Raw genomic sequence first — 232,003 nt, 5'->3', positions numbered from 1 at the left:
GCCAAACCGGTTTTGGCTCAGAATATTCTTTAGCTCTCCAAATTCATTTCATGTATGATTACACCGAACATTACAGAGGGGTGTATTAAATATCAAGATCTCCAAGGTTTAGACTATACAATAGCTTTTATTTTTGTTCCACATCTTGGAATTGAACAAAGCTGAGTTCTTCGTAGTATAAATTATAGGCAGTGAGGCAGCAAGTCCAAAGATAAAGTGCAGTTTTGAAACTTAACATTATTACCTACTTGAGTTTGCATTTGTAGTTTTACTTCGAGTCCCTAGGCCATGGCTCTTTAGCTATGGAACAAGGCCAGCACCTTTCCATAGCTAAAGAGCTATAATAGCATGAAGTCTGCAGCTACTGTGCCTTAAAAAATTTTTTTTAATTTTTTTAATTTTTAGTATGTAACCAAACTTACAATCTTAACCATTTTTAAATGTATAGTTTGGTAGTATTGAGTACATTTACATTGTTGTGTGGCCAATCTCCAGAATTTTCTTGCAGTCGCTGTTTCTTGAATGGTGGGTTTTGTCAGACATCTGCCTTGATGTTCATAACATTCCATTGAGGTAGGTGGAGTAATGGATAAACGTAGAACTTAACAGCACTGTATAATTGAGATGTAGGAAATTGAGACTGACAAACCAGTAAGGAAATGTCATGATGTCTACTATTTTAAATTAAACCACCTTTAAATTGTGAAGTGTGACAGAGAACACAAAAATGTGTACACAAATGAAGCAACTCTGTAACCACAGCCCTAGTCTGGAGGACAGAATGGTGCCAGCACTCCAGAAGCCCCTCACAGTCATTGGCCTGTCCTACTTCCTCCTCCAAGGCTCAGCTGTCCTTGCTTTTAAGGTAATTACTTTGATTTCTGGTTTTAATGCTTAATATATCTCTCTAAACATATTGTTTAATTGCACCTATTCTTTCAATAATATAAATGCCATCAAAGTATTTTTTTAATCTTCAGTTTTTGTGAAACTCATCCAGAATATTGCATGCAACTGTAAGTTTATTTTCACTGATAGAAAGTATTTCCTTACATGTTGTCTGTCTCCTCCTCCCCTCCCCCCATCCCACTCTACCATTGATGTATATTTGCATTGTTTTCAGTTTGAGGATATTACAAATAATGCGCAGTTGAGGTAGGTGGAGTAATGGATAAATGTAGAAATAAATATTCTTTTACACCTCTCGGATTTTCTATGCATACATTTTTGTGAGTTTTTACCTAATAAAGTAGAATCGCTAATTAGAACATGAAGGTTTTTGTTCATCACATCCTAACCAGTTCTTGTCAATCTTTAATTTTGCTTCTGTTCAGTTGAGCAGTGTTTTTTAATTAATTTTCCTTTTCTGTTACCAATGGGGTTGGCCTTTTGAAATCCTCGTTTATAAGGTTTTAGTTCTAATCCATTTTTCTGTTGATTTTTTTTATATCAGTACAAGTTGTTTCTTACAATATGCCTAGGAATTTGTTACTTGAATGTCTTATTCAATCTTTTGTGTGCCAACAGATTTCTATCCCCCATTTAAAAACTTTTCCTAAGCTGAGGTGTGAAGATAGTCTCTTGTATTCTTTTCCAGAAGATTTATTATTTTTATCTTTTATACTTAGCTTAGAAATTCATTTGTTGAGTGCAGTGTGAATTTTTTGTTTAGGGTTTTATTTGGTTTGCATGTGTATGCCTAATTGTCCATGCATCATTTATTGAAAAGACCATCCTTTTCCTACAGCTGTGCAGTACTCCGGCAGTAAACCAGGTATCAATGTGAGTGTATTCTTGACTCTATTGTATTCCATAGTGTTTACTGAGTTAACATAACTTGAAGATATAATTAAGATACGGAAAAGCAAGTCCCTCTCCCCTCCCACTATGTTCTTTAAAGTCTTGGTTGTTTATGGCCCTTGGTTCTAAAACTTATATGAAAAAAAACAAACACGAAGTTGTCAGTAACAAGAAAAAGCTTTTCGGAAAATTAGCACTTTTAAAATATTGAGTCTTATGAACATGGCATATTCTTTGATTTATAGAGGTCTAGATCATCTTTAATTTCTGTTTTATAGTTGTTAAACGGGTCATGCACACTTTCATAAATTGTATTACAGGTATAACTTTTGATAAGTGCTGCCTTATAAAATTTTATTTTCCAGTTGTTAGTATATAGAAAGGTTAGTTTTATATGTTGAGATTGTACTCAATAATTTTTTAATTCATTCTAATAATATATTCAGATTATTTTTATTAAATGATGCCATCCTAATTGGGGAATAATTGCAGTTTAATTTCTAATGGTTATATGTTTAATTTTCTTGCTTTTGCTGCACTGGTTAGGACATCCAGTATAGTACTAAATAGAAAAGGTAACATCCTTGTTTTCTTCTCTCACATGGGAAATTTTTGGTATTTCACCTTTAAGTGTGTTTTAATGTATGTTTTTCTGTGGCTATCTTTGATTAGATTGAGAACATATTTTTCACAGTTGGCTAATGAGTTTTTATCATTAAAGAGCTTTATCAAGTGATTTTTAAAATTTATTTAGATGATTTTGGTTTTTCTCCTTTATTCTGTTAACATAGTGAATTAGAGACTTTTTGTTCACAGTATTAACTAAATTTGCATTCCTGGACTAATGATCAGTGCTTGATAGAATTTGATAGAGACACAGATTGTTTTTTTTCTTATGTCAGTTTTGGTAAGTGATTTTTTAAGGAATTTGTCCATTTCATCTAAATTTTCAAATAGATTAATGTGAAATTATTGCTAATATCACTTTATGATTATTTTAATGTCTGGATATTTTATAGTTGATGTCCCTTCATTCCTGAAATTGGTTTTCTATTTTTCTTCTTGCATCCCTGTTTTTGTCTCTTCTCATTACGTTGCTCCTCATTTTCCTTCACAGTTTTTATCAATTTTGTTAGTTTTCTTTCAAAATACAGCTTATGGTTAGTTGACATTTTCTATAGTATGTGTTTTATCAATTTGTGTTAATTTCCTTAAAGGAGAAGTGTTCTTTTTAACTTAAGTGTGTTTATTCTTTCCTAATATCTGAATTTAAAGTTATACATTCACTACAAGATTTAAGAGTTATACATTCACTACAAGATTTAAGTTCTAACAAATTTTGTTGTAAACTGTCATTTAGTTAATGCATATTTTAATTTCATTGTACTTCCTTATTTGAACCATGAGTTTATGTTTCTTGATTTTCAAATATGGTGGTTTTCTAGTTATTCCTTTATTATCAATGTCTACCTTAAATACATTGTATTTAGATACTGATTTTAATCCTTTGAAAATGGTTAAAATTTGTTGTGATCCTCTGTGTGTCTACATTCGTGAAGCTTATTCTGTTATTTACTAAAAAGGATGTATTGTAATTATATATAGATTTGCCTATTCTTTCTTGAACTCTCAATTTTATATGTTTTGAACCCATATCAGGTATATGTACATTTGAACTTTTGGGGGAAAATATCAGACTTTATTTTCAGTAATGCTTTTTGTTAAAGCCTGTGTTCTCTGATTAGTAATAGTGTTATATAGTGTGATCACTTTTTCATCCTTTTAAGGTGTCCTACTTTGGCTTTGTTGAGTTTTTAACTTGTAGCTCATTGGTTTTCATTTGAGATTTTTTAAAAATTCTCCGCCATCTCTTTAAATATTGCTTCTGCCCCAGTGTCTCTTTAAATATTGCTTCTGCCCCAGTGTCTCTTTGCTCTACTCTAAGATCTGATTAAGCATAATTAGACCTTTGTGGGCTGTATCCTTCTCCATTCTGTATATTCTACTGACTCACCCAGTATCGCTAATCTGATATTAAACTCATCCATTGAGTTTGTTACTGAATACATTTTTGTCTTTTCCCTCCTCAACTTTTCTTTTTATGGTTTATAGGAATATAAAAAATAGAGACCTATGTCAGTGGGAGACTTACCATTTCATATCCTTGGTCTATATGGGAATGATTTTTAGGCCTTTAATATATTAATTGAAATGAGTTTTATTCCTCACCCGAGGATATGTTTATTGATTTTGAGAGAAACATTGATTAGTTGCCTGTTGTACGTGCTCCGACAGGATTGAACCTGCTGCCTAGGTATGTGCCCTCACTAGGAATTAACCCCACAACCTTTTGGTGTAAGGGAGGACGCTCCAACCAACTGAGACACCTGGCTAGGGTGAGTTTTATTATTTTATTTAAAATATTTATTGAAAAGACATACTTCTCCCATTTAATTGGCACCACTATAGAAAACAAACTGTGTTGATCTACTTCTGAAGTCTCTATTCCATTCATTTGGGTGTCCTCACACCAGTACCACATTCTCTTGAAGTCAGGTAATGTAGTTCCACAACTTTGTTCAGTGGCCTTTTAATATTTACCCTGGGAATATAGGATGTATGGTCACCTAACTTACAACTGACATAGGATTAATCCAGAATATGTAAAGTCTTAGAGGAAAAAAAAAAGATGAAAAGGAACATACCTACCAGAGTAGCTAAAATGTTTAAGTGTTAGTAAGGATTGTAAAAACAAATTCATACATTGCCAGCAGGAACTCAAACTAGAAATCACCCTGGAAAACTTCAGCAATAGCTGATGCAGTTGTAGATACACATCCCCATATCTCAGCAATTCTTCTATGTTTGTTAAAGTTACTGGTGCTCTAGTGTGGTCTGAAGTCAGCCACCAGATGTGTTGGTTCTGGAGGGACTCCAGTGCAGGCCAAGTCACCCACAGTTTGTGTGAGGCATGGACCACTTGGGATCTACAAAACAATGTGTGGTTCGTTGCTGCTTGTGCTGGTTTTGGGGACTCTTGAAGCTAACCATAGTTCCAGGCCAACACGTCATTTCTTGTTGTTTCAGTGCTAGTTGAGATTGGTTGTCACTTGTGCTTGGCTTGGGACTGCTTAGCAAGAGGTACAGAACATGCAAGGCCAGCTGCGCTTGTCTGGGGTTGGTAGATCTTTGAGAGATTTTAGGAAAGTCCACAAGCATGAACCTAGGCAGGTTGCTTATGTGGATGGAAAAGTGGCTTGGACCAGGTGCGCAAGTTGATAGGGCCTCAGGGAATTACCAGAGTGAGGTGTACAGTGTTAGCCAGGTTAATGGAGAGCAGAGATTTGGTGCCTTTCTGTGACTGCTGGTTGAATGGGGGAAGGGTTCAACAAAAGAACAGTGGTACCTGCCAGCATTTCCAACCCTCACACTGTAGCTAGCCAACTCGGTGCTTTTCTGTATGTCCTTGGTGCTGATATAGGTGCTGCCCCCAGTGCTTAGTGAGCAAGCAAGTCTGTTTTCGGGCCCCTCGATTGGGACTCTAGCAGCACTGTCTCACTTGGATACAATCGCCACCGGTTTTCACAGCTAGATGTTATGGAGACTCCTCTTCCCAGCACTGACGCCCCAGGTTGGGGAGCCACGTGTGGTGCTGGGAGCCCTCGCTCCTCGGGGATGACCTCCACAGCTCAGATATCCCTCCCGATTCTTATTTGAGTTGGATTTTGGTTACGTGAAATAAGGAAAATCATTACAGTGATTTGATTTTTCCACTGTGTTTTTGTTATATTTATAAGGGATCTGGAAAACAGTGGTCTATAGCAACTGAACAAATGCCCACTGAAGAAAAAGTCATAATAGGAAATTTCATGGTGTAAAGTATATTCATTTTTGCCCCACTCCCTCCACAGTGTAGCATGGTTGGGAGAAAGCAGCCACCTATCTCCTAGTGACCTCTCTAAAATAAGGGAGCAGAGCACTTACTTGCAACATTCTAATGTGTCTAGGGCTGCCTGAAGACCTGGTCCCTGTTTCACTTAACTTGGCTCAGATCTCAGGCTTGCAAAAACTGCAGAGAGACTATGGACCTGGAGATGCTTTAGCAAGAAATGGGGGTAGAGAAACGAGAATATCTAAGATCCTGAGAAGTCAGAGGAAAATCTGGAAAAATAAAGACATTTAAAGACAGCCATTAACACCATTTTGTTCTACTTTGGTGATTACCTGAGACCCCAACTTACTTACGTGGCCTGAGCCTTTTCCCAGAGTAAAGCTCCCAAAACACCCAGTGGCCAGCTGCACTTGTCTGGAGTTGGTAGATCTTTGAGAGATTTTAGGAAAGTCCACAGAGCACCACCAACCAACTCTACAAATGACACACCTGAAGGGTGAACTCATCCCCATTAAAGCTCCTGCTGCATGGGATGGGATCAGCCCTTACACAACAGCTCACATGCTGTAGCCAGGGCCGGTCCTCATAGCCAGTGCGCCTGAGGATTAACCTCACCCACTGACATGCCAACAGCAAACAAGAGACACCTGTCTTAGGTGATAGGTAGATTGTGCCTCACAGGACACCTTCTACATAAGACCACTCTGCCGAGACTGGGAAAGGTAGCAGATCTACTTAATATATAGAATCAAGCACAGAGTCAGCCAAAATGAAGACATGAACATGTCCCAAATGAAAGAACAGGACGAAACTCCAGAAAAGGAAACTAAATAAAATGGAGACAAGCAAAGTACGGGTTATAAGGATGCTCAATGAACTTCAGGGAAGAATAGATGAACTCACTGAGAACCTCAACAAAGAGAAACCATGACAAAGGACCTGTGGGAAATGAAGACTACAGCAGAGGATTAAATCAGCAATGCAGAAGACATGGTGGTAGAAAACAAATCAGAACAGCAAAAGAATTTAAGTGATGAGAGTTTAGGGACCTCTGGTACATCATTGAGCATACCAACATTTGTATCATAGTGCTGCCAAAAGGAGAAGAAAGGAATTGAAAACCTATTTGAAGAAATGATGGAAAACATCCCTAACCTGGTGAATGAAATAGACATACAAGTCCAGGAAGCACACAGTTCCAAGGAAAATGAACCCAAAGAGGTGCACACCAAGACCCATCATAATTGAAGTACCAAAGGTTACAGGCAAAGAAATCCTTGCATAAATGGTCTAATAATATTTGATACAGGTGTTCAATGGGGAAATGAAAGTTTTTCTTCAGCAAATAAATGGTCCTAGGAAATCAGAATAACCATGTGTAAAGTTGGACTCTTACCTAACACAGTTTAGAAAAGTTAACTTAATGGATCAGAAACCTAAACATAAGAGCTAAAACTTGGAAGAAAACATAGGGGAGAAGCTCCATAGAATTAGATTTCTTGGCTATCACAACAGAAGCACAAGCTACAAAAGAAAAAATAGAGAAATTGGACTTGATCAATATAAAGGACTCTTACAACTCAACACATAAAACAACCCAATTTGAAAATGAGCAAAGAAGTTGAATAGACAATTCACCTAAGGATATACAAATGGCCAATAAATACATGAGATGCTCACCATAACTAATCATTAGGGAAATGCAAACCAAAACCACAATTAAGATAGTGCTCTACACCCATTGAGAAGATTTATTATAAACAAAAAAAGCAGAAAATAAATGGGGGAAATGTAGAGAAATTCAAACTGTGTGCATTGCTGGTGGGATTGCAAAATAGTGTAGTTACTGTGGAAAACAGTATGTTGAGTCCTTGAAAAATTACACATGGAATTTTCATATGTTACAGCACTTCCACATCTGGGTATACACTGAGTGGCCAGATTATTATGATCTCTGAACGCATAATAATCTGGCCACTCTGTGTGTGTGTGTGTGTGTATATTAGAGGCCCAGTGCATGAATTCGTGCATGGGTGGGGTCCTGCCAGCTTGGCCAGGGGGAGGGGACATGGGCAGTTGGCCGGCCTGCCTGCTGGTTGAACTCCTGTTGAGGAGACAATTTGCATATTAGCCTTTTATTATATAGGATATACACTGAGTGGCCAGATTATTATGCGTTCAGAGATCCTCATAATCTGGCCACTCAGTGTATATCCTTAAAAGAACTGAAACAGGGACTCAGAGATACTTGTACTCCCATACAGCAGCATTCACAATAACCAAAAGCTGGAAACAACCCAAATGTTCATGATGGGTAAATAAAATGTGATGTATATACATACAATGGTATATTTTTCAGCATTAAAAAACTAGGGAAATTTACCTTGAACACATTATGCTAAGTGAAATAAGCCAGACACAAAAAGACTAATATTCCACTTATATGAGGTATTTAGTCAGATTCATAAAAGCAACTCAGTAGAATGGGGTGGAATGGGAGGTATTGTCTAATGGGTACAGAGCTTCAGTTGGGCAGCTAGAACTCAGCAAAAAATAAAATTAACAAGTAGATCAACACAAAATGTTAGCTCAAATAAGCAAATGATTTCATTTGTACAAAGTCCAAAAACAGGCAAAACCAAGCATCCTTTTTAGAAATACCAACATAGTGTATATGTGGGGGCAGGGGACAAGAGGATGATTACTCCAGGAATCAGGATAGTGGTGGTGGTGGTACCTGGTGTCAAAGAGGTGGATACATTTCACAATTTTGTAAAAGGCAATGAGCCCATCACCACCCCAAAAAAAGTGAGCCTTCTCCGTATTTTACTTACCAGATAGTTTATACTTTGAAATAAGGCTGGAGAATCTAAAAACACCACAGTAATTACTTTTGAGAAAAAAAATCCTCAATGAGAAGACTAAAAATTGCATCTATTCTGCTTTTCCTCTCAGAAATAAAATAGTTCCAAAACTTTATTCTCCCAGGTATTTTAAGACTGTACACCTATACATGCCTACATCACTACTTTGCCTGGTAGTAACTTCTCACTAAATAAAACATTAACTAGATATGAGTTAAATGTTCTTACAAACTGGTCATAGAATAACCATAAATGCTCATCTGGTAGATTTTTTGTTGTGTTTGAAATAGTTTTGATGTAAATATGAATGCTGTTCACATCAAATTAACAATACAATTAGAGCTCATTAAGAGCCATCAATTCCAACAACTTTTGAATCCCTAAAAGTAAAACAGACACACAGATAGGTATAGTATTTAATCGAAATATATTTGTCTACTATCTACAAAGTGTGAACATTTGGTCTTAAGAAAGCAGACAAAAGGCACAAATTAGTATTACTACAGAGAAGCATTCATGCTACTGGATTTTATAAATATTCTTCAGAGTGGCACAGTAAAAAATAAGCAGTAAGCAAAAATCAAATGTTATTTTTTTCCTTCCTTTATATTCTAGTGTCTTGACCTCGTTTGTAAAGGCTGAGGACTGAAATTCAACTGAAACCATGGAACACTTAGGCAGGCTTCATTTTAATCACAGTGGTTTTCTTGCAGAGTTTGGGTCAAATAATAGAGGTGCACTAAAAAAAAAATCCACAGGAAATTCTTTTTCCCCAAACTAAATACAAGATTGAGGCTGTGGTTGTGCATGTTTATTATATGCATGCGTGTATTTAACTTCTAAAGCCCTTTTTTCATCATAAAAGTAGTGAAGTCTCCATGTGACTTGTTTTCTACGGTAAAAGCAGCAGCTTCTAAAAAATGTATGACTAGTGCTTTGAGCAGAAGAAATTGTCAGTTTCTGGAGCAAGTAGATGGGAGGCAAATTCCAAGGTGGGCCTGGCTCTAGGTTTTCCCAGAGGTGCTCCACTCGGAAAGGCTCTGGTGTAAACCTGGAATAACTTCCTGCCCACTCCCATTCAGCAGAAAATAGCTGTTTATCTTGCTGCGGTATGGACAGGTGAAATGCTGTGGGGTGAGAGGTGGGAATCACAATAATTTTGAAATGAGAGGAATGAGCCATTTTCTACCAGATGGATATCAGTTGGGCCATGCCAATCCCCTCCCCCCCCCTTTTTTTTTGACAGGAGTTGACTACATGAGAATACTTTTGTAAGTGCAAAACATTTTTGGCAGAGTGAAAAATAGAAAAGGCCAATCCTCATTGATAAAAAGGAGCCCATAATTACCCACTTAACTCTTGGTAAGTGCAGTATTTACATGTGTAATAATCAGCAGACATGTATACAATGGCATGTGTGTGAACATATAGTATGCCAAGAGCTCGCAATTGTACACACACATGCCCCAAATGGCTCTTGAATAAACGTAATCCTATAGCAGAGTTTGGAGTACATTTTTCACAGTATAGAATTTCTCAGGTACCATTTCTTGAATGATATCAAGCGGTCTCAGTGAACACCAATAGAACCTTGATACTGTACCACTTTAATTCCTACAAAAACGGGGCTCTTCCTGAAGGCTCCGCACCTCCACCCGGTCAGTGTGCCTTCCACAGGGGATTGAAGTAGACCCAGCCATCACCCTGTAAGAGAAAGTAGGAGGCGTTACACGGAGACCTCTCAGCAGGCAAAGGGGAGGAAGAGTCCAGACTCTGTAAATTGGAAGCTGAGTACCATGCAAAGCACTGTTAGCATCTGTCAGGACCACCACCAGTATGTGTGTCTGCCTTGTTCCTGGCATCTCAGCTGTGCCAGGCTGGTGGTCTCACTACTCCTCCTCAGCTCTTAAAGCCCATATGATCTTTGCATGCTAGCATTTTAGAAGGAAACCCCACAAAAATAACACAAGGGGGGGTAGGCTTTGTTGGTTTACATCAAGGAAGATTGAGAGGGAAGAGCTCTTCTAAACAGCAGGACGGGGTGCGTGTTGGATGAACAGACAAGGGAGAGAAAAGCAGAGACCTGCATGTGAGGAATTTGCCCAAATCAGTTATTTACAACCTATCAGCCTGGAGGGGAATGCCCAACAAAAGCTCTCACCAGCAGGAGTAGTCACAAATCAGCACACACTACAAATACCACCAGTCCAACACCAGTGAGAAAGGGCAAGAATCAAGATGGTGCACTCAGCCTGGTGCTAGGCTAGAAGGGCATATACTGAATGGTAACGATTCTGTTTTTGGGGTGATTTTTATTCTTTACATATCCTCAAGCCTTCTCTTAGGAACACGGGGGCTTTTATTAAACTCAGCAGCGAACAGTATGTTTTCTTTTGTCATTTTGTTTTTTGAATGTGCATCTTTCCACAGAAGCCAGGCAGAGACCAGATCCACCTCACAGAAGGATCCTTGAAGGATTGTGTGATGGTTAATTGTATATGTCAACTTGGCAGGCCATGAGTGACCAGATTACACGATTTCTGGGTGTCTGTGTTATGGGGTGAAATTAGCATTTGATTGGTGGATTCAGCAAAGGAGATTGCCTTCCCCAATGTGGGTGAGCATCATCCAACTAAAAAGAAAACAAGTGGGAGAAGGAGGAGTCCACCTTCTTTTCTGCCTCCTTGAGTTGGGACATCTCACCTGCCCAGACGGGGAATTTACACTATCGGCTCCCCGGTCCTCGGCCTTCAGACTTGGACTAAATTACACCATCCGCTTTCCTGGTGTCTCCAGCTTGCAAATGGCAGATCCTGGGGATTTTCAGCCTCCATAATCCATAAGCCAGTTCCTTGTAATAAATCTACATGCAGTTATGTCTCCTGTTGGTTCTGTTCTGTTTCTCTGGTGAACCCTGACTGACAATACAGATTCATCTCACCTGGGCACGGCTTCCAGACAAGATTCCCACTCAGAGACTCATAAAGGCAGAGTCTCCCCAGCAGGCCTGCCTGAGCCAGAATCCAACCTTGGAGTCTTGCGGCCACAGCCACAGCCCCTGCCTCTGGGGGACAGTGGCTGCTTTCTGCTCCTGACCCAGAGTCCACCTCACGATTACTACTAACTCACCCGAGGCCTTAGACCTACACAGTAATCCTTCCTTGTCACAGGTCAGGCCTACCAGCACCTGAGCCAAAGAACCCCCAGACAGATTTCAGTTGGTTCTCAGTGTTGACATTTTTTAAGTTCCTTCACACCATGTGAAAACTTGTGAAGAATTGAACTGTGATCGCCTGGAGGTAAGTGGCATCCACCCTCTTTAGATAGAGACTCACGTCTGCCCCCATCCTCCCAGCCTGTTTCTCATGGATGCTGCCGGCCTCCTGAGGGCCTGCCTTAAACTGGCCTCTGCACTCGCTCCTATTATTCCAACTTCTGTTAGACTGCTTCCCAGTTGCTCCACAAACCATTTCGAGAGCATAAGGGCCTCAATTTAGTGGGAGCACACAGTGCCTTGCTATTGCCCAGGAGTGGGATTTATTTCTGCCTTCACATGTCACTTTCCTGGGTGGCAGCAGCAGCATCCGGGCACAGGACTCAGGCCGGCCTGTCCTAGCATGCCTGTCCTAGCATGTCTGTCCCATTTGGCCCACAGGAGGCGGCGCTCTGAAAGGGCAGGTCAGTCATGAAGGCCCTAGCCCACCCGGTGTGGAGCGGGCAGCAGGGCGCTTCACTGCAGCTAACGATAAAGCAGCAGGGGTCTGAGTTTCTTATGACTGGGACAGCATGCAGGTCTGCCATCCCATGCCTGGCCCTCCCCGGCAGGCCAGTGGGCTTTTCTGACGGAGGCTGCCAGAGGGACAGGGTGCTCAGTTCTGCCCACAGGACGCCCTCGCCCCAAGCTGGGGCTAAGCTACCCCAAATCTTCCCAGGACCTCTCCTGCCCCATCTTTCTGTCTGTCCAAACGGCTGCGTTAGCCAAACAGATCCATCTGCCCCTCAGGACAAGCACCCAAACAGGCGGCGAAGTTACCTCCTGGATAAAGTACTTGGGCTGCCACGGGGTGCGGAGGTTCTCCCGCTTCCGCTCCTCCATCCGCTGCTTGTCCTCCAGGCGCCGCTTCTGCTCGGTGGCGGCATCGATGTCCCCCAGCCGCAGGTAGCGCGTCACCTCCCGCCAGAGGTTCCTGGGGGTGACAGAGAAGAGGAAGTGGTCAGGCAGGGACAGCAGGCTCAAGGAAGGTCATCCTCCGTAAGGAGGGGCCGGAGCGGGGAAGAGGACATCTGGGCAGGCCATCCGTAGAGGTAGCTCATTCCAGGTGCCGCAAAGACCGCTAGAACCAAGGATTTGAACCCAGGGCTACCTGGCTATGCTGCTATAACAATAAAGCAGACGCTTATATGGTGGTCATCATTTCCTCGTATTTTACATATAAACTCAAATCATCACAGTAACCCAATGACATAGATGCTGTATTAGCATCTCCATTTTAAAGGGAAGGAAAAATAGGTTCATGTGAGGTGAATTGAATTGCTCAAGGTTAGTGAGCTGATACATATGGACAATGGCTGGTTTCCCACAGGGAAACCCTGTATTAGGAGTTAGAAAGGGGTGGGGGGGGGGCGTGATTTTGCTGCAGGCTCTGTCATCTCACCCACATCTACACAGGAAGTTAATTCTCTGCCCCACTCATTCATTGTCAAAGGCAGCCTAGATTGGCTCCTGTCTTGTGCAATTTTTCTCGGAGTTCCCAGGACCACCCCTGATTTGTACACTGTTCCTGGGGGTGAGGACAGGAACTGAGTGAGAGCAGGGCACCATCATCCATGCACTTCCTCAGCCACATCAGGATGAGGCGGGGCTGGGTCATATCACTGTCCTTTTCGTCACCCACACCCTTGACACATCTGGTGCCAGGGGAAGGACTGGGCATAAGGACATCCCGGTGGGGGGTGCTCTCAAGAGCAGGACCTCCCATGAAAAGCCTCATCATAAGACAGTGGCCCCAAGTTTAGAAGGCAGAGACGCCCAAGGACTAGAGAGGGGAAGTAGGAAAGAACTGGCCCCAGACACACCCGGGGACCCAACCAATAGCACTACTAGGGTGGGGACCGGTGAGGAGGAGTTGGCTCATCTGGGGAAGACTCTGAACTTCAAAAGAAAGGGCAGAAAGGTGAGCAGCCTTTAGGGGGGAGGGTGGGAGCAGGTCAGTGAGAAAAGCAGCAAGTCCAGGAGAGCCTCATGGCAAAGGGCCGGCGAGTGGCCGAGGCAGGGTTGTGGCTGGCATCGCAGGGCACTGGCTCTGCCTTCATCCACCAGGGCTCTGGGCAAGGCAGGAATCTGCTCAAACCAAACTCGGGCATCCTGAGCAAATGCATGGTTGTGGGCAGACAATGCAACTATCTTCACTCTTCCCAGACGAGCAGTGGTTCCCTCCCCTCCAAGGGGGCTCGCCGGGGCCAGCATCACTGTGAGGGCTGGGAGAACTGATCTAACCACTGCCCCCGCCAGCCATGCAGGTAAGGCCTGGCAGACCTGCTGCGTAGTAGGCTCAGGTGCTCTGAACAGCAAGGGAACCCCTGGACCAGATACTCTACCACCTTCCAGGGCTGTTTCCTAGGGAACACAAGGTGGGCTGGGCTCAGTTTCCCTGCAGTTCGGCTCCATGTTTCAGTCAAGTCTACACATAAGCCAAAAAGAGGTGGCAACCCTCTGTCTTACTCCCATACCAGACCCCATCCCCACTCTAGGCTGAATTCTGAGTTCCCCTGGCTAAGAGAGGCAGCAAAGAGACTTGATGAGGAGTAGCTAACCTACTCCATATCCCTAGAACAACTACACGGGATCAGTTCTGTTCTCAACTGCCAAACCAGCAACAACAGGCATGCCATGGCAGTAGCCGCAGGCTTCCTGACCCTGGGAAGGCTCCGTTGGGGGCAAGGGGATAGCTTTCTTCCTGCCCCCAGCCTGTCCCTTGTCCTGCGACTATCGCCCGGTGGGAGGAGCTGAAAAAGCCAATGGGTGGGAGTTCATGCCCTCCATTTGGACACAGAGAAGGTTACACTCACTGCCCCCAAACAAGAACAGGAAAGCGCGTGCTAATCCTACAATGAAGCAGAGGTTCCAGAGGTACTGTGGCCCTGGCGCTATTACTAAACTCAGTTACAACGTATGGTTCATGCCCACTGTTGTATCCCACCTCAGTTTTACAGAATTCACACTTCCCATTGGTTACAAACTCTTCTTGTAAAGGCAAACCTTTCACCGAATCATCTATAATTTCATTTGAATCCTACCTCGTATTTCTAAAGAGCAGCATATGGTTTTAGATAAGGCAAATATTTTCTGTAAAGGGCCAGGCAGTAAACATCTTGGTTTGGCAGGCCATATGGTCCTGATCCCAGCTGCCATTGTAGCAGGAAAGCAGCCATAACCAATAAACATGGCTATGTTCCCATAACATTTTACAGATATCGGCTAAGGCTAGATTTGGCCCCGGGCCACAGTTTGCTGACCTCCTGGATGAAAAATCAAATGGGCTTATTCCATGCAGAGTCTGCCCGTGGACCTGCATAAACATCACTCGAAGGGGTCGCGGCATATTCGTGCCGTAGCGCAGACAGGCTAACTGGTCAGATCCTCTAATTTACTTAGCCTTTTCCTCCTGCTGAATAGGCAGGTGGGTGTTTTTTCTTTTGTTTGTTTAAGATTTTAAATAGATATAGATATATAAATACATATTTAATTTTATGCTGAAACTTTCTGAATTTAAGAGCTCTCCCTTAGAATGGATTCCCAGAAATACAACACAAGACTAAACTGAATGAATGATCCATGCAGCTAAACCTCACACATTCCTACTGTAAGCACAGGGTACAGAATGTCAATTTGATCACACCCTTGTCGGCACTGAATTTTTTAAAATGATGTTGCTAATCTGGTAAGAAAGAAAAGTGCCTCGTTGCTTCACTGCACGGTTCTTTGATGACTAGCAACTCCCTGTGTTTAACTTTGTAATGAGGCCACAGGCCAGCTGAGTTGACAAACTCTTTGGGGACAGGCATTCAAAGTCTGCGGCAGACTGTCTTCACCCTCCACCCCCTACTGAAGATCCAAAGGCTCTACTGCTCAGTGACACACAGTGGGAAATTCAAATATCTCAACAAGTCAGAGCAGGATGCCCGGCCCGTTCGCTGAGCTTTCTAAGTCTTCCTCTCTGTTCCCTGAGTCGAGCGCGGAGAGAAACAGCCTGACCCCACCTGGACTCCATGGGCCCCTGCTTCTCCAGAGGGCGGATCTTCTTGGGGCACACTGGCAACGTGGTCGTGTCCACAACTTTGGTTTCTCCGTTGTTGTAGGTGAACTCTAAGGTGCCGTTCCATTCCCCGTGGACTTTACAAACAATGGTGTTGGTTGGGTTGTGCTTCACCTCTGCCGTGACCCTGAATGAAGGAAGGAATCGAACACGCTTTGCGAGATTCTAAAAACAGAGAGACTGGGAAAAAGGTGGACTCACATTGGGAGATTCTTTTCTTAATGGGGTGGCATGGAGAGGAATCGTTTGTTTTAGTGTTTTGTTCAAAGTCTAGCTCATAAAATGTGATCTAATGTCCATGAACACAAAACGAAGCATTGATGGACAAACTGGTGAGCGATGCATCAAGTCTTGAGATCAGTTAATAATCTAATGAAAGCTGAGCAACACCTAACCTCGTGCTTGGCCTTGCATGGGTACCTCCTCCTGCTCACGGCCACCTTCCGCGGGCTCTAAACGCGCTGTGTGGAGGGTTGTGACCTCTCGCTTCACCCGCCGGCCTGAGGGGCTCCAGGAGGCCAGCTCTGGGTGGAAGCGGATCCCAGCGCCCTCTCTACCTGGGAACCTGCTGCACAGTCGGAGGAACACGGGAGAAATGGGGAATCCTGCTCCAGGCAGCCAAGCGCAGGAGGCAGACGCCTCTCTTCCTAACAGCCCAGCTCAGGTTGAATTTGAGCTTTCGAACCCAGGCTCGGAAGCTCCCTGCCTGAGCCTGAACATGGCCGAGGTTCCCAGGCGGCGAGCAAAGGCTCTCAGGCCGCATCGGGAGAGGTCCAGGCGACGCCCAGGGGGAGGGCGTTAGGGATGTGCTGGTAAAGGCTTAACAGTGGCTGTCCCGGAGGGAAAAGACCAGATCTGTCGCATTCGCCAATTTCCGTGGGGCCCCAGCACCGCTGATATCAAGCTGCCAACTTGATAGGAGGTGCAGCTGGGGAGCAGTGCACGTGGTCACCCTGTGAGCCCCTGCGTCTGGCTCCAAAACGGCCACTGAGGGCGCCCACCTCCCCAGCGGCAGACACTGTGGCGTCATACAGAACACTTTCCCCAAAAAAGGGCAGGGACGGGAGCCTGTTGGTATACTGATCTGCTCTGAAGGAGGAATGTTCTTAACTGCAGCAATAAAAACAACGTTGTGCTTCTGCCAACAGCAGACCTCGCCTTCCATTTCTTAGGCTTGGGCTTCCCCAGCTCCTAAAGCAAAGATCTCTCAGAGGATATGGGGTTCGGGAGACTTAACGGAGCCAATTTAGCATGAATGGGGTGCTCCCGGGCAGAGTCTGGGTTCACAGATCAAATTGCTTCAGATCAGAGAAACAGGCTGCGGCATCAGGAGGGTGAGTTTACTGTAACAAACGGAAGTGTCTTTTCTCTGGGGTGTGTTTGCTGATACATCCCCAAGTGATTTCACGTAAGTTTACACGAGAAGGGTGTTTTTTTTGTTTTGTTTTTTAAACCTGCCATGGGAGGGGGAAACAAAGAAGCATCCCTTTTGAAAAAAAGATCTGTTAACTTTATCTTGACTTTCAATGCATCCCATGGCGGGAACCCACTTTCTGGTGGAGAAATGAACCTCGGGGCATCGTGATCAGACTGAGACGGAGCCTCCCCAGCGCCTCCTACCTGTGGACTTTCCCTCCGTAGAAAGGCTTCGTGTGGAATATCACGGTGGCCGAGTACCCGGTCTTGGCACAGTTGATGCTGACTTTTCCTCCAAGCTCCACCCAGGGGATGGTGAGGATGGAGCGGGCGTAGGCACTGGGCAGGGTGAACACGTACTCCTCCCCGTGTTCCAGGAGCCTCAGCACACCTCCAGGGAGAGAGGGGGAGACGGTCAGGCACACGGGCGGGAGAAGGGGCAGCTGGGGAGCAGAAGACACAGGAGAAACCAAGCAGCCCCCTGCCGAGGGCACTGGCCTCCCGCCTCCGCCGAGGCTGGCTGCTCACTCGCACGCGTTTATTTCTCGCGTGCCCCACTGTGGGCCCGGCACCCAGAACACAGCCGTGAACAGGGCAGACCCTGTCTGTCCTCCAGGACAGACCAGAAAGGTGGGCCGTGGTCAGTCACCAAGCAAACCCAAACTGTGACGTGATGAAGGTGGGAGGGAGAGGTGCCCGGGGCCGTGGAGGCCTCCACTGGGAAGTGACCTGGAAGCGAGGTCTCCCTGAGGAAAGGACAGGTGAGGGGAGGAGCTGGGTAGGCGAAGAGGGGAGGATTCCAGGCAGGTGGTGGGAAGGAGCGCGAAGGGGCTGAGAAAGGGCCTGTGAGCACAAAGGGAGATGGGGTGTGCGGTGTGGAGGCTGGTCAGGCCAGGAGGGGCCAGACCTTATGTTTTAACTTCAAAAAAGCACGTTAAAGAGTTCTGCCATTCTCCTGAGAGCAAGATCTAACTTCTCTGCGCCCCGGGGAAGCGGTACCTGTGCCTCCCTGGGCTGTGGTTAGGATGGGAAGGCGATTCTAAACCTCAGCTCCACGCACGCAGCCTGACACACCACCAGGATCCTGCGGGGTTTACATCCTAATCCCGCCTCCCTCTCTAAAGCAGCTCTCTCGCTGGGCAAATTCTTAACAGTGGGATTTCCATTTGGGAATAAAGAGGAAATCACAGTCTGGTCGTGGGGGATGCAGGTGCGGGGTGCGGGGAGCGGTGGGAGGCACCCTCCTGGCGCTCATCTTCAGAAAAACCTCTTACAAACCAAGTGGCACTTCAAGTCCCCTGACACCAGTGAGCCCCAGAGCAAGCTGCTTGGAAGGCATTAGCGAGACCACATTCCTTGGGCTCTGTGCTGAAATCCGTAAGTGTGCGCTCACTTACTATTTAACCTGTAATGATGCCTGCTCAACACGAACTCTTATTTTTAGGGTTGCATTACAAAGAATACCTGCCCCTCGTAGGAAAAGACTATGTTAACACCAGGCATACAGATGGTATCCCAATGAAAGCGCCTCTTTCATTAGCCTGAGAGCCGGGAGAAACTGAAAAATGCCAAAGCATCAATCTGCCCTTGCAGAGCTGAGTCTTAAATCCCGCAAACGCATTTATCAATCAACACAAGGCCAGGCATTAAAACTTTCAAACTGACCAATTTTAAATAATTTCATTCCCCATCTCAACCTGAGGAACCCAAGTATTCTGATAGAACATTTTTCTGGGAAGCACAGAGTCACAGAGGGAATTCTGGGGACCTGGGGTGCGGCGGCTGCCACACTCCTCAGCGCCGGGCCAAGGTGCACTGCCTGCCTTTCCCCCCAGACTCCAGAGGTTGTGCCGTTACTCAGCGCTTGTCCTGGCGTCTTAGGGGCAGCTGGGTTGCAGGAGCAGCTGAATGGCCTCTGCTCCCAGCAGGGAGGAGGGGGGGGCGGTGTGATGAGTAGAGGCCCTTTGCTTCCCCGTGGACAGTGGACAAAGCGGATGGGGTGACTGCTCAGTGGCTCATTAGGGGTCGCAGTGCCAGAGCTGAGGACAATGGGGGTGGAGGACCGGCTCTGAGCTGCAACCTGAGTGAATCCACGGCAGAATGAAGCTCCTTATAATGGCATTTTGTTGTAGCTAAATACGCCGCAGCCTAAGGCAATCAGTTAAGAGGTTAAGTCCATGTATTTGCGCACAAAATTGCAAGGGGATCCATCTGAGATCTAAATTTTAAAGTGAGTGGGTTGGAAAAATGGTACTTCAGACTCAGACAAAAAAATTCATGGCATGTGCTGGGTCCACGCAGGGGGTGAGTGAGGGAAAGAAAACACCCGTCTCCCATACCCGGCCCCGCAAAGGAGCTGAGCCCAGGAACCAGAACCGCTTGCTTCGGAGTATTTTGTTGCGGGGAAATAAGATCATGTGTTACAAGCTGGCACATTTAATTAACATGGAAGGAGGCAACCAATCCATGTCTCTCATCTCTCTCTCTGTCTCTCTCCTATTCCCTCCCTCCCACTCTCTCTCTCTCTAAAAAAAAAAAAAAGGCACTGGTGGGAAAATATCCTCAGGTGAGGACTAACAAAAAAGAAAGTTTATTCTCCTATACTAATGAAACTTAATGGCTGGATGGGTTATTCCAGATGACATTTTAAACGTCATTCCATCAATGCATCGATAAAGCAATCCATCAGTCACAGGAAGGGGGAGCAGCATCTCTGTAGGAGGTGCAGGCAATCTCCCACTCCCCGGGCTTCAGTACAAACTGAAGGTGGGTCTGCCTGGACGCTTTACCCCTCTAGCACACCAACGTCTCTCCTCCACGGGACACAGCATGTGGGAATCTGAGGACGCGCAGTAAAATTAAACCGAATGACATCAATCTCCCAGATCCCAAGTTCTACTTTGAAACAAAGGGGGAGACTTCACCAGTCCAGACCTCGGGGTGCTGGGTGGGCCTCTGCCAACCCTCGGGAACACAGAGCCCCAGAGAAGTCAACATCGAGATTCACGCCACTCTCACTTCCTACTACAATCAGTGCGAACATCAACCTCCCCCGCGGGGTCCTGCGCAGTCTTCTTCCTGCATTACCCTCCCCGCTTTCCGCAGTGAGGGCCGCCTGAGGTGTTCGAACCCGAGCTCCCTGCTCAGAGCACTGCACGGAGCTGCACGGGGCGGCTCCCTGCCGGGGGTCCGAGGAGGAGGCCGAGTTGGGGAAAGTGTCCCTGGGATCAGAGGAGAGGCCAGAGATGAAAGACCCGGCCTCCACCTTCCCCTCCAGAAACACCTGCAATCAGTTTATCTTCTCGGCTTCAGGGAAACAGGCCTGCTATGCCCTCAACGGACCCTAATGTCCTCCAGCCGGCCATCCCCTCACCTGGTCACCACCCACCCCTTCTACGTTCCGGGGCGCCTGTGACTCCCACACCTTCTCAATTCTGGTTTCTCCTTCTGGCTTGTCCTTTATCACCCCCGTTAGGTCTTGGCTTACATGTCACCTTCCTAGTGAGGCCTTCCCAGCCGCCATCCCACCCTAAAGCTCTCTTGCTCTCCCCACCGCCGCTCCCCCCCACCCCCCAGCTCCCCTCTCTGCTTCCTTTTTCTCCATAGCACTTACCTTCCAACACAACACACATAACTGTTTCCCTCGTAGAATAGAACAGAAGCCACATGGGGACAGAGATGTTTTTTAAGGACTGTTTTGTTCATACAAGTACCCACAGCTCTGAGGACCAGGTCTGGCTTCCAGGAGGTGCTCAGTGAACATGTGTGAGGTGAATGGAAGGTGTTCTTATCTCATGGGTTTGGGAAGGGCTTTCAAGGAGCCCTATATGCCCTGAACTGAAAGCCCAGTTTTGAGTACGGGTTTTTGTGTGTGTGTTTTTCTGGGAAGTGCGTCTACATCCTTGAATCTCAAAAGGATTTGTGACTCAAAAGAAGGTAAAGAGCTGCTAACACAGAGGCTTGAGTTTCACAAGGATTATTATAGGTTTCTTCAAACAATGCATCGACTTCCTTCACAGCTATTTGCTAAATGAGAAACTCTGCCCAGGAGGGGTGTGATGACACTGTGGCTTGCTTCAGAACCCGCAGCTCTGAGTCCGGAGATTTGCCCGGGAATTTCTATGAGCAGATTGTGAATAGGTACTAGTAGCACTATCATCCTCATTGTCTGTGAGCCAGAACACCAGTAAGAATGAATACAAATGTGTTTCACGGGTTTGGAGCCAACTCTAATATTCATGCAAAGCTGAAAATAAAGCCTATGTAAGGGCACTACACACATGCATATAGCATGTGAAGATGCAGGGTGGGGGGGCAACTGGTTAGGCAAATAGCTACATCCCGTCTAGTCCATCACCTTGGCCCCACTGGGAAATTTACCAGGATCTGGTCCCAAAATAACAAAACCCTTCCCTCTTTCCCACCCACACACTCACCCACCAACTCACTCACCCCCAATTCCAAAACAAAATAAAAACAAGGAACTCCACAAACAAAATCATCAGATATGCAAACATCACTGTGGAAGAGTCAAAACTGCATCCAACATGGGACATGGCTTACCTTCTCCTATCATTGAGACCCCCACGGACATGCCCATGAACTTGCTTTTGGTCCATACGTGAGTGTTGATACACAGTCTCTTCTCCTTGCACTCACAGTAGAAGCAGGAGATGGGTGGGTGATGGGACACCTGCTCGGCCACAAACCGTAGCTTGTAGCTTTCCGCAGGGTCACCGGCAATCAGGTGTTCGCGGCTGGGAGGAGAGTGGGGGGCAGTCCTCTTTGGCTTGACCCTGTCCCTGGGAACCTCCCAGGAGCAGTGAAACGTCTCGCCGATGATGGGGTTGTAAGGCTTCTTGGCCAAGGCCCCCTTGCGGCCCTCGTGGAAGGCGGTGAGATAATACTCCACAAAGCAAATGACTCTCTCCTCCGGCGTGGCTCCCGCAGTGACGGCCAGCAGCAGGTCCGGGTGCGCCATGAAGTCCGCATACATCTCCAGCAAAGATCGCTTCTCCAGGATAAATGTGGGGAGCACCACCTGCATTAGGAAGGAGACACAGTCGGACAGGAGTCCCTGCGATGACGCGGAAGAGCGGAAAGGGAAAACATGAAGCCTGCCACCCACCAAGCAAATTCACAGGGGCTCAAGCCAGGGGCCAGTGTCTTCCGATTTGTACACAAATGACGAATTAGGAGAAATAATAGGGAAGAAACTGGAAGTAGCTGCAGCGGCGGACCAGCGCCCACCTGGCTTTGATGAACCTAGCTTTGATGATCTGAGAGATTTTCTTCTCGGCTCCTCTGGGCTAAAACAATGGCCCGTGTCTCTCCACGGCCGTCACTCTGACCACACGGCCCCCTTTCACTCATTACTTGGTGTGAAGAAAACAGCTTGGAAGGGCTTTCTCATGTTCTTCCTCAATCAGGCACAGCCAGGAGGATGCTCAGTGTGTTCCCACAAACATGGACATTGGGGTTTGCTGGTGGTCAAAGGGGGTCCGGGTAGACCAGGACCCACCATTAGTGAGAGTGTCCATTTGGGGACCTCTGTCAGAAGAGGAGCCCGTAAATCCCAACGAGACGCGGGCAGAGCAGGAGGGTGGCCAGCCGCTGGCCCGGGGCTCTAGGAGGCAGGGCCAATACCAGGCAAATGCCCACAGAGCTGCCACGAAGAAGAGGGATCACGAGGGCCAGAAGAAACGAGCATAAGTTACAAATAAATAGGCTGGCACTCATTGAGAGTCTTCCGGTCAATGGGCAGCACAGGGGCACCCAGGTTTGTTACTGCCCATTGCTGTAGATAAGTAGAAACCTGAGCGGCTCCGACAGGCCTGGGGCAAAGAAACTCCTCGTTGACACCAAGTGGATCCAAGTGGTCACTCAGGTGCCATATAACCCAAGTGCCTGTAACCCAACCATTAGGTCACTTAAAGCAAATGAAGGGTGTTCCGAAACTGGGCTGGAGAGCAGGTAACTCGTGACTCCTGCTGATATGCAAAGGAGAGAGCCTGTTTCTCACCCCTCGACAGTGATGTCGAAATGACTAAGTTACTGGGTATCGACATTCCTCCCCTGCAGCCGCATGACACAGCGCTTTTTGGCCTGGAGCATCTCACATTGCTCCTCCTCGTGGGGAATCGCAGGGTTTTGAAGCTGGAAGCCTGGCCTTGATCTCTTGGCTCGTCCGTGACACCCTCTGAGTGAGGGCAGAGGAGCCACATGAGTTCAAGTTCAAGCAAGTTGACCAAGGTCATGCAGCTGGTGGACGTTCCCTCCTTACACGACCAGGCCTGTCCTTCCTTTACACAGTCCCTAACTCCCATGAGAACGTTTGCTAGGGGGCACATCCCTGATCGTGAATACCATGGCTTACAGGTCTGTAGCCCTGCCTCCACTTCAGCTCGCTAAGATCCGCCCCCCTGCCCCCCCCCCCCCCCCCCCCGCCCACCTTGCTAAGCATCTAGCTACAATGGAAGACAGATGTCCTGAGAGAAAGAGACAGACAGGCAGGCATGAGATTAGCAAAGCACCAAGATATCAGAGGAAACTGGAGGAAGCCAGGCCCACTGCAGAGATGAGGTTGGTATCGTTTTTAATGTTCTTCTATCTTTCATTTAAAACCTCTGACAGAGGAAAATGTACCCTGTGTTAAGCAAAAAAGCAACCAGATGTAAAATTGAACATGTAACACCATCTAAGAATCATAAAAAGACCCTGAATGCTAACCTATCTGTCTTGATGATAGAACTGAATGATTTTTATATTTTTTCTGAGTATCTTTCTGCTTTGCTTTTATAATATACTGGAAGAAGAAACATTCTTTAAAATACAACCAGCAAATGAAAGGAGATTTCCTAATTTCCTTTCTGCCACAACTTGACAAAATTGAGAATCTCAAGGATCTGAGCCGGGAAAGTACATCCTGGCTCAGAATGGCCTTCAGATGCCACTGTTACTGCTGCCCGGGCCTTCCTGGGGGACAGGCCGTCATTCAGCGCCATCGCCACGCTCTCCGCGTCTGCTCTTCCAGGCGGCTGGCTGTTCTCCCCGGGGCCTCCCCCACAGGTGGCTGATGGCAGAGTAAAGAAGAAAGACAAGCCCGGCCAGCGTGGCTCAGTGGGTGAGCATTAACCCATGAACCAGGAGGTCATGGTTTGATTCCTGGTCAGGGCACATGCCCAGGTTGTGGGCTTGGATCCCCAGTGTGGAGCATGCAGGAGGCAGCCAATCAATGATTCTCTCTTATCATTGATGTTTCTCTCTCTCTCTCCCTCTCCCTTCCTCTCTGAAATAAATTTAAAAAATTTTTTAAAAAGCAGATGAAGTATGGTAGCAACCATACTTGGGTAAAAACTGCTGTTTAATTTTAACCCTGCTATTCTGGCTTCTGCACGCACTTACTTGCTTAAGGTAATTTTCCTGTGCCTGTGGACCAGAATCACAGGAGATTGATTCCCACTGACTCAGTAGCTCCAGGAGTAGAAACTGTAGATAACCTTTAGAGATTACTGACTCTGCTTGATTCTGCTTTCGCAAGATAGGGCCACATGCCGATGTCCAGCAGGGGCTGGGAACCCCCCTGCAGGCAGTTCCCAGCATTTAGAATTTAGAACAAAGGAAAATTTTTGTGGTTTGGACCTTTAAAAGGACTGCCTACACCTGGGACAGCGCGGTCGTGAGGGTGGACTCCACCTGCGTGTGGTGCCCTCGCGGCCGTCCTGGCCAGTTTCAATAAATCCTTGCCTGCTTTTTTTAATCAATCAGCAACCTCCGGTGGTCTTATTTTTGACTCCAGGGTTCGACCCCACAACACAGAGAGGCGTAATAACCCCACACACTCACCATCTCTCCTTCTCCTGCCCCCCCAGGGCCACTCAAGTTCTCCCCTAAGAATTCCTCCAGACAGGCTACACAGGTTAGGGACTCTGGACTTAAGTAGCCTGGGAAAACCCATCAAAGAGGCTAAATCAATTAGAAAGAAAAGTCACAAATGTCCACATCATCAGACTATCCCCAAATCATTCCATGTCCTACTCTCTCCCTTCAGGGGCTCAGGGGACCCCTCTGATCAGGAGATAAGCCAGGGAGGGAGCAGGCAGGATTACAGCGAGGTGGTCAGCCCTGACTCACAGAACTCCAAGTGAAGGTGGTTCCACCATCTTGACTTGTGCATGGCCACCATGAAGACAGTAGGGAGGGTCCTCACATAATTAAAAATGAAACTGCCTTATGACCCAGCGATTCCACTTCTGGAAATATATCCAAAGAAACCCAAAACACTAATTGAAAGAATATATGCAGTCCTACGCTCATAGAAGTATTACTTATAATAGTCAAGATATGGAAGCAACTCAAGCACCCATCAATACATGAGTAGATAAAAAAAGTTGTGGTATATAGCCTATCTAATAAAGAGGGAATATGCTAATTGACCCTCATGCCATCGCAAAGAGAGTGGCACCCAGAGCCAATAAGGAGGGGATATGTAATTCACTGCCCCATCCTCAAAGATGGTGGTGCCCACAGCCACAAGATGGCGGTGCCCAGTCCCCTCAGCCCCGCCGAGGCGGCAGGTGCACAGCAAGGCCGTGCCCACCTGGGGGCCTGGCCTTGCCGCGCACCTGCCTCTAGAGTCCCCCAAGTCCCTTCAGCCCCCCAGCCACCTAGGGTTGGCCCAAGGCCCAGGCAAGCCCAGGATGGTGGCTGCCCAGCTGCCTGAGGCTCAGGTAACCAGGGCCGGCCAAGGCTTTGCTGCTGGTAGTGACGGCAGCAGAGGTATGATGGGGCGTCGCCTTCCCCTGATCACCGGGTCGCCTCCTGCCCCTAAGGGCTCCTAGACTGTGAGAAAAGCTGGGGGCAGGCGGGGCTGAGGGTCGCCCCCCTCCGGTGCATGAATTTTCATGCACTAGGCCTTTAGAGTGTGTGTGTGTGTGTGTGTGTGTGTGTGTGTGTGTGTGTTGGATTATTACTTGGCCATAAAAAAGAACAACATCTTACCATTTGCAATAGCATGGAATGACTTAGAGAGTATGATGCTAAGTGAAATAAGTCAGAGAAAGGCAATTACTAATAATATCTATTATATGTGGAATCTAAAGAACAGAATAAATGAACAAACAAAGTTGAAACAGACTCATAGATACAGGGAACAGACTCATATTTGCCAGAGAGGAGGCGGGGGGCGGGAGACTGGGTGAAAAAAGGTGAAAGGATTAGGAAGTACAGATTGGTAGTTACAAAATAGTCAGGGGGTATCAAGTACAGCATAGGGAGTACAGTCAACAATATTGTAATAACCATGCATGGTACCATGGGCACTGGAAATACCAGGGGGAACACTTTGTAAAGTGTGTGACTGTACACCTGAAGCTAATACAAAATATTGAATGTAAACTGTAGTTGAAAAATAAATTTTTTTAAATAGAAAGAAAGGCATGCACAGCGAACCCTCTGGAAAAGTACAGCTGTAGCTTCCTAACTGGCCTTCGCTTTCTGTCATGCCCACCCTTACTTCTCTCCACACCACAGCCAGAGTCTTCTGTCTAACATCTCTACAAGAGGTAAGGTTGAATCTAGCCCCCACCTCCCTCTTGTCTCACATGACCTGACCCGTCACCTTCGGCCCCCAGCCCTCCCTTCCAAGCTCCCCTTCCCCGACACTCACACCCACCCGTTTCCCTGTTCTGCCCTCTCTCCTGCCTTGTCTAAATGACACAGCTATTCAGCTCAGGAGTAACCTCTATGAAGCTTTTCCCAACAGCTCCTGCTGCAAAAGACTAAACCAACAACCTCCTCCTTCATATCTTCACTGAGCCCCACACTCATCTCCATCACAGCACCCACAATGCTCTTTTTGCTCTTATTAAAGCTATAAAGAGGATTGGGACGATCCGGGGAACTCTTACGATGGGCCATAGATGGAACAGTTTGGCAGCAACGTTAAATTTCCCAAGTGTGACAAATGTCTTGTGTAAAAGGAATGTCCTATTGTTCGAGGATACTCATTACAACACACTCCGAAATGGTTCATCAAAAATACACACATACTCATAGATATACACAGAGGGGGAGAGAGGGAAGTGGAAAGAGGCAGTGGAGAAGGAGAGAGGAAAGAAGGGAGAAGAAATAAATACCAAGCAGCAAAATGTTAACTGGCCAATAAAGGTGATCCATGGAAGATCACTGTACTATTCCTGCAACTCTGCTGTAGATTAGAAAATGTACAATAAAAAAAATTGGAGGAAAAAGAAAAACAGGCTCTACTGCAGTACCTGAAAACTTATCCATTTTCCAAGACAACCCTCCCGAAATTACAGACTCAGGGAGTGTGACCTCGCAGCCTACGCCAAGCCCAACCCACTAGCTATGTTTCTGCTCTTGACAATGGCGCTGAGAGGCTTTGTCTGAGATGGGAAAAGCGAATACCTGGGAGATGGAGCGGATGGGCTGGGAGTGGAATGACTGTTTCCCCTTTCACCTCTCCTTGGCATGTTCTGATGGTGTTTGTGCAGAAGAACACCAGACAGGTGCCTTTCAAAACCAGCACCTTGAACGCGCTGGGCAAGATATCACACTTTTCATTTAAGCAGATTTCTCTCTCTCTCATAAGATCTGCCTTCGCAAATAAGTCACTTAATCATCTGTTTCTTGGGCGGGGGACACCGGAGGTGGAGCCAGGAATTGGTGAGTACTAATTGGGCTGTCTGCCTCCAACGGAGAGGTGAGTGATGGCCCAGCTGTACAGATGATGGCGTCCAAATGGCTAGAATCAGTGCTGCAGATTTATGGAGCCATCAATAAGGGCTGCCTTTTCTCCCATTAACATAATTAAGACAATGAACTACTTTGGGGAAAGGAAAAAAAAAAGAGAGAGAGAAGATCTACACTCGGGACTCAGAGAACGATTAATTACATTTACAGCTGCATCAATCTAGAAGTAAATAACCAATCTTCAGGCAGGGCCCTAAGAACTTTGAAATAATCCATCGCCCACCAAGGAAGTCAAAGTCCCCCAGAAAGAGGGGCGGTCCCTTCCCCCCATCAGGGGAACCCACAGGCCTCTGCCAAGGAAGGCCCAGAGCGGGTGCGATTTTCCCCAAAGAAACATCCGTTAACTTAATAACCCTGAGAATTCCCTACACAATACAGTACCCTGTCCTCCCCCTCGCAAACCTACCCTGTGCAAATAAGCACACGAAGAGAGGCCAAGACCACCCTCCGAGATGGATCTGTGTAATCCTTTACGGAAACAGGGGAAATACACACAAAAACCCAACCTGACAAAATAAAGGGCAGGTAATTCGCTGCCAGGAAGAGTTAGTTGCACCTGTACCGACCAGCGGGTTTGTTTCTCTACACGTGGACAGTGGGATTGGATTGCCAGGAAGGTTGCCTTCTGGGGACCCGCTGTGACAGCGAGTGACAGCAGCAGCAGGGCATGCCTCGGTGTGCACAAGGGCCTCGCTCTGGCACCGCTGTTTTCCTTCCTCCTGGTTTCTCCCTGTGGCCACTGGGTTGTATCCATCTCCACAGGCCGTCTTTAACCTTCTCTAGGACACCGCAGGAAATGAAAATCTCCTCTCCTGACATTCCCTTATCATCTCCTATGCCTGGGGTCGGCAAACTGTGGCTCGCGAGCCACATGCAGCTATTTGGCCCCTTGAGTGTGGCTCTTCCACAAAATACCACGGCCTGGGCGAGTCTATTTTGAAGAAGTGGCTTTAGAAGAAGTTTCAAAAATTTGGCTCTCAAAAGAAATTTCGATCTTTATACTGTTGCTATTTGGCTCTGTTGACTAATGAGTTTGCCGACCACTGTCCTATGCCTTTTCTGACGCTCCCCTGCCCTGTCGCGTCGCAGCTCCCGCAAGGAAGCAAATGCAAGGCGCATGCTCCGAGGATGAGCATGAGTCTCCTTTCCAGTTATTCCTGGAATAGCCAGACTCGGCTGCAACTCTGAGCTCATCCCCTCGGCTTTCCCGGTCTCCCCACAAGGAAAAGATGATGAGCCGAGAAGAATGAGAGGTAGAGACGGCACCCAAACAACTGGCCACACACCCAGTGGGACACACCGACCTACCTTGGTCAAATCCATTCCAAGTTTGAGCTGCGAGATGAGATGAAGAATTACACTGCGCTGATCCTCCATGACGCCAAGTTCTGCCTCTTCCTTATCTTCAGTGTCACTTTTTTCATCTTCGGACAAAACCAATTCAGGGTCTGAGTTCGGCTACAAAAAGATCATCAATAAAAGTCACCAGCAGGTCCAGGGGAAGTGAGCAGCACAGCACGCGAACCCATATGCTTGGCAATGACGGAGGGAGCCCGGTTCTGACCCAGGAAGAGTCTCTCTATAAGCCAGTCCTATTGGCCATAGGGTGGAGGATGACCCTTTTTGGGGTGCAGGCCATCCTTAGCTACTGCACATGCCCTCTGATCTCCCCATCACCTCCTATGAGTGAGCCTTCTGGCCTAAGGACGTCCCCTGACAAGAAAGCTCCCTGCCCTTTAAGAAACTCTAACATTCAGGAATGAGCCCCCTTAACCTTGGCCACTCCCAAACAATATTCCCCTATTAACTTGCACAACCCAGGACACTTTATATCTAATATAATTTTTTCTGTGTTTAAGGTAAAGGTCTGATACCCCAGGGATGGGCTGAAATTACCTTATTTTATGAGAAAATTTACCATCGACTGTTTTACTTCAATTAATATCACAATAGCAAGTGTGAAAAGTGAGTTGGCATTCATCTAGGGACGGAGGCAAACATGAAAATGTCAAGACCAACTCTGAGGCTTTGTAAGAATGCTGAGATACATGCTGGCCACCAGACCCTGCTTTCCTCATGCAAGTTTATTAATTCAATTGCTCGGTTCCATTTTTCCAAGGACATAAAAATAAAAACAACAACAGGCAAGTTAATAAACAAAATGTGCAAAAGGGAATGACTGCGCACAAATTTTTCAAGACCCAAGAACCAAGTACTCTGGCGACCATGTCAAGCTGTCTGCAGAATTCTGTTGAAAAAAGTAACCATTGCACACTTATCTATGTCCTTATGGGACTTGTTTACATGTAAACAAAAACACTGCATACAACATTATACAACCATTCCTAATGACTGGTCAGACACAGTGAAGTCAGCATACAGAAGTGCAGGGCTCAAAAGCATTACATATAAAAGCATACAGACTTGCCCCAATGTCCATGCAAAAACGAATGATTTATAAACCTCACTGGACAGAACTATCTCATTTTATTTAAAGGCACTTCCAATCCGCAAAGGTGATCTCAGTGATCGAGGTGGTTGTAATTGTCTGGCCGAACGGACACGTGCCGGCCCTTCCTTGCAAGCACTCCAGAGAGGAAACACGGTACTCCCCCTGGTAGGCATTTTTAAAATTTGAAATTAAATAGCCATTTTCCAAGTCTTCTCTGAGTAACCCCACTTCTGGGCCAACAGTGGGGCCGCCTCAGTGATGCCCAGGGGGCTTTCCCCAGCCAAGAGTTGGGTTTCCTCCATCGCGTGTCTGGTTCTCTGGCCTCATCACAATGTGTGACATCATCGGCAAGTGATTGATTTCAGAGAGGAAGGGAGAGGGAGAGAGAGAGAGAAACATCAATGATGAAAGAATCATTGATCGGCTACCTCCTGCTTGCCCCACACACAGGGGATGAGCCTGCAACCCCGGCATGTGCCCTGACCTGTGATCTCCTGGTTCATAGGTTGACGCTCAACCACTGAACTATGCCAGCCAGGCAGTTGCTACTTCTTTGTGGTGACCTGGTAGGCGGTAATTTGTTTCAACAGACTTCCCCTCAACCCAGGGCAGCTGGGGGAGGTGAGGGCGATGCCCGGGCATCTTGCTTTGGGAGGAAAACGGACAATCAAAAACAAATCAAGGCACCGTCATGCACCCAAGGAGGTGGGGGTGGTGGGCAAAGTCCTTAAACATCTCGACAACAAAGGTAGCTACATTTTGAGAGCAATTATTCCTGCTTGAAATTAGTCATTCTCACAAAGTACTGATTGCAAGCTAAACAAATCAATAGCTCAAGGGAGGCAGCCATAAGCTTTCTGAATTAAAGAATGATCCTTTCTTCTGAAAATGTGATTTCCCATTTGCCCACAAGCCGGTACACAGAGAACTCGCCATCCCGCCCACTCAATGCCCCCCTCAGTGCTACATGCTTACAGACCACCTGGGACTGACACCTCCTTCTGCTGTCTGCCTGACTTGAAAATTAAACCCAGCTCGTCCCCCATTCCAGTAACCAAGGAAGCCTTCAGCAAGATCCGGCCATGTGATACTAAGAACGTGCGTGAATGTGCACACGAGCCTCTCCAGCCCTTACCATCACACGCGACATCACGTTTGCTCTGTGTCTGATGATGACTCTCAGAGACACTGGCTCCAGGAGAGAGAATGAGGGCTGGTACACGGGCCCCAGAAACCAGGGCCAGAGCTCCTGGGGCCCTGAAGTCCTGCCAAGGGAAGAAAGGCCGAGGGGCACCCGACACACATCTGCCTCCTTGGCTCAGATCCTTAGCAAGCAGTGCCCTAAGCTGAAACAAGGATCCAGCAATGGTTCTGTCTCCCACAGCTTCTGAGAGCTTGCCCTTTCTTCTCTTACAGGATGGTTTGCAAAAAATTCTCCTGCCCAACCTCAAGTAAACAATCAGGGGCTTAAAAAAAAAAAGCTGCTTCATTCACCACATTGTTAGTGAACATCTTAGAGACTTAGACAGCGGTCGCCAACCGGTGGTCCGTGAGGCCTGAAAGGTTGGCGACCGCTGTCTTAGAGGATACCCACAATTCCACCCTCACTGGGACTCAGTCCTTTGCAGGAAGGTGAGACCACCCTCTGTTTTGGGTCCAAATTGAAGGCATTGCGTGGATAGAACTGTGGGCCTCAGTTCGAAAGGTGTCCATTGGCAACGTAAATACGTCAACACCCACAAAGCACCCGATAGCCAGCACTGCAAGAAATGGAGGGTTTGGCCCAGCCCATGTGGCTCAGTGGTTGAGTGTCAACCTATGAACCAGGAGGTCACAGTTCAATTTCCAGTCAAGGCACATGCCTGGGTTGCGAGCTCGGTCCCCAGTAGGGGGCGTGCAGGAGGCAGCTGACCAATGATTCTCATTATTGATGTTTCTATTGCTCTCACCCTCTCCCTTCCTCTCTCTGAAATTATTGTAATAAAAGAAATGGACAGTTTAGAGCCAGGCTTGGGAGGAGTTTTAAAGACAGAAAGCCTTCTTCCTTTTGGGGTCAAGGTTTGTTGATTCTGCTACTCTGATGTAAAATCCAAAACAGCGCTAATGGGCACTGGCTCTCAAGTCTGTTCTCCATAATCAGGCCCATGTGCCCATCCGCGTTCTCACCCTCCCTCTCCCAGAGCTCTGCTTCTGTCCGGGGCCCCCGCATGCCCACCCCCTGTGGTCCCTATGGATTTCTGCTTGTAAAGTGATGACAACTGCCTCGAGGTGGTCAAAGGTGGCAGAACAGTGTTTCTCCATCTCAGAAGAAACTGAAAATGAGAAGTGGTTTTATGATGCTGAGAAAGTTCATAAGACTTAAGAATATTTAAATCCCCCATCCCCCAGAGATCTTTGCAAATGAGCCAGCTCAGCCATAAAAATGTACCCAAACTTGAAGATAAAAAGGAATTAAAATGTGTTTGAAAGAGAAGCAGGCTTTGGAATAATGAGGTTCTTAATAAAAACAAAAATTATGACTCAGTATTTCTACCACGTGAACAACTCGGGGCTACAAAAATCAAGCGACTCATCATGCCTATTAGCAAACGTGGGTAAGGACAAGAAATTTGATGAAGAGCAGAAGGCCACGTGGCAGGCTGGGGTTTGGGGACCACTCCTTGGTAGCTTAGCGTGACCTGTGCCCCAGAACAAGGGTTCTTAATCTGGTCCCTACGGACACTCCCTAAGATAGCTATCACAGTCCTTGATGTTTTAGATAAAAATTGTATGTCTGGGCATTTTTCTGGAGACAAGGGATCCCTGCTGATCGTGGATACTTAGAAGAGTGTCTGGCCCTGGGCTGACCTCAGGGCCTCTCAAGAACCAAACGGTCTGAGATCGTGTAAGAGGGAGAGACTCTTAGGGTAGGAAGCGGTCCAATCAGACAGTCTCAGCATCTGCAGATGCACCCCTGCCCTTAACCACACCGCCACTTCTCATCCAGCAGGGGGCAGCACACCCATGAGACTATGGTGAGGCCCAAACCAGAAGCAAAAGTGTGACTTGTGTTCAACAACAGTCTTCTCCAGGGGGACACCAGTGTAGGGGACACACTGCTCTCATCTCTTTAACAAAAATCTGATTTTTTTCCCAATACAAATGTCAATTCCAAGCAAGACTGGCATTCCAATCTATTTTATTCAACACACATATGTAATTTAACTATAGTTTGGGTCAGTTCCAGGAAAAACCAGGAAACATTTATTTTCAGAGTCCATTCATTTTCTTACCGCAGGCCTCACTCCACCCCCACGCCCCACTCCTCAAATCGACTCCCCTTTCCTGAGCCTCACTCCTATTTTCCTTTTCTCAGACAGTGCACATCCAACCCATTCTTCTTTCTCCACAATGACCTTCGCTTCTTTCTTAACTAAAACCTGGCGTTCAGAGAAGTGGAGCCCATAACGTATAAGCAGTTTGACCTACTAACGTCCTCTTGATTTAGAAATGCCTATTAACCTAGGGTCTTCACTCCAAGGGTTGAATCCTCAGATTTGAACCATTTGGGGAGAGGCCTGTGTGGTGGCATAACCAACCTTTGAAGAAGCCCTTTTCCTGTTGAACAGGGAGCAAGTCCATGCCAAAGCCGTTACATCACAGACATGCAGGTGCCAGGGGGTCTACACGGATTAAGTGGGCTCCTACAGTGTGGTCTTCTGCCCAAGTCAATAAGCATCACCAGAAAAACAAAACTCACGGAATTCAAGTCATCTGTCACTATCCTGAAAGTCCACCTGAGCCAGGACAGGAAACACAGCCAGAGAGAGCAAGAACATCCAATTCTCCTCCGGCAGCGAGCACACTGCAGCGCCATCATTTTAAAGTCTGGCATCTCTCCCCACACACTGCTACCTTGGCACGGAGGCCTGGGGCGAACCAAGTCACACCAAAGAGCCTTGCTACTGAAGGACAAAAAGCAAACATTGTGCAGGTAATGTCTTTATGGGAAAATGGGGAAACCCAGCCATGTCAGGAAGGAAATCGAGTATTCTGAGGACCACAGAAAGGCGGGCGGTGGAGGAGAAGACTCAAAGCACCACCCTCGATGTCCTCAAATGAGAGAAATGTCATGGCATACAGCAGCCCAGGCAAAGGAGTAACCAGGGAATGTGTGTCCTCCTATGTAACTTACTTCTCATCCCACAACTACACAGAACATGCAATCACATGCAGGAATGGCCACCAGGGCAAGTCTGCTTCTGTTCCCTAGGGGATAAGAATCAATAGAAGTTGGTTTGCCAGAAAATGAAAGGTTCTAGAAAAAGAGAAATGTGAAGTTGAAACATGGATACGGGTTAGGGGGCAGGAGAGATGGGAAGGATAGGTAAGTGAAAGACCAAGGAGAAATATGAAGAAACACGGTGACTATTGGAAGAGAAGCAAGGGATCTGAGTGTCTAAGGCAGGGATGGGGAACCTTTTTTCTGCCAGGGGGCATTGGGTATTTATAACATCATTCGTAGGCCATACAAAATTATCAACTTAAAAATTAGCCTGTTATATTTGGTCAGACATTTAATTAACTCACCCCTAATGCCTTGGCAGGGCCAGACCAAATGATTTCGCGGGCCTTATACAGGCCACAGGCCAGATGTTCCCCACCTCTGGTCTAAGAGGTACAGGTGCCCAGGGACCAACTACTGAACCAGTTTTTGGGGGGTTCTAACGATAATGGTGTTACTGTCATTGACGGCATTTATGGAATCCATAAAACCAAGGATTTAGTCCCTTTTCCCTCCAGTCATTTTCTTTTTCATTTCAATATTCACAGGACATTTAACCAAAGTATCACAATCATTCCTTGACCCTCAATAGTGTATCTTCACATTAGTAATAATTTACATCATAAGAAGCCCCCCTCTCACAGCCCAAGGTCACGACCACTGGCGTAGCTGCACTCGAAGACCCAGTCCAGCTCTGTACACAAGTCAATGACATCCGCCCAGCCTGGGCTGCACAAAGATGGGCCGCAGTCCGGCGAATTCCACTTGGCATTTTTTGCCCCTCATCCCCCAGGAAGAAATGGTTATCGCACGATTATCAAGTGCAGGGCCCTCTCCCTCACGTGCTGGGGAAAACTATTTCCCCTGAGGACACACGCAGACAGAACGTTTTGTGACAGGAATGGAAGAGTGGCTGCTCCTGATGACCTACTGTCCTTCCCACGCTTAGCAGAGGGGACGTCGCCTCCGGAACAGTCTCCTTTGCGCCTGCCTCTAATTCCCCCCGAGGAGGCCATCCGTGCTGGGCGGAGGGCCCCTCAGTTGGCTGGATGGTGCTCTCTTCCGGTCAGAAATCGTACCAGAGAGCTTGTGGTCGGACACACGTCTTCGGATGGTGTGTCTAGCCCAGCGGATGCGCCTTGGCCCTGATGCAGGGCAGCTGCCGAAGGCTCTTCACGTGCCATATCTTCTGTCTCAAACATCCTTAGGTTCTGTGTGGAGCCACGTCCAAAGCCGGGTGGCCAACTGCGCGCTGAAGGCCACCACCCTATTTGGGGGACTTCATCTTGCCATTTGGAGGTAGGTACAATGAGGCTGCTGTGGGGGGGGCCCCAGGGGGACCCGACGGAGGCGTTGTCTCTTATCCTAAGAGGTTCGAGCACAAGCATGCCCACACAGCATGGTCCCAGCTGCCATTTTGGAGATGTGAGTTGGTGGCCACTGACATCACAATCCTTCGGCTGCCTCCCAGGGGCGGCGCTGCTGTCTTGCTCTAACCACACATACACACACACTTGCCACACTTGGCTCTCATAGACTGGAAGGACAGAGGCTCCTCCTGAGCAAAGGGGCCGACCTGCAGAGAGGGTTAAGTTTCAGTAAAGCGCGCCCGGGAAGGCAGAAGGACAGCAGCAGCCGAGACAGTCAGGGATCATTCCACCCGTCGGGGCTCCTCTCAGAACATTCCAGGGGAGCATTCAGAGGCGGCGGCAGCCTCGGTCCCTTTCTCATTTCCACATTATCTGCTTGGAAACCAAATGAAAGCAACAAAGAGAGGAACGGGGAAGGAACAAAGACAATCTAAAGAAAGGACGAAAAAGGACAAGCAAGCAGCAGCAGCAGAGTCCCGGCCACCCCCATGCAGGAACCGAGAGGCCACAAGCCACACAGCCGAGTCCCTTTGGCATCCAAGTCTAGCACTGGCAAACCACGTCCAGCACCGAGTCACCGGCCTGGCCAGCGCTGGGCGGGACTTCTTGAGAGCGAAGCTGGGCGGGATTGCGGGGCAGGGTCGCCACAGCCCTCATTCTGGGTGTCGCACGGGCAGCATGGGTCACATTTCCAAACTCGCAGTAAGCTTGTTAGCACAGGGATCGAAGTCACGAGAAGGAAAAGAAAGAGGCCACAGAAACAGAGAAGCACACAATCCCAGCGCCCTGGGAGGCGGCGAAGCATAAAGGGAGAGCTCCGAGCTCTGGTGCAGGGGCGGCCCTGAGTGTAAATCCTGCATGTACTACCTTCCGCCCGTCAGGCTCAGGGTCCTCGTCTGTGAAACGGAGGCAGAACCACCCACAGCTCAGAGGAAATGCCTAGCAAACGCCACTGCTCTGGGCTGTGGCTTTCGTACTGGGTACGTGGCGGCACCCGTGGGCTTGTGGCTCTAGAAGCCACTGCTAAAGCGCCCGCCACCTCCCCCGGACCCCCTCCTTCCGGCAGCACCCCCCTGGAAGCTGTATGATGCAGCCCACGCTCCTTTCCCAGGCCCCCCAGCAGTGAGGACACTCAGGGCTCTGGGCCTGCAAAAGGTCCAGGGCCCCCACACAGGCCATGGCCCTGACCTTCAGGTCCTGGATCTAGGGCTGCACCAGGAGGGAATTCACAGAAATGTCAAAGAAGTCTCAGCCAAGCCCTAACCGGTTGGGCTCAGTGGATAGAGTGTTGGCCTGCGGACTGGAGGGTCCCAGGTTCGACTCCGGTCAAGGGCATGTACCTTGGTTGTGGGCACATACCCAGTAGGGAATGTGCAAGAGGCAGCTGATCGATGTTTCCCTCTCATCAATGTTTCTAGCTCTCTATCCCTCTCCCTTCCTCTCTGTAAAAAATCAATAAAAATAAAAATAAAAAGTCTCAGCCAAGTGCACAGCAGACCCAGGAACCACAAGAGACAAACATAAGCAGCAAGGACAGTGAATCAGAGAGACAGGCCATCAACCGGCCCCGAAGACCAGCTACGGTGTGGAGTGACAGGAGCAGGGGGCCTGCCACCCACGTGGCCTCATTCCCTAGAAGGCCCGGGAAAGGTAGGGAAGGCACTCATTTGAGACCCATGCTAGCCCTCCTGGCCGCTGGTAAGAGGAGAAGCAAAGGGTTAAGACACAGGGTGCGCGGAGTGGAGAGCAGGCCCCAGGTCTGAGAGAGTTCCCATCACCCCAGCTGCCTCGGATGCCCCCAATTAGCAAAGCACCACATTCAGTATTAGAATATATGGATGGCCTAGATTAGTGGTCGGCAAACTCATTAGTCAACAGAGCCAAATATCAACAGTACAACAATTGAAATTTCTTTTGAGAGCCCAATTTTTTAAATTTAAACTTCTTCTAACGCCACTTCTTCAAAGTAGACTCGCCCAGGCCGTGGTATTTTGTGGAAGAGCCACACTCAAGGGGCCAAAGAGCCGCATGTGGCTCGCGAGCTGCGGTTTGCCGACAACTGGCCTAGATGGTTTGGCTCAGTGGATAGAGCGTCGGCCTGTGGACTGAAAGGTCCCTCGATTCCAGACCTTATGACTAGACTCGTTCCTGGGAGGCAGCCGAAGGACTGTGGGTAGCCTGGGTTGAGGGCTCGATCCCCAGTAGGGGACATACAGGAAGCAGCCGGTCAATGATTCTCTCTCAGCATTGCTGTTTCTATCTCTCTCTCCCTCTCCATCTCCCTTTCTCTCTATCAACAAAAATACATTAAAATATATATATATATAAGGATGTTTGAGACAGTGTCTCTGCATTCAATAACCTTGACTTGAGTGCCTGATCTTTCTTTCTCCTAGCCCCGGGTGGAACCGGTGAGTCCCAACTCATCATTTGAGACAGTTCAACCACAGTGGGCAGGGAAGGCACCTCCATCCTCACACAGAATCCTGAACACTCTGTGCACGCCCCACCTGGCGCCTATCGAATTGCACTGATGCGCCCGCACGGCTGCTTCCCAATAGGAGCAGGAACCTGAGGTCCCTTTGGGAGAGAACACTGGTGATCTGAGCTGGCTACTTGGGGCTCTGGGGAGACTGGACTTAGAAGTCACCCCCAGGGTCCGGAAGAAAGAATGCTGGGGGCAGTGGTGACCCCGGGCTTATCAGCTTACCCAAATCAGAACTCCTTGGTGACAGGAATCCTGCTGAATTTGGGTTTTCTAGAATCCCGATATAATTGCTGGTCTTTTCTAATGGGTGCTCAATAAGAAAAATAATAAAAATTGAATGACTGATTTAAAAAAAAATGGTGAAAACTGGAGTGTGCCAAGACAAAATCCAGATTTAAAGTTAAAAGGACAGCCAGTCACAAAAGACCACATGTATATGATTCCACTTAGATGAGACATCCCCTACAGGCAAATCTATAGGGACAGAAAGGAGGTGAGTGGTTGGCAGGGCTGGGAGGATGGGTGGAATAGGGGGTGGTAGCTAAAGGTACGGGGTTCCTTTTGGAGGTGATGAAAATAGTCTAAAATGGCGGTGGTGGCACTATCTGTGAATATGCTAAAATTCATGGAATGGTATACTTTAAATGGGTTAATTATATGGCATGTGAATTACATATCAAAAAAGGTGGTATTTAAAAATTAAAATAAAAACTAAAAGGACACATGATGCAAAGTCAACAAGGACAGAAGGAAGGTCGTGGTCTGGGTGACCCGAGAGGCCTGCACAGAGACAGACTCTGGGCTGGGTCTCCCCACAGAGCAGCACTTAGGGCAGCCGGAGAAGGGGGGGGGGGGGCCATCCCGACAGAAGGAGTGATGGGACCATCAGGGAAGTCTGGCTGAGGCCGGACGGTATGTGGTTTGACCTTATGACTAGATGCGTTCCCTTGGGGAGCCCATCTGAAGCCAGGGCTTTAAACCACTTACACTCTGATTTATGACTTCTAAATTTATAGCTCAAGGTCAGCCTTCTCTCTTGAACTCCGGCTTTGTGTCTCCGGCCGCCTACTCATCATCTCCCCCTGAGCTATCTGTGGCGGATAGAGGAACGGGGATGTCCGAGACCCTGGAACCTGTGAATGTGGTACTTTGCAGACATGAGAGTCTTTACAGATGTAATTCAGCTCAGGGCCTTGAGGTGGGGAGGGTCTCCCGGGTTACCCAATGGAGCCCATATAATCACGTGCATCCCTGAAAGGAGCGGAGACTCTTTCCTGGCAGTGGAAAACGATGTAACGAAAGTGTGGTCAGAGAAATGCAGCACTGCTGGCTTTGAAGAGGGAGGAAGGGGCCACAAGCCAGAGAAAGCGGGAAGCCTCTAGAATCCAGAAGTTCTCCCGGAGAGCCGCCAGAAAAGAACACGGCCCTGCCAACGCTCGATTTTAGCCCGGCGAGACCGGTATCGGCCATCTGGCCAGCAGAACTGTTAGAAAACGTGTTGTTTCAAACCTGGGATCGTTTGTTACAAACAGCAGTATAAAATTAACTTATCTAATCAGAATATCAAACTTTGGATGTCCAAACCAGACCTTTCGATGCACACCTCCAAAATGTTATCCTCCCCATTTCAGTCAAGGACAACTTCATGTTTCCAGTCACTCAGCCAAAAACCTTGGCACCATCCCTGACTCCACTCTCTTGCTCATGCTCAACCGCACAACACATCCATCAGCAAATCCTGCAAATTATACCCAGATCGGATCGCTGCTTCTCACAACCTCCACCACCCTGGCGGGCACATGGCACTGTCATCACTCAACTCAGATGGCAACAGCCTCCCAATTAGTCTCTCGTGGCCCCTCCTCTACTATATGTCTCCTCAGGGCAGCCAGAAAGCACCTGAAACCATAAAGCAGCTTTTAGGGAACTTCTATGCTCAAAACCCTCCCCACTTCATTCAGAATGCCTTTCCAAGTCCTCCCGGTGGCCTGTGCGGCCCTATGTGACCTTGCCCCGTGACATCTCTCATCTTCCTTCCATCACACTCCCTTCCCTTCTCCACTCACCCCCCACCAGCCACCTCTGGTTCCTTCAGGACTACCTCAGGGCCTCTGTACCTGCTGTCATCACTCTTCTCCTTCCAGATCTGTGCATGGCTCACCCTCTCACTTCACTCAGACCTTTACTTCCTTGTCCCTGACCAGGGCCGCTTCCTGACCATCACCACCTCCCTCTGTCACTGTTCGCGCCTCCCCAATTCTACTTCTCTTGGCACGGATCACTCTCAACGGTATCTATTGTAGACCCATTTACCATATCACCCCGTTGTCGAGTGTCAGCTCTCAAGAACCAGGACTTTGTTTTGTTCACTGTTGTGTCCCCAACAAAAATAGTCCCTGACACTGACATATTAGTTGAATGAGAAAATGAAGTAATCACTTGGCTTTCCCCTTTGGAAGTGAGAACCACTGATGTTTTCTTATGGGCTGAAGAATGTAACCCAGGCCCCACGGTGATTAAGCAATGGCATGACCACGGGCAGGGGCGATGGGGCACCGAGGACCAATCCGGAGGATTCCTACGCAATGGTCCAGTGTGAGGGAGACCGACAGGCACCGGGGAGGGGGCGGCGGCATGTTCCATGTCCCCCCTTTTCCTTGATTCAGCAAATACACACGCTGGGCTCTGTGTGAGGCACAGTCAGGAACACGGACGGCGTAGGGCATGGCCTCGCCCCCCTGGAAGCTGCAGCCTTGCTCTGCAGACAGTGGTTTGGTTTGGGTTCCCATTTGTGAGACCAAACAGTGAGCTATCACAGGGCACCAGAAGCAAAGGGGAAATAGTAAAAGTTGGTGGCAGGCAGATCAGAGCAAAAAAGCAAGGACTAAAAGTGGCAGGGAGAGCCCGCAGCAAAACTGGCCAAAAAAACATCTGCAGGTGGGTTTCTCTTAGGCCACCATGGGCAATGGAATACAGCCAGGAAGACTCGCAGGGGAAGGTAGCGTTCAGCCGGGAGATAAGCTCTTACCACCTCCCTCCCCTCCCCTCCTCTCAGACCCGCACACACTTTACAAGGGTCCCACTAGCACCCTGATTTCGGTTTTGCCCACATCCTTTTAGTCATCCAGACTCTAGTCCTGCAGGTTGGCCGACACACCTCCCCAGCACCCCAACATCCAGACCTCCACCTGGCCCACACATCCCGGCCTCTCCTCGTCTCCACTATCACACTCTAGGCCTTCGGCAGGGCATCGTATAACCCTAACATTTTGTGGACTGTCTTTCTGCTTTGGACTCCTTGTGTCACACCACTGAACGTCTCTGCTCACAAGTCTTCAGTGCTGTCCCAGTTCCCAAAGAAAACTAGCCACTCACTCAGCCCAACATTTAAGGCTTTCTTCCACCTGACCACTCTCTCACTTTCCCCTCCTGCCCCTCACCTAGCCTCGTCCAGCCTCCACGGACTACAGTACACGCATGCCCCTTCCAGATGTGTACCGCCCAATGCAGGAGCCACTGGCCACATGGAGCTATTAAGATGAAATAAAGTTTAAAATTCAGTTCCTCAGTGGCACCAGCCACACTTTCAGCACACCACAGCCACATGTGGCTAGTGGCTACCCTACTGGTCAGTGTACAAAGGAAATACTTTTATCACCGCAGCAAGTTCCATCGGACGGTACCACTCTACATCTTTAATGTCCTCCCAATTCATTGGTACGCCTTCCAACATTTGCTACTTCTTTGCAAAAACGGCACCAGTGCCATAATGCATGTTAGGTCAGGAGCAATCCCTTCCTTCTCCCAAACTTCACATGTAAGTTTTGTGGGTCCCTCAAAGGTTACTGCTGTGCCTCCTTCCTTAACTTCTTGGTAACATCAAGCTCGGTGAGAACAGATCGCTTTGAAAATCTGAAATTCCTAATGAAGCGCCAAAGAATAATTTTACAGGCATCTTCACCCCAGAAACAAAATGGTGAAGGCATCACGTATGTGAGGTATCCAACAGTAATCAAATGATTCTGTGCCTGAAAACTTGAATTCTACCAGCTATGATTTGCTTCCATTGTAACCACTGATGCACGCCAAGAATAGAATTCTGGCTTTCTATATCCAGGGTTTAAATTTATTATTGATTTATGCTTTGTGCTGGGTGACGGATTTCTTCTGATTCTGCAGATGGCAAATGCCTTTATTCAAAAAGTAAACACAATGGAGCTCAAATTGATGGCACCATATTAGGGCTAATTTCAGACTCTACACTTGATGCCACTAATTGCCGGACTGCCTTGCTTTTCCCCACGAATGATGCACAGTCACGGGCTTCAACGCTGTGGGAGGGACAGAAAGAAAGATGCAAAGCTTTGTGGGAATGCACAGCAGCTCTGAGTCAGGCCGGCTTCGCGGGAGGTCACAGACCTGCAGCCGCAGGTAGGGCACTTGATAGAGATGCACAGTCAAGGGCCCCAGACCTGTGTGTGCTTGTTTGGGGGCTTTTCTTTTTTAACTGAAGTACAGTTTCTATATGGTGCGTGGCACAGACCTTAGTGTACAGTCCCATGAGTTGTGACAAAGTATCCCTTTAGATCCAATTAAAATTTGTCACCATCTCAACTCTTCTGTTTAAATATATATATTTTATTGATTTCAGAGAGGAAGGGAGAGGGAGAGAGAGCAACATCAATGATGAGAGAGAATCATTGATTGACTGCCTCCTCCAGGCCCCCTACTGGGGATCGAACCCGCAACCCGGGCACGTGCCCTTGACTGGAATCGAACCCGGGACCCTTTAGTCTGCGGGCCGATGCTCTATTCGCTGAGCCAAATCAGCTAGGGCTCAACTATTTTTAAGTGTGCAGTTCAGCAGTGTGAACTATATTCACATTGTTGTGCAGCTGATTTCTAGAGCTTGTTCACCTTGCCAAACAAACTCTGTACACCAAACAGCTCCCTGCAGAGGCTGTGGGGGTGTTTTTCACCAAGCCCTCCAGGTGATTCTGATGCCTGCTAGCATTAGAGAAATACTGCTCCAATGACCCCAGGCTGTGGGGGCTTCTAGAAGAGCAGAGCAAAGCAGCAGGTGTAAGAGGCCTGGCACCCAGGAAAGACAGTAGCAGGAGATGTGTTACCTGGCTGCTTCTGAGTCCCCAAAGCCAATCCGGAGTGCCCGGTGTGGCCACGGCTCTGCCTTAGATACTAGGGAGAGCCAAACACGGACAAACGAACTTTTCTCCAAAACGTGTGTAGTCATCACAAGTTGAATAAGAAAACTGTATTCTTGCCCTAGCCAGTTTTGCTCAGTGGTTAGAGTGTCAGCCTGTGGACTGAAGGGTCTCAGGTTTGATTCTAGTCAAGGGCATGTACCTCGGTTGCAGCACCTCAATCGGGGCACATGTGGGAGGCAACCCATCAATGTGTCTCCCACTTCAATGTTTCTCTCTCTCCTCTCCCCATCCCTTTAACTCTCTCTAAAAATCAATGGAACAAATAAATACCCTTGGGTTGAGGACAAACAACAAAAAAAGAAAACTGTACTTCTCAACATTAGACCAGATTCTGGAAATTCCATTTGATGGCCCTAAAGCAGAATTGGAAAGCTATAAACTCTGAGTGGAAGAGGGTGATTGTATTTTCATCAGTGGCCGCACCGGTCATTTAATTCTGACTCTGAATTTTATCTGTCCATTTTAATCATTTATGTCTCTCGCTTGGCAATTCCCAGCGGACTCTCTGCAGAGGAAATGTTGGGAGGGTACGATAACACAAAGGCAATAACCAGGGGCGTTGCAAACCACAGAATACTTGTGATTTACAAGTCATTAGAAGCAAGAGGCATTTACTGCTCTTTGCAGGCAAAGGGGGATTGCATCATGAATAATGGAAAACAGCAAAGTGCATTCAGAACTCTCCCGCAGACCATGGTCTCTCCAGGCCACACCGAACACATTCACCGCGGGCTTCCTGTGCGCCAGACACCTGACAATGCACACTCAGCGCACCCCAGCCTCTGCAGGACCCAAGTCAGGCGGACCTGGGCCATTTCGCTTCAAGAGGTGGGTTTCCGGATCATCGTCTCCTGACTCTCAAAAATTGCAATGATTTGGACACCACAGTAGTTCGAGAGCTAGGAATTTCAGCCCGGCCGGTGTGGCTCAGTGGTTGAGCGTTGACCTATGAACCAGGACATCATGGTTTGGTTCCCAGTCAGGGCACATGCCCGGGTTGTGGGCTCAATCCCCAGTGTGGGGTGTGCCGGAGGCAGCCAATCAATGATTCTCTCTCTTCATTGATGTTTCTATCTTCTTCTCCCTTTCTGAAATCAACAAAATATATATATTTTAAAAGAGCTAGGAATTGCAGAAACAACCCGAAGCTTGAGCAATTTTTGACAAACCGAGGAAAAAGCATCTGGGAGAAAACGGGACCTAGTGTTTATCAGGGGGAAAAAGAAATCAACCCAAAACTAAACCACCACAGCTCTTCATTTTATGATGACGAAGCCCCAATAAGGTTCTATTAAAGCTACAATCTCCAAATCCCACTCAATAGTTTTTGGCTCCAATAATAAGCATTTCTCTGCTTTTTAATTTGCATTCTGTCCATTTTTTTCGAGCCACTGTGACAGAGGCTATTAAAGAAAGGTTTCCCTGTACTTTATTAAAATGTGAATTGATGCTCAGTATTCTAAGAGGGTAATTGCAGCAATTCATATTTTTTTCATATTATCCCAACTGCCATAAAATCCGAATGAGGCTTATTCTGTCTTCTACTTTAAAAACTGTCACATTACCATACCGTGCTTCTACGGCTCTGAAATTCTTCATTCAGTGCAACTTCCAGGGGAAATCGGCGAGGCAGCTCTAACCATGCTAGGGTAATGTGAGCACCGGGCGGTGAGCACAATTAGTGATCAGGACGGTGGGATTATTTTATTAAGCATAAAAAGAAGAGAGTAGCCCTAGCTGGTTTGGCTCAGTGGATAGAGCGTCAGCCTGCAGACTGAAAGGTCCTGGGTTTGATTCCAGTCAAGGGCACATGCCCGGGTTGCGGGTTTGGTCCCCAGTAGGGGGCGTGCGGGAGGCAGCCAATCAATGATTCTCATCATTGATGTTTCTATTTCTCTCTCCCTCTACTTTCCTCTCTGAAATTACCGTACTTTCCGGCATATAAGACGACTGGGTGTAAAAGATTTTCATGGGTTAAAAAGTCATTTTTTAAAAAAAAGGCGTTTTATACACTGGAAAATATGGTATATTGGACTATATTGATGGAATTAGATATAATGGATTAGCTATATTGTACTACTGTATTTTCCGGCATATAAAACGACTTTTTAACCCAGGAAAATCTTATACGCCCAGTCGTCTTATACGCCGGAAAATACGGTAAAATATATATATATGGGAGTAGATGTGAAGGTGTAAATAGACTCAGATAGGATCTATACTCTTCTAAACATGGAGTTCCTGTTTTTCTTTTTTTAGATAACTCTGGTGCACAGGATTCCCATTTTCCAGCACAACATAGCCCTGTGATGACTCTCGAAGCTCAGTTTTCTGTCACTTGCATGAGCATTTTGACAAATGCTCTACTCTTGGACAGTAAGTCTTCATCCCATAAAACAGACCATGAAGCCCTCATGAGTTTATAAATAACCCATGCGATGTAATACTAGATCTGAAATTAATATTTAACTGCATACTTTATTATGCCATTCATAATCTAGTGTCTTTAGAACTAAAAAAAAAACCCACTTCTGACATTTAACTTTTGACATTAAGTGCTTCATTTTTTGAGAATTAAAAGTATTGGTTTTTGTTTCGAGTAGGTTTTTTGTTGTTTGTTTTTTTTGTTTTTGTTTTTGTTTTGTCAACTTGATCTAAAAAAACTGCATAAAAGACTGGTGCAGCCGCTGTGGAAAACAGTATGGAGTTTCCTCAAAAAACTGAAAATGGAACTTTCATTTGACCCAGTAATCCCACTCCTAGGAATATATCCTAAGAAACTGGAAACACCAATCAGAAAGGATATATGCACCTCTATGTTAATAGCAGCACAATTTACAATAGCTAAGATTTGGAAACAGCCTAGGTGCCCGTCAACAGATGACTGGATCAGAAAACTATGGTACATCTACACAATGGAATACTATGCTGCCATAAAAAAGAAAGAATTCTCATCATTTGCAGCAACCTGGATGGAATTGGAGAGCCTTACGATAAGTGAAATAAGCCAGTCAATGAAAGAAAAATACCACATGATCTCACTCATTTGTGGATAATAAAGAACCTTATAAACTGATGAACAAAAAGATAGATGCAGAGGCAGTAAAGCATCAAACAGACTGTCAAATTACAGCTGGAAGGTTAGGGAGAGGTGGGGGAGATAAGAGATCAACCGAAGGACTTGTATGCATGCATATAAGCATAACCAATGGACGCAAAACACTGGGGGGTGAGGGCATGTATGGGAGTGGGGTAGGGGGGCAATGGTAAGATATGTACACATATAATACCTTAATTAAAAAAATAATAAAAATTTAAAAAACCTGCATAAAACTGCCTTAAAAACCAACATCATCACACACTGGATGGAGACAAAGGGACCAGGACAGAACCGCCATAGAGTGAGTCCCCACACATCTGCTTCAGAGCAAGAACTAAGAGGAGGGAGAGGGTGAGGGCAGGGGAAACAAGCGCTCCACAGAGGCAAGGCTCGTAATGAGAGGACTGTGTGATTCTTGCGAGATGATGTTTCCGGGAAGGGTAAGTAGATACCATTCAGCTCGTGTACATTCCCATAGCCGCTGTACCTCCCTACAGAACAGCCAGCTTCGTACAAACACAGAGCAACACAGGGTGGCTCGCCCCACTGGGTGGTCCTAGACAGCAACAGACGAAATCCTGGAACCTCATTTGAAACTAATGCTACATTTTGATGAAAGGATGTACCAGTAAGTGGAATCTGACACTCAATCCTATTTAAATGAAAAGATCCTTAATGGGAAAAGATGTTGCAGTGGTAACTGTAACTGTAATTGTTGTCCATTATTTCTTCTTACCTCTAAAAGTGCAGCCAAGAAATGGACAAAACAGTGCCCCACATCATGACGAACTAATTGGCTTAATATAAAAAAATTCTTATAAAACAGTAATTTTAAAAGTCCAATGAATTGGAAAATGAGCAAAGGCTATAAACAAGACATTAAAAACAAGAGAAATACAAGTGGCAATAAATATGTGAAACATTCTAAACTTCATTCACAATTTAAAAAATAGAAATTAAAATGAGATGCCATTTTTCTTCTTTAAAAAAAAAAAGCTGGAGAGAAAATAGGAATGCGGTAGCCATTCCCAATGGGAATAGCAGCCCTCACACACTGCTGTGGGAGTATAAATTTGGCTCAATCTTGGAGGCAATTTGGCTACACTTAGCAAAATTTTAAATTTCCGCTCTTGTCAACTACATTCCACTTAAATTCCACTGTGTAAAATATATTTGCGTAACTGTGTAGAGTACCATTTCTAAAAGAAAAACTGGACAACCTGGTTAAATAAATTATTGGTTAAATTAGTTAAGGTATATGACTCCATGAATTATCAGATATTCATAGAGTTGAATGCTTTGTAACTATTAAAAGGAATGCAAATGATCTCTAAAAACTGACATGGAAAGATATCTAAGACACACTTAAAAATTAAAAAGCCACGTTCTAAATACATTATCTGTAGTGTGATTCCATTGCTATAAAAATTTTTAAAGAATATATATATTTTTTTCTGTGCAAATAAACTCCCCAGAAGAGACACACTGCCCTTGTAGGCAGTAACATCAGAATGAAGAGTTGAAATGGTGGACTTTCACTTCTGACTTCCTAAACACCTATGCTGTATTTTTAATGCAACAATTATGTTGTTTCACAATAATTTTTAAAGTCTTTCTCCTCCCATTACCAAGTTACTAAATCTATGAACTGTCAAAAATGACTTCATGGTTTCACGTCTGGTTTAATTCTGAGGCTCTTGGGAGGTGGGGGTGGGGGGGCATGAAGCAATGGGGAGCAGTGGCAGACTGGGAAAAGCGAGTGTGAAAAGTTTCACTGTGTTCAAAAAGCAAAGCCAGTTACTTGCTCCCAATAACGCATCCAGCTGAGCTGACTGCTTTCCTCAAAGGGAGCAATTAAATGATTTCCTCTATTTTTAAGCCAGAGGTCAATCCCAGTTTTATTTCCATGGTACATCTAATGTATTTGGTGACTGCCAACCTCCTCACCTGCTGTGGCAGGCTGAACAATGGCCTAAAGCTGTCCAAGTCCTCATCCCCAGGACAGTGACTATGTTAGGTTATGTGGCAGTGGAGAATTAAGATTGCTCATCAGCAGATCTTAAAGTAGGGAGATTATCCTCAAATATCTCAGTGTTCCCAATGTAACCACAAGAATCATTACAAGAGGGAGGCAGAAGAGGGAAGCCAGAAGGAGATGACTATGGAAAGCAGGGTCAAAGAGAAGCAATGTTCTTGAGCCTGAAGACAGGGCGAAGTAATGCAGGCCGCCTCTAGAAGCTAGAAAAGCCAAGGAAACAGAGTTTCTCCGAGCGTCTCCAGAAAGGAATATAGCCCTGCCAACACCTTGACTTTAGTCCACTGAGACCTGCGTCAGACTTCTAACCTCCAGAACTGCAGAATCATAAGTTTATGCTCTTTTAAGATGTTAAATTTGTGGCAATTTGTTACAGCAGCAATAGAAAACTAATACAGCCTACCTACACTTCCTATGTTTCTTTACATAGACTTCCTCTTGTGGACAAACCTGGGGTATGCTGTGAAAATCAGCCCACTTGGGCAACCCACCTTACAGATGCCCAATGGCATGGGGCCACACTGCCAACTCAGTTGGCTGATTTTTAGGACTCCCTGAGAGAGAACCCAGGTAAGACAGCAGCAATAAAACTGCCTTGATGGTTATTTAGCTACATCTGCAGAAACCTAATTTGAATAAGTTATTAATGAAAGTCCTTTGTAAATCATACCAAAAAATATACCTGTCATCGTTTATACCCACACTACTCTTTTGGAAGACTAACAAAAAAAGAAATGAATCTCCATCAGGAACCCAGAATAGCATAAAAACAAATGCTCTTCAGGATTTTTCAATATACTTCAATCCTACCAACAGGAACAGAATAGGTAGATCAAAGAAAATTGGAATAAAGACTGACTTACTATTGAGTACTTACTATGTGCCAGATACTGAGCTGAACACTAAAAATATCTGATCTCATCTAATTCTCATAACATTTCCAACAGGGAGTTACTATGGTCGTTACCACTGATAACTCACATGTCCACACTGTCACACCAAGTGAAAGAGCTTGGGTTCAACTGCTCTGTCAGCCTCCAGAGCAGGGACTCTACAGAGACATCATGCTAATCCCCTCCCTATCGAGGGACAAGTTAAACTGGCCTCTGCTCTACACCAAAGGGCTCCAGAGAAGAGAAGGCTAGCTTCATCCCATGATCCTAGAAGTGCACTCATTTAATTGCACCTCTCCCAAATACCCTGCGGCTTTGAAAAACATCATTACTCATCTCAACAGCCCAATGATCTAAAACAAGACCTCTCACTGACTTTTTTATTTTGTATCTTATGTTCTACCGACAGCTTCCTTCAAGGAACCTGTGTTCTGAAACGATATAAACAAAAAGCCTGCTTTTGTGAGGTGGGCACGCTGAGGTTTAGAAAGGCTTTCTGGTAAGGCTCAGGAAGTGACCGTGGTAACATCTACCTCTCACTTCTGGGCACAGGAGCTCCACTCACCTGGTTAAGAACCACTGATCCCACAGAGCAATATCTAAAACAGGCGGGCATTTAGTCAGCATGGGCATGTCTATACAAAATCCCATGCTAAATAAAGTTTTTCGCTCTAAGATGTCATCATAATGGAATTTTTAAAAGGCATGTAAACATAAGCGTAGTCCCTTTCTCTTGCTTCCATTTCTTTCCTCAGTCTATAAAATCGGCATCAGTCTACTATGCGAAACCCTCACAATCCCCAAAGGAGGCATTTTCTCCCTGAATTACGGAATATATTTCTCTTTGAAGCCAGACTACAAGTTGGCGCTGCATTTTAGTACAGGAGCCACTGAAAAGAAGATATTTGAAATATGAAACACATTTTCCGAATAATGTCATTCATGGAGTAGGTCCATTTCCAGATTATAACCCACAAAGCTCTTCGAAACTCTTAATGCGGGTTAAATACTACACATTCACTGTAAGGAGTTGAGATTCGATATTCTTGTAATATTAACTTTAAAATAATAACAAAATAGGTACACACAGATCTTATTCTTTTTAAAGGAAAGAAATTCTGATGGAATCAAGTCAAATGTAAATAAAGATTTGGGGCAATCTGAAGACCACTTCTATGGTTTTAAGGATTGATACACTATTCTCAAGGATGTTTCATTTCATTTCCAAAAAGTTATGGTTTCTCTTTCCTCCATGGGACTGTATTTCCACCACTCTTCTTACACTAATTCACGATGAGGCCATTTGCTGAGATTATCGTACCCCATAGAGAGAGCCGCATGCAACATAAGGAAAATCCAGTGTCCACTTAGTTGGCTGTGAACAATGAATGACGGAGAACAAGATGGTGGTGATAGGGTATCACATGACACCTGACCACATTTGTCACCTCACAGAGTCCACCCACTTCACTTGGCCCTTGTTGCCCTAAATCTATCTGCAGGGGCCAAGGACAGCTATGGTCCAGGGGTGAGGGGGGACAGGACGGACAGCCACATAGCTGCTGGCCAAATCACTAACAGGACAATTCTGCAGCTCTCTGTCGTCGTCTGGCTCTGCTTCATTCCCACACACACAGTCTAATATGCTGCCTAGTTGCTCACACCTATCATGGTGTGACCAAAATTTTTAAAATTTACAATTATGATTTAGTACTCGGTAAGCCCCTGCCCTGCACAGCACCTAATCCATCTACAACTCAATTCAAATTGCAAAAGGGATACGGGAACTCATTGATTAATTCAGGCAGAGCCCAAAGTACTGTGTATGTGAGAAAGATTTTCCTGTTTTCTTCAGCAACATTCTTTCCCCAAGACCATAAATCTCTGAGCGTTGACTTTCCATCTTAGGAAAGTGAACGTCATCCAAGGCAGCATATAAATCACCTTGAGAATAGTTATTCATCATGAGCAAATAAAAATATAAGCCAGGCAGATGGTGAAAGGCTCATTTATACTGGGAGAATTTCATGGGACTAGGCAAGCAAGGCGGGGAAGCAGAGGGGGTTGTAAAATCTGAGGATAGATTTATAGGATGAGAATTAACACCCAAAACAACAGAATACTAAAAAGTATCATACCACATCGCTACCATCTCTTGGACGCTTCACCTCGGGTTCAGATCTGACTTCCTCCCTTGGCGGTAACAGGAATGAGAGGAAGGCAAAGAGAAGAGGAGGAGGAGGGCCAACCCATACTAAACACTGCAGTGTGTCAAGCCCTTTTCATTCACCAGTTTCAAAGCGCTTAATCCTTTGGGTACGGCTGCAGGAGAGAAGAGATTATAGCACTTGGTGCTGATTTTTTTCATATGGCTCCAGCTCACAAATGGCAACTCTGAGGTGGCTCCCTCCCTAACACTCTGGAGAGTGTTTATGTCACAAAGCCACACTGGCCTGGGGGGAGGGGAGAGATGGCAAGCAACTGGTGACCCCCTCCTAAGGCTACCCCCAAAGTCTCGCTTATTTCAGTGTTGAAATCCTTTAAGAGCCCCGAGATACCCTACTGACCCCTGAGAAAATATGATTTGGGATCTTCCACTATATTCCACTTCTCTTATAAAGGCAACACCCAGCCAAGAAAATAAAACCTTGTTATCACCCAGGTAAAGGAAAAAAGAGGAAGAGGAAGGGAAAGGGGATAGAGGAAGAATATAAAGTGAAATGAATCCCCCAAGTAGCATAGGAAATTACACTATTACGCCTTGTACTCATGAGTGCTGGCAAAAACTAAGTTCAAGAAGCCCTTAAAAAATGCACCCAGGACCCTAGCTGGTTTGGCTCAGTAGATAAAGTGTTGGCCTGTGAACTGAAGGGTCCCGGGTTCAATTTTGGTCAAGGGCACATGCCTGGGTTGTGGGCTCGGTCCCCAGTGTGAGGTGTGCAGGGGGCAGCCAATCAATGATTCTCTCTCATCGTTAATGTTTCTCTCTCTCTCCCTCTTCCTTCCTCTCTGAAATCAATCCTATATAATAAAAGGCTAATATGCAAATTGACCAAACGGCAGAACGACCGGTTGCTATGATGCACACTGACCACCAGGGGGCAGACACTCAACACAGGAGCTGCCCCCTGGTGGTCAGTGCGCTCCCACAGGGGGAGTGCTGCTCAGCCAGAAGCCGGCCTCACAACTGGCGAGTGGCGAGAGCCACTCCTGCCTTCGCGGCAGAGCTAAGGATGTCTGACTGAGGGGAGCGGGCCTAAGCCGTCAGAAGGACATCCCCCAAGAGCTCCCGGACTGTGAGAGGGTGCAGGCCAGGCTGAGAGAGGCCCCCCTCCCCCCAGTGCACAAATTTCATGCACTGGGCCTCTAGTAAAAATATATTTTAAAAAAGGAAGAAAAATGTACACAGGCTTATGTTTGTGTGAAATGGTTATTCTTGTTGTTCATTTGTTAACAAAAGAAAGAAGGGCAGAAAAGTGTTTTGCAAGACAGAAAGGAGCTCCAGTCATGGAAGGCACAACAGTTACAGCCCACTAGAGTACCATAGAAACATGTCTTCCTATTCCATGTCATCTCACAGGTGGTCATCTAGTGCTACAGGCTTCAGGTAGGCCTGCATCACATACCACCAAGCCCTACATGGTCTTGGCACACTAACCTGGAACCATCCCTTGGCTGAAAGCCATTTATCCTGCTTCCAATCTTAAGACATACAACATAATTACAGTAAGTCCTCTCTTAACATCCTTGATAGGTTCTGTGACTTTAACAGAAAGTACATATCACAAAACCAATTGTACCCCAGGCTAATTCAGGGGTCCTCAAACTTTTTAAATAGGGGGCCAGTTCACTGTCCCTCTGACCGTTGGAGGGCCGGACTATAGTTTAAAAACAACTATGAACAAATTCCTGTGCACACTGCACATATCTTATTTTGAAGTAAAAAAAACAAAATGGCAAAAACACCCGCATGTGGCCCATGGGCCGTAGTTTGAGGATGCCTGGATTGTTATAAACAAGACTGAAATTCCTACAGCATCTCATCAATGTTCTAACAAAACAATGTTAAACACGATGACCTTATTTTGAGAACCTGCTGTTTAACTATTGTGAAATATGCATGGAGTTAATAAGCTGAGTGCTGCCATAACAAAATACCAGAGACTAGATGATTTAAACCCAGAGCACAGAGAGGAGGGAATCTCTTTCTCTTATAAGGCTACTAGAGGGGAGTGGGCCTAACATCCTTAGCACTGCCACAAAGCCAGGAGAGGCTCCTGCCATCGCAGCTGGCTCACCAGCCATGAGCCTGACTTCTGGTTGAGCAGCGCTCCCCCTGTGGGAGCACACTGACCACCAGGGGGCAGCTCCTGCATTGAGCGTCTGCCCCATGGGGGTCAGTGTGCGTCACAGCAACCGGTAGTTCCACCGTTCAGTCGATTTGCATATTAGCCTTTTATTATATAGGATAGCTCTATCAGATTAGGGCTCCACTCTATGACCTCATTTAACCTTAATTGCCACCTAAAGACCCTATCTCCTAGATACAGTCACATTGCAGGTTAAGGCTGCAACATCTGAATTGTTTCTATGAGTCTGACTACTTCAGACACCTCATGTAAGTGGAGTCATGCAGTATTTGTCCTTCTGTGACTGACTTGTTTCACTTAGCACAATCTTCTCAAGGTCTGTCCACATTGCAGCATATGACACAACTTCCTTCTTTCAAAAGTCTGAATAATAATCCATCGGATGTGTTTGCCACATTTTCCTTAGCCTTTCATCCACTGGTGGTCATTTAGAGTGTTTCCACCTCTTGGCACTTATGAATAATGCTACAATGAACATTGTAGAGCAAATATCTCTTCAAGAGCCTATTTTTATTTCTTTTGGATAAATACACAAAAGTAGGACTCCTGGATTATATGGTATTTCCATTTTTAATTTTTTTGAGGAATCTCCCTACTATTTTCCAGAAGTCTGTATCTTTGAGGCCATCACGAGATGTTATACTAAACCTGGAACCACTTATGGCAGAATTCCTATTCTGTGAGAAAATTAATTTGCTTGAGCTACTAATTGTTGGGCTCTCTTATTTGCAGCTGAGAGAGTCCTATCTGGTATAGGAAATAGTAAAATATATAGGAAAGGGCACTGCTTGGCAGAAAGTCCAGATATCAATCTTGTCTCCAACACTGACAGTTCTAGCAAGTCAGCCACTCCAGTTTGGGGAGTGGCCATTTGACCTCTAAAGACTCTTCTAAGATTTTGTGATTCAAAAGCTATGATTCATTCATATGTGGAATCTAATGAACAAAATAAACTGATGAATAAAATAGAACCAGAAACATAGAAGCATGGAAGAGACTGACGAATTGCAGAGGGACAGGGTGGAGAGGTGGGAGGGGAATTATTAACCAGGAAACTTATATGCATAACCCATAGACACAGACTATAGAGTGGTGAAGGCCTGAGAGGGGCAGGTACAAGTGGAGGAGGGTCAATAGGGGGAAAAAAACATGCAAACAAAGGCAACATCTGTAATACTTTCACCAATAAAGATAATTAAAAAAAAAAAAAGTTATGATTCAAAGAGATAAAAAGTCTGTTCTCCAGGATTTGAGAAGGAGATGCAACCAAACTATCTGACAACAGGGTGGGGAGTGGGGTGGGCAGGGGCAATGATATCAAACTCTCACTTACATGTAACAAATTCTAAATGTGACCAACATGTCCTGCATAGCAACCATTTGGAATTAAACTCCGTGGGGTTATCACAGAATTCAATCAAGTGATTTTCAACCATTATCAGTCAGTGACCGCTATCTCACTTCTTGGTCAAACAGTTGACAACAAATAAACATGCGTCAAATATTTTGAACAAACCTTTAAGATAGAAAATTTGTGTTAAAAGAGTTACCCAAAGGATCAAAACAGCATATTACCTTATTTCAAAAATCTATCACCATGCCTTATACCCTTAATCAACATTTGCCTACACATTTATGTATCATGGAGATGAAGAACAGAGAGATGATAATGGGTCGAGGGGATTACACTGACCAGGCTTCAACTTGTATCTCTGAGGACCTCACAATGGCAGCTCCACATGTTACGTAGAGTTCAAAAGCTCGGTGCTAAGATGACAATTCAACCAAGGACATGAAAATTCTTCCTGGGGCAAAATTCAGCCCAATCTTTTATATCTGTGTCCTTCCTTTATTCACAAAACCATTTCCCTACCTTGGGGAAGGGAGAGATTCTGACATGCTTACTTGGGAATTCAACCAAACCCCATGTGTCTAATTTATGTGCTGATCTAGTTGTCAGTACTTTAGGATATCATAAGATGTCTTGCTAACCCTGCTAGACTGGGGGGGACGGAGGGTTGGGGGTGTAGTTGTGTGTGGTCTCTTGATGGCATTATTGCTGCTGCAATTCAGATAATTAACCAGGGAAGCTTCTAATGAAATCACCACCCCAGGGCGCTTAGAGCAACCTCTAGGCACAGGCGTAAAACCCAGGTGCCGCTCAGGGGCTTCAGTGGAGGGATTAACAGTACTGATTATCCGTCTCCCCTTCGGGCCAGCCTAGGCACCAAATAATTGCCTCAAATGATTAACACCACGTTATTTTTAAATGCTCCTCTTTTTCTATTTCATCGCTGGGGGACTTGAGGCAGTTTTTAAAGTTTAACAAATATTCTTCAACTGGTGAGTGGATAAACCAACTCTGGAGCCGATGGATACTCCTCAGCAATATGAAAGCATGGACTACTGATGAACATAACAACATGGATGCATCTCAAAGGTGTGATGCTAAATGAAATAAGCCAGACTCAAAAGACTAGATACTGTATGGCGGGGTCCTCAAACTTTTTAAACAGGGGGCCAGTTCACTGTCCCTCAGACCGTTGGAGGGCCGGACTATAGTTTAAAAAAAACTATGAACAAATTCCTATGCACACTGCACATATCTTATTTTGAAGTAAAAAAACAACAACACGGAAAAACATCCACATGTGGCCCGCGGGTCGTAGTTTGAGGACACCTGCTGTATGGTTTCCTTTACATGACATTCTGGAAAAGGCAAAACTGTATGAATATAACACATGAGCGATTTCCAGGGGCTAGGCGGAGGAGTTAACTATAAAGGAACACAAGGGAATTTTGGAAAGTGATAGAACTGTTCTAGACTTTGATTTGTTAAAAGTGGTAAAATTACATTTTACAAGGGCAAATTTCCCAGTAGGGGGGCGTGTACATATTTCAATCTCTCCCTCTTCCTTCTGCTCTCTCTAAAATCAATTTTAAAATATTTTTTAAAAAGAAAAGCGTAAATTTTAATATTTGTGAATTACACCTCAATAAACCTGAACTTTAAGAAAAATTAAGGTTTTTGTCCCTCAGATTCATCTTCCGGAAGGCTGGGTCTACATGGCCACATGTGAGCTCTGTCATTCAGGATTGTCTCCATGTGGCCGGTCCTCTGCTTTCCTAATCCAACAGCCCAACAACCAGTTATGGTCCAGTACAGGGAACAGAAACCACTCCAGGTATTTCTATCAGAAAGGGACTTGATATGGGAATTAGGTGCTTATGGAATCACTGAGAGATCTGGAGGAGAAGTCCTCCTTAGACTCTTTGATTCAAGGACACACCTTTGTAGGAGCCATGAGCCAAATGTCAGGAAGCAGCCGCCACCACAGCAGCTTCCTCTGACAATGCAGGTGGGACCAAGATCCTAGAACAGCGAGTCTGGCCACTGCCACGGCCTCTAAACACGCACATCTCCACGACCTTGCCTGCCAGCGGCACCAGCAGGAGAACTGGGTGGGTCTTCATCTCACACAGATGCACTTATGAGACCTGTCATGCATTTAGTAACCTAGCTGTAAGCAAGTTTGAGACCTGGACCTGTTAGGTTTCCTATCAGGAGGGTGGAATGAGGTTCCAATACTAGAAGAGACCTCATCCTCGGTATCTCCCCAATCACAGCCCTTCCTGTCCTGAAACAAGGCATTCTTCAACAAAGAAAGCGAACAAAAACCTTTTTTTTCTGTCTAAACAAATTTTCAAACGGTGTTGAAAGAGTTGAAAAATTTTCTACTAAGATCCTGACTCATTTCATTATGGAAGAATATTTCATTTTTACATTGAGTTAGTGCTAGCCCCAGCAGAATGAAATTTTAAGATCACTGCATTTGATAATAGAGCCAACCACAGTTCTAACTCATGCATTAAATACACACTGGTCTTTGAGTTTTATTCTGCTGGGAATTAAAAACAGACTAATCTTGAAAATGCATTAATTTTCCAAACACCTGTAAGTTATTTTATGGTAAGCCAGACCCAGAGGAGGGGAGTGCGACTTTATAATTTAAATATATATATATATTTGGTCTTTGTTTGCTTTCCTGGCAGAGAGCTCCAAAAACCAATGGAATTTCCTAAAAGATGAGAGAGATAAAGGTATCTTTTGGTATGTTATTGAGGTAACTTTGGGAAAGCCCCTAGGTGACCTAAGGATGAAAATGGCTGACCTCCAAAGAAGGGAGAAAGGCTGGAGACTGAGTTCAGCCACTAAAGGCCAATAATTTAATCAACCATTCCTCTGTAATGAAGCCTCCAACTCCCCTCCCCCTCCCAAAGAACAGGGCTCAGAGCTTCTGGGTTGGTGAACACATGGAATCCTTGGTGACTGGTGCCCCACATCCTTGCCCCACACCTTGCCCTATGCATCTCTTCCATCTTTTCCTGAATTATATCCTTTTAAAAAAATATCTTTATTGATTTCAGAGAGGAAGGGAAAGGGAGAGCTAGAAACATCAATGATGAGAGAGAATCATTGATTGGCTGCCTCCTGCACACCCCCTACGAGGGATCGAGCCCGCAACCCAGGCACGTGCCCTTGACTGGAATCGAACCCGTGACTCTTCAGTCCGCAGGCTGATGCTCTATCCACTGAGCCAAACAGGCTAGGGCTATTCTTTCTTAATAAACTGGTAAATGCTTCTCTGAGTTCTGTGAGCCAATCCAGCAAATTAATCAAACCGGAGGAAGGGGTCATGGGAACCCTGATCTATAGTTGGCTGGTCAGAAGCACAGGTGACACTGAAGTTATGATTGGCATCTGAAGTATGTGTGTGGGGGAGGGGCAGTCTTGTAGGACTGAGCCCTTACCTTTTGTGGGATCTGACACTGTCTCCAGAGAGGACACCCAGTCTGTGTCCAATGAGAATTGGATTGAGTTTATTGCTTGGTGGCATTACACACACATACTAGTACACGTACACGTACACGTACACGTACACACACACACACACACACACACACACACACGGGAGGTATCTTTTATCTCTAATTATTATTCCTAATGATCTGCCATGACCAAAATAATAAATAACAAAAAGAGTAATTAGCTAAAGTACCATAATAACCACAATCTTAGTTTCCCAGTGATCACTCACATAGTAACTATATTCTCAATGCCAAAAGGGTTCAGGAACCTTCTCACAAAGAAGTTTTAGCCTTTCGGAATTTCACTTCCTTCTTGGGTTATTTCTTCAAATTGCACAAAAGGGAGGCAGTGGAAATATTTTTCTTTTTCTGACAGGAAAACTATTGGGTGGATATTGCTAGCTTCTTTAACTCTTAAAAAAAATGTAACAAAGCACAATCCCCTAAAATAAAAATATCGTCCAGGCAGCACTAGCTGTTTGGATTGTGAGAATCATCTCCCAGAATTGTCACTGGAAAAAATGAGGGGAGTCTGCAAAAGAACTCTAATTCTCCCTCCTCAGAAAACCATCAAAACCCCATTACACCCCATCAAATCCTAACAAACAATATCTCACTTTGCTTTCACAACAGAAGTAAGGGCAAAAATGACAACCAGAAATTAATACTTGGTCCTAACTTAAGGGGAAAAGGCTCTCCCTAGTTCTTGTTCAGGGTATTTTTTTTTTAAATTGAAGTTGGGAGCTAGTTACTTCTCATGGACAATTATATACTATCTCTTGCCAAAGGTACTGACTGGTGGGCCACAGTTTTATGTAAAAAGAATAGACCTGGCCTCTCAAACTTCAGGGTCAGAGGAGGAACCATCAGGGAAAAGAAAGGAAACACTAAGGAGGAGTCACAAAATAAGAAGACCCCCAGTCAGAATAAGTAAGCTTAGTAGGTTTTGCCTGAGAATGCTGCTGAGAGGGAGGATCTAAAAAAAGTATTGCTTGCCCGGCCCGCGTGGCTCAATGGTTGCGCATCGACCTATGATCCAGGAGATCACAGTTTGATTTCTGGTCAGGGCACATGCCCGGGTTGTGGGCTCGATCCCCAGTAGGGGGCATGCAGGAGGCAGCCAATCAATGATTCTTTCTCATCACTGACGTTTCTATCTCTCTTTCCCTCTCCTTTCCTCTCGTAACAATTAAAAAATAAATGCATAAAAATTATTACTTAAGGTCTAATAATTTACTTCTCCACTCTATAAATGTCTATCTAGAGCAAGAGTTTACATATGTTTATTATGGTGTGAATCCCCAAAGGTTCTTTTCCAAGAAAATAAAGGGAATTGTATTTTTTCAACTCTTTTAGCAGCAAAGCACCCCATCCTCAAAGGCCACCCCACCCAAGTATTTCCAAAGAGCAATACAACAGTGGGGCTCCTAAAATTTACCCAGTTGCCAACTTACCTTCCAGTTTGCCTACACATCAGCTGTAAGTGCTTTCGACCTGAAACTCATTATCCAGGGAGAGGTCAATGCCTTTCAATATCCCATAATCCCTACCCATTTCTTACCCTGCAAAGGCACCATATCGACAGCGATGAAGTATTTGTAGGCAGGTTGATCCCGCCTCCATAAGAGCTAAGCTACCAGGACGCTGTCGGAATACAATCATGTGAAGCATGGAGAACAATTTCAATTGATCACCAAGACCATTTGATTGAAGAAGCTGCCTTGGGCCTTTCAACCTTACAAAACAGTGAGTGTTCTAGAATTTTCAGACTAAAGCGATTTCAATTAAAATGAAGAATAACCTCTAACACATGGTGAAAGTGGGTCTCGGCCCAGGTCACAGGATCATGTCAACAGGACACGAGCATCCAAAGAGAAAGGAAAAAAGCAAAAAATTCTCTCCTGATACAAAGTGAAACTGACAAAAGGAACCACGGCACCTGGCTTCCAGCTGCCACCGAGAGGCACAGGGAGTCAGGAGAGTCGTGTGGGCAGGTGACGGGGTCCATGACGCCTGTCAGAGCCTGGCCGGTCTTTCAGATCTGCAGGGGCTGCTCCTCCTGACCGGGCAGGGCAGGGGTCCCCCGCAGCCTGGACCTGGGCTGCAGTGCCACGCCGGGAAGGAGGCTCGGCCGCTGCCCCGTGGACCCTGGCCTGGGTCTGTAGCATGCGGGAGTCGAGCATGTGAGGCAGGATCTTCAGCACGAACCACACAAAGAAGCCATTATCCGGGGGGAGTGACAGAATATATTGTAACTGCTCCCATCATGTCATCAGGCATCATTTTAATAGGCGTGCGAGAATTTTAACTTGAAGTTAAAATGACTCCCGTTTCAATGAAAAGGGGAGATGCCTCATTGGTAGGCTCACAATTCACCCACGGCAGCTGCCAGACACGAGAACAGACGTGCCAGGCGTGCGTGCGCAGGGCTGGTTTTTGTCTCTCCAGGCAACATTTCGCTTTATAAATTTGTCTCCTCTTAAAACGAAGAGATGAGCAAGTTACAAGTATAATTACTCTATTTCTGAACAAGCGATAACACAGGCCACGGAGTGCCGAGAGAGGGCTGCTCGCTTACCTCTGGCTGTAAGGCTTGTTCATCTTCAGCAGTGTTGGGTAAAATTGCCCAGGTTATGTTGGCACTGGCGGATGGCAAAGAGCCAAATGTCCCATTTTTCAGCTGCTCTGTGGAATGTGACTTGGGCCCGGGCCATCCCAGGATGTTTTCTGAAATAAAGACCTAGATTGATGCCAAGTATTTTTCCAAATTGAACATTCACAGCTCAAGAAATATTTCGACCTGGCTGTACACAGGGACTGACTTGAAATGGGCCCACTCCTGAATGGACTGTGGTGGATTTAAGTGAAGCTTGTTTTGAATGAGTACCAAGCGTAGATTCAGATTGTCTATTTATAAGCTCGCTTCTGTATAATGGCAGTCTCAGAATCACCACAGGCTGTTTCTCTCCCCAGCCCTGAACACAAACAATTGACATTTTACCAAAGCTATAATTTTTTTTAAACCTTGCCCAAGGATATGTTTATTGATTTTAGAGAGAGAGGAAAGGAATGGGGGAGCGAGAAACATCAATGTGAGAGAGAGAGACATCGATCATTTGCCTCCCATTTGTGTCCCAACCCAGGATCAAAGCCACAACTTAAGTATGTGCCCCATCTGGGAATCGAACCCACCACCTCTTGGTGTACAGGATGATGCTCCAACCAACTGAACACCCAGACAAGGCAGGAGTCATTTTCTTAAAGGTGTTTCTCTTCTTTTTTTAACAACAACAAAAATTTAATGTTCACAATAAAAAATAAAAGATCAAATTTTATCAAAATCTGGCTGCTCAAAATGTGGTGTGAACGTCACTTGATATGATGGCCACAGCTTAGATGTAGTCGTTCCATTCTGTCAAGAAACACTTTATAAGCACCTATCTGGTAAACAGAGCATTTCCGAATCCTCTCCCAATCCTTGACAAAACAGGCTTTCTAACTCGAATGTCTTTTTAAGAGTCACATGTTATTACAGAATATTTGTACATGCTTACAATTGGGGACAGGAATAACCAGAGGTGGTTTTGTTTTGTTTTGTTTTTTACACCATTTAATAGTAATTCTGCCATTAGAATGAGAGTAGGTCTCAAACTCAGCTGACCTACCTTCTGTTTTCAGTGTAAATGTAGGGGTAAGTGAGGAAGAAACGGTTGGCTGAAGCGGAGACCGCCTCGTGTAGACTAGAACTCAACCTTTCAGCATCGTAGAGGTTCTATCCATAAAGCAGTCAGATGTCTGGCCTTTTCATTAGAGTGACTCAAAAAAAACCCACAAAACTACAGGTATCCCAAACTTTAACACCAGGAGGGTGTCTGGCTGATGAAAACACAGTAACAGAGGCCATTGCAAGGGCTGTACACGTGCTTATGCCTGTATCTGAGTGTGTTCAATATCATCCAAGCCAACATATTTTTATGCAGAAATCTTTCCTTTATGTCAAGTGTTGTATCATATAATTCTGCTGCTTAAAAGCCTCAAGTGGCTTCGCACTGCAAATGAAACACAATCTAAACCGCCTGCCTTGTGAGACTGCTGGCCTCATTTCATTCCCTCTGCGTTGCTCTCTATCCTCAAGCCATGCTGATAATTTTTTCCCTCCTCAGTGAGCCAAGTTCATTCCAGTCGAGAGCCTTTGTGTGTGCTGTTCCCTCTGCTCGGAGTGCCACCCCTCCAGGCCTATGTGGGGGAGAGAGGTGCCCTGCATAAATCCAGGGGTTGCCTAAATGTCATCTGCTCAGCAAAGCCCCGTCACCTTTCTGGCCAAAGCAGCACGTAAAGCCACTCCCTGTCACATCCGTGAGTTTACTGTCTTCACAGCACTGAGCACCATCTGGACTCACCCTGCTCTTTTATTTAACTAGCGTTGTTCTCTCCTCCCTAGGTCAGTTACTTGAAGGCAGGGACGTATCGCCCCTGGTTATGGCTGTGGCCCTAGAACAGGGGTAGGGAACGTAGAAGGCCCTGGAAATCATTTGGTCTGGCCTGCGAAGGCATTAGGGGTGAGTTCCGAGAACCTACAACATGATCTAGCAAAGGGTGTGCACTTAATACAGGGTGCCCCCCCAAATGTATACACACAGTTTGCATAATTATAAAGGCAAGGTTTATTAAAATACATTTCATTTTCAAAATTGACCTATCAGCTGTTAAAGTGTGCATACATATTTTGGGATACCCTGTATGTGCCGAGTGAATGAATGAATATTAAGATTTTCAGAGATAATAATTTTTTTTTAAAAAAGTGTGTTTTACAACCTCCTAAAAGTTAAAAATAAATAAGAAATGACAATAAGAAAGACAAAGTAGAATGGTGGTTGCAAGGGGCTGGGAATGGGGGGGAATGGAAAGTCATAATTTAATGGGTAGAGAGTTTCAGTTTTGCAAGATGGAGAGTTCTGACGATTGCTCACACAACTATATGAATGTTTTAAACACTACTGAGCTAGGTACTTTAAAATTGTTAAGATAGTAAATTTTTTTATATGTGTGTTTTACCACAATTTTTTAAAGGCAAAAGGCATCCATATAGTAGTCCTTAATGTCATTTAAAATAGGTGAGAAATCACAACACTAAAATCAACTGCTGCAGGACGATCTAAGACCAGACTTGGGTGCAAGACAGCAGAATTTGCCATAAGAAAGGTGACAAGATGTTTCTTAGCGGTCCTGCTGACTAACTCCTGCCCAGAGTCCTAAAGTTGCATTCAGATCATCAATACAGAAGTACCACTTTTTTAAAGTTTTATTTTATTACACAAATAGTGTATGTCCTCTAGATTAATTAGGAAAGCTTAAAAAGCACCGGGGAAAGAATGAGATCTGCTTGTCTAGGCAGACAGGAGAATGTTCCCTCCATTACTACCACCCCTCAATTTTGTCCCTCCCTCCCCTTCATCCCCATCATCAGAGACAATAACCAGGAGACAGCAGAGCAAGAAGTAGAGGCAGTGATACCCTGCATCCTGGGATAGACAAAGGCCAGGACAGGAGGGTGGAAGGTAGCAATGCGTGCTGGGGAATGTAGTTTTTTTATATACTCTCTGGATTCAGAGTATCGAGGAACCAGTGAGTGAGGACAGGAGAGAAGCCCTTCTCAGACCATTACAGCTCCTCTAATAAACGAGCACTGGTTGGGGAGTCTGGATAGACAGGTGTCATATGAGGATGAAGGAGGAAAATTCTAACAGAGTGAATGAAAAGGATTGTAAAGAGTAACAGTATCCTCAGAAGGCTTCCAGGAAGAATCTCTCTCTGGCTGAGGTAGAAAAGGAGATGAATGCACTGTGGAATTATTACGAGGAAATGAAATTGATGTAACTAAAAGGAACCCTGAATCGCAGAAAGTCGACTCGACACTGTAGAACAGGGGTCCTCAAACTTTTTAAACAGGGGCCAGTTCACTGTCCCTCAGACCGTTGGAGGGCCAGACTATAGTTTAAAAAAAAACTATGAACAAATTCCTATGCACACTGCACATATCTTATTTTGAAGTAAAAAAACAAAACGGCAAAAACACCCGCGTGTGGCCCGTGGGCCGTAGTTTGAGGACGCCTGCTGTAGAAAGTCAAATAAGGCAGTTCTACTAGTGTGCAGTTGCAAAGGGCATAAAGACAGCGATCAGACAGGAGGCCATAGGGACGTGCACAACAGAGTCCAATAGACCCTGAAGGGTAGACATCAGATCGATGGAAAAGAAACAATAAGCAACGAGAGGAATAGGGAAACGGAGCCTGAGCCGGAGAGAGAGCTGTGGGTGCTGCTGAAACAGTCCACCTCATTCCAGCCAGAGCCTGGCAATACTTCCTTAGGCTTTTGGGGCCTGAAATGTCACACACATGCAAAAGCAAACAGACAGAACAGTTTAATGAATGCCTAGCTCATGAAGTTTGGCCACATTTTAAAAATAACAAAAATCAAGAGAGAAAAAAATTTCAATCATTTAGGCAGAAAAATTAGATTTGTCTTAAAGGGGAGGAAAAAAAATCAAACTAGTCTTGAATTTTGCTACAACACTAAATGCCAGAAGGCGAATAGATGAAGAGAAAAATGTGAGTAAACCTATAGACTGAGGTGGGGTGAAGGGCTTGGGGGATAATGCTCTTCCTCGGCCAAATGATCTTCCCTCTGCTAAACAAGAGCCTACATTTCCTGAGCTCTCGCTAGGTGCCAAGGGCTATACCATTTACGTGTGTTGACTCATCTAATGCTAAGGCAACCCATAAGGCAGGTCCTACTATTATGCCCAAGAGACAAGTAAGAAGCAGAGGCACAGAGCCAGTTAAGTGGTAGAATTAAGATCAGAGCCCAGACCCTTAAACTCTACACTTTATGCCTTTTTAGCAGCACTGAAGAGGCTCAGAAAACATTCAACATTCTGGTGAGTAGGACACTCCTGGAGGACATATACCAATATATAACGAAAAGTGGCAGAATTAAGAACTCAAGGCGGGAAAAGTCACATATAAAAGGACTAGTGGTGAGCAATGAACCCGGTTAAACAGAGCTGAGCAGGGCTGGGACTAGGCTCAAGTAAAAAGACACTCCCATCAAATGTAAAATGTAAAGTGGCCCCAAGACACTCAGCAATCAGATCAATGATATTTTCACATAATATTTTAAAAATAAAAATTAATGTCCCCCCAAATAGTACAGGACTTTATCTCACTTTCCTCACCTTAATCCTCACCCTGTTGAATCCTGTTCTTCATGTAAAATTTTAATATTCTCATTCCCTCTCCCTCTCTCTCCCTGTCTCAAGAATTAAAAAAAGACCACACTCCCAAGTAGCCCAGCCTTTTGCAGTTCTGATGCAGCCCCGTGTGCCTTTCTGCATAGAATCGGAGGCTTGCATCTCAGCTGGGAAGAGAGATGGCCGTCTGCCCTGCATTCATCAATCATTTGCCTCCATCAGGCTGCTGAAACAGATTTAGAAATCCCCAGGAGCAGAAGAAAGCCACGTAACGTAAGCCTTGACCAAAAAGCCAAGCAGCTTTATTCATTTTAATTACAAGCCTCTCCACAAACAGAAGTTCAATGAGGCATTTCAGCTCACTGCATCTTAGAGACAGCATCAGAGACAGGTCTAGGAGCCCCAAACGCATAGGTGGGAGGCAGATGAATATGAAAGTATTTTTGGATTTCAGTCCAGGTGTGCTTAAAATGAAATGAGCATCAGGAAGCAGCGTTTGCAGACCAAGGCTCCAAAGACAACGCATTTCCCAGAAGATGCAATGAAATGCTACAGGAGATGAGATACTACAAGACCACAAATTAATTTTTGATTTGGAGAAGGGACAGAAGAAAAAAAAGGCACAGGGGTCAGAAGGCAGAAAGACTTGAAGCGAGAAGAACGAAGCGCTTGGATCTTCGGTATGCGGCGGGGGGGTGGGGGGGGGCCGAGCTGGGCCTCCCTGCCCGCTGAATATGTAAAGGGAACCCTGGCAGAGCTGAGCTTTAATGAGATTTTGATTTCCACCAGCCCAGCCCAGCCCGGCCCGGCACGCCTTACATAGAACCGTTATGTTTTTAACAGTGGGAGTCGGGCTGCTAGAGCTGCCATCCACCCCAAGATCCCTGAGATTCCAAACAAATGTATTTTGTGTTGACACCCCCGGGGTTACCATAGTCTCTCCTTCCACTAGTCTGAGATTCTGGAATTCAGTTTTAACTGCAGGCAACTATGATGTTTTGGATGCAGGGAGTTAATTCAATTTTTTCCCCTCAATATGTGGCACAGATTTTAAAAATTTATTTATTGATTTTATTGTTTTGATTTTTTTAGAGAGGGGAAGGGAGAGAGGGAGAGGGAGAGAGAGAAGGAGGGAGGGAGGGAGGGAGGGAGGGGGAGGGAGAGAGAGAGAGAGAGAGAGAGAGAGAGAGAGAGAGAGAGAGAGAGAGAGAGAGATCACATGCCCCAACCGGGGATCGAAACCACAACCTGGGCATGTGTCCTGACCAGGAATCGGACCCGCCACCTTTTGGTGTACGGGACGATGCTCCAACCAACTGAACCACACGGGCCAGGGCAGTGTGGCACAGATTTAAAAGACACGCGCAGAATGCTTTAAACCTTAAGGGGCTGTGCTATATGCAACTGAATTAAAAGGGTTAAGAAGACAAAGAAACAAAACAACCACTGTCATTCCATGCTCTCTGTATTCCCCAATCTCCATCCAAGTTCCTCAACAAAAATGGCGAAAAGGAAGGGAGGCTGGACAGAGCGGGCAGGGAAGATATGCAGGAGTAACACCATAGGTGCCATAATTGCTCTTTCTCTCAAATAGTTTCCATTCCAACCTGCCAGCACATCTGAAATTCCACCTTGAGCTTTGTCCCTCCAGGTCCTTAAAAACACGAGATACACAATGAAAATCAGGGTTAAAAAAAAAAAAAAAGATAGAAATTAGCTAGAAACCATCCCTGAGGAATGAAGTAAGGGATTAAGTTTAGGAAGAAGAAATGGCTCAAGCTTACATTTACAGTGAAAGACTCCTGGAAGGAGCCTCCTGGGTTGCAGAGGCTAGAAGTCACGCTACAGTGTGAGAGGGATGGTAGGGACCTGGGAAGCTTCCAGTCTCACTCTGAACTTGTGCCCATGCCCCCGGTGGGCCCGTCTCTCGCCTCTTAGCGGGGGGACCTTGGACAGGTAATTTAATTGCATCTCATCCAAAGGATGGGCATAATAATATCCACTTTGTGAAGATTTCAGAAAATATGTAGCAAAGGCCAAACACTGGTAGAATCAAACCTCAGTAAATGATAGTGGGTGTTACAGAAAGAAACCCAAATGACCCATACACCGTCTATTCTGGAAAACCAACATCCCTTTGAATCTTAGTAAAATGGAGAGCAAAAGGGACTTAAAAAAAGTATGAAATATAGACCATCATCATAGCACAGCTTTACTTTTCATCTCTTAAGTGCCCTCATTTCCTCATTAATGAAGTTAATCCCAGTCAACAAAGCTCACTGAAGCTTCTGTGAGCCTCTTAATTCTAATGCTTTATAAGTTAAACACGGCATGGCCAACCTCAAGCTAGTTTCACCTTTATCACAGAACTTAATCTTCACCAATATATTTATATCTGCTTATTGATTAAACCCTCCTCCAATAAGGACTGAGGCATCTTAAGGAAGTGGATTATTATCTCTGGCTTCTAGATAAAGAACTAGAAATGCTTCTGGTACGTATTCCAGAGAAATTCTCACACAGGTCAATAAGGGGACATGCAGGAGGATGCTCAATGCAGCAAGGTGAGCGGGGCAGAGAGCAGGAGGCCATGTGCCTGTCCATCATCGGCGAGTGTTGGGTATAACGTGGTGGACACACACCACAGGCATCGTTAGGAATAATGGACCAGACGCTGCCTAACAATAGATTTTAAACACATGACAAGTGGAATGAGATTTAGAATATGACGCCAGCAAGTCTAAAAGGAGTTCTTGTAAACATGTTAGTTATATTTTTCATAGGATGTTATAGTTCTAATTGGTAAGAGAATAGTATATCCCATACTGGGTAGGGAAAGGGGAGGGATAAATGAAGAAACACTTGGATAAAAAGATGGATGGATGGATGGATGGATGGATGGATGGATGGATAGATGGATGGATGGATGGTGGATAAGAGATGAGTGTAAAGGAGGAAGGCAATGGGGTGTGCACCCACCCACACACTTTGATAGGACTCATTTGGAAGCACAGAACTGCCCGCTGGGAGGTCTCACCTGAGGCCACGGGCTTGTGGCTGGCCTGGCCCACCTGGTGCACACTCTGCTGCAACAAGTTGAAGCACTCCCCGAGGCAGCTGAGGGTGGCGGCGGAGGTAGCTTTCAGGAGCAGAAGATCCTGGTCCAAGGCAGTGAGAGGGCCGGAACCCGGCAGAGACTCGATGGCGTGCACAAGGTTCTTCTGCTGGCCTTCCACCTGGTTCATCATCTACAAAATGGGAAGATAGCAAGGAGGGGAGTGTTAGAGCTTAAACCACAGGACCAGAGAAAAGTCGGAGGAAAGTGAAGAGAAACCATCATCACCCAGACGACCACTGTCAGGGTCAGCTCAGATGGTGCTCAGTACATGAGTCCTTTTTTAATAAAAAAAAAATAGATTTTTATTGATTTCAGAGAGGAAGGAAGCGGGAGCGAGGGATAGAAACATCAATGATGAGAGAAAACCATTGATCGGCTGCTTCCTGCATGCCCCACACTCGGGATCGAGCCTGCAACCTGAGCATGTGTCCTGACTGGGAATCGAACCATGACCTCCTGGTTCATAGTTTGACGCTCAACCACTGAGCCATGCCGGCTGGGCAGTACACGAGTCCTTTGACAATGTCGGCCCAGGTGAAACCTGTCTATCCAAAAGCACACATCTTCAGCTCTGATCACACGAGCATTTTAGAACTTTAGAGCTGAAAGGCACCATTAGGGCCATCAGTCAATAATAAATTCATTACAGGCAGAAGTCCTTGTGACCATCTTTGAGGTTCTTTCACTATGGAAGGCTGTCTGAGAGAGTGGAAGAACTGGGCTTTGCCTAGAGCAAGGTCAATACCTTGCTTTTCCTCCAGCTCTTATTACTAACTCCATGGCAGTCTTTTTGGAGTTCAAGAAACAGAAGTAAAATCTAGGGCTGGCGGTTTGTATGAGTGAGATCGGAAGAAAGCCAGCCCCCAAAATGCCAAATAGGATGCGACTTTCTTAACATCACGCCAGATGCCAGGAGGAAGGAACACCCAGGGATTCCAGAGCCAGCCCTAGTACACGGCTGAAGCTAAGACACCCCCAAATAACCATCTTTTTTGGCCTGGCTTCAATTCCTAAGCTACTGGTCTAATCGTATCTTCAAACTGACAAATCAAGGCGAAGAACTCAAGAACTAGAAAAGGACTTTACTGGTTATCTTGTGAAGTCCACCTCCCTCCTCCTGTCTTACAACTTATCTCACTAAACAAGATGATATACAGAAATTACACATTAACAGTCATTCTGAAAAGTTAGGAGCTACACCAACTGGCCCAAGACCCAGGTTAGCATCAGCGGCAGGAACCAACTCCTGACCCCGCTCCGATGTTCTTTAAGCTTTTCCAAAAAAAAAAAACATCCTTAATCTGAGCCACACCTCCTGCTTTGTCACGGTCATCCCCACAGGATGCCTGTCAGCATCATGATGTCACCAGCTGGGGAGAAGCAGCCATTCTGTCTGGACCACTGGACTTGGACACAAACCTCATTCCAGGCTCAGCCTTATTTTCCTATTTCCTTTTGAAAACAAAGACTTGCGGTTTTCTAGCAGTCTGTGTACTTATCTGCTTAAAAAAAATAATAAGTTCATCCACTGCAATCCTACTTCCCAAAATAGGTGCCATTAAAAAAAAAAGATATTTTTTTAAAAATCAATGCTGAACATATTGCACAGACAAGGTTTGCCGCATTCTCGCCTTAATGTGACATCCACCCTTTGGGCAGGCATATTATTTTTTGCAGATTACAGAGGTTACACCTAGCCATTCGGGCTCCTGAAACAGTACCGGAGGCATAACAGGGGCTCAATAAGCATTCACTTCTTCTTCAGGTCTTTGCTTTAAAGCCACCTTCAGAAGAAAGTTTCCGGAACCCCATAATTTAAAACTGCACCTCCAGCCCAACCCTTGGCACGCCCATCCTCTGTACCAACTAATTTTCCTCCATAGCACTTACCCCTTCCATCCCAACTTGTAATTGCTCTCTTATGTTCATCTGTGCTAGGGTGGAAGCAGCGATTATATCTGTGCTCTTCACTAATACATCCCAAGTACAGTAAATATCTGTTGGATGAATGGATGCATGCTCACTCTTCTGTCACTCAAATGCAAGAGACCTTTCAAAGGTGTATTTATGACACCTTTGCTAGTAAGTCTACAGAAGTCATTATGCTTGATTGGCATTATATGGCTAAGACTTAGCAAAGAATAATACCTCCATTATCAGTTTAGGTTTGCCAAGAAATACTACCAACTGGTTTAATTTCACTTCAAAGAAGATGAAATGTTTATGTATTCTTTGACAGCCGGCTATATGGAGAGCTGCTAACAGCGAGGGAGAAGTGGAGTTCAAGCTATTTGTTGTAATCAGCATTTCTGTAAATTCCTACCGTAAAATCCTGCCTTAGAAAAATGAAGTGTTGAAAGGAAAGAAGAAAATGGAATGAGGAAAAGTATAATACATATGTTCTTGACTATTATGCATGATAAAATAATGCATAATAGGAAAAGGTAAGTAAAATTAAGCTATCATCTCTATGGGATACACTTGTTTTTAATCAATGACAAGAACTAACTTTATTCCAATGGTATTGAATAGGATAAATACCTGTTATTTTGCAAGCATAAAATATTATGTAAATCTCAGCTAATAAAAACACAAAACTGACTTACAGAATCTTCTAGTCTACTACAACAGAGGCACATGCCCAGAGATGGAACCCACACATCTGCTCTCTGAAAAGTATTCACACAGTATTTATTGAGAGCCTATTGCCAGAGCCAGCATCGGAATGCCCTGCTAGAGGGGGCATTTGAACCAGCAGTGGGTACATTTGACAGTTACAATGTCTGAGAACTACTGGCACTGAGAGGGCAGGGGGGTCAGGAGTGCTAAATACCCCCCAAGTCAGGGCACAGTCCCATACAAGAACTTTCCTGCTCAAAATGCCGAGAGTGCCCCCTGGAGTTAAAGAACCAGCCACTCGCCCAACCGGCATGGCTCAGTGGTTGAGCATCGACCTATGAACCAGGAGGTCATGGTTTGATTCCCCGTCAGGGCACATGCCCGGGTTGCGGGCTCAATCCCCAGTGGGGGGTGAGGGGAGGCATGCAGGAGACAGCTAATTAATGATTCTCTTTCATCATTGATGTTTCTATCTCTTCCTCCCTGAAATCAATAAAACTATATATATATATAATTTATATTTATATATTTTTAAAAAAGAACCAGGCACTTGATGGATTCCAATCTTTCTTGGTAACCTGAGCCCTAAAACTGAAACATGCCTAGCACAAGGCTTCACACACAGCAGACTCCTCGAGATTCATTTTCTCCCCTTTCTCCACGTGATGCGGAACAGAACTTTAGTTTTGAATGACACAATTGATACCAATCTTCACTTTATTTTAGCCTCATCAGGCTCCAAAAGAAGTGAGATAAACCCAAAAAGGGACGTCGCATGCCCAGCCTCAGAGCTGTGCATCAGAGTTATTACTGTGCTAATGTTTCCAAGACTGGGAGGCACCAATGAAGAATCTTCATCCGCCTTTGGAAGAACACGTGTTAGCTATTTCCATATCTACATCTAACTAAGGACACATAGGAAAAGATGAACGTGGCACTGAAAAGCTGTAAGCGACAAGAACAGCAATAGCCAATGCTCAAAGCGGCTCCCTCTCCCCTTCCAGGTTCCCGCGGGCCCATCAAGAGAAGAACAAAGCACAGCCATTGACAAGCAGCCTCTCCTGCAGCTCCCAGGCTTTGGAAACGCTGAGTCACTTTAATTACATAAATTTCAAACCCGAGCTCCCAACACCTCTTCCAAACACATCAACATTACCATTTGTAGTGTTGAAAAGCCAACAAAGGGATGCCCAAGCTTCATTTCTTCCTGGCATTGGGCGTCCACAAACAGGGACATCACCATCTTGGGACACAGGTGCACGTTTCAGAGATCCACCCTCTGGGAATGTCAACTCTGAGGTTGTAAAATCATCTACTCCTAAGTCAAATTGAACTTCACAGTGAAGCAAACTTCACAGGGAGGGGAAAATTCGATGGCCCATTTATCTAGCACAAACAAAGGCCTATGCACCAGCCAATCAAATCCAAGGAGTTAACGCTAATAAAGTCAGTGGCGGCAGCTTTTATTTTTATTACCCGATTTCAGTAAAGCTGAAACCAAGATGCACAGACGCAAACCCACTGTCATCCAGCTCAACAAGCTTGGGTCTGGCTACAGAGAGAACGGAAAGAGACAGAAGTGGGGAGGGGCTTCATTTGCCTTGATTGCTTCAGACTTCGCTGAGCTGCAACCCTTGGAGCAGGTCTGAGAGGCGCCTGAAAGGCCCAGTCTTGACAGGCCAGATGTCAATGAACACCAGCTTAGTCGCTCATTCCTTAGGAATCAAAGGGTGAGCATCAAACACCTCCGAACACAGATTCCTTGTCCTAAAGTAACCGGGACTGCTTGCCTTGGTTGGCAGAGCCTCCTGGGTTCTCAGATAACTGGGTACCATCCGTAACTCAATCCACCTTGCTTGGAAGTAGACTCAAGAATCTGATGCCAGCTTCAAGGTGGCCCTGGATTGGCATTTCTCCTTAGCCTGGTGTAATTCCAGAGCCCCTTTTAAGTTTCCCCTCTAGTCAGAGATCAGTCCTTGGCTAAATCAGGCACTTTTTCACTTGGCTCAAGTCCTCATCTAAGCGTGAAAGCTATGCTTCAAGGAGTTTTAGAACCAACACACACACACACACACACACACACACACACACACACACACACAGCTTACTGTCTCCATTACTATAGATTTGCTATTCCACTACCCTCATTAGCATTGTTTTAATATCCCAGATATGCTTTGATACTCATTACAGAAACCTCCTGAAAAACCCATCAACTCTATAATGGAAACCATCACGTAGTTTGTAACCTATAAAATTCCTTCCCTCACTGTTTCCACCAATCCTGAACTGCTCTATCTCGATCTTTACTTAATCCCTGTATTGTACAGCAAACTTCAAATTTTCTAATCCTGACCTTGCCCTCCCCTCTCCGAGACACTCCCGATGCTCCACAGAGGTGGTGTGCTCCCTTACAGGGGAGAAGGGTCAAGTCCCTTTGTCTTACCAACAACAACATTTGTTGAGAGCAAAAGGCAAAGGCAAAATTCAGAACTGTGCGCACACACACACATACACACACACACACACACACACACACACACACACACACTTCAAAAAACACTTTCTGAAGATGTGGGGATGAGTCTATTCCATTCTTACAGACTCCTAGGAAGCAAACCTATACTGATGCTCAAAAATATGAGATAATAGCATTTATAGCCAAATGAATCTGATGACCCTGTCAGGTCTGTCCCCTTTATTTTGCAGGCAGGAAATCTCAGTTCAGAGGCCCTTGCTAAGGTCACACAGCTTCGCCACTTCAGTGTCCTCTACACTATGAGTCATGATCTGTGTGCTTCTTTCTCACATTCTGGAAGCGAAATGCTATCTCCTGCCTCAGAAGACAGCTATGGTGAAGTGTCTTCCACTGTCCCTTACCCCACTCTTTCTCACCACCTGGAAACAACTTGTATTTGTTTGTTTTTTGGATTACAAAAGGCTGGCTTATTCCATCAACCAACAAATTTAGACAATAAAAACAGCTATAAAGAAATAAAAATAACCTATAACCCCAGTTTCTAAAAATAAGCACTTGTTAACCTTCTGGTATTGTTCTGACTCTCATTTATATGCACATACACACAGGTGATATTTTATTTTAAAAGGCTCAGCCCTTGTATATAATTTTGTCACCTATTATCATCTTTTATCGTTTAGAACACATAGTCTCTGATGCCTGGGATTGACTTCAAAACAATCCAGTGGGGGTGGGGGAGTAAGAATGAAACAATATTGGCTTTGAGGGGGGAGGGTGCTCACGCTATTGATGACAACATGGAGGTTCAATATTATCTTCTCTAGTGTTTTTATGTTTGAAATGCTTATAATAACAATATTTTTTTAAATTAGGAGAAAATACATGGTTACGAATTATGCCCCCACCCCCACCCCCCGCATTCTTATCTTGATCCCAACCCCCAGTGCTTCAAATGTGACATTGTTTAGAGACAGGCTCTTTACAGAGGTAATCAAGTTTAAATGAGGCCATTAGATTGGGCCTTAATCTAATATGACTGGTGTCTATATAAGAAGGGGAAATTCGGACACAGACACACACGGAGGGAAGCCACAGGGGAAGATGACCTAGAACAAGGAGAGACCTGGAACAGATCCTTCCCTCCCACCGCTCAGAAGGAACCAATCCTGCCGATGCCTTGACCTTGGGCGTCCAGCCTCCAGAACTGTGAGACAAGACATTTGTGCTATTTAAGTCACCCGGTGTGTGGTACTTTGTTACTGCAGCCCCAGACATCTTTCTACATCTATGAACACATCACAGATATCTTTTTACATCTATGAACACAGATCTCATTTTAATGGCTGCATTGTACAAGAGCTTTTAACTCCAAGCAGAGTAGACCCTGCCTTCAGAGCCAAAGCTCCTTCCAGGCCCACCTCACCATCACTTCTTCTCAGGTAATGTTTGTAAAGGAAACGCTGGGGTAGAGAATGCATTTTCAGAATTATGGAACAGAAGAAGCCCATACAAAAGATTAAAAAAAAATTATTTTTTTAATCCTATATGTCAGTACTGAATGTTAACATGTTGGGTAAGAAAGGACACAACAGACAAAAGGAATAATCTCTTGTTCTTGAAGGAAACACCACAGGCCAACAGAAGGATTTGAGTAGAAGGTCAGGGATCAGTAAATAATCACCTTATTCATTACTCTCTTATCTGCACCCTGTGCCTCCCACAAAGACTCGGACCTGAAGGGGGCGCTGTACGCAGATAGAGGCGTACTCTACTTGGACACAAGGTTGGCCTCCCAGGCACAATTCTAGTGGCCAGGGCTCTACAGCAGCTCCTCTGCTTTGTTTTCATTAAAAATGTCTGTCATCCCTTTCTTTTTTTTTTCCTTTGTGCAAAAGTAATATTGCTCACAGAAAAAATTAATCAAATAGAAGAAAAAAAATAACACATTCATTCAAAATCAGAGAAAATAAATGTTAAAATCTTGGTGTGTATATACTTCCATTTCTATGCATATAAATGTACTCTTACTTTTTATGAAAATGGTTGCACATCATGCTTGTAACCTCTTTTATTCCATATACCATGTCAATAAATTTTAGTCTGTGAATACATTTTGACAATACTGTGTAAAATACTGCAGATCACTCAATCACATAAATGTGCCACAATTTATCGCCCAATTCCCGACCGCTGGACAGTATGATGAGTTCTAACTTTCTTCTCTGTGACAAATTACAATTCAACAAACTTTGCTGGAGCTAAATCTCGTCATAAATGTGTAATGATTTTCTTAAAATAAACTCCTAGAAGAGGAATTGCTTTAACATTAATTTTAAGGCTTTTGATAAATACTGCCAACTCACCATCAAAATAATTGTACCAATTTGTAGTCCCTTAGCAGTGTGTGAGCTGTTCTCTTTCTTATCGCTCTCTAAAATAATCTTTTTTTCCTACCTGATTTCATAGACAAGACAACAAAACAAAAACAAATCCAGTAATTCATTGTTATAATTCACTGGGCATGTCCCTGTATAATGTGGGGTCAAGAGAGTTATGAAGTTTCCATATCCAGCCACACCTAGTAAATAAGCCCTAGAGATCTAATGCACAGAATAATGACTGTAGACAACAATACTGTACTATAATCAGCAAGCTTGCTAATTATTCCAACCACTAAAAAGAAAAGATAATTATGCAATGTGATAGGGATGCCAACTACAGTATTGCTACAATAGCAATTGTATGACAATATATAAATACTAGAGGCCCAATGCACAAAATTCGTGCAAGGGTAGGGCCCTCGTAGCCCTAGCTGCTTTGTGGTCCTGCCCCTTCCCCCCCCACACTCCCCCGCGCCCCCCTGCTACTGGTCATTCCGGAAGGTTGTTAAACCATCTGGTCTAAAGAGCGTATTAGCTCTTTATTATATAGGATATCACATTAACAAGTTGTACACCTTAAATTTATACAGTGTTCTATGTTAACTATATTCCATTTTTAAAAAGCAGTTTCAATATCTAGTAAAGAAAACGTAAGCAAACAAAATTAGAGATCAGAAAGAGTGTTTCCATCACTAGGGTGGAAGCAGCAATGTGGAAGGCCAGGGTGGGAATGGGGGCAGGGGTCCACAGCAATGGAAGAGAAAAAGTCCTGAAAAAGGAGGGGGGTGGGGGGTGGGGAAGGACTACAGGGAGAACCACGAGGATCCAGAAAGGTCTCCAAGAAGCCATGTTTTTTTCATAAAAGGTCCAGGGACAAGGGAACAATGGGAAACAGTCCCCAAAGTCCCCCACCCGCACAGTGCCAAAGGGAACAGTTCTACCCGGACCTCGTCCAACTGCTTATTCTTTCCCCAGAACCCACCAGATAAGGGAAGGGCGTTTGTCCACCTTTGCCAAGCCTGCCCAAGCCCCGCCCCTGATTTAACCCAGCATTTCAGCTTAGGAGAAACCTGCAAAGCAGCCCTTTGTTCTCCCCACATTTCCCTGTCTCTTCTCACTGTCTTCATTTATCTCTGGAATAAAAGCCATTTACAGTAACAGCCATTTGCATGAATAATAGAAGCCAGGCCACTTCACATTTGGGGGAAGGGGAGCTCTACAGTTTACACAAGTGCTTTCACATCATCATCTCTTATCCTCCCAGCTCCGCCCTGGCCAACGAGGCAGAGCTGGTTACTGATTCTCCTTTTATACAACCTTGGGGCCCAAATCATGGTCCATGAAAGTGGAGAAGTTGGGATTAAAGTCCAGTGTTCTGAATCCAAACTTCTCGGCCCCTTTTCTCAGGAGGCACACAGAACACTGCTCTACAGATGATTCAAGATCACAGCATGCGCACACACACACACACACACACACACACACACACACACACACACACACGGCTGGCTGCTCCCCTAGATGGCCTTCCACCTAAAAAGTGGAATATTGGGAGCAAGCTTCTTACCCGTTGGGACAATTCACCCACAACTGAATGAGAACAGGTCAGACCACAAATCCTTCCTGGGTCAAATCTCCAGAAAAAGAACACGTGATTCATACACAAACACTGAAGGCTAAAGGGTGAGGACCTGTCCTGCAGATGGTGTGGAAGTTTCGCTCAGGTGTTTAAGTCTCTCTCAGAAGTCCTCTAATCAGAAACTGTTAGACACACATCATGTAAAAAACAAAGACTAAAATGCTGTCTATTGATCCATTTCCGACGTCTTCTGGTTGATCTGCCCTCTCTCAGCAAACACTGGCTGGCAATCAGTTTGCTTCCCTTACAGAGTGGGACCTCACAAACCACAGGTCAGCGAGGATGAAAGGCAACCATTTTCCTGAGCCTGCTTTACATCTGTTCACTCATATTCCTCAGACATGCGCAGCCTATGGCAAAGAACCTCTAAGCTTCTTGGATATTTACTCTGCACTTTGGGAAATACTTTTATTTTGCAGGGAGAATTCCTGAAGAAAACACTAGACATCTATATTCTAACTTCAGCTTGGTAGCACACACAGGGTGAAACAAAAGTAGGTTGACAGCTGTTCGTAGGGAAAAAAAATACAATAATTCTATATAATAAAAGGGTAATAGTAAATTGACCCTAACGGCAGAATGACTTCCCAGTTGCTACGACGTGCACTGACCACCATGGGGCAGACGCTCAATGCAGGAGCTGCCCCCTGGAGGTCAGTGCGCTCCCACAGGGAGAGCTCTGCTCAGCCACATGCCGGGCTGATGGCTGTGAGCGCAGCGGCAGTGGTGGGAGCCTCTCCTGCCTCCTTGGCAGTGCTAGGGATGTCCGGCTGTGGCTTAGGCCCACTCCCTCCAGGGCTCCCAGGCTGCCAGAGGGATGTCTGACTGCCAGCTTAGGCCCAATCCCCCAAGGCGGGCCTAAGCTGGCAGGTGGACGTCCCCCGAGGGGTCCAGGACTGTGAGAGGGCGCAGGCTGGGCTGAGGGACCCCGCCCCCCACCTAGTGCACAAATTTTTGTGCACCAGGCCTCTAGTTAATAAATGATAATACAAGAATAAACTGTATTTCACGTACTCACAACTGTAAACCTACTTTTGCCCCACCCTGTATTTATCTTAAACCAGGCTCTACCAGGTAAATGCCTGATGATCTCTTTTAAAACTTATTGTTTTCAGTTCAAATATCTACCCAAAGTAGAAGACAAGAACAGAACCACATAGTTCCCTTTTCCAGCTAACGTTAATCTCACTAGTGACAATTGTTTGCAGGGGAAAAATGCATCTGCAAAGGGCACTTGAAAGAGGGGGAAAACATTGGACAAGAAGGTCATGACTCCAGGCGAATCCTTTACAGCGTTGGAGTCTCGGCAAATGAAACTTGAGAGAGACAAACGCATTTATCAGGAACCTGCTTCATTCATCTGAAAGTGAAAATTATGTTAAGGGATAAGCCAGCAGTAATTAATATTTATTGTGTCCCCACTGGGTAAATGACACTGCACTCACTGTTTTACAGACGAGAAAATACAATTCCTGAACACAAACTGCTTAAAATGTCATCCTCGAGGTGCTTGAATGTGAGACAGAATCATAATATGTAATAGACTGTGCTTTGCAAAAAGAACTAACCACCCTTCGCAGATGCCTGCATTTGAAACTGCTTTCCGGCGATGGGAATGAGCCGGCCTGAATCCATTCCCACTCCTCCACACTTCCTCATGACTTTGGCATACGCTTTTTTAAGAAAGTAAGTGCAAGCATGCAAATAGCCTGTGATCACTATTCATAGAACTATACACGCAAAAGGAACTCATAATTAGTTCCATACGTATCTACGCCAGGGCTCAACAGACTGACTGAATCAATCAGTTAATCCTCTGCCAACCCAGGGAACTCTTCGTGGGAGGAGCCTATAGAAACTTATTCACATCAGATGTGGGACAGATGTTTGTTGGGTGGATGGGTGGATGGATGGACTGTTCTTATATCTAACCCAATTTAGGATTCTGATATGCATGAGTTATAAGGAGGCACACTATTTACAAATGCTTTAAAAAATGCACTTTGCAAGAAGGCTTGTGTGTTAACTGGAACATCAGTCAACACTTTCATCTGAAACAGCCCAATAATGATGTACTTCCCTAAACTTAAGGCTAGTGAGGCATGAATGCCAGGGCTGCACAGCTTCCTGCCAGAGGGTTCTGCAAGTATACTAACTTCTTATAAATGTTTATGATAAACACCCAACTCCGTCCACGCCCAGACCACCTGACCCCTTTTTCCTTTCAGTTGTAGGACCACCGCATGATGCAAAATCTGGAGTCCACCAGAGTTAGGTGTTTAAGAAGAGACAAAGGGTCAGCCCACAGTCCTTTCCCAGCTTATATGTTTCATGATGAGTTCCAACGTCTAGAAAACAACCCATTTAGATGTGTTGCCTATTTTCTCGTATCAGGTTCAAGGGTCTAATGAACAACATAAACTGATGAACAAAAACAGATCCAGAGACAGAGAAACATCGATCAGACCGTCAAACCTCAGAGGGAAGGTAGGGGAGGGTGGGGGTAAGGGGGAGAGATCAACCAAAGGACGTGTATGCATGCATATAGGCCTAATGAATGGACACAGACAACAGGGTGGTGAGGGCATGAGTGGGGGGGATAGGGGGATTAATGGGGGGGATAAGTACACATATGTAATAACTTAATAAAGAAATTTTTTTTAAAAAGGGTCTAACACGTCCACTAACTTTGTGGAAAGTTTTGATACAGTGTTAGCACTATTAGCTTTCCATGCAGCTGAGCTCAGATAAGTATCTGTAGGTACTTTAGCTGAACAGTTTCTATAGCTTGTAATAAAACCAGTATGAGATGATGAACTCCTGTAAACACAGACTGACCTCTTTGCCAAGGATTACTGACCACACAGGATAAACTAAGAACTATGGCCTGAGCTCAGCTTCATGGAAAATTAATAACACATAAGTAAAAAGTGGAGAGCACCCACACGTTCACACCTAGTGAATCTGCTCATTCACGGGGGAAGTACCTTCCCCCTCCCTCTCCCTCCCACTCCGGGAAGCAGCAAAGTTTGGGGTGTGAGTGTACAGGCTCAGGACCACTCACTAAGAGCAACCTGGGGCATGTTGTTTAATCTTTCTGGACCACATTGTTTTTACCTGTAAAATGGGGCTCATAATAGTTGTTCTCACTCAGGCATATTTGAGGAATGAATTTGCTGCTGTTCTCATTACTGCCGCTACTATCCTGATGATTATTCTGATGAGCAAAGGAGATTATGTGTAAACGGCTAAAAACAGTGACGGGCATGCAGGAAACGCTCAGTAAATGTTAACAGTGGTGATGAACACCAGCGGGAAAGTAAACACAGATAAGGAATTTCTATCCTCTTATTTTAGCTGTACATCATTAAACCTGTTTATTTAAGAAGCAATATATTCACGTAAACCATATTACACTTCCCTTGCAGAATCATTTGCCTTCTCGATCGTAAAAAGTAAGTGGTTACCTTATTTATTTTTGAAAATAACTTTACTAAGTCAATTGCAGTCAATTCTCCTCATTTGCAGGAGTTCTGCTCCATAAAGTCACCACAAACACCGAATTAGCAAGCACTGAACTCTCTCTCTTCATTTTCATCAACTGAAATGCCATTCGCATTACATAGGTTTGTTTGCCAATGCCCTGGTAAAACAAATCAGTTTCATTGGCGTAAGCACCAGAGAACTCACATACTTATATGCATAGGCCCTGGACACAGACAATAGTGTGGCGAAGGCCTGGGTGGGGTAGGGGTTGTCCACTACACTTTTTAAATCCTCGTCTATCTTATGAATCCACAGATTTAGCTGCTTTTTCATAGTTTCATCACACACTATAGATGTTACTTTAGCATTTTCCAGAGTGGCCTCGCATACAAATGAGTGAATTTCTGCTTCTTTTTTTTTTTTAGATGTAACCTTATTTTTGCTTCATTACCATTGAACTCGTGGCCAACAGCACTCTGACTCACACCTGAATAAGGCTCATCGAACACACACATTTTCTCCACCAGGCACATCACAGCCTTCCTGCACTTGAAAACGCTTGACAGCACTTCTGCACTACACTTGGGGACCACTTTAGACGGCGAAATCACCAAGAAAAACCACAAATATATCACGACAAGGACATGTGTCCGTGAACGACCAGCTAAGCATCTCGAGTACCGTTTCTAGGCTTCCAGATAAATTGCAGTAAGTAGGCAAATTTGCAAATGCAGAATCCATGACAAATGGGGATCAACTATATATATAAGATATTTTTTAAAGCCTAGAATTATCAAGTTAATACAAATAAACTCAAAATCAAAAGGGAAATATACAATGTCCTATGTGTGTGTGCACACATGCCTGTGTGTGTGTGTGTGGTTATAGGAAACCATTCCACACGCAATTACAGGCCGCTGGGCAAAGAAAACACTTGTAATTCACCATTATCTTCCCTTCAAAAGAGGTAGCTTAACTTGACTTAATGATGTTAAAGCTCTGCGATGAATAGTAAATTGGAACAATCTTCACTATTGCCGTTATCCGAGTTCAGAAAAATATACTCAGAGACATGCTCCTAAAGCTTTAAAGGTATTGATTTTGATGTAGAATAAAGCTTCTCAAGTACCTCTTTTTGGGGGTAAATCATTCTCTGGGCAGCCTTTAGACAACAGATTTTATAGGATTTCACAGTCCAAACTCATTTCAGTTGCTAAATGATGTTCGCCTATGGATTCCGTTGTGCTACCTTTAAGTAGCGTCGTGTTTGTTTTTTTCACAGTTCACAGAGGCAATGTGTGTGTGTGTGTGTGTGTGTGTGTGTGTGTGTGTGTGTGTGTGTGTGTGTGTGTGTTTTAAGGCTATTTAAAGTTTCTGGGAAGAAAGTGAGAAGGTGTCTTCAGCCTTGGCAGGTTTAAACTGCAGACTCTTCTCAGCAAGGGGGTACAGCAATGCGTGAACCAATGAAAATCCCTGCCCACGTGAGCTGATGTTCTAATGGACGAAGATGGACTCTCAGTACGCAAGAAAATGTGATGAGTACAGGATGTCCCCAAAAATGTGTACACACTTGAACAGCTGATAGCTCAACTTTGAAAACAAAACGTATGTTTATAAACACTGCCTTTATCATTACTCAAAGCGCACGCTAGGAAAATGTCACTAAGACAACAGGTGAGTAAGCACCTCAAGGAAATAGGAGGAAGCCATGCACAGAGCCAAAGGAAAGATGTTCTAGGAAGAAGGGGTGACTGGACTTGCAAAGGTCCTGGGGTGACAGCAAGCCTGGAGTGGCCAACAAACCTCAAGGACAATTGGACTCCAGTCAGAGAGAGAAAAGAGATGGAGAAGGTGTAGAGAGGGAAGGAGGAGGCTGCATGTGTAGGGCCTTCTGGACTGTTCGTAACGTCTAGACCAGCGGTCGCCAACCTTTCGGACCTCGCAGACCACCAGCGGTCCACAGACCACCGGTTGGTGACCACTGGTCTAGACCACCGCAAGACAGTGAGTATTGTGAGAAAACAAATATGACAAGAAAGGAAATGTCACAAGAAAGAGTCACACAAATTTTTTTGCTTTCCAAACACATAAAGTTATGTTTGCAGTATACTGAACCTATTAAGTATGCAATAGCATTATGTCTAAAACACGATGTATATACCTGGATTAAAAAATACTTTACTGCTAAAAAATGCTAACCATCATCTAAGTCTGTTGGAAAAAATGGTGCCAATAGACTTAATCAACAGGGGGTTGCCACAAACCTTCAATTTGTAAAAAATGGGATTTTCTGTAAAGTTCCATAAAATGAGGTATGTCTGTATTTGTTTTAGGTGGGTTTATTTATTCTTTTAAAATGTCAATATTCAGAAAAATTTAAAGAGTAGAAACCCCACCAGCAAGATTCAACAACGGCTAACATTTTGCCATATTTGTTTTATCTGTGTGTATGTATGTGTTTGTGTGTATCTCTCACACACTTGTTTTTCCTGAAACATGTGAAATTAAGTCAGAGATAGTCATCCCTGAATAATTTCAGCATGCCTCCCTTAAAAGCCAGGGCATTCTTCTACTTGCCCACAATTCCACCATTTCACTTCATAAAATTAAAAATAATTCCATTAAATCTTCTAATAATAGGTCATATATTCAGATGTCCCTGATTGTCCAAGGCATTAAGGGCCATAATGTAGAAAATTTGGTTGAAATGTTGCTGGAGTCTCTTTAAAACTACAAGGTCTCTGTCCATTTTGTTCTATTTGAAGAGACAAAGACTTATAGGAGGTCCCACAATCTGGAGTTGTCTGATTGTTCCCTCATTGGGCTGTTATCTTGTTTCTCTACCCCCTGTATTTTCTGTAACCCAGAAGGCAGGTCTAAAAGTCTGGTTAGATTTGGACTGGGGACTACCTCATTAGTGTTGCTGAGAATGTCACGCTGCATCCTATCAGCAGGCACATCATGTCAAGCTGTCCCATGTAGTGATGCTAAGTGTGAACACTTGAATAAAATAGGAGCTGCCTTCCTTGAAAGTCATATTTTCTCTCTTGTAATTAGCAAGTAATCTCTGGCATCTTAAAAACACAGAGAAAGAGAGAGAGAGAGAGAGAGAGAGAGAGAGAGAGAGAGAGAGAGAGAGAGAGAACCCCCCACAAAATTACCATATGAACATCCCATTCCCCAACAGCCTTCACTTAACGATATTGGGGAACATCATCAAGTAAATGTTGACCACTGGTTTGATCCACAAGCCAGATTCTGGGCAGTCAGAAACTCCTCCCTCTCTCCCCTGAGCTTAGAAATATGCACTCAGCTTGCCTTCCCTGCTCCCAGAGACTGATATAAGGATACAGCCTTGAGACAGAAATGTGGTGATGAGGATATCTGGACTGGGTATATGACTGACCCCAGTTAAGGCCCCTGGGGCAAGTGACTGGCCCCAATTAAGGCCTCTATATAAACTTTCAAGATTTGGCAGGTGATTGTAGGAAACTACTCCCCTAGTGGCCAGCCAAGACAAAGCTCTGAAATAAATTTCCTTACTTGTTAGCCCTATCACCTAGGTCTCTCCCTACTCTTTGCATACTGGGGCCAGGTTCAGATAACATCTGGGAAGCTCCCAGCCAGGGCTGCAACTCAACAAACCATTTGGCGTTCCTTAATGGTCTTTGTCTAAACCAATTATTTCTTTGGGGATTGCAAAATGGGGACTTTCTAATTCTATCATTCTTTCTACATTTATTAGTTGACATTCTCCCTCCCTACCACCTGCCACTTCTGTTTTAGCTCTTGCTACAGACTCATGGATTACCTTTTTTTATTGCACACATTATAAACTATTACCTCCATTATCTTTTTGACACACACCCAGGAGTCTTTGAGCACTTCCTTTTCAGGTACTACATAATGTCCCAGGCTCATTTTGTACTTTCCCTGTCCCAGACTGAATCAACCCTTTCAGCATTGGCAGGGTTTGAATAAAGGAGGCATTATCTGACTTTTTAAAAGGATCACTCCAGCTGCTAGATTGAGGGCAGGATGGTGGGTAAGGTCAGAAGTAAGGAGACCAGCAGCCACCCAGGTGAGAGCTGGTAACAGTGGAATCCTCACAGAGGTCTGATTCTGGACATATTTTGAAGGAAGAAAACAATGAAGGTATTCTTAAAATTCTGATGTGGAATATAAGAAAACATGGAATAAATGACAAAGCATGACCTCAATGTTTGGAATCTAAGCAACTGGAAGTATGGAGTTCCTGTTCAATTACATGGGAAGATAGAGGAGCAAGTTTTGGGGTACTGTTTGCAGGGCAAGGGGAATGGATATGGGAAGGAGGAGTTCAAAGATTCAGTTCTGAGTATTTGAACTTAGTGACTTTGAGATGTCTATCAGGCATCCAGGTGGAGATGTAACGAGGCAGCTGGACACATGAGCAGGGGGGTGGTCAGCATCTAGATTGTATTTACAGCCACAACTCTGGGACAGATCACCCAGGGGATGACTAAAGACAGAGGAGAGAGGAATTTCAATGTTTTAGGGATTGGAGATATAAGAAGGCAAACAGACTAAGTTGTAATCCTTCCCCCAGCTTAACGTTGGCAATGAGAAATTTACTTTTATTTTTATACAGTCAAATATGTGAATCTCTTTTTCTTGTTCGTTTTTGGCTTAAGATTTTTAAGTCATGTTTTAAAAGGTCTTTTCATTCCAAGGTCAAAAAGAATTCTTATGTGATTTCTTTTTACTTTTCAAGTTTCATTTTTTTCACACCTAAGTTCTTTCTCTATTTAAAATGCATCAACGCACACCTTTTAGTAACCCCAGTTACCACACACTGGAGCAGTTCAGATGTGAGCACCATCAGCAGCTTCTGAGACTGAACAGACACAGGATTGAGCAGCTCACTTCCTGATTAGCTGAGACTTGAGGCAAATGGTTTTAACCTCTCCAGTCCTAATTTCCTCCTCCATAAAGTAGAGATAGCATTATCTGTTTGCAGGTTTTTCTAGGATTAAATAAGACAACTATGAAAAAGCATTTAGCACAATGGCCATCATAGCCTAGGGCAGTGGTCGGCAAACTCATTAGTCAACAGAGCCAAATATCAACAGTACAACGATTGAAATTTCTTTTGAGAGCCAAATTTTTTAAACTTAAACTTCTAAAGCCACTTCTTCAAAACAGACTCGCCCAGGCCGTGGTATTTTGTGGAAGAGCCACACTCAAGGGGCCAAAGAGCCGCATGTAGCTCGCGAGCCGCAGTTTGCCGACCACGGGCCTAGGTGGTCGAGACACAGTTGGCTGCCTCCTCCTTAGTTCTCCATTTCCCGTAGACTGTTTGCCTCCTTGAGTAATTTACTGCTTATCAAAGTATATTCAAGTATCACAGGGAACTCAACTTGTCAATTTTCTTTCTTTTAAAGTCATAAAAAAAGGGATTTGATCGAGGCTAAAATTAGGCATCAGGGCAATTTGTGGATTGATTTAACTTCATTAACTCTGGTCCCTTGAACCATATGTAATAGATTTGAAAGATAATAATATATTAGTATGTCATGTCTGTTGGGAAACCAGCCAGGTCAGCGACATCAATCTTGTTGATCGACAAGATAACAAATCAAAGACAGACCACTCACCCCCAAATCCATCTACCACTACAAAGCTCACATACTACATTGCCAAGAAACTTGAGATCTACATGCACAGTGTTAGAATCATTTCGAAAGTGAAGATTTTTAAATAGCAAACACACCCAACAACAGAATTGGTACTGTTTTGATCAATTACAGAGAATTTTGTATTTTTAAGTAAATATGTAAGTAGAATATAACTTATTTTAAAATAAAATATAAATGGAAAAACATTAATAAAAAAACACTGAGTTTTCTGCCCACTACAAGTGTAATACATGTATGAACAATATCTATGCAAATTGACAAAGATGAAAATAATGTTACAAAGACATTAAAAAAATTTTTTTTTCTTTTAATTTTCTTTCACATTATTACTTTTTTTCCTCCCCCCCAAAAAATGATTCTGGAATAAATTTCAAAGTTGTCTAGGGATCAACCTATGTCTAGATTTCAGAGAAATCGGCAATCTAAATAAAATATAAATTATTTTTTCTAGATCAACATGCATAAAAACATTGAAAGCAGTTACTGTACCAAGTTTTATCCTACAAAATGATCACTTGTCCCAATGTAATTTAGAAGAAAACTTTTATCAATGTGGAATAAATGTCAAAACAGCATCACAGAAGTTATACAAGAGGGATTTCTCTTCAATTCTTAATTCGACTTAGTCCCTTGCCTAGTTCCATCTGCTGGTGACAGGCATAGAACTCTTGATCTTGTTTTGCAAATTTGGGGTGAGGAGAGAAGGCAAGCTGAAAGAAAGGGGAACCTAAGAAACTAAATATTATAGATAATCCAAAAATCAAACTATATTCAATAACTAATTTTGCCCCTTTTTTTCTAGCACTTACATTCTTTAAAAAACCACTCCACTTAAAAATGGTTTTGTAGAATTATGAAAACATTATGTAGACATTGTAGGAAATTTGGAAAACACAGTTAGTATGAATAAAACTCACCTATAACCCCATTAATACAGAGAAAAAGTCATCATGTTTGTGTATTTCCTCCCGGTATTTTTATATTTTTAACGAAATATTACCAGATGTATTATCATGGTCTGTAAATCACGTGGCCTGAAAGCTCCCATCCACAGACTCAATGGGAGGTACCCGGAGGCAGTAGAGGGTGCTGGACACCACCAAAGGGGTCCTTCTTCGGGTCTTATTGACTCGACCAAGAGACAGTCATCTAGTTAGGCTTTGTTGGAAGAGAAATGGATCCTGAAATTCCTTAACACCCAACACAGCTTGAAGTCTGATCAGCCCCAAAGGTTCAGGAAAGGACCAAGAACTTAGTGGCTGCCTGTGGGAGGAGGGGTGGGGCCAAGTGGCCAGCCAGGAGCACCGCCACAGGGGAGAGACGCTTCAGCAAGGATGCTACCAGGGACAGAGCCCAGTTAGGGGGTGGATCAGAATGTGGCTGAGAGTCAGGGCTGTGCAGCATCACAGGAAACTTGAGGCCCGGCCACGTCATTGGAGGACCCTTAAGCCCTGGCTGAACCAAGAGAAGAGACTAAAACACTCTCTGAACTTTCTCTCTTCCCTCCCAGGGTGGAGGCACATGAGGATGACTGAACCACTCACCAAAAAAGAGTATTTCTTCCTTGTAATCTGAGTTGTAGGGTAAATAAATTTGTAAATCTTCAATATATATGATATGTTTATACACTTCATTGATGTTTTATTAAATTAGAATCATGGTACACATTTTCATCATTGATTTTCTTTCACTTATTATAAATACTTCACAACATTAAATGTTTAAAACAAAAAAACCCAACATGATCTTAAAGGCTCTCTGATGTCCACCATACAGAGGAGATGTTCCTTATTTCAGCTAAGTGAAAATCAGTGAAATTAAACTGTCAACAACACGATTTCCAATATCAAAATTACAAATACTCACTAAATGTGTGACATTTTCAATCTCACAAGTAATTAAAGAAATGCACATGAGAAGAACAAGTAGATGGTTGGTTTTTTTTGTTGTTTTTTTTTTTTGGTCTGCTTAGCAAGTTGCAAAAAATCTTCAATATGATAATACTCAGTGTTGGCCAGGATCAGGGAAGTGAGCAGTCAAACCAACTGCTGTCTGAGGGCGTCAATTAGGGTGGCTTTTCTCCGAACCATTTGGCAATATGTTCCCCAAACCTTTAAGAGACCATTTCTGTGTGGCATTACCGGTGACCCCGAGTATGTGCTCAACAAGAACCGTGTCCTGAATTATCCCCTGAATAGTTAAGAGCTGACTTACATACCACAGACATCAAATTCTTATGTCTCTGAACCACAGATGTTAGGGCCCACCATCTGCCAATTGCTAAATACTGATGGAGGATCAAGATCAAGGGGCCGCATGACGGGTCCTGTAACATCCCTCTCCTCCCCACTGGCAGGCAGAGGTCACTGAGATACTTGCCGGACTGAGCGGTGCCTGAGAACTGGGACAAGCCCCAAGCATCCATCGCCACCACGTTCCACACTCACCCACTAGATGTGGCCTACATAGCGGTCTTTCCTGGATAATAGGCTTACATCATTCAAATCAGATCACTGGGCCCGGATAGGAAAGATCTACTACACACGCGTCTGAAGGCCAGATGGTGCAGCAAACATAGATAGGCTTGTTGGAACTCATTTTAATGTTATCCCCCAAACCTAAGCCATATGGTAGAGGCTTCCCTGGCTGGCTGGCATAAGGAACTGGGCATTTGAAACTCATAAACAAGTTACAGAATGGAGAAGGAGAGAATGATGGAGAGGGCTTGATTCTGGTTCACTTGGACCATGAAAAGAATGTCACGAAAAAGAAAAAATATCTGTGTGATTTTTTTTAAATTTTTTTTTGGCAAAACAAAACATTTCTGTTTTAAAATAGAAGTGTCATTTTTAACGCCGGAACAGCTTGTTCCTCTAAAGATTTGGCTCTTAATGCTAGGTGGAAAATCTTGCCATTTAAAAACCATAATGCACCTTTTTCAAACCTCAGAGGCTGGAAGTACGCACACCGTGGCTTTTAGAGGAAGAATTGATGTGGAGGGCACATTCTGGGGCTAAAAACTCTCATTTAGTAAAAGTCACTGAGCTAGAAGTCTCCGGAACAGAGTTATAAAGGAAGAATTGACACATGAGAATATACATGCACTCCCCTGAGGTGCTGCCATCTTCTGATAGCCTCACATTGTTTTTATTAGCGTGCATGGCAGGATAAATTCAGTCTTCTGCTCAGAAAGTAGTTCACTAGACTTATATTCTAATGTGCATTTATCCTAAAGTCTTAGGCCCAGGGGAAACTTGGGTTCTTATTTGCTCACTAGAGACCTGGTGCACGAAATTTGTGCATGGGGGTCGGGGGGGAGAGGTGGCCCTCAGCCCGGCCTGCACCCTTTACAATCTGGGACCCCTTGGGGGATCAGGCCTAACCCAGCAGTCGGACATCCCTCTCACAATCTGGGACTGCTGGCTCCTAACCGCTCGCCTGCCTGCCTGATTGCCCCTAACTGCTTCTGCCTGCCAGCCTGATCATCCCCTAACTACTCCCCTGCCAGCCTACCTAACTGGTCCCCTGCCAGCCCAATCGCCCGCAACTGCCCTCCCCTGCCGGCCTGGTCGCCCCCAACTGCCCTCCCCTGCAAGCCTGGTCGCCCCCAGCTGCCCTCCCCTGCAGGCCTGGTCGCCCCCAGATGCCCTTCCCTGCAGACCTGGTCGCCCCCAGCTGCCCTCCCCTGCAGGCCTAGTCGCCCCCAACTGCCCTCCCCTGCCAGCCTGGTTGCCTGCAACTGCCCTCTCCTACTGGCCCAATCGCCTCCAACTGCCCTCCCCTGCCTGCCATCTTGTGGTGGCCATCTTGTGACGACGTCGTGCAAGGGCATCCCGCAACACCACCTAGGCTTTTATTATGTAGGATACTAGAAGTCCGGTGCACAAAAACTGTGCACTTGGGGAGCGGTGTCCCTCAGACTGGCCTGCACCCTCTCACAATCCGGGAGCCCTCAGCAGTAGGACATCCTTAGTGCTGCTGCAGAGGCGGGAGAGGCTTCTGCCTCCGCTGCTGCACTTGCGAGCCGTGAGCCCGGCTTCTGGCTGAGCGGTGCTCCCCCTGTGGGAGTGCACTGACCACCAGGGGGCAGCTCCTGCATTGAGCGTGTGCCCCCTGGTGGTCAGTGCGTGTCATAGCAACTGGCCTTTCCCCCGTTCGGTCGATTTGCATATTAGCCTTTTATTATATAGGAAGAGGAGAGTACATTACTTTTATTTTATCATTTTATTTTTTTAATTGAATCTATTTGGGTGATATTGGTTAATAAAATTACACAGGTTTCAGGTATACACTCACAAAACATTGACTGAGTTGAGCTACATAAGGCCAAAGGAACTAACAATCCATTAAAACCTATCTTTATGCCCTAACGGGCCAGTTACCACCAACTGAGAAAAACAGATCATGATGTAACTAATGAAGTAATTATGATCTTAAAAGCACACCATGATTAAAATGAGAAAGTAGATTTCAAAGGTCACATTTGTAAGAAGAAAAAAGAGAACACAGGCTACTCCAATTCCGCCCAGCCTTTACTGAGCCACACCCCCACCATGGAAAGCAGGTGCTGTGAGGGATTAAAAGGACAAGGCATTTTAGCATCTGGAAATTCAAAAACATTTCCATGAGCTTTCAAGCAATCAGACATTATGAGTCACTTTCAATATATCTTCAGGAAGGCAAAACCATTATGAAGTTGTAAGATTGATCATTTCAAGGAAGCTTTTCCAAGCTTTCATTTTATTTACTTAATCCGCACTTGAGGATATTTTTCCATTGATTTTTTTTTAGAGAGAGTAGAAGGAAGAGGGAGAGAGAGAGACAGGGAAACATCGATGTGAGAGACACCTCAATTGGTTGCCTCATGTACCAGAGCTAGGGATCAAACCTGCAACCAAGGTACATGCCCTTGACCAGAATCGAACCCGGGACCCTTCAGTTCTCCAGCTGGTGCTCTATCCGCTGAGCCAAACCAGCTAAGGCCTGTTCCAAGCTTTCAAGCATCCCATTTTAAACCTGTTGCAAAATGGTTCCCCGCTGCCCATGCCCAGCCTATGAGACAATTGAAAGGCTCATAATGACCTAAAAATGAGAGACAAACCTCAGCAGCTTTTTTGTTTTGTGTTTGGTGTTTGTGGGGTTGTATGTTTTATACACTTTCAGCTATCAGGACTGGCTCTGTCCTCAAGACTGGCTTTGTCACACAATACGGATTTCCTGAAAGCTAAGCATGAAACAAGTTTTAGCCTCTCTTTGTGGTAGCCTCCAGGAGAACAGAAAATCTCTCTCAATGTAGCCAATTTCACCAGCTCCACTGTTCTCCCCAGCCCTCCCTGTTCACAAGCCAACGGAAGGGGGCAGAAACACCTTCCTAATCCCTCCCTCTCTGCCAGTCCTGCCTCCTTCCGATGGCACCTATACCTGTGAACTCCCAGCCAGCCTGGGAAAGTGTCTGTCACTTTCTCTCTGCCTAAAGTAGCTACAAACCAGGAAGCAGCCAGACACTGCAGCCTCCCTCGGCTTTGAAGAGGCGAGAGCACCACAACCCAGCACCCATCTGTATGACCCATGTAATAATTTATGCAGAAAATTAAAACAGAATTAAAAATATATGTATTTCTAAACTTAGATATAATCTAATTAGCAGCACATGTCTGATAATATAGCTGCTGACTTTATTTACCAGGTTGTTAGGCTTGAACATGATGTGGGTTTAAGAAAAGGGCCCTGGCCGGGTAGCTCAGTTGGTTGGAGTGTCAAAGTTGTGGGTTCAATCCCCAGTCAGGGCACATACAAGAATCAACTAATGAATGTATGGTTGGGTGGAACAACAAATGAATCAATCTTTCTGTCTCTCTCTCTGTCCCCCTTTCTCTCTAAAAATCAATTAAAAAAAAAAGGAAGAAAAGGGGGAAGGGTCACATGTGGGAATTATGTAAGAAAACCCAAACTAAGTACCAAATGCATGTTTACCTTCTCCAAACAAGATGACCTCATAAATATGACTATTTTTCCTGGGATCTCCTTAAAAACCACCTCTGGTTTATAAAACACAAAATTATGCAAACTTTCTAAGCTCCCCAAGTGAAAAAGCAACTATTATTAAATTCAGACCCATGAGAAATAATAGTGTGAAGAACACATATGAAAGAAAATCAGCTTTTCACATATGGAAAGTTCAGATGTGTACTAGTATGTATTTTGCCCCTCTCACCTGTATCAGGGCTTCTCAGCGGGGGCACCGCTGCCATTCTAGGTGAGGCCACCGTGGGGCGCTGTCCTGTGTGTCGTGGGGTGTTTACCAGCATCCCTGGCCTCTTCCCACTGGATACCCACTAGAGAATGTCTCCCGACATTCCAAATGCCCCCGGTTGACAACCAAGGCGGCTAAAAGTGATTTCATCCATGCCTATTTGCCCCAAAGCAGGACATATGTTTACAAAGGTGCCCCCGCCCACCACCAGGAAGGGCAAAGGTTAATCCCCCGAGGCAACTGTTGACCCTGTCTAACTGGGGCCGGCACCAGAGGAATCTATAGCAAGGGACCCCTTGTCCTGCCACCTTTCTGCAAATGTGTTGTTCTTCGTGGAAGATGCTGTATGAACCAGAATTCTAAGCCACCCCTCTGAGTTCCTCGTTTTCCCCTGGGGAACTCCCATGTGTACATGAGGTATACATGTCAATACACTTCTGTTCTTCTCCTGGCAATCTCTCTCATTACAGGGGTATCAGCCAAGCACTCGGTAGGGAAGAGGGACAATTATTTGTCCTCTCTTACTTCATGTATAAAATGAGAGGGGGAAGGTAGATGTTAGACAAAGTGTTAGCTATGGCTCTTTCTGGCCCTCTCGACCTGGAGGCCACATCCATGCACAGTCTGTGATGTAAACTGGAATGATGATGGTCAGTTCTCTAACTAAAGTGTTCCAGACTGTGGGTCCGGGCCCCAAAGGCTGTCTGCAAGGCTGTTTTAGTACATTTATCTACCAATAAAGGCTGTCCAACACATGTAGCCTCTGGCCACATGGAGCCACCGAGCACATGAAATGTGGCCAGTCCCAACTGAGATATATGCAGCACGTGTAAAATGCACATTGAATTCCAAAGACTTAATATGAAAAAAAAAAGAATGTAACATCGCATTATAATTTTAAAATATTGATCATTCATTGAAATTATACTGTTTACAAAAGAGTTAAAATTATTTTGCCTATTTTGTACTATTTTTAATGTGGCTAATAGAAATCATTTAAGTATATATGCGGCTTGCATTATATTTCTATGGGACCATGTTCACCTAAGCAAACCGCCCCCCCTACCCCGCCCCAAATGCCACACTCAGTTCCATCTAAGTACACCTTTAAAGTAAATTTTTATGTAAAGGTAGAAAATGGGGTTTTCATCTCCTGTGCACAGTTTGAGCCTGAATCACAGAAAACTGTCACTGTGAGGCAGATGTCAGTGTTTTTTTTACGCACAAGGCGCTTCCATCACTTGGTCTCATCTGATGCTTCTTGTGGGCTATGTCTGCCAGGCATTTTCACCCTCTGGGTCTGATTTTCAGATATGCTGAGAGCAGCCATGATCAAGAGTGTGGGCTTAGAAGTGAACAGGCTGATGTGAATTCCAGCTCCACATTTATAATCCATCTGACTTTGAATGAGTCACTTACCCTCTCTGCGCCTCTAGTACCCATTTGTAAAATGATGGTACTGATGGGTGCAGCTCACGGAGCTCTGGGTGAAGATGAATAAGCACTCAGCGCAGGGCCTGGTACGTGGTGAGCACTCCAGGAGTGATGGCTAAAAACATTTATCAACCTCCTTCAACAGATTAAAAAATAAATAAAAATGAAGGCTCAAGGACCTTAAACTGCTTGCTCCAAATCTCACAAATCCTAAGCAGCAGCACCAGAAACTCACATGCAAAAGATGCTTAAAAAAAAAAAAAATACTCTCTGCCTGGATTCAATTTGGTCAATTATAGGGCAAAAGGTCAACATCTTAGGAAACACCAATGTCTCACACTCACTTGAATCACGGTGGTGACACGTGCCATGGACTCTCGTGTAGAAACCACGGATGTTTCTAAAATGGAATATCCTCGCACATGCTCTGCTGCCCTTAATATCCTCAGTAACATTTCAGGTCCATAAATGGGCATGTGGGTCCACCAAAAGGAAGCAGTAACATTTCACTTAGCAATTTCTTGATCTGTGCTGTCTCCAGTCGCACTCAAGTTGACTGAAACAGTCCCCTGAAGCTTGTCTCTGGGAGAAGAGAGAAGTCCTAATGGCAGGTCTCAGCCGCCTGCTAAGCCCGGTGCAGACATGGACCCTGGGACAACACCCAAGAGCACCTCACGAGCTACAGAACCAGTTAGGTAACCACCTTCCTCCAAACCAAGAGTAATGGCGGGGGCAGCGACCATCAGTGATCTTTACTGAGCACATGCCATGTTGCAGGCACTCTGTTGAGTACTTCACATGCATAATGGATCTCTGAAAACATTTACTTTGAAATGTTCAAGACTGACAGGAAAGGTGCAAGGCTGTATAGAGAATTTCTGCCTGCCCTTCACCGAGCTTCCCCTAAGGTTAACACCTTACATAAACGTTGTACAATGATCAAAACCAGGAAATTCACACTGCTACAACTCTATTACCTACCAACTATACAGCTGGCTAGCATTTTACCAGTTTTCTGACGAAGTTTTGTTGTCCTGGTCGAGGATCCGATCCAGGATCCCTTATTGAAGTTAGCTCTCATGTCACCTTCGTCTGCTCTGATCTGTGATACATTAGAAAAGTCCAGGCCAGTTATTTTCTAAACATCCCTCTTGTTTTCTAATGATTCAACTGAGGTCATATGCATGTTCGGCAAGCACCATAGATGTAATTTGCTTTCTCACTGCATTATATTTGGGGATACAGGATATTATCATGACTTATTACTGGCAATGTTAACCTTGATCACTTGGTAATGGTGGCATCTGCTGGGTTTCTCCATTGTAAAGTACTATTTTCTGTTTGTGATTAGTAAGTGTCATATGGGGAGATATTCTTAGATGTTTCTCATCATACTTTCACTTACTAATCTGAGTATCCATGGATGGTTCTTGTCTACAATTATTACTATGCTGTTTGCCCTGTGGCAATCTTCTATTTCTCTCATTCTTTCTCCATTTAGTAATTGGAACTTTACTGCCAAGAAAAGCTGTTCCTTCTCCCATTTATTTATTTGTTCAAGTATTTATTTATATCAGCATGAATCGTGGATATTTTGGTTTAAGGGTTCTATCCCTGTATTATTGACAAAATGGGAGTTTTAATCCTGGTGATAATTCTGATATTATGCCCATTTTACAGACTAGGAAAATGAGGCAGGAAGAGATTAAACACTGGGCATTAAGGTTACTCAGCAAGTCGGCAAAAAAGAAGCAAAGCCAGTCAGACCAACTGACAAGTTCAAGTTCTTAACTACCAAATGACCCAACCTCTAGGGTAGACAAAGCAATGGCTTCTGAGTGAGCAAAGGGAAGCAGAATGTGGTCCACCAACTAGTAGGCACATATTTGGAAAGAAAAAGAGAAAAAGATATCTCAAGCTCTTCACCTTAACAAGCAGAATTGCCTACTCCCAGATTACTTACCACCTTCCCAGCCAACCACCGCCACACCATAGTGGACATACCACAATAGTGCCCACCGAAGGTGCTTCGTGGAGACTGGGCAATTCTACCCACACACAGAGTGCTGACGGCCAACAGCAATAATGAGCCACATTAGTGACCTAAATGAAGCTTTAAAAACTAAGCTGTTTCAGAGGTCATTCAACTTTAATAAGATTTCACTTTCACAACTACAAAATCTGCTTTGGCCTACAATTTACTTAGGCTGTTGAAATGATCAAGGTTCTCATTATGAGCATCTGCTCAGTAAAAATGATTCCGATTTTAATTCAAACAAGCACCACTACCCCGGAGGAAGCATCCTACTGCCTAATGACTTTTTTTTTCAATCCTCACCTGAGGATATTTTTTCCATTGAATTTTTATAGAGAGGGAAGGGGGAGAGAGAGAGAGAGACGCATCAATTGGTTACCTCCCCGAACATGCCTGACAGGGGCTGGAGAAGAACCGAGGCACGTGCCCTTGGCTGGGAATCGAACCCGTGACCCTTCGGTCTGTGGACTGCAACTCTAACTGCTGAGCCAAACTGGCCAGGGCCCTGATAACTTTTATGTTCATTATCATGCCTAACTTTCCTTCTGGTTTTCCACATTATTCACAAAAATAATATAATAATAATAATTATAATTATTATTATTATTATTATTTAATCTAAAAGGTTCGGGGTCTGCTGTCTCAGTCTCAGCTGACTGAAACATATCTTGTGCTCACACTTTAAATGAATCAGCATGGGTTTCTATTTTATTTAAAAGTGAATTATGCAAGGTATTTCAGACTCCTCCTTTACAACCTTCCAAGACATTACATATGCTAACTTTCTAGGAATTTGCCACACTCTCTCCTCACACAAGTTGCTGAACTGCTGGTCTCATGGGCAGATGATGGGCACGATATAATGATGGGTTAATAGCATTATCTTTTTGTATAAAGACTAACACACAGGGCGTTGTGCTACGTGAAACAAGTCAGACAGAGAAAGACCAAGAGCGCATAATCTCACGTATATGTGGAGTCTACTTTAAAAAGACAATCAAGCTCATAGACACACATAACAATTGTTGACTGCCTCGGGAGTGGGGAGGGAGTGGAAATGGGTGAAGGGGGTCAAAAGGTACAAACTTCCAGTTATAAAATAAATGAGTCATGGGGCAGTAAGATACAACATGGTGACTATAGTTAGTAATACTGTATTGCATACTGAAAAGTTGCTAAGAGAGTAAATCTTAAAAGTTCCATCGTAAGAAAACAATTTTATAACTATGTGTGGTGATGGATAGTAATCAGACTTATGGTGATCATTTTGAGATATTTACATATATTGAAATATTGTACAAATGAAACTAACAGCCTTTATGTCAATCATACCTTAATTAAAACAAAAACACCAGAGGATGGGGGAATTACACAGCATGAAAATGTTGCCATAGTCCACATTTCCCTCCTGATTTTGTGAACTGAGCAACCAGCTACGATGACCCTGAGTCTCACCGGAGAGTGGTCACCTGGAACCGGTGGTACCCTGGAAAGAAAAGAGCCAAGATTCCCCACTCGCCCTCAAAGACGAAAGTCGTTCCCATTTTACTCCTGTCATCCCAGCGGGTTTGACAGGAGAATGGAGGAGGGAGGAGCCCAGAGAAGAGGCAAAGGCAGACATTTCAGCAGCCGGTAGAGAGAGAAAAGGGAGGGACCACAGAAGCTGCCAGGACTGCAGGAACACAAGGAGAACTGTTGGCCAGGGGAGCTCGCAGGCACCCCGAGATCCTGTCAGGTGTCGAGTCTGAGATTGTGGTCCCAGAATGCAGTCAGTTGCCTTAGCAACAGTAGCTCTATCCAAGGTGATAAATTACCCTGCTCTCTAACAAATTCAGTTCATTTCTTAAACAATCAGCATCCTGGAAATAATATGAGAACAAGCAAATGCAACCAGTGCACGGAGGGGGCAAATCAATCACTGGGTTTGCCTTGAAGTCCCTGGGCCGGGGAGAAATGAGAGAGATTAGGGCTGGGGGACAGGGGCAGGGGCAGGATACAGCTAGCTAGTGTATCCAAAACTTCCAGTTAAATAATAAGAAAACAGAGCTGATAAAGAGACACTTGAAAGAATTCCAAATCCCTTTTAGATCATCCTAAATTCCCATTATTCCCTACCCCCTTCTCTCCTCACTTTACTTCATAGAACCTGACAGTTATTAATTCTTTGATTTCTGTTCCTGTCTGTTCCACTAGACTTCGAGCTTCTTGAAAACAAAGGCTTTGCCTCTGTTTCATTTCCCATGGTATCCCTAGAACGAGAGTCCTGCATGGAACACAATAGGCCTGCAATAATATGTCTCCTAAGTTTCTAACATCCTGGCTCACATATCTCATAGTACATTATAAAATACTAGAGGCCCAATGCACAAAATTCGTGCACAGGTAGGGTCCCTAGCGGCTGCTGGCTGCTGGCCAGGGCCTTCCTTCATTCGGTGCCGCCCCCTGGTGGTCAGTGCACATCATAGCGAGCAATCGAACTCCCAGTCAGTCGAACTCCTGGTCAGTCGAACTCCCAAGGGGACACTTTGCATATTAGGCTTTTATATATATAGAGAGAATATATACATTATCTATAATACATATATATGTATTTCATGCTTAATGGGAAAGCTAGAAGCATTTTTAGCAAATCTGGGACTAAGGCAAGAAGGATCACAATAACGAGTATTTAAAATTGTTTGGGATATACTAGTCAATATAATTATTAAAAGAAATTTGATAAATCAAGGAGGGGGAGGTGAATTATCACTATGTGTGACAGATATAATTTTATACCTGAAAACCCAAGGAAATCAACAGAGAAAGTACAACAAACAATAACAGAATGTGTTTAGATTTCTGGGAATAAATTCAACCCACAGGAAGCAATAGCCTCTCTGTTTAAAAACCATCCAATCAAGTCGCCCAATCAGGTAGAAAATATAATGGGGGAAAATCCTATTTGCAATAGCAATAAAAGGGACGAAATACTTAGCAATTAAAGGGAACATGTAGGGTCCATATGCTTCAAAATACTCTCAAGGGACACACAGGAGCACTGAAGTGCATTGAAAGGTGAATAATCATGCCCCTGTTCTTAAAAAGGATGTCATTCATATGTCAATTCTTAAGTAATGTGCATATATTTAAGGCAATCCTTTTTTTTTTTTAAGCCGATATGGTGGTGGCAGCTGTGGTATTTTTAAGAACTAGACAAGCTGGCTCTAAACTTCTTATGGAAACAACCATCTGTGAATGGCCCAAATGAAGCAGGAATGAGGTCAATCAGGGTGCAACGGCCTCACCAAATACTAAGGCATATTCGAAAGTGGCAATACGTAAAATACCGTAATTCTCAAACATGAATCGGCTGATAAACTTGATGAAATAGAAAAGACCGGAGTCAGACCCAAATACTTCACTGAGTGTGCAACGAAGGCATTGCCTCAGCAGTAGGGATGGTGGACTAGTCAATAAATGGTGTTGGAAAATGAGTAAGAAAATGCAGATGGGTGCTGTTCTCACTCCTTATACCATGTAAATTCCTGGTCAAGCAAAAATTCTAATATAAAAATAAAACAGCATAATTGTTGTACATAATTAAAACAAAAATAAAGCACAGTGATGGAAGTTTTAAAGCTGAACTGTGGCCATATTGCCCAACTACAGGAATTCACTAAACTTCAGTGAACTGTAAACGTTAAATGGGTGAACTTTATGGTATGTAAATTCAATAAAGCTGTTTAAAAAATAAAACCGTAACATTATTTGAAAACATGGGTGCTTTTTAAATAATCCTGGAATGGAAAAGAACTCCTCTAAGTATGGATGATAATACAGAGCTCCTAATCTTTAAAGAAAAGATTGGCAACTTGACTACGTAAAAATAAAAAATTTCAGCACAGAATAAAACACCCTAAATAGCTCAAAGGACAACTGAAAAATTAGCAAAGGTGATTACCCTTAATAGACAAACAACTCCTAGAAATCAGTAAGAAGAAGAACCCATACCAAACAAAAATGGGAAGAGCACATAATTTTCAGTAAAGAAAATGCAACTGCTCTTATCCATGTGAAATGATGCTCAACCTCACTTAAAATAGGAGAAATTAAAATTACGAGGTACCATTTTCCCCCTAGCCAACTGCAAATGCAAAGTTTGATAACACAGCGAGTCCTCAAAGGTATAAACTGCCGCTCCCAAACACCACCAGAGGTGGTGTTCGCGGATCCACCAAGCCATTTTCCACCCACAATCTTTGCTTTTATTGAACAGCACATGGACACAGATATTCCCCACAGCATTGTTTGAAAGAGCAAAATATTAGAAACACCCGAATTTGTTCATCAAGAGAGTTAAGAGCTGAGCTGATCGGTGAAGAGGTCAATTGGGGCAAAAAGCCAAACTGAAGGTAATAGTTAAGGCTTGAGTCACTCACTGTGATAAAGTAAGAGGCAAAACAAGAATCGGGTGCCATTTTCCCCTAAGGAACAGCACAAGGCGAGGTGAGACCCATCAGTGTAGTTGGCGGGGGGAGGGGTGTATGTGGAAGGTGCCAATAATGGAAAAGTCCTGAGCACTGACTCACAGTGGAGAAAAGTGTCTACAGGCCCTCTCCTCTGACAAGGGGAGCTTGGCAGAGGTGCCTGGGAAGGGCCCTGGCCAGAGCCCCTTGCTAAGGAGGCCTCAGGATGGAGGCGCCTGGGGGAAGCGTGCAGACAGGTGAAAGGGCATGGTGGCCCCAGAGCCTGTGACTGTGCACAGGGTCTGGGGTGGGGAGGGCAGCTTTCCCTGCATGGGGCCTGTGCTCTGGCTGGAAGACCGCACGGAGGATTTTGGCCTGGAGAGGAGTCTTGAAGTGTGTCATGGTTTATCCAGACAAAAGAGCACTCTATTGACATCCTATCTAATAATAGAGTAACATGTAAATTACCATCACTCCGCTACGCCCACGATTGGGCGGTGGGAGGCTGGGGGGCAGGACTCGGGGTGGCCTATCCGGCCATTGAGAGGCACGGATCTGCTGCCACTGAGGGGGGCTACCCTGCTGTTGAGAGGCCCAGGTGGCAGGACTCCCGCCCCCTGCGCCTCTCAACGGCCAGATCCGCGGCTGCTGAGGGGGCCTGCCGCGGATACCCAGCTGCGCCTCTCAACGGCAGGGTAGCCAGGTGTCCGCGGCAGCCCCCCTCAGCGGCCGTTGAGAGGCGACTCCCGCCCCCTGCGCCTCTCAACAGCAGGGTAGCCCCCCTCAGCGGCTGCAGACCATCAAAAGTGGGGGAGCTGGGTGCCTGTCTGCTCCGGCACTAGGCCTTTCAGAAGCCTCCGCTTCTGAAAGGCCTGGTGCACCAGCGGACAGGCACCCAGCTCCACTGCGAAAAGCGAAAGCGTGTAGGGGACCCTACATGTGCATGATTCAATCATGCACTGGGCCTCTAGTCAAAAATAAAGAGATAGGTCTTGCGTGTATTGATCAAGAGCCATTTCCGAGTGAAAGAAGCGAAGTTAGTAACAGGACACAACAAGGACATAGCAATGTGTCCTTGCTACACATTGCTACTACAGTGTTGTTGGTTTTAAACAAGACTACTTAAAAATAATATGCATATACATATAGGCACCTATAAACAGGTGTGTGCCAACACATGTATAGAACATACAAGAAGCCAGAACAAGGGTTGGTCAGGAGGCTGGCAGATGTCAGAAAGACCTTTGTCACTACATGGCCAGCACACATCTGTATGGATACACGTGAACCTTCCAAATCTGATCTCAGGGGTACTTATTAACAATTCAAAACTAGTTTTTTTAAAGAAATAAGAGTTAACATGGAAGTTACCTCTGAACAAAAGGCAATACCTACAATCTCAAGTGGCCAGGTTATTATAACCGACACAATGCACAATACCCAGCTAACCTCCCCTGGGGCGGGGCTGGAGGGCACCTGTCCCCCACATCCAAATTCTGGTGCTTGAATTATCTCTATCAATATATTGTAAGCACAGAGTTTAATACAGTGGTCGCTTCTCACAAGTTGGTCTATAAATTCTTTTTCAGAATCTCAAATGCGAGGCGCTGTATAATTATGAAGTATTACTGCCATGATTTATGTGCCCAAATGTTAGTCAATTCTAAATAACATGCATCATTGTGATAATTTCTCTGTCGCCTCTCTTCCTCGTCTCCTGAGCGCTCGGCTGGCGGATGTTTATCTGGCGGGATGCTGGAACAGTTATCCAAGTCGGAAAAAAGGAAACGGTTTCCTCAGCAGCATGTCCAAAGGACAATTATTTTTATGTTGGAGATAAAAAAATGTGTACTCAAATAATAAAAGTTTTATTTATTTTTTCTCCCAAGATACAGGACACAAGTTTTTGTTTCCTTTTATGATTCTTAATCCCTCCCTACTGGACAACCAGTGTAAATCACATACGGTTTACATTGGAATCTCTCCAATGTAAGGAATAAGGAAGATGTAACAGAAGGAATTTCTCTGAAAAATACAGAAATGTTTCCTCACAGACCTATTTTAAGACTCTATGCTTGCACTGAAGAAAGTAATAATCAAAGAATGAAAGAAAGTAAAAGGAGGGAAGAATAACCTTCAGAAAGAAATCCTATCATGTCCTTTTCACTGTGACAATAAAGCTCTGATTTAAAAGACACCGAAGCATCTTTGAGCTGGTGACAACCAGAAACCTTCACTTTGCAGATGGGGGCAAAGGTCAAATGACGTGCCCATGGTCACACAGCAACTTAGGGGCCCAGTCCCTCACACGGGTGTCCACCCAGCCCTGGAGTTACTTATTATCTACACAGGCAGAGATTTTTCTCTACAAAATGACACACGGGACAAAGTGTTTAATATAATTCAAAGCTACGAAAGTTAAAACTTCCTGTCACCTTTCACACTAACTATAACCTGGAGATTGCAGGCTACAGTATCTGTGGCCAATACTATGCTATATGCCATGAGCACTCGCCCTGCCCTGTCACTATGTAGAAACGGAAGCGAAATTTCTTCGTGTGGGAGGCAACAAGGGGCCTGCGCGGATGGTTTCATGTGCACCTGGTTGAGAGAGGGGGCTCCAGGTGAGACCTCCGCGGGCACCGCTGCGTGTTATCTGCATCAGCTGGAGCACCTGCCTTGGCCCCTGTAGGCATCAGTGTCCTCATCTGCACAGGAGGCATGAAACCTCCTTCACCGTGTAAGGCAGGCGTCCTCAAACTACGGCCCGCGGGCCACATGCGGGTGTTTTTGCCGTTTTGTTTTTTTTATTTCAAAATAAGATATGTGCAGTGTGCATAGGAATTTGTTCATAGTTTTTTTTAAACTATAGTCCGGCCCTCCAAACGTCTGAGGGACAGTGAACTGGCCCCCTGTTTAAAAAGTTTGAGGACACCCTAGTGTAAGGATTCGGGAAGACATGTATTAGCATGCAATAAGTGTGAGCTTCTTTTAGGTTGGCATTTACCTACTGAACTCAGCTGTCCAAGTGAAGCAAGAATGCACTGAAGCACACACTGGGCCTCAACACTGTCCAAGGCTTATATAAGCCAGAGCCAGAATTTCTGTGAGAGCCTGGTTCTGTCAGCCAATCTGCCCTCAGACCCTGCCATGTCACCTTAGGGCAAAGGTTGGAGGGCACAGGAGAGCACCCCAGAGGCAAGGGGACTTCCCCTGTCCTGACAAACTCCACCTGGACTGGACCTACTCCCGGAAGCTCAGCAGTGTGGCCAGACCAGCTGTGGCGCTGTGCCAAGCTTCCCACGCTGAAAAACAAGCCCAAGGACTTGGAGCGCACGTAGTGGCTCTTTGTACTAAATCACCGTCATGAAGTTAAAGAATGGAAGAATAGTCTTCAAGTGTTTTGCATGACAGAGCTTAACTTCATAGGGGTTTGCACTGGGCTGAATGGTGTTCCTCAAAATTCAAATCTACCAGAACTTCAGAATGTGGCCTTATTTGGAGACTAGAGGCCCAGTGCATGAAAATTCATGCACTGGACGGGGGGCGTCCCTCAGCCCAGCCTGCCCGCTATCACAGTCTGGGAGCCCTCCGGGGTAGGAGGTGACCCAGCAATCAGGGGAAGGCGATGCCCCCATCACACCCCTCTGCTGCTGCCACTGCCAGCAGCACAAGCCTCAGCCAGCCCTGGTTACCTGAGCCTCGGGTGGCTCTGGGCAGCTGGGCAGCCGCCATCTGAGACTTGTCTGTGCCTCAGGCCGGCCCTGGGCGGCTGAGGGTGGGTCCGGCCACACCACGCACCTGCCACCCCCCACCCCTCCCACACAGGGCTGAAAAAACTGGGGGGATCGGGGGGGAGGTGGGGGGACTGAGCGCCGCCATCTTGTGGCTGTGGGCGCCGCCATCTTTGACAGCATGATGGTCAATTTGCATATTCCCTCTTTATTAGATAGGATAGTATAATTAGTTAAGATGAGGTCATACTGGACCAAGGTAGGTCCTAAATCCAATATCTAAGGCCTTATAAGAGGAGAGACAGAGGCATAGACACACAGGAAGCAAGTAAACCAGGTGACAAAGGAGCCAGAAATTGGAATGGTGCATCTACAAACCAAGGAACGCCAAGTGTCACCAGCAGAAGGTAGGAAAAGGCATGGAACACCTCCCTCAGAGCCTCCAGCAGGAACCAACCTTGTCAACACCCTGACTTCACCTACCAGCCTCCAGACAGGTGAGAGAACACATTTAAGTTGTTTAGGTCATCCAGTCTGTGGGACTTTTGTGGCCACCCTAGGAAACGAATACAGGATCCAAACCCACAGATCACACAAATGTTTGTTTCAAATTTCCCGGACAGAGAAGCTGATAAGGGATTGCAATTGTGATCATAAATACTCACTATCCCAAGTCAACTTGCTTCATAATCAATGAATGCCCATTTTACCTTCTAAAGTAAATCAGCACTAATCAATACTACTTTCACCTGTCTTTAAATAGTAAGGATCTGTAATGTTTTTATTAGAAAATAAGACTCTACTGCTTTAAAGAAAAAAAAAAACATTTGGAAATCACTGATATTAACTAACTCTACATTATAATTTTTGAAAACTGAAGTCTGGAGCAGATTTATTTTAAGAGATGGAAAATTGTTACCAAAAATACATGCCAGGGTTACTTGTCATCATTTATCCCAAAAGTGCACAGGAGAATTAATTCGGGACATTTTCAAAAAATCAACATTCTGTCCACACAAAGGAAAAATCCACTTTATACCCTTAACACAGTTTCCCTGGTGATGGGATGGCCCATATTCAATCCTGCCCGCTACCTTAAAATTGCTAATAAGATTCAGTAGGGTGATATTTTACAGTTACTGCTTCCATAGCAAAGGCTGTACATGAATCAAGGTTTCTAAGCAGGCTTTCACCACATCCATATGCACCAGGATCAAACCAAATCAAATCATCCTGAAGGGGGAGACTATCACTTATAAAGACGGCAACTTCATTAAAGCACTTCCTTTGTATGTGTATTAAGTAAATAAGACAGTGCAATTACATGAAGGAACATGCATAAATTCACATAGCTAGGGAAGGCGCTTCTCCTCCACATATCATACCCCGAGAAAGATTTAAAACCACATTAAATTACACAGTCCGGATACACTTGATCAACCCCAGAATAAACCAGTGAAGCAAACAGCTCTCTTCAAAAAGGTATGTAACCCAGAAGCAAACTAATAAAAAAAAAAAAAAAGTTTAGCAGAAGGATAATTCCTATTGGTCAATAAATTCTAATGGAAAGCTTAATTAAATCTAAATGTACGCCTCACACATACCCACTGCAATTCAACAGCATGACCCTATCCCTCATCAAGCTTCAGAATCCAAAGTCTCCCTATGAAATTGTGTGTGGGGGGGGGGGGGTGTTTGTTTGTTTGTTTGTAACATATTTTTATTGATTTCAGAGAGGAAGGGAGGGAGAGAGAGATAGAAACATCAATGATGAGAATCTTTGATCGACTGCCGCCTGCACGCCCCCTACTGGGTTTCAAGCCCACAACCCAGGCATATGCCCTTGACTGGAATCGAACCCCGGACCTTTCAGTCCACAGGCCAAAGCTCTATCCAATAAGCCAAACCAGCCAGGGCGTGTGGGTTTAAGTCTCAACTGTCACAACTGAAAAACACATTCGGTCAAAGCCACAAGAACCTGGGCTCTACAAAGTTTATTCTGCTTTTCAAATATCTGTTCTGCCCACACCTATGAATATATTTACATTGAAGAAAAATGTTAGTAGGCACTCTCTGTAGATAATTTTCTTAACTCTAATCCAACGAAAAAAATAATTAAAATATAACCCATTGTAGATCAGAAATAGTCCCACACAGACATATAGATCTATACCAGTGATGGCGAACCTATGACACGCGTGTCAGCACTGGCACGCGTAGCCATTTCTGATGACACGCGGCTGCATGCCGAGGATGAAACATTTGCTGCTCCTGAGGATGAAACATTTGCGACTAGAGTCTTGGAGTTAGTTTTTTCCTCAAAGTGACACACTACCCGAGTTATGCTCAGTTTTTTGGCGAAGTTTGACACACCAAGCTCAAAAGGTTGCCCATCACTGATCTATACGCAAACATAGACATGCTGTCATGCTCTCAAGTGCACAGAACATGTCAGCCGTCACTTCTGAGAGACAGTAACGAGGAATCAGGAAAAGAAGAATCACCCAACTTACTTTTCTTCTTTTCAATTCTTGTGTGCGTGCAAGTTTGTACACACACATACGTTATTAGTATGAAAACGTAAAAGCATCCAGCAAACAAGCATTTCATCAAAATCACACTGTACTTGCACCAACCAAACTTGTGTCTATTCTAATTAATGTAAGCCATGTTAAAACCTGTTATAATGCCATGAAAAGTATAAAAGTTAAAATACAAGGGAATGAAATACATTTCAACCAGTACATACTTAACAGCTGAGGGGTCAAATGGACTTTTAAAAAATACATTGGATTCTATTTATAAAACAATTCCAACAGCACATTCAGAGGCTCACACTATCATCACTTCCCCACCCCCTCACACCTCACATAGTCATTTAGGTGTCTACCCATCCAATGCTATCAGAGTCAGAGACCATCTGAATATCTGATTCAACTAATCGCTAGGTTTCCCCTCACTCATACCCACCCCATGTAATTCCTAAGCAACCCTGGAATGCCTGTACATTCCATTTCTAAAGCCCTTTAACTGCTAGAAAATGGGTCTTTCAATCAATATGTTCAACCAGCATGCCCAGCAATTGCAGTAGGCCTAGAAGATGCAAACAAGAATGAGACATGGCTTTCAGCATAAAAATCCAGTGTCTGGCACATAGTAGGTGCTCAATTAATACCTGTAGAATGGAATCACGGTGTGAGCAAGTTCACAATCAGAGCAGTGCTATCCAAGAGAAATATAATGCAAGCTACAAATGGAAGGCACATTCATAATGTTAAGTTTTCTACAGGCACATTTAAAAAGGTAAAAGAAACATTAAAAAGTGACATTAATTTTAATGTATTTAATTTAATCCAACTTACAGAAAATATTTTCATTTCCACATGCAATGAGTATTATTAAACATTATTAATGAAATATTTTACCTTTTTTGTACTAAGTCTTTGAAATCGAATGTTCTTTTTACATCTACAAGACATCTCAATTCAGACAAGCACATTTTAAGAGCGCATTAGCCCCACTATGAAGAACATCATGGTAGAAAGTTCTACTGGGCAATGTACCTCCTAACACAGAGAGGTGGTCAGTATATGGGGGGACAAGAAGGAATGATGAGGGCAGGAGGCAAGGGCAGTAGAGACAGACAGATGATGGAAGTCCTGCTTGCCACGCTGAAGAGTTATCCTATGGACAACAGGGAGTAAGGGTGATATGATAAAGCTTTCATTCAGAAGGGTGCCTTCCTGGAGACAGAGTAAGGCATGAATTAGAAAAGAGAAAACCTGGCAGCGGAGAAGATGGGTTGTATTGAAAGTCATCCTGAAGTTAAAAATCAATGGTAATCTATGGTTTAAAAACAGATTCATAGGCCACGATCAATCCACGAGACGAAGTCTCGTCGTGCAAGATAAATTATTAAAACAAGGAAAATAAGTATATATTTCACAACACTAAATTTATTATGCAATAAATGGTTCCTTATTCTGAAATTATATTGCTTTGGTGGGGTGAGGGGGCATTAAATGTGCACTGTACTTTGAAAATGTCATGATTGGATAAAATAAAAAATTTGCAATACTTACGTTGCTCCCAAAATTCTAAATTTTAGTTTGCAAGAAAACTCCAAAATTCTGGCACCACTGTTTTAAATTATTCCTGAAATTCATTACGATGAGCATAGATCCAGTATTTGCATATTACTCTGTATTCCGATTTTCTTATTTTACTTACACATGCCCATGCACTAATAATACTGACACGACTTTTAACTTAATATAGAGTAATTCAGTAGGTGAAGTATATTATTGTGTAGTCATTCCCGTGAATTTCGTATTGGATCTATTTAGTAGTATGAATAACCTTGCCCAAATGAACTCTCTTCCTTCTACCCCCAATTTCATGGGTTATTTCCTCCAGATGTAATTCCCAATAGGGAATTTATGTGTCAACAGTAATACAGAGCTTTGTTTTGTGTTTAATTCTTATGATTTATCATCAGACTGTAGCAAAAAGACATGTGCAATGCTGCCAACATTTATTAATACCCCAACCAAAAACACACTATCATTATTTCTGGTCATCTAAGACAAAGCAGTCTTAATTTCTCCCTCTTGAATTGCTAGTGAGGGTATGCTCCTGTTCTCTTCACAAAGGTACTGGGCCTCCAAGTCCCTAAACTCATCTCTCTACCCACTTCCAGGGAGGACACTTCCTGAGAGGATTGTGGGTACTGACCTTTGGTATCTCAATTCTTTATATTATAATCATTTAATCTTTTAGAATGTCCCATTATTTTTACCTATGCTATGGCATTGAATTTAAAATATATTCCATTGCCTTTGGCTGAGCTATTTTTCTTTTATTCTTCAGGAAGTCAGGCACATCTGTCTTGTGTATGATGATTTTCTCCATTGCTTCAGTGGTCCTAAGTTTATCTTCCCTGTACAGCTGGATTAAAAAATGGTATTCCATTTTCTTCTAGTTATATTATAGATAAACTAGAGGCCCAATGCACAGAATTCGTGCAAGAGTAGGCCTTCCTTCCCCTGGCTGCCGGCACCAGCTTCCCTCTGGCACCCGGGACCCGGGCTTCCCTCGCAGCCCCGGCTTTGTCCGGAAGGTCGTCCAGAAGTACATCCAGAAGGATGTCCGGTCTAAATAGCATGTTACGCTTTTATTATTATAGACAAGAGGAATCTAACAGCAGGGGCCTGCGCACTCTGAATTAATATACTTTTTAAGCTGCAGAATCATCTGGTATGAATAAAATTGGATCAGATAGTTCTCAAGGTGGACCGTCCCCATCATAAAATGACAGATGTCACAAAACAGCTACTCTTCTCCCATAAGAGGGAAGCTGGACACGATATCTGAGCATCAAAACTTTCAACTCCTCCTTCAAGTCTCTCGATTGGCAATGTTTTTATAGACTTCTCAACAAGCTCATGTAAAATTAATTTTCAGCAAGAAAGGTCATTGATAGACAACAGCAATCACCTGAAGAGAAACACTCTTGCCTGGTAGTACCCCCCAAAAAATTAAAATGGCTATGGAAACAATCTCAATTTTTCATATATTGAGATTCTCCGGGAAAGTACAATAATCCCCCTGCCCAACAGATGGAAAATGGAGAGAAAAACAAAAACAAAGAAAGCAGCCCTAGCTGGTTTGGCTCAATGGATAGAGCGTCAGCCTGTGGACTGAAGGGTCCCAAGTTTGATTCCGGCCAAGGGCACATGTCCCGGTTGTGGGCCTGATCCCCAGTAGGGGGCGTGCAGGAGGCAGCCGATCAATGATTCCCTCTCATCATTGATGTTTCTCTCTCTCCCTCTCCCTTCCTCTCTGAAATTAATAAAGAAATATATATATTTTTAAAAAGCAGCATATATGTAATTGCTTACAAAGTTTAGATTATACCAAATAATCTTTTACATATCTATATATGTAACTAATATAGAAAGAAAAAATAACCCAGAAGTTAATTCACTGAAAAATTAACAGTGGTCATCTGAAGGAAGGGAGAATTATGGGTAATTCAGATTTTCTTCTCTAGAGTTCTTTTGCAATGTATACTCGCATTATATACTTTATATAATTAGCACTTTACACATATTTACACAAAGAACATACTTTTATTACTTTAAAAACTAAACTTTTTTAAAAAATAGAGGTAGAAAAGGGTTTGGCATTATATTAAATCAAATGCTACTAAAAATCAAGCTAAAGTACCTCAACTTTTATTTAGGCCTCTGCTTACTAAACACAGCACCCCTTTTCATATATAGGAAGTCTCCTATCATCACTGTAACAGTAAATCTATCAGAGATTCATTATATTAGAATTAAAAGAATACTCACAATACCAGGAACTTTCAAATTTCCCTTTTCTTTTTCTTTTCTTTTTTTTAAGTCTCTAAAGTACTTGCAAAAAATATCTGCAATGAGGTTTACATAAAAATGATGAGATGGTTTTGTGGTTAGTTGTTTTTTTTTTTGTCTATCTGTTAGATAAATATTGAAGCATTTACTGGCAATGTTAAAATGATAAAATATTTAAGATCTACTTAAAATACTCTAGCAACAACAAAAGAGTGGTAGGGGAAAATAGATAAAACAAGAACAAAGTTGGAAGTATTGAGTTGGGTGATGGGTACCATTATTCTATTCTACTTTATTCAAAGCTTTTCCATAATACAGTTTATTGAAAAGGTGCTATGAAAAATGAAAAGCAATGTATACATATGCACATCCATTCCTCATATCATCCAATGTAGCAAAAGTAAACTCATAGCCAAACACTTTTTTAAAAACCTCAGGGTGACTATTTCAAAGGGAGCATATGATTCTGTATCTTTTCTTCATTAGGCAAGAGTATGTGCACAGGTAAATCTACCAATAAAAAATAAATGGCTTTCATTTGCATCTACAAATTTGATTCAGAAGATTTCAGATTTTCTGAACTTGGCCACCATCAGACCAACAGTCAGCCATCACAACACTACTTGGTACATGACATTTAAAAACTAAAATACAAAAGAATAAATAAGATACAGACTGACTCAAGCAGCAGCAAGACCCTATCTGGGCATCCCATTCGCCTTCTTGACACAGAGGACAGACTACGTCTCTAAGAGGACACGCCAGTCCAGACACAAGTCAGCTGCAGGCAAAAAGCCTCAGCACTCAACAGAAGTTAGGCAACCAATACCAAGAGCATTTCTTTCACACAGTCTGTTCTTGATAATAGTTGCAAAGGATGATATGAATCCTGAGGATCTGGGATCCCCACCCTGATGACTTCCCAGTGTATCAGCGTAAAACAAAACACCCCCCACATGTGCTCACAAGGCACTCCCAGTTGGAAGGATTTCACCTGCATGATCACACCAGTGAGCCTTGCCTCTCCCAGGAGAGTTGGTATAGACTGGCTTACCCCTAATTTTACAGATGCAGAAACTCAGGGTCAAAGCTGTTCAAAGATTTGCTCTAAAACAACAGGCGTCTTCTGATTCCAAGGACCGTGCTCTTCTCGCGGCCCAACCCTCCCCTGGAGCGTGCCTGTGATGGTAAGGAGGAGGCAAGCACTTCATGAAGAGAAGCGGGGCAGAAAAGAGGGGAAATCAGCTTTAGGCCCAACACTTCCCGGGTTTCGAAACACCCTCAATTATGTCCTGGTTGCCCATGACTTTGTGCTGTCTATTCTTTGCCATGAGCATGGAGACGCTGATTGCACTTCTGTTTGCCTGCATGTTTCTGGGGTCTTGCTTTCTTTGCTTTCCGAGCTCTGACAGAGGCCTCCTAACAACTCACTTGACCTAAGAAACACAGAAATCCTTTTTTTTTAAACCAGGAGGGACTGTCATGGCTGTGGGGATGGGACATTAGCTGCTGGTCCTCTCTCTCATTATCAAGATGATACAAAGAAAGAGACGTTGGCAGAGAAACAGTCACAGCCCTCAACTCCCATGGGCCACTCAAGCTCGTGGGAGAGCAAAGCCTACCTCTCTGACTTCGTGGAGCTGGCCGGAATACTGACTCTTGGTTCTTCGGGCAGCTGCAGGCGACTTGTGATGCGTGACTGTGACAACACCGGGGGCCCCCACACCGAGGTGTCTCTGGCTACAGGGAGATGCAGAATTGGGTGTTCCATGGGGGAGCAAAGTGAGACTTCGGCTTCGGGAGCTTGGAGTAGTCTAGAATAAGCAACAGGTGTCAAAACTCAACAACCAACGTGCAGAACACAGCTAAGTGTTGGCTTCCATTTATTTTGAACCTCTTAATCGTTCCCCTTCATCTGTTTGGAGAAATGAAGGCACGGGGGTGGTATAACAACACTACATGCCTTCCCACACTTGCTCACACTCACTCACCTAAGAGATGATTAACTAGCCTTCTGATCTCACCCGCACTGTGTCCCCTGCCCCACACTACAGCCATGAAGAGCTACTCAGAGTCTCCGCTAACACCATGGACTCTCCCGGATCTGCGCCTCTGCACATACTAGCCCCTCCTCCTAGAATGCCCTCCCCTCCTGGCCAGCAAACTTCAGATGAACCTTCAAGACTCAGCTCGGGCACTAACCGGTTTGGCTCAGTGGATAGAGTGTCGGCCTGTGGACTGAAAGGTCCCAGGTTCGATTCCGGTCAAGGGCATGTACCTTGGTTGTGGGCACATCCCCAGTAGGAGGTGTGCAGGAGGCAGCTGATCGATGTTTCTCTCTCATTGATGTTTCTAATTCTCTATCCATCTCCCTGCCTCTCTGTAAAAAAATCAATAATATATATATATATATAAAGACTCAGCTCGGTGTTCTCTGGTGCATGGAGCGTCTCCCTGTGTGTCACAGTCTCTCCGCTGCTCTTATTCCACTGCATTAAAATTATATTCATTGTCCAGTTACTTTCTTAAGATATTCTGTCAAACTCATCTTTATATCCCCAAGACCTGGCACATGATTTATTATTTGTTAATTTATTGTTTATTAATTTCTTTAATACATGTTTGCTGCCTAAATGAGTGTACTGTTATCCACCAAGTAATCCCCATTTTTTAACGCTGTGCTTATACTTTATCCTATGGTAATAAATAATCCAAATAACAACCTAGTGTATGGTGAAGATGGCATCTCAACTTAGTGGAGATGAATTTTTTTTAATACGTGGTACTGAGATAACTGAACAGCCATCTGAAAAACAAAACTGGGTTCACCTCTCAGATCACAGACCCCCAAACGGATCAAAGAGATTTAAAAAAAAACACTAGAAGAAAATGTGTAGCCTTAGGGTAGTGAAGGTCTAACACCTCCAAATGCAAAAGCCATAAAAGAAAAGCTCAATAAGTTTGATTACCTAAGAACCTGAAAACTTCTGCATGGGAAACAGATTTTAAAGACTTACTCCCACCATCAACAAAGCCGAACGATAAACTAAGAAAAGTATTTTCAACTTGTTTCCCAGACAAAAGGCTCATCATTCTCATTTATAATTAGGAATATAATTCCTAGGAAGTGATAAGGACTGTAAACTAATTAAACTAGGGCGAGATGTAGACAGTTCACAAAAAAGATAAATGGCCCTTAAACCATATGAAAACATGTTCAACTGTACTCATAAGATAAATGTAAAGTTTAAGCCACATGTAGATACCATCTTTTACTCAAATTTGCAAAAATCCAAAAGTTTGAGTACACCACCTGTGGACAAGACCACAGACAAACAGGTCTGTGGGAGCGTAAGGTAGCAAAAACCTGTGATGAGGCCAATCTGGCAGTACCTGTAGCTGTTATAATTGCACTTCCCTGTGATCCAGGGATGCCCTGATTGGAACTGTGTCCTCCAATACTCCTGCACCAAAGTGAAATGGCATATACCCCATGTTCAATGGCAAAGTGTGAGAAACAACCCAAATGCCCATCAGTATGGACCCGGTTAAATAAAATATGGCATACCTACTGAATAGAATACTACCAAGATGTAAGAGAATAATGAGCAACGTCTCTGAGTTGGCCTGGGGGGAAAAATATCTGAAACTATATAGTTAAGTGAAAAAAGCAAGGTGCAAAACTATTCTACAGTATGCCGAGTTGCATCAAAATATGGAGACTATTTTTATTGTCATTTGTTTAAAATACCAAAAAAAATCTAGAAGGATACACAAAAAAACTAAAAAAGCTGACACGTATTTGTGGAGAAACAGAGAATGGCAGAGTAGGATCGGAGGGAAAGGGAGATTTTTCACTGTATAGATTATTTTTATATCCTTTCATTTGGAACCATGTGAATGTAGTACCTATCCGATTATTTTTAAATTCCACATAAAATTTACATTCTAAATGCCCCTGTACCTCATTGCAACTTGGGAAAAGGCAGTTAGAGGATATGTTGAATTCATGCCAACATATCAGATATTTACTGAATACCTACTATGTGCCAATGGGAGTATCTACAGGGAGAAATATGAGATGGGTAACAGTCACCGCTCTAAAAACTGTTCGATGTTAATGGCCTATAATTTTACAAATCACCAAAAGGTTGGGGAGCAGGGCAGAAATCAGAATTTTACATTACCCCGCAATGCCACAGGAGCTTGTAAAGGCTCTCCGGGCCAGAACTTGGACATAATAGGAATACAGATAAAGTTGGGAAGCAGTGTATTGATTTTAAATAACTTTAGGTAACTGGAGAAATCTGTGGTCTCAGAATTACATATGCTGTGATTACAGTCAAATACAGCAATCATCTACTTACAGCCCCAATCTTTTCACTCGAAGTGTGGATGGGGAAAGACGCTATCTCTTTAATCCTTTAATGACAGTGAATTTGCCAAAGCATTAAGAGTTTACTAAAATACATTTTCATTGTTTGGGGAGCTATTCCAACCCAAAAAAAGGCAGATTTTTCACTGGGCTTTGAAGCCAGACCGACAATTTTCACTCCCCTCAGCTCCACCAGGTTCTAGCTGTGTGACCTCGTGAGAGTTATTTAAGCTTTCTTATTAATCATCAATTTCCTAATCTTTAAAACAGAAATGATAATATTGACCCTTAAAAGGCATCATGAATATTAAATTCTATCATGGAGCTGCATGGCTAACATTTGTTTCTTTCCTTACATCACTTAATACTTGATCGATGAAGGCCTTGCTGATTTTTAAAATGTTAAAACGTCACTTAGCACAAAATCATAAGCAGTCACTGACCTGCTCTTTATTTTCTATCGGATCAGAAGTGCTGATGAAGCCCAAAACATAATTAAATACTTTCCGGAGAACCTATATGGTCAGCAATTAAATTATAAGACTGCAAAAGGGAAAATACTTCCAGATTCTGAGTAGAATGAGAGAACCTGCCAGAAATTAAGAGATGAGAACAGCTCTGGCAACCTTTGCTTGGAACAATATCACCATAAATGGCCATAAATCAAGAAATCCACCCAGAAGCAAAATTATTCCACTGTGGACATCTAGCCCCATGATCATTATTTAATGGCTGTCATTTGAATTCACAAGCAGTAAATTTGAGTCGAAAACCCTTTAATTTCCCATTAACTGTGGGATTCACAGTTTAATTCACACGTAGACCTCCTCTTAGAGTAAAATGAGCAAGAGTCTCAGTCTTGGTAAATCCCATAGGTCATCAGGCACCAGGACAAATAGAGAGCAAAGGCAGCAAACTGCCACCATGATAAACGAGTGGGGTCTTTCCAGAACACAACCTATATAAAATGCCCAGGTTTTGTGCTTAAATGTCAAACACTTATCCTTGCTACTAATCCTATCTAATAAAGAGGTAATATGCAAATTGAACATCACTCTAACACACAAGATGGCCACCCCCATGTGGACACAATATGGCCAACACAAGATGGCTGGCAGGGGAGGGCAGTTAGGGGTGACCGGGCCGGCAGAGGAGGGCAGTTGAGGGCGATCAGGCCTGCAGGGGAGGGCAGTTGGGAGGGACCAGGCCAGCAGGGGAGGGCAGTTAGGAGCGACCAGGCTGGCAAGGGAGGGCAGTTAGGGGTGACCAGGCCAGCAGGGGAGGACAGTTAGGGGCAACCAGGCCAGCAGGGGAGGGAAGTTAGGGGCAATCGGGCTGGCAGGGGAGCAGTTAGGCGTCAATCAGGCTGGCAGGGGAGTGATTAGGGGGTGGTCAGGCTGGCAGGCAGAAGCGGTTAGGGCAATCAGGCAAGCAGGCAGGCAGGCAGGTGAACGGTTGGGAGCCAGCAGTCCTGGATTGTGAGAGGGATGTCCTACTGCCCGTTTAGGCCTGATCCCACCAGGGACATCCCTCAAGGGGTCCCAGATTGGAGAGAGTGCAGGCTGGGCTGAGGGACACACACACCCCGTGCATGAATTTCGTGCACCGGGCCTCTAGTCTAAAATAAAGTATTATCAGTGTTTGAGGAACAACATGGCAGGTTTTTGCTCCAAATATTTACATCAATATTTCTAGGGTGTGACTAGAAATGCCAAGTGTGCCATCGGCAGAAAATGCTGAGTCAAGGGTAACCATTTCTATTCGGGAATAAGATTCTCCCTTTCCCTAGGAGAGTCACCCCTTGGGTCTGCCTGATAAATGGGGTGGTGCCTAAGCAGAGAATGTGGTAGCAGGGAAGATCAAGTGCTGACACTTAGGTCCCACCCAGGCATTCAACAGGCAATCAGGTTTTATGGTATTTTTTTTAATATATTTTTATTGATTTCAGAGAGGAAGGGAGAGGGGGGGAGAAATAAAAACATCAATGATGAGAGAGAATCATTGATTGGCTGTCTCCTGCACGCCCTCTACTGGGGATAGAGCCCACAACCCAGCCATGTGCCCTTGACCAGAATTGAACCTAGAACCCTTCAGTCCGCAGGCCAACGCTCTATCCACTGAGCCAAACCGGCTAGGGCAGGTTTTATGATATTTACCAAGCTCTTAGATTGTCCCTACACTCTTCAGTGGATTCATCAATTCCCAAAGATTTTGAGGAAGGGACACACACGTACTTTTTGGTATTTACTGGCCAAAACTAGTATGAAGAAAAGGTGTGACTGGAAATAGAAAGGATGTACTAGGAAGAATATGTTCAGCCAGGGAAATCACACCATGAGCTGGAGACAGGAAGTCTGTCTGGGAAACTTAAAGCAGAATCAACTGGACTACCCAAGGCTCCCATAGCATCCCACCGTCTAGAAGAGTAGCAGGAGGATCTAATCCTACAAGACAGTGTTGGGGAGAGATTAGGAACACAGTTTCTAAAGTCAGTGGCCTGGGTTCAAATCTGGATTCTACCACTCGTGAGCTGTGTAGCCTAGGAAGGTAATGTGGTGTTTTTATTGCTAACATTTAACTATTACTACCTCATTGGGTTGTTGGAGAATGAAATAAGAGGTAGGTAAACACATGCCACATAGTAAGCATGCAGTGACTGTCATTATCATCCATAAAATTAATAAAAATGAAGCCTTCAGGCACCAGTATAGTGGAAGGGGTAAGTAGCCCCAGAGTCAAATACTATATGGACTTAAAGGTTGGGTTTTTTTTAATGTTTTTATTGATTTCAAAGAGAGGAAGGGAGAGGGAGATAGAAACATGAATGATGAGACAGAATCATCAACTGACTGACTCCTGCACACCCCCTACTTGGGATCAAGCCTGCAACCCAGGCATATGTTCTGACAGGATAATCAAACCCTGACCTCCTGATTCATGGGTCTACACTCAACCACTGAGCCATACTGGCCAGGCTTAAAGGTTGTTTTTGTCCACAGTGCCTTAAGAAAACATAGCCCTAACTACTTCCTTAACTATTTTTTTAAAGATAAGTTAAAAGTAATCATTCTAATTACTAAAAACAGTTTGCTTCAGAGAAAAGGTACATTTAAAATATGAATTCACATTTTCAAAAACCAATCTGTTGCAGAACACAAAGTGCCTGTAGATTATTCCAATGCTACAAGGGTACCAAAGATTAAAAAAAACTACTTTAAATAAGTAATGGGCAATTTCCCATTAGTATTTTAGAATAAAATACAAAATCCCAAATTGAAAAAAATAATTAGCTGGTCCTAACAAATTTCTTAAAACATGTATCAAAAGTTTATAATAGACTTGCTGAAGCTCAAATTAAAAAGCTGAAAAGAAGGAGGAAATACTTTACCACTTCTACTGCACAAAATTGATCTATTGGGAAAAATTACTGAGGTCAATTAATTGTCACAGCATCCAAATGATATTTAATTTGGAGCATATTTTCTTCACTTCCTTGAATTTTTTCACAGTGAAGGGGAAAAAAGACTATATTTCTGAATAAAATAGCCCAAGAGAGGCAGGAAAGTCAAGCCAGCCTGGTTATTTATTGTGAAAAATAAATTTAACCAACTAAAACCATTTCATTATGTTCCTTCTATCTTCCTCTAAGAAAAATTAATGTACTATCTCTATATATGTGAAAACTGAGCACAAAAACTGATTTACTCCTTTTCTTCCAAAAGTAAACATACCTCAAAATCAAAAAGGCATAACAATTTTTTAAATAGTATATTCAGTGCCTTAAAATTATTCAGAATTCCATTTTCCTGGTAGTCAACATCTGAATAAAATGTGGAGTATTATTTTTAATGAGTCCATTCTACTATTTTGTTTAAATAGCATCATATAGACTTCATTTGCCCTGCCTTTTTTGTTTGTTTGGTGGTGTTCTTTAATATTTAGTTATCTCAAGCTTAAAATAGACCTAAAGTAGAAATAAAAATTTTAAAACTGGGACATTTTCCAAGTTCATTTTCATGATTAACTTTCAAAATTATACTTAGCTCTCTCTACTTTTCCAAATTCCTGTTTTCTTGCAGAAATAGGAATTTCCAAGGCTAGAGAATTTTTCCTTTGTCATCTGCAAATCTTCAATATATATCCTAAACATTTTCCAATAACTTTATACAAATAACCTCTTAAAATACACACACATAAGTGTGAGCAAACATGTGTGCAAAGAAAAAAAGAGTGGTTTTCCCCAGAGAGTAGTCTCTAGCCGGCTTATAAACATACCATCCCAAAACCATGATTACACACACAAATGCCAGATCTTTGCAAGATCAGCGCAAGCAAATACATATATTTCCATTTCTTGCAAATAGAGGAAAAGAAAATGTAACATTTTTGCCTTGCTTTTTCTTGCCACATTTTCAGCCCCCAAATAAAGTATTCTGACTCTTCTCTAACAGCTTATCCAACCACTTCCGAATCCCTAACCCATGCCTCCGGCCCAGCCTTGGTCTAGGTCCAACTGGAAGGTCCCAAATGGACTTAACGCATTGGTCTCATGCACTTGGCCCCCTTACCACACACCACCCTTTTCCTCCCCGCTTCCTCCAGCCTTTTCATCTTCCAGATCCACTTAGGAGGAGTCATGTGGGATTTCAAAATCTTCCACACATCCACCTTCAGCTTTTGCACCTTCCACCCACATCCTTTGTTTGGGACCTTGCAGTTCCAAGTACCAAGATTCCTTTTCTGTGCTTTATTCTAAAAGTGTGAAGATTGTTTCTTTCTACTGACCATAATTCACCCATTTCTCATGCTGTAGAAATAGAGAATTTTAGAGCTAGAAGGAACCTCAAGTCTAACCCTCTCTTTTTACAGATCTAAAAACTACAGGCTCATAAAGGTAAAATAAAACACAAAAGTAGGACCCAAATGACAAACCTCACGCAAGATTCAACTAAGAAAGCCCGATTCAATCAGGGGCATGAAAAGGGAGCAGACTGACAATTCTTGGGGCGAAGGGATTGTGGGGGGTGCAGGAAGAGATTGGACAAAGAGCTTACACCTATGGACGAGGTCAGTGGGTGGGTGGGGGAAAGGCCTGGAGTGGGGTGGGAACCGGGTAGAGGGGAGCAAGGGGGGGGGGGGTGGTGGAAGAGGAACATCTGTAATAATCTGAACAATAAAGATTTTTAAAAAATAAATCATACCTTCTGGGTAAAAAAAAAAAAAAAAAGAAAGCCCAATTCAAGACTCAGCCCCTCCAGGTGGTCCTTCTCAACTGAATGAGGACCTAGTCATTTACAACAGTGTCTGACACAAGGCAGACATTAAAACATTTGATAGAAAGGAGAAAAGCTAAATCTGTCGTACATTTTTTCATTTTTACACCTTTCCTCTTACCCAAAACTTCAACCCACACACCCATCATCACAAAAATATACACACCAGCAGCAAGCTAACCTATGGGTCAGAACATCTACCCCCTAGTGGTCAGTGCACATGATAGCGACTGGTTGACTGGTCGACTGTCTGCCCCCTGGTGGTCAGTGCACTTCATAGTGAGCAGTTGAGCAGCCTTAGCATATCATTAGCATCAGTTTGATTGGTTGAACGGCCAACCAGTCTACCAGACACTTAGCAAATTAGGCTTTTATTATCTAGGACTAGTAGATACCTTAAGCCATTTAATCCTCTTTATAATCCCATGAAGTAGGTACTATACCTTCCATTTCACAAACAAGGCATAGAGAGACTCAATATGTTTCCCCAGGTCTCACAGCTAGTAGATAATGCAGCTGGGATTCAAGCCCATGCAAGCTGGCTCCCGAGTCCATGCTCTTAGCTACTACACTGCACTGCCTTGCTAGAGGTGATTCACCCATGCTCTTTAACTGAGCTCCAAAAAAGTCACCACAACTCTTTACAGACCACCATGGCTGATAGCTCAGTTGGAACTGAGGGGGGACAATTACTTTATCATATCAAACAAAGTTCCATACAGCATACCAATTCTCAAATACTTAGTTCATTAAGGCTAAAATACATTTACTTAAATGTTTTCTTCATCAATTATCTATAATAACAAGGGCAAAGTTTGATGGACAGTATATCTACAGATGTTAAAGACAAAATGCAGGTCACATTCATAACAATGTTTATCCATGAGTCATTTATCTATGCCTTACTGTCTTCCCCTAGACTGTGACCTTCCTCAGGCCAGGGACTGTGTCTAGCCACAATGAACCCTATGGAACGTAATACAGGGGCTCACCTTGCAAATGCAACGAACATAATAAATACTGAGAGAGCAATAAATCTCCCAACCTCAATTTTAACCACTGATTAAACTACTGTTCCCTCCCTAGAAACCTAATTTTAAGAGCACCAACAATGACTCATTGGTTTCTCCTCTTCTTTTCTAAGAGACAGAAGAGTTTGGAAATGATACCACTCACACTTAATTATAAGTAAACACAAAATGTCCAAAAAGCAACCAACACACTTTATTCAGAGATCCGAGTATTACTTGAGCATATATTATGTGCCGGGCAATTGAACTATAACAATGAACAAAACAGACAAATATCCCTGCCATCATGGAAGTGGCATTCTGGTGAAGCAAAGAGATAAAAATAAATAAATCGGTAAAATACAAAGTGTTTTGATAATATAAGATATAAAGCAGGGATAATATATATAAACAATATAAAGCAGAGATAGAGAAAGGTGGGATGGCTTTCCAGTTTTAGATAGGTGGCCAGGGAAGGCCTCATGAAATGGTGGCAGCTGATTTAAAGACCAGAATGAAGCAAAGGAGTGAGCCACGCTGACATCTGGGGGACAGTATTCTCAGAAAATCAACAGGTGCCAAGATCCTGGGGTGTTTGAGCAAGGAAGACAGCATGACCAGGGTGGACGTGAGCAAGGCATAGAGCAGTAGAGCTAAGGTCAAAAAGGTAACAGATGAGCTCCTGAATGAGAAATTACAGACAACTGCTAGGCAAGCCAGAGTACCTGGTATCTCCCGGGACTGATTCAGACACTCAGAATGATGAGCCAGTTAGAACAATGGGTTCCAATAAGCTTTTCCCTCAGGGCCATATTCAGGTATTACACTGTCATTTGCATACAATTTACATACAACCACATAGCATGTATCATCTCTATTGGATCATTTTCACGGTAAAATTGTATTACTACGGCCCTGAAGATGGGCATTTCCTGATTTATTCCAGTCTCTATTTCTTCCCACATCTCAATGTAATCGGCCCAGAAGATATTTCATGCCAGAAATGAATCACAGAACCAAAGGAGACTGCATGTCAAGGAATTCTATAAATGATCGCTCTATAATGTGGTGGGAAAGGGGCTCTTGTTTTATGTTTAAACTTCTGTCACCTACCAGTGGGTCAAACCAGCTGTGGGGATGAGATAGATGCCCAGGGCAATTCTAAGACAGAACATTTCAAGAAGCAAATTTGATTTTCTTACAATCAATAACTAATCTCTGACAGAGGCGCTCCGATGTGCTCAGAGATCATTATCTCCTTCCCAAATGCTCAGGCACAAAAGCATGAAGCTCAAAGGACTCTCCCTACTTGTGTTTCAAAAAAGCTTCACACTGAAAAACTAAATCACATCATTGTCAACGTGCCTCGGCTGCACGCAGAATCCTCCAGGATCTGGGGAATAAATCCCACTAATTACTTATTCCCAGCTTGGCATTACTGACGAGGTTAAGACGGAAATGCAAGATTTGCTAGTAACTCAGGGGATCTGGATAAATGATACGTGGGGGGTTGATAGCCACAGGAAGCTGCAGAAACCTTATACGCCTAGGTGTTAATTAGGAAATTTTCCTGAAAATACTATATGTGACCAGAACCTTTGAAGCAATAGACATTTGCCTTCCTCTTCTCGGCTGCACATTTTATATGTATGTAACACACACACATACACATACAGATATACTCCTATGACCCTCCCTAATTCTCCCTAGGGCACTTCTTGCCAAAGCAGAAATAAACTGTAGGTTCACAGGCTTATGCTAGCACTAAGCTAGGCTTATACTTAAAGCTCAAAGGAATTTAGAGTGTGTGTGTCTTGGATTTTTCAGAATCCAGACACAGAACTTGACAAGTATACAGAGCAAACCGATTTTTTTATTTTTTGCTTACAACTAATTTCTGGATCACAAAGGGAAAAACCTCACTCTCAGATCTCTCAATTTTTACCAAAGAACTTAAGACAGAAAATCAATAGAAGGGTTAAGTGGTTTAAGAATTTGGTCCCTAAAAAAAGTCAAAAACAAATAAACAAAAAAAACCCAGCCCAGCCGTGGCTCAGTGGTTGAGCGCTGATCTATGAACCAGAAGGTCAAGGTTTGGTTCCTGGTCAGGGCACATGCCTGGGTTGCAGGCTTGATCCCCAGTGTGGGGCGTGCAGGAGGCAGCCAATCAATGATTCTCTTTCATCATTGATATTTCTATCTCTCTCCCTTCCTCTCTGAAATCAATACAAATATGTGTTGTTGTTTTTTAAAAAGAACTTGGTCCCTGTCCTTCTAACCACTGCAATTTGCAGGATCTGGACCATATCAAATGAATATCTGGCAAAGCTGGAAGCCTGCAGAATTCCCATGGGTGCCAGTAATTTCCATGCACAAAGGATGTGGGTAGAGTCATTAGAAGCAGCCCCAAAGAAGTGTAGACCATTTTAAAGGTGAGGCTTTTTGTATTGCCCAATCTCAGGGTATCAGGTAGCAGAGTCCGAAAAGCTACAGTAGGTGTTCTCAAATGTCCTCAATTTAATGAACTAATTGGATTTTCCACCACTTTTCACTCTTTTCATAACCCCCTTGACGGCTGCACACAGGGTGCTGACTGCTCATGGAGTGGAGCCTCTCTCTGATTATGCCTACACACTTCTGCTCTCACCAGCTTAAGCTAAACGTCTACAAAAGCCAATAGTATTTAGTCCCCACTCTGCTTATCCTGGCACACTTATTACTGCAACTGCATAGTTTAAATAAATTGGTAAAATATAAATATGAAAAATAATAATCTTTATGAAACTAAATTGCATGACTTGAAAAATAACAATAAAAGTAAACTGCTAAAAATGGTTGTTGAATTGCATGTGGGCATGATAACTATAAAAAGCCAGAAACCATTTATTTAAAAAACAAAACCAAACTAGGAAGGTTCTGTAATGAGTTTGCCCTGCTCTTTAAAGAAACCAAAACAGGAGATGAGAGGTGATACATTACAGATATGCTTTCTATAAGAAAAGATGCAGAATTCCTACCAGTAAACCCACGCTTGATGACAGGGCCTTGGAACTACATCCAAAAAGTGGTGAGTGAAGATTTTAAGTTAAAATGGCATACCTGGTTAAGGTTTGTATACATCACACTTATGATTCCTTGCTTTAGCCAACTGTTTTTGATTAAGGGACCAGGTCTCCAAATCATCAGCTAAGAGGACTTCTCCCGGAATCTCAGTTGTAAGGTTGTAGAACCCTGGAGAGGCCTGATGGCCAATGTGTGAGCTGCAAGAAAGCAGTTTCTGTAAGCTCACTGGCTCAGCCAAGGGCCTGGCTCAGCACAGGAGGAGTGGTGCTGTCTCACAGGTCAGCTCTATGTTAATACTCTGGGTACAGGGAGAAGGAAGGTCTGATCCTCCAGGGCATGGAGATGCAAAGTTGTCAGGTGTTATCGAAACATGGACTCAAAATGCTTCTGAGTCAGTGTATGACTGTCGTCACAGAGGCCAGAGCATGTGAAGTAGAAAATTAAACTCTGATTGTTCCCTGCATGAGAGGACAAGAGCGATTTCTCCTCATTTGTCTCCAGAGACCCTACCACCTGTTGGAGACCAAATTATCCTTTAAAAAAAAAAAAAAAGAGTTTGGTCTGATTATAATCTAATTGGATTCCTACAGCTTTAAGAGACGTAATGGTGTTAACTCTAACAGATCAACCTGCCTACTAATTCCATCAGAGTGAATAAAGGGAGGAGGGAAAAAAGAGGTTAAGAGGAGTGGGACTAACACAGGGCCTTCGCACAGAGCTAGGCTGAGAAAAGCCCCCATGGCTCCCATGGGTACTATCAATTCTGGATATTCTGAAGCTTTGAGAGGGAAAGAAACAGTGGCCACCAAAAGAGAGGAGGAAGAATACAGAAATTCCATGTGACAGAAACGTGTGTGTCCTGCCTTACATCCTCTCAACCCACCTTTTTTTATTTTTCATTGTTGACCCTATTACAGATGCCCCCCATTCCTCCACCCTCTACCTGCCCCCAGCCAGCATACCAGGCCTCAGTTGCACTATTTACCTCCTGCTTTCTGACCTGGGCTGTTCTATGGAAGCCAATTCAGAAAGTCAATGGGAACCCACTTTCAAGAGCAAGTACAAGACAGATACAAGAGCAAACCTAGAAAAGCAAGAAAGAGATAACTCCCCCATGGGACAACCTTTGACCAATGGGATGGGGGAGCCAGTGGAAAAATAATGACATCCTCTTACATGGGTGGAGAATTCTGAAGCACATTCCACATGGTACCTACAAGGGTGACCGACCGACAGGTTCTGCTCTCATTGCCCAAGGCATAACCAGGACAACAGCATACATTCTGGGTGCCTTTGTCAATTTCCATTAGTTCACTCTTCCTGGTCTCCCTACTCCACTCAACTAGAATCACATTCCTGCACCCAGGCTCCACTTTCTGTGGGAACCTACCTAAAATAACAGGCACACAGTTTCACAGGATGCCAGGCAGCAACCGGAATGGTATGCTTGCTTTTATCTGTCATCTGCGACATTTGCTGGTCCTTTTCTTCCCCATCCATATGTACTCTATAGACTGAAGGCCTAGTTGGCATACCAATCAAATTTCATTTCCTCCTCAAATCTTTCAAGAACTATACTGAGGAATACAGAGAGAAACTGCCAGACAAGAGCCCAATCTAGACACTGTAAATAGAACATAACTGATTAAAGACTTCATGATGGGGTATCTTCAGGACATAGGCCCAGTGCTCATGGTAGTCATACAGTGAGCAACTCCCATATCACTGGCAGCCATCCGTTCTGAACCAAACAAAGACGGCAGCCACGAGTGCAGATAGATGCGCTATCTGAGCAGACAGGGCGGATGAGGCAATGACAGGGACTCTGGGATCTGGGGCTTACGGAATTAAGATGGGCTGACAGGCAGAGCAGGAAAAGATTGTTTATCCCATGAGCATTGTGACAAGACCGATGAGCTTCTGTCTTATGTTTTACAGTGTATATGTAAGATGCTGAACTAGGATTCCTGTAACAACGCACCAATCACCCTCTATCGGTGAAAACAGTACCCATGTATTATTTTTGGGCTTGTGACCAAAATCAATATAAAGCAGAGAAGTGCTTTGTGGAAGCAAAATGTGTGGATTCCAACCGTGAGCTTCCATGATGTATGTGGACTGCCTCAACGTAAATTATTTTACAACCTAGAGAGTGAGGAATAAGATTAACGTCTTACCCAAGAGAAGTGAGATCAGGGACTCAAACAAATACATGGACACAAATTCATAGCAGCACCAATCACAAGAGCCCAAAGGTAGAAACAACTCGGATGCCCATCAAATGATGAATGGATATACAAACTGTCACACATCCATAAAATGGAACATTATTCAGCCATAAAGAGGAATGAAGTCCTCATACATGTAATACTGTGGTTGAAACTCAAAAGCATTATGCTGGATGAAAGCAGTCAAACACAAAAAGTCGCATATTGTATGATTCCATTAATATGAAATATCCAAAATAGGTAAGACCAGAAACAAAAAGCAGATCGGCGGTTGCCAGGAGCTCAGAAGGGAAAATGAAGAGTAACTGCTTAGCCCTAGCTGGTGTGACTCAGTTGACTGGGTGTTCATCCTGTGCACCCAGACGTCACTGGTTCAATTCCTGGTCAGGGCACATGCCCAGGTTGCAGGCTTGATCCCCATTAGGGGGTCGTGCAAGAGTCAGCTGGTAGATGTTCACTCTCACATCAATATTTCTCTCCCTCGTCCTTCCTCTCTAAAAAAAACAATACAAAATGTTCTTCCTTCTCTTCCCGCAGGAACAAAGAGAGGCCAGAAGCAGAGCACACCCAGATCACTCTCACGCTACCTTCAGCGTACAAAACAAGCAATTATTCTATTTGTCATCATTATAATTATGATATTAACAGCTACTCCGAGTAAGCCTCTCTAAAAGTATTAATCTGCTTAAGTTGCAATATCTCTGTGAAACCCAAGAGGGGAAATGTCCCATCTACTTTACAGACTAAGAAACTGAGGCACAAAAATAGCTCAAGGTCAAGGCCAATAAGTAGAACCGTCAGAAGACTCTCAATCCTGCACTGCACCCACTAATGGGGTGTCTGCATATCATTTGATATTTGAAATGAGAAAAAGCACTAACGACATGATGAACCGAGCTGGCTTCAAAAGGCAGCAAATCAAAGCCACTGGCTGAGGTCAGTATTGAAAGTTGCAGAAAGTCTTCCTAAGAGAAAAGACAGGGATTTCTTTCTTTCTTATTTCAAAGTCAATCGATGCTGGTAATATTCTTTTGTATTTCAAAAATCAGATTCCAAAAGCACCTCAAGCGTGGCCAGTCAGTACTATGCATCCCACTGGGGGAAAGAATATTTATGGCTTCACAAGGAGCCGAAATCCAGATGCCCTGGGGGCCTACGTCTACACTACCCAAGGGAGAAGCGAGTCTTCCTCAAAGAGGTGTGAAGGGGAGCCGAAGAGTAAATGCACCCCCCTTCCATCGCACTCCCCAGGGCCTGGGACCCCATTTACCTTAGCCGACGAGGGGTGGGAGAGCTGGCAAGAACCTCTGTCCGCATCCGCCCACAGTGGGCTGAGGCAGGAGGAGGCGCTGCTGTGGGTCCTCACCACGGCCGAGTGCTTGCAGCCCATGAGGAGGCCGGGAGGTGCGCCCGGAGCCCTGCCAGTGCGGCTGGCCCAGCACAGCTCACCGGCTGTCAGCTTCCTCCTCAAGCGAACATTCTCTCCCGTCTCTTCTCCACTCTGCCAGTGCAGCCCGGAGCATGGGGGGAATAAAACTTCAGGAATTGATGATTTGCCTCTTCAGCACTAATACATGCCAGAGGTGCCACACAGCTCTTCTCAGATTTATACAGAATCGTGGCACAGGCCGCAAATTTGGGGATCCCTTTCATTTCATGGCTGGGCCTGGGAACCACCCCCCTCCCTCCCACCCCCCCCCCCCCCTCCACCGCCTGGGGCTGGCCTGGTGGAGTGGGACAGTGAGAGCATTCTCGCTTCACTGCTGAAATCTCTCTCACTTCCCAGCTGCCTCCCTCGCTGGGGGAGATGCCCAGGAGTCTCAGAGTCGTGATGGATGGGCTGTCGCACACCTGGCCGGAGAACAGGACCTTTCCCAAGAGCGAAAGCTCCGCCGCAGCACAACCCCGTTGGCCCGGCTTCGCCCTGTGCAGGGAGACCGTTTCCCGCAGCCGGGGGCACAGAAGAGCCTCACGTGAGGAGCCAAACACATGGGGATGGCTTCAAGTCTCGCCTCTGCCTGTCCTAGCCATGTGGCCACTTAACCTCTCTGAGCCTCGGTTTCTTCATCTGTAAAATGGACATAATGCCTATCAGGTAGGATTGTTGTGAGAACTACTTGAAATATCATTCCATTTTCATACTGCTTTTCTCTCCCATAAAATCATTCTGAGATAATGAGAGTGAGGTTCCCATTAGAGCCACTTTCCCACAGGGCCAGTTCTGCAAGGTATAGGCACGTGGCTGATTTAGACCATTTACCCAGCACCAAACCAAAAGGGCAATTCACTTAAAGGACTCAGACTCACAGTAGACGCAGGAAGACATGAAAGTCTGTTCACAGCTTTTTCACTTCGTAAGCAGGCATTCTAGAATTATATAAGCATGACCTTGAAACTTGAAAATGTGTTTCTAGATCATTTCAAAGGTATTTCATTCTCCTGTAATAGTGGTGTAGGATTGTTGTGAGAACTGTATGAGGTGGTAGTTCTCATCTCGGGGCGATTTTGTCCCCGCCAGGATGCATTTGACAAAATGAGACGACTTGTTAGGTTGTCACAACTGGGCAGGGGTGCTACTGGCATCTAGTGGGTAGAGGCAGGGATGCTGTTGAACATCCTACCATGCTCAGAACAGCCCCTCACAGCAAAGACTTATCTGGCCAAAAAATATCAAAATGCCAACACTTAGAAACCCTGGTATCAGGGGATACACATGGAAGAATTTATGAATTATACGAGTAGTGCACCATTTATCATTATTATTAAGAGAGAAGAACATGTTTTCTGGCATTTGAACAAATTACTCCCATGGGATCAAAGTAGTTTCCTGCTGTTGTTCGTATTTTTTACATCAATACATGAAGAGAATCTAGGAACTTCAAGTGTCTATTCTCTAAGCTGTAATGGTCAGTGCATTGCCCATAGTAGGCAGTTTATAAATGCCTGCTGTCCAGTGCCACAAGACAAAAAACTTTTGAATCCAAAGAGGTATGCAGATCCCCCAAGCAGCAGGGCTTAAGAGAGATCAAAAGATGATTCCATTAAGATAAGCTGCCAAGTAAATGAATGAAAAATAAATATCCCAAATACAGAGACCTGGCATCAGCAACCTTTTCTAGCTGCTGACCTGGCCAAGGAAGATTCAGAGGGAAGAGAGATCCTGAAGGTGGGTGCCAACCTACTAATGGAACTCAGGGTTGCATTGAAAATGTCCCTGTATCCTCACGCCAAATGGGCTTCTTGATAACTAGGTAGGTTTAAAGAGGCTGAAGAGTAGAAGATGAAGGGGGTGAAGTTTGCAGTACAGAATAGGATCAACAAATTTGTAGCAGGGGCAAGAGAGGTTGGCGATGTTGGTGCCTAAGATCATCATCCTAGGGAGCACAAATACTTAGCAGCCTAACATAAATATTATGCTTGAGAAGTTACATAAAATTGTTGCACTTTAGCCCGGCTGGTATGGCTCAGTGGTTAAGCATAGACCTATGAGCCAGGAGGTCACAGTTGGATTCCCAGTCAGGGCACATGCCCTGGTTGCGGGCTTGATCCCCAGTGTGGGGTGTGCAGGAAGCAGCCAATCAATGATTCTCTCTCATCATTGATATTTCCATTTCTCTCTCCCTCTCCCTTCCTCTCTGAAATCAATAAAAATATATTTAAAAATTAAAATTTAAAAAAAAATGGTTGCACTTCATTAAGATAATAGTCCCCAAACTTTATTGTTTTAATAAGAGCTATTCTTAAATTGTGTTTTACTTACTTAATTTGATGGTGTGTTTAGGAGGAGGATGGTTCACACTTAATTTTAAGCACCCAAAAGGTAATTATCTGTAAAAAATCCTAGAGGAAACATGGCACTGAGCTTCCTGTAACATGAAAGGAGAGATGCCTAACCGCAGAGAGCAGGAAGACAGAGCCGGGGGGAAAGGAAAAACCTCAGATGAGCTTGTCCAACTTTACCTACTTGAGGCTAATCAAGCTTAAAACCATCATTTTCTGTTTCCCCCAAAGACTCACTTCTTAGAAAACGGAGAGTCCCCACAAGAGGCTCTGCTTTTCAACCTGGGGCACTTTATGTCCTCGGGTTCTCAGTGAGAGATGTGACTCATCTTGCTTTTTACCCAACAATTTGGGGAAAGAAAAGAAAACCTTCCTAAAATGTCAAATCAGGCTGGTAGAGTGTGTAGCAGAGGGAGCAGTGAGATGTGCAAGTTGAATTTTTTGAGACACAGGAATTTCTACAGGTGCTTTCAGGTGGGCAGCAGTAACCCCTGCTACGTCCAGAGTCACGCACGGTCACTGTGGTCACAGACGGAGAAGTTCTGCTCACAAGACACAGGGCCCAATGGGCACTAACTGGGCCACCAGCCAGCTACCCCAACACCGAAGGCTTCCGCTATGGACGAGGCCACACGACGAGCATCATCAAACGCTGTTTCACTCACAGAGGAAAAAAGGGGGTGGGGAGCGGGGGGAGAAAAGGAGCACTTCCCCCAAAGAGCATTAAACTTTACACACTTCAGAGCATTAAACTTTACACACTTCAAACCACATCAAGTAAAATCAATTCTGAGTCACAAGAATAGAAGCCTCATCTGAATTGGCAGGAATCTGGAATTATCGAGTATCTTCAAGGACGTTTGGTTTTAAGACTTTCATGTGAAGACTATAATGAGAAGCAGATTAATCAGTGACTGCCTGGTGGGTGAACAGCTTCCGCCTGCTGATCAAGGACCGAACTTGACAGGGGCCTAAGGGAGCAGAGACATAGCCAAGCAACCTCGGCTCCACTTTTTTAAATTTACAAATTTAAAATTTAACCATTTGAATAACTAGTTCAATATATATATGGTGTGTGTATATAAAATTATATATATAACTAGAGGCCCAGTGCACGACATTCGTGCATGGGGGTGTGAGTCCCTCAGCCCAGCCTGCACCCTCTCCAATCTGGGATCCCTCTCACAATCCATGACTGCTGGCTCCCAACTGCTCACCTGCCTGCATTCCTAATTGCCCCTAACCGCTTCTGCCTGCCAGCCTGATTGATGCCTAACTTCCCTCCTCTGCCGGCATGGTTACCCCTAACTGCCCTCCCCTGCAGGCTTGATCACCCCTAACTGCCCTCCCTTGCAGGCCTGGTCCCTTCCAACTGCCCTCCCCTGCTGGCCTGATTGCTCACAACTGCCCTCCCTTGAAGGCATGGTCCCTCCCAACTGCCCTCCTCTGTTGGACATCTTGTGGTGGCCATCTTGTGTCCACATGGGGGCAGCCATCTTTGACCACATGGGGGCAGCCATCTTGTGTGTTGGAGTGATGGTCAATTTGCATATTACTCTTTTATTAGCTAGGATTGTTCAAAAAATGCACGATGTGAAAATTTCAAGTAGTACCAAAGGGTACAATTAATTGCTACTTTCTTTCAACACTTAAATCCCCAGGTCCCCCTTCCCTCCCAGGGCAAACTGCTGTTACCAGCCCCTTGTGTCCTTCCAAACACATGCATGTATGTATGAATGTGGATGTGTTGACTTGCTCTGTTTTTTTTTTATCTTAACAGGGTGGTTAGTTGGTTCCACTATGGTATAGCTTGCCCATCCTTCTTTTCCCTTAAACTTTTCATCAATTTTTAAAATAATTTTTGGTTTTTAGAGACAGAGGAAGAGAAAAGGGATAGAGAGATAGAAACATCGATGAGAGAGAAACATCATCGGTCACTTGCCTTTAGGGAGTAAGCCCTCAACACGGGCATGTGTCCTGACTGGGAACTGAACCGGTGACCTCTTGGTTCCTGGGTCTATGCTCAACCATTGAGCCATACCAGCTGGGCCAATTTTAGTGTTGGATTATTTAAGTAGGTAAATGATTATTTTAGAGACTCAGTTATTTACCAGAAATACTCCACTTTGCAAGCCGTGCACACAGCCCTGGGCAGTCCAATACTGGCCGTTTCCCAGGGAAGTCACCTCGTGAGGCCCAACTCAGCAGGGCAACCCTGTCGGCCCAACATCCCTATGGAAACTGACTCAGTACCGGGCTGCACGGCAGACGTGCTCCCATTGAATCTGCACCACAACCCACAATTCAACCTTAGGAAAATCAAGTGATAGTTTGGATATAGTTTCTTAAGGAACCCAAAGCTGACACCACTACTGTTATTGACAAGCTACTGTAACTAATAATAGGGAGGAGTGAGGAAGGAGGAAGCAGGGTTGACATTTACTGAGTGATTAAAATGCACTAAGTGGTTTATGTCCGCCACTTGTCATGGCAGTGGCAGGTACGGAGGACACAAGCATGGTGTCCCTGCAGTCCTGGGTGCTAAGGGCACAGTCAACCAAGAGGGCTGAGGCCTGCATACCACCACCACCACCTGCCCCCAGGAGAAGCGCAGTAATACGGGTGAGTACTGGGATAAATGGGAAAACAGAAGAAAGAAGATCCACTCTGACCGGGCAGGTCAGAAAGGCATCCCAGATGTACAGGAGCCTTGAAGGCCACATGGCTATTTGCAACATGAAGAACAGAGAGGGAAAGCATTCCTAGCAGAGGGAGCAGCAGGGAAGTGTGAAAGTACACAGTGTGCCTAGGGAACTGCTCACCGAGAACACCGAGTGCATAAAGGTGGAGGTGGAGGAAGAGAAACTGGACCTAACATGTGATGGGCACTCAATGCCAAGGTCAAGTCTTGGACTTCGTCTTAGGAAGTGGGATGTTATGAAGGGTTGTTGGAGCCAGGGCGTCCCACCATCAGCAACCTTCCCTTGCTCCTCTGCTCTTCACAAAAGCTCAAACCAGATGTTTCCTTGGCAAACAGCTGCAGTGGGGTGAGCACGTAGCAGAATCTGACCACAAGAGAGCACCAGTTCCTGCCTTCAGACAAGTGAGGTCAACGTCCCTGTTGCACAGAAGAGGCAATTGGAGAAGTGAGAGTGATCAAGATGTTTAATGTCAAAGCCATAGGTGGACCAGAACTCCTGATAGGAAGGTAGGGAAGGAGCGGAAGGAGGAGAGAAAGGTTGGGGAGCATCAGCCAGCCTTTTTAGGTTTAGAGGGGAGGGGACCTGTCCATAGCACAACAGGAGATAAAGCTAGACACTGGTAAACTCCTCCTTGGAAACCATAAAGCAGCCCCTGCAGCTTTATCAGCACCGCCCGAGAGAACGTTCTGTGCTGCCGGCAATGTTCTATAGCTGAGCTGTCCATTTCCACAGCCATCGGCCAAATGTGGCTGCTGAGCACTTGAACTGTGGCTAAGTGAGATGGGGGAACTGAATTTTAAATGTTGATTTCAGTTCATGTAAATCTAAAGTACCTCTCTTGTGGCTAGAGGCCTGCATATTGGATCACACTGTGTAAGAACCGACTTCTTGCCCTATTACTTACATCTACTGTTTCTAGACAAGTGGAACGAAGGGAGTTTGGAATGCCTTCCCACTTTTTAATCACCCTATTACTTCTGAGTTCTTCCAAATTGTTCTGAGAGGCCTCAAATCCGTTTAATCATACAAGAGAGGTATTCCGTATCATTTGTCAGATTGCCACCAAAGTTCTCAGCATTCAGTCAATGAGTTACCAGCAGTGCCCTCCCTCGGCGATTAAAATTGGGTATTGTTTTGAGGAGAAGCAACCCATGTTCCTTCATTATTAGCACAGTAAGCATTCTGGTGTGCATTTCTGTGTAAACAGTGGGATGCAGTGGGGACAGGACCCTGGACTAGATGGCATCTGGAGTCCCTCATAACCAAGTGGTTTCAGGTTCTACCAATGTTGCTGGGTTCGGCTCAGCAAGCAGGTGCTTCCTGCTGTAATACATCCGGACCAAGATATCAAAGCACCTCTCCCAGGCCCTCTGGCTCAGACCCCAGCTAGACCCCAGGGCGGCAGAGAGTCAGGGAAGTTGTAGTCTTTCACCATTAGGAGAGGGTGGAGATTGCTGGGAAAAACAATGAAACAGTAGCTTCAAATCTCCTCACTTTTCACACTTGGCTGTGGATTTAACACACAGAATTCCCCACCTCCTAATTCCCCAGAAGTAGTTCACACCTACCCCAGGCCTCTCCAAATAAAGAAAATCTGGAATGTCCCCAAACAGGACTGTCTGCACCTGGCGACCCAGCTACCAGGGGCGGGGTCACCAGTTGGGTTCTGGACCCACCCATTTCTGTGCCCTCAGCCCAGCACACAGCCCTGGGGACAGACAGCACCCATCACTCTCCAGCCTCCTTTCTCACTGTGCAATGCCCACCATGCCCTGCTTGGACCCCACATCGCTAGGTTAACAATATTCTGGCAAAAGCAGGGAATGTGAGTCAGGGACTAACAACATCACTGGTGTCAGCTGCCACAGGGAAGTTATATAAACATGGGCAGGTCTGCCCGGCCAGTGTGGTTGAGTGTGACCTATGAACCAGGAGGTCACAGTTCCATTCCCTGTCTGGACACATGCCCACCCTGTGGGCTCAATCCCCAGTAGAGAGCATGCAGGAGGCAGCCAGTCAAAGTTTCTATCTCTCTCTCCCTCTCACTTCTCTTCTGAAATCAATAAAAAAAAATTTTTTTTTAAATGGGAAGGTCCATACTGGACAATAGCTTCCCCAAGGCTACAAGGAGCAGACAGTGCTCTAATACCCCGACATTAATATGCCATTCTTGGGGGCTGGGGGGAAAAGACAAATACCAGTGATGTGGGGAGCTTCAGGCATGAATACTTATGCATACACTCCCTGAAACTCAGCAGCTCTCGCTGCTCATTCAAGACCTCACAAGACTTATAATGAATTTAAAGTCCTATATTAGGCAAGCATATTTTTCTATGACCAAATCTGCATAAGACTGTACCCTGAAATTTACATTTTAATTTAGAATTAGCTGACATGGAGCCCTAACCACACACCTGTGTGATCTAGCCAGTGTCTTCAAACTCTTTACACCAACAGGTCCCTGGGACCTCCCTCCCATCTTCCTAAGTGATTGGAGTCAGTGTTTGCTCTCAGAGAGCACACGGTCAAGTGCAGGAGTCAGACAGGGAACCGATCATTGGAGCCCAAAGTAGGAAATGCAAGGATAGAGTCAGGCCCAGAGCCCAAGAACCCAGAGAAAGGATTTCAAGTACAATCTATAATAATAAAAGCGTAATATGCTAATTAGACCAGATGACCTTCTGGATGAAGTTGGGGCTACGAGGGAAGCCTGGGTCCCGGGTGCCAGAGGGAAGCTGGTGCCAGCAGACAGGGGAAGGAAGGCCTACTCTTGCACGAATTTCGTGCATCGGGCCTCTAGTTAATATTATAAACTACTTCAAATGCTGCAAATACCTACATTTCCTTAATTTCCCCTTCGATGGGGAAAAAGAAGGCTACCTTTTCCATATTATTAGAAGGGTATGTCACCAGTAAAAATGTCCCTTTAGTTCCTCAACTTCCCATCTGGAGGTAAACAAGGACAGGACAAGGAATGAGGGATGTGAAAGGGGCTGGAAGACAAAACATAAAGGAGATCCCAGAAATGTTCTAAGAAATAGGCCATACACACTAATTTTAAAGACACAAAAATCTACACCCCCCCCCCAAAAAAAAAAAAAAAAAAAAAAGAACGAAACACAGAGAATAGACCTGTGCCAAAGCTTGGTCTTACATCCATCCTCCTGGAGAGGTGAGCTGCTCATGAAACAAGCATGTGTGATTTCTGTGCATACGCACGTACAGAAAAAAGACTGGAAGCACTGGACCTCCGAATGGAGTCATGTGATCTCTTTCTATGTATCCACTCAGCTACGTGTCAGGAAGGATGTACACCCCAATGGAATCATCAGAGATTAGGTCTGAGGCTGGAGTTTGGGGTGAGTTTTTCCCTTACTTTCCTGTCCTCTCAGTGTTTTATATTGTACATAGGTAACAGTCACAATTTTTAAAAATAATAGGTAATATTCACAATTTAAAAAGTAATGCTAGTTCCATTATGGGGGGAAACACACATACACACACACACACACACACACACACACACACTCACTCACTCACTCACAAGCTGTCACCAGCGAATTCATAATAAGAGTATGCTTGTGGTGGGGATGGGAGGGAGCAGTCAGATAGCTAGCTGAGCCAAAAAGGGAAGTCCCAAGTTCTGTCCCACCCCCACCTCGCCACTGCGTAATGGCTAAAAGTCTCTACTTAAAGAGGAAGTGATCATCATCATCACATGTCACACATTTATCCTTTGGGGCTGAAGGTCCAGGGACAAGGTACTAATGCCCAGTTAGCATCAGAGCAGATCAGTGAACTTCCCACTTAGCTTATGAGTCACCCCCACAAGTGAATCCACCTTCCATGTCTAAATGAGAAAAATCAAATAGTGAAAATGCAATAAGTTTCTATCAAGCTTTGTCTTTAAATGTTCTCTTAACTGGTCAGATGAAAGCCAATGAAACTAAAATCTGCAAAGTCTGATGTTCGTTAAGTGCTTTTTAATCACTTGACCATTGTCCTCGTTATCCCACTTTTCCCACAGGTCAAAAGTAATTTGAAAACAACAGTATTCGTGAGTTTCTCCGACTCCCCAGCCACGCCCCCAAATAATGACTTCTGTTGATTTTCAATGACCCTGAGTTCTCTGATGTGGCCATTTGAAAATAATGGAGCCTATCTGAGAACAGACAGATAGCCACAAATGGATTAAAAAGCAGATTTGTTTTCCTTAAGGGAGTTGGTCAAAGCTCCAAGGGTGGCTGAGAGGCCGGACTGCCAAGCAGCAGTCTCAGTGAGAACGTGCCACTGAGTCCCTAACTCCCCCGAGCACTTCATGCCAGCACTGGCTTTCTCCTGAGTTATCTTGCTCCAGCAAGGCCTGTGACAACTTTTAGAAGAGAGAAGTCACCACTTCAAAGATGAGGACAGAAAGTCAGAAAGAATGAAGGGGAACTGAGCAGGTAAGGTATGTGCAACACATAATTGGCAGAGCGGGGATGTCAATATAGGTCTTTTCACTTTGCACACTACAGTATTTCTTCTAAACCAGAGTGTCGTGAATTAAAACATGAATGAACTCAATCGGAAGATGCTTTAAGCTTACATCACACAAAAATTAGTGCAAAAAGCCAACTAGGTAAATTTACTTTCAAGCAAATTCACTAAAGAAAATTCTGGAATCAGAAGCTATTTGAAAGACTGGAGAAGAGTTCCCTTGATTAGATTACAGGTACCCTATTATTGACCTGTGCCCTCAAAGTTATTAAATATGGAGTTCATGGGGGAGCAGTACCATCATGAACCTTCCAACTAGCTCCTGCCAAGAAACTAGGAGGGGAGATGAGGGGGAGGAGGCATGTTTAACAACTTGGGCTCTTGTTCCAGTCCAGTCACTTCTGGCTGTGACTTTGAGCCCATCACTTAAGTTCAAGTGGCTCAGTTTTCTAATTTGTAAAAATGCAGATAATACGGCCAACCTCACCGCTGTAAAGAATAACGCAATCATGAGTCCCTCGCATATAAGGTATTAATTATCATTACCTCCGTCAACAGGACAGATGGTTTCCCATCCTCGGTGCTTACTGCAGTTCCCAGAACTCCGCTGTTCCCTATCCGAGGACTTGCACCACCTACTTGATAAAAACAAGACGCCCACTGCTGCCTTTTTGATCCTTTCAAAGTCATACACAAGTCAATTCTCACGAGGAGGGTTCCTTACAGTTCTCTTAACAGTTTCCCAACCAATCGCTCTGCACTGCTTCCATTTTAATACTGCACTAAAAATAGGATGTTCTGTTTTCTTGTTGTTTGTGTTTTCAGAGAAAGCCAGTGTTCTCCTCTTCCTAGCACACCAGCCGCGCACCCTCACAGCTACGCCTCAAATAACACCAGAGCCCACGAGATGAACCTATGTGACGTCGAAAGAAGGCAAGTCTCTGCCGTTTGGCAGTTTCTGTCTATCCAGGAGCAGAAACTGTCCTAAAGGGATCCCATCACCCATGGAGGGAAGAAGGTGGCCGCCCTCACTGACTTTCGTGAGGTCAGAGCAGGAAACCAGGAGACCCGAGGCCAAGTCTTAGCTCCTTACCTTCCTGGTTAGAGCTTCCTGGTTAGAGCCAACCAATGGTGGCTAGACTAGGTAGCCAGCCTTTTAGATTTCAAAGGCCAGTACTTTTTTTAAAATCTGGAAATTAATTTAGGAATTAAGATTTTTAATCTGAGATTTAATTTGGGAATTAAGAAAGTGATACTATGTATTAAGTAAGAATATGTATTAAAAACAAGAATAGCAGCCTTGGACTTCAGAATGCCTCTCTGACATGAATAACAAGGTCTGCTCACAATTTTGAAAGTATTATTCCCTAATTGATCACAGCAGCTATGCTATAAATGACTGGTGACAGCAACCTTGCCTCCATTTCTCAAAGAAGGAATCCTATAGGACCTAACCATTAAGTTATTATTTTGGTTCTACTATTAATAGATGAACCGTATTCTTGAAACTAACCAGAGAAATGTATCAGGAAATCAAATTCTCCTCCAGGGAATGTTCCTCCTATTTTTTTAAATTCCCTTATTTCTTACTACCACTAGGATGGATGTGGTGTGTGCCACAAAACACCAATGCACGTAAGTTGGTTGTCCCCTACCTGGATTCTGGCACTCAAAAAAAATTCCAGACGAATCAATGATTTAATGTGATAATTAAACTATAAATTCACTGAAAGTAAACACTGAAAGGATGTTTTCATAATTTTGAGCAGAGAAGCCCCTTTCTACACATGATATGAGACCAAAAGCCAAAAATGAAAATAAATTTGACCAGAAAAAATTAAATATTCTGCATAGCAAAAATATTTATCCAAAGTAGAAATACAAATGACCTACTAGGAGAAAATATCTACAGTCCAAATGAGAGTCAAAGGACAAATATACTTAATACACATACAGCTACTGCAAATCAAGAAGAAAAATATAAACTCAATAGAAAAACATGGGTGAAAAATACAAACTGGCAGTTCACATGAAAGAAATATAGGTGGCCAATAAACATGAAAACATCCTCAGCCCCAGTCATGATTTTAGAAGTGAAAATGAAAATATTTTTTACCTGTGACACTATCAAAAACTAAACGTTAGTAAGAGCCACAGTAGTTGGGGGACACAAAATTGATGGGAGTGCAAATCAGAGCAACTTTTTAAGTAGACAAGTTAGCAATGTCTGAAAATTTAGAAGACACATTTTATGACCCAACAATTCCACTGGTATAAATATATACTAGTAGCCTTGTGCACGAATCCGTGCGTGAGCAGCTTGCTTGCCGCTTGCCTCAGCTGGCCACCCGCCCACCGCCACTGGTAGCTCTCCACTGCTTGTAGCTCACTGCCCCACCCTCCTGGAGCTCCCCCTGTACCCCCCTCATAGCTTGCTGCCCTGCCCCCTCCTGTAGCTCTCTGATGCTTGTAGTTCTCTGCCCCACCCTCCTGCAGATCTGTGATCAGGTTGTTATGCTGTTAGTCGTGACCCCTCAGGGCGTAACGGATAATTAGCATATTCCTCTCTTATTATATAGGATATATATATATACACACACACACATAAACATACACTTAGAGATACAAAAAGATATACGCACAAAGATGTTTATTATAGTACTAGAGGCCCAGCACATGAAATCATGCGCGGGTAGGGTCCCTAGGCCTAGCCTGCTATCAGGGCCATCTTCCGCCCATTCGCCAGTCCCCAGTCCCCAGTCCCGCCCTGTTGCCGACACCCACCCCGGTTCCCCGTGGTTCCCCATTGGCCATCCAGCGATCGGAGCCTGTGGGCTGAGGGGAGGGATCAAGAGGTGGTCAATGCACCTCATAGCGACTGGTCCATCGGTTGTTCTGGTCATTATGCCGTTATGGTCCCTGGCCTTTTATTATACAGGATTATGTATAACAACAACAAAATAAAACCTTAAATGTTTATCAGTAAAATAAAGCACTGACATCCAAAATGAGTGCAGCCCGGCCGGGGTGGCTCAGTGGTTGAGCATCAATCTATGAGCCAGGAGGTCAGGATTGATTCCTGGTCAAGGCACATGCCTGGGTTGGGGGATCCATCCCCAGTGGGGGCTGTGCAAGAGGCAGCCAATCAGTGATTCTCTCTCATCAATGATGTTTCTCTCTCTTTCTCCCTCTCCCTTCCTCTCTGAAATCAATAAAAAATGAGTGTAACAGATCCATATGTATAATAGGGAATCTCCAAAATATATTAAGTGGGGGGAGGAGGAACAGCATACATAATATTATCCCATTTGTATAAAAATAGGTGTAGATATGGAAATGGATATATGTATATATGTATACATACGCACTAACACATGCCTTAGTTTACTAGAGTGATATACAACATCAATTAAGAGCAATTATCTCTAGTGATCATACATGGCAATAATAGAGATGCATTTTTTATTTTATCCCCTTCTATTCTGTTCTACAAAAAGTAAAAAGATACATATAAAAAATTGTAACCTCCCTGCCTACATATTGATAACATACTGATGAAATGTCCAGAACTCCTACTATAATTCCTGGAAAATCAAAGAGGCCAGAGGGGAAAAGGCTCTACAATAACCCAGATTCTCCTTGGGGCAAGTCAAAAAGGGCAACTGTAATAAGCAAGACAAGGAAAAGAAGGTGTCTCTAGAAAGAAGAAAAAAAAATGAGCAAATCCTGTAAGGGAATCATTGCAGGTTGTATCTGGAGGCAGAACAGGGAGGTCTAAGCTAAGCAAGACATTTCTCAGGGCCCTGAGCAAGACACAGGCAGGTTATAGTAAACGGAATCATCAGAAATTTCAAGTGTGGCTCTTTGCAGCTGATGCATGGAACATGGAAAAAGACTGCAATTAGGTAGAGTAACTAAATTGGAACTAATGATATAAAAGGGATCCTTTGAACATTAAAATCAATATTTGCTGGCCTGAATAAATTCATTTTGCAATGATTTCCTGTATTTTAAAGATTGGAAATCCTCTGAATAATCCATGAAAACGCCGACCTCCTATCTCCCTCACATCTGGTCCCAGATCTCATAGCGAATCCGGAGGAGAAAATAATCCATACCTGGATGCCAAATCACCCGAGAACGTTTTTACGCACTTAGAATGCAGACGCTCCTGGCTGAGAAATTAATCAATGTGGGGGCCCAGGTTTTATGTAAGGCTCAGGGACAACAACGAGTCTTCATGGACAGTAAAATCTTGACTACTCTGCCTCCACACAATGAGATCGTCCACGCGAGCTTCTCAACAGACCCATTAACGGCTGCCTAGACTGACAACACAGAAAACAACTCAAGTGTCTTTGCAGGAGCAGTTCCAATAAAGGGCCAGCATGTCTCTTCACTCCACCCACAAGCAAATCCTACCCCTCTTCTCTGGGCTTTAAATGTAAATGTAGCAGGACGAGTATGAATTCCACTATGGTGGGTCACTTTAAAAAAAAAAAAAGAAAGAAAAACAGCTTCCCCAAAGAAACAGATGCTTGGGCTGGAGCGTAGCCAACCCAAGTCACTGGAAGGCCTCCTTGCGTCCCCGGGGCTCCTTACCTTAGAATTCGTTTCCATGTGGTATTTGGCACAAGCGCGCAGCTGAGTCACCCAGAGCTGTTTCTCTTTTGCATCAGCAGCTAAAATAGAGAAAGAAATGCTTACAGAGACGGTTCCAAAACACATCCAACCTATTTCTACACCCACCTAAGGAGGTGGGGTGGGGTGGGGTGGGGCGGCAGGCAAAGGAGTGGGGGGTGGAGGGAAAAGCAAATCCAGATCTCAATATTCTCAACTAGCCTGTCCCTACGCCAAAAATCAAATTACACTATACTTCAACAGAAAACTCCCTCTTAAGCCACATTAAAAATGTATTCTGACATATCCATTATAAGAACAATTTTGCCACTTTTTTAACCTGCTCTGAAAAACTCATTTCCGCTCCTTTAAAAAGGCAGCAAGGAAGGAGAAACAAGATTATTTTTTCAATGCCTCAGCCACATGTGGCTAATATGAGGATCAAAGTACAGCTTTTCTCGGGGCCTTTTTGTTATCTACCAGAGCTGTACTGTGGCATTATTAGCATTTACAAAATAAGCATTCAGTTGAATTACCATTTTAATATGTGTTCTCAAGGATTCATATTAGGAGCGGACAGAACAAGATACCAAATGCTGCCTTAGAGATCCTCAAATTTCCCCCAAAGAGACATTAAAATGCAAGTCAACTGCATCATCAGAACCTTCCATCTGCACCCCCATCTCTCAAGCACATAAGATGATTTCTTTAAAATATTATGGATGCATAACAGGTTCTAATAAAATTTAAATCTTTAATTTAAGTGAACAATTGACCACATAAATATTTTAACATATTAATTGCACAAATGTTGACTATGCAGAAAACAATATTCCCCTAGAAATGATACAAGTTTACAAAAATGGGCCTAACTATCGTTTGTCAATAAAACCCAACTTCAGCTTGAACTTGCAGGTGAAGAAATCTAGAGTTGTAGACCAGAGTAAGATCAGGTGGACCAAACTTTCAAAGACAAAGGATTTTGCAAATCCAGAGCCTTTGTTCCTTAGGAAACGTGAAGAATTAATTGCCAGCTTGTGGCAATACCGTCCAAAGGCTCAGCACCGAGAACATTCCCAAAAGCTATGCATCTAATGACAACAAGATTCAACTCTCAGTGCAGGTGAGGTGTGAAATGAGAAAACAGACACCCAGATCCTTGTGGAATAAGCCACGAACCAGCCATAAATATGCAGAAATTTACCCTGTCTTTTCTGGAACTGCCAAGGGTAATAAGTTAACTTAGCCTTCGTGATAATTTCATTTAGATAAAACTTCTACATTTGCTATTAAAACTACACTTTTTAAAAAACCCCGAGGTTTAATAATCCAGAAAATAATAACTCAAAGGCAAAGTGATATAGCTCAATTGTCAACTGTGTTGGATTTTTCTCTTTGGTATGGGTTTGCATCATTTTATAAACCATAGGCAGGGGGCAGGGGAAAGTGACATGAAGTCTTCCCTCCCCCGTCCCCACCCCCGCTATTGTTTCTGCTCTAACGATTTATTAAGCAATAAACAGCAAAGCAAAACCAAGGACCATATAAATCTAGCCAGCTGGGAAGCATAATGCACGGATCTCAAAAAAGAACATGAATCTTAGCCCAAAAACTGAAAAACTTTCTTCTTCAACTACAGCCATTTTTATTCTATAGGATGATTCTGAAATATGATTTCTATATAGATAATAAAGAAACGGTAGCTTATTCCATCTCTTGGCAGTAACGCTCGGAGGTGAACGGTGAAATGGACTGAGAGGTGAGGAATCGAGGCCCTCACTCCGGGCTTTGCAGAGGCCAGTTCCTGGGCTCAGGGAGAAATAATGAGGCCTTTCCTTCGTACTTGGCCTTCACTTGGGCTGAGAAATATGTCATAAGAATGCGGAATTACCAACTACCTGCTGATACTTAATACATACTATTTTCCTCAGATCTTAATAAATAACATTGATTCTGTGTGTATGTATATACATTCAGATTGTTTTATTGTTGGCTGTGTTTTGTTATTTCATTAGAAGAATACTGACCATTTTTCTGGCCATGCAACTATAACAGAATGCCGGAAGAATGATCTAGCAATCAAATTACACTGCTACAGTCAAACCTGGGGTTCCTGAAAACCTGTGCGATGCGTGTGCCTTGGGGTGGGTGGGGGGGGGGCAGGACCTACAGTGATGGCCCAATGCTGGACTCTCTCGAGTCATGCTCACTGACCAGGATGCTGAGCACACATCAGTTTTCAAGATGCAAAGAGAAGGCGAGAAAGCACACTGCAGGACATTAACTCAGCACCTTGGCTTCTCACCGCGCTCACAACCGATTAAATAAAGTGAGGGCACAATGCCCTTTAAAAGGCTTGTTTTGTCCGTATTGCCCAAAGTGCCCACAGGGCCCTATCGTGGAGATTCACACCATCGGGTCAGAGAAAACGTATACTGAACAAATATGAAAAATATCCCCCAAGTCCTAGGCCTCAGCTGGCTTGGCAATCACTCACCTTTTCCTTGTCCTTAATTCCTCCTCAATTAGGACAAGCAATTCCTAATGTCAGGCCATCTCCCCACCCCAGGGGTAAGAGAGGCAGCAACCATCTGTCACCACAAAGTCATCAAACAGAGCAAATTGTTCAAGTTGGTTTTTGTTTTTTTTAAATCAGAAGACAAGAGAGCCGTCACCATGGTGACTAGGACTGTGGCACACGGGGCCTGTCTGGAAAGTGAGCAGGGGAAGAGCGTACCTCTCAGCTTGTACATCTCTCCGTTGGCAGAGTACACGACCAGCATGTGGGGAGCTTCGTCGCTCAGGGACACTATGGCTCCGGATAAAGACAGGGCTCCTCGGGGCTTCTGGTGCTTGCTTGGCTCATTCACAAAATACTGCAGGAGGCCAGCCTCAAAGTCCAGCACAAAGTACCTGCGCGGAGAAACCACAATGCATCACTCTGCTCCCCAGCCCATTCCTCGCCGCAAAGAAGGAAAAAGAAAGGGACCCTTAAATGGACATCAAGGTTCCAAATCCAAGAAGCTGGGAACCAAAAGTCCCCACCAGGTGCCCTCAAAGTCAGCCCCCAGCCAACAGAGAGCATTCGATTCCTAAGTCAGAATGGAGCTTGCGCCCGGCCGGTGTGGCTCAGTGGTTGAGCATCGACCTATGAACCATGACGTGACGGTTCAATACCCGGTCAGGGCACCTGCCTGGGTTGCAGGCTCGATCCCCAGTAGGGGGCGTGCAGGAGGCAGCTGATCGATGATTCTCTCTCATCATTGATGTTTCTATCTCTCTCCCCCTCTCCATTCCTCTCTGAAATCAATAAAAATATATTAGGAAAAAGAATGGAGTTTGTGACAGGCACCCCGGGGAAGGGCCAGGTCCATTCGGGATCTGGTGCAATGCCCACCACTTCGCCCGGTGCCCACGGATACCACAGTCAACCTCAGAACAGGCACAGAGCAGCAGAGGCACCGGGGCACAGGCTGTTAGCACGCTCCACATGACTTCACAGGAGCAGCAGGAATTCTCCAAGCCTCTGCGAGAGGCCCTTTCACACCTGGTGGCAGCAAGCTGGGCCCTGAGCTTCCTGCTGGCAACATGGGTACCATGAGGTGCCCAGCTGCCGGGGTCACCTGCCAGGGAACTGGAGGTGCTGTACAATCACCCGGGCACATGCCAGTGGGCCCTCCTAGACATCATTTTTGATACAAAGAGGCGATTATTTCCTCCACTCCAGGGGGTGGCAATGCCATTGGGCTCCACCAAATCCCTGTCCTTGGCTTCCAGGAGGCACAGCCAGAATCTATAGGGCGGGACGAAACTAGGTTTACAGTTGTTCGTATAGAAAATAATACAATAATTAATCAATAATACAAGAATAAGCTCTGTGTTTCGAGTACTCACAACCGTAAACCTACTTCTGCCCCATCCTGTATTTCCAGCTTCCCTTGCAGTTAGGATGTGGCCGTCTGACTGAGCTTTAACCAACAGAGTATGAGCAGAGGTAATGCAGGCCTGGCCCATAACACCCAGACACGTACACAGACTCACACCCTCTCTACCACACACTTTCTCACACACACATTGGAATGGAGACAACCTACAGGGCAACTTGAGACCCCCACCATGGGTATGACAAACGCACAAGAGGGAAGGCGCCTGGGTCCCCGAGTCACCCCCTGGAAGAGCCACCTGCTGAGGAGCGCCCCCTTCAGACGGCTACATGAATAAGAACCTTCTCCTTCATCAGGCGACTGAGATCAAAGTCTGTTACAGCAGCGAGCCTCACAGATTCACGGAAAACCTTTTTAACTTTCTATTTTCAGATCCTCCCACTTTAACATGTGCTCCCACTCCTTTACATGGGACAAAAACCAAATTCCTTCGAGAGGTGAAGTGGGGCGATATCCCAGTTGCCGAAGGTCAAATTATGTAAGTGCCAGCCCTGCCTTCTCTTTAGGAGTAAATGTCTCCAGCCTGACCTATATTTGATGTCACTGCTCCTGGCAAGTCGGGGCACTCACAGCTGCGATCCTCACAAGAGGAGGGAAGGAAACCTGGCTCCAGCGACCGCACTGTGTGTCCCCACCCCCACCCCACAGAGCTGCGGCCTCCCTCCACTGATAAACACCCCACCTTTACACAGCAGGGAGCAAGGGAAGGGGTCCCTGAACGGGCTTCAAGGGAAAGGCATAGCCTGTTGGTTGAGAGGGAGGAAGAGCTTAATATCTTTCTCCCTACTGCTTCCATCAACTTATCTATTGGGAATCCGTCAGACTTCCTCTCTCCTACAGGCAGCTGCCCCAAGGCATCCTGCTGAACGACTGACTAACCATATATTTGCAAAGGACATCGTTCAGAAGCTGGTACAAAGAAATGAATTGCATGCTGTTGGTTTTTTTTCCAATAACGATGACAGAATAACCAATGGGTGTCACATTATGCAGGATATGGAGACGTGCTAATGATTTTTCACATTACCTATTTCCAACTGGCATCTTAATTCTAACCTCCTGCCTCCGATGGGGGGAAAAAATCGTTATTTCCACTACTTCCTAAAATAGTTTAAATGCAAATGCACAGGCTTGAATCATGGGCACGAAGGAAGACTAATAATTTAAGACCAATAAAGACATTTAAAAACTCTTATCATATTTGGAGGGGGCAGTGGGAGACTGGTTAAAAAACTGCAACAAACTAAACACAGGTTCTTTCAAGACGGCCTTTGAAAGACAAGTTAGCTCGTGTCATAAACAGGCAAGAGCTGTCCATCCGGCATTTAGAAGGGCAATTTCTGTTGGTCAGATCCCCTGGGAGGAAAGAAATTACATTCGGTTTCCTGCAGGGTCATGGCTGTGCCAGGCACTGCTGTTTGGAGCTTGCAGCTATATCTGAAAGTCACAGCTTTCACTCCACATGGGGAAGTTAAACATATTTCTAGATTAGGTTTCATTACACCAAGTAAAATTGCCAGATCAAATCCTGAACCATTCTTCAAAGGCTTTCCTTTTGGAGAAATGAATCGTGTGTTTTTAAATTAGTGCTGAGCTTTAGTATGCAACCTGACTGATGTGTAGGTGGGCTTAATTATATACAAAGAGCCTATTTTTTTGCTATGTTAACACACCAAAGAATGTGCTGGAGAGAGAAAGGAGAGAATGAGGAGCGAAATCCAACCCAGGAAGGGAGCCATCTTAATTCTCATCAGGACAGCTTCTTGGTGGCACCTTGCCCGTTTCCAAACCTGGGAGCCATGGCAAATGGCAAGCCCCTTCCTTGGAAGGGCCGAGGACAACATTGCCCACTACCATCCTTCAGAGAAACCCCATCGCTCTGGAAAGAACATACAAGCACCCTCACAGACACACCTGCATGTACACACATATGTACTCATACCAATACCCACAGACACTCACACCCGCACATATGCATTCAGATACACTCATGCTCAGACGTGCTCACATTCATAACATCCCTCTTGAACTAACTCATGCATTCACACTGTAGACACACACTCATGTGTACACACATTCACACTCACTTGCACATGCTCTTACTTCCACGCATGCACACAGAACATCCATTACCTACTTCTGCTTTCCAAGTCTTGCATCTCTGAAGGTTATTTGTCTACACCTGTAGCCTTTTAATTCCCCGCCCACCCCCCAATCTACCTGATATAGTTTCATTAGGTTCAACTTTAGGACCTAAAAGTTGAAAACATACTTTTCACTTTGGGAGCAAAGAGGAATGGGATCTAAGAGCACACCCACAGTCATGGGCCAAACTCCAGCAGGAGCAGAAATACAAAGGGAAAGGATTTGGGGGGAGGGGGAGTTCAGGGAAGAAGCTCATTAAAACTGACAGAAATTATAACCAAATTACAAGAGAATTACAAAGAGAAAAAAAATGCAGTGAAATAAATCCTTTGAAGAGGAACTTTTGCTAGACAGGCTGCTCCAGAGAAAGAGCTAAATCATTTCATCTAAATGTAAAAGAGAAAATGAAAATGACAAGAGGAAAGGGCCTTCTTACATCTCTCTACCTGCTCCTCAATTCGGTGAGCGGAGATTTCCACCACTGCCACCACCATCCCCCAAACCACCAAGAGACAGAGATTCCAACACTCCAGAAGGTATTAAACTGTCATAGGGCCCTAAGGGCTTATCATCAACCATGAGACAAATATATTCTATTATATAAGAATTTGATCCATTATTAGCCATATGCAGACATAAAATACAACAAGTTTAATCTCAATTACCAGAAAAACTCAATGTGGCCTGCCTATAGCAAAATCATTTGGCTAGCCTTCAGACATCTTACAGACATAAAAACGGAACCATTAACGAAAAGAATTGCTGATAGTTACAGAGCACTTTCTATGTGTCACCCATTTAACTCATTGACACCTCCCAGCAGTCCCAGGAAGTAGACGTGCTCATAACCCTTTCTACAGATGAAAAACTTCGAGTACAAAAACACAGGCTAGAGACCTTCCAGAGAGGAACCAGTGGGACTAGATTTTAATTCCGGCTGTCTAGCATTACATCCCATGGCTTGAAACCAGCAAGCTATTGTGTGCTGATTAAAATAAAGTTTTCACTGTGAAGGTGCAAAAACAATAGGGTGAAAAACACAGATTACAAACTGATAGAAATACAAGACAATAAACAAAACAATCAGAGTAGAAGATGTTAGAATCCTATTGTCCAGAATTTGACAGATATGCAGAAAACAAGTAAAAAATATATATAGAGAGAGAGATTCAAAATAATATAATCACAAGTTTTATTTTAAGTTTTACAAATAATTATATACCCCAATGTACACCCCAATGAAAAATATGACTTTTTGTATGTACATGGAACATTTGCAAAACAGCTTTTAAAAAAAATCTAACATTTAAAAGTAGAAATTTTACTAATCACATTCTTTAACTATACTTTGGAGCAAAATAAGTATTTGGTATGTTAAAGGCTTAAATTTTAAAAAAATAAATCGTATTAGTTTTAACAACATATTATATATCATATACTTTATTTTTATATTAACTATATGACAGAACATATTGTAATTAGGAGAAATATGGGTGAATATTTTTTTAATATATTTTATTGATTTTTTACAGAGAGGAAGGGAGAGGGATAGAGAGCTAGAAACATCGATGAGAGAGAAACATCGACCAGCTACCCCCTGCACACACCCCCACCGGGGATGCGCCCGCAACCAATGTACATGCCCTTGACCAGAATCGAACCCGGGACCCCTCAGTCCGAAGACCGACGCTCTATCCACTGAGCCAAACTGGTTCCGGCTGGGTGAATATTTTTTAACTGTTAAGGTGGGAAAGTATCAGGAGAGGAGAGTAAAAACATTAAAAATGACTGACTCATATTTCTAAATAAATAAAAACATCTCTAAAGTAAAAAAAAATAATCCATAAATGAAATTAAAAGACAACCAACATAGTTTTTTAAATTTTTTAAATTGCCTTGCCTTTAAAAAAAAAAACCACAAAACTCTGCCTTACAGTTTGGGTCAGCTCTGCTTCTGAATCCATTGGGGAACCTGGTAAAGCTATGGACCCCTGATTCCCAACCCACACCGAGAGGATCAGAATCCTCATGGACCAGACGTCAGGAAATCAGGAATGTGAACTTTAACGTTCCCCTAAACCACCTAACAGTGTAAGCACCACTACAAAACCAGAGGCAGGATAAGACCTCACAGTGTTATTCCTCACCCAGCTTTTCTTCTGGCCTGCCAAGCTCTCCCCCCAATCACTCACTCCGAAAACACCTGAGCACCCATGTGCCCATCCAGTGGGGGGAACATAAGACTTAGGTACAACCCGACCTCGCTTTGTCTTGGTCTGAAAGCTCCTAAGTCACAACAGCCCGGCAGTGGGTTTCTTGGCTCTCACTCTGAAGTGTTTTTGAGAAAGGTTTAAAGAAACATTGCAAAATCACCTGGCTTAGAGTTCCTGCATAAGCAGATCACTGACTAGCGTCATGCAGGTGCTCATCTGTGCCGAGGGACCCCAGGGACCAGACTGGATGAAGCAACTGAGATTAAGAACTTCCAGCCTGAGTGGCTGCTGCCTCAGGCTCCCCCCACCCCACCCCCCATAATGCACCAGCATAAGTCAACATGAACTTTTAACACAAGGTTTGCCGCACAGCACTTGGACTTGACCTAGGATGAGATTCGATCTGCTTTTAAGGACTAGGTGATTTAATACCAAAAACACTGAGACCTGTCTAACAAATGTCAATACAGGCTTGCAGAATATTGCCACCTCACCTTCAGAACGCCTATTAACTTGTGAGTTTCCGGTGCCTTTAGGTGAGAATGTCACACTATATTAAGTAAACTGTAAAATGTCAAGATGTGTCTTAATGGTCACAACTCCTATTTCCGTTCTCGCCATCCACAATGCAGGGAACTTACCTGGGGGTCCCTGTCACAGGACGAGTCTTGATTCAAGTCCCTGCTTTGCACTGTAAGCCTGAACACACACACACACACACACACACACACACACACACACACGAAAAAAGATTCTCTGGGGTAAAGAAGGTGGGCATTCCCCACCAAGGTGGAGAGAGATGGGATGCTGGCCTGCGGTGACCGGGAAAGTAATTCAGATCAGAAGCCGGCCCCTGTGCTAAGCTTCTTTCCCAAATCTCCAACTGAGTCAGGCCCTAAATTCCACTGCCCCTGCATCCAAGCGTCCTTTCTTCTTCCCTCGGGGTGACAGCATAGAAGAGTGTGATTTGGTCGTGAAGAGGCCTGACCATGGCTTATCCCTGTGCCTTCCAATCTTGAGCTGCAGCAGAATCAGCTGCAAGCTTGTGAACACACAGCTTCCTGGGCCGCTGCCCCAGAGTCTCTGATTCAGGAGGTCTGTGGTGGAGCACGAGAGCTTGATCTCTAACAAGGGCCCAGGTGAGGCGGCCGCTGCTGCCCGTAGGACCACGCTTTGAGAACCAGTGGTTCTCATTTTTGTGATGAGGTACTTTACCGACTCTCAGCTCGGAGGCCTGCGTCTGCAAAAGCAGAAAGCTGGCTAATACCCTTCTGCAAACCGCTCCACCATCACTGTGCCTAATGGTCTGCCTGGTTACAAAACGAGAACTTCCAAACGCGCATATCACATTCTCCAAGCAGACAGTGAATCGGATCTGCAGCTCATATTGCATCCTATCAGCAGTTTAGCTCAATGACTACAAGGCCAACAAGACAGAACTTAAAACAAAGGCCTGTGTTTGTTCTTGTTTGGAGGCGCCATGGAAATACGTGGAACATAACCCACACCTGGTTCTCAGCGTGGTCAGCTGTGCACAGGGCCTTTGATATGGATAAAGCATTGTGGCTACATTCACTCATTTTGTGGTTAAAGAAAAGAGGATCTATAGAAGCCCAACTTTTTGAAGAAGTTAGCTTTGATTCCAAAACTAAGTTTTATTTCCAGGAATTCACTCATTTCTTTCTTTTAATTTAACTGAGTACCTACACTGAATGAGGCACTGTGTGGGGAAGGGACAGACAAGGTCCCTCTGATGGAGGAGGGAGAGTAGAGGAACCGCATAAACAAACAATAAAATATTCACTAAAACAGATACAAAACTGCAGCTGTGGGGGAAGTGTCTGGTGGTAAGAAAAGAGGAGAATGTGACCTAGCTTGGGGATTCCCAAGGACAAAATGTCCATAAACTGGCGAATGGATACGCAAAATGTAATATATCCACACAACGGAGTATTACTTAGAAATAAAAACAAAACACTGATCCACGCTACAACATGGGTGAACCTTAAAAATACTGTGCAAAGTAAAAGAAGCCGGATGCAAAAGATTACCTGTTCTATAATCTCACTTATATGAAATGTCCAGGAAAGAGAAATTTAGAGAGCCAAAAATCAGGGTTGTGGCTGTCTGGGGCAGAGGACTGGATCCGGATTAACTACAAACTGGCTAGAGGGCATTGTTTTGGTGACAGAAATGTTTCCAAGCTGAACTGTGGTGATAGTTGCACAACTATATAAATTAACTAAAAAATCACAGCATTGTACACTTGCAATGGGTAAATATTATGGTGTGTAAATTATACCTTAATAAATGTGTTTTGGGGGTATATTTTTTATTGAATTTATTGGGTGACATTGGTTAATAAAATCATATAGGTTTCAGGTGTCCAATTCCATAATACATCATCTGTACTATATTGTCTTGTGTGTTCACCACCCCAAGTCAAGTCTCCTTCCATCACCATTTATCCTCCCTTTTCCCTCTTCTACCTCCCTCCAACCCCCTTTCCCTCTGGTAATCACCATACTGTTGTCTGTGTCCATGAGCCTTTTGGGGTTTTTTGTTGTTGTTTGCTTAAATCTCTTCACCTTTTTCACCCAGCCCCACAATTCCCCTCCCCTCTGACAGCTGTCAGTCTGTTGTATCTAGAAATAAATGTTTTTTTAAAAAAAACACCTCACTGTTCCTGGCAATAGGCCAGAATAGGTGAAAATGGCAGAATTATTGCGGAGGTTTAACGGACAAGGCCTGTTAATGACCTAGGAATTCATTGTTAGAAATGTTACACTTGAGATGCCTTTAAAACTCCCAGGAGATGTCCATTAGCACCTGGATAAATGGATCTGGAGTCTAGAGGAGGTCTGAGCTGGAGATATGAAGTGGAAATCATCTGTAAATAAGTAGCCACTGAAGCAAAAGGCATGGACAAGTTTGCATAGACAGAGAACACAGGGAGGAGAAGGGAAGGCATGGAGGAGGGGGCCTGGGACCAAGACTTGAGGAACTCTAACATGATCCAACAGACTAGAGAGAAGCCAAGACAGAGAGAGGGAGGAGGAAAACCAAAATCCCAAAGGAGACCATTTAAAAAAGGAGGGAGTGATCAATTGTGTCAAATGCTAACAAAATGTTCGTAAGCTAAGAACTGAAACATGCCATGATACACTGATCTGTATATTTCAAGACTGGTGGGTTCCCATGACCCTACTTTATTATGAAACAAATCAGTTCTTGTTGATGTAGCAAGCCTATGAGAGACAGGAAAAGAACGTTCCTTATCTTCCAAATATGTACTGCCTACATCCACCAACTTGTTTCCCAATTACCATGTTCCATTTTTACTGGGAACAGTGGGACGATTACGGGGTTGAAACCAGGGTATGTAACCTGAGCTCCGGCAATGATTAACTCATGGTCTGAAAGCAGGTGTGGCAGGGACAGCTAACTACCTACCCAATATCCATTTCTCCTGTCTCTCAATTCAAGAAAACCCCAACTTCTAGCTGGGCCCAATGCACTCTGCCAAAATACATTTCCCAATCTTCCTTTCAGCCAGATGTAGTCATCCGATTAAGTTCTAGCTAATGAGGAACAGTGATGGATTCGACTCCTTCCCTCCTCTACCAGCTTTTTTTGGGAGATGGACATGGTGGCTAGAATCCCAAAATCCCCCTTGGACTTTGAGGACACGGCCAAACCTTAGAAATGGCGAAACGTTCAGTTAAAAGGAGCCTGGGCCTTTGAAATTTGTGGATCCCAAATCCACTCTGAAAAGCTTACCCCTAAACTTGTACGTGACACAAAAATAAAGCCTGCACATTAGAATTATGAGGTGTTGTAGACTGAATTTTGTTCCCCCCCCAAATTCCTATGTTGAAGCCCTAAGCCTCAATGTGACTATATGTGGAGATGAGACCTAGATAGAAGGAATTATGATTAAATAAGGTCAAAAGGATGGAGTTCTTGATATGACAAGTAGCGTCCTTATAAGAAGAGATGTCAGAGAGCTCACTTTCTCTCTGTGAAAAATGGTAGCCATCTACAAGCCAAGAGAAGAGGCCTCAGAATGAAACTTACCCTGCCTGCACCTTCATCTTGAACTTCCCAGCCTCCACAAGTGTGAGAAACAAAGTCCTGTTGTTTAAGCCTCCCAGTCTGTGATACGTTATAGCAGCCCAAGCAGACTGATGTGCCTGGCGACTTCTTATAACTCCCAATCCCCAGCATGCACTTAGACCACTCACATCAGAATCTCTGGGGCCAAGACTCAGCTTTTAATGGTTTTTCCAAGCTCCCCAGGTGACTGTAGTTGCAGCCAAATTTGAGAACAGGTGGCTGACTCCACCTTTATGCAGATCTACTGATCACAGCTGAACATAAATCCTACACATCAACCCATATGACTCATCTTCCTCTACCAGCATGAACATCTTTAAAACAGGATTATAATGCGTATTACTTCCACAAATACTTATCAACCCTCGTATATGCCAGATGCTAAGGATACGTTGGTAAACAGGTCACAATTCCTGCCCTCAAGAAGCATATAGTTAGATTACCTGAAAAGATACATGGATTTGTTCCATGAGCAAAAGCAAGAAATTATGTAACTACTACAGTTATTTGGGGGTAACCATTATCCAGGACCCAGAAGTAGTAACATGGATGAGTAGAAATCTTATCAACATACTAAATGGAAGTTCATAACCTATTATAAATCTAAATAGTGTCTCAGCAAGCATTCAGTAATTAATTGCTGAGAATAACTCAACATTACTGCTACACTCTCATTTCTTACATGCACACATATACACACACTCGGCATTAGAAGCTATGTTTAGTCAATTAAACTGAATTTAGGTCATACTTTTGTGATGATGGGGTGGTTACTCAAAATCTCTACCTCTTCAAACAAACCGATGGTTGTCAGATGGGAGGGTGTTGGGGGGATGAGTGTAAAAAGTGAAGGGATTGAGACGTAGAAATTGGCAGTTATAAAAAAAAAATCACAGGGATGTAAAGTACACTATAGGGAATATAGTCAATAATATTGTAATAACCATATACAGGGTCAGATGGGAACTAGATTTATTATGGTGATCACTTCATAATTTATTCAAATGTTTAATCACTATGTTGTACACCTCAAACCAATATAATATTGTGTGTCAACTGTAATTGAAAAATAAAAGGAATTATTTTTTAATTATGCTTAGTATAATCTACACTTCATATGTATGATCATCAGGAACAAAGATGCATTCATTTCAAGAAACTCAAACTCCAAGAACTGTATGACAAGCATAAATGAAGCGTTCACCATTGTTCATAAAACTTTCAAAACACAACTCCCTTTAGATCCTCACATGATTGATCACCATCACACTGTATAAAGGATAAAGGATTATTTCATCATTTTTCAGACTTCACATAAGAACAATAATTACTCCCCCAAGACTATTTAAGATTATGTCCATTTGAGGATCAAATGCTGTGGGTTCTAAGCATAAAGACCACACACATTCCAGAGGATCTAATCAAATGGAAACTTCTCATATTTTCTGCAAAGAATAGCATTATTTCTTTACAAATCTATGAATTTTTTATCTCTGCTTCCAGCTCTCATCAACCTTTGTGAAAACCAGCACATCTCCCTCTTTGGAATCCAAGCCTGGAGACAATGACTTTTTAAAAAACTAAGTAAGATCACCAGGTACTCCTGATTGAAATCCTTAAATGGCTTCCCATTGCATTCAATATAAAATCCAAAACCCTTGGTGAGCTTAAAGATTTTGCATGTCCCAGCTCGGTTCACATCTGTTTCCTCAGCAAATCTCCTCCTCATTCCTTCTGCCCCTGCCACACTGGCCCATCTTCCTGATTCTTTCTCTTTCCTGCCTCAGAGCTCTCATCGTGTGTTCCCCCTGCCTGGACACCTCTCCCCTACTCTTGGTCTGGCTAGTTTTTACTTGTCCTTTCAGATCTCAGCTTAAAAGCGTCTGCCTTTCATCAAAGCCTTCCCTTCCCACCAATCTATACCAGGTCCCCTGTCACTCTGCCCAAAGCATACTGCCTTGTCTCTCACAAGTCATCAATCTTTGTAATTATTTGTGGGCTTATTGGCTAAACCACACACTCACTAGACTCTACCCTCCTTGAGAACAGGAACCAAATCAGGTTTCTTTCCTGCTGACTCCTCAATGCCTACCTAGCAAAAGAAAAGGAATGTAATCGGTAATTATAATACTAATCACCTGGGCGAGTCGCCTAACCTCTCAGTGCCTCAGTTTCCTATCTATAAAATGGGACTAAGAAGACCACCTCACAGAGCTATGCTAAGATTTAAATAAGCTAATATACGTAAAGCACTTTAAACAGTGCCCGGGGCATTGATAACGCTATCTAAGAGGTTGCTCCATGCCAGTCCTAATACAGCACCACAAGTCAGTCACCAGTATCCTGGACACCCCTCTATGAAGTCTCAGATTCCACAGGGGGCAGTGAGAGAAAACAGCAGCTCAACGATGCAGAAAGCTGAGTGCACATTGAAAGGTGGAGGATTTATTAGTTCTTGTACTTCTCTGGCATCTCCAGTTCCATGCCCTTCCTCCTGGATCCTCTTTCTATCCCAAAGAAACATCAACTATAAGAGGACATAGCAAAGAGCATTCATACAGCCTCTCCTGCACTTATTCCTTCAGCAGGCATGCTGAGCACCTGCTAAGTACCAGGCACTGTACTAGGCGCCGAGAATACAGCAATGGGCGGGGCAGACAAAAATCCCTGCCTTCATCTCATGGGCCCTCTATGAAGACAGCAGGGAAGGAAGGTAGAGAAGATAATAATTGCTAATATCTGCCTAACCCTCTGATGTAAGCACTATTATTACCCTTTTCTAAAGATAAGGAACTGAGGCACAGGGAGGGTCTCTCATTTACCAGAGTCACACAGCCAATCGGCAGCAGAGACGATGTGAGCCTAGGCCAGTGGTCGGCAAACTGCGGCTCTTGAGCCACATGCGGCTCGCGAGCCGCGGTTTGCTGCTCTGTTGACTAATGAGTTTGCCGACCACTGGCCTAGGCAATCTGGCCCCTAACCATTCTACTATCCCGCCTCACTCAGAAAGATAGGAACCTGCTAAATCTTCCATCTCAGACCAAGGGGCCTCAACTATAAAGAATCTTCTAAAAGCAGGGGCACAGGGTGGGAGGGAAGACCTATCAGGAGATGTCAATTATGTATGTATTCAGACTGCAAGTCAAAGGTGAGATTTCTGCTAACACCAGTGAACTAAGCCTGCCCAAGAGAAATTTCTCAAAGGATTCTGCAGGCAACTACCACCTAGGAGAAGGGAAGGAGAGATGAAAGGGGAAACACAAGGGGCCAAAGAATTCTCACAAGGGCTGATGAGTTTGTGAGATCAAGCATCCTGCCTCTTCCACCTCTGCGGACGGGCGCTGGTTCGCTAGCTCTCCCCCTGGTCCCTCCACAAGGCATGGGCTTTAATCCGCTTTATTGCTTGATTACCTTCCCCCAGCACGGGATCCCCAGCCTCCCAAACTGGCAGGAAACCAGACACTCAGCAGGAGCCTAATAGCCGCCCAGTTAAGTCAGCAGATCTCAGAACTGGGAGAAAAGACTGAGCAGGCCCAGCAATTACTGCCAGGCACTCATCTCAAGCAGCAGCCAAAATGATATGTGGGCACTCAGATATGGCTGCCCACTAAGAGCCCTAGCAAAATATACATGATTCCAAAATGAAATTCGCTGGCTGGCTCTAACCCGAAGGGGCAAGCACACCAAAAACAAGATTAAAATCTCAACTGTTCCTCCAACGCATGTCCCAAGGCCTCCGAGCAATATGATCAACCATGACCACAACACCGAGTCCAAAAACAAAACCGCCTCAAGGCTGTCAGGGTCCTCCTGGGTGACCGTGGGCACATGTTTGCCCTCTGGGGAACACATAATCCCAAACGGAGGACAGAGGGGGCTGAAATAGCCACACACTCTCACTCTCCACTGACTCTCGGAGAACTTCAATCAGAACCATTTCCAATCTGGTCTGACCTTGTTGGAGATCTGCCCTCCGGAAACAGCTGGTGTTTTGCCACTGACCTCAAATAAAGGTGGAACTTCCCCGTACTGGGGAGTAGGAGGAGGTATCATTTAATAGACAGAATTCTGGGTGTTTAGCTTTTTTTCCAAAGAATTTTTCTTAAACTAGAGGCAGCTACAAACATGTCTATCTTGCCACCTGAACACGAACCAAGCCTATAAGCAACAAAGGAATCAGGTAGGACTTTCAAGAGGATCAAATTAAGTTATTATTTGTAAATTGCTTAGAATAGTAACTGGCACTTAGCAAGCACAAGATGCATATGTAATTATTTGTCAAATAACATAATTTAAGGAAATATTTACCAATTACTCTTAAAGAAAATCCTAGCCCAGTTGGCATGTCTCAGTGGTTGAGCATTGACCTATGAACCAGGAGGTCACGGTTCGATTCCCCATCAGGGAACATGCCTGGGTTGTGGGCTGGATCCCCGTTGTGAGGTGTATAGCAGGCAGCCAATCAATGGTTCTCTTTCATCATTGATGTTTCTGTCTCTTTCTCCTTCTCCCTTCCTCTCTGAAATCAATAAAATATTTATTTTTTTAAAAAAGAGAATCCTTCGCCCTAACTGGTTTGGCTCAGTGGATAGAGCGTCGACCTGCGGACTGAAGGATCCCAGGTTCGATTCTGGTCAAGGGCATGTACCTTGGTTGCGGGCACATCCCCAGTAGGGAGTGTGTAGGAGGCAGCTGAATCGATGTTTCTAACTCTCTATCCCTCTCCCTCTCCATTCCTCTCTGTAAAAAATCAATAAAATATATTTTAAAAAGAGAATCCTAGTCTTGCCTACACAGACAACTTATTTTTTCAGATACCTGTGTTTGTGATTGCATACTAGTTAGTATACACAAGTTGTGACTTCCTACTCCTCAAATCATGTGATGAGAGCAAATGTTTTGAGGTGCCAAAGAGCATTGGCACTCCACAAAGAGCACCACACCAGAGAACCTGCTGATGCTCATCTCAATATTAAAATTAAGATTCATGGGCCCTAGCTCAGTGGATAGAGTGTCGGCCTGTGGACAGAAGGGTCCCAGGTTCAATTCCAGCCAAGGGCACATGCCTGATTTTCGTACCTGATCCCCAGTAGGGGGCGTGCCGGAGGCAGCCGATCAATGATTCTGAATCTCTCATCATTGATGTTTCTATCTCTCCCTCTCCCTTCCTCTCTGAAATCAATAAAAATATTTTTTAAAAAAAAGATTCATGAGAAAGGAGGATGGAGATTTCATAAATATCAACTGAATTGAAAACATCAACTATGATATTTTCCAAATCTGGTTTGAAATCTCCATTACATTATCTCTAGAAATAGTATCTAAGCCTTCTTAACAAGACAATAAAACATTCCCTGCCAAAAAAAAAAAAAATTCCTGCCAAGAAACTATCACTTGATTCATTGTCCTTGGCTCTTCCCATCACCTCAAAGAAAGGAAAACAGGAGGAAGAAGAATGAAGAGGTGTGTGTTCTCCTAGAGGGAAAGGTCTAGCCTGAATTTTAGTGTCAGTCGCCCCTGTACAACCTTATTAACCCACTCAGCTACAGAAGCCGCTTAGCTGTTAGATTTCACAAAGGGCACTGAAGACAGGGTGCTCAAAGATATAAATGTCTAAGATTCTTCATCTTACCCAGTGTTCTTATACCTGATCAAAGAGTATGAACAAGCAGAGTAGAAACAGACTCATAGATCCAGAGAACATTTTGATAGTTGCCAGATGGGAGGGGGTTGGGGAGATGGGAGAAAAAGGTGCAGGGATTAAGAAAACAAACAAACAAACAAAACACCTCATAAACACAGACAACAGTATGGTGATTACAAGAGGGAAAGGGGGGGTGGTAGAAGAAGGTAAAGGGGAGATAAATGGTGACAGAGTCTTCACTTAGGGTGGTGAACACACAATACATATACAGATGATGCATAATAGAATTGTACACCTGAAACCTCTATGATTTTATTAACCAATGTCACCCCAGTAATTCAATAAAAAATTTTTTTGAAAACATGGATATAAAGTACAACATAGGAAATATAACCAATAATCCTATGTAATAAAAGCCTAATATGCTAAGTGTCAGGTCGTCAGGTCTTCCGTTCAACCAATCAAAGCTTAATATGCTAATGATATGCTAAGGCCGCTCAACCGCTCGCTATGAAGTGCACTGACCACCAGGGGGCAGACGCTCCGACTAGTAGGTTATCTTGCTGCTGGGTTCTGGCCGATCAGGACTGAGCAAGAAGGGCTGGACACGCCCTGGAACCCTCCCACAGTCCTTCCCCAGCTGGCCAACCTCCCGCATCCCTCCCTGGCCCTAATTGTGCACCAGTGGGATACCTCAGCTTGGCCTGCACCCTCTCACAATCCAGGACCCCTTGGGGGATATCAGAGAGCCTGTTCCAGCCTGATCCCGCAGGCCAGGCCGAGGGACCCCACTGGTACACGAATTCATGCACTGGGCCTCTAGTATTATAATAACTATGCATGGTGTCAAATAGGTACTAGATTTATCAGGGTGATCACTTTGTAAGTTATATAAATGTCTAATCACTAGGTGTACACCTGAAACTAATATAATATTATATGTCAACTATAATTGAAAAATAAAAAATTATTTAAAAAAAAAATGACCAGCCACCCAGCTGGTGTGGCTCAGTGGTTGAGTGTCGGCCTATGAACTAGGAGGTCACGGTTCGATTCCCAGTCAGGGCATATGCCTGGGTTGTGGGCTCAATCCCCAGTGGGAGGTGTGCAGGAGGCAGCCGATAAATGATTCTCTTTCATCATTGATGTTTCTAACTCTCTCTCCCTCTTCCTTCCTCTCTGAAATCAATAAAAACATATAAAAATAAATAAATAAATAACCACCCACTTAGCAAAATAATCACTTCTCAACCATTCGGGACCAATTCATCCACGGGGGACCACCCTGAGCTTCTGGTCCTCCCCCGACTGGCCACGCCTCCTCTCCGCAGGAAATAAAGGTGAGGACCAAATCTTCCACACGCGGTTGGCCACTACCAGATTTGATTCAAATTTCAGGGATAAAAGAAGCAGCACCTAACGGTGACAATGTTTTTTTTAGATCATCCATGGCCAACAGAGAAATCACTGAGGTAAAACTTGATTTTGAAAAACCATCACTGAAGTCATGGAAGACAGCTTTGCCTACCAACCCGGCTTCTGCAGAAGGTTTTATGTCCAGAGAACTCTTAGGGCTCTGGGAAGCCAGACATTTCTCCAAGCCGCTGGAGAAGCAGTGAAATTACACAGCCTGCCTCTGAATTATTGATGTCATAATTTATTGAAAGGTCTCCATTAGGTCATAGGTCACACCCCAGATGCAATGCCACGGACCTACCCAAGGGTTTGTGACCAGAGATAAAAGCAATATTGAGCCCATTTGTCATGAGCATGTGCTGTGTGCAAGGCCCCTGGCCCTCGGGCCCTGGTCAGCACTCACAGCTTCCATCCAGCACATCATCTGATTGTCTCAGTTCATCGTCTCATAAACAGGGCAGGTTTTCTTTACTCCATGTCACTGACATGCAACGTAGGCCAGTGAAATTAAGTGACTTTCCCATTGTCCCACAGCTAGTTTGTAGAGGGACCAGGACTAGGGGCAGATATTTGATTAAATTATTTCATTAAATTATGAGGTTCCCTATACCTTATGTTTATATTCACAGATATTCTTCTAGATGCTGGGGCTAGAGCAATAAACCAAACAGATAAAAATTCCTACCTTCATGTAGCTTACATCCTAGTGTGAGAGAGAAATCACAGACCTACAAAAACAGGTATGGTAAGAGTCAATGAGTGCTTTAGAAAGAAATAAAACAGTACAGTGTTAGAAAGTAGGGGGGAAAGGGGAGGAGGGGCTGCCACGTGGAGCGTGCTAACTTCACCGGGTCAGGGAAGGCCTGTCTATAAGGTGGATCTGAGCAGAGACCAGAAGGAAGAGGGTGAGGTATGTCGCCTGAAGAAAGTAACTGCGTTGGGGCAATAGATATAAAGTCGGAAGTGGGAGTGGGCTGGGAGCGCTGGAAACAGCAGAAGAAAGGCCAGGGGGAAGGAGCCAAGGGAGCGAGGGGGCAAGTGATGGGAGGTGACCTCTAGAGAGAGGCAGCCAGAAGCCAGATCTCACGAGGCCTTGCAGACCGTGGTTAAGGACCTTGGATTTTATTCCAGAGACGAGAGGGGTTTCTGGAGGGCTCTGACCCTAAAAGGATCACTCTGGAAGGATGTTCAAGGGGCTGGTGGGAGAAGTGGGGCGGGCCATTAAGAGCTTACTGTAATAGTCCAAGCCGAGATTTACATCTTCAGATAATGGATAACAGGGCACAGAAAAACTAGTGCTGTCCCTGCTAGTTTTTCCAGCACAACTGAGAAAGACACCCCCTTCTCTCCAAGTATGAGAGCTTTGTTCCTCTACCCGCTGATTTAGAGGCAGGGTGGCCAACCTGGGACGATGGCACCAGGTGCTTTTACTGTGTAAAGGGTCGACTTGGGTCACCTGCTCGCTGGTGAGCATGGGGTTAAGGAAAGGACAGGAAAGGAAACACCAGCCTTGACTTTGGTTTCCTATTAAGGATGTCTGCTTGCCTCTAAATCTGCTGAGAGTCTCTAGATGGTGGCGATCAATTCCCTGACAGAATACTCCACTTCTATAGGCCAGGATATTGTGTAGGAACCTGGAGCACATCGATCTCCTATGGATGACGGCAGCACTTTGGGGCAAAGAAGAGGAAAGAGATGAGCAGCTTCCCTGGGGCACTGCAAGTAGCAGGCTGGATCTGGCTTTCGCCTCACTGGTGATTAGTAACCAATAGGAACCCTTGAAATCACTTCGACAACATCCATCAGAGAGCGCAGCCGGCCACAGGCTCTCACAGATTATGAAGCCTAGAAAAAGAGATCATGCCCAGCTGGCATGGCTCAGTGGGTTGGGCGCTGACCCATGAACCAAGCGGTCACCGGTTTGATTCCTGGTCAGGGCACATGCCCAGGTTGCAAGCTCGATCCCAGTAGGAAGCGTGCAGGAGGCAGCCGATAGATCTCATTGGTGTTTCTATCTCTCTATCCCTCTCCTCTCTTCTCTCTCTAAAATCAATAAAAACGTATTTTTTTTAAAGAAAAGGAAAAATATCTTAAAAGAATAAAACGTTAAAACAAAGTTAGCATTCATCAGAATTCTTAATTCCTTTTCCTTTCTATAGAGTGAGGTACAGGAAACCTACCTAGAGGTTAACAAAGTAATTGGAGAGCTTCCATCACCTTTTCAGAGGGCAGGCTTCGGCCCACTGGTGGTCTCTCCAAGCCCCATTTCCATAACCACTCTCCTTTCTGCTCAAACTACTGACGTAATAAAGCACCTTATCACCAAGGCCTACAGTCTACACGCGCTCTCCACCGGCCCTCAGCCAGAAGACCCACTTGATTTGGTTTCTGGTCTTCTGCACTGTGTTCTGTGAAACTGTCTCTAAGGCACCCGGAGATTAGTCCTGGGACAGAGGACTAGCATAATGGAAAATAAAAGATCCTGTTAACCCTATGACGCTCGTGGCTGATGAAAGCTATCGTTGGCGCAGCAAAGGGTTAAAAAAAATAGATAAAAGGAGAGGGGAAGGGGAAACACCTCACTGAATCGCCTTCTCTCAGCAGATTATTTCATTAGCAAAAAAGAAGACAAGAAAAAAATTAGCAAATTAACATTTCTGCAGTGACTCACTGACTCAGCAGAGCCGATTTGGCATCCCGGCAATTTCGGATCAAATGAGTGTGCTGTGACTGCCATAGACCCTCAGTGTCCGTTCTCCCAGCCTCACATCCATCTATTGCAATTGCTCCCATTCTGAGTAGCTGCTTTGAAACCAACCACCTAACACCTTTAAAAAAATAAATCTGAGAAGCGGAAGACACTGAAAGGTGAAGTCCAGGGGCACTAGAGGCGGGCTGCCGGGAGATTCGGAAGACAACCACTTAGCACCCTGGCCCTCTGGTTTTTAAACATCAGGGACACTGGCTTCAGGAATGGACAAGGCATCTGCAGAATTCGGGGGCTAGAGATCCAGGGATTCTCTCCCGTCTGCTCTGCTTCCTGCCAAATGAATATATGCCGAATCAAAGGTAGCACTGAAATACTGCTCCGTGTTCCACTGCAAAACATAATGAACAGCCATCACTTCATTTGAATCTACTAGTCTCCCAAGCCTTACCCATATTTATAGCATGCCTCAATTACCTCCCTAATAAACCACTCCGTGAGTTAAAGGGCCCCTCCTTTCTTTATTCCAATCATCCTGTAACCCAGCAGGCTCTCATCTCAAACATGGTCCAGAATAAAATGTTCTGTTTTGATGTTAATCCTTACCCGAGGATATTTGCCCATTGTTTTTAGAGAAAGTATAAAGGAGGGGAGAGATACACAGAGAGAGAGATACATCGATGTGAGAGAGACACATCGATTGGTTGCCTCCCACATGAGCCCCGACCAGGGCCAGGGATCAAGCCTGCAATCAAGTACGTGCCCTTATTGACCAGAATCTAACCCGGACCCTTCAGTCCGAGGGCGGATGCTCTATTCACTGAGCCAAACCACTGGGGCATTAAAATGTTCTCAAGCAGAGATCACTGTTCCCACGTCTGCCACACCAGGGCTGTTCCTTTGATTCTTTTCAGCACAATGGCACAGCTTTCTGCACACCAAAGCAGGGTTCCTATTAAATGCAGCACCCACAGGGAGCCCAGATCCGGCCCAGGCTGCTTCAGGGGACTCGGGGCCTGGGGCAGAGCCCCCCGCCCACCAACAGGAGTTAGTAAACCTTTTTTGGAAAGGGCCAGAAAGTACATATTTTAGACTCAGTGGGCCATACAGTCTCTGCCTTAACTACTCTGCTGACATAAGACACAAGTTCCCAGAGTTAATAGTAAACAAATAGACATGGCTGTGTCCCAATAAAACTTTATTTACAAAAAAAAGCAGTGGCTGGATCTGGCAGATAATCTTGAAGCTACCCCTGCAGGTGACAAGGGGAAGTGTTCTGAGCCTTTTACCACCTTTCCCAGGTCAGTGATTGCAGGCCTTATACATACACCCTCGTGGGAATGGCAAACACCATTAGGCTTGGATGAAACTTCCACCATTCCTCCCATTACGACTTTCTTTTACCTTGTTCGGGATACAAAGCAGCCTCAAGAGACCAACATGCAAGTGTTAGTCATCCTTCTTTTGGGAATACAGCTATATTATGGAAATAGTTAGCTTTGGTTGGCAGGCCTTGCTTATAAACAACTGTCTCAATTTTTTTTCATACAGAGCTGGTGCTGGAAGGTCAGGGCCCACTGGGAATTTCTCTATATCCTCCATGCAAACAGACATTGACTGAAAATGTAAGTATAGTTGCAAAACACTGTGAATATACTTAAATGCCACAGAACTTTATGCTTAAGAATAAAGTAGTAAATTTTATGCATATTTTACCACAATAGAATCAATATTTTGAAAGGCAAAATATTGATAGCCACAGGAGGGGGGGAAAAAACAATGGTAAATTGGAGGAAGACTTGATTATTGAAGAGTTCCAAATGGCAGAAACAAGCAATGTGTTCTAAACTTTTAAAATGAAATGGAAGCTCTGGGACTCTTACAGGGTCAAAACCAAGTTGATCATATGCATTTTTGTTATTGAAGCCTTTATGCATTTTGAGCATGTCTCCCCTTTGATGCTAGAGTTCATGTTAGCCCTCAAATACACTGTTTGACTACAATAAAAACTCTCAATAAAGCTGTCACAGAATGACAGAATTTCAGCGCTGAAGGGGACCTTGGAAGATCCACTACCCAGCAGTTCTCATCCTTTTCCCTCCACATCAGGCACGATAGATGGGTGCTCACGGCCATGATGAATGATGCAACATCCACCCCCAGGGCTTGCTCACTCCATTTCCTTCTCTGCTGCTCAAGAAAGTACTTTAGGAGGCGAGTAAGAGGGACATTATATGAATACCCTTGAATCCAGTCTAGTTTTCTTCTTAAGTAAGGTATCAGCAAACTTAGATACCTATTTATGTGTGTGTGTGCATGTGTGTATATATATATATATATATTATATATATATATATATATATATATACACATATATATGTGTATATATATATATATATAATATATATATATATATCCCCAAACCCACATATATAGTAGCATGAGTGAGAACTGATGTATAATTCAATCTAATCAGAACTTTTAAAATACCACATAGGGTTGATATGTGTTTTTCATTTACACCACATAGATGAGGGGACTCGAATACCAGCCACGGAGTCCATGTAGGTCTTTGTAAACCCAAGTCACAAGGTGGAAGTGGTCACATGAATACTAGTAGTTTTAGAAATTCAAAATAATAAAGCAAAATCAAACAGTTCCACCTCTCTGTGCATGCATTAGTCCAGGTTAGCTTAGACCACAGGCTAGCTTAGAAAAACTTAGAAGACTGACTAGACAACGTGAACACAACCCAGTATCTATATATATAAAAGCCTAAGCAACCGTTTGACCATTTGACTGGTAGCTTTGACGTGCACTGACCACCAGGGGGCAGACACTCAAAGCACAGGCATGGAAACATGGAACAGACTGATGATGAATCTTAAAGGAAAGGGGGGAGGAGGGAAGGCGGGAAGAGATTAACCAAAGATCTTATGTGCATAGTAGAAGCCCGGTACACAGATTCCTCCTAGGGTGGAAGGGACCAGGGAGCTCTCTCGGGTCTCTTTGATAAGGACACTAATCCCATCCATGAGGGCCCACCCTCATGACTTAATCACCAACCAAAGGACCCCCACCTCCTAACACTATCACATGTCGATTAGGTTTCAACATGTGAATTTGGGGCGGGCGGCAGGGAGGTGAGCACATTCATTCCTCCTTTTGTTTTCAAGCCAGTCCTAAAGGAAGCTCAGCTGTCTCCCCCTGGAGCAGCATTTCCCCAAGTGTTCTGTGTGTTGACAGGTGTCAGTGAATAAAAAGGGTGCTCTCATCAGCTGAATCGGAGGAACCCAGCCAAACTGAAACTGAACCAAACATCCGTTTCTCTACTGCATGACTTGTCAGCCTCTATAAATACGGACGCTGTGTTCCCTGTGTAGTTCCACGAGGACATGGCAGAAGGCAGTGTTTTCCAAACTTACTAAACATGGGATGTTTCCTTGGCGGTTTATCTTGTGGGACTAGTGTTCCATGGAGCTTACTTTGGGAAATCACAGCAAAAGTATACCTAAGGTGGGACTCTAATTTCCCAATAGGTGGGAATATTTGAGCCCAGGATTCTAATTTCCTAGAATGAGGCCATCTAAATAGGATTATTAGGATCCACTTGACCTGCTATAATAACTATGCTACCTGAGTGGTCATGAGCTACATGTGGCTATTTCAACTCATAATAAAATTTCATAAAATTTAAAATTTAGTCTTCTGTCATGCTACCCACATTTATTCTTTTTTTATTTTAGATATATTTTTATTGATTTCAGAGAGGAAGGGAGAGAGAGAAACATCAATGATGAGAAAGAATCATAGATCGGCTGCCTCCTGCATGTCCCACACTGGGGATTGAGTCCACAACCCAGTCATGTGCCCTGACCTGGAGTAGAACCGTGACCTCCTGGTTCATAGGTCGACGCTCAACCATTGAGCCATGCTGGCTGGGCATGATACTCACATTTCAAGTGCTCACATGTGGCCACTGGTTATTATATTGGACAGGATACCTCTGGGTCTTCTCCATCATTGTAGGTCTATCGGCAGGGTTGCACTAGAATGTAAGCTTCCTGTGTTCAAAGCTTCCTGTGTGTCTGTTGTGTTTTGTAATGTATCTACAGCTGCATCCAGCATGATGCTTTGAATGCAGCATTTTTGAGTTAGTAGTTGTTGACTGGTAACAGGAAATATAAATATATAGAACACAAGTAAGAGTTGTCCTGCTCTGCAGTTTTTCTCTCCTCTCCTAACTCCTGTCCTCAAATTCTCTGATGACCAACCATGCAACATCCCTCAATATAGATGGACCTTGAGGGCATTCTACTAAGGGGAAAAAAAGTCAGAGAAAGACAAATCTGTATGATCTCATAGACAGAATCTTAAAAAAGCCAAACTCATAGAAACAGAGAGTAGAATGGTGGTTGCCAGGGGCTGGGAGTGGGAGAAATAGGGGATGTTGGTGAAACGGTGTAAACTTTGAGCTATAAGATGAATACATCTGGGGCTCCAATGTATAGCATGGTGACTATACATAACAATACAGTATTATGTACTTGAAAGTTGCTGAGAGTAAATCTTAACTGTTCTCACCTCCTCTAAAAATTATATGAAGTGATATATATGTTAACTAATCTTATTATGATCATTGTTCAATACATACACATATTAATTCATCACTTTTTACACTTTAAACTTACACAATGTTGTATGTCAATTATATCTCAGTGAAGCTGGGGAGGAGGAGGAACTCAGCATGGATCCAGTACTATCTCCAGCAAGTCAGTAACTAAACACACAAGTTTTTATTTGCCCTCACCAGCACTGTTCGAATTCTATCAAAAAGGCTAAAACACACAATCCTGGGTCCACTGATACTGGGTTGAACTCAGAGGGCCTAGAACATTTCAAAATTAGTCAACATATTAAAACCAATGTGCATATTTTATACAGCTTCCTGTCCACATACTTCCTCATTCTAGAGTAACCATAATCTGTCCCTTCTCCGTTTGTCTTGCTGGGTGGCTGGATTCGGCAGGTTTCAGAGTGGGCAGCCCGACTCCTACCTCTAAAAACAGGGAGGTCAAGTGTAGCAAGAGCTCCAGCAGGAGTATTATCATGCTTCCAGCACCAGACCTCCCCCGAAATTGACTCTCAGTCCTTTGCCACCATCCCCCAAAATGATCGTTTTCCACAGCCCACAGCTCCTCCCTGAATATGTTCACCGGTGCAATAAAAATGTAAACTCAACACTATTAAAACGTGAAGTGGACACTTTCACAATCACCTTTTCCCCTGCCACAAACGCTCTATAAATCCGTGACTAATTAATTCTCAGGCACCTGTTAATCTCCCTTGCTCTATCCAAGTAACAAAACCAAGACCAGCGTGTTTTGGGGTTCCTGCCAAAGAACCCAATTGTGTTGACTCATCCACCTGGCCCTTTTGCTGAAATGACCTCTTTCCTCTCCTTTCGCATTTTAACTACTTAGTAAAGATTTTTATTGTAACCCTCAACTCCTGTTAGGAAATGCACAGACCAAATATATGTTGTTAAACATTTTGCTCTAATATTGAGATTTTGAGAAATCTAGTTCAAGCCTCTCCAAAAGCATTAATTCTGAGGAAAGCGAGGCTTTGTCTCCTTGCATCGCTGTGCACGTCAATAATGTGACTCCAGGAAGGTGACAGGACACTGGAGAGTAAGAGAGGACAAAGTCAGAGTCACCGCAGCCACGGCTCAGCACTCCACTGGACCATAAAGTCACACGACAGCGCCCCAGTGCCATGGGAGGTGGGAGCAAGGGCCTCGGAACAGGAATTAAAATTCAGGAACCTGCCTCCTCCAGAGTCCTAACCAGATGAGGAAATCAGTCAGTCTTGATCATGAAAAGCTAGGAATGAGGTGGTTCTTGCTATCTTGCGGAAGATGAAAAGAATAAATCCTTGCTTCTTGATTGCAGACAAAAACATACTGGTAAGTCCAAGAGCCCCTGTTAATTTATGTGATGGTGGTTTAGGACAGACACCTGGTTGCAGACACGTGTAATGTGTGCAGTTGGATAACTCCTCCCCCTAGTAAATGGTGCTAAGAGCCTTAAGAACTTTATTAAATTTAGAAATTAAGTGAATGTTAGTTAATAAATAAGTGAAACCACTTTTAACATAAAAGATGGTTAGTTTCTAAATAAAATAATATCTACAAGCTGAGCTTAAGGTTTAAGAAATACTAGGTGTTGAAATGCACAATTCTGATAACCTGAATAATAACTGAAAAAGAACAACTAACTGTGAATGTTCCTTTCCAAGCATAAAAGCCATCCTGTTATTAAAAACACACTGACAATTCACTTAGCTGTTATGCTATTATTTTAAACCTGTTGTTTGAGTTTTTTTAAAAAGTCATTATGACGAAGTTAAAAAAGACAGCAACACAAGTCTCCTGGAGAATTAAATAAGCCCTCTCAGAAGCCACGTGTTCAAGCTGGTTTTCATCTAAAGCGCTTGGGATAGGAAATCGCCACAGAAAGGAAAAGGGTTAATGAGATGACAAGGTGGTCACTGTTGGCACACCTGCTGGCTAAACAGAACCAAATGGAAGTGAGCAAGTCCCTGGTCCCACCGCTTCCAGCTGAGTGGCCAAACCTGTAAGGATGAGAGACGCAAAGTCAGCGGGTGGAGCAGGTGGGCAAGACCACAGCAAAAGGAGCGCATACACCCCATTTCGTAATGCCTTGTGGAATGCAGGCCCGCCGCTGCTCAATCATCTAATTCTCCCAAAAAATGTTAATCAGTGGGGTGTGTGTGTATGTGTGTGTGTGTGTGTGTGTATGCAGATTTTTAACTGAAACATTTGAGTTTTAAATCATGGCAATTCATGCCTATAGACATTTGCAAAACACATAGATGGGCCCCAAAAGTGTGCCTTCTGATCTGTAGAATGAAGTCAAACTCCACCTTATGAGACTCTCATAGCCTGGAGGGCGCTTGCCTCCTAACCCCACCCGATCACACCCTAGGTCAAACACCTGCAATTCCTGAAAACTGTTCCATTCTCCAACTCTGGGCCGTTGCTCACAGTGCACCCTCTACCCAGAATGCCCTGCCGGGCCAGTGCACTTGGCAAGATCACTCTTTCATGGACTCTGTCTTCCAGGACCTGTCTCTGAAACGGCTTGCTGAGTATATGGAGCCCCGTAACCTAGAGGACAGGGCACACTATCCATCAGGCCTCGATGTGCAGGAAGCCTGAATGCACCTTTTATGGAAGGATAATGGTACCAACAGCACACACTGCAGTGAATGGAGGTGTTCTCAAGGTAATGCCTTTTAGCTATCAAAATTATGCTCTAGTTTGTTCCAAAGAGATGTCCGACTTCCTATACCTCCCAGAGGAGCAGAATAATGACCATGAGAGCTCCAAATGGCCGGCAATCTTCAGTGGATACTCCCTCAAGAGATTCAAATGCAAAAACTTTCTTAAAGTGGAAGGTGGAAAGGTAAAGCTATAGAGAAAGTAAGCATGTCAGTGGTTGCCAATGGTTTGGGAGGGCAAGAGGAGAGATAAACAGGTGGAACACAGGATATTTTTGAGAGGTGAAACTACTCTGTATGACACCGTAATGGAGGGTATCTGACCTGCATTTGTCAAAACCTCTAGAACTATACAACACAGTGAACTCTGATGTATGAAAATTAAGAAAGTAACCCTGGCTGGTTTGGCTCAGTGGACAGAGCGTCGGCGTGGGGACTGAAGGGTCCCCGTTCGGTTCCGGTCGGTCGGGGCACATGCCCGGGTTGTGGGCTCGATCCCCAGTGGGGGGCGTGCGGGGGGCAGCTGACTGGTGGTTCTCTCTCATCATTGATGTTTCTATCTCTCTCTCCCTCTCCCTTCCTCTCTGAAATCAATAAAAATATATTTAAAAAAAAAAAAAGAAAGTTAATAATTTATGAGGTCCGAGGGTCCGAGGAAAGAATGCAGGCTGTGGCGAGAGAAACTAGCTGTAGTACAAATGTATAAGCAACTCACTGAAGTATCTTTGGAAATGAGTGAAGCTTGTATGACTAAAGGCAAAAGAAGCTACCCCTAGGAACTAACTGACCAGCACTCCTCAAAACTGTCAAAGACATGAAAACAAGGAAGTCTGAGACACTGTCACCACTGGGAGCCTAGGAGACGAGGCTCAGAAATACAATGTGCGATGCAGGATGGAACTCTGGAACAGAAAAAAAAGACATTGGGTAAAAACTAAAGACTCTAAATGAACTAAATACATCTGTAATGATAAAGCGTCAATACTGGCTCATTAGTTGTCACAAATGTACCACATTAATATAAAATGTTCTTAACAGAGAGGCTGTGCGGGTACAGTGGAAAGTGTCAGGAACTCTCTGTACTCTCTGCTTAATTGTTTTTTGGGGGGTGAGGGGGCGGGAATCTAAAATTGTTGTTTTTTTAAAAAAATAAAGTCTATTAATTTTTTAAAAGGTGGGAGGAAAGAGAAATGGCAGAGCAAGGATGTGGGGGTGTCAATTTTCAGAGTGTCTGGTGATCGGGTCCCCAGCTGGCTCCCTGTGGCTCTGTCTCGCTGGGGGGGAATTCTCCATCTCAGCCCTGCACTCAAGTCTGGGTGACACCTCCTCGACTCTGAGATGCAGCTACTGGCTACCCGCGACGAGAACGTTCTAGGGCGCAGAGCAGAAGCTATTTTAAAGTGAAACCAGGCATCTGCAGGAAAATCTCAGGCACTTAATGTGAGGGTTGCACAGGGTGTAAAAGTCACCTGGGGCTTTAAAAGAGCAAATGAAGATGAAGGACACCCTCCTGGGAACACAAAGAAAGAACAAGATGCCATAAAGGGCTGAAAGGCATTCTTCCTTTATCTGAACAGGTTTCCTAGGGTAACCACTCTCCTTTTATTGAAGAATCCCTGAAGGCAAGCGCCCAGATCCCACGAAAACCTGAGCCACCCAGACTGGTAGAGAAAAAGGGGGGCGAGGCCACCAAGTCTAGTTCATTAACACTGTCGCTGGCTCATTATCTTTCTGTACCTGGCGCTCTCCCCAAAGGTCCAGTTTCTACCCAACACCAGTGTGCAGCCTGACACTTATCCGAGTGCAAGTGTCACCCTGAAGGGCAGTAAAGAAATAAACATGGCCACTAAAACGAGGAAAGACCAGAGAATGAGGAGGAAATGAACCAGGCCAACCAAAAAAACAACCTCTTTTTCTTCTTGTATTTTTAAAAACTAAACAGAAATTCGTGGTAAACAACACTTTACTTTTAAAAAAAGAAAAGAAAACAAACAAACAAACAAAAATAACCTTGAAGTTTAAAAAGGAAGCTGCCAGACATGCTCCGTGGCTGACAGGGCAGCAGTGTGGCGGCACCAGAGAGGAGAGGCCCCACTCAGCCTGTCTGAGCCGTGGCAGCATCTCCAAGTAACAGATCCCGTGAGTGGGTTCAAGACCTCCTGTTAGACGGAAAAGCCAAGTTCTAGAATGCCTCTCTCTCTCTCTGGCAGGCAGATAACAGAATTTCTATGTTAACGTTGAAAACCCAAGCCCCACATGGAACAAATGCATCTTCTGAAAACAGCATAATTTAGTCCATTTGTATAACTTATCTTAATCAGACTGAAGATGTGAAAAGTATTTGAGTGACTTGGTGATTTTATGAGAATTGTATAGAATTCAGTTGGATCAAAAGGCAGGTCATGCCCTACCCAGTTTGGCTCAGTGGACAGAGCATCGGCCTGCGGACTGAAGGGTCCTAGATTCGGTTCCAATCAAGGGCATATGCTAGGGTTGCTGGCTTGATCCCCGGTAGGGGGCGTGCAGGAGGCAGCCGATCAATGATTCTCTCTCATCATTGATGTTTCCCTCTCCCTTTCTCTCTGAAATCAATAAAAATATATTTTTAAAAAAATAAATAAAAGGCCAGTCATTTAGGCACTGCAGGCCACAGGGTACCTGTCACAAATATTCAACTCTGCCTATAACACTAAAGCAGCTACAGACAACAGTAAATGAATGACTGTGGCTGTGTTCTAATAAAACTTTATTTATAAACACAAGCAGCAGGCCAGATTTCACCCACAGAATGTACTTTGCCAACTATTGAGTTAGGTAATTCCATCTCTCTCTCTCCCCCCATCCCCACCGTTCCTCCCTCCGTCTCCTTTCTCTCTCTCTCTCTCTCTCTCTCTCTAACTAAAATAGTCACCATCCATTCAAATTTCAGTAACAAAGCAAAACTTCTTTAATTCATAAGTTAGGAAAAAAATCAATATGACTCCCTAAACAGTCTCCTTTATACATTTCTTGAAGAAACTCAGCTGAAAGTCACACAGTTACGTACAGTACCTGGCTGTAACCAAGCAAAACTTGGCCAAGCATAGCTTCTCGGGGAACTATTTTCTCTAAGAGGAAGTGTTTGGGAGGAGCACACACCATACGAATCAGACCAAAACTTCTCAAGGGTCCAGAACGCTTATGTTCCCTGTGGCTATCTTCCTAACACACTCCCTTACCTGGGGGCTTTGAGATGGTTCCTAGAATGTCCATAACAAGTCCAATATTGGTAATATGGCACACAAGACCCTTCCCACATCTCTTTCCAGCCCCAAACTACACTCTGACAACATAAGAGGACTCACTACACCTCAAATACATCATTCGCCCACTTTCAAGTAGTGAAGCCCTTTACCAGAGTGACCATGTCATTTACTGTTCAAACTAGAGCATTTTTGAGAGTGAAAGGAGGGTTATTCATCACTGTGCTGGGATAAGCATGTAGCCCAAGGCAGACCGTAAGAGCCATTTAGCCTTTATTTGTGATGACCTGTCTGTCGTGAAAGCTGCTGCAAACTCACTCTGGTGAACTCCTACTCATCCTTCAATGCCCAAGTCAAATATATCCTCTCCCCGTTTCCTGTGCTTTTGCAGACCTCTTTCTGGCAGAGGTAGTCACTCCCTCATCGTTGTATCTATTATAGCCTAGATTACGTAGTGTTATAGTCACTTGTTCACGTGTCTGTTTTCTTTGAGGACAGGAATGCTTCCTCTGTACACTTGGCTTCGAGCTGGAATGGTCTTATAATTAATATTCAACAAGTGTTTGTTCATTTTTTTATAGTAACAAAGACTACATATTTAACCTCAAGGCAATTACTTGTATAGCATAAACTAGCAGCTCAACCAGGGGTAATTTTTCCTCCTGGGGGATATTCGCAACATCTGGAAACATTTTTGGTTGTCATAACTAGGGGAGGTACTACTGGCATCTAGTGGGTAGAGGTCAGGATACTGCTAAACGTCCTACAACACATAGGAGAGCTCTCCACAGCAAAGAATTATCCAGCCCAAAATGCCAATAGAGATAAGGCTGAGAAACCCTGAAATAAACCAAAAACTTCAACTCGCTTCCTCATGAAGTTACTACAAATTCTGGATTACGGAAATAGAAAGTCGGGAAAATTTCCAGCACATATGCTATAAACATATTTGGAAAGCCAATATATTCAAGAATCGAATGTAATATAAGACAAGTGAAAATGGTGCAGACTTACTGAAAAGATTCATGACTTGGTCTGAGAAGTGGTATGGATAGGCAATGCTATGCAGAGTACTTTGAGAGTTATTCTCATGCAAAAGTTATTAATCTGACATCTGAATGATACATAACTGACATTTGGGATCTAAAGTAGATTAAAACTGTATTCATTACAAAAGTTGAATCTGAAACTTTCCCAACTACCATCAGAACTAAATGCCATTATTATATCTAACAGAAATTCCAGGATATTTCCAACCACATAGTCTTATAAAATTAATTTCTGAAGGAAAACTTGGCCACCAACTATTCAACTAGTTGCAAGTTGGAAGTTCTTAGAACAAATATTTAAAGCTCCCTTGTTAACAGGAATCTATACTCTTCAATCTTGGCTTGGTAAATGTTCCCAATAACTGAGTCTAAAACTTACTGTACACACCCCTCTGTCTTCATAAACAATACAAACTGTGTCAAATTTGCTTTCTGCAGATGTCCAGGGTCATCCTAACTACTATAATATTGTACTACTAGAGGCCTGGTGCATGAAATTCATGCACTCGGAGGGGAGAGGGTCTCTCAGCCGGGCCTGTGCCCTCTCACAGTCCGGGAGCCCTCAGGGGATGTGCCCCGGGGAGCAGGCCTAAGCCAGCAGTCGGACATCCTTAGCACTGCTGCGAATGCTGGAGAGGCTCCCACCACCGCCGCTGCGCTCACCAGTCATAAGCCCAGCGCAGGACTTCTGGCTGAGTGGTACTCCCCCTGTGGGAGCGTACTGATCACTAGGGGGCAGTTCCTGCATTGAGCGTCTGCCCCCAGTGGTCAGTGCGCATCATAGCGATCGGTCGTTCCACCGTTCGGTCAATTTGCATATTAGCCTTTTATTATATAGGATATTAATATAACCCTCATGGCCAGTTGAAAAGGGCTTGCCCCTTTGTCCCTTATTCTCCTGTTACAATTTCAGGGTCACCATTAAACTGCAACTATCATTCCTGTTGCAATCATGTACCTGCCTCTGGCCTTTATCTCCAGACTCTAATTGAGCTCTTCTGGAAATCAGAGATGAAGTAATTAACCAGAAACACCTTATCTAAGCCATGGGTAAAGAGGCAGAGTGAATGAATGAGGAGTTCTACTCCTACCAGGCAAAGAGCTTAGTTGCCTGTGAATTCTTACACCAGTGTATGTTCATGCCTTGAGTTTCTCTTATCCACCCCAATCCCTAACTAACCTTTGTAGTCAAGGACAGGGAGGATTTGCCTAATAGGTAACGAATAAATTTTTTAAATCCCACAAAACATAGAGTGCATGGACAAAATGAAGAACACAAACAGAGAATAACTTAAACGTGAGCCACCATCAGTAAAAATAAGGTCATTAAATTCCCAAGGGTTGAGATCAGGTTAGTTACAATTATAATAATCACCTTCTATTCTTAAGGCACAAACAACTTGAGAGAGAGAGAGAGAGAGAGAGAGAGAGAGAGAGAGAGAGAGAGAGAGAGACTTGGAGATGTTATTTAAAACTCTACAGAAAGTGAGCACTTAGGTCCTTACAAAACTTTAATTCAGAGGTATTGATTTTTTTAAAACAGGCAACACATAACAAAGCATCCTGTCCATTTGGCAGCTATTGTAACCTGCCTGGAAAAAGAACCACTAATGGAGAATCTCAGGAATGACTCATACATCAAGGTGACTTTTAAAAGTTATCTGCATGCTCCCAGGCAATAATTATCATGTGAGCCATTCCTCCTCACACCAAATATTCTACTCTGATTCTGATGACCAAGGCCCTAGCTTCCACCTCAGACTTACAAGACTAAGAATGCCCGGAATGCTCACTTACACTCATTTAACTTCATCTACACTAGAGGTTTAACTTGAAGCTACCAAAAGGTGTTGACAGAAGAAGATGAAATATAAAAACCACTAGCCAAAGTCAAGCTATTAAATATTGGTAGCATTTGATAAGAGATGAGTTGTACAGCCCTGGCCAGTATGGCTCAGTTGGTTGGGCATCGTCCCATGCACTGAAATGTCGCTGGTTTGATTCCCGGTCAGAACACATGACTGGATTGCAGGCTTGATCGCCAGTAGGGGGCATGCAGGAGGCCAATTGAAGTCTCTCACACATTGATGTTTCTCTCTCTCTCCCTCTTCTTTACTCTCTCTATAAAAATAAGTATATTTTTTAAAATAGATGAGCTGTACAGTAGAATCATGGAGACATCCAACCCTGAACAATTTTGTTTAGCACCTTCACATCCAACTAGGATTAAAAAGTAATATTTTCAATGATAGGTCATATATCATTGCCATGGTACTGAAAAGACATCTGATATTAGTCAATATCCATTCCTGGAAGGGAAAAAAAGATAGAGAAGGAGATAAATACTTTTCTAACATAATAAAATATATCTCAATATGAAATCATCTCGCTTAACAGAGAAATTCTAAGCAGGAACAAAATAAGAATGTAATTTATCACCATTATTTTTAACAAGGATCTGGAGATTCCAATCAATGTAATTACACAAGAAAAAAGTTTACTGATACAAAATTAATATAGAAAACATGTAGCTTTAATAGAGACAAAAAATAACCAATTATAAAACACTAGTGACCCGGTGCATGGATACATGCACATTGAAAGGAAATTAATCAGAAGGTGGCCGGCGGGGTGGGACTGGGCGAGACAGGCCGGACATGCCCTGGAGCCAACCTCCCGCGGACCCTCCCTGGCATCTGGGGAGTGAGCGGGGGCCCTCCAGCAGGTGGGGTCCCTCGGCTGGCCTGCGGGGGTAGGGCAGAAACTGGCTCTCCAACGTCCCCGAGGGGTCCTCTGCAAAGTTGAGTGCAAGAGGGCACTCTGGAGTACTGTCGTACAGGGTGTGGAACGCAAACGCAAGTGTGCAGTAAATCAGATTTGGGGCTGACAGTGCCCCAGCAACAACATAAGCCACGGCTGAAGGTGGAATCACACAGCCCCAGGAGGAATCGGGCTCCCTCCTCTCTGGTTTCAGGGTGTGTCACCCAAGAACTGCCAATGCCAAGTCACTGAAGCTTGGCAGCTCCTGCGTTGAGTGTCTGCCCCCTAGTGGTCAGTGTACGTCATAGCAACCAGTTGGATGGTGGGAGGGACACGTAGCATATTAGCCTTTTAGCTACTTTGCATATATGCAAAGTAGCTAAAAGGCTAATATGCTACAGTCCCCTCGGGAGTTCAACCAGGAGACCAGGAGTTCCATTGCTCGCTATGATATGCGCTGACCACCAGGGGCCAGCATGGAATGAAGGAAGGCCCCGGCCGGCAGCCAGCAACTGGGGAAGGGAGGCACCGGCTGGCAGATGGCAGCCACTAGGGACCCTACCCATGCACAAATTTCATGCACTGGGTCTCTAGTCCTATATAATAAAAGCCTAATATGCAAATCGACCGAACGGCAGAATGACCAGTCGCTATGATACACACTGACCATGAGGGGGCAGGTGCTCAACACAGGATCTGCCCCCAGCCTGCAGGCCACAGGCCAGCCAAGGAGGGTGCCAGCAGGGACCCCCCCCAATCTCCCCGCCAGTAGCCTCTCAGATCGGCCCTGATCGCTGGCCAGGCCTAGAGACCCTATCCATGCACAAATTTCGTGCACTGGGCTCCTAGTATATAGATAATAGAAGAAAAGACTTCATTCATGATGGCTACTAAATAAAAAGTAAAATATCCAGCAATAAGCTTAACAAGAAATGTACAAGTCTTACATGAAGAAAACCTTAAAACACTCCAAGGCATCACTAAAAAAAGACTTATTAGGTAGAATAAAAAGATAGGGACTAAGTACCCACACTCATGTATCTGCTTATATAATCATTAAAATCACTGAAAGCATACCTAAGAAATGACAGCATTGCTGACCATTTTTGGGGAATGAGACAATGGGACAGAGGTAAGAGGAAAACAGTATACACCCTTTTGGATTATGACCCATGTGAATGTGATACCTACTAAAAAAAATGAATTCAAATTAAAAATTTTTAAACCTTAGTAATACTGGAAACACTCCTCCATCCCTAACTCCCAGCCACTTAATTAGGTTCTGATGATTGCCTCTCCAAAACATCTCCTATTTACCCACCTCCTCCCCAACTCCTGTCATCCAACTTAAACTCCTTATGCAATTGTCAGAGCCTCCCAGCTGGTCTCTGCATTCCTTCTCTCCCTATTAAGAATGCACCCAACTCCACCCCACCCCCCTGTCTCTATGAGACCAGCTCCACCTACATCTGATGAAGTCCTGCTTCTATGCAACAGAGGATGCTGACTGCCAACAGAAACCCCGCACTCCTCAACTTGGCTTATTCAGATCCAAGCTACCTTACCTATGAGCGAGAGAGTTTTGTGTGTGTGTGTGTGTGTGTGTGTGTGTGTGTGTGTGTGTGTTTAACCTTTCCAATTATCCTAAAAGTTTCTTCAAGTTCAATTATTGTCGAATCCATCTTGTCAATTTCAAAAACTCTTGGTATGGCATCTTGCACATATAAGGTGCTCAAGAAATATTTTTTTAATAAATAAACACAAGAATAAATATTAGCTATATTTAACAAAATATTAAACTAAAAATTGAATAAAAATGAAAAGAATGGTCTCTCATTCAAGCAGCTTGAGAAAAAATAAGTTTAAGATAACTAAATACTGTTATTGCCCTAGCCAGTGGATAGAGCGTCGGTCTGCGGACTGAAGGGTCCCGAGTTGAATTCCAGTCACGGGCACATGCCTGGGTTGCGGGCTGGATCCCCAGCAGGGGTTGTGCAGGAGGTAGCCGATCAACGATTCTCTCTCATCATTGATGTTTCTATCTCCCTCTCCCTTCCTCTCTGAAATCAATAAAAATATATATATATTTTTTAATACTGTTATTTACCAATGATAAAAGTTTATTCTAAAATAGTCCACTTCATTAGAGTTTTCAGGTCCAAACATGTTCTCATTCCCACCTCCCTCCTCATCTCCCCATTTCCCACTTAGCCTACTTTCCTTACTTCAAAAAGACAATATCCTCAAATTCTATATCCTAAGTGATATTTGCTCGTTTCCAATGACATGCAAATGGCGTAAGTATCTTGATGCTGCTTCTTCTGATAATGGCCTTAACAATGTCAGGAAAAAATAACAATGTATGAAGTTATATGTACAATATATTTCATTGATCTGGGCTTCGGCCTCCCCATACTTTAAACTTAATAAACACTTCATCTTTCCAAAATCCACAGGAAAATCCATAATGTGTTCTAAATACATTATAATAAAAGTAAGTTCAGCCTTTAGCGTTCTTACTTATCACTTTTTCTTCTACCTGAATCCCATTAAAGGACATTACATGCTCCCAACATCATAAAAAGGCTATTTAATGTCTGAGGTCAGACCAATGAGGCAAATTGCATAACTTCCTACATTGTTATTGTCGGGCCATCACCAGAGTGACCTGGACTCACAGGATGGAGACCCACTTCTGCCATCATTTGACTCCACATCGAGTTAGTTCTCAGTCTGCAGAATCAGGATGTTAGACTCACTTGCTGAGGTCCCCTACACCTTTAACATTCTGATTTTATATTCTACTAGAGGCCCAGTGCACGAATTCGTGCCCAGGTAGGGTCCGGCGGGCCCCAACCCCAATTGGGGGGGGGGGCTGATTATGGGTGGGGCCAGCTGTGGGGAGGGGCTGTGGGCAGTGGGTCAGCTGGCCCCACCCCCAAAAGGGGTGGGGGAGCCGATGGGGAGCCAGCGGCCTGGGGAAGGGGCCATGGGTGGTTGGCTGGCCAGCCCTGCCCCTGATTGGAGTTGGGGGGCTGATCAGGGGCAGAGCTGGCTGCGGGGAAGGGCTGCGGGCTGATCAGGGCGGGGCCAGCCAGGAGGAGGGGCCGCAGGCAGTTGGCCGGCCCGCTCTGGCCCTGATTGGGGTGGTGGGGGCCCATTTGGGTGGGGCCAGCGGGGGGAAGAGGCTGCAGGAGGTTGGCTGGCCAGTCACGCCCCCTATTGGGGTGGGGGCAATCAGGGTGGGGCCGGCTGGGGGTAAGGGCCGAGGGGGGGTTGGCCAGCCACCCTGCCCTCGATCGGGGTGGGAGAGGTCGATCAGGGGCCAGGCTGGCTGGGGGGTGGGGCTGCAGGAGGTTGGCCCACCAGCCCCACCCCCCAATCGGGCTGGTTTGCTGGCCACAGTGGGCATCATAGTGACCGGTCGTTACGGCATTCTGGTCACTGGCTTTTTATATATATAGATTAGAGATCTGAAAAATAATTTAAATGTCCTTTAAAAAAAACCCACAAGATTTGAAAATGCTTTTGTCAGAGAATTTAGCCAAACACTTTAAAAAAAAAAAAAAAAAAAAAAACCTATGAAAATCCAATTTACAGAAGAGAAGGAAAGCAATCATGGGAGGTTCAAATTACAAGAGTTTTAACTTTACCAAAGTAATCATTCACAGGAAGAGTTTCCCTAAGACACTGAGGTGTGGGTTTACACAACATTAAGTTTGTGAAGACAGAAAAAGTGTTAAGTGCCATAGTCAAGAATAAAATCATTCAAAAGAAACTAAACAATCTCTAATGTTATGATGGAAATAAATGTACATTTGAGTCAATTCACCTTCAAATTTTGAGAACAATTCTACTGTGTAAAGAAGGCATGAATAAACTAATAAAACCATCTCTGTTTTTTTTTTAAAAAAACAAAAACAAACAAACCTGGTCTATAAAAAGTGCTTTGGTAAGACGCATAAAAATTATAAAGTTTTAAGAAAAGAAAAGCAAAACTTCTCATATGAGGGGAAGAGGTGAGAATAGAAGAAAAAGAGCAAAATTCAAAATCCTAATTCCACAAAGAATATCAGAAAATTCATACTTGTAGAAAAAGGGCTGAATACATACATATATGAGCATCTTTCTATTCATATTATTTTTTAAAATATATTTTTGTTGATTTCAGAGGGGAAGGGGGATGGAACGATATAAATATCAATGATGAGAATCATTGGTTGGCTGCCTCCTGCACACCCCTTACTGGGGATCACGCCCACAATCCAGGCACGTGACCTGGCAGGAATCGAACCTCGACCTCCTGGTTCACTGAACTACATGGGCTGGGCTCTATTCATATTCTTTAAGGCGGCATTACACAAAGGGTCTTCTACCCAGTTCCAAAAACAAAACAAGTTTCCATGGTTAAAATAAGTTCAATTACTGCTTACTACATCGCCCTGGTATGTGTTAGTATTGCATTCAGCATGGAACAGAAACTCAACTACAATAGTTTAACCAAATAGGGCTTCATTTTCCTTCTAGAACAATCAGTCCAAAGACAGAGAGTCCATGGCTGGGAGAGTAGCTGCATGAAGCCATCACGAGCTCCTTGAGTCTTTCTGATTTGCCGCTCTTAGCATGTGGCTTTTGTTTTCCTGGTGCAAGCTGTCCACAGCTCTTTCGGGCAGGAAAGGGGAGGAGAGGGCAATGCAAAGGTGTGTGCCCCCCTCCTCAGCCCCGTTTCTGAAGAAACCAATAGCTTCCTGGAAGCCCCCACCCTGCGGAGACTTGGACTTCTATCTCACTGGCCGGTACTGGGTCACTTCTAGTGACAAAGGAGCATGGGGTGGTGAGAATTTTTAACTAGATACATGCCACCTACAGCAAAATCAGAGTTCCGAAAAGAAGAGCGACTGGATGTTTAGCAATTTAAATGGTCAAAAATGCACATTTGGTATCAAAGGCTCTGAGAAACGGCGCAGTCAATAAACCTGTTTACCTTTTTTTAAACACAGTACTTTTTTAAATTTTATTTATTTAATTTTTAATTTCTTTATTGATTAAGGTATTACTTATGTGTCCTCATCCCCCTATTACCCCCCACCCCCCTCCATTCATGCCCTCACCCCCCTGATGTCTGTGTCCATTGGTTAGGCTTATATGCATGCATACAAGTCCTTTGGTTGATCTCTCCCCCTTACCCTCACCCTCTCCTACCTTCCAAGGTTGGACGGTCTGATCGATGCTTCTCTGTCTCTGGATCTGTTTTTTATTGTTGAGGGTATTACAGATGTCCCCCATTTCCCCCCACCCTTTACCCCCACCCCCTCCACCTGCTCCTGTTTTTAAACTTATTTGAACACAAATTTCTTATTTCCTTTGAACAGCCCGATGAAACAGCATCCGCTGCAGCACATTTTGGGAAATAGTGCTTGGGGAAGTAAACGAAGATAAAACGTCTACTCTTAAGAAAGAGTCAGTTTTCATACTTAGAAAGGGAAAGGGAATACGTTGCCTTTAAACAAAGGGCTCTGGAAATTACTGGAATAACAGGATCTGGTGCGTTTTCACTTTTTATGTCAAGTCCCAATTCCAGTGAGCAAAATCTTTTCTCCTTCCCCTTTATGCCTATGTTGGGTCATGTCTCATTTCCTCTTTATCATCCTGTCTCAACTCCAGTCATTTCTTCCTGGAACTCCCCTCCATTCTAACATTTTAGTCTGGCCCTTAAATGTCCGTTCCAGAGTTTCTCCCAAGATTTCGCTCATCCCTTGGTTCAGCTTCTTAGGGTTAACTTTCTTTCTTCTCTCATTTTCACATTATACCACCAAAACAATTTGGGCTTAGCATTTATGTATTGAGTTAGCCCTGCCTGTATATTTTTTACTCGGTCTTTTCAACCATTCTTTCGATACCTCATGGAGGCTGCTGCTAATTCAGTGCTATTACAGATTCCAATATTACTTTCAAAAAGCAATGTTCATATTTTTTAGGGGAGGGAAATAGGAAAAACAATCAAAATACTAGTATAACTTTTCACTCAGCTACTAAAGCGTTCAAAAGAAAGCCATTCATACCCTGGCTGGTTTGGCTCAGTGGATAGATCGTTGGCCTGAGGATTGAAGGGTCCTGGGTAGGATTCCAGTCGGGGGCACATGCCCAGGTTGGGGGCTCAATCCCCAGTGGGGGGCGTGCAGGAGGCTGCCGATCAATGATTCTCATCCTGGATATTTCTCTCTCTCCCTCTCCCTTCCTCTCTGAAATTAATTTAAAAAATATATTTTTAAAAAAAGCCATTCATCATATCCAGTTCCATTAAAATATTCATTTCTTCATAGAATTGTACACCTGAAACCTATGTAATTTTATTAACCAATGTCATCCCAACAAATTCAATTAAAAAGTAAAATATTAAAAATTAAATATTCATTTATTTTCATTCACTTTGATAAAGTGTGGGGAGGGCGGGGGGAGGTAGAGTACATTTTTCACATTCCCAAACACCAGCCTTTTCCACAGCACACATGGGTATTTCCTTGCCAAAATAACCAAGGCTCATCTTTTCTGGAAGGGAACTAAGAAAATGCCATCTTTTATTTCCTAAGGAAAAATATTAAGTAGGTCAAATATATAAAACTTTCATGGAAAAAAAAAAAAAGGCAGCACCTTCATTTAAGCCTTTAAAGGAAATGTATTTAAATTCCCCAATGGAATTCCATGCTCTGCAACATGAAATGTTTATTCACTGGCTTTACAGAAACAGACTTGGCTTATCACCCCATTTTATGAAGGTGATGAATGGAACTGAGCCCCACAGGATAGCTTACTCTTCTGTTTTCTAGAAACCAGAAAAAAAAAAAAAAACCCGTTGAGAATATTCACTTCTCCAGTAGACAGGCCCCTAGAAAATCAAAGGATCATAAAATATTCAGAAGCCATAAAAGGCCTTTCAGTGCCGACGCCTGGCTATATGGACTCTCCATCCTCTGTCATCACTCACGAAAGAGAAGGAACAGCCAACTCCCTCCCAAGTTAGAAATCTGGACATCACCCCTCAGGTCCAGCAGAACACTTCCCAAGTTGCTTTCCAGAGAAAAGACTGGAACCTCCCAACCACCAGGGGAACTAAGAGAAATACAGAACCATTCTCATCATCACACCTCTCAGCCCTATTTCAAGTTTAGTCCTTCCTGCCCCCCACCCAGGCCATCCTTTCCCATAAACTTACACCCACATCCCCATCCTGATCCCCATCCTCGTACACCCCCTCTCTACTGTCCCTCTTGGAACCACTTCACACCGCACCCTCTCTCCCTGTCTAGGCTGAAACAAAAACTTTTGTTGGAAACTCAGCCCCTCCTTATTCCCCAAAGTCAAAATAAAAGTCCTCCACCTGTGGGTGAAGCTTCCAGCCATCTCAACCAGGCATTTTCTCCCATTCACTGAAGACCCTGTCACCCGGTTCAGTCTTCTTTGAGACACCGAGTCCAACTGTTGTTCTGAATCACCTTAGAATTCACTGAGCACACTGCCTAGTCAGTTGCTTGTGCTCATTCTGTAACTTCCTTTTCTGTGTTACTGCCTTCCTCTCAAAGGTCCATCCTGGACTTTCCTGGAACCAATCAGAACTGCTCCACCTCTGACAGGACCTCCAAGCACCTCACTCCTCTTCCTTTTATCCTCTATACTCGCCTTCCCCTTCAGATCTTTCTCCCAGCTTCTCCCATTACACCAACACTCCCATTTTACATGATGCTTCAATTTTCCAATCCCTCTATTTTCCACTTCTCTGATAGTCCTCTGTCTTCACCTCCTTTCTCCTCCATCCATCAACAGTCCCTGGCCAATGATCTCAACTCCCTTGCACTTTCTTATACACCCACCCAACCAAATCCCAAACCCAGATCCTTCTACCTATCAACTCCTCTGTTTCTTTCTCCAGGATATTCAACACCAAGGCGAAAACCACCCGTCCACTAAAGCTGATGTCATAACAGACTCATGGTCTCCATTCTCAAGAGGCCCTCAGAGCAGGCCAGCAAACCTGCTCAGCTCTTCATCCAGTCTTCTCAAAGGCTATTTCAAATCTCCTCTACTTTACCCAGTTCTTAGAGCCCATCACCTTCCCTTCCTCTCCCTTTATTCTCAAAAAATTGACCTCACCTCCCACTTCACAAAGAATGAAGCAACAATGCCTTCAAGTTCCTGCTCACCCCCAAACGCACTTTTCTCTGTATCCTTCCTCCTCCCGCAAAGCCAGCATGCACTCCTGCTCGGGATTCCATCCAATTCTGTCTTCCCAGGCACTGGCTCCACCCAATTAACTCGCTCTCGCATCCTCAAACTTTCCTCTCTACCAGCTCCATTCCATCATTCACATGAAATCTAAGAAAGACATAACTGGAGATGAAAGTCAGAAAGTGGCTGTAGGGAAGTGATTGAATGGACAGGGACACAGAAGAACTTTCTGGGGGTAACAGTGGTAACATGAGGGCATACAATTATCAAAACTCATCAACCAAACTGGCCTTGACTAAGATCTGGCCATTTTACTGTTGATGTAATTACACCTCCAACAGACTGATTGATTGATTGGTTGGTTGATTGATGGATTGATTGTTAAAGCCAACTAGAGTAAAAGCTTGCTAAAAGTAAAGTCTGATCAAGTTTTTTCCCTGCTTAAATTTTTTTCTGAGAGCCCCCTGACTTCATGACAAAGGCATTTGGAAAGTCATACCTACCTACCTTTTCACTGTCCACTCTCACCCCTTCTTCCCTTACCTTCCCATATGAACTACACTGCTCTCACACTGAAGTTATTATATTTTCCCAAACAGATGATGTCCTCTCTCTCCTCTGGCCACCTCAGCACAGACAGCTTCACGCCCCTTGTTGTGGCCAACTTCTATCTTTGAAGACCCAAGGAAGTCTTCCCAATCCCCCAATACAGGTCCTTTGGGCTCCCTGTGTTCATTGATATCACAACCTCTTTTACCCTGAAATTTTCATGTCCATCTGCCTCAGCAGAATGTATACTCCCTGAGGACAGGGCCTGTGAGCTATCCCCTACTGGACGTTCTAGGAGTTCAGGAGGGCAAGTATTCAATTAACGTTTGTTCAATGGGTGACTGAAATACTAAGAATGTTTTCTCCTCGATTTAGACACAGAGAAATGAAACCTTCAATATCAATGTTTAAAGAGAAAAAGATAAATAGTCAAATATTTTATATTTAATACTTCAGTAACAACGTATACACAGGAGACTGTATTGTGTCAAGATCTGCTGCAAACATTAAAAAAAAAAAAAAAAGACAAGCATAGTGGGCTACCTATTACTCCAAAAGTCAAGATAAAAGGAAAATGGAAGTTGTCTTGGGTAAATAAGTAAATCTCAGGGAAGACAGAATGAGTGAATGAATAAATATAAAAGTGGTCACTTTTTCAGTTGATTTAAGGGGAGCTGAGAATTGGTCCCAAAAACCTCTCTGAACTGTGTAAATTCTAGCAGAAGCAGCTAGGAGCCAAACAATGATCTGGAAGCATACCAGGAATTCAAAGGCATCAAAGTCTAGACACCTCTCACTCCCCCTGGAGGGATCTGGCTGCTCGCCTACTGCCAGGATCCCTGCTGACCCCAATTTCTTCTTTTCCATGGTCACTGTTAGCAGGATTGCTAAGAAGTTAACTTTAAGAGAAGCAGTTTCAGCCGCCCACCACCTTTTACATCTCAGAGGGGCCATGTCCTTTGAAAGGGAAAGAAAATGGATTTCTGTTAAATTGTAAGTGAAATGAATTCCTTAAATATCAGGAAGCAGAGAATATAAGTAAAGCTCTTCTTTAGCACTTCCTGCTGCCAAATGAGTTCCCAAAGCAAAAGGTATTGGCTGCATTTCTTCAAGTGCTGCCTGATTTGCATGAATACCTTTGAATATTCCAGAACTATTGTCGGCTGCTGGTTATTACCAAGGCTTCTTTTCTTTCTTCCTTCTCTTTCCAGTCAAGAACTCAGTGTATGGCCCAGTATTAAAAGTATCACATTTCCCTTTACAAATTCTTTTAAACCCTCCTAGATGCCTCATGAATGCACTACCAATATCTGAGCCTGGCATCTGAAACCTTCAAAACAACAAACACATTTAGGCAAATTTGCAGGAGAAAAGCAAAAATTGAGATAAAACGAACCAAAAGGGACAGCCCTGCCATTCAAAGCAAACATTTACATACTTTGTGTTAACTGGCGTGTAGAAAAGCAAACACACAGTACCACTGGCTAACACAGAGTTCTACACCGAGTGGCCAGATTATTATGACCTCTGAACGCATAATAATCTGGCCACTCAGTGTATATCCTATACAATAAAAGGCTAATATGCAAATTGTCCCCTCACACTCTGAGTGGCCAGATTATTATGCGTTCAGAGATCATAATAATCTGGCCACTCAGTGTATCTTACTTTGAATTTTTTTTTAAATATATTTTATTGATTTTTTACAGAGAGGAAGGGAGAGGGATAGAGAGCTAGAAACATCGATGAGAGAGAAACATCGATCAGCTGCCTCCTGCACACCCCCCACTGGGGATGTGCCCGCAACCAAGGTACATGCCCTTGACCGGAATCGAACCCAGGACCTTTCAGTCCGCAGGCCAACGCTCTACCCACTGAGCCAAACCGGTTTCGGCACTTTGAATATTTTATTGTGGGAAAGCAAAAATTGAGGGGCGAGGGTGAATGAGCTGAGATATGGACACCAGAACCCCATCACCAGGGTGTGGCAGTTAGGGATCTGGACATGGCCACAACCAACCTTCCCACTTCCCCTGGAGATCAAGCTGTCCATGAGCCTGGGGCACAGCACCAAAGGCTGAGGCGCCTTTCTCCACCCATGGCAGCTTCAAGGACACCGCTGAGAGTGAGAAATGCAAATGCTGTCTTCCTCACAGGGGCAAAGCCATGTTCTGTCCACTGCCTGCTGTGGGTAGCTGTCCAAGCTACCAACACCAGATCCCACACCAACATCAGAAGTTACCTGTCAGCCCCTCTCAGCCTCTGCAAATGCCCCTTCCCTCATTCAGTTATCCTTTTTATAAAAAAAAAAAAATACATTTTTATTGATTTCAGAGAAGAGGGGAGAAGGAGAGATAGAAACATCAATGATAAGAAAATATCCTTGATTGGCTGCCTCCTGCATGCCCCTCACTGGGGATCGAGCCCTCAACCCGGGCAGGTGCCCTGACTGGGGAATCAAACCATAACCTCCTGGTTCATAGGTTGATGCTCAACCACTGAGCCACACTAGCCAGGGCTCAGTTGTCCTTTTGACCAGCAATGAGCATGTATTAGGAGCTGGCACAGTGGTGGGGGGACTGGTGGAAGTCTAAACATGAACACTACATACAACCAGCCCTCAAAGAACCTAGCGGGGCAAGAAAGACTCCACACACCGAGCAAAGTGCGACAGGCCAGAGAAGCAGAGAAGAGCCTTCTTGGGTCATGCTCCTTAGAAGAGCCTCATGTGGGGGTTCTTATGCAAGTAACTGAGGACGTGCTCTCACGAGAAACTTGTAAGAAAGTGAGGGAAGCCCTAGCCAGTTTGGCTCAGTGGATAGAGTGTCGGCCTGTGGACCAAAGGGTCTGGGGTTCGATTCCGGTCAAGGGCATATATCTTCATTGCAGGTTTCTCCCCGGCCCTGGTGGGGGCTTGTGCAGGAGGTAACCAATCATTGTGTTTCTCTCACATCAATGTTTTTCTCTGTCTTTCCCTCTCTCTTCTACTCTTCCTAAAAATCAATGGAAAAATATCCTCGGGAGGATTCACACACACACACACACACACACACACACATACACACACACACACAGTGAGGGAAGCCACTTGGGAAAGGAAAAGATGAGGATTGACACAAGCCCCGCCTCAGTCTGACCCACAGAGAGCTCTGAGTGACATGCACTATAGACTTTGTGCGGCTGGGAGGCAAAGGGCTGGTTTTTATAACCCAATCATGGACATCAGTCAATGATGTCAGTCACCGGGTCCAGGCCACCCCAGGGTGGAGGATGAGGTGTTGCCTCCCAGTCTTCTCCAGGCTCGAGGGCTCCTCTCTGGGAGGCAGAAGCTTCCAGTGAATGATAGAAATATAAGGCGTTAGCAAATAACGGTGCAGTAGCCAAGCTTTACGTGCACTGGCCCAGTCAAGGAGGTCTGGGCAGGCCACCAACAACATCTGTTACAGAGTCCAGAAATCCGTAAGAACAACACAAGTCGAGGAAAGAGAGGGGGGTTGTTCATTATGAATCCTGCCGTCTTCCCACCTCCCTGGAAACCGTCCAGGAGGTTCACAGCCTCATCTCCACACGGTAGCTGAGCACCTGTGAAAAGCCTCCAGCATGCGGTGTGATTTCACAGCCCGGGCCGAAGGCTCAGCTCCCAGGCACTGGGCTTACGGTTCCCAGTTACCATCAGCAGCCGGAGGCAGGTCTCCCATCTTCTGCCCAGGAGCCCCTGGCCTCACAGCGAGTCTCCAAGTCCACGCTTGAGCAATAAACGGCAGTCATCCTCAGCCATCTAACTGACAACGTTCTTCCTCCAACTTTATGCTCACTTTATAAAGTTTCATGTTTTACTTTCCAGATTTCATCGTGTGCGCTCAATGTGCCCCGGGAGTGTGGCTCAGTAGTTTTCACTTTCCAAGAAGTATGTCTCTGCCCTGACTGGTGTGGCTCAGTGGATAGAGCGTCGGCCTGCAGACTCAAGGGTCCCAGGTTCGATTCCAGACAAGGGCATGTACCTTGGTTGCCGGCACATCCCCGGTAGGGGGTGTGCAAGAGGCAGCTGATCAATGTTTCTCTCTCATCGATGTTTCTAACTCTCTATCCCTCTCCCTTCCTCTCTGTAAAAAAATCAATAAAATATATTAAAAAAAAAAAAAAAAGAAGTATGTCTCTGCCTTTCCCTTCCACTAACGCATGGCTAAGAAACTGGAAAAAGCCCCCAAAGCAAGTTATCTGTGCAGCATATACAATCCGGTCCAGGACGTTCAAGCGGAAATGAACTTAAAGAGAACTTCCCACATCCTTGGCTGAAGCCCCCACCCATCTGGATGTATTTAGAGGGCACATCTATGGTAACACGGAGCTAAAGAAGCAAATTCCAAAGTAACAAGATTAACCTTTTAATTAAAGATGATCTGATTATTCAGAGCAGAGGGACCAGGTTTTTGTAAGATGTCAGGGAAATTCTGGATCACCAGGCAGGTCCAAAAGGAAATAAATGCTCAAATCAGTTAATTCATTCATGACGAGTTACTCTTTGATTAAACTCACAGATCAAGCTCCTGACAACACTAGAGGAGAGTTTGGGGGAGGAAGGAGGTTCCAGGTTGATCTCTTAACCAATGCAAAGCTGCCTCAACTACCTTTCATAAAATGTCCACACTAATGATTTCATGAAAACCACACCAATCAAGTGGGGTGCGGGGGGGGGGGGGGGGGAGGTTACTAAAGGTTAAAATAGCAACAACTTTTACAGAGCAATTTCCATGTGCCCAGAACTGTGCAAGGAGCTGGATACTTACATTCCTCAACATTCTCATGAAAACACTGTCAGTACTGGAAATGTAAAAGGATACAGGATCCTGCTGTTAGACATGAGCAGAGCAAGGACGATGGGCCAGGTACAGGAAGTCACCAGGGTAGAACGCCCCAGATGCCTAGCAAAGGGGCAAAACTGGGAACACAAGCTCGCCCCCAGGGTAACCTGTCCTCCTCCCCTAGCATATCACTGGTCATGCGGTTTGGACCCCTGATCTTTCATATCGCTGGTCAGACAGTTTAGCTCCCTGACCTTTTCCTCCCTAAAGATAACATCTAGGCCTCAGTTGTATTTCAGCTCCAGGCCCAGAAAAGCAGCAGACCAGACAAGTGACACCCTGGCTGCCTCAGAACCAGCTGCTTTGACGAATGACCCCTTGCCCTGGCACTGAGCAATCAGAGGAGACCACAACCCTGAAAGAGCACACCTGGAAAGCTGATGAATATTCTACTGAGACCCTCCCCTGACCTCCCCTAAGATTTCCACCTGCAATTGAGAGATAAATATGCTCAGGACAAAGGGCCTAGTGCGCACTCTCCCTCCAAGGAGCACACCCATGGCATTCCCTTCCCTCTCTTCTTCCCCCAAGGCACGGACCCCCTAACCTCTAAGGGACCCCATGAGGCTTGCAACCAAGGGAGCAATGGGCAGTGGCAGCTCGTCCCGAGCTAACCCCCTGACTTCTCCAAGGCCCCCTTTTCTCTGACTTCTCAGTGAGCCAGAGCAGCCCAGCCGAGGCTCTCCTGTTGCTTCTTCTATGCCCTTCCTTGTTTCACTGTTTTGCTGCCATCATGGACCCAATACCCTTTGGCTCAGTGCTGTGTAGCCCTTCCCTTTGGATATCCCCATGCCCAACCCCTTTTCCTTAAATAAATTCAATTTAATCACCATCTGAGACGGCTATTTAGCCTGCCCAAGCACCAGTGATGTTAACCTTTCACCTACGTCACGCCACAGACACTGAAGTCTGGATGAATTAAGGGCTTAATGGAGAAAGGTAACTTGTGAAACATTCGTAAAAAAATATAGAACATATTTCTAGCTAACTTCAAATGAAAATGTTGCAATCTTGCCACATTAAAATTAAGAACTTCTTGACCTGAGTTGCTATCTATGGACGGACTCGGTTTGGGGTCAGAGATGGAAGCTGCTCTCAGTGAAAATCTGAGCTGTCAGTGGTGCTGTGGGTTGAAGCAGCGACCTGAGAGTCAGCAATATTTTGAAAGCAGGTCTCTGGGTGAAATCCTGCTTATGTTGGCTTCCCAGACATCTGAGATGGGCCTGTCAAGAGTGGTGGCTGTTTCAACCAGTGAATGGAGCAGCTGTCAGCAGTGGGCAGCATAATAAAGATAAAGAAAAATAAATGTATATGTATGTGTATATGTATAAAATCCTTAATGGCATATATTTTGTGTGAACCAAATATATTTTTAAAGAAAAAATAATTCGTTTCTCTATTCATTCTTTGACAGTATCAGTTTTCAAAAATGGAAACAGTAAATGTTTTTAGATTATATGAGGTATTTATTATTATTTCCATTTTATTACTAATGAGGAAACTGAAGTTTAGAAAGAGACAGTAACTTTCACACATCTGGTTAAGTGAAAGTGACAATATCACGATTTTAATTAACTTTAAAATCCATGCTTTTAGCCCTGGCCGGTGTTGCTCAGTGGTTGGAGTATCAGCCCACGCACCAAAGGGTCACCGGCTTGATTTCCAATCAAGGGCACGTACCTGGGTTGAGGGTTCATTCCTGGGGCCCTAGCTGGGGCATGTGCAGGATGTCTCTCTCACATCAATGTTTTCTCTCTCTCTCGCCCCTCCCTTCTACTGTCTCTAAAAACCAGTGCAAAAAATATCCTCCGGTGAGGATTAACAAAACAAAAACAACAACCACAAAACATGCTTTTAATACTATGCTATTCTGTTAAGGTTAACACCAAGGGGGCAAAAAATAGAAATAATTCACAAGATTCTGGAGTCCACACGAGCCCCCTCTGGTGTGCAACTCTTCTTCCAGAACCCTTTCGAGTACCTGTGCCTTCCGTGGGGGGTAGAAAACGAGCACTGTTTATTCAGAATTTCTTAGCTGTAAAGTCCTAACTTTATTTACATATTCTTAATCATAGTAAACAAAAAATAGCAAAATTATCCAGGTTTCAGACGTACAATGCCACAACACATCATCTGTACACTGTATTGTATGTTCACTACCCCAAGTCAAGTCTCCTTCCATCACCATTACCCCTCCACCCCATATCAACTTCCTTGTATGTTTGAAATTTTTCATAATAAAATATTCATGGAACAGTAGGAAAAGTTAAACATACAGGGAGTGTGCAAGGTAAGCTAATTGCTAAGAAAAAGCACAGAAGCTACTGAATCCACTGGGTGTTTTAGGCACTGCTGAGACAAAAGGAAAAGGGAAAGTTGAGCATATAGTAGTAATTTATTGGGCAACTACTTTACATCAGAGGCATATGTTAGACAGTCACATGTTATCTGACTTTACCATCGCAATCTCCCTGCAAGGCAGGCATTTAACCTTTTTAAAATGTTTTTATTGATTTCAGAGAGGAAGGGAGAGGGAGAGAGATAGAAACATCAATGATGAGAGCGAATCATTGATTGTCTGCCTCCTGCATGCCCCGCACTGGGGATCGAGCCCAGGACCCTTCAGTCCACAGGCCGACGCTCTAGCCACTGAGCCAAACCAGCTAGGGCCATATCACCTTTTTTTAGATAAGCACACTGAAACTCAGAATGGTGTGTAACTTACCTGTAGTTAGTTGCATAGGATGGAAATTGAAACTTGAAATTGCGGTTCTGCCAGCCTCAAAACTCTATCACTACATAGAAGGAAAAAAAGCATCATGAGCCCAGCACTTCTTCCTTCTAAGTAAGATAAAACCATGCCAAGGGCAGGAACATGGGCACAGCAGCCACTCGTACACAGCAATGCCCCCTCTCACACGGAGGGCAGCCACCCTCCTGATAATAGCACTGACAGCTACAATGAATGCCAGTCACTTAGTTCTTGCAAAAGCCCTCATGAGTCTCCTACACTCGGTGCTCTATCCTGTGTTCTTTTCACTGCAAGAATGAGCCCACCAGAGGGTTAGCCATCACCTCTATGCACATACCTTTGGTCACAAATACTGCAAAGTGGCTCATTCAGCACCATCCAACAGATTTCAAGCCCACCCACCTTCCTGGCCTATAGAGGCTAGAAAGCTAAACACTCCTTCACTGACTTCCTTGAAGCTAGATCCTTCCAAGCAGACACACCCATGGAAGAGTTGTAAGACAGGAGGCAGCAGTGGTCATGCGCTGGGAGGTCAGAACTTCTGGCAAGGCAGTGGAAGGTGTGTCTGATTCCTTGGAGCAGTTGTGGTAGAGGTTTTAGTTTCTGCCTCTACTGTCACAGGTACTGGAGCAGAAACGAATGAAAACCACATTATGGTTGGAAATTGGTGGGAGACAAGCTGTGTTATTACTGAACATGTAGTATTGAAGCTCTGTTCTCCCAGAAATACGATCAAACTCTCTAATAAATCGCCTGCTACCTAGACAGCTTAGAAGGAATCTACTGTCTGCAACTAAGATCTTAAGCAGCAGGCCTTCTAAACAGCTCTGAGCCCACCTCTAAGTTATGAGCCTACACGACTTCCTGCTAGACAATAAAACTCCCTAGTACAGGACATAAGACTCCCACTGTCCACACTGGAGGGAGAAGAGGGGAGGACAAGAGGAGTAGGAAGAACATGTCGCAATCTGTCAGCTTCTATCATATACACGGTCTCCCGGAAAAGCAAGCCTAGAACCGCCTTTCAAATGTCCCAGGTAACAAGGACAAGAGAGCACACAAAAGTGAGGGCCGCCCAGCTGGCCTGGCTCAGTGACTGAGCATTGGCCTATGGACAAAGAGGTCATGGTTCAATTCCTCGTCAGGGCACGTGCCCGGATTGTGGGCTCAATCCCTAGTGGGGGTTCTGCAGGAGGCAGCCGATCAATGATTCTCTCTCATCACTGATGTTTCTCTCTCTCTCTCTCTCTCTCTCTCTCTCTCTCTCTCTCTCTCTCCCTCTCCCTTTCTCTCTGAAATCAATCATATATATATATATATATATATATATATATATATATATATATATTTTAAGTAAGAGCCTTTCAAATATATTTTTTTAAAGTAAGAGCCTTTCAAAAAAAAAATATATATATATATATTCTTTTTTAAGTAAGAGCCTTTCAAGGACCCTTGCCTCACACCCTAGAATGGGAATTGGAATAAAGCAGGCCAACTTTGGAGGCCAACTTCATGTCAGGATGATCTCATTCAAAGGCCATGCTGGCTTGGTGGACAGGCTAATGACATACAAAGGCATGACTGCTTTCTTTAACTATCATCACTTCACACACAAAAAAATACACACTTGTGTTCCCTGCAAAGAAATACCCTCAGAGGCTCCTGGCTTATTTTTATTACCCACAACCTTTAGCTCAGTTGAGACAAATCCATCTGCTCTGAGCATGATTATGAAATATGGAAACAGCTGAAAGCGGCTCAGAGTCACGGGCAGCGGCCAAGGTGAGGGAGTTGGCCTAACACCCGTTTTAGCAAAAAATGAAGTAAGACTACAAAGTGGGCAGACTTCTCTTCTGCTGCAGCTTGTAACTTATTCTGAAGGCAATTCCAAAAATGGAACTTCAAAATAATTTGAGCAATAATAGAACAATTGTAAATAAATAAATAAATAAATAAATATCTTCCCATTCATGAATATGCATATTTGGAAATTCCTGTTTAGAAAAATACATCTTTAGAGTCACATCAGAGAGAATGAGACGGAAGTGTGGTCGTTTGTTTCTTGGTTTATCGTGTGTGCACCAACCATGCAGGGAGAAAAAAAATTTAAATCTGTTATGGTCTAGCCTTTGTGGCCATTGGCAAAGGTGTAGGAACTGTCACCCCGCCATGAAACCCTGGGGACCACAAAGTTAACTTAGAGCAAAAGTGTGACTTTGGCACTCAATAGCCATTGCCTAGTTTACTTTAGCCCTGGCCTGATTTCTCCCAATAGTTAGTCCAATGGGTACTGCAACTTTAAGAGTTTAAGAGTGAATTATAGCTCTTTTACTAAAAAAACTCAAAAATGCAGAATACGAGAGTGCTCCTCAACAACCAGTCCTTTAAAAATACCCTCTTTGGCCCCAGCTGGGTGGCTCAGTGGTTGAGCATCGACCTATGAATCGGGAGGTTCTGGTTCGATTCCTGCACATGCCCCAGGTTACAGGCTAGATCCCTAGTAGGGGGCGTGCAGGAGGCAGCCAATCGTTGATTCTCTCTCATCACTGATGTTTCTCTCTCTCTTCCTCTCCCTTCCTCTCTGAAATCAGTAAAAAAAATAAAAAATAAAATAAGTATAGCAAGAGTGTACCAACCACTGAACTAAACTAAAAAGTGAGGGCTCATTAACTCACCATGGGAAATGCCCCCCAAAGGTCAAATACCATCTCTAGAGGACCAGGGTCCTAAGAGACACTTTCAGGAATTGTGGTACAAAAATGGCAGTCCCTTGAGAGCGGAGCAGTGTGCAGGGGAAACAAACATGCCGCACTGGCCAACCAGCCCAGGTCCAGGCTGGAGCTATCCCCAAGCAAGTGAATGCTGTGCCCTGCAGAACTGCTGAGAAACATCAGCCCACAGAGCGAAGTCTCAACTGTTTAACGCAGTCTGATCAAATTTAGTTAGGTGCCTTCCTGAATTCAGAGCTTGGCTGCTATGTCAGCGGCACCATAGACAGTCTGTTCTCCACCGATAGATTAGAATCAGTCCTCACAGCTGGTTCTTTATTCGTAATCTGGAAAATAACTTTTTTAAAAATCAACTCTGGCTATTGAAAGCTGCTACTAAACCCAGTCCTCTTTGCTATATATTAGAGGAAATTAGCGTCAGACTCGGAGATAAGATCTCCCAAACCCGCTCTGTTAACAGGTCCACGGGCTGCAAGAAAGCTCTCTGTTCATTTTGAAGTTTGTCTCATTCACTCAAAACAGCTAATAAATAAACCAGAACACCAAATGAGTCTCCGGGCGGCGGCCAGAGAATGAGGAGCCAGTGGGCATTCTTTGCAATATACCAAAACCACAGGACAGGGAGACCGCATTTAGCATCACTTCTCTGGAGTTTTTCCAGAACCGAAGATCTCAGAGATGGGTTTCTTGTTCTAACTGGGCCGCAAACTCAGAGTAGGACTTTGAGTTAAACAGCATCTCTTTGGGGCTGTTTCCTCACCTGGGAAATGGGATGGGGCCAGTTCATCTGAGGGCCTTTCATTTATTTTGGAAAATGCTTCCAGAAAAGGGATCTAGGCCCAGCCAGTGTTGCTCAGTGGTTGAGCGTCTACCTATGAAACAGGAGGTTACAGTTTGATTCCCCGTCGGGGCACATGCCCAGGTTGTGGGCTTGATCCCCAGTAGGAGGCGTGCAGGAGACAGCCGATCAATGATTCTCTCTCATCGTTGATGTTTCTCTCTCTCTCTCTCTCTCTTTCCCTCTTGCTTCCTCTCTGAAATCAATTTAAAAAAATACATTTTTAAAATAAAAGAAAACCCTTTTTTTTTTTATTGGAATGTCAGGGTGATTCCTGAGTTGTGATATGTCTGCGCAGGGTTACTATTTAAAGCCAGGTGTTCTCCAATGCAAAGCATGGAAGTTGCCCATGTGTTCCACTAGAAAACTGGTTTTTAAGCTTCACTAGCTCTGTGCTGAATGTTAAAGAAATTACATACGCCCTAGCTGGTTTTGCTTAGTGGCCCATGGACTGAAGGGTCGAGGGTTCAATTCCAGTCGAGGGCACGTACCTCGGTTGCAGGCTCAATCCCCAGCCCTAAGCTGGGGCACATTCGGGAGGCAATCAATCGATGTGTCTCTCTCACATCAATGTAGTTCCCTCTGTGTCTCTCCCGCTTCCTCCCACTCACTCTAAAAAATCAATGGGGACAAAAATATACTTGGGTGAGGATTAACAAAAAATTACATACAAAAAAAGCTTCTGTGAGCAACAATACATACCTCAAGCCCCAAGGATCCTGCAAATAGGGAGCCTCAGAAGTCTCTTCCTCAACCTGTTTTTGGGTCTTATCATCCTCTTACGCACCTGTAGCCTGGGATGCCAGAGGTACCACGTAAAACCAGGCTGGCACCAGCCATACTCAGCTTGTCGTTCAGACCCTCAGCTACACTCACCAAGTTCAACAATATGATGTAAAATTAAACAAATCAGAATCCTACATCAGTTGACCTATGAGAGAGCAAGGCTACCATGGACAGCATAAGGTCGTGTATGCAACTGGTTTACATAACACAGGTCCTTCCCAAATTAACACCATCTATTCCCACGTAAGGATGGGAGTTACTCTTGCCCCTTCTGTCCTCCTTTTCATGGCTCAGAAACGACATGAGCATCTCTGAACCTCCCCGATTCCTGGAAGCTGTCACAAGAGACTGTGTGACCCACTGCTCCCGCTAAGGGCACATGTCATCTTTGCCCACCCCCCATGCCCAGTATCCCTGTGTTGCTCACCACCTGCTCTCCTTTGCAGGAACCATCGTCTACAATCCTTATTCCTCCTTTCAAAAAGACAACACATCCCTAGGTCCAAGAGTCTCGCCCACAAGGAGGTGCAACACAACCTGCATGTGCACGTAGCTGCCTAAAGTTGGTGTAAACCACCTCCCGGTTCATAACTGCCCTGAGCATCGCCCTCTGTTAATGTTGCCAGAGCTGTTTTACATACGTGTGGTGCTCACCCCCAAAAGAATGCAGATCTGTAATAAAGCAAAATTCTGACTCTGGGCAAATTTATTTGTTGGCTCAACCAGCAAATACTGAGCACCTGCTAGGCAAACAGGCCCCCATGCCTGCCTTCCTGGCATGACTGTGTCATGGCCCCCAAATGAGATGGTGTGGGGGAACCTAAATGCCAGGATCCGCACTGGCCAGGGAGCCCGGGAAGCTTCTGGAGAAAAGTGACCCTGAGCGCTCCAAGGCCAGCATCTCTGATTTTCATTTGAGCAGGCAGGTGCTATTTTTATAACTTACAATGTAATAAAAGAGGCTGGGGGGAGGGGAGGGGTTATGTGGGAATCTATAGTTCTGCTCAATTTTGCTGGGAGCCTAAACTGCTCTAAAAAAAAAAATAGTCTATTTTTAAAGAGAGAGAAAACTAATAATGTTTTGGGGGAACTCAGCAGTTTTGGATGTCATTTGTTTTCTCTTAGTGTTTTCTGAATTTTCCAAGTTTTCATGAAATGACATCTTTATAAATAGAAAAAATAAGTCATTTAAACAGAGAATATAATGGTAAGATATGTACACATATAATACCTCAATAAAGATGTGCTTAGGTAAAAAAAAAAAAAAAAAAAAAACAGAGAATAACACCCCCTCAAAAAAAAAGAGGCAATTGTATTTGTATTTAATAAAAAAAGACACAAAAGTCATCACACTCTACGCTGAAAACAGGTACTTTGGCTGTTCATTATGCCTCCACAAAGTTAATTTTAAAAAGTTTTTAGAAAGCCTTAAGAGCTCTTACATTTCATTTTAAATAGCACATATTGCCCGGCTGGCGTGGCTCAGTGGTTGAGCGTTGGCCTATGAACCAGGAGGTCACTGGTTCGATTCCCGGTCAGGGCACATGCCCAGGTTACGGGCTCGATCCCCAGTAGGGAGCGTGCAGGAGGCAGCTGATCAATGATTCTCGTTGGTGTTTCTATCTCTCACTCTCTCTCTCTCTCTACCTTCCTCTCTGAAATCAACAAAAATATTTTAAAATAAATAAATAGCACATATTACAGTGTATAAGTTATAATCTTCAGGAAAAGTTAATTTGTATAAACTAACAGTAGGTGTTCCTGTTAAGTTTCTAAGTGTTCCATTTCAAGATAATTAATTAAAGTTCTCTAATTTGGGTGCCAGCAATTTGAAATTCGGGGTCCTGGAGCCTACTATTACTAAAGATAATGACTATAATTCTGTAGAATAAATGGTTTTCTAAGCAAATAAAAATAGAAGTTATTCTTTAATGGGGATCCCCAGTGGAAGTCACCACAGTGGAGGGGGTTATGGGGAAGGCGGCCGATCAATGATTCTCTCTCATCATTGATGTGTCTGTCTCTCTTTCCCTCTCCCTTCATCTCTGAAATCAATTTTTTTAAAAGAAAAAAAAAAGTTATTCCCTAATGGGTACAGCGTTTCAGCTTGGGATGCTGACAAAGTTCTGAAGATGGATGGTGGTGATGGTTTCCCAAGAATGGGAATGTACTCGATGCCCCTGAACTGTACACTTGAAAATGGTTAAAAGAGTCAATTTTATGTTATGCACATTTTACCATAATAAAAGTAACTTTCGCTTCTTTCTACCTAGACACTTTTTTGAGGGGAGATTTCTTAGTTTTTAAATAAGAACCAAGACAGGAGAAATGTCACAAATGCTCTGCCTGTTCCCTCACGGTGTCTTTACAAGCAAGAAGTCTAAAATTAGGGTGTCAGTCTCTTCCATCGTACACACGGTAATGCGAGGTCCCCGCGACAAAACTCTTCCACCAGGTGGCTTTCAGGACGTCCACAGAGGCCCAGAAAGGCGTGTCTGGGGAAACGCGTCCAGACCCGCCAGGTGCAAGGCACTCGCGCCGTGGGAAAAGCTGACGCCAACGTTACTGCTGCTCTGATTTCATTCCTTCAAATATTTACTGAGTGTCTACTAGGTGCCAGGCACTGTGCCAGGCTTGGGTCTAACACCTGCTTTCCTGGATCTTGCAACATAATGGCCTGCTTTCGGTCACCCTAATCGCAAGTTCAAATAACATTGCAGGACACGATGTGACCTGTGTTTCTCAAGGAGCCGGGTGTTTTCTCATTTCCCTCTTCTTGTTGTTGTTTTCCTTTGCACTTTGAAATGATTCAAACTTACAGAAGCGTTGCAAGAACATCACAAAGGACTCCTGTGTAGCCCTTCACCCAGATGCAACAATTACTGCTGCTTTGGCACATCAAGTTTATCATGTGCTGGGCTATCTCTCCCTCCTTCCTCCTCCCCTCCATCCACATCCACCCAGCTCCCTCCTCCTCCGCTTCCCACTCCCTCTCCCTCTCTCCTTATATAAAGTTTTTCTGGAACCATCTGTGAGTCGCAGACATCTTCTTTTATCCCTAAATATGTCATGATGCATTTTCCAAGAACAAGGCCATCCTCTTATATAACCACTGTCCCATTATCCATTTCTGGCCGTTTAACATTGATTCAGTAGTATTACCCAATATACACGCCATACTCAAATGTGGCCAATTGGCCAAATGATGGGAGAAGAGGTTTTGTCCAGGTTCTAAAACACCGACTTGAAGGCTCCCTCCTCAGCCACCACGTGGACTGACAGGACCCGAGGAGACCCGTCTTACTCCCGTGTTTCACAGGACTTTTCCTGAAATCCCTCATTATTTTAAAACTCCTTCCGACATTACTTAAGCTCTCGGACTGGAGTGACGGCCTCACATTTAACCTGTCTTCTGCATGATATGACTTAGTTCTACTTCCTTTTTGTTGCCATCACTAAAAATTCTGGATAAAAATATTTCCTTGTAATAAAATTCAGTGGCATCACTTTCCACCCCCTCTCAATTAGAAATTGTTCAAGTCCTAGTAGTCCTTCTGCTCAGCACCTCTCTCAGTCCCCTAAGGAGCATTTTTAGACAATTCTTTCCCTAATCAATCCCCTCCCAATTGAAATTAATAAAAGAGATAGACTGTACATCCATTCATACCTCTATCTGTGCTTTATACATAAAAAGAGTAAGATATTTCACTACCACCCCAGGAACCAATTTTTTATTACCCCATTTAGAATGCATGGTATAAGGTCATTCACAATGTGGGGGTAGGGGACGGGGAGAGAGATCAAGATGTTACCTGCATGAGAGGAGACCAGACCCCAGTTCAGTCCAGGACCCTCAGCTGGGTTAGGTCCTGATTTTGAGACATATTACAAAGCTACAATAATCAAACAGTGTGGTACTGGCAAAAAGACAGACAAGTAGACCAATGAAATAGAATACAAAGCCAATATGGTATATGGTCATGTATATGGTCAAATGATCTTTGACAAGGGTGCCAAAAACACTCAGTGCATAAAGGAAATTTTCTTCAACAAATGCTGTTGGGAAAACTGGGTGTCCATATGGAAAAAAAATGAAGTTGACCCCTTATCTTATACCATATTTAAAAAATTAACTCCAAATAGATTAAATATCTAATGTAAGACCTAAAACTATAAAACTCCTAGAAGAAAACATAGGAGAAAAGCTTCATGACATTGAACTTGGCAATTTCTTGGATATGAGACCAGAAAGCATAGGCAACAAGAGCAAAAACAGACAAATGAAACTGCATCAAATTTTAAAACTTTTGTGCCAAAGGACACAATCAACAGCATGGAGAGGCAATTTATAAAATGGGAGAAAATATCGATTTTTTTAAAAAAATAAGTAATAAAAACACATTTCACTACACATATCACAAAGCGTTAAGGTATGCTTCCTGGCATAAATAACATGCTCTGTGAGGCGACCTGAGACCAAAACTCGAGGCAAGAAACATCTTCCCAGCTCTGGATAGAAATGCGGAAAGCTCAACGTGGTCTGTTTTTATTTTACTTCTTAACATTCGGTCGTGCATACAACGTGGTCGTGCATACAACGTGCCGCACGCTGGCCCTTGCACTTTATAAATATTGATTAACTTAATTTAATCCTCACAGCAACCCTCCCAGGTACACATTCTCACCAGCCTCATTTTACAAATGAAGAAACTAAGGCAAAGAGAGGTTAAGCAACGTGTCCACGGAAGTGGAGCCCAGTGTGAAAGTCTTGCGTTTCTGCTCACCGAGGAGGGCAAGCCTCCTTTGCCGCCCTCAGCACACTGTCCTCCCAGGCAGTGATTGCAGACGGCAGTGCCAGCCCAACCAGGGACGGGAAGGGGAGGAAAACCCCATCACCTTGGAAAACTAGGGTGGCCCTTCCCCAAATCTCTGAAAGCCTGAGGTCTCCTAGCTCTGCTCTTTGCTTTCTCTTATTGAAAATCCCAGGCCACAACGAAGAGGTCACCAGGGTCAGGTTTAGGAGTTCTTACCACCTATGGCATGAGTAATAGGGTGAAACTCAGATACACGAGAATCCCCAAAGCAAAGGGCATTCAAAACATGTGGCTGTAAACAAGAAGGGGACATCTGGTCCTTTCGGAGAAGCTCTCCTGTAGTCCCTCCCAGGAAGGAAGTCCTGGTGCTGGCCCCACCAGGTCAGGGTGAAAGCTCACTGCTAGTGCTCCACGAAGGGCATACATCTGATGTATCAGAGCAAAAAGAAGTGACAAATGGGCCCGGCCAGTGTTGCTCAGTGGTTGAGCACTGACCTATGAACCAGGAGGTCACAGATAGATTCCTGGTCAGGGCACAGGCCCAGGTTGCTGGTTCAATCCCCAGTAGGGGGTGTGCAGGAGGCAGCTGATCAATGATTCTCTCTCATCACTGCTGTTTCTCTCTCTCCCTTTCCCTTCCTCTCTGAAATCAATAAAATTATATTTAAAAAAGGAAGTGACAAATGGGACTCAGTTTTTTAAATAGAAAGAGCAAAATGCCTCCTAAATGGTGAAAATGCTGACAGCACAGATCTTCTCCCGCAGCAGACAGCCCCATCAACCTTAGACTCCAACAAGCAACTATGGCTCAATGACGAACATTTGCCAGCTTGACATTGAGGCAAATACTTGAACGGACCTCCGGTCCCCACGTCTTCATCCACAGCCCTGCCCGTGCAAGACCTCCAAGGCTGCTCTTGGGGACTGGCCCACCATCACACGGGCCTTCCCGAGACACAGTCCCTTTGTGCTCTTCAGAGTGATGCCTCAGTGGTCTCCATAGAAGACCAGAGCTACGGCAAATGACTATTTTTATTAAATATAGACTACAGTCAGCCAGGAAGTATATATTGCACCCCGGAGCCATTTTATAAAATAAGCCAAAAATTTTTTGTTAACATTTTAATATGATTTCAAATTTACACAGAACTTACAAGAACACTACAAAGAACTTTGTATTACTAAAGAACTATTAACATTTTACCATCGTTGCTTTTTCATTTTCTCTTCCTCTATATATGTGTACATACATTTTTCATGAACCAGTTGAGAATAAGTTGCCAACATAATGCCCCATGTATCCCTGAATATTGCAGTGTACAAATCAACAAATGTTTTACAAGCAATTTTAAAACGTATGTTACCACAATTCCAGATAATGGAATTACATAATAAAGTTGGAGGTCTAAAAATGCTTATTGTCCTGGCCAGGTAGCTCAGTTGGTTGGAGTATTGTTCCACACACCAAAAGGTTTTGAGTTTGATTCCCAGATAGGGCACATAACTAGGTTGTAGGTTCGATCCCCAGTTGGGGTGAGTATGGGAGGCAAACGCTGGATGTTTCTCTCTCACATCAATATTTCTCTCTCTCTCTCTCTATTTCTCTCTCTCTCTCTCTCTCTCTCTCTCTCTCTCTCTCTTTCTCTTTCTCTAAAACTAATAAAAACATATCTTCAGGTGAAGATACAAAAATTAAAAATAAATTTTTAAGGTGCTTATTAACAATCCATTCAAATTTTTTTGTGTTAGAATAAGGGGAAACAAGCAACATATTTCCCATTTCATCCCATTTACAGATGGGAAAAAAACAGTCAACACTCATATAAAATGAAACAACTAAACAGGGAAGGGATAAACACACAAATCTCCCAAGCCTTTGGTTTAATGATCTTTGTTTTTCATAAGCTGCAAATATGCTGGCTTTCCCTAGTTTAATGGACAGGTGCTCACAGGCACTAACAAATTCAATCAATTTTATCACAGTTAATATCTAGAATTGTCTAAGGATCATTTTTCCACACATTCAGCCAGGAAGTATATATTGCGTGCCCCATAGCCATTTTTTAAAATAAGTCAATTTCTTTAACTGTTTAATATAATTTCAAATTTACAGAGAACTTACAAGAATACTACAAAGAAGTGTTTATCACTAAAGAACTATTAACATTTTACCACAATTGCTTTATCATTTTCTCTTCTTCTCTCTATAAATATTTTTCTTGAACCATTTTAGAGTAAGTTCCCAACATAATGCCCATCACCCCTAAATACTACAGTGCACAAATATTAAAATCAAATTAATTAACATGAATACAGTACTATTATCTATAGATCTTACACAAATTTTCCAATTGTCATAATAATGTCATTTATAGGAAAAGAAAATATCAGATCACGAGTTGCATTTAGTTTTTACAAAATGCACATTGTGTATGTGATGCTACAAAGGAATTTAGAGTTTCAAACTAAGAAACAAAGCAAAAATAAATAAGGAAACAAACAAATCAAAAAACACTAAAAATACCAGTAACTGCTACAATTCTGGAAAGGAAAAGGAAGCAAGCCTTAGATAAACAGAAATTCAGACAATTCCATGACGTGAATAATTGCAGTTTAGTCTTTTCCAGGTTAGGTCACGCTTTGCTTTTGTTCAAAATCACTACTTCTTCCAGACTTAAACTTCACTGCACAGACACACCTTTAGTCCTCTTCTTCTGAGACAAAGATTTTCTGAAGTATCATTTTTTTAAAACATATTTTTATTAATTTCAGAGAGGGAGGACGAGGGAGAGAGAGATAGAAACATCAATGATGAGAGAGAATCATCGATCAGCTGCCTCCTGCACGTCCCACACTGGGGATCGAGCCCGAAACCTGGGCATGTGCCCTGACTGGGAATTGAACCGTGACCTCCTGGTTCATAGGTCAACGCTCAACCACTGAACCACACAGGTCAGGCTCACACACAAATATCCCAAGTCTACCCCATAAAAAATATATATATATATGTATGTATATATATATTGCTATTCAAATTGAGAAAAAAGGTGTGGAATTTTGGCTTTTAATACTATTTTCCTGAGTTCCAAATCACTCCAAAATAATCACAGAAACTGATATTTGACAGAAAAATTTCAATAACAGAAACTCCGAATTAACGAAGTGACTGTAGTAGTGTTACAACACACTTTGGGCCAAGCTATCATCTGCAGACTTCTCGTAAAAAGAAAAAGGCACACGTTAGCCAGACTAATAAAAATTACCACAAAGGATTTTGCTAGTACAAAGAGTAACATAAACGTGAAATGCTATACAATAAATGGACAACAATACTCTCTCAACAGCGCTTACCAGCACAAACTGGCTTTTGTCCTGTTCACCTTCTCAGGGGCCAATCCACTACATGAGTCAGTTGGAATATGCACACAGAAAAGTTCTATGCTGTGCAGTTAGCCAACAGGGCCGGGGAGCCCATTTTTATGGCATGAGTAATAGGGTGAAACTCAGATACACGAGAATCCCCAAAGCAAAGGGCATTCAAAACATGTGGCCGAAGTCCACACACTGAGCTTAATGAGTTAGGAGGCCTCCATATAGATCAAGATTCATCTGCTGTCGGTGCTCACAGATAGTCACAGGGCCGGAGAGCCCCCTCTCCCAGCCCCACAAGCCCACGTGAAAAAAGGACGATACAGGCAAGGAAAGTCATTCCTAAGGACCAGCTCCAGGTGGAAAGAAGCAAGGCTGTCCAAGCTCTAAACACAGTCCTAAAACACCCATGGCTTCTGACCAGGAAAAAAACACCAGACATCAACGACTCACAGAAAGATTTTTCCCATCTGCAAAGTCACTAATTAAAACACAGGGCCTTTCTTGGAGAAGGCCACAGGGAAGAGGGAGTGAGAGATAAACAGAATAATGATTATCTTGCCCTGGAATGAGCTGCTACTGCCTTACCCTGAGGCCAAAACCTCCGTGATCTCTTCTATAAAAGGAGGGGGTAGAAAATCTCCATGTTGTGTCCAGAGTAGTGGGAAGAAAACATGTTTTGGAGTCAGACAAATCCTGGCTGTGCCACTTACTAAAAACTGTGCAGCTTATGTTACTCTATGCCTGCTTCTCTTCATCTGTAAAATCGAGATTCTACCTGCAGCAGTTAGGGTTCGATTTGGTTATGAATACGTGGCTTTAAAAAGAGGCCTACTACCCCCTTCATGGGAAATGCCAGAGGTTGGCAGCCCAGGATTTGTGAGATGGCTCTGATCAACAGAGTCCTCAGATGCCAGGTTTCCAGGTTTCTTGTGTCTTGATGGCCTTTATCCCAGTCACCTCAAGGCTCAGAGTGACTGCTGGAATTCCAGCCATCATGTCTGTATTCCAGTTTGGGCCATATGTCGAGTATTCCAAGAGGCAAGACAAAAGAAGAAATGGTACAAAGAAGGTTCCGGGAAACCACTATGTGACAAATCTGTTTATACCCAGGATATAATCACACGGCAATCCCTAGCTGTAAGAGGGAGGAGTGCACACATAGTTTTATCTAGGGCAACCCCCATGACCAGCTAAAAAACTGGGTCCTGTGACTATATTAGAAGGGGAAGTAGATAGGCCTGCAACACCTCCCATCTCATTTTAAGGATTAAATTGGATAACATATGTAAAGTGCCTGATGCTTCCTGGACCCGAAAATGTATTCCTTCCCCTTCTGATAACACTGACATCTTATGATCTGTGGTCTCAGTGTCTTAAGGGGACCTTCCTAAAGTCGCCTTTTACAGCCTGGTCTACCTTGTACAGTGTCATCTCTGGTCACACTCCACACACCACCTGCATTCCAGCCATACCAAACTAACCTCCTCCTTTCCCTGCCCCCACATAGAGTTAGTGTTCTCATCATTCTCAGGTGCCGCCTCTACCGTAGCACTCACCCCCCGCCCTTATCATAACAGCAGCTTGCTTCTAATAAATGCTTTCTATATGCCAGTCGCTGTCCTAAGCCCTTTATACCCATCTTTGACCCCAACAATCCTATGACACAGATACTACGTTACCCCCATTTTACAGATAAAGAAACTGAGGTTCAGAGAGGTTAAATAGCTGTGCAAGGTCATGCACGTAGTAAATTGCATAGCCACTGGACTGCAGGATCTGTATTCTTAGCAACCACTCTAGGCTGCTTGACTACTGATTGAGACGTCTGGGTGTCATTTTAGACCAGGGATGGTCAAACTACAGCCCACAGACGAAATCCAGCCCACCACCTGTTTTTGTAAATAAAGTTTTATTGGAACGCAGACACACCCACTTGTTCACATCGGGAGAGTTGAGTCATTCCCACAGAGACTATAGCCCACAAAGCCTATAATATTAACTCTCTGGCCCTTTCCAGGAAGACTGTCAGCCCCTCACAGCAGAGCCGAGCTTTTTCTCCACGTGATGTGCCTCCTGCCTCTCACACGGCATTTGCCAGCTACACAAAAGGAGCTCACAAATAGGTGGGGTATGAGCGTTGCACCAGGCCTAACGACATGCGAAGAGGAGTGTGTCTGGGGCTGAGGCTGCCAGCTCCCTCAGGGCCCGGAAAGTTCCCCAGTTCTGCCAAGATTCTGTCAGCAACCAAACGACCCAGGAAAACCGTCGTGGTGGTTTCCCCTGCGTTGTGAGCAGCCCACCATGGCTCTGGTGGAGTGACCTCTATAGAGCTGAGTGGGGGGGTCATTTGTTTCTGTCACATAATATACTCAACTCCCCTGAACAAGGGGCCCGGGCAGAGCCCCCTCCCCTCGCCCCTGGGTTCCACCACACAGAGGGAGAACCTGAATTCCATTACTTCCGAGGGGGCTTCCCAATCTCCCACACCAGCCTCTTATCATTGGCCACTGGTCACATGACCTGCATTGCAGAGAAACACTTCGCATATGAGTTTTAGGAAAAGAGTTGTTAACAACTGATGGGGCCTGGCCAGTGTGGCTCAGCGGTTGAGTGTCGACCTAAGAACCAGGAAGTCACGGTTTGATTCCAGGTTAAGGCACATGCCCGGGTTTCTTCAGGCTCTATCCCCAGTGAGGGGCATGCAGGAAGCAGGCGATTAATGATTCTCTCTCATCATTGATGTTTGGGTTTTTTCTCTCTCTCCCTTCATCTCTGAAATCAATAAAAATGTATTTTTTAAAAACTGATGGGGGGCACCTTGCCCCCTGGCTGGGTGGCTTGGTTGGTTGAGTCTTTGTCCGGATACCAAAAGGTTCGACCCCCGGTAGGGGCACATGCAGGAGGCAAGGGATCGATGTTTCTCTTTCTTCTCTCTCTCTCTCCCTTCCTCTTTCTCTAAAATCAATAAACATATCCTTGGGCAAGGATAAAAATTTTTTTAAAAAAACTGATATTGGGCGCCTTTCAACTTGTTATATTCTCATCAAAATATTTATGGAAAGGGACCAAACCACATAAAAACATAAATAGTCCTCTAAAAACTGCAGCACAACATGAAAAAGTTATTCATGGCTCAAACGCCTTCTTTGACCTTCCAAAAAGAGGCTTGCAACAAGACTGTATACGGTTTCCTAATTTTATCATTATTGCTATCATTGCCTGAGAGACAATTAAAGCACTTTCTTTCTGGGCTGTGACCATATTTGATCCAGTCTGAGTTATCAAAAATCAAATTCTGGATGGTTTTCTTTTTAATTCTGTCTTGGCCTGGCCCCAAATCGCATCAGTCAGGAGCCGGGCAGAGCTGAGAATGCCTCCCACATTTCCGTGGAGATCATTCCAATCCTCCTCTCGGGACACAAAGGCCAGCGTCTCTTCTTTCTCCCCAGAGTTCTCAAACGACTGACCACTTGAGCAGACTGAGAACCACAGGCTAAGCAGCAAATGGAGACAGTTTTCCACTATGCAAATCAAATAACTACACACCTGGGTCCCCATGCAGTGGGAGGAAAGACCAAGAAACCTGCATATTTGCTAAGGCTGGGTCTAAAATGACCACCGAGCCCTAACTGGTTTGGCTCAGTGGATAGAGCGTCGGCCTGCGGACTGAAAGGTCCCAGGTTCAATTCCGGTCAAGGGCATGTACCTTGGTTGCGGGCACATACCCAGTGGGGAGTGTGCAGGAGGCAGCTGATGGATGTTTCTTTCTCATCGATGTTTCTAACTCTCTATCCCTTTCCCTTCCTCTCTGTAAAAAAATCAATAAAATATATTTTTTTAAAAATAAAATAAATAAATAAATAAAATGACCACCGACTTGTGCCCTAGGTTCCACGGAGTCACCCAGTGGTCTGTCTAAAATACCAGACTCCCAACTTCTGCTGAGGACCTACTGTGCGCCAAGCCTGTGCTGGGCCTGGTGGCTGTAAGTAGCCTCACAGCACTGCAAGGTTAGTGTCATTTTACAGATGAAGAAACGGGCCCAAAGAGTGAAGTGACTTGCCCAAGGTCATGCAGCCAACAAGTGGCAAAGCTGGAGCCTGTGCCCCCACAGACTGCCCCTCCCGGAAGCAATGTGCCTCCCGTGAGAAAGAGGCAGTCCCTGCTGTCCAAAAGCTCTCCCGGTAGCAACACAGAGGCTGGCTGGGATGGGGAGCAGCCCATTTGCTTATACACTGCTGGTGGGACTGTGAAATGGTCCCGCCACCCGGGAAACACTTTGGGAATTTCTACGTGCACCTATCCCATGACCCCGAGATTCCAATCCTAGGTGTTTAACCAAGAGAAATGAAAGCATATATCCACTTAAAGACACGTACACAAACAATGGCTTTATTTGTAATAGCAAAAACTAGAAACATCCCAAATAGGCACAGATAAACAAACTGATAATAATACAGATAAACAAACGGGTATATCCACAGAATATACTACTACTCAACAGCAAAAAGTAACAATTTATAAACTACTGGTAGGTGCAGCAACATGGGCAATTCTCAGACATTATCTAGGCTAAATAAACCAGATTCCAAAAAGGATACCCTATATGGTTCCATCTATATGAAACTCAAGAACACTCCAATTAATTCATAGTGATAAAATCAGAAACAGACTGCAGGAGAAGGGGATTTGACTGGAAGAAACTTTGGGGCAAAGGAGGTAGAAATGTTCTATACCTTCAGAGCAGTGGTTACATGGTATAAATGACTGTCCAAACCCATCAAAAAGAGTGCCTAAGCTCAGCCAGTGTGGCTCAGTGGTTGAGCATCAACCTATGAACCAGGAGGTCACGGTTCCATTCCCAGTCGGGGCACAAGCCCGGGTTTCGGCTCAATCCCTAGTGCAGGAGGCAGCTGATCAATGATTCTCTCTCTCGTCACTGATGTTTCTATCTCTCTCTCCCTCTCCTTTCCTCTCTGAAATCAATAAAAATATATTTTTTAAAAAGAGTACCTAAGACCTGTGCATTTTATTGTATGCTAATTATACCTTTTTAAAAAGTCTTCAGGCTAATGATGATAAAATGGAAAGCAGATTAAAACATGTATAGTTCCAAAGCTGATTCCTCTACAGTCTTTAATGAGATCCCAAAGAAACTCTGATTTGCCCATTAAGGGAAATTAGATGTCCTTACTGGCATTAGAAACAATTCCCCTCACAATATTACCTACCTTACATTTGCCCCAGGGGTCTGTCTAGTGGACAGAGATGGATGACTCCACCAACCCTTCCTAACAAGCCCAGGTACAGTCATGACAGCAACCGCAGCCCTTCCACAACAGAGATGGCTGTCACCATGGCAACCAGAGAATGGTGGGAAAGGTGATGGGGAAGGGAGACAGAGAGCTTAAACTATGACTTAAAACTATGACTGAGTGGCAGGCTGTGAATGGCATATTCCTAACCCCCCAGATGTCCATGTCCTAATCCCTGGGACATGTGAACATTACCTTAGGTGGCAAATATGTTAGCATATGGCAGGTGAGATTATTGAGCTGGGGAGATTATCCTGGATTATCGGGGAGTCCACCACAGGAGTCCTTCCAAGAGGGAAATGTGACACAGAGAGGAGAAAGCAATGTGAAGACAGAGGCAGAACCCGAAGGGATGCAGTCACCAGCCAAGGAATGCCAGCGGCCACCAGAAGCTGGAAGAAGCAAGAAACTGAGTATCAGGTGGGAGAGCGGTCCTGCCAACACCTTGATTTCGGCCCAGTGAATCTGATTCCAGATTTCTGGCCTCCAAAACCATGAGAAAACAAATGCCTGTCTTAGTAAGCAACCAAATTTGTGGCCATTTGTTATAAAAGCCATAGGAAACTGCCGGGCTGGCATGGCTCAGCGGTAGAGCATCGACCTATGAAACAGATTTAATTCCTGGTCAGGACACATGATGGGTTCCAGCCTTGATCCCCAGTGTGGGGCATACAGGAGGCAGTCAATCAATGATTCTCTCTCATCATTGATGTTTCTATCTCTCTCTCCCTCTCCCTTCCTCTCTGAAATCAACAAAAGTATATATTTTTCATTGGTTATAGGAAACTAATACAGACTGCAAGCCTTAAATCCAGTGTTGCTTCTGCCAACAGTTTACATTCCCCCCAATATCAAATCAAACTTCTAAGAAATATTCAAATCAATAAAAGGGTGTTTGTTTTTTTCTTAAAAGAAAATATCCTGATTACCATGGGGTAGGCAAAGATTTCCTAAACAGGACTCAAAAAGAACCAGTCGTAAAGGGGGAAAAAATGAAAAATGTGACTCCATTAAAATTAAGAATTTGTGTTTAGTAAGACACTTGGTAAGAGGTGAAGTGGCAAACTACAGGGTGAATGAAGATACCTGCTTTCTCTCTATATGTAACACCCATTGTGTCTGTGTCCATATATCCATCAATGGACTCTTATCCAGAATATACCTGTAAAGAACGTTTACAAATCAATAACAGCAGATACCCCAACGTATAAATGGGCAAAGGATTTAAACAGCACCTCACAAAATGTAACATCTAAATGACCAACAAACACACAAATAGATGTTAAACTTCACTGGTCATCAGAGAAAGGCAAATTAAAACCACGATGAGAAACCACCCACCCCATTGCCTAAAATGAAGCCAAGAGACAATATCAAGAGTGGATGAGGATGTGGCGCACCGGGACTCTCAGACACTTCTGGTGGAATTATTAACAGATACAAACACTTTGGGAAATCCTCGGGCAGAATCTAATACGCTGGACATCTGCAAACACTCGAACCCAGTATCTCCACTTCTAAGCAGACACCCACAGAAATGCATACATCTGTGCCCTAAAACACATGGCAGCACTATTCCTAGGGCCAAAAACTCCCAAGAACTCCATCTACAATAGATGTAAATGTAGTGTATTCACACAATGAGATAAGGAGCCGCAGTGGAAACAAACAGACCACAACTCTAACCCAGCAACACGGGTGGGGCTCACACACATAATATCAAGAGAAAGAAGCCAGATACAAAAGATCACGTACTGTACGTTATGAAATTCAAAAAGAGGCCGGACTAATCTACAGTACAGGAAGTCAGAATAGTGGAAACCCTGAGGGGGAAATGAGGGGTGGGGAGGCGGGTGGCTGCTGTTTCTTGATTTGGTGTGTTCCACTTATGAAAGGTCACTGAACTATGTACGCTGAGGAATTGTGTTCTTTTCCAAATGTATGTTAGACTTCAAATTTACCCTCAAAAATTCAGTTGTTCAGAGGTTATGTGAAAAGGTATGAGCAGCTTTTCTTTTTCTCAAAAATGTTTTCAAACTTCAAAATGGATGCAAATTCACCTGGGGGGGGGGGGCGGGCGGTAATAATAGAAAAAAGAAAAGAAAATATAAATCACCCACAATCCCACCAGCCAAGTAAAGCCATGGTAACAATTTGGCATAAGTCTCCTCAAATACACATACATTTTTAAAAGGGGCGTGGGAGGAGAGTGGATCCCACAGGAAATGGTTGACACAGGCAGGAGCTCAAAAAATATATCCAACCAGAAGTGAATAAATCCTATTATATGCTGTTTTATAGCCTAGTCAACCACCCCTTTAATATTATTATCATGAAGATATCTACACACCTGAAACTAATACAAAATAATATTAAATAAAAACTGTAATTGAAAAAAATAAGTCGTGTGTCCCTAAAGGGTTTGATTGTACAGACTCAGAACAATCCAGCAACCTAGAAAGCAAAATATATGAATATTTCTCAAGTACACATAGGCAAGAACATAAAATCCAGAGCAGTGATTTCCAACCCTGGTATCACCAATTGCCTCTAAAATTATTAGAATACTCAAAAAGCATTCATTTTAATTCAGTGGGGTTTTAAAAGTTAATGTATGCCCCCGATGACTCTTCAATGGGTCAAGTGGTACCAAAACCATGGGAAATCATGTCTAGGGGCTAAACACTGCACCCTCAAAGCATGAGGTTAATGCAGATCAAGTTGCATGTAAGCCCTGGCTATTTGGTCACTAAAAGCCCACACTGGGTGGTTTGTGGCGGGCCCTTAAGGCAGGGAGGGTATGTCACAAGAAAAGCAAACTTTCACCGAAACCGTTTTGGCTCAGTGGATAGAGCGTCGGTCTGCGGACTGAGGGGTCCCAGGTTCGATTCCGGTCAAGGGCGTGTACATTGGTTGCAGGCACATCCCCAGTGGGGGGTGTGCAGGAGGCAGCTGATCGATGTTTCTCTCTCATCGATGTTTCTAGCTCTCTATCCCTCTCCCTTCCTTCTGTTAAAAAATCAATAAAAAATATATTAAAAATTTTTTAAAATAAAAAAATAAAAGAAAAGCAAACTTTCTGACCCAGAAGACAGACTGATGGTTACAGAGAGCAGGGCAAATGATAAGCATATTAAGGACAAGGCTATGAGCAAGTAGAGAACCAAGATTTATAACAATAGCTAACTCTGGCAAAACGGAACTAAATCCTGGTTTGATTTCTTCTGTCATTGATTCATTTTCTTACTCCTTCAATGATATTTACTGGGCCCTTATTATATGTCAGATCCTGTTCTAGACATTGGGGGTAGAGCAGTGAACAAGACAGACAAAATTATCCTGTCCTCTGAAAGCTTCCTTCTAGTGCCGAAGGACAAAAGAGTGAAATACTGAGCATGCAGGTGAGAGTTCAGTGTGATGGATGAGGGGGGTGTAAGTCACTTCCCATAGAGGTGTAAATGTTTGGGTCCAAGTTTTAAAGGTATCCCTTCAAAACAGGTGATCATCTCCTCCCCAAAGAATTCTGCAGTAATTACATTAATGAGTCCCAGGGTAATCACAGCGTTCAGAAAAATGAACCAAGAATGTTATGGACCAGAAAGGTCCATTTAAGAAGGGGCAATTTGAAGATCCAGTAATAGCTACCACTTCTCCGGATGCTGCTATGCACTGTTCTCAGCCCCTGATACACCAGTAGCTTCATTTCATCCTCACATTGAACTAATGAGAAGGGCAAGGGTAACATCATTTCAACAGATGGAAAAAAAAAACAACAGAAGCTCAGAGCAATTAAGGAATTGGCCCAAGGTGACACATGTGCTAAACGTGCTAAATGTTGGTGTCGGGATTTGACTTGGAGCCCACACTGCTCTGACTTTCCATATAAATGTCCACTGGTGGCCTGAGGTTTTCTTTTACCAACACTAGTCTTCCTTATCCTATCCAAGATTTGCCTTTCAGTATTTTACTGAGTTCTTACAACCACACCAATCACCAAGAAAAGAACTGGAGGCTGGTTCCATATTTGCAGTGTCTTCTTTTCTGCAAATAACAAGAACGGAATGGCAGTGAAGGCCCTCAAATTTAAATATCACTTCCTAGATCCAATTAGAAATTATTTCTTCAAACACTTGACATTATAAACAAACCCAAAGGAGTTCCAGTTTGATTTGAGACTAAAATTAGCCTTACGGTAAATGAGAGTTCATGTAGCCCATTTCTTACTAGGCATAGACATCTCAAACTGAACACAACCCGCATGGACCTCTTGATTGTCCCCCATCCTATCCACAAGCGTGATCCTCCACTGTGACCTACATCTCCAAAATGGACACGTCAACCACCCAGCCTCTCAGGCCTACAAACTCAAGAGCTCTCCAGGACCCCTCTCTTTCTCTCACCTCCTCATCCAATCCATCAGCAATTTCTAGCCTCCCCACTCCAAATCGGTCCCTTTTCTCCATTTCCCTGCCCCCCAATTTTAATCCCCAGCATCTATTGCCTGGACCACCATGATGAGCTCCTAACTGATCTCTGTTTCCCAGTCTGGCTCCTTGAAAATCTCATCTCCACACAGAAGTAGCCAGAGAGAACTCTTTAAAGCATGAATCGAGACCACGTCACTTCCTTGCTAAAATTCTTCTGAAACACAGTGTTAAATTCTTCCCCCACCTACAAGGTGCTGTGCGATCTGGCACTGGCCTGTTGAACCTCCAGCTCTTGCGGTTCACTCTCCCCTGCTTCTCTCTATATAAAAACCAAAAGATGGCCGAACAGATAATGTGAATTTCAGGGAAGACACTAAATTATTCCCACGAGTACTTGCCTTTATTTCATCATCATTTTTATATCTTTTTTAAAACTTCATAGCACCTGTTACTTTCTGAAATTTTCTGTTCAGTTGTTTAGATGCACTCTTGAACACCACCCTGTAGTCTGTACTATGCTATTATCTCTGAAGTGTTTACTTTAAATCACTATAATGATAAATTATAGAAACTCCTACATGAGCATTTTCCCTGTGCTCTGGTTATTTCACACTCTCTCAGCCAATGAGTGTGCAGCACGTGTCCTGGGCGCACTCTCCTGTGTTGAGTGTGTACAACAATATGACGTTTTCTCTCCTGTGACCTCTCTCTATGTCATTTATTTTAAGTTCTGGCTCAAACTGCCTTCCTGAGGGCATGGTGATGGGGCTGAGAGTGCTACAAGTAAATTAAGGCAGAATATGAAACTGAATGTTAACATGTAAGCTTTACAGCAACTTGAGGACATGGGAGAGGACATCAGAGTACAAACTGCTGGTGGGTGACTGGTGTGCAGGATATTATCAAAGCATGGAAGACTCACCAAGAACTTGGTGGCTAGAGATTGTCAGGAACTGCAGGCAATTTGAAAAGAACTATCAAAGGAAGATTCCATGAGGCCCAAAAGTGCAGGTAACTCAAGTTAGTTAGCCCACGTATTTGCACCAGGCATTCCCCTGGACTAGGAAAGAGTGGGCTCCTTCTACCTTTTGATTCCGCGTCTCCTCCACTACCTCCTGAGAAGATGCCCATGTGTTTTGTTCACTGGAGTATTCCAGCTCCTAGAACAGTGCCTGGCACAAAGTAGATCCTCAATAAAATAGTCTCTAAACAAATAAATTCGTGAACAGAAAAATATATTTTCTAGGTTTTCTCTCTACCCTCCTCTCTTTTCCTTTTCACATATCCAGCTCTGCCTTTATAAGACCCCTGAAGAAGGCCAAAGTGTGCAATCACAGAGCCATCATAAATCTCCTCCATATCACTAATGGACCCTCAGCCACTGTTCGGATGTGGGAAACATAACCCCAACATCAAGACATTAACCATTATAAAGAGACAATGCTTTTGGAGTCTGTGGTAGACTAGAAAACAGTGAGTCTATTGTGGTTAGAATAATGAACATTGGCAGGTAGCTATAAAACAAACTCAAGATGAGACCTCAGTAGTGTACACAGTATATTTCACCTACACAGCCTGCATTCATGTAGGAATTATTATTATTATTATTATTATTATTATTATTATTAATTTTACCCCTTCTCAAACTTGCCTTTATATAAATACCCGAGTGGATGTTAAATTATACAAAAGCATGAGCTACTCCACTTCATCCTAAATCCAATCCAAAAAATAAATGGTTTAGTATACATTGCAGGTAAAATATAGTCCCCAAGTAAAATAACTGCAATCCAGGGTAAAAGTTCTGTTGGCTTCATAAGCTACTTGAGAAAAAAAAAAAAAAGCATTAAACGTGATGCTCTGGTCCTACACACTCTACCTATTCTTTACTAACTTTCAAGAATTGAAAGGGGAAAGGGAGTGGCAAGAGCAGTTACTGGCGCTATTTTGTGACAGAAAAAGAATTAAAAGTTAAAGTGCAGCTTCCACAACATAGCAGATCTCCAAGGACACCGGGTGACCAGGGAAAGTTCTCGGTCTATAGCATCAATATGGAAACAACTCAGTTTCCAAACTTAAGGGGTCACCATCCTCCTAGTTGCATTGCATGTAAATGACTGCCTGATAAATTTCAGCTGGAAGCAATCTTAACGTTCACACACCATGGACAGGGCGAGTTGGCCAAGCAATCTAATCTAACAGGCGAAGAGCTAGAGCTCCCAGGGTGTGGTTCAAATTTCACAAGCATCCCTAAGGGCCCCAAGTCCTAAGATCCAAGGGCTATTCAAGGCAGGACGAAAGATCTCATCAACCACCTCTCCAAAAAGCCCCCTTCTCTTGGCATGGCCACTTGTATTTGCCTCTGGCTTGTTTTGTGAAACAACGTAAAGAGCGGTGTCCCATCTGCTCCTTTCAAGTCTCAACACCTCAAGTGTGCTGGGAGCCCCTTCCCTCCACTTCCCCAATCGGACACGTGTCCATAGTAGCCTTCCCAACTGTGAGGGTAGTCAGCAGGGAACTTCCAAATGAACCTAATGGGGAATATTATTATTAATTAATTACTTAATTAAAATAGCAAACTGCCCATTCCGAAAGGGGAGAGGTTTACTTTTTTAAAAAAACTAAACTTGCGTTGCAGAGATTGGAGGTCCCAAGCCACCGCCAACTGGACAGAGGGCAGCACGCGCTGGAAGGCACTGAGGATAAGCAGCAGGTTTTTGGTGGTGGTGGTGGTGGTGTTTTTAAACACTGAAGTTTTAGATGAACTAAGTTACGGAGAGAATTGCTGTGATCGGACCAGATGTACTAATGCTTTTCATTCGGGCATAAAGCACGTCCCCTCTTGCCTTCTTTTCTCAGCCCTTCTCCAGGAGAGCAGGAAACCGCTAGCGGGCAGGGCCCGGGACCCGCGCGCTCCTCCGCCCGCCGCTCCAGTCCCTGCAGGTGCCAGCACCCAAGAAAACGCAGGCTCCCGCCTCCCTCCCCGCCGCCGCGGTACAGCCCTGGGGTGGGGTCACGGCGCGCCCAGCCTGGGCACCCCACCTGGAAAGGAGCAGCGATGCAGGGAGAGCACCCGCGTGGAGACAGCACCCCGCTCGCTGGTGGCACGATCGCGCACGCACACACTTACACACACACACACACACACACACACAGCGGCGCGCGGGGAGGGCGCGGGCGGCGGGCACGGTACCTGTTCTGCCAGCCCTGGAGGAGGTTGGTGTACTTGCTGAGCACGCCCTCGAGCGCCGGCTCCCTCCGGCGGCCGTCTCCCCCGGACGGGCTAGCAGCCACCGAGCCCGGGCTGCTGCGGCTGCCGCCGCCGCCGAACCCGGCTACCGCCGACCGGCCGGCGATCCCCCGGCCCGCCAGGGAGCAGGAGGGCGAGGAGCCCGCCGAGGTGGCGCGGCTGCTGCTGCGGCTGCTGCTGTTGCTGCCCGCGCCGCCGTCCGCGCCCTGGGCCGCCCTCTCCATGGCCCGTGCGCGCCCGGAACCCGAGTGCCCGCCCGCCGCGGCGGCGGCCCCGGCGCTGGGGCTCCTGACGCGGTAACGGCGGCGGCCGCGGCTACAGCTCCGGGCGCCCGGGCCGCGCGTGGCTGCTCCCAATCCCGGGGAAACGCCTGACTCATACAGGAGGAAGAGAAGGAGGCGGCGAAGGAGAACTGGGAAGGAAGCCAACGGGGCTGGATGCAGCTGCGGCCGCCCCTCCTCCCGCCCCGGCCCCGGCCCCGGCCCCTCCCTCCGCACTAGTTTCCCGGGCAAGTTCGGAGCGGGCGGCCGGTCAGGCGAGCCCTCCTCGGGCTCCTCCTGCTCTTCCTTGGAGTCCCGGGGGTCGCTCAGGCCCAGGGGCTGGGGGCACTCCTGGGCGCCGATCCTCGGGGGCAGGCACGCCCTGTCACCCCCGGCGCTCCTTCTGTCGCCCCCTCCCGGATCCAAAGGGGTGAACGGGAATCTCTGCGCGTCACTCTCCCGCCCCCAACCCACCTCGGGACCTGGAGGGAGTGGCGGCCCCACCCACCCTGTCCACCCGGATATGGACCTGCCGGGCCTAATCCAGACTCCCTCTCCCGTCTTCCGCGCTAAACCTGGGCCAGACACACAGGTACACAGTAACCTAGAAATGAGCATCGCAGGTGGAGCAAAACAACAGGGCCGAAGGTCCTCCAGGATCTCCGGCGTGTCCAGTAGGGGAGGGGGGAGGAGCGTGGGAAGGGAGGGGTGGGCGATCCTCACAGGTAAGCCATCCTGTGGCATTTTCACGCGGTGGAGCTAAATGGAGTAAGGCGAGAAAACTCAGGTTCCTGCAAATGCCCCCCTAAACTGAATGGCCTAGCCACCTTACTTGCACACCCTAATCCCCACCCTGATGGCCACACGTAAGCCTGGTACATCAGCACCTACACGCGTTATACAATACCAAGCAGCTGGGAGCCAAAGACTTTACAACGGGTAAGACTGCCCTGAAATCAACAAATGTTTACACAGCGAAGCATTCTGTGTTGGCTGTCATTTCTGTCCCACCCCCACTGCAACTGAGTTTCTCAATTTAAAATTGTTGCTCTTTGGCAAAAGTAGGTGGGTTGCACTCTCTTCCCCCCCCCCCCCCCCACTAATAATTTTTGTGAGTATAAATATCCAATGCAATCTGGAAGTTTCTAAAATTACCTAGAAAATAACTTTGAGGAGTTCAGACATACCACACACACAAGATAACAAAAACAAAGGGTGATAGATTGAGTGCTGTTCAAAGGCTCTACAAACCCCTAAAGTAATATAAATAATTCAAACAGTTTAAAAAATTACGACAGGGAATAGAGTCAGCTCTCCAGGGGACAATTCCCCAAGCCTGATCCCTTTCTAGCTTCAAGTCCTTCCAGGAAACTTTCAAAGATGGCTTTGCTCCAGAAATGTTTGTGGAGAAACTTCTGGGGCTGATGAGAAGCGGCTGTGCCCCTGAATAAATTACAATTCTAGATGCCTACACACTATAGAAAAGAAAAGTTTACCCCAAAAGATTGCATGGTAGAAAGGACCAACTTTGGAGCTGGGCAGAGCTGAGTTCAAATCGGAGACCTTCGTTTTCTTACCTGCAAAATGAGACCGCTGATACTACTGGCTGTGATGAATTATGTGAGGATGTTTATTTGCTCGAAATATTTACTGCCTCTGCCCTGGCCGGTGTGGCTAGGTTGGTTGAGCATCATCCAAAGGTCTCTGGTTCAATTCTGGTCAGGGCACATACCCAGGTTTCGGGTTCCAGGTTCTATCCCCAGCTGGGGTACATACGGGAGGCAACCCGATCACTGTTTCTCTCTCAGTCAGTGTTTCTCTCTCTCCCTCTCCCTTCCTCTCTCCCTAAAATTAATAAAAACATATTCTAAAAAAAAAAAAATGTACCACCTCTTCCTATGGGAGAAGTATCTCCCTCCACACTGACCTCGGGTTTGGTCGTGGAATTGCTTTGGCCAGTGGAATGTGAACAGAGGTAGTATTGGCCACTTCCAAACATAAGCTTTAAGAGCCATCCTGTGGTCCCAGCATCTTCCTCTTTTCCTTCTGCGAGGTGAGCAGCATGTCCCAGGTCATTTGTGACCTGGAGTGAAAAGACACGTGGAATACAGCAGAGCCCAAGCCAATTAGCGTGAGCCATGTCACATGTGCAAAATGTTTGCTGTAAGCCACTTGGGTTTTAGGAATCATTTTATACCACAGAATAGCTTTGTCTAAAACCAACTTATACACCAATCAGCATGTGCGTGCTCATGAAGTCCTTCACTGACATGAAGACTGAGGAGGGGAACTATAAATGTCACTTACAATGTGCCCAAACAGCACGCCTTCTGATGGGAGAAGGCCACTCTCCTGCTAAAAAGGCAGTGACATCATCTTATTTCCTATTATCTAACCTCTACCACCATTACTCCATCCCACCCAGCCAACCTGTGGCTGGATGAGCTAACAGGGCAATTTCTCACTTTGGACTAAATAAAATATTGAAACCCTTGAGACAGTCCAGGCGAAGCGGGGAGGAGCTCAGCTGAAAGGAGTTCTCAAGTCCAGCATCTCAGTCTGTTCAGGCTGCTATAACAAAATACTGGGTAGCTGATGAACAACAGAAATGCATTACTCACAGTTCTGGAGGCTGGAAGTCGGAGATCAGGGTGCCAGCTTGGTCAGGTCCTGGTGAGAGCCCTCTTCAGGGTCCCAGACTTCTCACTGTATCCTCACATGGCAGAAGGGGCTAGGGAGCTCTGTGGGGACTCTTTTTTTTTTTATTATTGATTTTTTACAGAGAGGAAGAGAGAGGGATAGAGAGTTAGAAACATCGATCAGCTGCCTCTTGCACACCCCCCACTGGGGACGTGCCCGCAACCAAGGTACATGCCCCTGACTGGAATTGAACCTCAGACCCTTGAGTCCGCAGGCCGACGCTCTATCCACTGAGCCAAACCGGTTTTGGCTGTGGGGACTCTTTTTATAAGAGCACAGGTCCCTTATTTCCCATACACACACACACTGTTGTCTGTGTCCATGGGATATGCATATAAATTCTTTGGTTAATCTCTTCCTGTCTGAGATCTGTCAGTCTGTTCCATGCATCCATGCATGCCTCTGGATCTAATTTGTTGGTCAGTTTATTTTGTTCATTAGATTCCACATATGAGTGAAATCATGTGATACTTGTCTTTCTCTGACTGGCTTATTTCACTTAGCATAATGGTCTCCAGGTCCATTCATGCTGTTGCAAAGGGTAAGAGATCCTTCTTTTTTACAGCTGCAGAGTATTCCATTGTGTAGATGTACCACAGCTTTTTTTATCCACTCATCTACTGATGGGCACTTGGGCTGTTTCCAGATCTTAGCTATTATAAATTACGCTGCTCTGGATATAGGGGTGCATATATTCTTTCTGGTTGGTGTTTCAGGCTTCTTAGGTTATATTCACAAAAGTGGGATCTCTGGGTCAAATGACATTTCTATTTTTAATTTTTTAAGGGAACTCCATACTGTTTTCCACAGTGGCTGCACCAGTCTGCATTCCCACCAACAGTACACTGGGGTTTCCTTTTCTCCACATCTTTGTCAGCATTTGTCGTTCGTTGATTTATTGATAGTAGCCATTCTGGCAGGTATGAGGTGAGACCACATTGTAGTTTTAATGTGCATATCTATCATTATTAGTGACATTGACCATTTTTTCATATGTCTATTGGCCATCTGTAGGGGACATCTGTAATACTGTCAACAATAAAAAATAAACTTAAAAAAGAAAAGAATACTGATCCCCTTCATGAGGGCTCCACCCTCATGACCTAAGCACTTACCAAAGGCCCTACCTCCTGACACCATCACATTGGGCATTAGGATCTCCACATATGGATTTGGGGGGAGGGGGGGTTGGGAGGGGGAACACAAATATTCAGACCATATAAGCCAGAATGGATCACGAATAAGCCATCTGTGTGGGATCAGAAACGGCCGAGGAAGTAGGTCAGGAGCAAGAGGTAGGTGGAAAGAGAAACTCTGACAGCCCTAGCTTACCCCTTATCTTGTCATATTTCTATCCAACAAAATCTAAGAAAATGGGGGGATTTGCATCTTCCTGGAAAACCAAGAACTAAGCAAAAGACTTGTCTTAATCTGTTAGGGCTGCTGTTAACAGAAAACCACAGACCGGATGGCTTATACAAAACAAAATTTCACCCTAGCCAGTTCTGCTCAGTGGATAGAGCGTAAGCCCGAGGACGGAAGGGTCCCAGGTTTGATTCCAGTCAAGGGCATGTACCTCGGGTGCCCGCTTGATTCCTGGCCCTAGTCGGGGCGAGTGCGGGAGGCAACCAATCGATGTGTCTGTTTCACATTGATGTCTTCTCGGTATGTCTCTCCCCTTCCCTTCTACAATCTCTAAAAATAAACGGAAAAATACCCTCGGGTGAGAATTAACAACAACAGAAAAAGAAATTTCGACAATGTTCGGAGACCTTGATGTCCTCAAATCCTTTGCCGCAGGAAACCACTTACGCTGTGCTTCCACAGGCTCTTAAACAGAAAATGGAAATGACGCTGATGGAAAATAAACAGTTTCTAAAAATGAACAAATAGTGCTGGAACAACTAGATATTTCTATGCAAAATTTTTTTTTAATTTTTAAAATTCATTTAAGACCTACAGCTTACATTTTCCACAAAAATTACCTCAAAAGGGACCAAAAACTAAAATGTGAAATGTAAAGCCATTCGACTTTTAAAAGAAAACGTAGGAGAAATCTTTATGAACTTGGGGTAGGAAAATGGAGCCAACACACATTACCTTTGGTGAAAAGGGAAGGTTCGTGGAGAGGGCAGACCCAGGGCTCAGGGTGGTGAGTCCAGAACCACAGAGAAGGATTCCCAGCCGTTGGAGACCTAATCAAGGAACATGCAACTGGACTGCAGTTTGCCCGACTGGGTTTCCGAACTACCATGGACCACTGACCCCAGCTTCCTGTTTTCCCCCTTTCTGAACCGGCATGTCGGGAGCAGTTATCCGGTGTGACTCACTTTGGGGGCAGAGAAGCTGTTCCCTCAGTTTCCCAGGTCACCGGGAGCTGATCATAAGGACCTGCACCCTACGAGCCTCTCCTCTCCTGGACCAGACTTGATGGCAAGATTCTGGACTTGCAGCTGGCGCCGTGATGGGATGAAACTCTTGGGGGCCCTTGGGGAGTGGATGGGTGCACTTGGCATGTGGGAGGGTTATAAATAATTTTTGGCCAGAGGGTGGACTGTAGTGGTTTCCAAGATATGTCGACAGCCCAGCCAGCGTGGCTCAGTGGTTGAGCGTTGACCTGTGAACCAGGAGGTCACGGTTCGATTCCCGGTCAGGTCACATGCCTGGATTTCGGGCTTGATCCCCAGTGGGGGGCGTACAGGAGGCAGCCGATAAACAATTCTCTCTCATCATTGATGTTTCTATCTCTCTCCCTCTCCCTTCCTCTCTGAAATCATTAAAAATATTTTTTTTAAAACACACAAAGATATGTCAACAAATTTTGTGATATGCCACCCCTCAAGAGGTGCAGCTTAATTTCTCTCCCCTTTAGTGTGGAGTGAACTTTGTGAATGACTTCTAATGAGCAAAATATGACAGAATTGTTGAAATGTCATGTCCAAGATCAGGTTATAAAAAGACAATGTTTTCGGTCTTGGCTGCGAGTTCTCGCCCTCTTTCTCATCACTCACTCTAGGGAAGCCAGCTGCTCTGTCATGGGGCCACTCAAACAGCCAATGGAAAAGCCCATGTAGGAAGAATTAAGGCATGCCAGCTGCCGGCCCCTATGTGAGTAACCTGGACAGCAGATTTTTCTGAGGCCAGCTGGCAGCCACATAGGGCATTACCTGGTCAGACCTGGAGATGGCTGCATCCCTGACAAACAGCTTGACTTCAACTTCCTGAGAGACCCTGAGTCAGAAGCACACGATTCCTCAGAAACTGTGAGATAATGAGTGTGTTGTTTTAAGCCTCAAAGTTTGGAACAATTTGTTACTTAGCAATAGATAACTAATCCAGATGGGCTACCTTGAAACTTGTCATTTTGTTATTTTTATCTCTTTAGTGCCTTCTCACTGCCATTGGCCAACTTTTCGTGTCCTGATGATACGGAGCAGGGAAAGTAAGAGAGTTCGAGACAGGTTGAAAAATATATATCCGTGTGTTACTGGCAGAAGTATAGACATACAGAAAAGTGAAACAGAATAGAGAGGCTAGACATAGTTCCATGTGAAATAGCCAATTGATTTTTGACAGATGTAGGAAGGCAATTCCATGGAGCTCTCTGTATCAGTTTCCTACGGCAGCTGTAAAATAGTACCACAAACCTAGTGGCTTAAAGACAGATCAAATTTATTATCTTACAGTCCTGGCACTCAGAAGTCTGAAAACGGGCCTTTCAGGCCAAAATCGAGGTATTTTTCTAAAGGATCGAGGGGAGAATCAGTTCCTTGTCTTTTCCAGCTTCTAGAAGCAACCTGTCTTTCCTTGGCTCCTGCCTTGTCATATCTCTTTGGTGCCTTCTCGTTGACCAACTTTTCAAATCCTAAAGATCTGAAGCATGAAACGGCCAATGGAGAAGCCCATGCAGGAATGAAGGCATGCCAGCTGCCAGCCACTATGTGAGTAACCGGCGAAGCAGATTTTAACCTCACTCCAATCTCTGCTTCTTCCTTTTACCTCCTTACCTGTTTCTGACTCTCCTGTGTCGCTCTTATAAGGATCCTTGGAATTACACTGGGCCCTCCTGGATGATGTTCTCAATAAATGATGGTGGAACAACTGGACCTGGACCTGCCCAAAAAAAAAGAACTTTGATCTATATCTCACACCTTATGAAAAAAAAAATTGATTGAATCATAAACCAAAATGTAGAAGGTAAAACTCTTAAACTTTCAAAAGAAAATATAGGAGAAATCTTTGTGAACTTTGGATCAAGGAAATCAGTTTTAGATAATACATCAAAAGCACAATCCATTGAAAAATTAGATTTTATAAAAAATTAGAAATTTTTTATCTGCGAAGATACTATTAAGAATGAAAAGACACACCACATAGTATGGGGAAATATACTTGTGAATCTGACACGGGGCTTGTCTCCAGGATATGTAAAGAACTCTCAAAATGCAAAAATAAGAAAATAAACAGCATTACTTTTGAAATAGGAAAAGATGTAAACAATCACTTCACCAAACAAGACATAGTGATGGCAAATAAGCATGTGAAGAGATGCTCAACACCATTAGTCATTAGGCAAATGCAAATTAAAACTACAATGAAATACTACTGTTAAAAAAAAAATTCAACTGAGTAAATATTAAAAGACTTACTGGCTTTATTCAACAATTCATGAGTCAGGCAGCATCCCATCTAGCAAATAAATAGATGAGAGCTCCGCCAAGCTGCAGAAAAAGGAAGGTTTTTATAGACAGAAAGGGAAATTTCTAGCAAAGAGTGGATAGTTTCAGGCTTTGGAGGAGACTCCTTTGGGGGATGGAAGGGGTCTTTGGGGATTACCTCACTAATGCTGACCAGGAAATTCCAGACTGCACAGTTAAAATCATATCCCTGGGGGAGGCTGAGACTGTGATTGGGTTAGGTAGTAAGTCTTGTTGGCTGACATGGGGCTTATCATAAGTAATTCCATTTTAGGCCTGTTGCTGCTGCCTCCTCCTCCTTCTTCTCCTCCTCCTCCTCCTTCTCCTTTTTCCTTCTTCTTCTCCTTCTCCTTCTCCTTCTCCTTCTCCTTCTCCTTATTCTTCTCTTCTTCTTTTTTAACACTACATAGCTATCGGCATGACAAAACACACAAGAGGTGAAGACTCAGAGTAACTGGAACTCTTATACATTGCTGCTGAGTATCAAATAGGACAGCCACTTTGGAAAACTCTTTGGCAGTTTCTTTTAAAGTTAAACATAAACTTCCACAGGACCTAGTTATCCCACTTCTAGATATTGATCCAAATGTAATGAAAATCTATGTTCACATGAACAACCTGTATTGAATGTTTATTGATGCTTCATTCATAATCACCAAAACCCAGGAAACAACCTAAATATCCCTCAACTGGGGAATGAATGAAAAAACAAACAAAACTCTGATACATTCATGCAATGGACAACTACTCGGCAATAAAAGGGAACAAACTGTTGAGCTATACAACAGCACAGGTGAATCTCAAATGCATTATGCTAAGTGAAAGAAGCCAAGCTCAAAGGCATATGATTCCATATATGACATTCTGGGAAAGGCAAACGACAGGGACAGGAAACAGATCAGTGGTGGCGAAGAGTTAAGGATGGAGCAAGGGTTTGCCTACAAAGAGGTGGCTGGAGAGAATTTTTTGAGGGGTCTGGGGTGGTGGAGACTACTTCTGTATCTTGATGGTGGTTATGGTTACAAGGACTTCATGCCCTTGTCAAAATTCATAGACTGGCCACCAGCCTCAAAGGGGAAGGAGGAGTGAATTTTATTAAGTGTAAAAAAATTAAAAACTTTAAAAAAAGGCATATGAGGTCAACTGCCTTCGTATTAGGGAATGGATTCCACAGATGATTGCATGGATGGATGGATGGATGGATGGATGGATGGATGGACGGACAACTGGATTAATGGATGGGTGGATGGATGTCTACTTGCTTGCCTGCTTATTTACTTATTGCTCAAATGTTTAGGCTCCCCAGGTGGTATTACTCAGACCTTTCGGGTAGGAGTGCAGGTGTTTTTTCTGTACGTCACCTTCAGTATACAGTGCAATGAGCATCTGAGGATTAAATGAGACACCAAAAGGGAAATTCTTTTTTTTTTTTAGGATATTTTTATTGCTTTCAGAGAGAAAGGGAGAGAGAAGGATAGAGAAATAGAAACATCAATGATGAGAGAGAATCATCAATTGGCTGCATCCTGCATGCCCCCTACTGGGGATTGAGCCTGCAACCCAAGCATGTGAATCGAACCCAGGACCCTTCAACCCGCAGGCCAATGATCTATCCACTGAGCCAAACCATCTAGGGCAATGTGAAATTCTTTATAAATTCAAAGTGTACTACAAATGCGAGCTATGCTACTGCTAAAGGAAGAAAACATCCAGATATCCATTTGTTCTGCAACAGTGTTGAGATTCCTGGAAGACCATAAAATAGATAACACAGATTTTAAAAAACCCAAAGAAAGCCTCTGTCCAAAGATGAAGTGATACGCAAGCAGTGCAATGAACAGGCATGCAGTACGGAGCCACTACTAAAAACCACCCTAGACAGCCCAACTCATCACCCTCCCACCTCATCGCCTGACAAAATGGAAACAGAGGAGGAAGCCAACCTCTGCACGTTTCTGACAGGAAAAACGAAATCCAGAAAGGAGAGGAGACTTCTACAGCGTCACACTGTGAGCTGATGGTAGAGTTAGGGTCACCATCTCATGGTAGAATGTTCCATTCCAATTATAGTTTTACGTAGTATGCAAAGTAGTTCTTCCAAATCCCCAAAACAGTTCTTCTAACTTCTCAGCAGCAAACCCCAAATAACCAGATTGGCAGATCACTGAAACAGGCAAAAGAGTCCAGACACATAAAAGGGGGAAAAACAATTTAATGTTCCTATAAAGGAAAGCATCTGTCCAAAGAAACATTTTAAATTTAATTATTATTTTATTTTAATCCTCACCCAAGGATATTTTCCCC

The 232,003-nt window shown here is 44.3% G+C and overlaps 1 protein-coding gene and 1 long non-coding RNA gene across 3 annotated transcripts; both read right to left on the bottom strand.

Moving 5' to 3' along the window:
• Positions 1 to 8,958: 8,958 nt before the first annotated feature.
• Positions 8,959 to 222,413, bottom strand: OSBPL10 (oxysterol binding protein like 10). Of its 2 annotated transcripts, XM_079794792.1 has the most exons (12): positions 221,986 to 222,413; positions 146,322 to 146,497; positions 143,567 to 143,646; positions 113,677 to 113,868; positions 69,414 to 69,624; positions 61,706 to 61,854; positions 29,370 to 29,519; positions 21,852 to 22,329; positions 17,493 to 17,679; positions 15,817 to 15,999; positions 12,590 to 12,743; positions 8,959 to 10,260 (listed from the first exon to the last, which is right to left on the bottom strand). In XM_079794792.1, exons 1-12 carry the CDS (start codon positions 222,264 to 222,266, stop codon positions 10,216 to 10,218), a joined length of 2,286 nt encoding a protein of 761 aa, XP_079650918.1. In that variant the 5' UTR covers positions 222,267 to 222,413; the 3' UTR covers positions 8,959 to 10,215. The 2 variants fall into 2 exon arrangements, with proteins under 2 accessions (XP_079650918.1, XP_079650919.1); XM_079794793.1 differs by lacking the exon at positions 113,677 to 113,868.
• Positions 222,414 to 227,077: 4,664 nt separating this feature from the next.
• LOC307113082 lies at positions 227,078 to 229,951 on the bottom strand. The gene is made up of 3 exons (XR_013814800.1): positions 229,839 to 229,951; positions 229,010 to 229,115; positions 227,078 to 227,197 (listed from the first exon to the last, which is right to left on the bottom strand). It is a non-coding gene; the product is annotated as an uncharacterized lncRNA (long non-coding RNA).
• Positions 229,952 to 232,003: the final 2,052 nt, after the last annotated feature.

Source organism: Cnephaeus nilssonii (genome assembly GCF_951640355.1).
Source record: "Cnephaeus nilssonii genome assembly, chromosome: 17".
Taxonomy (NCBI): Eukaryota; Metazoa; Chordata; class Mammalia; order Chiroptera; family Vespertilionidae; genus Cnephaeus; species Cnephaeus nilssonii.
This window is presented reverse-complemented; position numbering and strand designations above follow the sequence as displayed.

What these genes read in the sequence shown, in the direction of transcription:
- OSBPL10 (XM_079794792.1), bottom strand. Translation starts at nt 222,266, where the DNA reads ATGGAGAGGGCGGCCCAGGGCGCGGACGGCGGCGCGGGCAGCAACAGC. An exon ending in GGTCTCAATGATAGGAGAAG is followed by an intron (nt 17,680 to 21,851) that starts GTAAGCCATGTC and finishes CTCTCCCTGGAG; the next exon opens with GTGTGCTGAGGCTCCTGGAA. An exon ending in TACGGAGGGAAAGTCCACAG is followed by an intron (nt 16,000 to 17,492) that starts GTAGGAGGCGCT and finishes TCCTTCATTCAG; the next exon opens with GGTCACGGCAGAGGTGAAGC.